Below are 223,459 nucleotides of genomic sequence, written 5' to 3'. Positions count from 1 at the left end.
ACTGGGTAACAGACTAATCACTGTTATGTTCTTTTCTCCTCTTCTGTAGATTCCCATCTGTTCTGCCTCACTTTCTGAGGACCTCGGGATACACATAAGTGCTCTTCTCTGCTTGTAGACAGGCTGCAAAAATAGGGCTTGTGCCACTGTCATTCTTCTTCACCAGGGTTGCACTGTGAAATCAGTGTAGCTTTTGGACACTTGGGGAAGGGGACAATGCCCACTATCTGGTACAGGCATTGCAACCAAGGCACCTCGGTGTATTTCAGGAAAGGCTTTGCACACTTGGGGCCACAGCTTACAAGCAGGCCTTCCTCACTGAATTCTTTCGAACGTAATCCAGTGCACTCCTACTATAATTGTGCCATTTAGGCCTCAAGACAGAGGCATAGCAACCTGTGCAGCACCTGAAGAGCAGGACACGGAGCTGAGCCAAATGCAGGAGACATCTAGCCAGAGCACACTGGCTTGAGGTCTACATATTATCCAGCTATTCTCTAGTGAACCCACAGCCACCCTGAAATACAAGTGTCTGGCAGCTTTGCACACTTTACCACTTAGTGGCAGACAAGTTAAAGGTGAATGCTGGAAATAAGAAAGAATGTTTTTCAGTGCTGATGGATACAGCAAAGCAGACACAAATACAGATTCAGATTTGTGTATTATTAGCTTTTGAGACCTTTAGGGATACTGCTAACAGCGAAACACCCTGCCCACAAAGGAATTCACCAAACATCCTACAACACCTCCCAAGTGTTTCCCACCTTCTACATACAGATCAGCTACTGCAGTGACTTTCCTACAGCCAGGTATTCAGAGTATGTATGCAACGTGGATAATTTAAAAATAAACTGGAATGCTTTCTAATGGCTTTTTCTTGAGACTGTAAGAACTTTTTTTGCAAATGCTACAACGAGTCTTGTAGTGATGAATCAGTTGTGGCTTCACTAAAAGCTCTTCAGATAAAAAGACCTGAAAGTTGGATAAGTGCAAATTACAGTAAGAATTTTCTAAAAGGGAAAAAAATGCTCTCTCAGCTTGACTGGAATCCCACATCCTTCCTAACTTGTGAGCTGTGGAACAACATCTCATAGTGGGATCATTTAATTCACCCTGAAATACTTTTTCCTAAAGAAAAGTAATGAAGTTGCTTATAAAAAAAAAAAAAATAGTGTCATGGTTAACGATTTATACCCTTCTATGGAAAAACAACCCCAACAACAAACAATCAGTGAAATTATTTCCCAATAGACTAAACCAAGTGTTGAGAATCTGAAAATCTCTCCCTTCTAGTGACAAGATGACAACAAAAAGTTAAAGTTTCAGAGTCAATTGCTCATTTTTGCAGCAGCTGGAAGAAAAAACCTCTTTTACTTTACATAGCAGAGCCCACATGGTCCTTCTTTTGAAGCATTAATTAGTTCTACTAAACTCCTCAATATTGTTAAAATCATATATCTTGATCCAAATCAACTTGCACTGAAAGTCAGAAGATTTGCAGTGACTACAGTGGAAACTGGATGAAACCTTGAAGAGATAAACTAAATGAAAAATGACTTTTAAAGAGACTTCTTGCCCCTGAGGCAAGACAGTCCTAGGAAACTACAGAAACATATTTGTCTTTTTCAGCCTCTTGATGAAGCCAAAAGATTTAAAACAAACACGGATCTAAGACAGCAAAGGAAAAGACTTCCATTCCACCCTCAGATGTTAGCTCAGTTGAAATATCCTACTGACTTTTTGCTATCACTGCAGATTGTTTCCAGCTTCATGTAATAGTACAGAAGACTTGAAAACATATTTCGCATCATGTCCGGTGATGAAATTCCTAATGCTCCGTGTGAATCAATTATTCACAAAAAGGGTTTCAAATCTTCTCAAACATCCACTCAGCATTTGCATTCGTGGAGAACTACTAGAAAAATTGTAAGGCTTCTAAGAACAGAAAATGGAGGGTTTCCATCAACACAGTGATAAAATCCCCAAGTAAATATTAAGGGATCTCTCAAAATGGAAGTAAAAGCCACATGAGCATGCAGATCTGAAAACAAGTCTTTCCCATTTCTCATGAAAAACAAGTGTTCACTATGCTAACTCTGAACATTCACGTGAAGATGCTCTCTGAAGTCCAGAAAGACTGCATATTACTTCTACCGATCTGAATCCCACAAAACCTATAATAAATTCTCACAGGATTCTGCTTTCCTGTCTACACAGGAACAGGGAGAATTGGAGCAAATGACATTTCCCCATGCTAAGACAGAGGAAAAATACATATCTAGAACTAGGTTGATCTGAACGTAGTCAAGGTAGGTCTGATGTCTATAAATTAACTGCGTTCCCAGAACCACAGTAAGATCCACTGATTTGTTGCTCAGTCTTTCTAGTCAACAACATGTTTTCATTTCTCATTTGAGGACAGATCTCCATCTCCTCAAGCTGGCCACGGTTTTCTCTTACCTCTTCTTGTTTTGTGGATGCACAGGCTGCAGGATGGATCAGGACTCAAAGATCTGGCTGCCCCTAAGATTTCTCACAGGGAAACATAAGTCAGATCAAAAGTAAACTCACTGTCATCCAATTGAGGGTTCAGAACTGACTTCTTGCCTAGACAAATCCTGTTCTCCACTGAGCCGAACATAACTACTCTGAAAAGGGCTGCTTGAGGGAACAGGCAGATTTTTTAATAAGACAACAGATTAAATTTACTCCCTCCTGTCCATGTATATACAGACTCTCTTGTCATGTTTTTCGGTTTCAGGTCCATCAACTGTACCATGACTTTGCTTCTTTAGCAGCATCCAGATGGAAACAATGAACTCCCTACCTCTACAATTTTTTTTTCTTCTAATCTTGCTGTCTTGGCTCTTAAATATTGGAGCTGCTCCAGAAAAAAGTCTCGCAACTTCCACCCCTGCCTTTCCTGCACATCCTTTCCACCTATGTGGAAAGTTCCTATCCAGGAACTAATAAGATTAGAAAAGGGACTGCTGTAGTCCTTAAAAACTCATTATGATCACCCAGCATGTTCTGTCAGCATGTTCTCCAAAACAGGAGAACAATACTCCCTGACAGCTTGTCTTCACAGACACTAACCATGAGAAATTTTGATTGCTGCTAGTGATTCTCCTAGTCCACACAAAAATCACTGCTTATGTCACAAAGAGCCACCACAAAACCTTCTACTATGTACCGCCTTGTATTAATACATTAGGCATGAATAAGCACTAGACTTGATGGGAAAAAAAATGGAGCATTAACAATAAAACTACTTACTATAATGATAAAAAACCACAGCTTTGATCATTAGCAGGAAGGGGAAAATGAGCAGTGAGTGTACATTCTCACTTCCACAAGCACAAGGACAAACATCTGCTGACTACACTCAGGAACATCCAGTATATGCCATCCAGTACTTGAGGAAACCTAATTTAGAGCATGACCATCTGAGCAACACTGGTAGAGTGGTGTGATCACATTATCACCCAAAGATAATTTTTTTTTATACGGGAACAATACTCATGTATTGAGGTGATACCATGGCACTTGCCAGTCATCTCTGGTTTCTGAACATGCAAGCACCTGCACTCACTCAGATCTCAAATAAAAGAATTATGCTGCATCCTGAGAAGGTATAAACTCCTTGAGATAAAAAAAGAAAATCACGAAGCCAAGAGCCTTTCTCTTCTTCTGGCATGCACCATTGTCCACATCACATCTACAGAATAACATGCAGTTGCAGTTCTACCACTAAAATAAATTCTCAATAGATCTCACCACCCAAGGTAAGAATCCCCATAAACCACCTTTGATCTCTAGCCTGCTTCCAGATACAGGATCTGGCTATTCCCTTGGCCGATATGATAAGCCAAACATTCACTGATATCGTTACGTAAATATTCAAAACTCCCAGCTCTGGCTTTTGTTTTAAAAGCCAACTTACTCATGAATGTACTAACTCGACAAACTTAGTACAAACTTAGTACAAACTTAGTGAGGCTTCAGATTTCACATTTTCAGCTTACCAGATACCCTCCAATAGAAGTAGTGCTGTTACCCAAGTGCCTCATCTTTTACTCTATTGCCTCCCATTGAGAACATAGAATGGCATCTCTAGCACTCAAGGAGGGAAGTCCATCATGAGCATCTGCAGTTCATTCCACCTCTCTTTTTCTTGCCCTTCAGCTCTTACTCCTTTCGAAAGGAGTGGTAAGAAGTAGAATTTAAGTAATAAATAACATAAAACTTTATAACTTTATGATAAAGCAGGTGGTAATAAATAAACTTTGCAAGCTATGGTTGGCACTCTGCTACACCTTGCTGCTCCTGCCTTGCCTCATCTCAGCTTAAAAATAAACCATCCCCATCCTGAGAAGTCTGCAGATGTACTCTGCAAATTCAAGGAAATGCTGCTTAAAGGTAATGTTGATTCAAGAGAAAGCTTGAAGTTCCTTTTAAAGGACAGCAGACTAGCTGATGTTATTTACAGTATTTAGCTGACATCTGCAGTGTCCCACAAATCAAGGCAAGGGATGCCCTCTGTACAAAGGGTAGCATGGTGCAGAGAGACATGAGAGAGCAGTTAAGGCACAGAGGTCAACATCCATTTGCTTCATGCTCATAGTCAGACTCTCGAGTGCCATGTGGGAGTGATCCATCAAGGCAGACAGTTAGCCACTCCACATGTGAGGAGGAAAGAGCACATTCTGATCATCTGAAAAAAAAAAAAGGGAAAGGGTAAAAGCCTGAAGAGGCCATTCAGAAAGCTGTCAGTAACATCACCTGTCACCCCTCTGGATCCTGGGGATTCATTTGCAGACCCACCAGCTACTTGAAGAGTGCTGATTTTTCTCTTTTCCCCAGGCTTTCCAGTCACAGGCACTAATTCCTAAGGCAGTTTGAAAGGACATCATTTAGTGAAACCCTACCAGGTTTTATTTCTCAGACAAGAAGTTGATGAGCTTTTTCGGTCTTTTGCAACAAGCACTGAAGATCATCTGTCTTTGATTCACAAATTCACACAGAATCACACTGAATCACAGAATGGTGGGAGTTGGAAGAGACCTCTAGAGATCATCCAGTCCAACTCCCTTGTGAATGCAGGTTAGCCTAGGTCAGGTTACACAGGAATTTAGACTGAGGTTCATTGAATTTTGAAAGCCTTGGCTGAATTATGGCACTCGGACAGGTCAGGAAGATGGTAAGAGCTACATGTTCTGCATTATATTAATCCACAAATCAAGCAAAACTTGGCAGTGTTTGGTTTGCAAACTTTTTTTTCTGATCGTGAATTCTATTAACAAAAAAAGCTCTCAAGAGATAAAAGTTTACTTAGTGTTACAGAAGCTCTCCAAACTGAACTAACTATATTGCAAAAATATTAATCTTCTGTCTCTGGCACACAGGCATCTGTCTGTCCCTGTCTGAGAATTTATACTGAAAGAGAATTAAAAGCTGTACTATTCTTTCTGCATTCTATAGCTAAAGCTGTGCAAAGCTACAGTTGCTGCCTTCAACTGAGAATTTCAGCCTAGGTCTCTCACCTTACAGAGATCAGTAAAGCAAATCTCCTTCCCCAGGTCAGAGACTTCCTGCTGCTCAAGTGCTCACAGTAGCAAGCTATCTTCACTGTCATTCTCTTCCCTGCCGGTTGGCTGGTGCCTTTTAACTTCAAGATGGGCCAAGGTGCTGGTTAGGAAATACTACAGTGATGATAAATGTGTCGTAAGGTGGACAAACAAGAGTAAACTTTGGGGTAAATGAAGTAATCTGGTAACCACACAATGTGAATACATCTCTAGGTAGCAAGGATTTATCTGAACTGAAATATAGGTCAAAACCACCTGCTAACAGGCTTATCCATGTTGATAACCCTCCAAGATTCATCCTCCAAATTGGAGTCCTAACACTTCCATTGGCTCCTAGTACTGCTGGTAGTCTTAGGAGTTTTTCTGGCACATGCCTCAAGAGACTAACACAAATCCCATTATTTTTGAATGAGAAACAACTTTCCCCTCAAAGTTCTGAAAGAGTACAATCACCTTCTCACTTCATCCTACTTAGGCAACTTCAGACCACCAACTATTTGACAGTCTAGTTTAAAAATTCTGCATTATCTCCACAGCTCTCAGGCCATCCCTACTGCAATTTCCAAGGTAGCCATTGTACATTAAAAAAGAAAAACTCTCTTCTGTTCCCAAAAATGGGCTCACCTCCAGCATACAAAGAAATCTCATCACAATCATTATTTAATAGCTCAGTTGTGCTCTGTTAAATCCTTAAACCAACTGAGACCTAGCCAGGCAGCCAAAAAGCATGAAAGAATGAGTCTAGATAAGCCCCCTCAGATGATTAGCGTTTAAGAAGGCTGTCCCATGGAAATCAATTATTGCAAAATCAAGTAACAACTGGATGTGCAACACGTGGTTTGGATGAGTCACTGAGCAGCAGGGGAAAAGATTGACATTTTTTGGCATGTCAGGCAATCTTTCCCCCTCCCAATTCCACTCCCACGTGCTTCCTTGCTTTTTATGAAACATTAATTGGAATCTAAACAGCCTAGGAGACAGCTACACTATGCTAGACACTAGATACTATACACACATATTATAAGACAGTCCAGTCCCAGGACACAGACGGTAAAAAGGGGAAGTGGAGGAAAGAAAGAAGAAGGAGGAACTTGTAACCCTGGACAAATAGCCCAAAAACTTGTGTGTTAAAAGGTAAAATTATTTCCTGTGATCACAGAGAGCTTTCCCCAATGCTGGGGTTTAACAGAGACACTCCAAACCTTTGGATGGTATCCAAGCACTCGAGATTGAGGGGAGATCTTATTAACATTTATAAATATCTAAAGGGTGGGTGTCAGGAGGGTGGGACATCCCTTTTTTCTATAGTACCTAGTAAAAGGACAAGGGGTAATGGGATGAAGCTGGAAAACAGAAGTTCCACTTAAACGTAAGAAAAAACTATCTCACTGTTCAGGTGAGGGAGCCCTGGCACAGGCTGCCCAAGGAGGGTGTGGAGTCTCCTTCCTTGGAGGCCTTCAAGACCCGCCTGGACATGTTCCTATGCGACCTGATCTAGGTGACCCTGCTTCTGCAAGGAGGTTAAACTAGATGATCTCTAAAGGTCCCTTCCAACCCCTACCATTCTGTGATCCTATGATTCTATGAAGCACTTCCCTTTGACCTAAATTTCCATCTCCAAATATCCAAAAGAGCATACAAAAGTTTCTCACACTGACTCTACTTGAAGTTACACAAAGTAGTCTGAATTAAGAAGATTGAGATGGAAATTTAAGATAAAACCTTCAGCATAGATGCAAACCTTTAATAGAAGTAGGATCTTCTTTTGTAATTAGACATTTTTCTTGCAGTTAAGTATTTCAACATGAAAGCAGAATTTGCTCTTCAGGACCTCATGGGAGCAATTACTAATCCTCAGCTTTACTCAACAGATGGCAAAGGGCCATGAACATCTGAGGGCCGTGGGAGGCAAGCAAAATGCTGAGCTAAGATGCACCATGAAAATCATGGAGCATTCACGTCCTTTGGATCTGAATGTTCTATCTAAACCAAGTTTTCATCTGCTGACAGCTTGATCATACAGTAAGATTATGCTTTTGCCTAAGCTTTAGAAAATGATCTCCATAGTGTTCAGAAAACAAAGGAGATTCTCAGACCCAACAGGATATAAATGCATACTCCATTTTATAAAATATCTGCAACGATATTTGAAATTCCCAACCCAATTCAATACTAGTTCTTTCACAACTATACTGAAAAAGTCACAGGCCCTTACCCATGTCATCCAAGTAAAGTGTCAAACAACACTTGGAGAACAGTGAAAGCTGAGAAAATGAATGTACTACCTGTCAGAAAGAGACTCAAAGCTGAGAACACAAAAAATACCAGACTGGGTCAGAACAAAGGTCAATGTAGCCCAATAGTCTGCCTAGCATGGTGGCAATTGGAGATGCTATTTAAGGCTGTCCCTTTCAATAATCCTCCTGAAGACTTCCTCAGCATCCATTAGAACAAGGGTGTTAGAAGGCACAGCTTTGGCGTTCTTTTTATTGTCCATTTACAGACCTGCTACCTGTGAATTTTTAATCCCTTTGTGAGTATAGAGATACACTCTGCTTCCACCTCCTCCTTCAGGAACAAGTTCTATATGCTATGAACAAGTATGCTGCTTTATTTGCTTTAAATCCGTGTCCAAATGACTACTACTCCTATAATTATGGGATTTACCAAATAATATATGGATTCAACTTATCCTCTGCCTTCATGATTTCATAAACCTCAGTCACACCTTCCCTATATTAATCTCTCTAAACTAGAGGATCTCTGCATTTTCATTCTCTATCTAGAAGGCAGCTGCTCTGTCCCTTTCATCATTTCACAAGTCCTTTTTTGCATCTTCTCTAACTCCACTCTCATTCTTGAGAGGTATAAGTCTGAACTGAAGTAGTCAAGGAAATTTTTTGTGCAAGTGCACAAAGCTTCATAGAACTTTCAAGTTACCTTCAGTCTCAGTACCTTCCTTGATGCTTCTTTTCACTTTAACACATTGATAATGATTTTCAACAGCTATTGACAAAGACTGTCCAGACCATTTTCAGAGCTGTAAATGCCATTTTCAAGTTCAGCATCAGACAAACACATCTGAAGATTATTTTTCCCTAGAAGCACTGTCGTGCCTCTACCTGAAGGTACCACACTTGCTATCAGTTTATTCAGTCAGTTTTGAGAGATTCATCCAGTTTTCTTTGCCATTAGTTCTGCCATGACTACCTGAAAGAACTTCCTACTGTCAACAAATTGAGAGATTGTTGCACACACCATCCTCTTAGATACCAATAAAAACACTCAATGTGTTGGTCAATAAAAATAATGAACACATTTACTCTTAGGGCCCCAAAGCTGAGTAGACAGTGAGCTCTGCCCTATGCTTTCCACTCTTTAACCAGCTTTTAGATCCTAATGGAACCATCTTCTGATCCTGCAGTAATATTATATCATCGGTGTTTAGAGTGGGGCATCACAAAATCTATTACACTCACTAGATTCCCTTTATCCACATGTCTGGAGACACACTGACAGAGTTCCAGGCAAGGCAAGATTTTCATGTCTTTTTTACAGAAGCCATAGTGATTCTTACCAAACAGACTGTTTTACGTATATGTTCAGTGGGTCATCATCTTTATTAACAATATTTTTTTCTAGTAAGATGTCCAACAGTTTGAAGTTGCCAGGCTCTCCCTAGAGACCTTTTAAGTTTAAGGGTTACGCTGACAACCCACCAGGCCTCTAGCACAGTAACTGTTTGCAATAGAAGGAGTTGTTTTAGGACTGAGATACTGTTGTCTCAGCAGTTTTGGAATTTCTTACTTGCATATGCAGCTTAATAGTTCCTATGTATTATTGTAAAGTGATTTAAGTACCCTGGGCTATCGATTGCAACAAACATGCTGAGGTGGGAACTGACCAATGTCTGCAACAGCAAAGACTAATGCAAAAAAATTCTTGTGCATCTGTCATTTTTTGCATTGTCAAGGACAATTCCTACTAATTCTCCCCCTCACATCTCACTTGCAATACATTTTAGTAACTATGATTCATCAGTTGGAGCACCCTTTGCAAAATATTGCTTGACTCTGGCTATGCCTTTTTCATTTCCTTTTTACATTTGATGTTTTACAGGCTTTTCTATTCTCCTTGTTGGCACAAGCTTTCTGCTTTAAGTAACAATCTTTTCTCCAAGACATCTCCTCAGGTCTCTCAGAGATGTTAGGCCTTTACTTGCAGTGAGGCATATTTCACCCGGGCTTCTAAAACAGGAGGTTTAAGTCTCCAGGTTGTACACAGGCATTGTAGGCAACTTTCTTTGATTGTACCTTTGGTAGTTTTTTGCTTAAACTGCCTACTTAATTTTTTTTGCATAAATTACAATTTCCATACAGAGAATTTATTTAGCCTGTTCTCTCTAACTACATGTGAAATCTAACCATAATGTGAGAGAGTAGTTCTCCAGCTAACATGTGTGTCGGGCATCAGTGAAAAAAGAAAATCTAGTCTTCTCTTGTCTACCATTAGTTGATCTAGGCAACAACTAACCTTTGCATTTAAGTTCTTTCTACATCTCACCACTGTCAGACTTTGAGGTCTACTTACATGAGGCAATTAAAATCTCCCACTGCTACTGCCATTCCAATCACACATTCTTATGGTTTTGAGAAAGATACTATTGTCATGTCCTAGTGATAAAAATGCGGTACAGGACTTTCAACTATGAAAACTTCATGGCAAGTCCCAACCTAAATCCAGTGTTTTCACAATGTTATACTTTGTATCTCAACTAGACATCCCACTTTCACAGTCACAGAATGGTTTGCGTTGGAAGGGACCTTCAAGATATCCTGTTCCAAACCCCCTGCCATGGACAGGAACATCTTCCACTAGACAAGGTTGATCAAAGCCCCATCCAACCTGGCCTTGAATACTGCCAGGGATGGGGCAGTCACAGCCTCTCTGGGCAACCTGTGCCAGTGCCTCACTACCCTCACAGGGAAAGACCTTTTTCCCAGTAGCTCATCTAAATCTCCCCTCTTTCAGTTTGAAGCCATTTCCTCTTGTCCTACCACTACAGACCCTTGTAAAATGTCCCGCTTTGGCTTTTTTGATGGCCCCTTTAGGCACAGGAAGACTGCTTTAAGGTATCCCTAAAGCCTTCTCTTCTCCAGGGCAAACAATCTCAACTCTGTCTCAGCCTATCTTTACTTTGTCCCATAAAATTTGCAGCCTGGTATTGCTGCATTATTTTGGCATGTTATGTCAGGGTGATTCCTCAATGTCCAACAGTTTTGTTACCCTGTCTTTCTCAGCTTTTCCACCTGGTATAAAAGCACTTGCAAGTTTTGCTCCTGCTCCATCACTCAGTATTCATATGCCAGTCAATTGATACTGTAGGGTGGTCTGATTTGCCTGTTTCCATTGTGATAATGCTGTTTGCTTCAAGTCTAGTGTTTGCCGAGGTAATACCAGCACTAATAATGTCCTTTGTTAGTCACAACAGGTGCTCTTCCAGACAATAGGAAAGAAGTCACTCTCCAGTGTTTTCCACACTCCTGAAGTTTAGCACATGCCAGTTTGAAGACCAAATACATAAAGAAGCCCAAGTCTGAAATATCAAACACTGCTGATGCATCAGATCAAGGCTGAACCCATTTGCCCTTGGGATTTATCACAGAATCAGCATTAAATATCTGGGAGCAGTTAGTATTTACACAGCTAACCAATTTGAAAAAATATTTTAAAAAGCCAAAGATATCAGTTATTTCCAAACATTACCCCTTTAAAGGCAAGGTGAGGTGAATACTTTGTTTATCTTATACCAGCTGCAGTGTACTAACAGCCTGAAAATGCACCACATGTCAGTTGTAACTATGGTAATATGTTTGAACCAAATACCTTAATATCTTTGTTTGCTGTAGAATAAACATATGCAGTGAGACTTTCACTGTGTACGGTATCTAAGTTCCACATGCTTATTCATAAACTCATCTAAAAGCAGATTTCAATTAGCACAAGAAAGCACATGTCATCTTCTTATCCTGAGTTTGTAAAGCTCAGGACTGCTGTCAGAGCTGGTACACTCTACCTCAGGCTCAAGCCCACACAAAAAGCTTAGCAACAAAAATGGTTCCATACTTCAAGTATGTCAGATTTTAAACACGTACAAGCATGCCCCACCTTGGGAATTGGATGCCAAGTCTTGCTCTCAGTGAAGTGATCTACAAGTCTTGTCATCTCAGATAGATTCTCATCACCTACTTTTACACCAATCTCAGCTTTGGTGGGCTATAATAAACCAAGTAAGATGCTAGTCATCATTCAGCACTGGATACTCTATCAGTTATCCTAGCAAAACAGAAGGCTCATATGGATGAAAAACTGGGTTCCTACTTGTCGTGGTTTGGGCCAGCTAGCATAGCAGCACTATGACAGTCTCTCGCTTGGTGCCCCCAATTCACCCCCACCCTCATGAGGATGGCAGAGGCCCCAGTGAAATGGGAGGAAAAAGAGAAGCAAGGTTGTTGTGGATTGAGACAAGGGCAGGGACAATTACGGTTCTGGGCAGAACAGACTCCAGTACTCGACTTAGAGAGGAAAGTAGGAAAGTTTATTCTACAAGAAACAGAATGGAAAAAAGGGAGTAGAATGATGAGAAAATTACAACCAGCACACAAGATCTCCCTCCCCCATCCCTCCTTTCTTCCCAGGCCCAGCTCACTGCTCCTGGTATCTCGACCTCCTCCCCCCTCAACGGCTCAGGGGGGCAGGGAATGGGGGATGTGGTCAGTCTCTCACAGATGGGCTCTGCCGCTTCTGTCTTCTCAGAGGAGGACAACTCCTTCCATTCTCCCCCTGCTCCAACACAGGGTCCCTCCCATGGGACACAGTCCTTAACGAACTTGTCTGGCGTGGATTCTTCCCCACGGTTGCAGTTTATGCAGTTACAGGGTCCCTCCCTTGGGACAAAGCCTCTCTGGGTGTAAGTTTAATGAGCTACTTTGCCGTGGGTTCTCCCCCCAGTTACAACTTTTGTCCCTTCCTCGAGACATGGCCTCCTCCGGCCATAGTGATACAGGGTTCCTCCCTCAGGACACAGCCTCTTCTGGTCATAGTTTTAATGAAGAAAATCACTGTCCCTGGCTCGTGGCCTTTAATGAAGTGAATCTCTGCCCTTGGCTCGAGTTTCTTAGCAAAATGAGTCTCTACCCCTGCTCCGGGGTCATTATCAAAATGAGTCTCTGTCGCTGATGTGGAGTCTTTAAAGAAATGCAAACAAATCTCAGTTTCACCAGTTCTCTCTGTAGAATGCAGGGGAGCCTCTGCTCCAGCACACCTCCTCCTCTCTTTCATCACTGACCTTGGAGTCCGCATGGTTGTTTCTCTCACTGTTCCTACTCCTTGCACCACCACCAGCCAGAAGAAGAAGGGACAGAAGAAGAAACAGGAAGAACCCTCCTCTTCTGACTTCTTTTTAAAAAGTGACCATAGGGGCGTCTAATTGGCTCAGCCCCCGAAGTGGATCTGGCTCAGAGCTGGGGAGAGTTGCGAGCAACTTCTTACAGAAACCATCTTTACAGGTCCTTCCCCTTTACCAGAAAAGGCTGTCATGTCAAACCACGACACTACTTCTAAAAAATCTTCATTTCTTCAGAGTCAGATTGGTTTAGGGTGGAAGAGACTTTTGAGATCATCTCATTTCAATCCCCTTGCCATGGGCAGGGACACCTTCCACTAAACCTAGATGCTCAAAGCCTCACCCAATTTGGCCTTGAACACTGCCAGGGATGGGGCAGCAGCAGCCTCTCTGAGCAATCTGTCCCAGTGCCTCACCACCCTCAAAGGGAAGAGCTTCTTCCCAATAGCTCATCTAAATCTTTCACTTGAAGCCATTTCCCCTTGTCCTACAACTTACAGACTCTTGTAAAAACTCCCTGACTTCCTTGTCTCTTTTATTTGGTCCAAGAACACAAGAGAAAGATATCCACACTCACTGCAGTGCTTCAGAATTGATTGTAAGTGTCCTGATTACTAATGCTTAACACATTCTCTGACTTTATTTACATTGAGTTGTGCCACACAATCCTAGAATCCCCCCTGAAGTTCTTTACTTTGAAAGCTCAGAAGAATCTAGCATATAATAACCAATCCTAAATTCAGGAAAACAGGAATGCACATTACTTCCCATTGCTCAACACAAGTAGTTTAAAAAAGTTGCATCTTCCCAGGTTAATTGGTGTGATCTGAGAAAGTAAAATATTTGTAAGTTTGCTTCCCTTCACAAATCAACAAATCCTTTGCCTTTCACTTCTTGTGGTCCACTGAAAATCAATGGCAAAACCCCATTTTCTTTGACACTAAAGAGAGACAAAAGTTTGTTTGCTTTGTTTTGTTTTATTTTACAAAAGTGTCCACAGTTAGCCAGGTGAAACTACCAAACCTCAGTGCATTGAATTGCTAAAAGTGGCTAGTAATTCACAACTTTTCCCAGTGCAACAGCTCCAAAATATAAAATCACAAGGCCCATCTCCATCATTCAGTAGTATTTCTCAGATTTAAGACAGCTGCAGCCAAAAAGCACACCATTATTTCAATTTAGGTATTCTGAGACATCTTGGTAGAATAATCATTCTGAAGTTTGTGTTACTTCTGATAGACAAATTGTAGAATCATAGAATGGTAGTGTTGTAAGGGACCCCCAGAGATCATCTAGTCCAATCCCCCTGCAGAAGCAGATTCACCTAGGTCAGGTCACAAAGGAACGTGTCCAGGCGGGTCTTGAAGGCCTCCAAAGAAGGAGACTCCACAACCCCTCTGGGCAGCCTGTGCCAGGGCTCCCTCACCTCAACAGTGAAATAGTTTTTTCTTATGTTTAAGTAGAACTTTTTGTGTTCCAGTTTCATCCCATTACCCTTGTCCTGTTGCTAGCTACTATAGAAAAAAGGGATGTCCCAACCTCCTGACACCAACCCTTTAGATATTTGTAAATATTAATAAAATCTTCCCTCTGTCTTCTCCAGACTAAACAGCTCCAGTTCCTGCAGCCTTTCCTCATATGAAAGATGTTCCAGTCCCCTGATCATCTTGGTGGCCCTGCACTGGACTCTCTCCAGCACTTCCTTGTTCTTCTTGAGCTGAGGAGCCCAGAACTGGACACAGGACTCCAGATGAGGCCTCACCAGGGCACAGTAGAGAGGGAGAAGAACCTGCCTTGACCTGCTGGCCACACTCTTCTTGATGCATCCCAGGATGCCATTGGCCTTCTTGGCCACGAAGGCACATTGCTGGCTCATATTTAGCTTATTATCAATCAGGACTCCCAGGTCTCTCTCTGCAGAGCTGCTCTCCAGCAGGTCAATGCCCAGCCTGTACTGGTGCATGGGGTTGTTCCTTCCCAGATGCAGGACTCTGCACTTGTCCTTGTTGAACCCTCATGAGGAATATTCTGAATTACAACAAATAAACCTAGGCTTTGATTTTTAGCTTTCATAACTGGACTGAAGGAAGCTTGCCAACCATTTACTACATTACAAAAAAGTTCCAAGAGATCACATATTAGAAGATGAGCATTTAGTGCATTGGAACAGATTTGTGATGTCAACTGTGACCTGAAGACAAAAGCTTTGCTGTGGATTGTCACAATGACTTATAAGCCCTAGTCTTCAGAAAGCTAAGCCCATTTAGAGTATGACCTTGTGAGCCCTGTCTTTTTACTCTCCTACTTTATACACTCTTGGACTTTACCAAACATATTAATACTTTTAGATATCTTTCAAAGGCTTTGGGATTGCTTCTCACAGCAGCTTCCTGCAGGAAGCCAGGCTCTGAGCAGCAGATGCTTTGAATTACTTGTGGCTCCAGAACCGTAAGGGCCAAGTCAGTCCGCCCAGACAGTCCTGCCTAGAAGCAAGACACCAACACGCTGCCTGGATGATTGCCCAGCCAACTCCAACAGGGTAAGACACAGGCAGAACCACCCACACAAAATCTTTTTCCAGATTTTCCCTACTGTCTTACACAGGGTTTTACACATGTACACTAGGATGCTGGAATACAGACCTAATGCCAACACTATTAGCTCTCTCCTTGCCAGGGCAGAGGTCTTACAACTAACTTCAATAATCGATCAGCAGCATTATTTTGGGAAGACCCACAAGATATATATGGTGAGAGGACAGAAACTAAAGTGATATCCAAAGCACAGTGGTTTGTATCTTGTGTCTGCTCCTATTGTAGTTAATCACCTGCAAAAGCTCAGGCCATCAGAGGAATAATTAGCACCAGGCTGAGCTGATGCCCTTTAAAAGCCGTTTTTCTAATGCTCAGAAACTAGACTAGCAAGTTTCTGCACATACTTTACAGATTAACAATACAGAAAAATCTTTATTGGGTTTCAGAACAAATCCAGATTAGAATAAGGCACAGTATTGTCTAAGTGTGGTGTCTGCAGCAGCATCAATCCAAATGCATTACAGCAACATCAGTACCAATCTCCTGCAACACCCTGCGAGATGTCTTTCTACATATGTATGCCGTTTTCATTTTTCTGATAGCTCTGATCAGACCCTAGAAAATCTGCTAAGCTGTTATTAAAGCCTATGGAAGGCTTCCATGAGGACTTTCAGCAGGAAGACATGCCCTACTCTTCTGCCTCCATACTCAATTTTTCTTTTTTTAATCATCTTTGAGTAGAAATAGCTTTCTCTATAGAGACTGAAACTGCAGATAGGTGAGCATCACTGACCTGTACAAAAGGGGCTAATAAAATGAAAAGTAATAATATCCAATGACATGTGGGAAGCAGATGACAATGGAAAACACTACACTGAAATGGAATTTCTTGTTTCAAATCCCTCATGAATCTCTGCTCCCAACTGAATTCTTAATGTCTTCTTAGCCCAAAGGTCCTCCCACTCCAGCACTGTACATGGAAAAGGGTTTGGAGGAACTCCAAAACCCACACCAGTTGATTCAATTAAAAAAGGAAATACAGCCACAAAGATACTTCCTCTTGGTTGAGTTGAAAGCACGGGGCTAAGGCAGCCCAGGTAGGTACTGAAATACTGAAAGATCTCACTGTAGGGAATAATTTACATAATCTGTTTACCAAGACAGGGCTCTGGACAGGGAAGCACAAGGCTACGCTAGGCTTGCCAGAGCGGTGACAGTGTAAGCTGAAATCCTTGGACACAGATCATATCTAACAAACAGACTAATGTTTACGCTCAGCAGAATTTGTTGCTGACCCGTTTGGCATTGTAATGTTTTTGTACAAGATAGGCTCAAGTCAAAAGAGAAAAACTTCTCATCAAACATGTCTGATTTTGGCTTTGGTGATGTTAGATGTCAAAGCTGTTTACATACAAAGCTGTTTCCATATTACCAAAGTACACACAACTGAAGATTATAATAAGAGTTAGAGCAAGCTCCAAAACAGTTGCCATACTGAGACTACTCATTGCTTGCAAGAAAGCTGAACTCTTCTGCCTTTTCTGTCAAGCTCTTCTATCTTTGCTTGAAAAGGCAGCCACAGCTCTATGTACAGATTTCCTTCTACATTTCAGAGGCTAAAGGGAAAAGGGTAATTAGCAAGTAATTAGTTTGCAGTGGAGGATGCTACCATAAATTACTGTGATACCTGTTATATTCAACATGGAACAAGTTTTTCAGGTTAGCTAGGCAACAATGCCGAGACTGTACAATTATTCACAAAGTTAAAAGCGAGGCTGATGAGGCCAGAAGTATCTTGCACTTCTGAAATTTTACCTACTGTGAAATTTCACCTACAGTGCCCATTTGTGCACTGCACTGATCAGAGGGGAAAGCCCTGAGTAAGGACATGCAGTTACACACACCAACCCAGGTATCCCTGCTGATGAAAGATACTCAAGTCATTGTCAATACACTGGGAACAGGGTGGTGCTCAGGAGATGTCAGAACACAGCCAGTCTCAAAAAGATCAGGAACAAGTAGAAAAACATTCTGCTGCTAAGTCACGCTGTCTGCTACCTAAGTAAGAGTGGCAACAGGCATCCCATCTGAAAAAGAGCACTTGTGAATCAGAAGCCATGATGAATGGCAATAAGGAAGAAAGAGATCTGAAACACCTTTGATTCCAAAGAAGTTCAAACCAAAAAAGTGTGCAGGAAGCGCAGTACAAGGCAAGTTATGAGTTAAAGTCATACCTGAAGCTAAAGGCCAACTTAAATTTTACAGCAGTCGAGATCTCAAAATTCTGAGCTTGTTAAATAGAGAAGAGTCAACTTTACTGTATTTGACATAGGTTTAATACTAGATTTGAGAAAAACACAAATTTCCCATGTTCACATTGCTCCTCTCCTATTACCATTCTTAAATGCAAGTGGTTAGTAATCCTTTAATCGTAACTATTCACCCTAATTTTCATTTCTGCAAGTTGGGTTATCCTTGTGTACTACAAACAACTGCAGAGTTGCACAATACATACACAGAATGGGAAATTTCCTCTTAGCTCTTCAAGTACTTTACAATTCTGAATAATTTAAAAGGCATCTGAAGGGTACCAGTGGTTTTTTTTAATATAAAACCATACAATTGCTGCGCACAAAGCTGTTCAAAACACTTCATAGAACCACAGAATGGTAGGGGTTGGAAGGGACCTCTAGAGATCATCTAGTCCAACTCCCCTGCAGAAGCAGGGTCACCTAGATCAGGTCACATAGGAACATGTCAGGCGGGTCTTGAAGACCTCCAAGGAAGGAGACTCCACAACCCCTCTGGGCAGCCTGTGCCAGGGCTCCCTCACCTCAACAGTGAAATAGTTTTTTCTTATGTTTAAGTAGAACTTTTTGTGTTCCAGTTTCAACCCATTACCCCTTGTCCTGTTACTATCTACTATAGAAAAAAGGGATGTCCCAACCTCCTGACACCCACTCTTTAGATATTTATAAATGTTAATAAGATCCCCCCTCAATCTCCTCCAGACTAAACAGCCCCAGTTCCTGCAGCCTTTCCTCATATGAAAGATGTTCCAGTCCCCTGATCATCTTGGTGGCCCTGCACTGGACTCTCTCCAGCACTTCCCTGTCCCTCTTGAGCTGGGGGGCCCAGAAGTGGACACAGTACTCCAGATGAGGCCTCACCAGGGCACAGTAGAGAGGGAGAAGAATCTCCCTTGACCACACTCTTCAGGATGCCATTGGCCTTCTTGGCCACGAAGGCACATTGCTGGCTCATGTTTAGTCAGGACTCCCAGGTCTCTCTCTGCAGAGTTGCTCTTCAGCAGTTCGACCCCCAGCCTGTACTGGTGCAGGGGGTTGTTCCTCCCAAGGTGCGGGACTCTGCACTTGTCCTTGTTGAACCTCATGAGCCAGTTGAGATCCCACTGAATGGCAAAACAGCCTTTTGGGGAATCAGCCAGTCCTCCCAGTTTGGTGTCATCAACGAACTTGCTGAGGATACACTCTGTCCCCTCAGCCAGGTCGTTGATGAAGATATTGAACAAGACTGGCCCTGTACTTGTCCAAGCATAATGTATTGCACTGATCTTTAAGTAGCCCTACCAAATTAAGCCAATTAAGTCATTAAAAAAACTGACAAAGCAGAACAACCATATTCTAAGTAAAAGAACCCAAGTAAACAAGGTCAGTGTAAACATGTTCTTTAATATCACTGAAGATAACTTTAGAAATCCAAGTCTTAGGTGGGTTTCAAATAAATAATCATTTTGAGTAAGTGTTGACATATAAAAAGAACTCTCAAAGCAGCAGTGTACAGTTTAATTCCTTCCCACTAACACATCCCCATCAAGAGAATGTACAGTAGGTAGTGCACACTGGAAAAAACAATCACAATGTATGGCACACTTGCCATCTTCAAGGAAACCACTGAATATGATATTGAAAAGCAGGGAGAAGCAAATGGAGGCATGCACTGCCCTGTAAAGAACCACTGTTTTCACTTAGCCTTTTTACCAGCATAATATGAATAAAAAGCCTGGGAATACAAGTCATCTTTCTGCTTTTAAAATAAATTCCCAACTCAAAGATTAACCCAGAGGTGCATATAGAAAATGTATTCCTCCAACTGACATTGCAGCATAACATATAATCACCACCCCAACTCGAATCTATTCAGGGACACTTACTCTGATCTTTTATTTCCTCTCCAATAACTGCAGACATAATCCAGAAAGCTTAAAGGCAAATAAGGGTGGTTGTTTCTTGTAGATCCTGGCCCAGTGTACTGGGCTCAAGACATGACAGCCCTCCAGAGGAGTTATGGTTACCCAGCAAAATATCTGACCTATATATGACTCAAAACTTTCAAAAGGCAAAAACTCTTCCTCAAAGTGAAGATTTACCTTTAAGCGTTTCCAATTATTTTGCTGTAAAAATATGCCTGATGTGCAACTTCTCACATCAGAAGGTAACAATTTAACAATCCAGAAAGACCAACAAGAAAAAAAGACCAATTTTAAATGACACAAATGTACTTGCACAGGAGTTACTGTTTCTTTCTTTAATTTACTGTTTCATCAAAATATCTTCTCTCTGCAGATATGGGTAGGGCAGTCTCCCACTCTCAGTACTTTAAATCAACATGCAATTAATCTGTGATAAGCACTACAGTCCTTACCATAAACGTACATAACCTATTAGCGTAAATTCCTCACCGCAGTTTACTCATTCATCTTTCTCTTCATTTCTAACATTAATTGAAAAAAGTTCTCCTTCTTGCTGCAATGAGTCAATAAAAATCCTTACTATGTAATACTGCTGTGTTCTTACTGAATAAATATTACAGGAGTTAAAGAATTGTTTCAATTTGCTAGCTTGGCTTTGGCAAGACACAAATTGGGCTAATTTACACTGCATACTTCACAAATTTGAGTAGGGGACACTGCAATGTTTAAGAGATACAAAATAAAAGACATCTCAGATCTCTAAAACTGTCAGTACACAGGATTCCCAAGTTGTTCTGAAAACAGAAGCAGGGTAATCAATTTTCAAGGAAAGCCACATAGTCAGTCAATCTGGCCAACTGCTGCTCATTTGGAATTGGTGGAACTGGAGCAGGTTCTACAAAGATAAAACATGCACCATTAACGAAATTAAGAAAGTAAATCCATCTGCAATACCATTCATCACAACAGTAGGGGAAAAAATTAAAATGCATTGGACTGTCAAACTGGGGATTTATCTTAAATATACCTCCTAGCTGTGCAGCTTTAGGTGATACTACTTTTCTGTTATCTGTAACATTAAGTAGTCCAGGAGCTCCTAAAGGAAAGGTAGCTGTAACAAACTCCAGTTTTCAGCAGCTTCCCAAACTTTTCTTTTGCCATAAACTGAAGCCTGAATAAAGACTCACAGTACTTTGACTTGACAAAAAAAAAAAAAAGCAGCCCCTGGAGCTCTTCAGTTTCTCCTTTCTTTACATGTTACAATACTGAAGATATCTAACAAAAAGACAGTAAAGTACTGCATGGGGTGCAGGAGAATGAAGTGCACATGCAGATCCTTACATAAAAGCCAGCTAATCTGAGGTTACAGTTGAATAGTAGCTTGGAAGTGCCAGGGAGATTTAGGAACAAACAAATCAGAAATAAAAATAGCAGGAAAAATTGCATTTATTCTTCCTGAGGAGTTAACAGAATAGCATTCAGGATACAGTTAAAGCAGATCTATTGATTAGGGCTGCAAGTATGTGATAGGGGGCTGACAATCAAAAGGATCTTTTAAAAAAGCAAGACTCTGGCTCTTGAAATTAGCTTGGAATTTGATCTGTAAACTTCAGACACTTTTGGCAACTGTTACACACAGCAAGCCACTGATTCAGATCTGCTGTCACTATTTTGTGAACAAGAGAGATAACTTTTAAGAACTAGACCATAGGATGCTACACCAATCAATAGTGAAACTGAGGGAAAAACAGATGATTGCTTTCTTCTAAAGGGAGGAATTACCCACACCATGCAAAAGCAATGAAACCTATTCAAGGTTGCTTTGTGGAGCTAAAATCATTTTGTTTTGCAGGTGCTGTCTACCCCTGCTTTGGAATTCACTCCCTACATCAGCTGCGGAAGTGGAGATTTCAGACACTCCTTAAAATCTGAGGAGTCAAGGATCAGAAGGAGAAACATATTTACGTAGCACCTGATTGAGGTGGGGTTTTTTTGAGGGGAGAATTCTGACATTCATTTTTGTAGGACCCAATTCCCATTTTGTGGTGTTGTTGAAATTGTGTTTACATTAATCATGCAATTTCAGATATATGCAAGTAGATTATACACAAACAGCAAGTACCTGATGAAGGAATAAATCTGTTAAAGGAAGCTTCCAATGCACCTGAAGAAAAACACAGATAAAGTTAGCCCAGTGGATCAATTTTAAACAGTTTGCACAGCTAGCCAAAACTAGATGAAAAGGTAATTAAAGTTAAATCTGTTCATTTATCACATTTTACTTCATAGCTAAAAAGCAGAATATCCAAGTCTTAACATCTTAAGACGTGCAGCTTCAAAACAGATTACAATCTCCTGCCTCTTTCTTTTGCCTCAGTAGGAGTTCCTGCACTCACTTTTGGAAAAGAACCACATGTAACTAGTTCCCAGTCCTTATAAGCACTGCGTATTTTGCAACCAGTTCATAAAAAAAGGATCATGTAACAAACCAGAGCACTGTGCTTTTGTATGTGCCCCAAAGGTTAAATTTCAACGCCTTGCCTGGCATGTGTTTATTTTAACGTACTGGGCTCTGAACATCTAAAACTTCTGCCCACACAAACAGTATATTTTCTTAGCTAGATGGATGTAATTTGGCTCCTTCCAGAGCTGCACTGTGCAGTTTCAGAGCAGTCATTTCATCCTACCTTCACAGCTTAACATGTATTTTTGCCTCATCCAGACACAGATACAGCTTTAGCAAAAACAAGCTAAGTATTTCTGAAAGCTGAGCTTTGCAGAAACGGACCGTCTATTATCAACACTATGACAGTGAAGAAAAAAATCCAGTAGAACAAATTTTAAAAAACAAAGAAACTTATACCAACAAGAGGAGCACCCCAGAACAAAGATCCAACAGATCCCACCCAAAGAAGTTCTACTTCTCCTGAAAATTTTCTCAGGTTCAAAATGGTATCTTTTTTACTCATATTTATTAGATTAAGACATGTCATTTGGGGTCACTCAACTTGTGCCCACTGAGTCAGAATCAGCAGCAGAGGAGCAACAGGAGAAATCAGCATTTCATGTCTGCTTTTGTTTAAAAAAGTTAATTTGAGGATGTAGCTTAATCCAAACTACTTGTATGCCCAAACCAAACTCACTACTTTACTTCCTACATTTTATAAACATTCTATATTTATACGCTCCATAAGTCTCTGTAGGAATATCTAAAATAATACTTCACAAAATTCTAATTAAAAATTAACACCTAATTATTAGAAACTGCTAAACTCAATGTGTAATAATGTAACAGCTCCACCTACCAGTTTTTTTAGGCATTACCATACGAGTTGAAAAGTCTGCTTGCCAGCCCTGTTCCAATACACCTAGAAAAGCATTTTTGTATTTGTAAGAACAAGAAGATGATTGCTAGAAATGCAAAAATAAAGATGCACATTAAGACTAGTAGAAAAGTATCTCAGTTCACTGCTTGCATGCCATAACTCCAAGACATTTCTTATAAAAATGCTTATACTTAGACATGCAATTCAACAAATAATGTTATAAAAGTAACAGGTCACAGAACTAACTAAACCCACTACCTTCAATCTTCCCTCACCGCTGCAGTGTTATAGAGAAGGGGAGGACAACTAATGGCAATTAGTGGAAAATAATTAAACAAATCAAACAATTATCCAGAACCAAGATATTTTCCTCTCTTTATTGCCTCATCACTTCTCTTTATAAAAAGTATTTATATACATGATCATATTTCCATCACTTGCAGCTCTCTGATCTCAGTTACCTGTAGGGAAACTACTCAGTGACTGAAAGCAAAGTACCTTTCACAGCTTCTTCTACAGGAAGCCCAACAAAGGCTGCAAAGTCATCTGCAACTATTGAGGTATATGCCTGAGAAACCAGTCCAAAAGCTCGCCTTTTAGTTGCATCTAAGAAGAGATAAACACTGTAAGCAGATAGAAGAGTCATCTCTATAACTAGGAAATCAGGTTTTTTTTCCAATTCTAACACATTTAGAAAATCGCTACTACCTGTAAAGCTGGAGCTTTAAAAGTTTCCCCTCCCTTCCCACAGTTGCCTGAAGTCAGCTGTTAGAGATCACAGCTTACTCTATGCCGGAACAAAAACCCATACTAAAAACGATATTGAATTTCCAAATGCAGTATGCAGCACCTTGGGTACTACCATCAGTATTCAAACCAGTTTCGGCAACTCTGCTCTGATGCCATTCTTCATTTGCAATAAGTTTGTGTGTGCAATAGTTCAGAATAGTTCAGAAAAAGAAAAGCTTTTTCACCACATCAGCTTTGATACCAAGGCATCTGAAAATCGTTTGTTTCTAAAGCTACAGAAAATTTTTTACTGCAAAATACCCTGGAAGGCTTTTTAGCAGTCTGTACTGCCCTCTAGTAGTAGGACTTTGCATGTTACTGTTACATAAACATATATAAAACATTTGTCTAAAGCCACATGTAAAAGAAAAACCTTTTCACAGGTATCACAAAGTTCTGAAATGCCAAGTAAGTTACCTAGATTACTGGTTAAAAGTCTGATATAACTGAATAACTAATGGTCTATGTAATTTCTACAGAAGAAAACATATGGTGTCCAAAATTCAATATGAAAGAATATAAAATCAGGTACACAAACTTAATAATGTAGTTTGGTTTTAACTATTTTTTGTAATCACAGAATCACAGAGTGGTAGGGTTGGAAGGGACCTTTAGAGATCACCAAGTCCAATCCCCCTGCAAAAGCAGGTCCACTAAGATGAGGTCACACAGGAACACGCCCAAGCGGGTTTTGAAGACCTCCAAGGAAGGAGACTCCACATCCTCCCTGGGCAGCCTGTGCCAGGGCTCCCTCACCCTCACAGGGAAATAGTTTTTTCTTATGTTTAAATGCAACTTTTCTTGTTCCAGCTTCATCCCATTACCCCTTGTCCTGTTCCTAGCTACAATAGAAAAAAGCGATGCTCCAACCTCCTGACACCCACCATTTAGATATTTGTAAATATTACTGACATTCCTCACACAGTCTTCTCTTCTCTAGACTAAACAGTCCCAGTTCCCACAGCCTTTTCTCATTGGAAGATACTCGAGTCCCCTGGTCATCTTGGTGGCCGTGCACTGGACTCTCTCCAGCAGTTCCCTGTCCTTCTTGAGCTGGGGGGGCCAGAACTGGACACAGTACTCCAGATGAGGCCTCAGCAGGGCAGAGTAGAAAGGGAGAAGAATCTCTCACCTGATACCTAAACTTACAAAAACTTGGCAACAGCCTTCTTGAGTACGTCTCATTTTTCATAAGAAGTCATTATTTGTTTACTTGTCTATTTCTGTTTGAACACAAAGAAATAAGTTTAAGGCAACATATAATTACATGCTACCTAAAAAAGTTTAATTTGTACCTCTAAGTGCTTCCATGATTGGTTGGATAGCCTCAGACCACTGATGTGCACGGATTGTTGTATAGATTCCTGGAAAGTCTCTCTGCCAGATTCTTTGTCCTACAGACCAAACTGCACCAAGTTCAGCATTTGCCTGTTGTGACAAAAAAACTCAACAGTTAATTCAGAACAAAATGTTTTCTACAGTAAGCATACTGTATGAACTCATTTCCACCCCCTTCCCTTCCCATTGTAGAAGTATACCCCAACACGTGTAAAGATGAACAGACAAGCATCAGGAAATCTTGTTCTAGCTCCCTTGATCCACCCTCTGCCAAAACTTTATCACCCACATAAGCAAAATCTGCTCATGTGTCATTTATACCAGCCCAGGCTGACAGACCAGCTAAAGCACTAAGGCTACTGACTGAAGTTGCAAAGAGACAGGCACAGCTTATTTTCTGCTTCAAGCCTTCAATAGAGGCTTTACGAATTGCAAAGCCTGTTTACAGAGTGAAGGCAATTTTCAGCTTGAAAGTTTTGCAACCTTGACGGGTCACACTTCACATGGTAGCACATTCACTACAGCTGCACTCCTACTGCTGGTTTTAAGGGCTACTTTTACTGTGTTACACATTGTCATTTAGTCAGAGTCCAGAGCACCCTGTCAGAACAGCAGCCAAACACCAAACTGGGTAATCAAGCAATGTTTTCAATTGTAAGGAGAACTGACTTGTTTTTGAAGTTAGACAAATTATTACTTAGTTCAATCAGCATCAACACATACCATAAGGAAACACTATGCTTTCAGGTATAACCTTCCCAAAATAACTTATGCCATGAGTTTCCCCCACCAAGCATGATGCTCCACATAAAACGGAAGTTACACCAAAAAAGCCAGATAATCCACAGGACATTTCTGTGCAACAAGTACAGCAGGTTTGACAGAAAGGTTAAGTAAAAATTGATCCAGATGACCATTTGCTCAACTGATGTAACTCCCTTTTTCCTTGAAAGAGAAAGAAAATTATTTCAGAACTATCTGCAGGTCCCATCTTGGCCATGAGGTTTCTTAATACAAGACTACAGAGCGCTTGCTGCCTTGTAAAAACGTATGATCTTGCATTAAAAACCTAACAATGGTGAAGTCTGGAAGCTTTTCTGGTATTATCTTTAGCTGAATCCTCAAAATGTGTCTTTGATCCAAATGTACTGCAAAACAAGTGCCTTCAGAATGTGAAACAATTTGAAAATGTGTCTTATCTAAAGTTCCTTTTCACTGCACAAGGTATTCTGTACCCTCAGTCAGGTCCATTGCTTTCCTCCAACTGACTACCCTTTATCAACGCTTTCTAATCGAAGTCCCACAGATTTCTTCAATTCTATTCAGATTTGTGAAAGAAAAGAGGTAGCAGATGAACAACTAGGAGATCTTAAAGACCTTCTGGGCAAGCAGCTTGCACAGCACAGAACTGAGCAAAGGCTACTCACCAAACAGAATCCTTGAGAGGAAAGCAGCCATTATTTGCAAGCTTGCATGAAATTAGTTTTGAGTCAAACAGCATTTTACGAAATACTTACAGATTTGATAGCTGGAGGGATTCTTTTCCAAAGATAACGTGCATTATTCCTAAAAAAAAAATAAGTTAAAAACACTTCTCAGTAAACAAAATATTTGCTACAAGAAGACAGCAAAAGGCTTGTTCAGATGCTATAATTAACAGTTTCAGCGCTTTAAAATATTCCTTCTAACATCTACTGAAGTAGAAAACCAAAGTTACTCTTGAGGAGACATGATTGCCATAATACAACAAATAGTTCATTAACTGCCTCATTTAACATCAGTTTAGAAAAGGTTTTTTATTCATCTACCCTAGGCAGCACATCCCAGAAGTAAGTTCTGCAGTTTTCTTTTTGGAATAGCTGCATTTTTGAGGAATGCATGTACAAAAGAGGAACTTTTCCCACTGCCAGTAGACATTTAGATCAGTGGTCTCCAAACTCCCACCACGTACTTTTGGAGAAAAAAACCCATTTTTGAGCATGTACCCCCAGTATATGCACGTGTATTTATAAATTACATACATAACACATTGTATATGTTATAGGGCATACATATACAGAAGTTAAAGGATGAAATAAACACCATTTATTTTTATTCAACTTATTTACAGTACAAAAATACTCTTCATGTTCCCACTTCACATACAAAAGATTTTGAGTGTTTTGTGCCTGTTCTTCCAAACCCAACTTTGTCACAAGCATTCTGGCAATTTGGATACATTAATCTTTCGAGCACAGAAATCAGAACAAAACGGTTACAAATTCTAAGATTTAAAATGTGAAAAAGACTCACCGCTTTTCATTAAAACACAATGCTAAAACTCCACAGCTCTAAACCTCAAAAATTAACTTGAACCAATGTTATCTGCATTAAGCCTAATACTCAGAATCAGCCTTTAGGGAATCTGTCCTGAAAGAATAGACATCTACAATACAAGAAAACCCTCAAATCTTTGAATCCCCACACCAATGCTTACTTTGGCTTGCTAATCAAACCTGGCAGTGTCATTTCTTCTGCCTGAATAAATAATCAGCCATTTCCCAATAAAACCTTAAATGTAGCAAATCAAGTTCACAGAGTTACAAGGTAATAATGCACCAGATCAAAGAATTATTGCTTCATGTGGATTTAAGTCATTCAAGGCACCGGTATCCCTCATTTTTAACATGGACATTTAGAGCTATCCTGCTGTAACTGAAACACCAGAAGCAGCGTGCAATCTTGCTCAAAAGAAATGCAGCCTTGAGAGGCTACAAATCAAAATGCTGAAGTGTTCAACACTTTCTGGAGGAGCCAATTTCACTACTTAAGAAACTTTCTTCCTAAAGCCAATCTGTTTTCCTGCAGCTCTAAAGGGTGGACAAGAGCAAACAAAGGACAATAATTTTCCTGACAGAGTAAGAGGTTTTAAAAACACAGCGTTGCCTACACGCATTTTGTTAGTGACATAACCAGTTTCTGATATATTGGCAATTGCAGCTCAAGCCAATAGTGACAAATTCAATACCTGAAGTTAAACATTAAGACAAGCTACTTACATGTCATTATGCAACAAGTATAAAGCTAGAAGTTGGCCATAAACAAGAGGTGTTGCAATTCCTCCGGGGGCCTAAAAAACAAGCACAAATAATTTGGTTAAATATTTTAAGACCTGTACCTTACAAAACACATCAGGAGCCATATTTAATGAAAACTGAGCACTCCAAGACGACTGCTTGGTATTTTTGTTTTCACATCACACAACAAGTCTGGGCAAACTGTCAGAGAAACTAAATTACCTCAACGCAGTTGTATCTTACACTAAAGAGTTAACTTGCACATGTCAGAAATTTTACTTAGAAAACTTTGTTTTGCTACAGGAATAAATGAAGGCACATCTTCCATTACTCTTCTAGCTTATGTTCATGAAAGTTATAACCATCTCACATTACAGTTCCTCATGAAGAGTTTGTTTTAGGCACTCATGATTTCATTTGCATTGAGCTCAGTGGAGTCCACCAGAGTAAAGCTTTGCTCTCTTGAACTGCTCTTCTTAAAACTCCAAACTAAGCTTTAACACTTGTCACACTGCAACAAACCTCACAAGTCATACAAGCGGAAAAAAGTGAATTATAATGAAGTGATAAAATCTTCAAAGTCTATAATAATTTAAAAGCTGAAAATATTTCCCATAAGGAATTTATCAATTTATCACAAATTATATCAAAGGATAGTGCAGCAAGCACTCACAGGAAGCCAATTATGCAGCTCTTTGATTTAATTACACATATGATTTATAGGCAAGCTAAGCCAAAAACTATTAAACTATTCCTGGGGTTCATCATCTATATAAAAAAACCCCACAACAGTTCCTACTACTGTTCCTTGGATTGTGCCCAGTTAAACAAAGCCAAGTCAATTAATACCATCTCTTTGAACTGTGTATGTTCATCTTGGTTGTGTCCCTGTACTAAAAAGACAACTCATTAGTTTCTCTGCCAGAGGACTAGTGAACAGAAGAGAAAGCTTACTACCACCAAAACAACTGTATTTACAATCTACAGTCTTACTGAAGGAAGCTCTGTGGCTGCATATCAACCTATGATCTGAAACACAAAGACTGTCAGCAGGTATCAGTGTGCCCACAAGAATCTTGATGTGGATGCAGACGTGTAACTTACCACTGAACTGTGGATGCAGCAACTTACTGCTGCTATCAAAGCATTTGGGAAGTTTGCCAGGGGTGCATCTGTTGTGATTTACTCTAGAAGACTATTGATAGCTAGCAGAAATCTCAAGCAGAGCATAGTCTAAGTTCAATGGCTTTGTAACAGCTCCTGGGGACCCATCAAGGTTCAACATCACATGCTCTGCAGTAAGGAGGATACATTAATCTTCCTCAGATGGCTGCAGATGCAAAGCACAAAGCCTGCTGGGCTCCATCCCTGACAACCCTCTCACCACTCCAGAGGACAAAAAAAGTGGCCAAAGCCAACAAAGTTCCATAGATGGATAGCTCAACAGGAACACTCAGCTCAACAACAAGGATACTCCTCTGTTTCTCTATGCTGACATGGCAATCACCTGAGCAGGAAGGTCCCATTTTCATCAGAACAATCTCCCTCCAGCTCCAAAACTACAGAACCCCAGACATACCAAGAAGCTGCAGCACCATTCTGACAACACAAGAGGCACCTGGGATCTGCACAGAAATAACGCATAGAAACATAAACTGAAGCATAGCGGTGCATACACATAAGCAGTGACCTCTTCCACCTAAGGATTATATTTTCTACTGCAAAGCTGTGTGGTTTATCAACACCAACGTTCTGTTGTGGCAAGTGATCATATATGGGATCATTTCTCTCCCTTCAATTGCTAGAGTAGAAAGATCTAAAAATCAGAACCACTAAAGACTGCAAGAAAGAAGAAAATTCAATGTTTTCCTTTCTTTCAAAAAGCTATAGTTAGATGCACAAGCTTTATGTTTAGAAAAAGCACTGGACACTACAAGACAAGCAAGGGTCTAAAGGTAGCCTCTGGGAAAAGCCTTTAACAGTAACTTGGTGCCACTCGGTGTTACCACAGGCTACAGTCTGTTAGATCAATGCTGTACACACTTGCAAATTCATCATGCAGAACAATTTTATAAAGCACAGAAGAACCTTTCAGTGTCAGCTCTCACAGTAAGAGTACCATAGATCTATGAGTAATCCTGCTTCAGTGTTCTACCCCTTTTCCTGATATCTTCTTCTTCACAACCACATGAAACACAGACACGTGAGCTTCTCTCTCACATATCCTCCTCCAAAAAGACTCTAATAATTACACTAAAATTCGCTATTTTGTCTGCATCCTGCGAGTTTCTGAAACGCTTTCTGGTGTTTCTGGAACGCTTAAACATTGAACCTCGCACTGAAACACATGCGGAGGCAGAAAAGCATGAATATCCTTCCTCGCACGATCAGCTTCGACTCTGAAACAGCATTTCCAGGCAAAAGTTCGCGTTTACCGAGGACACCGTCACTGCTATCTCTAACGCACACCGCCAGAAACGCCCGTGCCGACAAGCCCCCGCGCCGCGGGGCGGCCCCGCTCCCGGCCCTGCCGGGGCACACGGCCTTTTTCTGCCAGGCCCTCGAGGCCGTCCTCCCGCCCGGCGGTACCTCCAGCTCCTGAGTCTCGCACTGCTCCAGGAGCTTCCTGAAGCTGAAGGAACTCTCTGCCATCACCGCCACGGGCATCTTTCCCCAGGGCGCGCGTCCCCGCAGCCAAGACGGCCGCTCCTCGGGAGGCGGCGGCGCATTCACGCCACTTCCGTCGCGAGCAGCGCGCACTTCCGCGCGCCGCCGCGGTCACGCCGGCCGCTCTGGCCGCCCGTGTTCCTGCTCTGGGGACATGCGGGCGCCGGGGCGGGGCCACTGGCGACAAGCAGGGACATGGTATCGTGTACCCCTGTTACTTATGTATGTGAGCATTTACAGGAGGATGTATTTATATCTTGCCTATTATGTGATATATACACTTCAGCTTTTGTTACACGACATAGGCAATATTATGTGGCATTTATGTGTGTACATATATCACAGAATGACAGCATAGAAGGGACTTCTAGAGATCATTCAGTCCAACCTCCTGCTAAAGCAGGTTCACCTCGATCAGGCTGCCCAGGAACGTGTCCAGGCAGGTTTGGAAGCCTCCAGAGATGGAGCCTCCAAACCCTCACCCTCAGAGCAAGGACGTTTCTGCTTGTGTTCCAAGTGTAACTTCGCATGTTCCATCTTGTGCTCATTACCCCTTGTTCTGTCACTGGGTGCCACAGGGAAAAGACTGGCCCCATGCTCTTGACACCCACATTTTAGGTATTTATAAGACTTGATGAGGTGCCTCTTCAGTCTTGTCTTCTCCAGGCTAAACAGCCCCAGATCTCACAGACTTTCTTCATGAGAGATGTGCCAGTTCTCTCAGCATCTTGGTAGCCCAAGTAGTAGTGGAACTGGACTCACTCTAGAAGTTCTCTGTCTCTCTTGAGCTGGGGAGCCCAGAACTGGACACAGGACTCCAGATGAGGCCTCACTAGGGCAGAGGAGAGGGAGAGGAGAACTTCCTTTGACCTGCTGGCCACACTCTTCTTGATGCATCCCAGGATGACAATGGCCTTTTTGGCCACAAGGGCACATTGCTGGCTCATGTTTAATTTACTGTAAACCAGGACTCCCAGGTCTCTCTCTGCAGAGCTGCTCTCCAGCAGGTCAATCCCCAGCTTGTACTGGTGCATGGGGTTGTTCCTCCCCAGATGCAGGACTCTGTACTTGTCCTTGTTGAACCTCATGAGGTTCCTCTCTGCCCAACTCTCAAGCCGGTCGAGATCCCACTGAATGGCAGCACAGGCTTCTGGAGAATCAGCCAGTCCTCCCAGTTTGGTGTCATCATCCAACTTGCTGAGTGAACTCTGTCCCCTCATCCAGGTATTTGAAGAAGATGTTGAACAAGACTGGCCCCAGAACTGATCCCTGTGGAACTCCACTGGCCACAGGCCTCCAACTGAATTCCATGCCATTGCTCACCACCCTCTGGGCTCTGTCATTCAGTCAGCTCTTGATCCACCTCACTGTCCACTCATCCAAGCCACACTGCCAGAACTTCTCAATGAGGATGTCATGGGAGATAGTGTCAAAGGCCTTGCTGAAATCAAGGTAGATGGCATCCATTGTTCTCCCCACATCTACCCAGCCACGCATGCTACTTCCCCTCATAACCATCTTTTCCTTTGTTTGTTTAGAAATTACATTGAGGTGAGCTGTTCCATCACATTTCCAGGGAAGGAGCTGAGGCTGATCATCCTCTAGTTTTGCAGGTCCTCTTTCTTGCCTTTTTTGGTGACTGGAGTGACACTGGCCTTCATCCAGTTCTTAGGGACCTCACCTGTGCTTCATGATTGTTCCAAAATGATGGAGAATGGTTTAAGCAATAACATCATCCCTCAACCAGCTGGCCACACTCTTCTTGATGCATCTCAGGATGCGATTGGCCTTCTTGGCCACGAGGGCACATTGCCAGCTCATGTTCAGTTTATTATCAACACTTGGCTCTGTGGCTTTGCCAGCAAATACCAGGGTGGTTGAAGTCCCTCATCCGGACCAGAGACTGAGATTGTTAGGCAGCTCTCAGCTGTTTGTAGAAGGCCCCATCCACTTCCTTTACCTGATCAGGTAGCCTGCAGTAAACTCCCATAGCAGTAACAACCCCATTAGCCTGCCTTTTCATTTTCACCCATAAACTTTCAATACACTCTTTATTCCCAGCCAGGCTGAGTTCAACACATTCCAGTTCCTCTCTCACATAAAGAGTAACTCCACTACCTCACCTCACTGACCTGTCCTTCCTAAAGAGCACATAGCCCTCTTTGGCTATGCTCCAGTCATGTGATCTGTCCCACCATATCTCTGTAACTGCGATAAGACGATGACCCTGCATCTACATCCACATCTCCAGTTCCTCCTGCTTATTCTCTAGTCTGTGTGGGTGTATTGGTGTTGATAATAAACTTGTGGCCAAGAAGGCCAATGGCATCCTGGGATGCATCAAGAAGAGTGTGGCCAGCAGGTCAAGGGAGGTTCTCCTCCCCCTCTACTCTGCCCTGATGAGGCCTCACCTGGAGTCCTATATCCAGTTCTGGGCTCCTCAACTCAAGAGAGAGAGAGAACTGCTGGAGAGAGTCCAGTGCAGGGCCACCAAGATGATCAGAGGACTGGAGCATCTTCCTTATGAGGAAAGGCTGCGGGAACTGGGGCTGTTTAGTCTGGAGAAGACAGAGGGAAGATCTTATTAATATTTACAAATATCTAAATGGTGGCTGTCAGGAGGTTGGGGCTTCTGTTTTTTTGTTGGTATCTAGCAACAGGACAAGGGGTAATGGGATGAAGCTGGAACACAAAAAGTTCCATTTAAACTTAAGAAAAAACTATTTTACTGTGAGGGTGATGGAGCCCTGGTACAGGCTGCCCAGAGGGGTTGTGGAATCACCTTTTCTGGAGGTCTTCAAAACCCTCCCGGGTGCATTCCTTTGCGACCTGATCAAGGTGGACCTGCTTTGGCAGGGGGGTTGGACTAGATGATCTCTAAAGGTCCCTTTTTAACTCCTACCATTCTGTGATTCTATGATTCTGTCAGACATGTCTCAGGTTGTCTCTCCCAGCAGGCAGTACACCTCATGTGACTCCTTGTCCAGTTGACAAACTGATCTCTCAGTACCTTTTTAACAGGGAGTGTCCCACTACGAGCACGTCTCTTCTTTTTTGCAGTGATTGCTGCCTGTTGCCTGATGAAGTTGTTGATGAAGTTTTCTAGTCCTTGCTCATATATGTCAGTAGATGTTAGTGCATCATATTTGGCTTTGGTAGGGGCACTGGAGGGTGTGGTATGAAGCGGTGCTGTGCTTTTTTGGGTCTAAGGTGTTTCATTTTTGGTGTGTCTGCTACAGGTGAATGATTTTGAAACCACCTATAAATCTCTATCTCAGCTAATCTCCAACACTGTGGAGCCTTTGGACTGTTTCTTCTAACTCATCCACTTGATGCTGCAGCTCCTGAACCTGTGTGCACCTCTAACAGATACTTAATTTTATATGTGGAGGTACATTTTATCTCCTAAAGCACATACACAGTATCTCCAATACACAGTTGGCTAAAATGGCTTACAACAGCATATATGTCATTTTATAGCTGGACCATGTGTCCACCATGGCCTTGCTGTGGCTGTGGTTCCCATCCTCAGTGAGTTGTCAGTTGCAGGGACAGTACCAGTAACTCCCAGTCCTGCCCATCTTCCTCCAGAATCAGGCTTGGGATCCATACTTGTGACTTTGAGGGTATGGGGTTTTTTTTTAGTTATATATGCCAGAAGAATGGATTTCGAACAGGTTTGGAGCACAGAGTGCAGCCCTGGTTTGAGACACATGAATTGGTGGAAAATGACAAGATTGTTGTCAGATCTTTGCAATTGCGAGAGCCACGGGTTAAAATTATTCCTTTTTTAGGGAAAAATTAACCAGAGGGCCTTTATTTTTTTTTTTTTTTTTTTTTTTGCAAACCCCTGTTTTCCAAGACAATGATTTTTTTTCCACTGCCATCCACAGCTCTCTATGCCTTGAACAAAGCCTGACCCCAGCACTCCCCCACCACCTTTCATCCCCAGTACTGCCCCAAACACCAGCCCCCAAACCATTTATTCTTCATATTTGGCAATGGACCTCTCCATCCCTTTACAACAGTCTCACCTAGTCATGCTCAAGAGCTGTACCATCTCAGTGCAAAATTAAGATGCCCTGTGCAAGCCTGACCCAGCTGCAGTAGAGTGGTCCAGAGGTGGTCCCCACACTTTTGTCTTGAAAAAAGGAATAGGGATGCTCAGGCTCTTGATGCTTTGACATAAAGGAAGGCTGGCATAAAGTCTGACTCCTTTGCCTGGGAGTCTCTGTGCTCTGGGAGAGGTCCTGGCTCTGGAAAAATAAAAATAATGTGTGCTTGTGTTGGCTTTGGGATTTGACTGGAGGAGAGTGTCTCAGCGGAGGGCTCCAGGTGAGGGCACTGCTGCTTCACCAGCTCACGCACTGCTTTTCCCAGAAACCAGTCTTGTATCCTGCTCTGCACTGATCCAGAGAGCTCTTTGTTGCCCCCTGCTCTGTGCTGGTGTCGCTTTGACATTCGGACATCTGAGACGAGCCTTGTCCTCACCTTTTGCTCCCATCCCCAATTATCTCATGCTTTTTGGATGTCAAGGAGGGAGAGCAAAGCGGAGGAGCTTGTGATGGTGCCAGTGGGAGACTTTCCATTAGCAGTGACAGGGTTGGGGTCAGGTCATTCTAGATTGCCACCATGGAGCATGCTGGCAATCATGGAGGTGTCATCTCATCGAGGTGTCACAAGCTTGCAATCCTCCATCCCAGTGTGATCCTCCTTCCCAGTGCTGAGTGGGAAGGCACAAACTGGTCTCCAGCACTGTTGGCCATACTGGGCCTGGAGAGAACTGCAGCCTTCACACGTGCTCCTTCTCTCTGTGGGGCAATCATTTCGTTTTTGGGAAAAACCAGTAAAAATTGAGCAGATAAGAGGTTTCCACAAGAGGGCACTAGCCGCAAGAGAAACTGCCTAAAAAGTCAAAGGAAACTGTAGGGAGGACTGAGACCACCTTCAAACATCTCACTATCCCTTCCTTGCAAGAAGCTCTTTCCGTTTGGGGGCACTCAGGCTGGGTTTTTGGTTTTATTTCTTTTTGCAGGATTCCATTAAGCTTTTGAGACAATAAAGGAATTGTTGCAATTTGTTTAGCCAAGCCTCTTGAAAATACCAGGCCCTCTCTGGAAGCAATGCCTCAGTCTGGAGACAGCTGGAAAATCTCTTTCCTCTCTGTTTTTTAATTCTTTCCTTCACCTTTCTCTGCTCACCCTTCTTTAACACCCCATGGGACATCTCCCTGAGAGCCCTGGAATGCTGTGCTCCCCACTGTCCATGCATGCATTGGCTCAGCCTGCGTGATGCACTAAGCAGAGCCACATGGTTCAGCCGCCAAGTGGTTGCACTTCCCTGTGGGATCTCCTATCAAGCTGAAAAATCCCTCTGCTCATGGAAACTTGCTCTATGCCACAAATTTGAGTGTCCTGTGTTGGCTTACCATGATGTTTTGTTTTCTCCATGTGCATAAGCTGCAAACCCTGTGGTTGCAAGAGCTGGGGATGCTGTCAAAGCAGTTCAAGAAGGCTCTTCAGACACCTTTCTCACCCCATAAGGAAAGAGGAAACCCAGCATCATGGCTGAGAGGTCAAGCCTTCATGCAAGAGGCTCTAACAGCGTCTCTTGTCTTCCTCTCTTGAGCAAGAGTGATTTCCACACCACTGGCGAAACAGCTTTGCTCAGCCCAGGGACAGAGGTTGGTTGCAGAGGGCTTTAACTGGTGTCTCAGCAGTGGGACAGGAGATGGTGTCTGCTGGGGATGTCCAAAGAACCCAAACATTTGCTCTGGGAATGGCTGAGGTTGGTTAATAGTGGAGTATGGCCCTGGGTCTCCAGCTGGCTCAAGGCAATGTGGTATAGCTGCACCTGGAGAGGTGTCACTCGAGTTGGTTTTGGTATTAGGAACTAATTTCATGAAGACAAATTTCACTGTGGAGGTTTGTGTTTTTGTTGTGGGCCAAGAGGTCTGAGTGCATTTGAATTCTGGCAAATTAAAAGAGTGAATTTACAACAAAACCATCCTATTGCAAAGAAGGAAACTCCTGGGTATCTGAGTGAAATGTGGCTGCTTGCTCCTGCAGAGATCAGCTCCTCATCCCATCCCAAAGACAGTGCAGAGCTGCTCTGTCCACTTCACCTGCAGATCCCTTTGCAGGGATTTGCAAAGCCTGGAGCACGGTAGGCTTCAGGACCAGAAAGCATACATAAAAACACTATGCCAGCACCCCAGTATCATTGCATCAGCCTCTGCTGAGTAATTTTCCTGAAGATAAGTGTATAGGCCTTTGCAAAAAACCATCAAGCCACACAGCTCAGGCTGACATCTCATTGCCCTACTGACACCGTTTTTGTCTCATGGAGAATGTGTTCTGTTGAAGTGAACCTGCCCTTCTGCATACACGTGCTGCATTCTCCCTCTATCTTTTACCTTATTTCCAAAGCTGTGATAACATATTCAGGGAGGAAACAAAGGGCATTTCTTTTTTCATGCTTTATGTACAGCAGATCTGTCATAGTTCCAGGATGATTATAAATCTGGGAGGTTTGGATGCTGTTCCTGGGGCTGTCCAGACTCGGTGCAGGATGAGCTTGGTTCCTATATGGTGGCATCATCCACCACCACTGGACACCAAGACTAGCTAAGCTACTATCCTGGGAAATCAGTGTAATTTATTTTCTTCAGGACCTTCACTTCAGGCACCAAAAGAAGAGACCAGACTTGGAAAACAGCTGAGCACAGTGGAAAATCTGTCCCACTGGCAGAGTTAACCATGTTAAATTAACGGGAAAACTCCTTGACTTGAAAGGATCCTGATTTTTCTTTGGCCCATGGGACTGAAAAGCACTTTCAGACGTGGCTGCCAGCTGTTGTGGAGTGTAATTTAATGTGATTTTTATTCAGCTCCCAACGATGATGGTATGGCAATCTTGGCAACTTATTTGTGTCTTACTTGAATTTTAATGTGATGATGGAAATAGATTCCAGTTCTGCCATCCTGGACAGTCCCAATGAGCCATCAGTTGTTTTCAAAGTAATTTTCAAAGCAATACCAAGGCGTTTCCAAGAAAGATTAGCCAAGATGTTATGACAGGCTTTTATTTCCCCAATCATTTCCATGCACTGCTTAAGATCTGGAGGAACCCTCTGGAAAGATGATTGCAAGAGGTTTCCCTTTCTCATCTGCTTTAAAAGTGTTGCAAGGGAACAAAAGAATCATGATGGGGAAAATAATATGTAATGCAGTTATATGGAACAATAGGAAAGCTGATTTAATGTAAAAACAGTGGTAAAGGGTCAAGTTGAACCTTTCCACACCCTTCCTAATCCCCTCAGTAGCCTCATTTATATTAACTGTGCCTGATCTGAGCAATAGCTGTTATCTAAAAACATTACTTCCTTCCATGACATCAAAGCTCGTTTTACACCAGCCATCAAAGGGGACAAATGCCTCATTTTTAGGAGCTGTGCCCAGCAGAAAGGAAATGGCGAGTGGTGGATGGGAAATTATAAATTCTTTTTCCCAAACAATTTGGGTTTTATCGTCTCATTTTTATAAGGGCGTTGGTTTCAGCTCAAATAAACAAGAAGTTGTCTGGGATATTACTTTTTTTTTGCCTTCCTCACCCTTGTTTTATCAACTCAAACCTGAGGTCTCAGTTATACAGGTTTTTACGACAGCATGGTGGTATAATCAAAGGGAAATCCATAAATCAGGGAGACCAAGGAGACTGGGGGACGTGTAGGAGACCACAGAGACAATGGCAAAGTGACATGGTATGGTAGGAGGTTCTGAGGGTTGTCCACCCAGCTGTCCATGCCCATTGATGTCCTTCAGCTGCTCCTCCAAAGCAGATTTCCCCTCCCAGGCTGAGATCTGGTGTTGGCTAAGCCTCTTTCTGCCCACCTCCATCCACCTTCTCTTGCTTTTCCTGGGAATAAGCAAGAGTAATGGCTTCTGCCAGCAGCTCTGAAGGCAAAAATTGCTGTTTCTTAACCTGCCAAGTAGAAAAGAGACCCTGTGTGTATTTAACCTAACCTTTGTTTTTATGACTTCATTTTTATGACTAGGCATGTCTGTCCATTTTCCTGTTTTTGCTTTGTTCTATGAGATTCTTGGCCGAGTTTCTATCTCCTCCCTGGCTCCTGGGCCAGCAGTTCTTGTTCTCCACCTATTTTAATCCTCTGTGGCAAAGACATTCACTATCTTTGAGCAATGTTAACAGTACTTCTCCTCACTGTGTCTCCCACCACAATGCTTCCTTGCTTGGAAATCTCTGAAATTCCCCAAATTTGAGGAGGGATAAAGGCAGGGGGATCTCTGGTCCAGTGTAGGGTGATTGAGGTGATCAGCCATCCATTATGGGACATGGAGTGGACAATCCCATCTCAAGTATGGGGCATTTGGGGGATGGAGCCAGGGAGGGTCCTTGGTCCAACACGAGGTGTTTTCAAGTATGAATTAAGGGAGCTCCCTGGTGCAGTAGGGAGCATTTGGGAGATGGCATAGGTAGGTCTCTGGCCCAGCTGAGGCATTTGAGAAATGTGCTCCCTGTGCAGAAGCTCCTTAGTAGGTTGCAGCCCCTCTCCAACTAATGCACTTATCAGGAGGATGGGATGCACAAGGCATCCCAGGGGTGCCACCTGAACTGTCTTGTGCTGGCCAGGGGCACACCTCTGTTCCATGCTGCCCCATTGCACTGGCCACCCATGAAGTGGGATGAGCATCCAGTGCCAGGGAGGGAGATAGTCTTGCAGAATCCTCCCTGCTCAGCTCAGTATCCCCCATCTTAACAGGAGCATGATGCATTGCTGTGTCTCTCGGGGCATACTTTTAAATCTATTAATCTCCTGTAATCACATGTGTGTTAGAAAACACCTGTTTCCCCTGCAAAGACATGGGGATATCAGGCGAGGATTTGGGTGAGTGTTGTAAAATGCACGTTTAGAAAGCCAAGCTTTGATCTCAGGGAGGTAAGGAGTTCAGGCAGCTGTGCCAAAACCTCTCCTGCAGTCACTCTTCTACTTTGGTAACATCCTAACAAAGAAGATCTTGTGTCCGCCATGCCTTGTTACGTCCCTTCTTCCCAGCCCATGGCCACCTGTCCTTCCCTGCCACCAAAGCACACTGCCTTTGGTGTCCCTTCCCCTCTGCTGCTAGTGGAGGGGCATGAATCAGATTTCATGGCCTCAATGCTTTGCTCTCCATTACTCAAAGTCCATGTTGCAATGGCTTCTTTGTTCCCACAGCTCTACTTGCCAACAGCTGGGTTCTCCATCCAGCTGTGCTGGGATGCAGGCAAGGGAGTGGCGAGACAGCCAGGATGTGGGTCACAGCATGAGACCCCCTGTGTACATCCCATTCTGCACGGGGAGAAGAGCCCTTACTCCATCTGTTCTGCATCCCACACAACAATGCTGTCAGCTAAAGAGCTGGGCCAGGAGAGATCAAAGCTGGTCTCTTCTCCCAGGTAACAAGCAACAGGACAAGAGGAAGTGGCCTCAAGGGGAGGGTTTTTTTGGATATTAGAACAAAAACCAAAACCAGACCACATTGCACCAAAAAGTCTCACCTTGGCAAGAGCACGAAACCCAGCCTCGCAGGTCCTTTCCATCCTTACTTTCCATGAGTCTTTATCAGCAGGATGGTGAGGGGAAGTAATTCTTAAAACAAGGACAAGGGGAAAAAGAGCCCTTCTATTTTTGTGTCAAGTATTTCTCATAAATACTGGAATAAAATGTGTCTGAAAAAGGAGATGAATATAGAACAAAAGGGGAAAATAAATCCTTAGAAAATAAATCAAGCATGTCACAGGCTTTTGATCTGAGACTGAGACTCTGTGATGGAGCAGACACTTTCTATCACTCAGTGGCTTCCTGTATGAGGAAGAGAGAATGTCTCTAGCACTCCCCTCCCATCTCCAAAGGTGAGGTCTTGAAGAGCCCATACACCTTGAAGACCATAATTTTGCAGCATCTTTGCTTCCAGCCTGGATGTGCATGGTGGGAGACTTTCCTTCTCCTCCCCACTACCTCTGCTAATCTAGAGAGGGCCTGGTCCCATTTCCTTGGTTATAGGGATCTGTCATCTCCATGGGCACATGGGGATGAGGATTAGACCTGCTATGCTGCCTGTCTCCAAAAGGACAGGGGAAGCATTGTGGCAACCAGATCCCCGCAGCCCACCTTCACTCTCCCACATGGCTCACAGTTTGCTCAGATTGTCCCTAAAGTTAGCTTCAGGCAGTGGTTTCCAGGTGAAATGACAGGTTTTTCATGGGAAAACTTGTTTTTTTTTCCCAAGTTTTTCATGGAAAAACCCAGAGAAAGGGAATCCAAGAAGGAAAGACAAAGATACTCTTCAATCATGGGGAAAAAAACAAACATGTTTCTTAATCTCATCCAACCTGATTTTCACAGGGTGTCTGGTGCAGAAGAAGGGTGGGATCTCCTCACCATGTGTCCCACCTGCCCACCCTTACCCAGGGGGATGCTTCTCACTGGCTGCAGGAGAACACAAGTTTTTCATTAGAGAAGTTTGGGATTTATAATAAACTTCATACATTTTCATAAATATTTTGTATCTCAAGTAAGGCAAACATTCTCTGGGACAGGTTTTATTTAGAAAAGCAAGTCTTCTGTCAGCCACGGAGGACCTTTGCTCATTACGAGAGATGAGGGTGTGAGCTGAAAATCTCCCTAAGCTACTCTGCTTTTTGGGGTTGTGCTTTGTGTGCTGAGCTGGGAGTTTTTCCTTGCTCTCTGCAATATCTCAGGCAAGTGCAAACCTCCTCGTTGAAGCTGGAAAGGCTGTTGATTTCTATGGACATGCCATTAGCTGTAGCATGATCAGATTTTATAATTCATTAATTTCTCATGGGAAGGCCAGGCCAGCCAGTTGGTCCTGGGTGAGATCATGATTTTGTGCAAAAGGACGTTTTCTTAGGAAAAATAAAAAAGACAAAGAAAGAGGTACTGACACAGAGACTATGAGCTGGACAGACTGTGCCAGGGAATATACACCAAGACCAAGGCCACCTTGGCAGAGCTGGAGATGCTGCTCTACACATCGCTGCCAATGCTGCAGGAGCATCCTTTGATGTAGAGGCATCCTTGTTGCTGGTGATACAAGATTATCCCTCTATCTCCTCTTGCTGTTTTCTTGGTATCTGAGGTTTTTACAGGATTTTCTTTGTGCCATAAAAAATAATTAAAAACCTAAGGTACCCTGACCAAACTGGACATCTCTAATGCCCACACATTCTGCACTGCTGTTAGCGAGCACCAGTCTCTGAGCAAATTACCCATGTTCCAGAATAAACAGTGTCACTGGTGGCCAATACAGAGGTCACGTGTTGGGCACGGTGGGATGTGGAAGGATGTCCAGTGAGGCAGAAGATTGTGCCTGCAGCCTGTGCTGGGGGTGAGCAACTGCTACTTGCTGTTGTGGTGCAGGATTCTGAAGCAGGCAAAAACCATCTCTGAAATTCATCACTTGAGGAGCGTAAAATCTAAGCCTTAAAGAGAAGGCTAAGACAGAATAAGTGCAATTCAAACTAAATATCATCAGATGCATCTATGGACTAAGCATGGATGAGCAAAGGGATTAATAAGGAGTTAAATATGGATCTTTAGGAGTGGGTTTCCCATCACTAGACAGACATGAGCTCGCTGGTGCTGCGGGTCACCCCACAGGAGCCATTTATTTGCAGAGAGCTCGCAAAGGGTTCAGTGAGCTGCAGCTGCCATAATCCCCTGTGTAAATCTGCCTCCATGTTGGAAAGGATAAGGCTGGACATAGCCAGCTGCAAAAAATGTCCCTGAAGTGTTCAGTAAAGGCTCACCAGACAATTAGCATCATCCATAGTGACACAGCCTGGTCCAGGTGCACGACATTGCCTTGGGGTGGAATAGTCTGCTGTCATTGCTGCCCTTCGACAGAGTGGAAACTGAAGCATGGCTACTGGTGCAGCTTGGTCTGGAGACTTTACTTTTTTTAATACTTTCCTAATTAGCCTAATAGAAGGAACTGTGTACAGGATTTGGGGAATACTGATCCTGCTCTATGCTTCCTGCTGAAAACTGCTCCCTTTACATCACCAACATGACAGTAGTGTAGGGAGACAGGCATTTATCACAGGCTGGGTCGTCAAATTTAAAGGAATATAATAATCAATGAAGGAAAGTCAGTTGTTTAAAAGACTGAGTCATTGTCAGTCAGCATTGAAATAATTTTCTTAAAAGAAAGAAATGTGCACACTCCATAAATGAGGAACTGGAAGAGTTTATGACAATAACAGCATCAATAATGTAATTGTTTGATAGATCTTCTATGAATGGTTTCCAGACTAATGGCTGGAGCAGAGACCAGTAAACAAGATCCCAAGATCCCTAAATCTGGCTTTCATTTCTGCCTCTGAACTGGCACAAGATGTTGCCTGAGCCCTGCTGAAAGTCCTAACCTCCAGGAAAACTCAATGCAAAAGTCCATCTGCCCTTGGGAAAAAAAAGCTAACTCTGTCCGAGTCTCTACTTTGTCACAGGAGATGTGGCCCAGTCATCAGCAGGGACAACTAAGAAATGATATCTTTTCCTCACTTGCCAACGCTATAAGCAGAATTACCTTTTGATGCAAGCCTTTTTGCTGATGCTTTGGGATTTGGTGTTTTTGGTTTGTAAGACCTTCTGGAGAGCAATACCAGTGGAAAAATGGCCACTCAAAATGAAACAGAAAGTTGTTCTGTTTCCTTGTCTTTGTATAAGCTAAATCCCCAACATCCCCAGATTCTTTGAATGCCCCTTTCCTGGAAAAGGCTTTTCCTGTATTAGTCTGTGTTTTGCCACTCTGATGTGATTTAGTCTAGTCATGTCATACCCATTGTACCTTAATTCTGATGAAGCCTGTTTGGAGATGGAAATGAAGCTGCCACCATTAAAGACAGGAGCACTCCACAGATGCTTTCTGCATCTCCCATTCTGCTCTCCTCTCTTTTTCCACTTTTCCCCTCAGAATTAATGGCATTTAAGTACTCTGGCCAAGGAATTTCTTCATCAAAAATGTGTCCAAAACTAAACTGAAACTGCCTTATGAGAAATCCATCTTTTCCAGAAGGGTGAGGGTGGGGTTAGATGGGACACAGTAGGGAAATCCAGCCCCACTGTTGCTCAGGATGAGACCCTCTGGGAGCTCTTATCAGGGTGCATATTTTGGGATGCACACAGCACCTCCATATTTCACTTACTATTTAATTTAAGCCATGAAGCCATTTATTCTGTAAGAATACTGCACTTTTGTTAGCCATTTATTTACAGTATGTGGCATTCCTCATGTGCATGACCCACTGGTGAGCAGTAGAGGAGACTATTTTGGAGCCTTATCTGATTTACAGTAACCTTATAAAGGCTGGAAAATTCAGCAGAGCCAGTTTGTGGGCTTGGTCTTTATAAAATCATAGAATTGCTTTGGTTGGAAAAGACCTTTAAGATCATCAAGTCCAACCACTAACCCAACTCTGCCAAGCCCACCACTAATCCTCATCTACATGACTTTTAAATATCTCCAGGGATGGGAACTCTGCCACCGCCCTGGACATCTGTTCTGCTGTTTAACAATACTCTCAGTAAAGTTTTTTCCTAAGCTCCAATCTAAACCTCCCCTGGTGCAACTTGAGGTCATTTCCTCTCGTCCTGTCACTTGTTAGTTGGGAGAAAAGACCAAACCCTGCCTAACTACAGCCTCCTGTCAGGTAGCTGTAGAGTGTGATCATAGACTCATAGAATCATTTCAGTTGGAAAAGACTTTTAAGATCATCGAGTCCAATCACTCACCTCACATTGCCAAGCCCACCACTAAACCATGTCCCTCAGCACCTCAGCTACGTGGCTTTTCGATATATCCAGTGATAGGGACTCCACCAAATCCCTGGGCAGCCTGTGCCAGTGTCTGACATCCTTCTAAGTGAAGAAGTTCTTCCTAATCTCCAATCTAAAGCTCCCCTGGTGCAACTTGAGGCCATTTCTTCTTGTCCTATCATTCACTGCTTGGGAGAAGAGACTGACCCTCACCTTGCTATAACCTCCTGTCAGGGAGTTGCAGAGGGTGATCATGTCTCACCTCAACCTCCTCTTCTCAAGGCTAAAGACACCCAGCTCCCTCAGCCACTCCTCATCAGACTTGTGCTTCAGACCCTTCACCAGCTTTGTTGCCCATCTCTGGACACTCTCCTGCACCTCAGTGTCCTTCTTGTAGTGAGGGACCCAATGAACATGGTACTTGCAGTGCAGCTTCACTAGTGCCTGGTATAGAGGGACAATCACTTCCTTGGTCCTCCTGGTCACGTTATTTCTGATACAAGCCAGGATGCCGTTGGCTTTCTTGGCCACCTGGGCACACTGCTGGCTCATATTCAGCAGGCTGCTGACCAACACCCCGAGGTCCTTTTCCACCAGCTTTCCAGCCACACATCCACAAGTCTGTAGCATTGCATGGGGTTGTTATGGTCCAAGGGCGGGACCCGGCAAGGGCTTATGCCTCCCTCTCCCATAAAGATGTACTCTGGATGGCCAAGATGGATGTAGTCTGGGAACAAAGCTGATTTAGATGGATGTTTTTTTAATGTATGTCCCATGGGTGGCAGCTAGCTGGGAGGCAAAGAACCAGCACCATTGGTCCCGATCCCCTTGCTCCCATAGGGTGTGCAGAGCTGGGGGAGAAATGTGCAGGCACATGGTAGCGATGGACATCCCTCAGGAAGGATCTGGTCATGGGCACATGGAAAGCACTAGCTTGGGGATGGAAAAGAAGTGTCAATATTTTGTTGAGGTTGGTTTGGCACTGCAGGTTGTCAGGTTTCCTCGACTGCCTCAGTTTGCCGCACTCTGAAGTGGGATGGTCCTGCTTTGCACAGAGCCCCGTAGACAAAAAGATATGACGCAAATGCTCACCAAATGTTCAGCAGCACCATCGGCACCATCCAAAACTTGCTTGCTCATCTCATTTGCAAATACTCAGCATTTGGCTTTATGAGGAAAAAAGTCACATTTGGGACCTTACAGGATGTAGTTTCCTCTGTGGCACCCCAAAGTGCTCTTAGGGAACCCTGAAACACCAAACATCTGAGCGTAGCAACAAATAATAAGAAACAGTGGTACATTCATTGTTTAGTAGCCTTTTATAATCCACCTAATTATTTTTAAATGAACTGGATGGAAAATAATGAAAATTTTAGGCCCTGGAACCCATTATTCCTGCATGCCAAGCTTGATGCCGCTAAGTACAACAAGGATCCTGAAGTTAATGAAATTCCTGCCTGAACAAACTTTTATCGTGCTGTTTACTAAAATGACTTGTATATCATAAAAGCAACATCACTCAGCTGTTAAAATATCTTCTGTGGAAAAAATAGCAAAGGAGCAGGAGGAATATATTTGTTACATTACATATAGACATTAATATATATTTAAAATATCTCTTTATTAGGTTATTGGAGGTTGCTGAGTTTAAAGCATCAGGGTGAAGTGACCAACTGCTGTGCCAGCAATTGAAGTCTCTCTTTTGAATAGAAGGCTGAAAAATTTTAACTCTTTTTCATACAACATGTCCATCCATCACCCCACCATGCCTGGAAAAGCTCCATTTCTAGAGCAGTTTCCTATAAAAAATTGTTTCATTGACAGTCAAAAGAGAAAATAAGCAAATCACTGCAAAGCCTCCCTTGAGCATTTTTTTTAAGAATACATGTTAGATGATAGCATCTGTCTCCTTTTTAAAACTCCTAATAACCTTCCCATTCTGATCAAAGATCTGTTCTGCACAAGAGGAGCTTTACAGAGAAAAAAACATTCCAGACGGCCTTAATTAAGTTTTGCTTTGTCCTAATGAAGGACATTTCTAGATCTGGCTTTTCAAAGCTCTTGTATCTGCTCCAGTTTCTCTCCAAATGGCTGGAAAACACCCTCCAAGGGCTGGTGAGCTCTGGTTGCTTTTGGAAGCCTTCATAGGTGATATATATTGATTATTGACATCATGTCCTGTTCTTTCCCAGGGAACACATGGGGCCACTTTATCTTTTTTCTGCTGGATAGGAAAGTCTGGGAGTGTGCATTTTAAGCTGTTTGTTCCACCTCCCCACCCAACTCCCCTTCAAGCTTTTTAAAGAATTTAGCTGGAATTTATTTTCAAGGTCACTTATGCACAGTGCCTGTGAGTAATCTACTCTGGCTGACTGGATAACTTTGGGTGTCATTTATCATTTTTCCTCTTCTTTTATTTATAGAGCAGATTACAGAAGTGCATCCAGAGCCAAGAACTCCCTTGAAGTTGATGAGGTTGTGCCAGTTTACACCTGCAGAGAAGGCAAGGCAGATGCTGTCATCCTAACACATCAACACATTTCCAGATTCTTTGATGCAAGAGGCCTTCTGCTGCAGGGAAAGGACATGCCAAGAGGTGGGCAATATCCAGCATCATCTAGCTTTAAAGCACATGCCCAACCCTTCATGAAATGTAGGGGATTCAGAGCTATGCCTCTGTGCTTTTTGAGTATAGGTGTGCTTGTGCAAGCTTGGATCTGGGCTCAGAGGAGATGTAAATACACATGCTGCATGAGTGAGTCTGAGGGCAGAGTGTCCAGAAGCCTGGAGATAGGACAAGAATCTGTCATCTCTCCAACATCATTTTTATCAGGGTCCTGACAAGCTTGAGTGCACCTGGGATAAGTGATGGGAAGTTATTCTGTGTAGGATGAGGTAAAGAGATTTCTAAATTTCAGGCTGGGCTAGAGACATCATATGTTAGCAAACACATCCCAAACTTGGCTGTTTCCCACACCTCTCCCTTCCCTTTGAAACCATTGTGTTTCTTGGGACGAAAACCATTTCCCTGGAGAATTCTGCTCTGATGTTGAGCAACAAAGGCACAGAAAGTATTTTGGACTGGAGGTTTAAGGGAAGTGTCTTGGAAGAAATAATTTCTCCTGCTGTTTTGCTGACATAAGCCTGGGGGGCTTGCAGCATTTTTTCCCCCCACTTAATGTCATTGGAGTTGTCACTGTCAAACCTGTGCCTTAGATCCCAGTGCTACACAGCCTGAGACCCAGCTCCATTCCACCTGGGTTATTTGGGTCTCCAAGTGCCCCAGCAATGCCCTGTGACTCTCCACACTCATCCTACAGCTTGAAAAATATGAGCTATTGAGCACAGGCAGATGGATAAACAGCAGCTGTAGGGTGGTCAGTTGATGTCTTTAACACCTGCAGGAGCTACAGCCTGGAGGACGGGTGGAGATGAATACCTTGTGCCATTCCCGGATGGAGGGAGGATGGAGTGTGCCTGAGATCACAGAACAGACATCTCCCAACAAGTCCCACTCCCGACATAGGCATCTCTCCAACACATCATAATTTTTGCCATGGGCTTAAGCTACCAGCAGGTTTTTTTACAGTCTTCTCCATCACCTCTAAAACTAGCTGAGATTGATATTGAACAGTCCTCCTTAGAGGATAATCTTAAAAGGCAGAGGAAAGTCTCTCAGATGATGGGTGGTCATTAACTCCCAGATGATATCTATCAAAAAAAAAAGAAAAAAGATGGGCAGATGCCTTCTCCAGCACTTCTGGAAGAGACTGCTCTTGTGGGTGATGGCAATCAATACCTGGTCCAATGGGACCAGTGACAGCCATGATGAAAATCTGAGGGGCAGCTCAGTCAGCCCATGCTGCCCAAGCACTAAAACCTTATTTACCTCAAGCCAAGGTGCTTGTCTTTGCAGGGAATCAGCAGTGCCTCAGCTGACTTCTCCATGGGTTTGGCATTGTTGCCTGTTCCTCCACATTTGCCAGCAAGGTTGTGGGTTTATTAAGGCCTTGGGAGCTCAGCCTGCAGATGAGTGCTGGGTTAGGTTTTGTCCAAGCCTAAGGCTGTTGTAGACATGGGTCAGAAATCTCCAGGAGGGAAGGTGAGAAGATGGGTGTCTATGTATCAATGAAAAATTGTGGCTGCTGCCTCTCCCTGCTGCCAAGTCCTGCATTGGGCCCCAAGCATGGAAGGAACACCTCAACTTGCACTGACTGTGAGATGTTTCTACCCTGATGTCAGTCTTAATTCTGACAAGGCTGGAGGGGCTGAGCTCTCTTCTGTTCCACCATCCAAAGGTGAGGTGGCCAAAGGAATGAAATAATTGCAGTTTTCCAGCTGTGCAGGCAAGGGGACTGAGTGCAAGGAGGGCTGTAAGGGCTTAGATGTCTCCAACCAGCACCCCCAGGAAAGCTGCCAAGAGCTCATCTGAAGAAAATGTTACATCTCAGTTTGAGAAAAGAAGGGCTTTAGACAATGTGTTCAACAGAAGTGAGGAACCCTGACATCATGCCTAAATCCAGCACTTTCTTCATCAAGGAGAAAGGAAAAAATGTAGTCCCATGGTCAGTCCTTAACACAGCTGACACATCAGCTCCTTTTGGGGATATATGGATGGATCCTAATCACCTGCTGTGCCTCCTCCGGCTTGTCTTCACTCTCCAGGCAAATGTGCATACCCACATAGTGCTGGAGTCCCAATGAGGACTGCTCTTTGCGATGCAACATCTCAGGCATCCCCTTTTTACACCAGGGAGTGGTTGCACTCCTCAATACCTGTCTTGCTGCTTCCTGGCACAGAAGGTCAACGCTTCTCCTCCTCTAGCTCATTGATGCAACCTGAGTCCACTTGAAACTCTCACCACATGTAGGTATAAGACCTCACAAAGCAGTTGTCTGAGTGCAAAACTGGAAATACAGTTGCAAATAAACCTCCACAAACACATCCAAAACCCTCCTAAAACATCAGCAAATATACCCAAAATATACCTGAAACTTCTCTCAACTACCTGCTGTCTTTTAAGGTTTCTCTGAGTCTCAGCTCCCTGTCCTTCAGCACTGCCTACCTGAACTGACCCTGTGAGACATGCTGCTGACCCTGTAGGACTTTGCAAGCTGTTACCTCACGAAGGGTTGTTTTGCCTTATTCCCTTTTAAAAACAGAGAACACACGTGGCATTTAATGATGCAGATGGCTGGCTCGGCACTCGGACCTCACTGTCCCACCATCCGAATCCCTGACACGTGGGCTTGAGAAGTGCTGGGAGGTTCATGACCTCACAGATGGTCTGGATAAATGCAGTCCAGGGAAGCAGGAGGAAGAAAGCGAGGGAGGAAGAGATGGATGGATGGATGGATGGATGGATGGATGGATGGATGGATGGAGTAAATGTTCCAGATCCTCCTGGCCTTGCACATGATGGGCAAGCATTCAGCACTGTGTGTATCTGGAGGGAAAAAAGGCTCATGATGGCTTATAGGTGAAGCAACCAGCTACTTTTATTTTAAGTGAAGGCAAGAGTTTCAGTCAGGATGTTTCACACAGGCACTAAAAGTCATCAGTGTCCAAGTGCTGTTTCCAAAGAGGGCAGAGGAGGTGAAGGTACTTATAGTGGTCCATGGAGAGCATCAGATTCATGGATGAAGACTTACTCTGGCCTTCTCTGTTTTCCTTTGCTATTGAGCTTGTTGTCCCACAGCAAGCACTTCCTACTGCAGCCAGGCAATGATCCATCCTCAGGCCAGACATCCAGGGGTTCCCAACCTCACCCTCAGCTGTGCTGAGCAGCTCTCCCTACTGGCTCCAGGGCAGGTGTGCTGACAAAATCACTGACCTTACACTCTCCCTGTGGTCTTCCGAGGCCCTGGCAGGCAGGATCTGGTGTATGTTCCATGCATGTTCCCTGAACAGCATGTCCAGTGGGTCAGGGTCATTCCTGGTGTGTCCCAATCTGGCCTAGATTCACGAGGCAGGTCCTGAAAGAGAAGCCAGCATGGGAAGCAGCTGAGCAGGCTTGTTTCCAAACTGATGCAGCTGGGGAAAGTTTATTTTGCTAAGCTGCTACTGTCCCAAGGTTATTAAAGGCATGCTTGGTGCATTAGCTCCTATTTAAACCATTCTAGTGAAACTCAGGATGGGCCAAGCATCAAGAAGAGGCCAGGAGGAAATGTGGGTGTGTTTTTCTGCTAAGCAAGCCTCAGAAAGCTGTGCTGCCCCTTTGCCTCGAGGCCTGCTGCTATCACCCATACCATTGTCTCTGGCACCCATGCTGGCACTGCGGGCAGTCGATTGCAGGGACTGTGCCCCATAGGATGGATGGCATCCCTTGGAAGGGGCAGCTGCACGCTGGAATTTCATGGCAGCAGCCTCCCTGGGTGGGATTTCAGCCCCTGGCACCAGTATGTATTGGCCCTCAGATGAAAAAAACATGCATCAGGCTTTAATTAATGTCACTCAATCCCAGCAGGCTCCAGCACATCAGGAAACGGCATCCCCTCCCTTCCCGTCCCTTTCCCGACAAGTGATTTACAGTGGGCCTGAGCAAAACAGGGTCCACCCTGGAAGAGCCCTTTACCAGTTGCAGCATCCCTCCAGGCTCACAGCTGACCCTGGGAGTGGGGCTGGACTTTGCAGAGGCATTGCACTCGAAGCACCGGCAAGCAGATGAATTTGTTTGCTTGGGGCTTCCTTATCTGCTGCCAGCAGCAGGAAGCTCCCAAGGCCAGGCCGCCGCAGGCCACAGTGTTGTGGCTGTTGTCACAAGCCTCCTTGGTCATTTTTAAATGTGCTTTCAGTGGCTGTGTTAGGACATGCTGTTTTAGCCTAACCTTTAGCTACATCTGCCTTTCCGAGTTAAGATTTTATTAGTGGAGTATATTTATAAGTCCTGTGGACAGGGCTGATGCTGTAATCGTCCAGAGGGACCCTTAGTGCTCTTCTCAAATATGCTTGTACAAACCCTTGGGTACCTTATTAGCTGTGAAAAAGATTGATAACAAAGAGCAGGTATCAGCCCAAAGGGCCAGCTAGATGCTTTCTCTGATAACTCGTGCATTGTGTTTTAATCTGCTTATTTACCAAGACAAGCACCTCTTAGAGCCTACCCCTGAGTAAAACTGGGAGCCAATACAAGCCCTTATCTCCATGTAGTACATGCTTTTAATCCTTGTTTCTTGAGTATCTTCAAGTGTATGTGTTCTCCTGCCCTCCAGAGTCCTGTAGCTTTTGTATTAGCTAAGGGCTGGACAAAGCACATCCAAGCATGTTTGAAATACCACATCTCAAATCCAGAAGCAAACAGCCATACAAGGCCAGACACTGCAGGAGCAGATCTTCAGATGACAGATGCCTTTGAACCAGGATGGTGATGCAGGCACAGAAGTAGATAGATAATAATATTTATGAAGCCACAAGCTTTTCAGAGGAAGAAAATGAATGCTGGGCGACATAATACATCTTAGCCTGCCCGCATCATGCAAGGAGCACCAATCCCATTGCAAAAAAAAAAGAGCAGCTGTAACTATGAGACAGCAGCATTCACCCCTCATTTCAAAGGGTAAGCCTAAGAAAAGCCCTGCAGGTAAATAATTCCACTGCAAGAGATAGACATGTGTAGATACTTGTAGGGATTAAAGGTAAGTCTCTCTGTCTATATACAATAGTTTCATAAATCACTTTGTTTCTTCTTCTTCTTGCTGCCCTCTCCATGTTTCATCCATTGGCTATTTTCCTCTCACTTTCTACTGCAGTGCCTGATGCAATAGGGCTCTACCACGGCCCTTACCAACACAATACTCAGGAAGCCTTTTCTTTAGTAATAATTTAGAAATATTAAATATTTTACCATGGCTGTTTCAGTACATAACATTCCCTTTTTGACAACATTCCTTAAAAAAGTTGAAGTCAAGTACTGTAGGTGGGAGACAACATCTGGCCCCAGCCTTCGATCTGGCTGTGGTGGCTGGTGTAACACTCTGTGCTGTCCATGTTTTAGGGAAAACGGATTGCAGGAGCTGGGCCCCGGTTAACTTTGGAAACGACTTGAGAAACCCCTGTAAGTGAAATTCAGGGAAGAGAACAGTGTCTGAGTCAGTCCTGGCAGAGAGGAATCTACCTCCAAATGAGTCTTTTCCCTTGTGTTTTCCTTCTGGCATCCTTCTAATATGACAGCAATTAAAAGCCTTAAAAAATGGATGGAAACAATTTGGAAGAGGTCTCTATTAGATTTGTTCTCATTAGCACTGCAGGCTATTTTTTCAGCTGTTAATTGACAGCTGCCTTCCATATGCACTGTCAAAAAATAAAAGCCTTGAGGCATTATACCAGGGTAATTTTAACTGCTGCTGTCTCATCTAGCATGCAAAGGAGCATAAGAAAGATAGTCATACAAGTCCACTGTGACCAAGCTGATGTCAGACAGCTCCAATTTTGGGAGTGCCATGCCCTGAAAAAGCAGTGAGATGGGGTGTGCATGGGGACTCAGGACACGCCAGGTCCTCCCACCACTTGTGGGACTGTGCTTGGGGGCATCGGCCCAGAATCACACAATGGTAGGGGTTGGAAGTGACCTCTAAAGATCAACCAGTTCACCCCCCCTGTTAAAGCAGGTCCACCCAGATTAGGTCACACAGGAAGCTCCAGAGAAGGAGACTCCATAACCACCTTGGGTATCCTGTTCCAATCCTCTGTCACTCTTATGGGTCTGGAGCAAACAGGGGATGTCCTCGGTTTGGAAGCCTGAATATTCAACAGTTGCCATAAAAGCACCAAGCATGGCTCAGGGCATTTGCCTGGCGGCAAGTAGCTATCGGGGCAAATTTTATGATGGTGATAAGGGCTGTTACCACCCTCTGGACTTCTCCTGTCTTGCAAAAGCTGTGGGAGCCCCCAAAAGCCAAAGGTTACCACGTACAAAGTGGTTCCAGGAGCAATTGCTGCATCTGAGCAAATCCTTTGAACTCTTCTGACCTTGCAGCAGTGGTGTCCAGCCTGTCCCCACCAGTCCATGTCTGCAAAGCCTTCCCTGACTCTGCAGCAAGGGCACAGCATTTTGCCAAAAGTGTGCCCAAACAGATGCCACCTCTGAAGCAGAGTCAGCTTTTCTCTGGTCACTACGAAAAAGTGGTGACATTCTTTGGCTGAAAGTCGAGTCAGATAGAAGCATAGTTTTAGCAAGAGGCAGTGGAAGGAAGCCCACACTCCTGAGCACTGCCACCGTTGCTCAGTGAGATGGAGCAGACAAATAGGGTCAGCTCTTTCTGGCAGGCCTCTTGCTCACTGTTGTGAAGCCTGTGGATGTCACAGGTCATCTCTCTTGTTCTGAGAAAAACATAAAACTACACTGAAGAGAGCCAAGAGATGGATTGATGTATATTTTGGTGAGGGATGCTCAATTTGCACTGAAAACCCACATAGATGGGTCAGCCAGCAGAAGTGAAAGGGAGACACAGGTGCCTGGATGGGTGTCCTGACTCTGGGATGCTATGCAGTGACCGAGTGGGTAGTAACATGAGATATTTGCTCAATGGATTTACACAGCAACAGCCTTGGAAATAACTGGAAAGGCAGGAAATGAAAAAATTACTGTACGCCAAGGTGAGCATTTTGTTTATTCTTTGTTTAAATTCATCATTCATAAACTGTTGGTTTTGCTTTAGCAGCAGTTCTCTGGAACTCAACCCAAACTTACTGCTTCCTGAAAGCATTGACTGCAAAATAATTTTACAAAAAAGGATGAAAATGTTCCCAAGTCTCAGTGTGGGAGACCACACTGAATGTTTCCTAGACATAAGAAGCTTCTGGAATGCTGAATTTGTACTCTCTTCCTTGAGACAAGGGCAGCCCAACTGTTAGGCATGCCCCACAGCACACTCTTGCATCTGGTTGGCACCCCACCAGCTGGAAATTTTGCTTTAGCTTTTCTTCTAACTGAACTGCAAGCAAAGTTCAACAGTGGTAGGAACACAGAAAGGAAAGCCATCAGTGATAATCCAACTCAGCTCCAGTGACACCCTAAGAGATATGTCAGGTCAGTCTGCCCACTCTTTGGAAAGAAATGCAACTGGTATGGCAAATACATGCTGAAAACTCTAGCTTGATGTCAAATAGCAGCTTTCAACTGTGCTTTGATCTTTGGGAAATTACAGTCTGACAATAGCTGCTGGCTCCATTAAGCAAATGCCGATGTCACCACATGTCTCTCATTTCCCCTCTGAGCTTTATAGGTCACCCCCAAAAGGGAAGGGCTCTATCCTCAGGTTGTTAGATGACCTCCAGGCATCTGGGCCACAGTGTCATCACTTGTCCTGGTCCTCTCCAGGTGTGGGATGACTAAAGGCAGGTGAAAACTGTGGAGAAGTAGAGGGACATGGATGGTAAGCTAGAGACCACTGTGCACCTAAGTCATTGCTCCATCTCCAAGCCTGGGTAAATTCCCTTCCAGATCAATAATTAATTGGATGCCAAGAAAAGAATATTTTTTTTTCCACTAGAAACTACAGTGCCACCAATACAGAAACTGAGGTCACCTGACACTTGGGCATCTACAAACAGGCTTTTTTCATCCATCTGGAGTGGTATAGGTTAGATTACAGGCGCTGGCTCACAGGCTCTAAGCACTTGCTTCTTTCAGCTGCTCAGCACCGACAACAACAACCTTTGCCAATGAGTGGAAAGACCCGATCAGCCCAATGTGTGGAGCTGGCTGTGATTTATGGACAGCACACTGACTGTAGATCTCACATCATTTCAAGCAGAAATAATTTTTACTGTTGCTCCACATTGTAAATTTGTCTTCAAGTGACATAATTAACAGCATTGCCTCGCGTAGGCACGGTGATTTACAGGAGTGGAAATAGCTGCAGTAAGGTCATGGCTAGAGAATTTAAGGAGAAGTGGCATAGGGGCAGGAGAGCAGCCTGGGCTGGGTGGGTGGGTGGGTATCTGTCCATGTGCTGTGTCCAAGCAGTCACGATTTAGGGCAATGCACCACAGCACAGCAGGAAGAGGGCTTGTAGACATGGATACAGCCTCTGCCACTTCAACATAGTGTTTTACAATAGTTACTTGATGGACATACTATTGGATTAAAGAAATAATTCCCTGGGCATAGGGAACAATTAAGGTTTTACCCAAACCGAGGGCATGGATTTATCTGAAACATAAATAACCATCGTGTCTCCTGATTACTCTGTTTCTATTAAAGAGAAATATGTAAGAGAATGAATTCTGCAGCTAACTTGGCTGATGGTTGCATCACTTGTTGTGATGATGCAAGTGATACTCATGCAAGGATATAAAGAAGCAAGGAATGCACATACAGACACACACAGACAAAGCAGTACAACCAGCAAGGCTGACTCAAAGCCAACCTTCATTTGCTAGCTACTTCCTTATATACTGCTTCCATCTATGTGATCACACAAGGCTCAATTGATTAACATACAGCACTTGTTCCTAATAATTGGAAGCAGCTTGCCAACTGCATCAACTTATCCCTGCCATCTTTATTCAAACTAAGGAAATATCTGGCTGGTCTAAGTCATATTAGTATCCACAATCCCTGACATCTCTACACCCCTAAATAACTGAGCTTCAGAGCTGGCTTGGAGTTCTCTGCTGTAATATCTCTTTCAGGCAGGTAAATACCTGTTTATCTGGGGTACTTTTGAATTAGAATAAACTGTATTTGGTAGGAATCTGAAATATAGGGGTTATTCAGTCAGGTTTGCAAGCCCTTTTTTGCTACGTCCTAGGGATACAAGGCAGCCAAATAAACCCAAGGGTCCCAATTTCATAATTGCTAGATGATATAGAATGACGTGATGTGATGTAAAGAGTCACAAACCTTGGGATTACTGGGACAGAGATTGTTTTATTGAAGCAGAACCACAGCCTTGAGAAGACTATCTAGACAGGTTGATGGCAACACTGTAGGAATCATACACTGGTCAACAGGGCCACAGGCTGCCAAGTAGCTAATTACTTCTCTTTTAAAAAGATTTAAGAAAAGATTTAAGATTTAAGACCCTAAGCATATGCTGTAAGGTCCTGAAAAGCTCGGCCAAGTAGAAAAGCACCCTCATTTGGTCAACATCCTGCCTAGCATTTTTGTGTAAAGCAAATGAGAGAAAATCCAGTAGGAAATTACTGCTCTGAGTTCTCTCCTATTTACATCAACCTGTTTGTCCATCCTTGCCTGTTTCTGTGCTTGCTCAGCCAGCCAGCCTGCCTGCCTGCCCAGCCAGGCTTTCATGAGTATCTGGGTGAGGTACAGGCACCTTTTCCTGTGCTGCTCTAATAGAGTTTGCTGGGTCAGGCAGTCATCTAAGAGCCCTGCTTGTGCCAGAGTTTCATTAGTGGTGTATGCCTACAGGACATCTATTGTTGGTCTCCCAGGGGCTTGTTTGGCAGTCATAGAATCATAGAATGGTAGGGTTGGAAGGGAACTTTAGAGATCATCTAGTCCAACCTCCCATGCTCAAGCACACTCACAATTTTGGTATTTTTAACACTTTTTGGTGCTTTTGACACTGGATTATTCTCCAGAAACAAAGTCTTTTCATGACCATCAAGAGACTGGTCAGCTGGAGAGATGAATCGAAGATGTCCCTGTTCCTGGGATCCCATCATGCTCAGAGGCCATGGTCACACCAATGTCACTGACCCACTGTCAGTGAGGAATGTACATATTGGAAGAGTGGTATATCTTCCTTTAGTAAATAATGCAACAGACACAAAACTGTCCTGACACTCTGAAAAGCTGGACTTGTCATTTTTTTCTCTATCCAGCTTCGACCTTTTTCCTCGGGGCCTGTCCTCCCACACAGCTCTCTTGACCACACTCAGTTCTGCAGGGAAGCTGTGAGCTGCTACCACCTTCATCTTGGATTAGTGTGATCAAACACACAGCCACAATGGGGCTTAGTCAGTAACAGGCTAGTCCTACTTGTGACCCCAGCTGCTCATTCCAACATAGCACACCCCAAGCAGCTGCTCAAAAACCAGTATCAGAAATCCCTTGGAGTTATCTCCCTCCCATTGTCCCTATGAGCCAAACAGCACACACCACCACATTGCAAACTTGTATTTTCCAACAGCTGGTAGGGACAAATCAGGCCTGAATCATCTGATGCTGACAGATCAGAAAGAGGTTTGGAGCTCTTTGTTTCTAAAGCAGGATGATGATGACATTTTCATTATTATCTGACGACTGGGCCTGTGAAGGCTAATGCACTAGACTTTTCAGGCAAGGGAGTTTAAAAGGATGACTTCACTGGGTTTTTTGTTATTCTCAAACCATGAAGCTTTGCAGGACATCTGTCCTCGTGGCCAGCAATGTGCCCTTGTGGCCAAGAAGGCCAATGGCATCCTGGGATGCATCAAGAAGAGTGTGGCCAGCAGGTCAAGGGAGGTTCTTCTCCCTCTCTACTCTGCCCTGGTGAGGCCTCATCTGGAGTCCTGTGTCCAGTTGTAAGATCCTCAGCTCAAGAGGGACAGGGAACTTCTGGAGAGAGTCCAGCGCAGAGCCACCAAGATGATCAGGGGACTGAAGCATCTTTCATATGAGGAAAGGCTGCAGGAACTGGGGCTGTTTAGTCCAGAAAAGAGGAGACTGAGGGGAGATCTTATTAACATTTACAAATATCTAAAGGGTGGGTGTCAGGAGGTTGGGGCATCCCCTTTTTCTATTGTATTTAGCAACAAGACAAGGGGTAATGGGATGAAGCTGGAACACAAAAAAATCCATTTAAATACAAGAGAGAACTATTTTACTGTGAGGGTGAGGGAGCCCTGACACAGGCTGCCCAGAGGGGTTGTACAGTCTCCTTCCTTGGAGGTATTCAGGACCCACCTGGACATGTTCCTATGTGACCTGATGTAAGTTGACCTGTTTCTGCAGGGTGCTTGGACTAGATGACCTCTAAAGGTCCCTTCCAACCCTACTATTCTATGATTCTATGACATGCCATGGCATTTGCCACAACAGATGATAATTGAATGTAGTTTGAAGATTTTACTAGCCCTCCATTGGCATGGCTAGCATTAGTTCACGCTGCCAGTGTGCAAACAAGTCTTGTAGCTTTGGCTTGTATATTTGCAGAAAACATCTGTTATCAAATTGCTGCAGCTGCATGGTTAGCTCTGCTTGTCCAAATTTTCTCTCTAACTGAGAAATGTGAAGGTGGATGAGAACTGGAAGGTAATTCCTACTTCCCTGACTTTTTGAACGTCCTTACAGAGAAAACAGCATTTCCAAAGACAGACATTTCTGACACAGAAAGTGAGAATTTCACATGGAAATTTCCATGCTAAAATCTCTAGTTTTCTAGTGTGCATGAATGTGAAAACTGTTGTGTAAGAGGATGGTGCATTTTATCGGTTCAAGTAGGTCAATGGGCAGCAGGAGGAGGACTGGGCTCCAGCCACAACTCCGCTGTTGAATGACCTTGGAGAATTACCACCACACTGTGTTTCCATCTGCCAGATTGGGATAAGGAAGTGTCATACCAGAACTTGACAGGTTATTAATAAAGGTCTCTGGCTGAGATTCTGAAACAGCCTAAGGGATTGAGAAGCCCGTTTATTCTTTATGATTCAAAGCAGGCAAGTGACTCTGATTTCCTCAAAACTTTTGAGCATTCAAGTTAGGAAAGTGTTATCAAAAGCATTTGTCATGAGGGAAGCAAGAGTACCAATATGTGACTTTCTTTTTTTCCAAATACAAATGAAAGCAAGTTACCAATGTTTGATTTGACTTTTACACTAAAAAATGTCAGATAGGAATCTGAACATCAACAGCATATTATAGCTGTGGTAGAAAAACAGTCAATGCAGTTGTCAAAAGAAAACATTTTGACTAGATGGAATGGAAATGTATCCATAATTTCCTGTTGAAACTGTAGGTGGAATTGATACATTTTCCCAAAATTATTTTTTTTTAATAAATATCCAGATCCAATAGTAGCAGCAGTGTGGGCTTGGTTTAAACATTTAATAGATATAAAGGAGTTTCTTCAGCATTACTATAAATTACTTCCTAGGTCAACTGGTAAAACCTTTATTAGAAATGTGGCAATAAAGATGTCACAGAAAGGTCATGGCAGGATCTTGCACGGAATCAGGGCTGGAGCATGGGTGTGGACCAGGGGACCATCATCGGCTAGCATCTTATGCAAGGAGCTGTGCTCTGGGTTGGGATATTCTAGTGCAGATTTATAATCCTGCTCATTCAGGTCAGCTAAAATCCAGAGGGAGCAGAGGGCATGTAACATGCAGTAGCAAAGTGATGTGAAAAGGGAGATTGCAGTTTGGGAAAAGGGATAAAAGCAAAGTAAAAGGAACATCAACATTTCTTGGCATTTTATTTGTCCTGAAAATATTCGATCCTATGTAGGCTCTTTCCAGGTCTGTTTCTAATGACAAAATGCATACAGTGTTTTCATTGTGACCTTTAGAAAATCTAATATGGCTCTATGACTTCATTAAAAAGATATTTAGAAACAAACAAATGAAAGACTCAGACAAAACCTTTGTAAGCTGATTTTTCCCCTGGAAAGTTTTTGTTTTGACAACCACAGGGGAAAAAAAATCCCTTGGAAAACACTAACCACTTTCTGTTTTCCTCAGCTCTGTGCTTGCTGCAATCTCAGGATTATACTTTCAATTCACTGCTGTGCTGAGCCCTTATCTCACCTGTATCCCACATCTCTGCTGCCCTGACAGCAAAGATGGTTTTTAACCTAGGCTAGGTGCAATTAGACTTCACCCATGTTTTTATGTGTGTGACCAGCAGATGTGCTGTTGTTTCCTAATCAACACTCCACAACTAAGTGGAATTCAAGGTAAACACTTCCTTTCAGCCAGAATGGGCATCTGTTACAATTGGTTCTTGCCCGAGATAATTTTTCTTCTGCAGGCCATTGGGCTTGTGTATTGGAAACCCTAAGAAAAAGACAAGGGAGTAGAGGAGATCAAGAACTCCATTTGCAAGCACTGGGGAAGCCAAACTGGGATGGATTACTTTTGCTTGGATGCAACATAATTAAAAGGAATTTGTGAAGGAGAGACACATGGGGAAGTTCCTAACAACATAAAAGGGAGGAAGGGATGGCTCATAAAAGAGTGATTCCCTCTGTTTTTTTTGGCTGCCCAGACAATCTCCCTAAACTCAAGGTTGTAAAAAGACACCATGCTGAGCAGAAGACAATAACAAGCAAGTGTTATGGAAAATGACCCTTCCCTGAGCAAACAGCTTCAATATTCCTGCCATCCCAATGCATCCTTCATCTGCTTCTTAAATCTGTTTTCAATGAGCAGATGCAGCCTGAATCTTGAGCTCAACAAATGCTGCACTCAGCTGCTGTGATTTTCAGCTGAGCTTATGTCTGTGTGCCTGTGATGCTGGGTATCACACCATGAATGTCTACCCATCTTGGTAGAATGAATGTCACCGCATCTTGGCCAAGGTCCACACCACCTGGGACATTCATCCAGCAGTTCCAAGAATCTGTAGCAAAATCAATAGCTTACAAAAAAAGGATTGGTCAAGCATGTGTTCCCTAGCTCACTGTCATGGTTTAGCAAGGAGCAGCTTTCGCTTGGTAACAGAGGGAGGGCGTTGCAGTGAAGACCCGGTAAAGAGTTTTTGGACTCTCCCTCAGCACTTGGGTTCAGACCCACCTCCAGCCTGGCTGGGCCAATCTGGCACCTCTGCTATCACTATTTAGGGAAGGGAATTTGAAGTGCTTGGCAGGAGGTGTAAGAGTGGTACAAGATGGAGGTGACCCCATGGATCCCACAGTCAGAGAAGGAGGAAGGAAGGAGGAGCACCAGACCAGAGATCCCTCTGCAAGTCATGGTGAGAACACAGCTGTGTCCCTGCAACCCATGGAGGGCAATGGCAGGACTGAGAGCCACCAGCAGCTCCGGGTGAGTGCACCTGGATGGGCGAGAGACTGTGTGAGGAGGTGGCCATGGCGCAGGCCGTGCTGGAGCCTGCGGGCCGCAGAGCAGCCCCACACGAGAGGCAGAGAGGAGCTGCAGCCTTTGGGATGAACGCACGTTGGAGCAGCCCGTGCAGGGCTGCTGTGTGTGTGAGGTACCCCATGGAGGAGCAGGGAGGACTGGTGCAGAGCCCACCTTCCCTGAGGAGAGACAAAATGGCAGAAGCCATCAGGAGTAGACTGACTGAAACCTCCATTCCCTGCCCTTCCTGAGCCGTTCAGTGGGGGAGGGAGATAAAGACATGAAGATCAGGGCTCTGAGCCTGGGAAGAGAGGAGGGGTAGGGAGAGGGTGGTCTTGAAGGGCTGGTTGTGCTCTTCATCGTTGTGCCACTCTGTTGTTTTGTGTTGGTTATGTTTTGGGGTTTAAGGTTATGTTTTAGTTGGTGTTGGATTAAATTATTTTCTGTTTTCTTCCCAAAGCCAAGTAGCCTGGGCTGTTTTGTCAGGGACCTTAAGCAGCAATTGAGCTCTCCCTGCCCTTTGGAAATTCTCAGGTATTTGGTACTTGAGTCTAATCGTGGTCTTTTGGCCCTTGATGGGCCTAAATCATGACATTCTCATAAATGCCTCAAAGGATTTCCATTATTACACTTAACAGAGGCTGTGTAAGCCCCAAAAAACCCACAGATACTATTTTCCTTTCCCATGTCAATGTAAAGTGAGTTTAAAAATGATGAAGCTTCTCCTGTGAGGAGGCAGATGATGTCAGGTAGAGGTTGGTTGGGAACATGTACTATTTGAAATTAGTCCTAGGTTTAATTTGACTAAAGTTAAGTTTTGAGGTGCCCAATACTCAGGTTTCATTTTTACCCTTCAACCCAGTATCACTCTGAAACATTATTCAGTATCGGAAAAGAAGCAAAGAGGAAGGACATATCCTGTCCTTGCAGAGCTATGCAAAACTCGGGTTTACTCAGTCAGAGTAGTGAATGGAAATCTTCGCAATCTAATTCAATTTCTTCTTATTCCCATGTTTCTGTGTTTTTAAGCAAAAATACAAAAATGTAACAGCACTTGAAGCCAACCAAAATCGGCAAGTTTTGTTTGGATTGAGGCTGTTACTTTCTTTTCCAACAGTTTCTCCTGAAAACCACAAATTATCAGGACACAAGCAGACAACACACGCTGCAGAGGAAGTGATGTTTATGCAGCCCAGAGGTGAGCTGTGCAGCAGAAGCTGACGTGGTACAGCTCAGAGGGGTTATTTCGAGTGTCTCCAGTGCCAGAGGTCAGAGACTTCTGCTTCCAGTTTTTTTCCTCCCCTATGCCAACTCTGCCCAAGGCAATAACCTAAACTAAAGGGAGAAATATTCCCTTCTCCTTCACTTGCTCCAACACTGTGTTTTGTTCCACTATTGCATAGAAAAATCTCCATTTGATTTTTGCAATTTTCATTGCATCTGAGGACTTTGAAGAGATCTTCATCCTGGGCCTTTGAGATGTTCCTATCTGCCACTGAACTCCTAGGAAAGGAGGACAAAACTTTTGGACTGGATGGGAAGTCCTTGATTATTTTAAATTAGTTATGTGACACATGGTTGGAACGTACCTGAAAAAAAAAGTATTTAATAGAAGAAAATCGGGGAGTGGGCCTTGATTAAGTCCTGGATTGATCTAGGACCGAGTTTCTCAGAAGCCCCTTGGGACTGGCCTAAGCCTGCTTCAGTCACTGACAGCCTAGTTATCAACACCACTGGGAACAGAGTCAAGACAAGGCTGAATGCTTCACTTCTCACTTTTCTGGATTGGATTTCCATCAACTTCCTACTCAGCCTGGGCTGCTCATTGTTTTCCTGTGGCCCATGGAGGATTTTTTGTACATGTGCAACATTCCCTATTCTACCATTGGGCAGTGGGGAAAATAATAATAAAAATGCCCAAACCATTAAACCCAACATCAAATCATTTCTTGGAGAAATCTGCTGATCTGCTGAAACCAAAACATTCCCCCAAGGTGGGATGATGAAATTTTGACAGAGTCCAGGCAGATTCCTGTCCAAATGGCCTGGTGGCACCTGCCCAGCAGCCAAGAAGGGGAGATGCCAGCTTTCCTCCTGAAGACCCCACATATCATGAGCTCTGTGGGTCCTCATCCAAGGAGATCTGGGGACTGCGCCAGGTCTGGGTACTGCAAGGCAATTTAAACTATTTTTTTAACAGCTCTGCTTCACAGATTGCTTCCGGTTTGGGTTCAGCCACGAACAAGGTTATTTGGCTGTGATCCTCTTTGGTGGTTTAGTTTCCATTTATGGGGGAAAACCCCGGTGGTTCAGTCTGCATTTGCTTTGACTCATTGCATTGATTTGAGTTTCTGCATAGGCAGGAAATCCCAGAGAGCTAAACACAGACGTGGGTATTTCCCACCATGACTGCACCACGCTCATAACCCCTCCAGTCTCAGGTGTTTTTGCAGGAAGCAGCCCTAACACTGCCTGCATTTATTTGACACAGCCACTTAGATCGCACTGAAGTCAGGTTTAAGTGTGTACTTAAGTGTTCTTGGGTAAAAACAACAACAAAAGCTATTGTGCACTATATGATGCACTCCAGGCCCGGTCAGTTGTGGAAGTTTATGTGCTGACAAAGGTTAAATAGATGGAAAATAAACAATCATGCCACTGAATCTAGAACAAAACAATGAAAGCTCTGAGAAATCAGAGTAGGAAATAATTTAAACAGAAAAAGCCATGTTAGTTGCAGTCAGCCTGGCTAAAGCATGTAGACATAATGATTTTTTTTCCTTGTAAAAAGCAACCCGTGTTCTGAATTTGCTTTTACCTGAAAATAAGTAAGAATCATTTACAGGTTTAAAGCAGTGAGATGGTTTCGCTATGACTAATCTTTTAACAAAACCCGTGGAAGATAATAATCGAATACACTAAGAGGCTATAGTGAGCCATCAGCCCAAGTTGAAATGAATCCATCAGAAATGTTCTCTTTGGCTCCAAGAACTCTCAGAAATGGGGAAATTTGGAGTTTGGCACACAAGTTGAGTTATTACCCCAAGGTAAGTAGTTAATGAGTGCTAAATATACATGTCACTGAAAGATATACAAACTGAAAGTGGCACTTCTCAGACATTATGTAGGGCAGGAACAGCCATAAATGAAATCTATCAAGCTGCCCTTTGGGATACATTTGTGAACTGCATCAGAGTTTTGGTCCCATTGCTCTTCCCATTCCTGCCTTCCCTCTGTCCCTCTGGATCCCCGGCCAGCCCTGCTCTATACCCACTCAGGGCTGAAACCCACTTCCAATGCTTCTCCGTCCTCTTCTGTGTTCTATGTTTTAGAAGGGGTGAGAGATGGGTTGGAAACACATGCAAATCCCTTAGCCAAACATCCCAGCTGCCATGACGCCAGCTCCTTTGAACTGTGATTTATTTGCAGCGGACAAGGCAGGCCTTGGTTGCAGTGTTTAAACCAGAGCTGCCAACCAGCCTTTCATTTTGGCTCACTTTGCCCATCAGACTAAACAGGTTAGGGCTTGGCTGAAAGACATTACCTATGCCAGGTGATTTATTATCCTCTATGAGCCTGGGGAGTACAGGTCCCCAGCACAAGCACAGCTCCCATTTGAAGCCACATGCAGGGTAAGGGGTAGAAGGACCTCAGGCGTTGTTTATTTTGGATGTCATGTAGTAGTAATAAATAAGGCCAAGAAGCAGCACGTGTTAGCACTGAGTCAGCTTTGGCCTCCAGCAAAATAGATGATCTCAGAGCTGGAGGGGACCTTACAGGGGTGGTTCTGTTGGTTTCTCCAGGGTGAGACGTCATAGCAGACTCCCAGGACCCTGTCCACTAATGCTGATTTCTGCCTGTTGCTGTCTTATTCCTAAGCAACATTTCGGGTATCTGTACTTCATTTGAGTTTCTGACTGATATGTTCAAGATCACTTTGCCTGTGAGCAATTCTCAATTATCATAGAATCATAGAATCATTATGGTTGGAAAAAGACCTTTAAGATCATTGAGTCCTACCACATTGATAGACAGGATGCCCTCACAGTTCAGGAAAGGTCTTTTCAGCCTTCTGATCTGGAAGTTGTTCACTTTCTGAGTTGTTCACTTTGAGAATGACAGTTTGTACTACCAATTCCTTTGAAACAAAAAAGAATCTAGAAAGGGGAGAACAACTTTTATAGGCAGAAAATTAAGACACTGAACATTTTCCAGCAGAAATCATTTTAATGGGAAGTGCCTAGCTACTTCCATTTCCAGTTTGGGTTCATGCTGAAATATGGTCTCTCTAATTGCCTGACTTTAACATTAGGGCTAGCAAACCACAGAGTGTTAACTGCAGTAAACAACCTGGGAACCAGATCTGCCCAGAAGGGAGTTTTCCAATTCAGTTTTGAAACTTATTTTTGAGCTTTTTCAAAACTTGTACAAGCTTTCGAATATATTAATTGAAAAATTCCCCCAAACAGAACATAAAAGTGTACATCAAGCCATCAAATGAGAGAAGGTGGGAGAGGATCACACTGAACATTACTTGCCCACTTGCACAAGTAAGCAGTATTTTGACCTTTGCCAGCTCAACATGGAAATTTTAACTTGCTGGAAGGGAAAGTCTCCCAAGAAATGCTTTCTCGCCAAAGTACAAAGCTGGCACTTGTGGGAAATAGTATGGAAAAGTCACCCCATGTATTGGAGGTTTAGGAAAGAGAGAGTGCAAACAAGGATGCTTTACTGCCTAGACTGGGAGAGACTTTTGGCAGTGAAAGTCCCCACTCCAGTAGCATGGAGGTAAATAGCAGCAAGGAGTCAAAGCACAGTGATTTGTCTTGCTCCAGCTTTATTTAAAACATAGGCATGTCTAGGAGCAGCACAGAATTGAAGAATTGTTTCAGCTGGAAGAGATCTTTAAGATCATCAAGTCCAGCCTTTGTCCCAGCCCTATCAACTACTGGACCATTTCCCTAAGTGTAACATCCAGTCGTCTCTTAAACACCTCCAGGGACGGGATGGTGACTCCAGCACCTCCCTGGGCAGCCTGTTCCAATGCCTGACAACCCTTTCAGTAAAGAAATTCTTCTTAATATCCAGCTTGAACCTCTCCCCATGCAACTTGAGGCTGTTTCCTCTTGTTCTATTGCTTGTTACTAGGGAGAACAGACCAACACCAGCCTCACTACAACTTCCTTTCAGGAAGGCATCTTTTTTTAATTTCTTTCTTTTTTAAAGGTGTGGGTGAGGGGTAGTATTACTCTAGCTATGAAGGGACGTGCTGGAAAGTGAAGAGCACATCTGACTGAGGTGAACCACAAAACACCCACCCTTCCACTCTAGCTGCCTTTCCTGCACAGGAAACCTTCCTCTATTTTTTTTTCTAGAGAACCCTGTTTACAAACCTGGTGAAAGATAGCACACATCATTTCTTATGTTTAACGAAAGAAAGGGAGCGGAAAGAGACTTGCCAGCACATTACCATTGCACTGGGAATTGGCTCCTCATCATCTATGCTACAACACGTTGTCTACCAATGGCCATGTGCCCCAGGCTGTGTATGCTATGCATAGGCCAGAGCTGAGGGCACACAAAGTGCAGTTGGTGCCAGATGACCCTGCAGCAGTGATGGAGAGCCCAGCAGAGTTGCCTTCCCACAGTTCGACGTCATGCAGGGCCAGGTACAGGGCAAGAAAAATCATCAAAAGCCACCTCACGCTCCTACCACCTGTTCTCTTTTTTTTTTCCACATTAAATAGGATTTTGACATGAAAAACTTCTCTTACTAGAGTGAGAGTCTTAGCAGAGAAACCAGATGTGCCTAGAGCTTAAAAGCATGAGTTGAGAGCCTGAACTTTTAATTTACAGGAAGGTTTCTACAAATTAGTCTGTATTTTCCTGCTCTCACCTGCAGGCTGAGGATCCCTAGTGTCAGGCTCTGCATAAACTGCAGATGAGCATCTGTAAATTCTTCAGAGTGGGGAGGGGGCAGGTAACATCCTAATAGCCAAGGGAAGTAAAGAGTGAGAGAAGGGAAATGCTATCTATCCTGCTTTGGAGCTGAGTGGATTAGCAGCTCAGTAGGATTCAAGAACAAGCTTTGGTGCATAAATAGCTACTTGCCTGTCCTGCAAGCACCTGGGTTGCCTTAGTCCCACATCCTCCTGAGGGGATAATTCTTGTCAAAAGTTGCAGGGTAGGGAGATGGGTAATTCAGGTCATACACAAGGCCATTGACTTGAGCTGATACAGGGCTTTGCAGGCTCCAAGAGCATGAGGAGTGTGTGTTTAAGTTGGCTGATATTAGAAACAGCATCTCTACCTACTTCCCTCCCTCTCTCTTCCCCAGAGTTTAAGCTGTTTGGGGGACCCATTGCCACAGCAGACCGAAGCAGAAAGGCAGGGAATGCACCTACCCACTTAGCCAGCAGAAGTGGCTGTAATATAGTCATGTGATCACCCAGGCTTTATGCTTGTGGGCAGAGGGAACGAGAGTTTGCGTCATGTATGTCACAGGCTTTTTGATTGCTAAAGCAGGAGTTTCCTATGTTGGCTGAATTACAGCATCATGGCTGTGCTGCTGTCACTTTAATGTGCTGAGTAAGGCTCCAGGTCTGTAAAGATGCTTGGGTTGCAATGGCAATCTCAACCCCAGCTCTCCCAAGTTCCACTGCAGGGCTCCAATTTATCTTCTCATTGTCCATCCATCTGTACCATACCACCCAGCTGAGGATATCACTCCTTTGTCAGTCCTGTCCTCTCTGGGCTCACATCTCATTCAGCCTTGTCACACCCTGTCCTCTCCTCAAGAGCACTCACCCAAATATGCACTCAGTCTACATGTTCCCTGAAGGCCATTTTGTCCTTGGTCCTGAAGAGTTCATGACCAAACCACTGATGATGACCAGCCCTGAAGCCTCTCTGTATCTGGCAGATGATGTGGCTGCAGCAAGCAGAGCGAGGCATGCATGGGAACCAGCGAAGGCAAGGGAAGGAAGCACGGAAACCTCTCATCTTTGGAGAGGCTGAATTTCCTCCTTAGCCTTAACTTGGCTCCTGAACCATTTTGATGGAGACTGCCATCACAAACAATGTTCTCTGTTTTCCTGACCACAATCTGAGTGAGAATTGAAACCCACTTTGTCAGCAGGGTGGGCATTCTCCTCTTGTTTTCAGGAAAGAAAAAAACAGGAAGCCAAGGACAGCCCATAACAAACTGAGTCTCCTCCATCTTTCTTCCAAATTCTTCAGAGAGGTGATGTCACTCTCATCATGATATAGAAATAATATTTATCTCAGCTGCAACCAACATACATCATCTATAGCGTGGTGCATGTATACGTCTGCCACACATCTGGATGCCTGGGATGAAGGAGATGAGTTCAAACATAGCCCTGTAACATGAGTACAGAAAGAAATGCTGGCCATCACCCAAGCTAAATGGCCAGGACCGTTTATACACAGAGCGAAGGCAATGGGTAGCCACTCAGCTAACTACACTCATGCCACACTTGCCAAATCACAGGGGCTGAGGTGACCCTGACTGGCATTCCCAGGACAACAACTTTCAAGCAAGAATTAGCTCAAAATACAAATAAAGTCCATGAGATGGGAAAGCCTCAAGAAAGCACACTCCGTGCTGAACATTCAAGAATTGTAGCCTTGTTAGTACCCCCCCCTTCCTGAAAATACTCCTATTTTCTGTAGCAGATTTGAAAAGAACAAAATCCTTAGAAAACACAACTTTGAAAACATGCTTTTTCCTGGAAATGAGGTACTCATTGGGTTAGGGGAAGGAATGACACATCTTAGGCTGTTCTTAGGCATCTCAGTATTGTTCTCATCAGAAAATTTTCTCAGAAATGGTGTTCTGTGGCACTACCTTGTTTTTTGAGAGCATTGTGTCAGAACAGATTGATTTTATCAGAGTTTACGAGCTTGGCTTTATCCAAGTATTTTGTCTGTTTCATTTAAGTTTTGCATAAGCTTAGATAACTCAAATTAACAGGAAAAAAAATTGTAATTCAATTTCAATCAGTGAATTATTTTTTCTCATTGAAAAAATAATCACTTTGTGGGTAAATTTGACAGTCCATTTTGGCATGGAAGGGAAACAAATTTTCCTTTAAATTCCTTTTCAAGTTACAAAAAATTTCATAGAAGACAACATCTGGTTCCCACATGTATCTGATTTTTACCATGAGGAGGCCTTTAGTATGGTGTCTCTTCACATCACATAAGATTAATTCAAATTGGCTTGGATGGGAACAGTCCATGAAGGCTAAGACCTAGAAGGAAGAAAAAGCAAAAAGGCACCCGAAGAGTATACTTTTGCAGAGTTGGTGGATTCCATTGGGAGGTCAATGTTAGGTCTGATTTTCTTTTTCACATGTTTATTAGTGACACAAAAATTCAGCACAATATGCAAGTACAACAAGAAAAAGACAAAAAAAAAAATCTAGTGAAGCTGATAGCAAAAAACCTAGTATTTCCATGATGTTACTGGTTAGACACCTGAAGTAGCATGGTCCTTTCCAGGCACTCAACGCTGTAATTTGGAGGGAGTTCATAGAAGAGGAACAGAGATGGTGGAGATGGAGGTGTTCAACTTGGCTCAAGGAAAGGCTGGACAGAGTAACAGGCTATAAGCACATAAAGAAAATAAACAGCCCGGAAGAAATCCTGATCTTGTTGTAGCTGATGTCATGACTTTCACTGACTTCACTGGAGCCAGTATTTCACACTAAGGAGGAAAAATAATTCTTTAGTGGTGGAGAAACCAGCAGGAACCACAGGACAAAAATAGAGGGGGCCAGACTGCAAGTTCAGTATCAAGGGGAAACAAAGCAAGAAATTTCAGCTCAGTTCAAAGAAGTAAAATCCAGAGTGCCAGATAACTGATGCAGAAAGAGCCAACTGCAATTTTTAACCTTCTAATTAAAATAAGGTTAAATAAAACTAGTGTTACATATTCATCTCTGATGAGAGAGGAAAATTGAATGCTAACAAAAGCAACACTACACCCCCTGCAGCCAAACTCCCAATTGTAGCAAGAGGCAGCATCTCCCCGGTTTAAGTACAGATGGTTTTATATGGAAAATGTAAATAAGAAATTACCATCTGGTTAATAAAACACACATCTAAGATAGATTTGACTACATGTCCCCAGCTGTAAACATTTAAAAATATTAGGGTTTTTTCAATGCTTTAAGGTTTTCATCCAGAATGCTCATGGAGGAAGAATTCCCATTGACATCAAAAGTGTTGAACAGAACCACAAAGTGTCCTCTGTCTATGCTATAAATTATTAATTTCTATTGAAACTCACAGCTATCTGTGCAGAAATGTAACCAGACCCTGCTGCCAGAATGTATAGTGCACTGCTCAGTATCTGATGAAATCTAGAGGCTATTGGAGAAGGTGGCTCCCAAAATGTATAGCATATGTGAAAAACAAGGCAGAAGGCAAGCCATTTTCATAAAATGGTAACTTTAATGGAAAAGTGTGCTTTGGGGATGGAATATATTTACACATTTGAGTTGAAATTGTCAACCAGTTTTATTGCTATAAAGGGAAACACATTCTTGGGGAAGTGGAAACACTCTTGGTTATTTATTCTAAAGTCTCTTTTTTTCTTCCCAAACTGACATACTATTAAAATAAACCTCAAAAGAACTAATCAACCCTAACATCAAAGCAAAGTGGTTTACTCTAAGTTGCACAGAAAGTTTTGAGTAACTCGCTTAAAGGAAAAGTCTCTTGTTTTCTTGCAAAGAAGCAGTGGAATTTCCAGTTTGGCTTGGCCACCTACCCATTTGGTCCACTACATCCATCTCTCCAGTGAATGTCAACTTCAGCTCTGCCAACACTTCCTACAGTTTTCCCCACCAAGGGTGGGTTTTATTCATGATTAACATTAGAATAAATGACAGATGAATGATAGGAAGCCATTTAGAGCAAGGAAAATGAGCATAACCCAACGTGCTTTCAAGTCAGAGAGGTGAGTCCAAGTCGTTGCAGGGCCTTTGGCTAAGTCTGAGGCAACCAAACGGAAATGAGAAAGCACAGCCCTGAATTCTCACTCCTGCCACTGCAACATATTAGCTGTTGGAGTCTGCTGCCAATTTTTATCTTTATAAAGAGACCGAGGAAACAGAACTGCAGGAATGCAAAAGCAGGTAAGATAGCATCACGCAGTCTCTGAGTATGCAAAGAGGAAATACACTTCAGCAACATTTAGAAGAACCCGTCAATTTCATGAGATAAATAAGCAGAGCTGCCATCTTCTATGTGTGTTTTGGAAGTAGCTATAGCACTATACATACTAGCATTGCCTGTTATAAAACTCTTGCCATCTTACTCAAGCTTTGTATAGGGTTTTTTAATTGTCTTTCTGGCCACTGTGAGCTGCAAAGCTGTGGAACAGCTTGCCTCCACTGTGTGTCTCATCGGCCCTCACTGAAAATGAAACAATAATTTGACTGTCCAGGTGGAGAAAGCAAAGGCAAGGTAAGAGATTTTGCCTGAAGATCACACAGGCAGTTTTTAGCAGGATATGATTTGAACCTTCTGATTCACAACCAAGGCCAACATGATCGGTTTGACTCCCAAGAGGTGTAAGGTGTATTACTGTGAGCCTACATTACCAGCATGGGACAAAAAACAGATGCTCCTGAAGGCTCTAGCAGAAACACACGGGGAATCAATGCTGCATATTTGGCATATTCATTAAAATATCCTCCAGCTTTAATTCCTTTTTAAATATACCATTTTAAAGTTAAGAATAGCACACTGGCATCATTCTACTGCTTTTAGCTACGAGCACTTCATGTCTTCAAGAGGCACCAGCAAGGGTTTCAGGCCTCATGATTAGATTCAACCTCACAGTTGAACTAGATGACTTTTAAAGGTCCCTTCTAACCCAAAGTATTCTATGATTCTGCTACCATAGAACAGCAGCCATTGGAGCCAGTCCATCCCCGGGCAGACCAGCAGATCAAGCACAGGAAAGTTTTCGAAGCCAGATGCCTCGTGGCAGGAGGAGGGGTCCCTGTCAGTGCCAGCATCTGTCGCGAGAGAGGCAGGCCAGGCGCAGGCAGAACCACAGCCACTGCTGCTACTGAAGCGCCCCAAAACCATGAGAGTGGAGAGGAAGGACTGGGGCTGAGGAACTGGCATTATCACAGGGCAGTCTTCCTGCCTTGGTCAGAGCCAAGCACACAAAACACAGAAGCTTCTCTGGCCTTCTCCCAAAAAAAAAAAAAGAGTATTTTTAAGTAACTCAGTTGCAAGGGAACAGTGGCTGGACTGGGAACCCATTTAGTCTGACTATTCCCAAATAATACAAAGAAATCTGCCCCTTCTAAAGGAGGGAACTGCACCCTTCTCTCTTTATCAGTTCCCTAGCTCATTTTTCTTTTCATCCCCATATATCTGCACAGAACATTTCAGTAGACAGTGCCCCTTTTTTGCCCTAAAGCCAGCCAACTAGAGCCTGACAGGGTGTGCTGCTGGTGGACTGGTTCAGCCCCTCTGCTTCCTTTCTCAAAGAAGCAGTCTCCCCCCACCAAGCCCCACCAGGATCACAGATCTTTGTGGCCCTCCACAAAGTCATCCTCTAGAGCTGATTTTTTGCAAAGACTGTGGGGGAGGAGATGACCTGAAGCATTTTCTAGTTTCTTTCCCATTCCTCCAGCAAATGATCTCCAGACTCTGTCTGGCAGAGTGTGAGCAGAAAGTCCTCATGAACAGATAATGCTGGAGCACATACGGAAAACAAGCCTGGAGCTGTGTATGGAAGAGGAGAGGCATTGAAAATGTAAGTGAAAACAGCAAAACTAGGAGTGGAGAGGAAGGAGCCTCTCCTCCTAACTGCTGAAGTTCCGTGCATTGGCAAACACCACAGACACCTGTGCTCAGAAGCAGAAGACATGGACAACCCATCTCCAGCTGAGGAGGGAAGAGAAGGTTTATGGAGCATTTTCAGGTGGAGAGGGACAAAAGGAAACTTGCCCTTTTGGCCTAATGGCCAATCATGACATCCCTGCCCCCCTGATGTGCTCATGGGGAGTGATGACAGTCTTCTGTGGTACAACATGGGTTTTAAGTAGCCTCTTGTGGGGCTGCATGTCAAGATTACGGGACCTTCTGCTAAATTTGTGGGTCTAATATCTCAGGTACTGACAAGATGGAAGGGAAATGGGGAATCTGAAAAAAATAATTAGGAGACAAACTGGTCTTCACTTTCTTTAATTAGAGGGAGTGTGAAGATTGTTAGCTCCCCTCTCCCATGAAAGCAATGCTTACTATCACATGTGCCTGCCAGCTCATCTCCCTGCTCTGTTCTGGGGCCAAGTGTGAGCTGGTGGTGCTAGTGTGCACAGAAAAGAGGGAGTTTTGCTGTGTTTTCAGGGTGTCCCATCACATTGCACAGAGCCCTGCCTGAATATCCATGCTTGGAAGCACCAGTGAGTTGGGCAGGTCTGGTTGAGCAGCCCACTAGCTGCCCCAGGCATGCTGGGCAGAGCTGAGGGAGGCTGATCATTCAAGCACCTGCCACCACCTGGCATCACACAGCCATGGGTGTGCAATGGCAAAAGCTGCAGCTAACATGGACAAAGGCCATGTTCCTGGAAATGCAGTGCAACATAGGTTAGTGGTTGGACTTGATGATCTTAAAGGTCTTTTCCAACTAAAATGTCTCTATGATTCTATGATCCTTGGTGGCAACGCAAAGTCTGTATGGGGACTGTGTGCCACCTCAGTTTGCTGCAGGAGTTCAAATGAGACCCCAAGAGTTATTTTAGCACAGGTTATTGTGCATAAATATTTACAAATTGCTTTGACTACCTCTTTAAAAAAGAAAAAATAAGCCCTCCAAACCCCACTACTGCTTATTGCATCTTTAGCAAAATCTTTTCTTGACTTTTCCTATCCTTATCCCTGGGGCTTTCACTAGCCAAGCAAACCTCCCCATACACCAGCCTGCCTGTTCCTTTGCTGCAGGGCAGCAGACTGCTTGCTCGGGGATTAATAAACTTACACAGCACTGGAGGAATATCAGGGTCTGGTGTGAAGAAAAGAAACTTTTCAAATAACAGTACCTTTCGAAAAGTAGTACCTACTTCAAAAAGTAGTTCTATTATAAGCACTTGGTTTTCATACACGGCCATCAATGGGAGGAGTAAAAAGTTCACAGATGGTTTACTGACACGCAGCATATATGACTTGAAAGGGCTGAGACTTTGGGCAGGACTGAAGACCTGCTCTGGATGTCCTGGGCATGGGAGACCTCTCTTTAACTCTGTCAGTTACCAGCTATCTCTGCATAGAGAGTGGACTGGACATCACAACAAAAGAGCCACAGGGTGATTTCTTTTTCCCTTGAGTCTGGGCTAGCTGCACAGGTATCCTGACACAGAAGCACTCAGACTTCACCTCTGAAGGCAATGGAGAAAGCATCTGAAAGACTCAAGCTCAATGATGAAGTGCCTATGTCTTGTACAGATGGAGAGAGCTGTAGTGAGGAGAGACCTCTCTCCTGCAGTGAGGAGGCTCTCAGGATGTGGAAATATGGTTCTTTATGTGATGGGCAGAGGTGGATAGAGCTTTATTTGGGGACTAAGGTAGGATCTATTCCATTTTCCTCCTGGTTACCATACTTGGCCTGGGACTCTGGTTCTTCCCAAACTGACCATCCTCCTAGCTCGTCCAGGACAGCAGGGCCTGTGGCCAGTGAGACTTGAAACCTAAAACTGCTTTGTATGTCATCTTTTTACTTGGGAAAATATAACTCATTTTACGTCTGTAGCATTTGTCCTCTTTTGTTCCTAAAATTGTTTAGCAAATCCCGAGATAGAGCTGTCAGTCTGCCCCTGGCCATCTCTGCTGCTGCACATGAATGGGAACAGACTCATTTTGAAGTGTTCCTCGGGTAAGGGTGACCTACTTTCATGGCTGCAGTACAGTTCATTACGAATTCCTAATGATCTCATTGTTCCATTAAATGAAGGTTGCCACCTGTCCTGAAGACTTTAGATCAAGCTGGGATTAACATATCTGCTGACCCATTTCTCTCTTTTGTAGGGCAGAACTCCCTGATCAATAGTGTGGGGGTTTTTCAGTCCATTCAGGGTTGAACCTTAGCAGTGATGTGATGCTGGGCCCCATTAGCAGAGGATGCCGAGCATTGAAGCTCCGGCTGGTGCTAGGCACTGCTGAAAATCCTGGTCAGCCAATTTGGGCATCAGTTTCCATCTGCCAAGATCCCACCAGGAAAAAAAAAAAAAAGAAGTCAAACCCCATGCACATAATTTACTATGGAAAACAAACAAGCAAACAAAAAATCCAACCCAAAACAACAACAACAAAAAAGGGAATTGCTGAGGCTGCATTTATGGCAAATTAAATTTTTCAGATTTAAGAGAGAGTCTATAAGAGACTCTATTAAGGAGCTGGAGATTGCCTGCGATTTTGCTGTGGGCAGTATTATGGTAACGAAGCCTGTGTCATCACCCAGCATCAGGGATGCTCCCACATCAGGCAGTCCCAGCACAGACAGTGCTGGACATGGCAGGTTGGAAGCACAAGCCATTTATCCCAAGGAATAAAGGAAGTGAAGAAAGAAAAAGAGAGGAATAAATTCTCATGGACAGGCTCAGTGAGCACATTGCAGCCACATGACCTCAAGTGCACCGCTTTCTTCTCTCTCTCAAGGAAGGCAGAAGTACAGCTGCATTTTTCATAAATAGGAACACCCTAGCTTGATGTTTTTTAAAGCTGTCTAGACAGTAGAGCAAGACCTTATTTCAAGTCACATAATCACTTTCCCATTTTTCTTTGCAGCAGAGGACATTTTCCAAGATTAGACAGAAGCTGGTGGAGCAACATGTTATTAACCTTGGGTGTGCCTCCCCGCTTTAGGCACTCCTTGTCCGAGCTGGAGGTGCCTTTCTGTCTGATCACGTCTCGCCTTCATCTGTGCCTTCCCCCTTGACAGAAAAGCTGCTTCTTTCACTGGCTTGCAAAAGTGAGATAGAATTGTACGTGGGCTGCACACAACTGGGAGCACAGAGGGTGCTGTGGTAAAATGGCAGCTCTCTTTAGCAGAAGGCAAATGTTTTGTGCTCCCCAACATGATACTGATGCCTCCACCTGAAAAAAACATTAGAGGGACAAAAACAAAAAGCTGACCTTCACCAGGCAGATGTGTCGCAGGCTGTTGGAACAAGGCAGTCAAAGCTGCTGAGTGTGAGAACTGGGGAAATAAAGCTCTGTCAGAGAAGGATGCTCTGAGCAGAGACACATTCCTGTGTCACAGCTCGCACTGAGCAGCCTGCGCCTTCCAAGGCTGCCCGTCTCAGCATTCTTCTGTGCATTTTTCAACCCTTTGGCTTTTCCATGTTGAGACTGCAGCTGATTGTCGCTGAGCAGAGAAGAAAAATAAAATATCTATGTGTCATTTGACTGCAACACAGAGCCTGATCCAACAGCAATGGCTCATTGCCTGGAGACAAGAAGCTGACAAGAAGAGGTTGCACCAGGCACTTCTCCTGCAGAAGATGCTCCTCTAGGGCTAAGGACAAGGCTTTGTGAGAGTGAATGTCACGATACAGGTGCACAAGGAGAATCTTATACCAAACATGGACCGTTTTTCATTGCAGTGACATGTAGCGATCTGTGCTCAGGTTATCTGGGGCAAGCAGATCCCAGCTCAGTTTGTCACATTGAATTAAGTCAGCAAAAGCTGAAGACAAATAGACTATCACAGATGAGATTATTTCAGTTTAGAGAGCCAGAATACGAGGTTTGCTGCCCTGCCAGAGAAGCACCAAGTCAGCAGGATAGAAAGTTACTGGGTTTGGGGAAGGCATTTATAGCTGAAGCAAAGGGCATGTTGCTTGTCTGGGGTTACAAGAGCGCTGCTGACCCTCTCCATGAGCTCTGCGTATGTAGGGCCACCCATCAGAAGTAAAACATGTGGACCCGGAGAAGAGAACTGTCCTCCTCCCCACCTCTCTACAGGCTTGGCACATCTCTCTGTGCTGTTGAAGTGATTAACCATGCACAGTAGCCATCCTGGGCAGTGAGCTCTCTTTTTTAGCTTGCTTAGCATTTTGCTTTAGAGGATGCAGAACCTGACTTTGGAATTAATTTCAGCTTGAGAGTATCTGGAATTTCTCTGCCCCCTAAAATAAGCAGTTAAAATCATTCAGGGGAGCTGCCTTTCGTTAAACAAACTCTCTGCTGCTATGCAGAAAGTGAATACATGAGCTGCCTGATATTAATGCTTTACTTCACAATTTACATATCAAGTGCTTTAATTAATTGTTTTCAGTGTCATTGGTCCTACCATGAATAAACTTAAAAGTAATGAATTTGTAATTAATTCAAGTTTAATTACAATAGTTTGTCATTTTATTATTTGCAGTTATTACCATAAAGGTAATAAAAATTGCAGGATGTCACAACTGAATACAAATCCCTAATTAGAAGCAATCAACTCGTACCATAACCTTGAACAAGGGTGATTTTATTAATGTACCAACCCTGGAGCCTGAGCCGCTGCCTCACAGGTAGTAGCTGGTATGTCCTCAGCTCTGGCCTGGGGCTTTGTATGGTGTGGTTGGATCCACTTGCCCCTGCCATTCAGCAACCCTGGCCATTCCACCCCATTGAATCTCTTTCTCCAGGAGCTAGGTAGTCAGATATAGACCAAAGAAGCTTTTGACCACCTCCTCTGTGTTCCCCTTGAATGCACTGGTTTCCTAAAGCAGTTATCCACCATAATTTTATTAGCTATCATTTCTTCCAGGTCCTTTGGATGAGTTTTTCATTTCCTTTAAAATTCTACATTAAGTCCCAATTTCTGCATAATATTCTAATATTTAATTTTAAAACATTTTTTTGTGTAATGAAAGGTCATTCCTAAAACCACCTCGAAACCACACCTCTGACTTGCTGACTCCTGCAGCAGAAGTTCCTTTGGCCTGAAGTATGAAGCATAAAAGGAGAAGGGTTAAATTGTATTTGTGTGTGTTCCTGTTGCTGCTGTCTTCATGGCTATTTCCAGGACTCACAATACCCTTGTTCACATGCAGTTAATTCTTCTCACTTGAGGAAACAAGATATGCATTCCTTCATCCCTGCATTTTGATAGGCTCCAATCATGACTCACTGGCACATTTCCTTTGTCTTGGCCTAATATCTTAAAAAAAACATGTTTAAGAGCAGTTTTCAACTGGCCAGTCTCAAGGCATCTTCAAAAGGCATGAGAACTGCATCCAGAGCAGCAATTAGGCTGCAATTAAGCAGACTTTCCAAGTGAATGCCCTCAAGGGGTTATATTTGTGTTGTGGGAGGGAGTCTTCAGGTTGGCTTGTCCTATCCCACTAAATTTATCCCTTCTCATCATTCTTTGCCAACCTTGGGCTTGCTCTTTGAAGTCCTGTAAGTGGTTAGGAAGGAGTAACTCCATTTAGCTTCATTTCCTAGGGAAAACATATGTGCATTTGCCTGTTCTCCCTTAACTGTTACTGAATGTAGTGGCCAACTTCATACAAAACTCAATACAAGGTCTTGTTGCCACTCTATGCCTGCAAGTTAGGTGAAAACCAGGCAGCTGGAGAGAGGCCAGAGAAATCCATTTGATATCTCCGGATCGGTGGATGACTTTCACCAGGCTTGAGAAACCCAGCACACAGTCGGACCACAGGCAGACAGCATGCCTCCGAGTGTCATATTTCAAATGCAAAATGTGTCTGCTGCCTCTGGTTGGGAACTCAGCCACCACTTCATAAATCAACACGCTTGCTATCGCCTTTGCTCTGCAGCAGACGGTTTGACGTGAAACAATACAGTCCTGGAGGCATCAGCTTCCACGGGTTATCTTAACGGAAGGCTGACATCAGAGACCCACTTTATCCACTGGGACAGCTCACTCACTCAAGCTCACTCACCTCCAATTGAAATTCTCTTGCACAACACCTTTAGAAGTCTAAACAGCCTCTATTTTTAAGCTGTGATACAACAGCATTTTCACTCTTGCATCTAAGCGTCTCCATGTTCAAGAGGTTTACAGATACATTCAGCTTTAGACACGAAATACCTTCTGGTGAGCTGAGTCTTGTACATAAAACCAGCAGTATCAGAGGCTAAAGTGAGGTGAGGGGTAGAAAACAAATCCAACATAGTCCCGGGGTATTTGCATTTCTCATAAACATACTTGAGAAACCACTTAGCAAATGAATGTTAATTGTTCTGTAGAAATCCCATCCTGTTCAAAGGAGAAGGGGGGGAAAAAACAGCCTTAGGTAGATGTTGCCAATTTTTCTTTTGACATCCCAAATAAAATTCAGGTGATCTCATCCCACATTGATCAGGAGAGACTGAATAGGAACATAAAAAGGAAGTTGCTTCATGTTAAGTGCCTATTAACTGATGTTAAGCAATGAAAAAAAAAAAAAGCTCCTTTTGACAGCAAAAATCCATGTAAGGAGCTCATGAATGCCAGAACAAGCTGGGTATGGCTGAAGCTGTCAAAGCCATATAACTGCCAACCTTTTTAAACCAATTTAAGTGCCTTTGGTTGGGTTTGTGAGACAATTATGCCCAGAACAAACATTTACATGAAAAATGCTGTGGCCTCCTGCTTTTGTTGCTTTTTCAACCAAAGCCAGGGGTATTTTACATACTCTGCAGCTACAGCAGAAATAGATAAAACTTGACAAATTACCACAGCATACACCAAACAAAGAAAGGGACCTTTGAACTTCAGCTTTGTGGCTGCAAGAATGCTGAGCCCAAGCTTAAGTCATAGCGGTGCCCTGGTTTTTAGACTTGCCCCCACCACTGCATCTGGTCTCAGCAAGATGAAATGCAGCCGCAATGCTGGCTGACAGGCCAGGAACAGGGATGGATTTGAGTGTTATCTTTACCTGGGGGCCAAAAGCAGAAGGACCCTCAAAAACTAAGCACATCTCTTGGGATTCAGTGATTATCAAGATGAGTCAGAGACACCCCTCCTCCAGAAACACCTTAACTTCTGCACTTTGGCCGTTCGTTCAGGCATGTTTCCACAGTGCAAAGTAACTATAAAACCAAATTGAAATTGCTATCGTAAGCCAGTGCATATAGAGGAACAAGGAGTCACTTTGGGGAGAGTTCAGGTATTAATTGCTGAACTTGGCTTGACCTACTGACTGCATGGACCAATGACTCCCAAAAGCAGCTGAGGCTGAGGACAAGCATTCCTCCATCTCTTCCCTCCTTGAGCCTTCCTAGAAGCTTCTCATTTTTATGAAGCCTTACTCATTGAAGTGACTTCTGTCTCTCTTTTGCCTTGCCCAACAGCCCCACATCAGATGCATTTAAGGTGGGAGGGAAACCTCTTCCTCCTTCATTTTTCCATGGCTTTCTGTGTCTGTGACACATTAGTTAATCCATTGTTCAAGCCATAGTCTTGGCTCTTGTTGTTGTACAAACAGGAATTGGAGTGTCTTGACAGCTATGCTGCTTTCTTCTCTCTGGCTTTAGATTTTCGTAAATGAACCTGTCTAAGCTACGCCTCGCAATGCCACCATGTTCATTGTTTGTAGTATGGATTGATGAAACAGTATTAAAGCTGCTTGGCAGGGATAAGGTTTGATTTCCTGTGTTCAGATGAACAGCAATGTAGATGCTTCAGTAGGAAAAGCATCACTTGGCCTGCCTTCATGTCTGTCCACCAGCATTTCTGCAAGCCGGCATTTCTGTTGTTGAGTGCATGGCATCATCTCAGGGCATCCTGGAAAATGGAAACCATTCTCCTTCCAAAGATAAACTCTCTCTTTTAGGCCATCTTCTTTATATGGAAATACTCATCAAGTTCCTTAAAAGACAAACAAACAGGAAATTGTTTATGTACTACTAAAATAGAGTCAAAGTCCTCAATGGATTGACACAAAGGTAAACAAAACATGGACTCTGTAGAAAAAAAACAAATTAAAATTACTGCAGATTTCACCAAATAACTAATTTCTTTAAAAAGTAAAGTAGATTCATCTCTCAATCTAAAGTAGATTGTTATTTTTTTTTTATTTTGACCTTCATTCCTTCACTGAAATCTTTGCCAAAGCTTGTGGCAGCTCTCATTTTCAAGAAAGGGACACATATAACAATCTCTTCTATTTTTTTAAAAAGCAAATTTTGTTACCACTCCCTTTTTTGTAACATCTTTGTTTCCTCACCCATATCATTTAGTTTTCAGGCAGTAAAAGCTAAAAAGAGGAACCCTCTCCTGGTGATTCCTACCCTGGGAAGATGCGACTGTGAAGGACTGCATAACAGCTCACAAGCAGATGGAGGAAGTGGAGTGGCTGCAGAGCTGAAAGAGGTCTGGGGAGCATCTAACACCACGTCCCGTTATGTCCCTCAGCACAAAGCATTGTCAATGCATGGTGGTCACGCTGTAAGGTCTGGACAGGTTCATGCAATGAGGACTTCTCTGAGGCTTAGTAAATGCAAAGCAAATGCCCAAACCCAGAACAAATGTTTTTGTAGGATAAAGCCTCAAAAGCAGTATCATCCCTTCATGGTCATCCCCACCAGTCCTACCCCCGTTGGCAGGGGTAGCATAGACTAGGGCTGGATGTTTCTGAGAGACCTCACGTCACCATAGTCCCACAAGGACTCTTCTTTCTTTCTTTCAAGTCTCCTGCACCAAAACTAGGTGAGATTTTCACTTTCTGCAGGGAAACTCAAAGACCTGTGCAGATTCCCTGTGCCATGCCAGAAGAGTGCAGCGATGACTGATTGATCAATGTTTCTCACATCAAGATCATCAAAGGAGGTATCAAAAGTATCTGTCTTCTGAAAGAAGGTTAATTACAGAAGCTCAGCTTGCACACAGGAGTCCCACCAGTCAGCACAAGATAAGCAGCCTTGGGAGTATAAATTATTACAGATGATAAGGCAGAATTTCCCCTTAAACAGCTTTGTACAGATGTTCCTAAGATTGACTGCAGAGACGCCTGTCATCAGATGTCAAACAAGAAGCAACAAAAATGAAACAGTTAATTTAGTCTATTTTTTTTTCTTGTAAGTACATGACACTTTCTCCCTTGTTTGGATTAACTGAGTGATTTCAGATCTTAATAAGATGTGGCTTGGTGTTGGGACCTAGGAATGGGAACTGATGGGCATCACCCATGCTCAATCACCACATACAGTGAGAGCTTTACTACTCCATCACGTCTGAAGAAATGGGGGCTGCTTTTAGCTCTAGAAATAACATAAATTACAGGTGCTAATTGCTACAGTTTTTGTTGTGACTATCTCTTCTGCAGTGTATAAACAGGAAACTATGGCCACATGACAGGGAACTGACTCAATACTGGTGAATACTGATAGAAATCAGTTCATATTGACATCCTTTGTCTATGCACTGCTTTGTTAACACTGTTTATCCTTAGTGTATTGGTCACGTATTTTGAAAAACTCCCACTTTACCACCCATCTACCATTTTTTCATTCTCCAAAAACCATGCCACTGTAACCCCCTTGCTTCTAGCATCACTAGTAGCAGCTCCTGCAGACCCAGACTTAAGGGGGCACAGGCTTTTGGGGTGCAAATCAACTTAATACACTCTTACAAGAAAGTTTCTTTCTTCTGCCTAGGAGCTTGCTAGGCAAGCAGCCCACCTCAGGAGAAATCTGCAGCTTCACTGTGCATTGCACAGCAAAGATCAGCCTACATTTTCTGTGAGCTGTTTATCTCTACCTGGTAGTTTATTCCAAGCCTGAATTCATTCTCCTGGAATGAGGAGTTTACATGCATTACAAATTTTTCCCGACATTAACATGCTGACATCTGTGCTATTGCAAAAATGATTCATTCACCATGTCCTGTATTTTACAGCAGCAGTTCATCTGTTCCTAAACACTTCTCTCCCCACTCCAGATAGGCTGGAAATATCAAGGTAGTGTTCCCACCATCAGCTCTGGGACATCCGAAATAGATGACATGAGAAGACCCTCAAATTCCTGCCTTCACATTTTAGGCATTTCTTTACCCAGCTGAGTCCACAGCAGGTCATAGGCTTCTGTGGGCAGCTCCTTCTTTCACATACCCTTGGCCTTAGAGGAGGGAGGCTGTTGCAAAAGCCAAAACTTTTGAGCTGAGAGGAGAAAGAAAATTGAATGGACATTCTTGTTATATCACCCCCCTTTTTAACCAGCTAAGGAGTATCTTCTCCACCCCCAGATTCCTGCTGTTTGCATTAGCTCTTGGTCTTTGCAATCTAATCTGATTAGTTTTTAAGCACTGCCGCTGTCAAGGGATTTTTTTATTAACCACACAGCTCTAGGAGTTTAACCTTTACTTGGGGTTAGCTATATGTTGGATCCCTCCCTGCAAATCAGCCCCTCTCCTCTGGATTTACCACCAGACAATCAGCTCAGCCCTGGGGGTCTGCCCAGACAGATGCTCTGCAGGTGGGCACCATGTTGCAGCACATTGGGACCCAAAGTTATCACTTACATCCAGTTATTGATCGGGGTCCCCAGCCCAGCCCCAAAGCAGAGTTTGGGACTGAACAGCTTAATGCCTCAGGGATGGCAGGATAAGGAAGAGGATGAAGGCCAGTAGGCATTTTGCCAGCCAATGATCTACTAGAATTAGTAACCTGGGTCAGTGTGGATATGCAGAGAAAGGCTTTGTTCAGGGAAATTAGTGACAGGGAAAGCCTCTGCCTCTGTCTCCCCATATATAATCCTGGGAGATTAACTGGCCATGGCACGGTACTACAAATACCTTGCAGGGCTTCATGGTGGGCTTTTGAAACATGAAGAACCAGCAAAGCTTGGAAAATGAGTGCTAAGACCTCTGACCTTCAGCATTCAAAAAAACAGGGGCTATCTCAGGCTTGAGGATTTAACAATATGAAAAATACTCTCCTAGTCCGTGCCAGACCAAGGGCCCACCTAGCTCAGCACTCTTCTTCCATGGCAACAGGAGATGCTGGTTTGGCTGGCCCATGAGCCCCAATTCTCTCTGCTGCTCTTCCCTTTGGATGTCACCAGCAACCCCAGCTCCTTCCTGCATCCATCAAGAAAGCGATATTCACTTTTCCCACTGCCATCATGGTTTTGCAGACCTCCATCTTCCCCTCTAGCCTGAGCAGTGCCAGCATCTCCAGTCCGACCAGAAAGGGCTCTACCAACTCTGTGGTAGATTGTTTGAGGCAGCATAAAATCACAGAATCATAGAATGGTAGGGGTTGGAAGGGACCTTTAGAGATCCACCCCCCCTGCACAAGCAGGATCACCTAGATCAGGTCAGATAGGAACATGTCCAGGCGGGTCTTGAAGATCTCCAAGGAAGGAGACTCCACAACCCCTCTGGGCAGCCTGTGCCAGGGCTCCCTCACCTGAACTGTGAAATAGTTTTTTCTTATGTTTAAGTGGAACTTTTTGTGTTCCAGCTTCATCTCATTACCCCTTGTCTTGTTGCTAGGTACCATCAAAAAAGATATTTAGATATTTGTAAAGGTTAATAAGATCTCCCCTCAGTCTCCTCTTCTCCAGACTAAACAGACCCAGTTCCCGCAGCCTTTCCTTGTATGAAGGATGTTCCAGTCCCCTGATCATCTTGGTGGCCCTGTGCTGGACTCTCTCCAGAAGTTCTCTGTCCCTCCTGAGCTGAGGAGCCCAGAACTGGACACAGGACTCCAGATGAGGCCTCACCAGGGCAGAGGAGAGGGGGAGCAAAATTTCCCTTGACCTGTTGGGCTACACTCTTCTTGATGCATCCCAGGATGCCATTGGCCTTCTTGGCCACAAGGGCACATTGCTGGCTCATGGTTAGTTTGTTATCAACCAGGACTCCCAGGTCTCTCTCTGCAGAGCTGCTCTCCAGCAGGTCAGTCCCCAGCCTGTACTGGTGCATGGGGTTGTTCCTTCCCAGATGCAGGACTCTGCACTTGTCCTTGTTGAACCTCATGAGGTTCCTCTCTGCCCAACTCTCAAGCCAGTTGAGATCCCGCTGAATGGCAGCACAGCCTTCTGGGGAATCAGCCAGTCCTCCCAGTTTGGTGTCATCAGCCAACTTGCTGAGGGTACACTCTGTCCCCTCATCCAGGTCGTTGATGAAGATGTTGAACAAGACTGGCCCCAGAACCCATCCCTGTGGAACTCCACTGGCCACAGGCCTCCAGCTCAATTCCGTGCCATTGATCACCACCCTCTGGGGTCTTTCAGCCAGCTCTCGATCTACTTCACTGCTCACTCATCCAATCCACACTGTTTGAGCTTTCTGATGAGGATGTTATGGGAGACAGTGTCAAAAGCCTTGCTGAAGTCAAGGTAGATGACATCCGCTGCTCTCCTCTCATCTACCCAGCTGGTTATGCACTCAGAGAAGGCTATCAGGTTCGTCACACAGGATTTCCCCTTGGTGAATCCATGTTGACTCCCCCTGATAACCACCTTTTCCTTCATATGTTCAGTGATGACATTCAGAATGAGTTGTTCCATCACCTTTCCAGGGATGGAGGTGAGGATGACTGGCCTGTAGTTTCCTGGGTCATTCTTCTTGCCCTTTTTGAAGACTGGAGTGACATTGGCTTTTCTCCAGTCCTCAGGCACCTCGCCTGTCCTCCATGATTGTTCAAAAATGATGGAGAGAGGCTTAGCAATCACATCAGCCAGCTCCCTCAGCACTCTAGGATGCATCCCATCAGGACCCATTGACTGTCCAGGCCATCCTACTATCCTTGCTGGATTGGGCTTCCCAAGGGCTGGCCTTGGCTGTAAAGACTGAAGCAAAGAAGGCATGTTTCCACTCCTCATGGACAACCAACCACACACATCTGGTCACAGTAGCCAGATGTTATCACTGTAAATTTCCCCAATCACGTGCTCTTTCACTAAGGGGAAAATTTAAGCTATAGGCGAAAAAAGGGTCTGCTAAAGATACGGGGTGGGTTTGGTACTGTGCTCCTTCAAGGCCACGCTGCCAAGAACAGCTCTGCAGATGCTCAGATATTCCCAGTCACATCCCAGCTGAACTAGTTTGAACTGGGAAGCTGGGCTCAAAGTCTCCAGCTTCTGCTTAGAGCATCCTGAAAGGTTCAGAAGGGCCAAGCCACCATGTGGGGCAGTTTCATCCTGTCCTCAGTTTGCCTGGGGGATTCAAAAGGAATTTTTTCCTATTCCTCTGCCAGGCAGGAAGAAATCTCGTAACACTTTGTTGTTGTTTATACTGGACAAGTTTTCAATATTTATTATATTTAGATGTCTTTCCGACCAGATTCAGGGAAACATTATGTATGATCCTTACTTTGTTTACCCTTCACCCAATTCCCGTGCTTTTATTCTTCCAGTTTATTCCCCTTCCAATTTAAGTTACATTTTCCAAGGACCATGACATAACTTCAGATTTCCCAGGGAAACCAGCACCTCTCAGCAGCAGTGACCAGTTTTATGGCTCCAATCAGAACACCTCGGTCCTGCCTTAAAGCACAGTGCATCCTTGAGGCAAAAGGTTTCTTTTCAGCCATCAACCAGTCAGAGATGGGGTAGATCACTCTTTGCTGAATCACAGCCCAAAAGACTCCTCGAAGTGGATAATTCACTCAGGATAAAGGCATCTATCCACTTGAGGATGGTACTCTGTCTAGAATTCCCCAGTCTGCAGTGGAGGACTTGCGAGCAAAGTCCAAGCTGCAACATTCTCCTGTAAAATCTTCCTAAAGAAAACTGTTGTGTATGATCCTTTTATAGACAGGGTGTATATGGGAGAAGTTTACATCCAGCGCCATGTTCTAGTAAATCTAGAAAATCTCTTCAATCTAGCTGAAAAACCTTATTGTTTTCTTTTTTAACTCTGTGTCCAATACAGTTTTCCAGAGCAAAAACGCGTTTTGTTGTGTTTCACCCTCCCTTGCAGGGGAAATGGGATGGAGTGCTGGATATTCAATTTCTCTGCTGTGCCCTGGTTAATGGAAAAAAACTGCTGGCTTGGAACAGCTCTGACTTATTTCCTAATAATCTCTCTGATGGCAGTCTTTGACCTCCCCACAGAGGCTCCATTAAAACTGAGTCTGGTAGCTGTGTATGGACAGGCAGTTTTATTCTCCTGGTAGCAACAGCTATGCACAGTAATGTGGCATTTCTGCATATTGTCTTCACGTTAAATATGAAGGTAGCCATTGGACCAGAAGCCTATTTGTTCATTTTTCAAGGCCTGGTCCAGAACTCATCAGAATTCCTGTGGGTGTTTAATTTGAAGAGCTGAGACCGTATGCTCACTCAAAGCTGAGCTTGAGCATGGAGGAGCTGGATGCAAAAGGCACCCAATAATTCTGAGGCAGCTCTACAGTCTTGGGGAAGAGTGTGTGGAAAGCTGCCTAGCAGAAAAATATTTGGATGTGTTAATTGACAGCCAGCTGAGCATGAGCCAGCAGTGTGCCCAGGTGGCCAAGAAGGCCAATGGCATCCTGGCCTGTATCAGAAATAGCGTAACCAGCAGGATCAGGGCAGTGGTTGTTCCCATGTACTTGGCACTGGTGAGGCTGCACCTTGAGTGCTGTGTTCAGCTCTGAGCCCCTCACTATAAGGACATTGAGGTGCTGGAGCGTGTCCAGAGATGGGCAACGGGGCTGATGAAGAGTCTGTAGCATGTCTGATGAGGAACAGCTGAGGGAGCTGAGGATGTTTAGTCTGGAGAAAAGGAGGCTGAAAGGAGACCTTATCACTCTCTACAACTGTCTGAAAAGAGGTTGTAGTGAGGTAGAAGTTGACCTGTTCTCCCAAGCAGCAAGTGATAGGACAAGAGGAAACAACCGCAAGTTGCTCCAGTGGAGGTTTAGATTGGAGAACTTTTCCACTGAGAAGGTTGTTAGACACTGGCACAGGCTGCCCAGGGAGGCACCTGGTGGAGTCTCCATCCCTGGAGACATTTCAAAGCCATGGAGCTGAGGTGCTGAGGAACATAGTTTAGTGATGGGCCTGGCAGTGTAAGGTTAGTGGTTGGACTCAATGATCCAACCACATCCAAAAAGATTTTGGTCTTTTCCAACCAAAATAATTCTATGAGTCTATGAAAAGTGTGGTCGGCAGGTCAAGGAAGGTTCTTCTCCCCCTCTTTACTCTGCCCTGGTGAGGCCTCATCTGGAGTCCTGTGTCCAGTACTGAGCTCCCCAGCTCAAGAGGGACAGGGAACTTCTGGAGAGAGTCCAGTGCAGGGCCACCAAGATGATCAGGGGTATGGAACATCTTTCATACGAGGAAAGGCTGCGGGAACTGGGGCTGTTTAGTCTGGAGAAGAAGAGACTGAGGGGAGATCTTATTAACATTTACAAATATCTAAAGGGTGGGTGTCAGGAGGTTGGGACATCCCTCTTTTCTATAGTAGCTAGCAACAGGACAAGGGGTAATGGGATGAAACTGGAACACAAAAAGTTCCACTTAAATATAAGAAAAAACTATTTCACTGTGAGGGTGATGGAGCCCTGGCACAGGCTGCCCAGGGAGGGTGTGGAGGTTCCTTCTCTGGAGGTCTTCAAAACTCACCTGGATGTGTTCCTATGCAATCTGATCTAGGTGAATCTGCTTCTGCAGGGGGGTTGGACTCTGGGGGTCCCTTCCAACCCCTACCATTCTATGATTCTATGATTCTATGTCTTATCCCTTCTGGTCACGGAAAACCCAGGAATTGTTATTTGGTGCTGAGATTTTTCTCCTCAAATATCTCTGATGTTTCATTTGCATTTCATGGATTTGCTATTGCTCTGTATAACAGGAAAGAGAGAAAGGTATTCGGTTGCAGGGAGATGAAGAAGGCATCAAACAGCTTTTCTCCTCTTTTTAAAGACGGATCAAGATCACTTTTTCTTTTTGTAAGCAATGGGCAATTTTTCAAATGCATTCACTATGATGTCCTTGGAAGTCTTTGCTATCTTCCACATTTAAACCAACATTATTAAAGTCTGAATAGTTGAGCATTGAGTGCTTACAGTGCCAGGAATGTCTTTCATTAGCCCAAATGATGTCACTGGGTAAAATAACCAGATGAGCTTTCAAGCACAAAAGTCAAGCACACAAGTCAGTTTCATGTCTGACTGTTCAACTAAAGACGACTAGATTATTTTGTTGGGTTTTTTTCTCCTCTTCAAACTTTACACTGCTTGCAGTGATTAAATGATTTCACACAAGGTTTTTTCTACCAGTTGGTTGTCACATTTGAAGGAGTCTCTCCTACAGTGAATTTTCAGACCTCCCCACTCGTTGTATCCCCTGATTTATTTCAATTGTGCAGAAACCCACCTCTAAACTGGCATAGAAATGTTAAGGTGGATGGCTGGTTTTACTCCATTTTGACCCAGAAAGGAAAACTGTATGCACTGAGAGCTACAGAATGAAGCCAGAGTATTAAGTAAGAAGACAAACAGTGTGTAGGAAATCTCTTAGGTGACCAAATATTTACTGCAGCAATAAAACTCACCCCCAAAAAAAGTTCCTGCTCAAAAATACTTGAAAATACCAGACTTTTTCCCTATTTTTCTCTACATGAATAGTCAAGGAAGACCTCACACAGCCACAGCTGCGTTCTCCTCCTGCTGGATGGCCAGCAGCACCCTTTGGACACAGACTTGGGAACATAAAGAGGCACAGGACCCACACTTTTTCTCTGAACCTGTCTCCCAAGTGGAATGTTACCATTCTTAGTTGGTTTGTTTGGATTTTTTTTTAAATGTAAATGTGAATATAAATCAATGCTAAAAATAACTCTGGGTTGGACAGAGACTTGCTGCACCTTTCCATTGGGGCTGGCAGGAGTGTGAAGCATCAGTGCAGAGAAGCTCTGTGGCCATCCTGCTCCCCCCCCGCCGGGGGTTTCTTTCCCATCTGTGAATCCATGAGGGTTGTTTAAAAAAAAAAAAAAAAAAGACAGTTCTTTTTATGCCCATCAATGCTCTGACCAAAACAATAGCACTGTCAGAGTGGGGAGTGACCAGTATCCCCATCTGCACAGTTCTTGGCTCCATTTTAAAGGTCGCGTGAGGCTACAGATGTGCTTTAACTTCCATGGCAAAGGCTCTGACCACCTGTCCTGCTGCCACCTCAACTACCCGGCTTCTCAGGCAGCCAGCTACTGGCCCCAGCATCACTCAGGCTCCTTGTGGCCATGCCAGCACAGCCCAGCACTGATGCAGCCACCAGGAGTGCATCCCTCACGTGCCTTTCATCTCACTTCAGGTGGGAGAGGCTGTGGGTATTTTTTAGACTGTGAATTCCTTGTGGGCTGGACAGGCTGTCTGCAGTTACAACAATTTTTCAGGGCATGAAAACTATTTTCTGCCAAACCCTGGGGACCACAGACGTCAGCCCTGCCGGGGGACTGCTCTTTTTGATGACTGGGCTCCTGAGAGGTCTGACGTGACAGACTTTACACACCATATTATCCACACTGAGCTGAGCCACTGGGGATCGAGCTGGGGAAACCCAGAGACCCCTGAGTGCCCATGCCAGCCATCCACCTGCATGACTGATAACTGCATGCATGCCCTTCACTACTCCCCACTAAAGCTTTTGTCAGCCTGACATGCAACTTGATCAGGGAACACAGGACACAAGTGCAGGCATCTGCCAGCATCTAGTTCAGCTCCAACAAAGCTTCGAAACTTCCTAAGTGTGTCTGAGCCTCAATAACCAAAGGTGAGAAAAATACGGGCTCTTTCCTCTTTCTCAGCTTGCTTTCACTGGCCAGCTGGTCATTGCTAGCTCTTTCCCCTGTCTCCATCCCTGTGGATGGTCTCAAACTGGCAGGTGCTGCAGGGTACATGATCTGGGGTGCACCAGTGGCATTTCCTTCAGGACAGGGTAGTGACTGTGCATTAGCTTTCAAGATTCCAGAGCCACCTGTGTCACAGGAGCCTCTTGCCTTCTGTGAAAAAGTGCCCAGACACCTAGGACCTGGCTTCTCACTCCACCCTGGATCCTACAAGCAGAGGAGTCTGGCACAGCCAGACAAAATTCCTGGATTCAAAAGCAATTAAATACTCCTGGGATCATGCAGCTATGCCAGGAATGCTCCAGTGGGCTGCCAGACAAAAACACAAACTCCTCTGGAAATGCAGCACCAGATAGTTTGAATTGGGTGGTTTACATCTTCCATTGCAATTTCTCCTCTCTATGCTGGTTTTGCCCTAGTTCTGAAGCTCAGGAGTCCAGGCATGCTCATTCTTTGTTTGCAGTTTCTAGATGCACATGATGGATGCATATTTACAGTGATCAAAGTGAGAATAAAACAGAGTTAAAGAGCTGTGCAGGGAAGTGAATGCAAAGGGACCTCACAGCCAAAATCTTCAAAGCTTGGGAAACCTAACTGGGGACCTAACTGAAACACAAGACATCAACAGCAAACCACAAAACGCTTAGTTTTGAGAATTCATGCTTAAAGTGGGACCCTGAGTGCCAGCAGGAGCAATTTCCTGAGGGAATTCACATCAGCCTCATTGCTGCACTGCATAGGATCAAACATGTGCTGTATATCTCTCCACAGCAAGGTGATGGACAGACATGATGATCTCCCTCCATCCCAACAGAAACCTGTCCTGCCAGAGCACAGCACAGTCCTGCTGCCATAGTGCCAACCTAAGACCTTTCACTAAAACTTTCCTCCCACAAAAAAATGCTGCCTTTCAAAGCAAATCCTCCTGTCAGAGTTGCTATTTACACAGTATCAAGTGCTGATGCCATTTAACAACCCCTTCCCTTTTCTTGACATTATCTTAAACTGTACTGTCAAATTAATCAAACCTGCTGCCCAGTATATGTTATTTCTCATCTTCTTCTCATCTCCCCTCAACCACTGCCACTATCATCTCTCAAAGGGATCAAGTACAAATAATTCAACTTCTACCACTCAGACTGGTTTTAATCAAAGGATTTGCTGGTTTTCTGCCATGTGGGACACCTCATTAACAACTTCACACCTTTAAGAAGGAAAAAAGTAATGTTGTCCATTTCAGCATCACCGTGCTTAGTGCTGGTTTTTTTCAACAGGGTCCCCTCCCGGGACAAGTTTTATTTTGTTAAGGAACAAAACAACAACAAGATGTTTAAAGGAGAAAAAAAAAAAAAAGCATTGATGGGCTGAAAGGGCTTAGAGAGCAGCAGGAGCATATTTGTCAGAAAAGAGATTGGAGCCTAATGAAATTTGTCTTTGTGCATGTGCCTGTTTCTCTCTTTTTGGGGCGGGGGGGAGGTGTCTTTGTAAAAAGCCAGGCTTATTAAAATGCAGGGAGAACCCCACAAAAAGACATTTCTTAAGTTCCAAAGGCGTGCTTATTAATGCAGAGCTTTTTGTACAGAGCATGCCAGTTTCAGGAGATTTTGGGTATTGTTCGAGGAGAAGAAAGCAAGCCTCACTGACCATTTTCTTTTCCAGTTTTAATCACAGCAGCTGAAGCAAGCAGGTGCTGCAATTCAGAGCCTGTAGAAAAGGGCAGGAGATGGGGTGGGAAAAGAAACATCATGGGGAAACACTCATCTGCATGGGGATTTTTACTATTTTAGCTCATTAAATTGCAGTGCAGAAGTGTTGTGCCCACACTCCTAGTTTGCTCTGTGAGGATGGCAAGTACCTACTGGGAAAGCACTGCACAACTAGAAGTCAAAGTCTGCTTCAGTTTCAACAGGCATCAACAGCTAGCAATTTTAAACAAAACATCAATTTCTTCCACATACATCTCTAATGATATCAAACTGTTGGCATGGAAGAAAATAAGAGGTTGTGGCCAAAATACTGGTGTGGAGCAGAACTCTGATTTCAAAACACAGTGGGGTCAACAGTCTGTTGCAGCAAGCACACCTGAATGCTGGTGAGCAGCATCCACAGCAGCACAGCTGCAGAGGGATGGTTTACCTTAACAGAGTCTTAATGTCAGGAAAATAGGGTGATGGCACCATGCATATGGAGCTTGTGCATGGCCATTCAGGATAGAGTGACTACGACAGTGATGGCAGCTCAAGCACACTAGTGGCTGTTTGGGGAAAAGAAGGAGAGGTAAAGATTTGCCCCTGTCCTAAGTAGGATCTTAATACACCTCCAAGAAAAAGTTTGTGTAGTTACTCACACATGGAAAAGCAAAAGGAGTCGGTTGTGCAAGGGGTTGGGACAAGTGCAGAGTCCTGTATCTTGGAAGGAACAACCCCATGTACCAGTACAGGCTGAGGATTGACCTGCTGGAGAGCAGCTCTGCAGACAGAGACCTGGGAGTCCTGGTTGATAATAAACTGAACATGAGCCAGCAATGTGCCCTTGTGGCCAAGAAGGCCAATGGCATCCTGGGATACATCAAGAAGAGTGTGGCCAGCAGGTCAAGGGAGGTTCTCCACCCTCTTTACTCTGCCCTGGTGAGGCCTCATCTGGAGTCCTGTGTCCAGTTCTGGGCTCACCAGCTCAAGAGGGACAGAGAACTTCTGGAGAGAGTCCAGTGCAGGGCCACCAAGATGATCAGGGGACTGGAACATCTTCCTTATGAGGAAAGGCTGTGGGAACTGGGGCTTTTAGTCTAGAGAAGAGGAGACTGAGGGAGGATCTCATTAATATTTACAAGAATATAAATGATGGATGTCAGGAGGTTGGGGCATCACGTTTTTCTATTGTATCTAGTGATAGGATAAGGAGTAATGGAAAATAGCTGGAATGCAAAAAGTTTTGCTTAAACATAAAAGAAAACTATTTCACTGTTGAGGTGATGGAGCCCTGGCACAGGCTGCCCAGGGAGGGTGTGGAGGTTCCTTCTCTGGAGATCTTCAAAACTCACCTGAATGTGTTCCTGTGTGACCTGATCTAGGTGGACCTGCTCTGGCAGAGAGGTTGGACTAGATGATCTCTAAAGGTCCCTTTCAACCCTACCATTCTGGTATTCTATCGTTCTGTTGTTCCACCAAGTACTTTCTTGCAAGAGGAGAAAGAACTGAAAATCTTTACAAGCCACTTTTAGTACTTGACTCCAAACCCAAAGGGGAAAGCCTACATCTACCTTCTGGATGGAAAACCTGCCCAAGCCTACCACTAACCAGTGCTTCTCGAGCATGACCTGTTTGCTATCAACAGCAGTCCTTGGGAGTGTTTACTCGAGAAAAGCAACAGTAGGAGTTTCCATTAACTAGCTTTGAACACTTTGATGACAGAGTTGGATCCACCCAGCTGGCTTTTTTTCCACACTGCTTGCAATTTTCCACCTGTTACGCTATGAAAGCTATGAAAAAAATTTACATCTTTTCTTATGAGATTTTTTCCTCTGAGTAAATGTGGGAACCAATCCCATGATGCCTCAGCTGAGAGAAGAGCATACAGAGGGTACACAGGGAGGAGGACATAAATGGGAGGAGGGAGCAGCAAGCCCTGGGAACTGACTAGCACAGAGAACTGAAAAAAGCTTCCTGGAGAGGCATGACTGGAAACTCCCTTGTTACTGAATTTTCTCTTTATGTTTGATTTAAGCTTATTTCAGCAAAACCCAGCACCAATGTGAGGATAAAATACCATGAGCTACTCTTGTTATTAAATAATTCACGTGAATTATTATTCTATGAAGTACCTGATGGCTGCATAGAAACATAAGTAACAACAATAAAATTCACTGTGTGTTACAGAAAAGCACCCAACTTGTTCTGCAGAACCACAGAGGCAGTCACAGCATGTGCTCAGCAATGCCATCCTGTTAAGATATAATATATTTGGGGGTTATACTCACTTAGGTTTCCAGTCAAACTTATGCCAACATCTCCTTCACCTCTTTCAGGTGCAGGAGTGGAGCAGACCATAGCAAATATCTTTGTTTATTTGCTAAGAACCTGCCATCACCCAGCAGTCGCTGCCAGCCCAAGGCACCCCACGGGCAAGCTAAAATTGCTTAATAAGTCTGACTGTTTTCACCTTTGCTCAGAGGATATTTTAATAGAAATCAGATGGACTTAGTCTAGGGAAAGTTCAGCTGAAGGAAGCAAAAGCTTCTCCCCCCAAGGCTGGCGCCAGCTCAAGACTTCACAAAATCTTTATTGTTATTGTACTCTTCACATTGCAGCCCAGCTTAAATGTCCTCCTCAAGCTGAGGCTCCCAAGCTGTACCAGATTGCACAAGCACATAGAAAGACGTGTTCTCTGACAGCTTGCATATAAGAAACACTTTGATGGATCAACATTTATTTAATAATGGCAGAAAAGTATGTCTAGGATACTTCATGCCTCACCTTGATGGATGCAGTAAAGGAAGTAGCTCTTTGTCAGACCTGTTGCCAGCAGCAAATGAGGCAGACAGAAGAGCTCCAATGCTAAGAAGCATCTTTTACTTGCTTTGATACAAGTAAGGAGAGGATCAGTTGCCTGGCAAAAGCTGTATTGGGAGGATGTCTCCTGCCTCAAAACACACAGAGCTCAGGGGTTATACTGAAGGGTCAATGAAAAAGCTTCAGGTTTGAAAAATGGTGCATGATTTGCGTGGGGTTCATCTGCTTTTTCAAGGTCATATATTCTAGGTTTTGTTCAGCACAGTAGATGGAGCATCTTTGCGAGAGCTAACAGACTGCCACAGGACTCAGAACAAAACCATGAGGACCAGCAGTATCTTGGCTGGTCCAAGTAACATAGACCCTGACAAGTCACAGAGAAAGCTACAGATGGTAACAGTGAGTATCAGCCAACTTAAAATGGATAAATATGTATATTTTTAGAGCCAGATGGAAGAGAAATACATATGTTCATACATATAAAATCATAAACCTATGGAATTTATTGCCACAGTATAACTGATACTAAGACTACATATATATATATATATATATATATATGTATCCAAAGAAAGGATGGATAGGAGCTAAGCCATCCCAGATAGGGATTTCTCCACACCTCAGGAAGAACAGCGAGCTCCAGCCACATAAAAACAGGAAGAAATGTTGTTTGCTAATCAGCACTGTGGGGATTATTTTCACCTCCTCCTTGAGGCTCCCAGCTGGTGGTGTTGGGAAACCAGACCAGGTCTACCACAACAACTTGCTGGCCCTGACCATATGCACTTCTGGGTTTTGTTCAGGCCCCAAGCCCATCCCTTGTTCCAACTGCCCATGTTATCTGGTCCCACAGCCCACAAGATGGTGCTCTTGGTATTAGTTAATATTAGTTAATATTGAATTCATCTTCACTTCTTCCTTCCACAAAGAAAGTCCAGCACAAGTAGGGTGTGGAGAAATACCACCCAGGGCAACAGATTTCTGTGCTCTCCCAGAGCACCAACCAAACAGTGTGGTTTCATCCCAAGCTTAATGTGGTCCAAAAACCAGAAACATGTTTTTGAAGAATCTGGAGGCAGCAGTGGGTTACAGGCATTCACCTTCAAGCCCAAATGCACTGCATGGTTCTTTGGACATACCATGGTGTTGAGCCAAAACACTGAGAAAGATGGTAGAAGCAAAGCTGATGGGGAACAAGAGCTTGTCCTGACACTCAGGACAACATAACACACGTCAATGGAACCATAAGTCCATTGGAAACCCCTAAGTGCATCTTTTTCTTGAAGGCCTCCTCCACAGAACCAGTTTCTTGAGCTTTTCTGGAGCGATACCCCAAGGTTGAGAGAGCTGTCTGGGACACGGGTGGACTTTGATATTTCTGCTTGCTGTAGAAATGAACTGTTCTCCATTTGAAGGTAGATAGCAGGGAGAAATTCCATCAAGGGATCTCCATCACCCCACATGATCAGCTTGCACTGACATTCACCAGGTGTAAGTTTTGATGGTCCCTTTCAGCCTTTGTTTTTCCCCAATTAACTATGAAAGGAATGTCTGCAGTTCCCATGCCCTTTGCAGACTGAGATGATCATAATTATATCAGATCCGGAGAACTGGGCTAATGTCATAGGGCTGATCCTGAGGCTGTTTCTTTGGCCCAGCAGGATGGACTGCTTTCCTTCTGTGTTTCTGCCTTAACGAGGCTTTCTTTAATTTCTCCTTAATAAAACCTGGGGCAAAGGGGAACATTTAATGTGCACTTAAATAAAAACCAGGAAGCGTACCACACTGGCTGACTTCCTAAAAACTAAGTGCATTTTCTACAGTCATCCATGGGACGCTAGCAACGAAACATAAAACCTCATGCACAGAAGCCTGACCGCTAAGCAAACCAGTAACTAACTCTGCAGCTTTTGTTTTTATCAGTAATATATTTTTATTGTTAAGGAAAAGGGAGAGTATTAAAGTTTGCCTGCATGGGTATATGGGAGCGCTCCAGTCATTTACACCCATAATGAATTCTGCTGCTTTTGAGGAGAGCACGGGTAATAATAGATCATAGAGTGGGTTTACCATACAAATTGCCGGTGTAAAGATTCCTAAAAGCCTGTTCAAACAAGCATGGTCAGATCTGCCTGGCTGTATTGAAATCACTGCTTTCTTAGTGGTTTAGCAGAAACCTGTGTTTCTCCCCTCATTGATATGGGTGAAAATCGGAAGGGGAGCAAACAGAGCCAACTTGGTTTTGTCCAGGAGAAGAGTCTGGCCAAAATCACTTCAATTTGTCTGATGATGCTATTTGTTTGCTTCATTCCGAATGATCTTACCAGCTCGTTGACTAGATATAAAACTTCCATGTTTTATGAAAACTGCTTGAAAAGCATATCCATGTTGGACACTGTTCATCCAGTCCTGGGATGTGCTTTTCAAGTATCATGCCTGGAAAACCCTCTGGGGCCTAGAGCCCCTTGCTGAGTGAAAAAAGCCAACAATATGTCCCAAGGACAAAGAACAAAGGAGGTGTCCCCTGGGAGCGAGGCAGATGGAGGCTCTGGGGATAAACAGCCCTCCACTTCCCTTGCTCCTCCCTGCAGGAAACTGCCCAGAAGAGACACGGGTTGATTATGTCCAATGAAAAAAAAAAAATATAAGATATATAAAATTATAAGATATAAAAATTATAAAATTTTAAGAAACAAAATAATTGTGCTTAGGATGGTCTCTCTTTAGGCTACAGAGAGGTAGGAAGGCCACGTAAGCCCTAAGACATGGCCATGTGGGCCTTAAGACATAGCTCAAATGGTGTATGCAGTGTTTGGCTCAAGCGAAGATGTGCAGCTGGTTAAGAGCAAGATGTTAAAAGCAGCAAGAGGTCAGTGAGATTAAGGGCTCAAACTCAGACTTGCCCAAAGGACAGTGCCCAGAGCCTTGGACCACCTCTGCAGCAAACCGTAGTTCTCCTGATGCAGGGCACAGTATGTTCTTCTGTGCAGTTTATTTAAGCACCATTTCACCTTTTAGAGAACCTAACTTGTGCACATGCTTTTTTCATTTACAGTCAAAAAGAGGAAAACATGCTGCATTTCAATTGTTCATTTAGCGCTTTGATTTCTCTCCATTTTCCTCGCCTTTGTCTGTGTGGGAATGTGCATTTGTGGGAACGCATAATACATTTTCATGTTTTCTGCAGTTGTTTAGTGGGTCCCCTTCTGGAGCCTTATGGACCACCATGGGCTGAGAAACTGGGGTGGAAGATCCAGAGAGACAGTCTTGTGCAAATCCAGTGTCATCCCTTTGAAGTCCTTGGGGCTTCCACAGCAGCCAGAAGTAATTAGTGAGAGAAAGGGATTGTAAGAGCAGTGCTGGCTCACTGTCAGCACTTCCCGCTGACTTTGAATAAAGCAAAGCTGAGCCAATGCTGAGCACTGTTGAGATTATGACACCAAACGTCCAGCCTATTTATCGAACACACTACGAGGCTCAGAGACAGCTCTCTGCAGCAGGATAATGGATAGTCCCTTGCAGTCAGAGATGTCACCTTCCCAGACATTCTTCATGCACCTGGGAAACCACTGAACCAAGATCACTTATATAGAGTGCCTGGAGGAAATAAGTTTGGGGATGTTTTGAAAGAAAATCAGGAAGGAATTTTAAACTTGCAACCTGGAAAAGTACAAGTACTCTTCTTCCCCTCTAGTTCTGAAAGGAAGTTGTAGTGACATGGTGGTTAGTTTCTTCTCCCAAGTAATGAATGACAAGACAAGAGGAAATGATCTCAAGTTGCATCAGGGGAAGTTTAGATAGGAGATTAAGAAGAACTTTTTGCCTGAGTGTTGTTAAACACTGGCACAGGCTGCCCAGGGAGGTGGTGGAGTCACCATGAAGCTGAAAAGCTATGTAGCTGAGGTGCTGAGGGACATGGTTTAATGGTGGGTTTGGCAGTGTGAGGTTGGTGGTTGGACTTGATCCTCAAGGTCTTTTCCAACCAAAATGATTCTATGATTCCTCTACCTCTGTTTTTCTTCTATCTTCGTTTTTTCTTCTCTCTTTAGCCCTTGCTACCCCCCCAGCCCTTCTTCCCCTCCAGTCCTCTCTTAGCAAAATTACAATTTTCCATGGCAAAGACTGGGCATCACTGAGGTCAGATGGGATCTTACAAGGTCTCTAATCCAACATCTTGATCAAAGCAGGGCTGGCCTCAAAGCTGGATCCCAAGTTTTGTGTGTGGTTATCAACTCTGCACTATAAAGAGGAACACAGACATGACAGCAAGCTGTGTTTGGGGCAAACTGCTAAAATTCCCAGAGCAGTTTTTCAACAGTAAATTCTGATTTATTCAAAATCAATTGACTTGCAGGAGAATTCTGATTTTTAAAGAGCTGGACAGTTGGGAGATACAAAATTTTTAAGAAATATTTAAGTTTTAAAGAAAAAGCTTCATTTTTCATGACTTTTTCATGTTGGTTATTCTACCCTTGCTTTTAGTTCCAATGCCCAGGTTTTGTACCACTTTACCTGGTGTTTGGACTGAAATTGAACAGCCAGCCTCAACGAGGTTGCTCGCATGCTTCTGAGACTACATTTCACAAGAACTTCCATCCAGTGAAAAAAAAAGTTTTCCTGCTAATCTGCAGCAAACACACACAGAGAAACATCAGAACATTTCATTCCACATGATGGGAGTTTTATTTTCTGTACTGCTTTCGTTGCTGTCAAGAAGGGTGGCTGGCTGAGACAGCGCATGGAAGCTTTGAAAGGTCACACAAAGACACTAAGCTGGCAACACGTTCCCCAGTGCTTGCATCAACTGCCAGTACCATGTGGATGGGATTTTTCAGGCTCCCGTCGAGGAACTGAATATACGATTCCCAAGATGCTTGAGGTCTCTAGTTCTGCTAGGCTCCTTTTGAAGAGCCCTACCCCTTTTTTATTGTTGGGATTTTTTTTTCATTCTGCTTTAGATAACCAGAGTGGGCCTCTCGCTCGTGGGAAGCATTGTTAAATGTGTCACCTCCCACCAAGAGAAGCGAAGAAGGGAGGAAAAAAGCCACATGAAGATATTAAAACAAGAAACTGGAATGCCTACAAACTGCTCAGAGTTCATTCTTAATTCACGTATCCCTATTTACTATTGAAAATAGCTATTTATGGCATGGTAAGCAATCACTCTTGGTGTCCACTTAGCCTGAGATGAATGGTTGGCCCATGTATCTCATGCTTTACTTAAGTATAACGGGGGAAAAAAAAGAGTATAGAAGAGAACAGACCTTTTTGGATGGCCACATCTGGTCTCAATGTGTAAGCCCAGCCTCATGGAAAGCTTGCTGACAGAGAAAAGCTGCATGCTGTGGTTCTAGACAAGCTTCTTTTATAGATATATTATATACATACATCCACATCCATTTTTTATATATGTGTAAATACAGATATATAGATAGATATTGAGCAAGAAAGAGCCTTCAATATTTTCTTTCTGAAGCTTGGGCTAATGTGGACCACTGGGCAGCACTGATCTACTGTGGAGCAAGGACATTATTCCTCGCATGATGCTGGATAGTAAGAGGCTGGGGAGCAGAGTAAAAATTCCCAGTACCCCTGAGTTTGGTGGGGAAGGAGCTGGGACAGAAAGTAGGAGGATGATATGAAGCATTGGACAAGTTTATGCGAACTTTCTAACCTGCAACCCTCCATAGAGCAGAGATCCTAGGAACACTCTGCCCTCCAGCCAGATCCACTAGCCTGGGCCCCGATGGCCAACACCAGAGCTGGTGTCACTGTTTGGCCAGAAAAATCTGCCCTACTCCCATGGAAAGTGGATGTCTGGAAATGCTTCTGGTTGGTTTCAGAAACACTATTGTCATTTATGCATCTTCTGCTTTACCTAAAGGCCTCAAATTCACTTATTTTCCCCATATTTGACTTTCAGCCATCTAGCTTTCATCAGCTAGGGAAATCCACACCACCAGCTGCAGGTTCATGTTTTAAAAGCCATTTAATGCATCCTTTTCTCAAGACCGGAAGCCTCTCCTTTCCCTATCTCGATGGCAAACCTAGTGTCTTCTTTCATTACCAACCTAGGAGCTGGATTTCAACTGTGACAGTATAAATAATGCTGCTGGGGTGTTACAGCTAGTCTGCAGGACATCTTTAACCTGTTAGTAATTTGGAGAGCAAGCAAACTAAACAGGGACAACTCCAACTTGTGTCCTCACTCTAAACATTCATCTCCCAAGGAACCCATGCTCAATATCATATTAAGAAAGGCACAAGCCATGACTGCACAAGCACTGCTGATGACCTCCTGCTTTGCTGAATTGGGACCAACAACCTCCTAATGTTAAATCTTTGTCAGGGGACAGATTGCCACTGGGACAGAACTACATTTGGCTGAGATAAACTGGAGCAGGCATGTGAAGGAGCATTTTCCCTGGGCAAACTGTAGATTTGCTCGTTGCAAGGCCAAAAGGGATCCACATATATCCATAAATTGGAATTTTTGTGATATTCCAGGGAGAGAAAGAGAAAGCACTTATTCATCTTTTCTTTTTCATGTTGCAGATAGGTGTCTGATGTCCCTGCATCCTTCCAAAACCCTGTCCTCAGGAAACCTTCTAGATGGCCCCATCCAATGACCCCTGCAACAGAAATAATTCATCCTCCCTACCATGCAAAAGCACACAGCAAAACCAAATAAACCAGCCCTGAACTTGCAATTACATTTGGAAGAGCACATCAAGAACCAAGTCAAGTGATATCAAGAGATGGAGCAGCTTCCAGGCCCCAGGGCAGATGATTTGGGAGCTATTTACACTCCTACTATCAAAAATATTTAATCTCATTCCCCAGTTCTACACATGTTGTGTCTTGGAGGAGGCTCACAGCCCTTCCTATGGAGGGAGCAGCTTCTATGGATGCCATGAATCCTCACTCAAGTATTTGGGGACAGGAATAAGCATCAGCATGAGCTCCCATTTCCTCACTGCCACACAACAGAATACACTGTGTGCCTACTACCCTGAGAGACATCATTTTGATGGGATGGGGATGCTGCAGCCCAGTTGCTGCCTTTTGCAAAGGCAGGGATCTCCCCAGTCTCCTGCTTTGCAAACCTGAAATGGGATGAGTGGAAGCATATGTGCCAGCTTTTTGGGACAAGGGGGGACAAGCTGGTCTATATTGAGACTCTCACATGGGAAAGAGGATGGGTGAAGAGTAGAAAGGAGACTGGAAGTTGGAAAATAGTGGAAAAAATAAAAGAAAAACATAGTGGAACTGGTGGAAAATACTACAAAACACCACTTCCCTTCCACAGTCAGTGACTACAAGACTTTCCTGTCTATCACAGTAACTGGGATTTTTATTCACCCACCCATCTTCAAACTATGCAGCCATGCCTTGGGGCAGGATCCCAGGAAGACCAGGTCTGAGTGGGCCAGTTGGCCATGTGCCCAGCATCTTGCCCTGACAGGGCCAGTCTGCCTGCAAAGCTTTTTCTCCATCCCTGGCAGCATTTCCATGCTCCTGAGCTCGTCTGCTACAGAAACTGTTTAAGGAATTCACATCAGTGAGAATATGGGCTTACGTATTATCTGCTTTCTCAGAAGAAGCCCACTCACAGTAACTCTTTTGTGCTATATTGGAACAAAAGGGTCCAGGAAATCTGCTTACCTCTGCTGGAAAAAGATTGTCACATCTTCTGGTGAAAAGCTGCCACTCTGAGGCTCCAATTTAAACCAGAAACCTTTCTTCCTCCCTGCTTTTTGAAGGACTTGAATAGGATCTTTCAAGAAGACAATCATAAATACCAACAAGTTGTGAATATTTGCATTAGAAGGTGCCATCTGTTGTAGAAACAAAAGGGAAAAATCCCAATGCATGCTCAAAACCTCTATTTCCTCCCTAGAAAACCACAGAATGATTTTCAATATTTTCTTGATTTTTCACAAGTCAAATCAGACTACTCTGAAATACTGTGTTGTTGCATCATCCATTAATATTGAACATGCTGTTTAAATAAGCCTGCTTACACTCAAACATACCCAACATGCATTAATTGCTGCTGGGTTTTTTTCAGGAACGGGAGCGTGGTTCCACAAGGGCATTAAAGCAAACATTTCCTGAGCATTTGCTGTTTTTTACACTACAGAACACCAAGTAAATAACCAAACAACTGTATTACTTTGGTTTGTAACACAAGAACTATATTTTCCTTTCTTTAAATCAGGCCATAATTCTTGCAGCAGGGGAAAATGTCTGTGGCTAATGGTGATCATGAAAACCAGGTCTTTACACCCTCTGCTTGAGGGTGGGGGGCTTTTTTCGGAGTTCATAAGAGATGGGCTTTGTTCACAGGCAAATTTCTTTACATTTTCAAAGAACACATGCAAGTTTTTCCACTTTACCAATAAAGTTGACTTGGCTGAAAGGAAAGGCAATTGGATTATGCAGAATGTATATAGGAGTTGAAAAGATGTCAGGTTCCTCCACTATGTACAAATCTGGAAATCAGTGGTTTGTAAGATAGATAAATTCTTGGGGATCATCCAAAATAAAAGTCATTTTCCATTACAAGCGGACTGAAACTAGAGCTGAAAATTCAATCCTCTTAAAAAACTGAGCTGTGGTTTGGATGAGACACCCTGAATCTGGATCAGTTGACTCTCATTTTGATGCGGGGGCACAAATCAGATCAGTTTCATAACACTGTTTCAAATGTGGCTGAAAATCTCATGCAAGCGACACATCTTCCAATGTTTTCTTGCTTGCAAAATAGCTGCAAATTCTAGTTCGAGCTGAGATACACGTGCACTGCTGACAAAACTTGTCAGTGTCAAGTCTAGGAACATTTTTCAATGAAGTGACAAGCCTTTCTGAAACCCAATTCCCAACCAAACTACACCACAACAGAATTCCATAGCTTTCTTGGAGGCTAACTCTAGGACAAAGTCTTACATCCTTTTGGAAAGATGGTTTTGGAGGCAAGCATCCCTTTGCTCGCTCGGTTCTTCTTCCAGTAACTGCTGGTAATATCACAGTCTGTTTTGCAAGATGCAAAACATTTCCCATTTGCAAACTGAGCAAGTTTTAATTACCCCTATAATTTTGCCTGGAAGGGAAAATTGTATTAATCAGATAACTGTATTAATCAGATAATGAGAGCAATTGCTGTGGATACTCCCAAATACACAAGCCAGGATGTGATCTCAGAAAATAAACCTAAAGCACTATGAATGTGCCAAAAAGCAAAGGAAAATCTGCTCTGGAGTCTTCTCTTTGACTTTGGGTCTTACACATCCTTAGGACTGCCTGCATATAACCCCGTTATTTCCCTTTCCTCCAACCCCAGCCCCTATCTCTGCAACAAGGATCTTTGCCAAATAATACTTCTAGCTATATCTGAAGGATAAGGTATACAAAGCTATAGTACAGTCAAATAAAGATGGGAAATCATTTCCTTACAGGAATGAGCTATCCCACTTTGTCTTCCCTTCCTTTTGATTATCCAGCTCAGATTAAGGATAGACAGGAAATTACAACACCTTCAGAAAAAAAAATAATAAAGGAGAATATCAAGGAAAAGGAAATTTTTTCATTTCCCACCAAAAACAATCCCACAATGTATCTGAGGTTTCAAAGACTCTGTTACATGTCTTTCTCCTGTTTTGTTTAAAAACAAAAAGCATAGGCAAAGTGGTCTTTGTCACAGTAAAACTTACCAAAAAAATGAGACAAAACAAAGTACACAGGCCACTATAAGAACGTTCATAGATTTTCTTCTAACTGAATATTTTAATATTGAAGACAGACAGAGCCACCAAAAGCCAGCTTCTGCTCCACGATCTAGAGAAGATTCTGGGCACTATTGATAGGACTTGCTTGGCTCTGTACACATATGACCAAACGGAAGAATTTTTGACTTTTAAAAAAAGTTTTGTAAAACAATTAATCCGTGGTGCTTTTTGATCCTCCGAGCAAAGATAAGACTTTCTAGGTCATAAAACGGGCAAAAGAGATATTGCTGCCAAACAGCTTGTGCCTAAATACAGAATCTATGGTTCTACCAATTGTTGGTCAGTCGGCATGGCCAAACCTGTTTTTTACCTCTGCTCCTGACAGAGGTAAGGAGGGGAAGATGGAAGAGAGCAGAGCTTTCTGATGGATGGCAAAAAACTCAACAGCTGGATTATTTACTTCCAGTGTTAATCACACTATGGGAATGATGGGACCAGGTGGTTAAAATACATTCATCAAAATGATTTATGCCTGGCTTTTGTAAGGAGATATTATATGACAGGCTATACCATGCTCAGTTTAACTTGACCTGAACAGTTTTAGCACTACTGATTTTTTGCAGTTTACACATTTCTATGGTTATTCTTTTCTACCAATGTTGCAAAAAAGAAAGTCAGTTGTATGCATCTGCAAACAGGATGTCTTGGCTACCCGTCACGTGTTGTAATAACCTGCAGCCATCACCCCCACAGGCCCAGGAAATCTGCTCAGAGATGGGCACCCAAATCTTTACGGGAGAGGCAAACCTGCCCCAGTTTTCAGGGCTGAAACAGCAGAGGCAGAACAAGTCTCCTGCAGAAAGTGAAATGAAGATGAGCTGTCGGCACTGGGATAGTGAAGGAAATTCACCCTTACAGAAATTATCAGATGAGCCTTGGCTGACAATACAAAGCCAGGAGTAACAGGCATCAGAACCAGCAGCAGCAGGGACTGGAAACATCACAAGGCTCATACCCCACACTCATTTGTATTTCAGCAGGGGATCAGAGCTCAATCTAATTCTCTGATGAGACTACGCACGGTGTTTTTCTTCTGATCTTTCCCTCCAGGCAGTAACCATTGGCATATCATAGGCCTGTTTACATCCAGCCTTAAATACCTGCACTGCTACATCATAGGAATTAATTTCTGATGTGCAATTGGCAAAGGAGATGCTTTTACTCCCTCAAAATTGAAACCTCTCTTATGGAAGCTGGGCATAACATCAGCAAAAAAAAAAAAAACCCTATTCCACAGGACTAGGATGCTCAGACCAAATTCCTCTCCTTTGAAAAGGAAAGACAGCAGCAACATCCAGAATTTCTGGCAACATCATCACTTTTCCATACATGGGTCAATGAATTTCTCTGACATCAACCATGACTCCCTTTAATAGCAAGGTACCTCTTTCATTGCAAGCTGCTAGGGAGGCAGAGTGAGCTCAGTCAGCTCCCAGCTGGGCAGCAGAACAGGAGGGAGCAGTCCCCCAACTTCCTGATCAACTTTCCTGGCTTAAGCTTTTGCAGCTGTTCTACACTTGAAATACGTATACCCAAAACCTTTGATGTTGCAGCTCGCTTGCCCTTTCTAAGGAGAGGAATGTAGTCTGAGCATCCCAGTCTCGTGGAAGCGGGATGCCCCATCTCATAGTCTATCTGAAACCTGTGGGCAATCCCACTTGCTGTGGCTTTGTGTTTATCCTCATATTAAGGCCTGTGCTTCACTGAGTGTCCTGGGTTGATGCAGGATGCAGCTGTCTGGAGGTGGGGGTCTGGCTTGTGGCTGAGGTGCTCTCCTCAGCTGGCTCCTCTCTGCAAAGTGTTCCTGCTCATTTGGGGCTTTGGTGGGATGCTTTGTTATCATGTCTATTTAGGGGAACAACAGCAGCAGTGACCCCAAGGATATCCTTTTTTATCAGGCCAGCAGGTTCCAGCCTTAGTGGGCAAGGAAGGATCAAGAAGGAAAGATTTCACATCAGGAGCTGCAGAGAAGCTGCTAAATCTTCCCTGTCCCTTTTTAATTACTGTTATTATTTTTGCCTTGGCATGAAAAGGAGAATGGAGCCAGGAGGCTGGAGCCAGGCTGTCCTCAATGATGGCCAATGACAGGACAAGGGGCAACAGGTACAAGCTGGAACATAAGAGGTTCCAAAGAAATACAAAGAAGAATTTCTCCACTGTGTAGGTGGAGGAGTACTGAAGCCCAGATAGGCTGTAGAGTCTCCTTTTCTGGAGACATTCAAACCCCACGTGGATGAGTTCCTGTGTGACCTACTCTAGGTGGTTGTTCTCTGGTAGGGGGTTGGACTAGATGATCTTTCAGGGTCACTTCCAACCCTTAAGATTCTGTGAAAATGCCTGAATTGAGAGAAGCCCCTTGAAACAGCAAGGCCGACAAGAGCAGTAGCTCTTGAAGTCCCCTCTTGCAGGGTTAAGTTTCCCCTAGAGGTCATTTTCTCACTCAAGGGCTGCACCAGTCAGAACATTCCTGCAGTCTTCAGGCTCAAGGCACAGTAACTTCTAGGCTTTCAAAGAGCAGCTCCAACCCCCTGACTCCACCTGATTTTACAGAGCTTTGCACTCAGCCTCAGTAACCTACAAAATACCCAATTCAACAGAGGGGAAAAAGCCCTGAAGCTAACATGCTGCTGTGACAGGCAGTGATGGCATGGTGGCTGTTCAGCAGAGACGTAGGAAGGCACAGCACAGTAGTTTGCCCTCCTCAAGCAGCTCCCACCCCTCCTCCCTGTGCTCCTCTCCTAGCTGTGCTTCTACAACTCACTGCCCAAACAATCCTTTTCAAGAAGCTCCTTGTTATTCATTTTAACTATCCCTCTCTAAAGAGCACTCATTAGATACCTTAGAGCAACACTCACCAAAGTCTTGGCAAGCTTCGGCACGTGGGTATCTGAGACAAGCTGGAGAAGACCTGTCTCCAGTATCTTCAGACTGGGGTGAAAGCAAAGCATCAGTTTGTTTTCTTTTGTTATTACTGAAAATCAAAACCAAGCCAGGAGTAGAGCAGAGGATCCTTATTGTCAGCAGGGAAATAGGAAGAGGTCAAAGCAGCAGCATCAGCAGAGCAAGGCACGGTATGCCAGCTCCTGCATCCAAAGCAGGGTGACCCAGACCAGGAAGCCCCTTTCCCTCCATCCATCCCCTCTGAGAGGAGCCTGTGGGGGTCCCAGATCCATTCTGGAGCTGCAGGACCCTCACCCTGATGGCAGCTCCTACATCATCTGCAATGACCCGATCATCACTGCTTCAACGGAGACAAACTAGCTTTAATGAAACATCCCAACACAGCACATATTTTTGGCTAGCTTTCAGTGGGGTAAATCAGTTCAGCTTGTAAGTGTCAGGGGAACCACGGGGTTACTTCTGATCTGGTGACACAGCTTGCCCCAACCTAATTTGTCTGTCTGAAACATCGGCACCACACAGTAAATCATGCTACATAGCCTATAGAGCAAACCATTGCTTCAGCTCCTGATGGCAGCAGATGACAACAGTTTTACAGCTGCAGACACACTGCTGCCATTGACCTGGGGGCCCTATTCTGCCACGGCTTGTCTGCAAGAGCCCTCAGGCAGCCCCCAGCTGGGGCAGCTCCTTCCTGGGACTAGCCCCTCCATGCCCAGCCACCTTGTCTGCTTGCCCCCAAGCCCTGCAGACCTTTTTTCAATGGATCATTTGCTGTGTCCTGACACTACCAGGTTGGTTAGCAAAACATCTAAGCTGTCTTTTTAAAGTTCAGCCATAAATCCTAAAAATCTGAGGCTGAATTTCTATATCTATCAGCAACTATTTTGGTTTCCCCACGGGGCAGGCAGATGAGTGTCCTGCAACCTGTCATGGACCATAGACAGGGGCTTCTGCCCAGGCCTGGGCACCACCTGTTTGAACATCATTGCTCAAGAACAGCTGGAGCAGTTACATATATTTGCAAGACATCTCTTTTGTTCCTACTTTAAGCACCTGATTTAATATTATAATTATATATCAATATAAGTATTATTTCACATTCCACTTCTCCCTTTGAGCAGCATCAGGTGTCCTGCCAAATATTCCATGTGGTAGACAACAGGATTTTCCTGACCTTCTCTGTACCACTCGCTATTTCATAAACCCTACCAAGGCACCTCTTACTCTTCTCCTCAGTAAATTAAACAGCCTTAATCTGTTTAACACCCTCCAACTGTACAAGTCTCTCCAAGCTCCTTTCCAAGCTCATTTCTGCTTCCCTTTGCTGGTCTTGCTCCAGTCACATTTCCTTCTGGTTTGGGCATAGGGGAGCTCCTCAAGGTGACAGGATTGTTTTCCAACTCTTAAAGCAGTCAAGCACCTTGTGGGACAGAAACCAGGCATCACTACTTCCAGCTGGACCATCACTCAGTGCAGCACCTGGGAATAACCATTTCCAGGGCTTGGTATCACAAATTATTTCAAGAAAGCATATTTCTACTTAAATCTGTACATTTTTGTCATGGGAGGAAGAGGTGAAAGAGTTAATCCTGCCTCAAGGAATGTCATTTGGGGATTTGGAGTTAAAGGTTAACGGGAAATTGAAATCTCCCTTAAGTCATCTGCCATAGACACCAATGAATACAGTTTCCCTCATTTTGGATATCCTGAGGATGTATTAATGGTGCCTCATCGCAGCTCTACAGCTATAATTGAAATGTCACTACTGGAAGGTCAATAACACAGTACCAATGCACTTAGCAGCCTCAGTGTGGTCCTGGCACATGGGAATGTTGACGGACTTCAGTTTCATCAAAAGGATGGGTTTGGCAACCCTTTGGTCCCAGTTCCTGCTCTGTCAAAAGTGCTTTGCCATACAGCATCCCCATAGCTGAGGAAGAATATTTTCCATAGTAATTTTCTCCGGTTTTCTACTAAGAAAGCAAACCATTTTTTAAAGAACGACATGAAACCAAAAGCAAAATTATTTGGTTTCTCTCATGAATCTTCCTGCCCCTTTTTCTGGTGGGGGAGATGGAAATTACATGGGAGGAGAAGGAAAACAAGAAAAAAATGTTAGTACAACACTTTTTCTGCATTGGTTGAACTTAATAAAAAAGAGATGAATTGCCATGCCTCTCCTGGGGTCACCTCATCCCTCTAAGCTTCTTGCCCTGCAGAGATGCAGATATTTGCAAGCCTGCAGCCTTCGGGCTTTCCTGCAGTATGATGGTTTAAGTGGAAAAGGCAGAATTTACAAATGGAAGAAGGGGAGGAAAGAGAAAATTGGATCGCTCCAAAGATAAACACTGCCTTGTGGAAACTCAGATGGTTGTAAGTTCGTGGTCTCCATCCAGTGATGGGCAATCATCCAACCTGCAGACCCTCCATGTCAAAACAATAGCAGCTGTTGAATGCCCTAGTAGCATCTGCTGGCCAGGGAGAGCACCTGGAGATGGGACATATGCACAAGCTCTCATAGTCCCTGAGGAAGAGAGCAGTAGTGATGAGGATGGCACCCTGATTGGGTGCCAGACATCCCATTGAGAAACTGTTGTTTTTTTTCTTTAAAGGGAAACAGAGCTTCCCAAGAAAAGACCACATGAAAGAAACTAAAGACCAAGTCCAGGATCAAGCACAATCTAATCAGCCTAGCTTAAATTCAGTCTTCATCCCAAGACGAGCTGTCGAACTCCAGCACATCAGCACAGTGGGCTGTCCACCTCAGACAAGGCAACATCCCCAAAATCACACCATCAGGGAAACAAGTTAGTGCTGCCTATGTCCCTAAGGCCAAGCCAGTGACAGTTGCTGCATCCATCCATGAGACACCACGGAACAACCTGATTGACTTTTGCAACCTGCCACCAATCTATTTCTCAGTGTATGAGGATTTCTGTAACTTCTCACACATATAGAGATTTTTCCCTTCTTTTTCAATTACATGTTTCATTAACCACCTGCACCTCCTGATTTGCTGATGACTGGCTGAGGTTTCCAGGCTGAAGAAATGAAGAGGGGAAACAAAGCAATAATCTATTATCATCTACAGCTGCCAAGGGATGATGCAAAACTTAATCAGTTGTTTGTAAAATGCTTTCACTAACAGGGGGAAAAAGCAATCTCTTGTGGAAGATAATTTCCACACCATATCCCCTCTTAATTCTCTTTTAAAGAAATGCCTGGGGAAGTGGAAGCTCTCAAACTGTGTCCTACTGATGACAGCTCTTGGCTCTCTGCTGGAGAAGGCTCCCAGACTCCTTCCAGCAATGCCAGTGCTGCTGCCTCTTCCCACTGGTCACCAGATCATAGAGTCACTTTTCTCCTGGCCACACACAACCTCACTGCAAATAAAAGAGCCACCAAAAGATCAGGGCTCTCAGCAAGACATGGTATTATTTCCATCAGGGAACATGCTCTGAAGTCAATCTCTTCAACTTTTCTTTGGTTTGCCTCTGGTTCAGAAACCCACTCTGGTCAGATCTTTCTGTGACAGATAAGTTTAGTCAACATGCCTCAGATGGGCATTTTTGAGGGCAAATCTGTCAGCCCCATTTCTGACATGACTAGACATGACTAGACTTGCTGATCTGATGCAATCTCACCAGGACTGACAGGTCCATGTAGCTCTTCAGCAGAGATAGTTTCAGATCTCTGAAAAAGACAGCCCCTTCCAGCTCACCTCTGCTGAACCATGTGAGAAGCAGCTTCAGTTCACCATCAGCCATCACTGCTATCCCAGCAGCATTAGAGGAATTTGGCTGGTCCCACACTCACACTTTCCTCCCTGATAATACCTCTCTGCTCCCTGACTCAGCCCACGTTAATCATGTACAACATCTTGAAGACCACCCAGCTTGAGCTGCAAAGCATTCAGCAACGGATAAAAATAACAATTGCATTGAGTGAGGCTATGCTTCTTGCCAAAGAGATTAGCAGTGGGAAAATTCCTCCTTTAGGGAGCTTTGCAGCCAAGGACCCGCCCATGGGGTTCATGACCACAGCATGCCCCGAGGACATTTAACAGCTATGGAGATAAAATGTTGGAAGAACTACAGGACTGGTGACTTCCCCTAAATCTTGCTTTTGTCCTCATTCCTAAAAGAGAGAGCATCCCAACAGGACGGTAGGCAACTGGCACTGAGGCTCATTTATCAAAAATGTTACGGTGGGAGGTGGTGGCTGTACCAACTGGAGCATCATCTTTCTCTCCAGTCCATTTGTCATTAAAACCAAACCAAACTGAGGATATTGGAGAAGGAGGAAGAATAACTTCATTTGTTTGTCAAACAGATTTCCACTGAGCATCTCTGAGGGTGTGCCCACAGGTGCCAGCCTAGATTGCATTTGTACAATGAACAGCCATTAAAAAGGCCAGTTCAAACTGGATTACAGAGAAAACTATTTCCTGGAGGAGAAAGATGAAGACTGAATACTGACACACTCCACACCCCCCTTTTATTTTGCAGAAATGCAAAGAAAGGAAAAACAGGCCTGAGATTTGTTAGAGACAAGTAAATTAATCTGATACTGTGCTGCTGTAGTACCCAGAAATGTTATTGTGATCGTATCCATTGCCTAAAAGGTGAATTAGAGACCTAATACTTTTGCTAACTTTGACTATTTGGAAATCTCTTAAAAATGCTTCTCTTCCTCAGGGATCTCAAAGTAAAGGACTGTTGAGTCCAGTCTGTTTTGAAAAAAGTATTTGAAAAAGTCTGTTGTTTTGATGTTTGTAACTTTAATGATCCTGTTAGAGGAAGGATTTAGGGTGAGCAAAAAGAAGCTTGTCCTCTACACAACCAACTGTTAAAAATTCCCTATTAGGCTTAAACGATAAACCCATTCTCCAGCCCTTTCCAACACTTGCTCGCAGACTAACTCAGGGAAGTCTATTTATATGCTCTGATACTCATCTTTTCTGGAAAAAGCAAACACTGTACTACAGAAGACTTTGTGTTTTATGCACAGAATTTGACTTGTCTGCCTTTCATCCTTTAAATCTAATAAGAGATTACTCAGCTAATTTTACACCTCAGTGTGGACACCACCACGTAGAAAACCATTTGTCCCACCAGAAACACAGCAGAAATGTTACCCTAAGATGCAGGTGCATGCATGAACTACTCATGGGTTTTGTCTTCTTTTCCTAGATAAAAGAGTTCCCTCTCTCCTCACCTCCAGCTAGTTTCTAATCACTGCTAAGAAGACGCCTTGACACCTTGTGAAGAGTGAAATGTTGGGACAGGAGAGCAAGCAGCAGTAATATTTATTATTAAAATAATTTCTCTGAAGCTCAGACTATTAGGAACCTGCCAAAAATTCTTCCAAGTGAGTTAAGAATTGCATGGGATGACAACTGTGTATAGATAACCATGACAAAAAAAGGCCTCTAAACACCTTCAAATGAATTAATGAGTTCCTCCACCAACAAGCCTTCTCCTGAGAGCCCCAAGGCCCAGTTTTCCTGCTTTTGATTGATTTTACTTCATCATAGAGCTTTTTAGTCCCTAGCAATCACCCTGAATTAATAAGGCTGCTGCATCGTGCTTGACCTCATTTGGTTTCCACACACAAGATCCAGTGATAGTGCCACCCAGACAGACATTTCCAGAGTCTTTGGATAAGAAACACATTTTCCTCTTTTATTGGACACCCTGGCAAGGGAGCCCATATGGAATGTAAACTCTGTGTACAGAGATATATATTTTCTCTCACTGTTTATAAACATATAGAGCCCAGTTCTTCCCCCACTGGGGTTATACGAGCCCAGAATTTATCAATGTTGGAGAACATACTCATGAGTTACACCAAAGTCAGGAAACATATTGTTTGCTGGAGAAAAAATAGATTAGGCAAGCAATTGTCACTTTGCATATAGATTTGAATACACATACAACACAATATTTAGATTACTTGCAATAAACACACTTGCCTCAGTACTCACAAAAGCAAAGTTCCAACCCAGAGGGTATTTTCCCCTCATCTTACCCAGCAGAAAGGGAGGCTGCTCAGACAGGAAAAATACCCTTGGAAACACCTTGATTTGGCATCTGATTTGACACCCCTGAGCCAGGTCTCAAATTTTCTTTGCTAAAAGAACAAGGCCAGGGTGTCTTGATCCAGATGCCCACAGACTTACACAGGTTTTGCTGTCTTCTCACCAGCTTGTTCTTGCTCACCTGTACTTTTCTCCTGCCTTGCTCCACTCCATCCTATGTTTGCTGCCCCACAGGACCACAAGCTCTTCTCAAGAGTCACTGAAGACAGCTTGCTAGGCTCACTCAACTGCTGGCCCCAGCCTTCAGTACTTGCAAAATCACCCTGTGATTCTAATGGAAGCAGGCATGTGGTTTCTGCTCATGAGCTAAAAAGCACGAGGTCAGAGTACGTTCATTTGATATTTGCATGCATATGGGTAAGGGTAATAATGACGGTTAGCACCAAGTGTCCTTACATGACATTAGAGAAGCCACTAATCAAAAGTGATGCTGGGAAGGTGCCACTCAGAATTCAATAGCCAATGTGAATATCAAGCAGCTATTCTTTATTGCAGCGCTGGGCACATAGAAGATCACTCCACCAAGTGTGTGCACCATTTAAAGCAAAACTTTCTACATTTACACAGATTAGATATGCATATTCATTGCACTCCTTTAGTTCTACCCATTAGTTCCACCTCCGTCATGCCTCCTTTCAGTGGTCCTTTGGCTTCCTGATGTTTGTTCAAATCACAGGACAGGCTTGACTGGTTTCTTATACATTTGTCTCACTCTGATTGGTCCAAGATAAGTTCTGTTCTTGCTGGATAACAGTAGGAGTTAGATGTTCTTCAATGAAGGCTTCTTGTGACTCTACAAGATTAGCAATTTTGTAAAGCTGGTACCTCTACAAGGCTAGCAATTTTGTAAACCGAATATTTCAAATACCTAAGAGTTACAAATGTATTCTTGCCATTTTCTAGCTAATACATTATGCCCTATATGATGCTTCTATAATTTATTTATTCCAAAGATTTATGAAACTAGTAAGGCTGAGCTCTGACAATGATGCATTTTCTAGCCCCAGTACTGCTGTTTTTGTTGAAATACCATGAATAAACTGGTAGCAGAATAAAGCATCCTATATATACATCTGTTTACACATACACTCATGGATGTACACACACACAGAGGAGGGGATAAATAGCTATAGTTCACAAATGAGCAGTTTTAGGAAACTGCAGGACATGAGGGAGGGTTTTGTTTGGAGTACAGTTTCCTTCTTTGTCCCTCCCAGATGAGATCTCAAACATATGTCACTCATTGCCTTCCAGTGAAGCCAAAGAGGTCATGAGCACATAACAGACTCTGCATGGAACGTTGCACTTTGGTGGGGCATTCACTTGATTCCAGATGAATGCAGAGCACTAACTGTGCTCATCCCCTGCAGCTTCTGCCTGCCAAGGCTGACAAGGTCTGGTAGGGGGCCGCACCTCTGCCACATTGATTTAAAGGATATGAGATATCTCTCAGTCAAAAACTGGCCCAAGGTAAGTTTAATCACCAACAGTGGATCTCTCTCCCTCCATCCTCAGGCACCATTTGATGACTGTATCTGAATGTGGGTGGAGATGCCTCACTCCCTTTTACCCACTTTTTAAAATACTCTTACAGAGGGAATCTGGGTTCATCAAAGCTTAATAAAGCTCAACATGTTTAGAAAGGCAGAGGAGGGCATAAAAAGGGTAGATAAATATACAAACACATATACACAATCAAAATCCCAGGAGGAGGAAGAAGAAAAAGCTATGTAACAGTGAAGGAGCCCTTCTAGCACAAAATAGAAGCACATGTTGCCACCTGAAACATGCAGCTCTCAAGTACGAGCTCCACTGTATGCCAGGACACCATCTCTTCAGGAGCAGGTAGAAAAAAACCCAACTGCATTAATAGTGGAACTATACAAAATTGGTTTCTGAAAGGGCTCTTGGGGGAAGAACATAGAGAGGGTCTCCATGGCCCAGGAACCAACCTCAAGTTCTGCCTCAGGCCCAGAGAAGCCCCAAAAACAAGTGCCAGTTTAAACAGTCACTGTCTCTGCATTCTCCTGGAGCAGCAATGCGAGGCTCCCTCATATACTTGTGGCGAGGTCCCTGGTCCATTAATTTATTGTTTGTGAAGCAGCATTTGAGAAGCATCTAATAGGTAGGACCCTTTTGATGCCTGCAGGACCTTCATGCTGAGGGTTTAGGTGTCTCTCTGTGAAGTTCCCGACTGCACGTGGCTGAGGAGTGCAGGGCTGAAGGGGTTCAGCATGGCAGGTTACAGGCAGTAGCCTCATCAGCCCCAGCTAACCCAGGACTGCCCACACTTCCCTCTCCCAACACAAGCATAGGTCTGAGTGGTTTACCCAGGGGCAGCAGCCATCTGGAGCATCTCAACATCTGGTGGCTCCTGGTGCTGCATAACAGGATAAATTGATGGCTATCAGCCAAACAAAGAGTGTCACCGCCAAAAGTAGAGATTACATTAGCAAAAGTGGGTACCCATTGCACTGGGACAAAAGGAGAGCTATCACAGCTTGACTTCAGGTCCAACCACTCATTTGGGAGATTATATCCTATGGGCAGTCAGAAAAGATTTATATCAAATGTCTTTTGCTGCTCTGGGATGTTCCTTTAGAAAGGTGGTGCCAAGGCCCTGTGGAAGCACACCCTTCCTTCCCTTCAAGCCGCAGAGGACAGCCTCCAGTGCGGCTGCTCAGCAATCCCCACTGGGGCTGAGCAGCAGCCAGCACCACGAATCACACATGCTTAGCAAATTCCTAGCGTAAATGTCTGGCAGCTTAGCTTACACTGAGCTTCTGCAGAATGAAAGATGCGTGCCATTTTCCGAGGAATAAAATAAAACGAGGCCTTCTTCCTTCTGTTAGCCCTTTGAGGCAGGTTTGAGCTTTCTTTTTCTGTTCCAGCTGGCTGATGGGACAAAGATGTGAGGAATAAAAAAACAATAAAACCCAAAACACCACCTCTATTTACAACATTCCCTCTTTGCAGCTGACTCTTGATCCTGGCCTAAGACTCATCTTCCTTTTAGTGCAAGAACCACTGCCATGAAGTCACATTGGGTGATCTATTAAAACCGCAGACCAGAAGAGTCTATAAGGCTGATTGTTCCCCAGTGTCTTTGGATGGCTCTTCACAAGAGCCCAGAAACGACAGAGAAATTATCCCACAATGCTCATGGAACATGCTGTGAGTCCTTGGTACCAAATATATGCACCACGGAGGACACTACAGTCTGAGGGTTATTTTGCAGAATTCTTGCTCTCAGAAGCTAGCCAGACTAATGTGAAGAATCAGAGGTGTAACTCGCTGCAGTGAGTTGTGCTTAGGGGCACTGCATGCACCCACAGAGAGGTGGTGAGAGTAAACTTGCTGTGAAAGCCAGCTAGAAAGCTTTTGCAGGACATGTTTTCTGACTTAAAAAGCATAAAATCAAAATCCTTCCTTGGACAATATCCCTTTTATTTAAGGGGGAAAGTAGTTCTGAAAAAGCAAAGATTTTCTGTCAGAAAACTTGAATAGCAGAGTCCTGGGAGACTGTTGAACTCGCTTTCCACAGACAACGGGAGGAAAGTGAAGCTGAAATACTCCATCCAGGAAAGGCCCTTGGAAAAACAAAACCTAATTGTTTGTTGCCGATTTTTCTTCTCCTCCTTTATTGGGAGGAGGGATCCGTCTTGAGACAGTCATCCCCATAGGAAGCAGGGTCTTTTTTTCTACTCAGCAGTATCTGCCACCAGTTTTTCCGCACACAAAGTCCTCTCCCTGCCAATACATGTACTGGACCCATCCAGCCCTATCTGTCACGTGAAGACCTCTTTCCTTTGGGGCCAGCTGCTTGACAAGACCTTAAGCCCACAAAATAACCTTTCCTCGTTTAATTAGCACAACCATCCTCATCCAAACGCTCTGACCACACTGCAGCAAAGGCAGAGAGAAGAAAAAACAGTCAGAATAAAGTGGGTAACTCCTTCCTGCTTGAGAAAAAAACCTTGGTGGGGGGTGTGTCAGGATCTCCAGAGCATTGTTGTACTCAGCCACAAGAGACATGTCCATGTTTTGAGAACTAGATGCAGGATTTGGGGATATTTTTCATGGGATGAAGAAAAAACCCAGCACCACTCAAATATGTGGTAGCTTAAATGAATAAAATCTCTTTCCAGACCAGCTCAAGGTGGAGCTGGAATTGTTCCTCTCCTAGTTAAAGTAGGGGATGTGGGGGAAGAATCTGGCTTTTGTATGATGCCAAGCACCACATGAGATGATATTGACACAAAGCTGTTGTCTGCACATCACAAATACGCCAAGGCAAAACATGACTGAGAGGCAGATGAACCTCTCACTCCTAATCCCCCAAAACCAGAAACAGGGAGTGGGTGTCACAGGAGGGAGCAAAGTGACAGAATGGACCAAGGACCACTGCGAATACAGGACTCACCCATCAAAGCACCTATACAACATGCAGACTCAGACCAAGCATGATTTGCCCAGTGACACCTGTTGCAAATTTGAGGCAGCTGAGGGACATGCACCACAGGTCTTGCCCAAGTTCCACTCCCTTTGGAAGCCAGCAGGACTTTTGCCAACATTGCAAATAGCAGCAGGCTCCAGAGATAAGCTTTACATCCAGACACTCAGAGCTGTTTTAACTCGCAAACCCAACAGTAAAAAAAAAAGAAATAATAATTTTAAAAATCAGTGTTTTTGTTGGATCCCTTTTTTGCAAGGTTAGGGAGTTAAATCAAGGTCCAACAAGTGCTGAAGCCAGCACTAGATAAACAGAGGGAGTGTAGAATTAGAGCAAGGATGACAAAGGAGGGAAACCTCCACTGTTTTTAAGGCAGTGAATTGTTAGGTCACCTTCAGCCGTCTGCCTAAAATCAAACTCTGGGAGTCAGGATGGCAAGAAACAGCCAGTCGCTACTCACAAGCCAGTAAATGCAAAGATTAAGACAGAAAAGGAACACAGCAAAATACAACCTGTCCAAAAATCAAATGCTGGGTTGGGCAGCCTTAGAGCTTGATAAAGTCAGCTAGAAAAGATAGCGCATACAGATACATTCACAATAGAAGGGACTGTCTGGAACCATTGCATTTGGCTTCAAACTCCAAATTCCATCCCAAATCTCTGCCCATGGGAGAAAGGAAGCAGCCAGCAAAAAGTTGAAGGTAGAAGGATCTTTGCATTTTTTCAGGTTGACCCTCAGGAACAGAACATAGGAAAGTCTAAAATTCCTCTTTCAAAACATCCACAGGACCTACTCACACATGGATCAAGAACTGGCTGAATGACAGAGCCCAGAGGGTGGTGATCAAGTTGGATCAAGCACAGAATCGAGTTGGAGGCCTGTGGCCAGTGGCGTTCCACAGGGATGGGTTCTGGGGTCAGTCTTGTTCAACATCTTCATCAACAATCTGAATGAGGGGACAGAGTGTACCCTCAGCAAGTTGGCTGATGACACCAAACTGGGAGGACTGGCTGATTCCCCAGAAGGCTGTGCTGCCATTCAGCGGGATCTCAACTGGCTTGAGAGTTGGGCAGAGAGGAACCTCATGAGGTTCAGCACGGACAAGTACAGAGTCCTGCATCTGGGAAGGAACAACCCCCTGCACCAGTACAGACTGGGGATTGACCTGCTGGAGAGCAGCTCTACAGAGAGACCTGGGAGTCCTGGTTGATAACAAACTAACCATGAGCCAGCAATGTGCCCTCATGGCCAAGAAGGCCAATGGTATCCTGGGATGCATCAAGAGGAGTGTGGCCAGCAGGTCAAGCGAGGTTCTTCTCCCCCTCTCCTCTGCCTTGGTGAGGCCTCATCTGGAGTCCTGTGTCCAGTTCTGAGCTCCTCAGCTCAAGAGGGACAGAGAACTTCTGGAGAGAGTCCAGCACAGGGCCACCAAGATGATCAGGGCACTGGAGCATCTTTCTTATGAGGAAAGGCTGCAGGAACTGGGGCTGTTTAGTCTGGAGAAGAGGAGACTGAGGAGTATCTCATTAATATTTACAAGTATACAAATGGTGGGTATCAGGAGATTGGAGTATCACTTTTTTTCTATTGTATGTAGTGACCGGACAAAGGGCAATGGAAGGAAACTGGAACACAAAAAGTTCCATTTAAATATAAGGAAAAACTCACTGTGAGGGAGCCCTGGCACAGGCTGCCCAGGGGAGGCTGTGGAGTTTCCTTCTCTGGAGGTCTTCAAGACCCACCTGAATGCGTTCCTGTGTGACCTAATCTAGGTGGACCTGCTTTGGCAGAGGGGTTGGACTGAGTGATCTCTAAAAGGACCCTTCCAATCCCTACCATTTTATGATTCTATGATTACAATGAGCTGATATCTGATGACTGTGATAGAGACAATCTTGCACGGGTTCCTGGACCAGGGAGGAAAAACAACAGCAGCTCCTCTTCCAGGCTCTGGCACCCACATGCATGACAGCTAAGCATAAAATCAATCCTCTCAATGGAGCACTAAGCAAGACAATCTCTTATAGTGCTTCTCACAAACAAAAATTGCTGAGCTGTGTTTGAAAGCATCAGCTGCGACATTTGGAGGGGGTGGAACAGGAGAGAGTCAAAATAAAAATAACTGAGAAATGGTGAAATAACTTCCAAAATAGCTGGAAAAGCAGAAGAAAAATGTTCTCAGAGCAGATGGAGTCGGTTTCATCTCCTCCCCAGCTCCCCTTGGTTTAACCAGGTGCATCCACTTGTCACACAGGAGGGCTGGTATAGGACAGGCCCACATTTGCCTTCCCTCCTGACTTTGTGGTTTTGTAAATGCCTCTCTTCCCTTTTCCAGACCAAGCAAATTCAACATTTCCAACAGTCTCCAACTGGCCACCTGCCAGTATTTTACCTGTACCTACCGTCACCACACTCCTCCTCAGATGCAGAGAAAAGAAGCATTGTCAAGACTCAGAAGCACCAAAGCTTTATTTATTGGTCTTGTTCTCATCACTCTCTTCTGGGAGGCTGAAGGATTTTAAGCACCTGATCCTAACACCTGGGCCCCATTGCATTTCCTACCCCTGAGCACCTCTTCGACCAACATCTTCCAACCTAGAACTTGGATACAACCAGGAGTCCATCCAGAAAGGCATCTTTTTGCGTGAGTCTTAGGACTGTACAGGTTCCTCTCATGTCTACAATATCCCCAGTTCCCAATACACTCTCTACACCAAGTTCAGACATATCTTACACATGTACATAGAGTCTTCCTGTTTTCAGGTGGTCACACACACCACAGTTAGAGCAGTTAATAGGGTGATCCTCATTGTGTTGGGGTTTTCTGCCTGTCTCCTGAGCTAGGGATGCTCGCTTTCCACATGGGTTCCCTGCTAATAAAGATTACTGCTGTTTTTATCTTCTCTATGATTATTAAGCTAAGCAGGAAAAAATAAGGCAGAGCTGGGATGGGAAGAGCAAGAAGATACTGAGGACATTAGCTGAGGTTGCTGGCCCATGGCAGAGAATTCATCTCCCCAGAGTTATGCTCCAATGTGAGATCCACGAGACCAGAAGTGGGGTCATTTTCTGCAGCTACCTGTAACAAAGAGCCTATGGGGGAGACTTGCTCCAAGCAGACCACCCCTGTCAAGCGCTGAGAATTCCTCTTTGCCACATATTTCTGCAAGGACTAGTCAGATTTTGTAATCTCTACAAAGCTCAGAGAGGCTCAAAACTTCTACTCCATATTTAAGGGAAGAGAGATACACTTCAGTTAAGATTAACAGGGGAAAAAAAAGGTACTTAGAGGGCTCTCTATCAACACTTGACATAGGGGACATGTCAGAATGGTTTTTGGCTCCCAAAAGCAAAGTGCCTGATGAATAGGTGTGTTGAGCTAGGACCAGGCAAAATCCTCTCCTTTAGAACTCCACTGTACCCTTATTCCATCCATCCTTATCTTTGGGAGGAAAATGCTGAGCTGTCATCTGGACCAGGCTTGAAGATACCAGTGTAGCCCAAACAGTATCTGTGTCATGCTTCCTTCCCTTGGAAATAATCTCCCTTAGAGATTAAAGTTTAACATCCCTGGCATATGTGTCTTGCCTGGCTTCTGGTTTATGCAGTTCATTTGCACTGTAACACGCTTACTTCCCTCCAGAGGGTTCTGAGGTCTGTTTGCCAACATCGACCCCTGAATCGCATCCTCCTGGGTGTGAGCTGAGCACAAGGAGTTAACAGATGGGATTTTTATGGAGGTCCCTACAGAGGGGACTGGAGGGCTCCTGGCTGCACCAGGCAGCAGCAGGCATGGCTGCTTTTTGCTCTCCTAGCTTCACTTTATCTGGAGGGGCTCAATGCTGGCACTTCATCCAGGAGAAAGGAGAAAAGCTAAACATTTCCTCCCTTGGAAGACAGATACATGGCCCTGGAATTCCTGTTTATAAAACTGCAATAAATGCAAGTGCAAATGAGGCAGAATCAGTCAAGAGTAGGAAACTGACATCAGAATTTCTTCTTTTTTTTTTTTTAATTAAAAAAAAAATCAATTTAAAACCTCTCTGGCTGCTGAGCTTTCATAAAAGCTTTCCAAGACTGCATTTCTACATTGCATGTCACCACAGAATACACCTGAGATGTAGTGAATTTCCCCAAGTTAATTTGAATTGTGCCACAAAACAGATGTGTTCTTTGATGCACAGAGAACCTTTTCCTTCAATTTCAGAGCGACTACGGTCACATCTGACCAGCTCTTATCACCCTACTGCATCGCCTGACGTGATATAACAAATCATGACACCCTCATATATCATGAGGAGACACGGTAGCAACTCCATCTGAGTTAGGAAGAGTAGCTTTGATGAAAAGCCACTGTCTTGAAGGTATTCAAGAAAGAAGCGATTTCCCTTTCTGCACCATTTAGGATCTCACAATCAGGTGGCATGCAGGAGTGAAGGTGGAATTAATCAGTGATTCATATGGAACTTCACCCTCTGGGCTTGGCTCCCAACCCATGGGGAAAGGCACAGATTTAATCAGAAGCTTTTAAAGCAGGAAGAAATCACTATAAACACCTAAACTCCTGTGCTAGAGTGAGTTGTACTTTTCACTCAGAAATTCCTCCATCAAGCCAAATAACCCAGGGTTGAGGGGAAGCTTGAGACAAGATAGAAGCTTGAGACAAGTCTGAGAAAAGATGTACAAGATCCTTTGGACATCTATTCCAATGGTTAAAACCTTTTCATCTTTAGAAAGCATTAATCTAGTACCAGTCTTCTGCCTTCAGATTGCAGTCTGTACCTATCCGGGTCTTCTCCTGTTTGACTGAGGACATGAGGCCATCTCAAGGTGGCAGATTTGCAGAGCCACAAGTGCAGAGGCAGTCAGCAACATTTTCCAAGTGCCCCACAAAGCTGGAGAAGCAACACCAATCCCTAGAACATCCTCCTCTGAGACCTTTCCACCTCCAAGCAGTAGTTCATAGACTGTCATCAACCATGTTTTTCTGCCATCTTTCCCTGGATGCCCTTCACAAACAGACCACGTAACAAACACTTTGTGTTGGGTGATTTTGCCTTGTCTGATAATCACATTTCCAGTCATTTCCATGCCTTCAGATTACCTCATCAGCTGTAATACCAAGTTTCTCCTTCCCATTTGCTACGTTGAGTATAGACAACAATGACCATGGGAAACATGCCCTTTGACATGACCTGATTTTTATTTGATGTGTCGTCCCCTATTAGAGCTGACAGATCCTCTATGTAAGCCCACATCTCTTCATTTCTCCTATTCCCATGACTTGAACTAACACTGTGTATACAAAGGTACACATGCACATCCATGCTTGCAGGACAGCAAATGCACAGAGTAATGTCTGACTTTCCCTTTAGGTAAGTTGTTGTAAGAAGAGCTCAGGGCTGAGCTGTAAGGTAAATTTTCCAGATGTGAGTCATTCTCTGCATCACATACAGGGGAAAAAGTCCAGTTTTACAGCACTTCTGGTAAAGGAATGCAGAGAATGTGTCGTAAACACTTCCCTCATCAAATAGGTGGTAAATTGAGCCATGAGCATTTGAAACACTGTACTTTGGAGAACCAGTGGGAATAATTTGAAGTTTTGAGGCCCTTTCAGTCAAATTGCTTGTTCTTTCCATTCCTCAATTTCTTTTTATTGTATTTGAGATGATGAGGAAGGTTTTTCTTTGCCTCACTCTCCCAGTACACTGTGCTGGTTACTCATGAGGTGGCTACCAGAATCCGTAAGCAAGAAAAGAATTGTAGCTATATACGTTTTGTCGCTGGCTCCATGGTGGCTCCACTGGGAAAACACAGCCCAAATCATGCCCAGGGGCTGCATTGGAGAGCACCTTTCTGCCTGTCAGATGGAAGACGGGTGTTTTCCCACCTTTGGAAGATACTTATCCAGAAACAGGCAAACAAGCAAATCACCTAGCAACCTTCCTTCCTCTAGGGAAAATATTTTAACTATCCCAGATAAAGGAGCCAAGAGCACATTACACGTGCTTGTCATGACTTTTTGCAGGAGGCAGCTTCTGGATTGACTAAAGGAATGCACTTAGCATGCTGTTTCCCCTACATAAAACCACTGAATTAGCATTTCTCCCTGTGATTCTCAGCATGATATTCCTATGTGCAGAACAATACAGGGTAAGTAAAAAAGCATTTAAAAAGGCTCTCATAAAATTGCACAGTGCTTGGTTTTCTCTCGTTAATCCCTTGACTTCATCAGTAGCTCTGTCTCTGCTGATAGGGACAAAGGTCTCCTCCACACTGCTCTTGTGCTTATCAAAAATCTCAGCTCTGAGATACAAGAGGAATAGATGGCCAGCAGCCAGTTGAAAACAATGATCCCAAAAAGTGTCTGGAGATACTAGCCCTGCTCATTTGGAGCTGTTATCACGTTGGCAATAGGAAGACTAGACTCGCCCTTTGACCGTATAGGCAAGTAGGCCAAATGAGAACAAGGTGGAAGTAACAAGGGGAACATAAGGGTTTTATGAGGGGCTGAAGAATGTCAGCTGGGAGCCAATCCTCTGGGTCCATCTAATTATTTCTTAAGAGCATTTTAATTCACAGTCAGTTCTGTTCCTGTTTTGTACCTGGTGTCTAATTTATAGGGCAATGTTTCTTTAAGACTAGCATTAAAAGTGCAGAAGTAACCATTTAGGGTTAAGAAGGTTAAGCATTATGTCCAGATTAGTATTATCAGATGACCTGAAGCAGGGGTTATATTAAAAAATGCCTTAATTAAAAAATACAGGTCCGAACCAGTTTAAGCTCCAAACCTCCGGTTATATTCACTAATTAGAAGGCTAGAACACATGCTTCAGAGTGATGGATGAGCTGTATCTGCCTCATGGCATTACATGGAGATGTGACATGGCTCCCCAGGCATAGTGCTTGGGCAAGATTGTACTAGTTTTCTTCAATTCAATTCACCTCTCTCTTTATTTTTTTTCTCAGAAATTAATAGACCACAGGCATTCAGGAACCAGGAATCAGCAGGGCACTAACTCCTCTTGGTTGCTTTACTTTAACTTCAACTTCCGTATTGAAGTCATGCCAGCTGTTTTCTCAAGAAAAGCAGAGAGAACCTGTAGTTGAACATGCTATTAACTTATTGATGAACCTCCAAAGCACCTATGTGGGAATTGAGGTGTATTTTCCTTCCTTTGCCCGAGCAGAAGAACTTCATACCCTGGAGGATGCCCTACACCTCTGCAGCGTATTCTCGAGGTCTTCTGTTTTGCTCTGATAGAGTCCACATCTGGTACAGAAGAAAGCTTTAATATGAAACAGACCATAAGCAATCACTTCCAAAGTGTACAAGCTGAATGATCCTGAGCAAGAGGCAGGTGTTAAGTCTCAATCCCAGTGTCATCTTCTGATTTTCACCAGATAGGAGGAGAAGACCCCATGCTAGCCCTGTATTCACAGGCATGCATACAGATATCCTGCCTGGTTTCAGATGCAGGTATGGAGTTTGTGGCTAAGATGGAGATTTTATCCTAGGCTCCTTGGGACCACTACACAACACAAAACCTTCACCAGAACAGGCAAAGACAGTCTGGGGCCCTATATAATTCCACACTCCAAATCCAGCATATTTCACCATGTCATTTCAGATGAAACCAAGCCTCTTCACAGCAACACCATTGCAATTCCTTGTTGGAGGACAGCAAATCCTCCCCACGAACCTTCCCAGAGTTGTCCTGCTTGAAACATTCATCTGGTATTTGGACAAAACCACATTTTCACTCAGAGAAAAGCCTCATCATTTGTAGAAAGAAGGCCACGGGAAATATCCAGAGACAGAGAGCAGAGCTGAGCCTCTCACCCTAGGAAATGAGACTCCTACAATGCTGGAAAGGAGAGAAAGCAAGCCCTTTACCAGGCTTTGTGCTAACAGATGCAGGTTTTCCCTTTCACCAGATTGTGCCCTCAGCTTGTTAAAAACAGAACCAACCAACAAAAAAAAAAATAACCAATCTCCTTTCCTCTCCTCCTTACCCCTTCCTATTTTTTTTTACTGGAGCATATTATAATCTGTTGAAAATTCAAATAACTTGCATATTTCATTTCTTTATCTGCTGCCCTAAGCATAGCTTGTAATTCCTTTGGGGAAGCAAATGGATAATCTGATAAAGAAAGCCATAAAAGGGACATGGCTTTCTAATTTAGAGAAAAAAAAAACCCATTTCTTTACAAAAAGGTTCCTTGGCTATTTCAGCATGCAAGCAAATTTAGCAAGGGCTCAGTAGGTATTTCCAATGAAACGGGGATTGTCACAGTGACAACTGATTTGTATTAGTTCTCCTGAGCTCTGTCAGTGTGCTTCTCCATTAAAGGACTTTATTGCCATCCTCCTGTTTTATTAACATAATGAAAACAGATGAGTTATCAAGGCCCATGTGGTGAGGCACCTCATCCTCTTTCATGTCATAGGAGGAGAAGGTGAGGTGTTCTCCATCCCATCATCTTGCCAATTTACCCAAGGCACACCTCAAATTACAACAGCACACCTTTATCAGGCACAGCACCAGGATGCACCAGGCAATCAACCCTAAATTTATCCTGCCAACCATTTCCATCACTCTTATTCATGCAACACAAGGAATAACTCAGCAAACATCTCCTGCATTCAACAGCAGTGGCAGAAACAACCTGGAGCCCCTACAGTGAGATTAACAACCAAGCACCATGAGATCTATAGAGCAAAGAACATCTCCATCATTAGCAATTTGTACAGCCTCTCACACCATGTGGCTCTAATCGCTGATCAGAGCCACACATCCCCCAGCTTGACAGATACTACATCTCTTTGCATCCCCCATTCTTTTTGTAATCCCCATGAGCTCCAATCCATGCCTGGGGAGCTCTACATGCAAGTGCTCATGCGTGACGGAGGGAGAATGGTGTTTGGTGAGAGCCACTGACAGCTGAATGCATTAGGAGATCATGGAGTCAATGGCATCTTCCAGCCAATGCAGTTGTAAGGCTCTAGTATCTCAAAAAGCAACAGAGGAAAGAAACAAGGAAGCAATATCTCCTTTTGGAGAGCATCATCTGGGTGTTTGGTTCTTTCCTGACACACTGGAGCACACTCAGAGGATCAGAGAAAATTTATTAGTGAGGAGAGGAGAGGAGAGGAGAGGAGAGGAGAGGAGAGGAGAGGAGAGGACTCCTAGGAAGTCTGTGAGGATTCCGGTTCTCGCCTCCTCCTCACTGCAGCTGCTGCATCGCTCAGTGCCCCTAATTGCATAAAGTAAGGGCTGGGAGATGTAAATAGGCCATCAGAAAAGTTATTTACTTCTTTACTTACAAATCCTGCCCTGTCAGGAACCTTGCAAGCTACCATCCCTTAAGGAGGGAGATGGAAGGGGTGCATGCCTGCCCTGAGGATGCGGATTGTGTTGATGTCCAACTGATTGTTCAACTGATGTGGGTGCCTGCATGTCAGAGGTAAAGATGATTCAGCCCTATCTTCTCCCCACTGGCTGATATTTGGGTTTAGCAGCTACCTACTATTTAATCATCTCCAGTGACAGTGGTGCTTTCCAGTGAGGCTGTCGAGGATAAACTACAGAGAGTATCAAACTTTAGGAAGATGCTGAGAGATCTCAAGTGCCTTGTCTGAGACCTAGTGAGGACAGGGCGGGGAGGGGGGTGGGAAGGGAAATAGCAAGCACAGAGCACTAAGTTCTTTAATATAAAACTCTGTTTTTATACTTGCATCTTAAAATTTTCTGGTCCTGTCTTGAAGATTAGAAACACAGCTTTCTCTATAAAAAGGAAAAAAAAAAAATTAAACAGCCTCCTTAAAAGCTGTGAACTGCAAAGGAAAAACATACATGTGTTCATATTTAAAACTGCAGGATTTTAAATACTGCTCCTGAGCTAAGGGTGAGGAGACACAGAGAACTTTCAAGAGGAAGCTAACAGCTCAGCTCTAGCACATTGCAAGTTTAAAAAAAAAAAAAAACAAAAACAAACAACAAAACACAAAAAACTGATTTTAAATAAAACCTGAACTGCAAAGGCAGTCCCCAAGAGCTTCACTATAGTGTTTCTACTCAAACTGTCGACATCACCAGGTATTTACACCAGAGCACCAGCTTTTCCCCAAGCAGAAAACCTCCAAGTCTTTCCCTCTTGCCTATCTTGCTTCTCTTCACATCACACTTCAGCTTTCCTGGGACTGCTTCTCCACCATAGGCAGACAGGAGGAATGTGGCACACCAGGTTTGTTTGGATAAAGTGAGAATGGGGGATTACCATCGGCTTCTAATGGAAAGCTGGCACCACCATTAGCTTTTATATTGGTAGAAGGTTCTTCAAATAAAACTGGACACAGGAGGGGGAAGCCTCCAAATTCTCCAAACAGAGTAAATTGCCAGTACTCCAGGAGGAGTGATTAGGCAGGATGCCAAGCCATAGCTAATGTTTTTCAAAAAAATAACTAAGTCAAAAGTCCAGAAACATCAGGAATTTCTAGCATGCAAACTACAGCCCACGTGTTCTCTGACAAGCAGCTAGGAGCAAACCTAGCAAAGCCTTTTGTGGTGGTGGTCCTAGGAGTCAGCCCAAGGAGCTGTTTAAGTGGCCTGCATCAGAACTATATCAAACCACATTTTGCCTGATGCCCTCTTGCAAGTATTTTCATGCCAAAAGCAAAACAGGAAAGGGAGGGTTGAAAGGAGCTAAAGGCCAAGCTCAGCTTGCTGCTGTGTTCCCTGACCCTATAAGCCAGACCTATAGCATAGCAACAGTGAAACCATATGGAGAGTGTTAAATCTGAGCCCACTTATAGAGGCCTGCTATGCTGACAACAGGTCCTCCTGCACTTGAGCTGCTACTGAACTAACAGTTTAAGGATTGCTGAGATAGCCCCTCTGATACCTTGCACTGACTGCAGTGGGTAAATACTGTTTCTTTCCAGACATCTCTCTCTCTCTCCAGCAGCACTGTCTGCTCCTCATAGCAGGCGATTTTACAGGGAACAAAGATAAATGCAACTGTAAAACTACTTTTACAGAGTGCCAGAAACAGGCACAGAGCTGGAGAGTGTTTCTTACCCCTCAGCCTCTTCTGAGGTCCCAGTGCTGCTGCCACATGGTGGGGTCACTGCTGTCATGAGAGTGGGAATGGTGGGAGAGCACAGAGCTACAGAGGGGAGAAACATGTGGAAACTACAGCTCTTCTTACAGATAGACATGACATCAGTCAAGATGACTACTGCAGCAGTTTTCCTCCTCTGCTTGCAGGTGATCAGTTCCTGGTGCGGTGCAACTAAGCGGCAGCATTTGGGGAAAACCCTAAGGGATGCACATTTTCTGTTGTGCAGCAGGCGCAGCCTACCCAGACAGGTTACATATCTATGATACTAAAATCATAGAATGGTGGAGGTTGGAAGAACCTATAAGAACAGGGAGATGAGAAATAAAATGGTATCTTTAAACACCTCCAGGACTCTCCTTCCTTCCCCCTCAGCAGCGCAGGGGATGGGTGATGGGGGTTACAGTCAGCTCATTACAGATGGACTTTGCCGCTGCTTCTTTTCAGGGGGAGGCCTCCTCACACTTCCCACTGCAACACTATGGGGTCCCTCCCATAGGAGACAGTTCTTTACGAACTTCTCCAGCGTGGGTCCTTCCCATGGGCTACAGTTCCTCATGATCTGCTCCAGCATGGGGCCTCCCATGGGGGCAGCTCCTCACACCCTGCCCCAGCGTGCGTCATGCACCAGGAGAACAGTCCTTCAGGTACCGACTGCTCCAGCCTGAGTCCCTCACAGGAGCACAAGTCCTGACAGCAAACCTGCTCTGGCATGGGCTCCTCTCTCCCCACAGGCTCCCAGGTCCTGCCAGGAACTTGCTCCAGTGTGGGCTTCCCACGGAGTCACAGCCTCCTTCAGGCATCCACCTGCTCCAGTGTGGGGTCCTCCATGGACTGCGAGTGGATCTCTGCTCCCCAGTGGCCCCCAGTGGCCTCTATGGACTGCAGCAGCACAGCTGCCTCAACATGGTCTTCACCACAGGTCACAGGGGATTCTTTCTTTCAGGGCCTAAGCACCCTCCTCCCCTTCTTTCTCCACTGACCTTGGTGTCTGTGGAGATATTTTCACATTCTCACTCCCTGTTCCTGCTGCAGTTTAGCAACTGGTGTTACCTCTGTCACCGACTGGCCAGGCCAGGATCAGCTGCACTGTCCATCTTAGAATTTACTGGCATTAGCCCTGTCAGCTACAGGGGAAGCTTCTAGTAGATCTTTGTTTAAAACAGCCACTCCTCTTCTTGATGCATCCCAGGATGCCATTGGCCTTCTTGGCCATGAGGGCACATTGCTGGCTCATAGTTAGTTTGTTATGAAACAGAGCTCCCAGGTCTCTCCACAGAGCTGCTCTCCAGCAGGTCACCCCCAGCCTGTACTGGTGCAGGGGGTTGTTCCTTCCCAGATGCAGGACTCTGTACTTGTCCTTGTTGAACCTCATGAGGTTCCTCTCTGCACAACTCTCAAGCCGGTTGAGATCCCACTGAATGGCAGCACAGCCTTCTGGGGAATCAGCCAGTCCTCCCAGTCCACTCATACAAGCCACCCTGCCTGAGCTTTCTGATGAGGATGTTGTGGGAGCCTTGCTGAAGTCAAAGTAGATGACATCCACTGCTCTCCCCTCATCTACCCAGCCAGTTATACACTCAAAGAAGGCTATCAGGTTGGTCAAGCAGGATTTCAATGATATGAAATTTCAATAATGCAATGTGTTGCATTTGACATACTGGATTCTAAATTTGCACATTTGTTTTTTGCCAAGCCTGACTTTGCTCAGGTCATTGCATGGGCGAGATGAAACTCAGGACATAAAGTAGCTGATGGTTTTTGCTTGGAGATGCAGAGTTGTCTATGTGTTAGTATTTGCAAGGCTCAGGAGGACAGTCTAGCAATCATACTGAGGGTTTAGCACAATTCCTATATAAATTGTATTTTTCCTGTGGTACATTTTTGTTTTCTGAAGTGATAAACTGTAATCTCAGTAGCTTGGTTCCTTTAGCAACACAGAATGCTTCCTATCTGATTGGCAAAAGGAGGCAGGGACTCAGAAAGCAAACTTGCATTGTTAAAGCATGGGCAGTATTTTTATTCAGCCATCTCCTGTTTCAAGAAGACATTAGTATGTACAATGTGTGCTCTGGAACTAGTTTGGACTAATCCTCTTCTTTGTTTGCCTTTCAGCATTGCAGCTTTTAAACTAGCACGGCATTAGCCTGCTGAGGAAAATGTGAGGCTGGCTCATGCCAAGTTATAAGAACCACAAGCTTTAGTTATGTGTGACAGCACTTCCAGAAGAAGTCCTGTACTGACCGGGGTCAGGGAGAAGAGCAGACAGCACACTGGGATGGATTTCCATCACCCATGACAATACAGAGCGCTAGTAATAAATAAGCCCGTTCCCACAATAGTTATTATTTTTTAACCAAGTATCTAAAAGTTTACAACTTTTCTCAGATTTTTCACAGCTTTCAAAGGAACAACTTCAAGAAAAGTTGTCCAAAAGTCTCATTATCAATAATTTGAACTCCTTACCTAAAAAAAATTACAATGGTAGTTACAATTCGCTTGGACATTTATACATATAGGAAACACTTTTAAAATCAGACCTATTTCAAACCCTGGGGGAAAACTCCAAAACTCTATGTTCTGAAGTTACATTTTAATTCAAATGATCCTCAATTCTATTTGTAGAAAATACTGGTGATCGATGCAGGATTTCGAATACTTGGAATGAGTCTTTTATGAAGCAAAACAGAAAGAAAAAGAAAAATCTGCTTTTAAGAATCTATTTTTAACAGATAAAAACAAGACTATAAAATAGATGTAATGACATGCAACCAGCAAAGTGAGTTCCAAAACCAAAAGATATAAATACTGAGGCAGAGCTTGGAAAAAACAGAGAAGCAGCATTTCTCTGGAAAAATAATGTTATTTCTTACCAAACACCCATTTATCTTTGTTTAACTTCTTCATCTTTTGGGGAGAGTTATCCAGCATCCCTCTACTTTTCCACTGTCACGCCATGGAACTGCAGACCAGAGCCACCACTGAATAATTCCCTAAGCTCAGCTGCAGAGAGCTGGAACATATGAATTACCTCTCTAATAAGGCAATAGCTCTACTGGGATATTCATCCTGGAATTAAGTTGTATTAGTATAATCTGGCATTAGAAGACAACATGGCATTTGGCAGGTGTCACAGAGTTTGCTAGACTGTCCTTGCTCATTCACATCATGGAACACTGGGAGCATTTCCAGAGCACCACAGAATAGATAGACACTGGTTTAGGAGTTTATTAAATGTTTTTCTCTTTCATAAAAAATGCAGATTTTCTGCTTCTGCAACCTCCAGAATCTAGCATTTGGGGGGAAAAAATCAAATATAAGGCAGAACTTCCCATTAAGGCGGACTGGTTTACCCAAAAGAAATGCAAATTAGCCCTAGAGACTGACAGAAATTCCTCACCAGGCCCTCTGGGTTGGTGTGCAGGCTGGGGGAGTCCTCCAGCCTCCCTGAGGGTCCAACAATGAGCCCTGGGTTCAGGGAGGGCCGTGCAGGTCATGTGCTGCCCTGACTTCCAGCTGCACAGACCTGCATGATGGTCCCACCAATTGAGCTAATGTCTCCCGAGGCTTCAGCATTGATTTTTCTTGCCAAAAGAGGATGGCAGGGAAGAAGCAAGCCTTCAGATATCCTCAGATAAAAAGCTAGGACAGAATTTGCCAAGAAGTGAGATATTTTTCTCTCCAGAGTCTCACTTTTTGCTGCCAACAAAGGAGAGGCAAATTGTTGAAAGGAATTTAAAAATACTTCAAACACTGCCAAGCCCCTGAAGCCTTCTGTCTTTAGAACGACATCCTGGTCTCACCTACACCAGGTCCCAGCCTTATGTCATTTAGCCAGTCAAAATCAGCTGGTGAGAGCAGTACTTTTCAGTCCTCCTCTACCAGATGACACTATAGAGAAGTTTTCATCCTTTTTTCTCCTCTTTTCTTTCCCTCTTTCTTTAAGCCTTTCCTTCAGAACCACAGAAGCTTTACTCAAAGGACAGCAATACCAGAGTAGTAGAAACGAGGCAAAGCCCCACATGAAGCTCATCTCCCACCTTCATGCCAAGCCAGCCCAATATTATTTGTGATGGCTCCCATAAAGGCACTCAAATCGTATTTTCAAGTTCATTTGCAAGACTAAGGAATTAAAATCAAGGGATGGAGATAGAGGGTTGCTGTAATGTCCTTCACCCACTGTTGACTTCCCAGCAGTTACTGGAGCTGACAAACAAACCCATGCAAATAGATAGCCTCAGTTCAGGTGCAAATTGCACAGATACAACTAAACTGGGGACACAACTTAAACCATAGCAACCTCTGAAGCTGCACTTCTTCAGCCCCAGCAGCTCCAGTGGCACGATCACTCACAGTTCTGCTTCAATATAAAGTGTTTTCAGTAAAACCCATGACCTAATGAAATAAATTACTCCAGTGTAAGCATAGTTGAAGAATTGTTCCAGACTTTGCCATCAGGCTCATTTGAATCCTGTCTGCTGGGTAAACTGTGGATGGGCAGAGTTGCTGGCAGCCATCTGGGCAGGAGAAGCCAGGGCTGATCTCATCCACTGACACACTGGGCACCAGATGGTTTTACGTCACCACAGACCAGCTTCGAGACAAGAAAATTACTGAGGGTTGCAAGATGATCAGCCCTGTAAAAGGTGCAGATCTATAGTCCATAGTGATTTCTGTGTTTCACTTATTTCTCCAGCTTTGCACTGCACGGCATACCAATCAGCTGGGATGGTGGCTCCTCCTCACAGCCTTTAACAAGGCAACAGCAAAAAAGTCAAAAGCACTTTATTGACCAAATCACTGAATTGCAGATCATCTAGTACTTTGGACTGGACAGAGCTGCTGGAGGGGAACTGCACATGGTTTTAAACAGATTGCTGAGTTTTGGACATCATCTGTTGTGTTTTGAAAGGGAAACAACTCTTCTCAGGATACTCACATGATTTTGTGGGGGCTATATCCTCAGCTGACACAAATCAGAGCTCTGCTGAAGTCAATGGCATTGCACTCACTTTCTCCAGCTACATGATGCGGCCCCTGAATTTTCCAGCTCAGCATCTTGTGACACTAACAGCACACTGCTTCTTCCAAGACAATCAAAGTCTTAGTGGCAATGCCCCTCTGTTCAAGTGAAAACATTCCCAATGTTGCAATTTTCCATCTATAATTACCAGGATATTAAATTCTTTCATTGTGAACAAAAGTGATTGCTCACTTAAGACTCACTGATGTGCTTTCTTTCAGAGAAGTGAGAGGGAAGACCAGGAGAAAGGAGAGGAGGAAAGAGGTTGAAAAAGCAAAATCCAAACAATGCATTGATTTTCTGTTTGGAACTGAGTTGCAGTAACGTAACAGATTGTCCGAAATTGGTATATCCCTTGGCTCAAGATCAACCGGCCCAGCGGTGGGAGGTGAAATGAAAACCATGTTCTCCAGCAAGCAATACAGTTACTCACCATTCAGCTTTCCACAAGCCATGAGCTGTCTCTGGGGGCTGTGGAGCCAGATGCTCAGCTAGCAAAGGCAGCACCCTCTCACTCAAGGATCCACCTTGCCCAGGGGTCAAACTGACCTTATAGAGGTGGAACAGATGCTACTGTTTAAGTAGACTGGTGGGAAAGGTCACAAGCAAGTTGCTTCTTATCCTCCTGCTTTGCACTGCCAAACAAGTGCATTTCAAGGCACATGGCCTGAGCTTTCCTCTCATAGTCCTTCCCTAGATGGTTGCCTCTAAGGAAGAGTTTAATCCTCCCATCTGAACTCCAAGGCAAATCAAGGCCATTTACCAATGGCTTTTTAAATCTTTTTTTGCTAATGGCCCTGCATATTGGAATGTGAATTATAGCCAGCAGTAATAATGAACTCACAAGATAATGCCCCTGGGGAGAGAGCAAGGAAATTCGGGGCCAGTACACAGAAGCTTTCATTGGGCAGATGGAAGGCTTGCTAACGAAGGAGTTTGCGGCAGGGGACGGTTTGGATTCAAGCAGACTGACACATTGAGCCTTTTACATCTTGTACATTTTTTTTCTCTGCTTTCTATAGGCAATTCTTGCCAGAATTTTTCAGACTCCACTTGGCAGAGAAGTGTTTAATCAGCGTTCAGCCTCTTTATGGGGCTGTCTCTGAGGGAACAGATTCAGGCAAGCGATAGCAAGTGATAATTTTGCCTGCCTAATCTGAGTTGATTCATTTTAACAGTCTGCTTAACAATAGATACCATGTGGCCACGACCAAAGAAGTTTCATGGTCTTTACTGAGATTTAAAGTAAGTGTGAAGTGCTTTAAAACTGCATTATTACTGCAGGAGCAATAAAAGCTTCATTGCCCTAATGAGGAAAAGGACTGGCGCAAGTTCCAGAGTGATTATTGCTTTTTCTTCGTAAGGTCATTCAGTGTTGCTAGATTCCTGAATTTCCTCTATAAAATTAAAGAGGAAAAGACAAGAGGCTCAAAGCTTCAGATTCTGGAGTCAAATGATCACATGCATCACATATGCACTTCTGAACTTCTGCACCACCTAGGAAGGACAGTTCAGATCTTTCAGTCTTAGAGCATGACCTCTGTAAGGAGGTTTTACTAAAGGAATTGCCAGTCCCTGTAAGAGAAACACCTCTTAGTCCATCCCATCCAAAGCATATCCTCCTTGCAACCCTTTAGCCCATACTCAAATAGGTGAAATGTTACTCATCCGATTCTAGCTTCAGTACTGTATACATCCATAGCATGCCTGATCTTACATTATCAACTATGACAGATGTGTTTCTGCAATACATTTTGCAATTCAGAACTGCAGACAGTCAAGGAAAAGGTTTTGAGATGAGATGAGATAGTAGTAAAATAATTTTGCATTCCTAAATCGAAGTCTGTGCCAGTTTTAAATTGCATTTTTTAAATGGTCTGTTATATGGATAACTGAAGGTTGAAGACCAGAGCTGGCTCGGGTATTGAGTTTCCATGCCACAGTAATGCCAATATTTTTTTAAAAACAATCTAATCTTTAGTCCAGCAAAAAAGCAAAGAACTCTGGTATTTCTGGACCTGAAATCAAGCTGTGGGGAGTTGTTTGAGACAACAAAATACTGTTTGCTTGGTTTTTTTTTTTCTAAATGATGTAGGATTGTCCCCCTCGCCATCCTCAGCCATTGCTGACCTAAATTGGCCTGACGGCTATGAAATTCATGTTCTCATGAATGACCACTGCAGATTTTGGGCTGTTCGGGAGAGTTCAAGGCAGGCTGTTTGGTCCAAAGGGCAGCTATTTCTCCAAAGTGCAGAACTCAGCCTGGCTGGGAGACACCTGACTGTGGACACCACATCCTAGGGCATTGCCTATGAAGTTCAGACCTACAATGCTTGGCCCCAAAACAGCCACACAACAAAACTGACTGAGAGCTGAGGACCCTGAGGATCAGCAGTTCAATTTCTCCTTCACAGAAGTTGCAGTTTAAAAGCTTTGATCATTACCTTGGTGACATTTAACGAGGACAAAGGCTGGAACATTCACTGGAGCATTTCCAGTGTTTTATTACAGCACTATTTAAGTCTGAACTTCCCAGCCCACTCCGAGGTTAACAACAAACATTAAACCTTGGTGACAGAACTGAATTTGAAATCCCTAGTGCTCATCCACCTACAGTCATTCAAGTGTTTAATACATAAAATCAGCGCTGCTCCAAAGGCATAGATTGTAACCAAGTCACTCCCTGTCCCCCAAGGGGTTAGGTATAACACAGCTTAGCCATTATGCTTACATGCACATTTTTTCCATAATTTCTTAGAAAACATGGGCAGAGTACACATGTGTGTCAAGAGAGGAAAAGAGGACAAAGGCACAGAGGAAGACCATCTCCAAGAAATCACTGATTAAAATTGCTCCCAAGTTCCTGTTTCCTCCACAAACAAAACAGCTTGCGAAAGTCCAGGCTGGGGTGGATAAAATATCAGCCACGTGCCTGACTTACAGCACTGGGACTGAGGTTTAGGCACCACTTCAAGACTTTCCCTTAGGAGTCTATCCAAACCCTCTTTGCTTCTGATGTGGAATAATTTGGACGTGTTTTTAGGCTGCCGGCTGGGATAACACAAGGGCTATTGTAAACACACATGCAGCCAATCAGCACCAAACCCACACAAATATGGTCTGTACATACATAAATAACCAATACATAGTCCTTTAAAAAAAATAATTGAAATGCTAAAGAAAAAGACTAAATCACTGAGCAGACCTTAAGAAAAACAACGATCCTTTATGGAAAGTGTTATGTTTCATCTAATTTTAATAAATGAAGCATACTTAAATGCAGGCCACTTGATTTAAAGAGCTATGGATAAGATGCAGCTATAACCAGCTATCCAAGTATGTGCAGTGAAGCAAGACCTTAATTTCTGTGGATTCAGTTTCAAAAATAATGCTGCTAGACAAGAAAGTTTAGAAATATGAGAGAGCATAATCAGGGCACGGAGATCTGCACAGGCTCAGAAATAACCTGCTGCAGATACACGATCCTGCTTGGAGATCTACCCCACGTAGCTGCTGTTTGCCTGAACTCTGCTTTGGGTGGAAAAAGAGGGAATTGTTCTTTCAGAGTCATGGTGCTCTGGGATAATTTTCCTTTTCTCCATTACAGCAGCTAGGAAGAAATGCATCCCACCTGTGAGACATGTCCCTGCTGGCCTGAACACAGAATGGTCTTTTGGACTTGCCCCAACTTTCAAAGCAGGCTAAGGGAAGCCTAAAAACATGTGTCTGTAGAGGTGGCTTCAAGGGAAGCCATACCAGACATCGGCACCATGGCTACGCTATGAGATGGAGGGGCCCTTTTCTAAGATTCCCAGGTAGCTCTTGCCAGCTCTGGTCTGTCTCATGGCATTGCATCCACATCTTTCATTATTTCTTCAAATTCCTTCAGTTACCTCTGTTATTGTCCCCTATCAGCTGGTCTAGGCAAACAGATGAACCAATGCATGCCAGCATCTCAGCAAAGAGGAAAGAGGCAGGGACCTGCAGAAACTCAACTTCCCTTCTTTCCGAAATGCTGAACATTTTTCCTTTTTTCACCTCTTCTGAGCTGCTTTTTTGTAGACTTGATCCAAAGTCTGTGATTAGACTTCCTCCACTTCCGCAGCCTCTGGGCAAAGCAACATCACCAGCTGCTTCTGGCGCATTCATGGGGCTCTTCTGACATGTATTCCAAAGCAGAAGATTGCCGCCAAGATGCTACCAGCCAAAACCTACCAACAACTATGGTACAAAGGAAGAGAAAGTTCCTGATGTTAAGCACATCTAAGATAACACACTAAAAGCAGCATTAAAGAAAACCCAAAACAAACACCTAATAAAGAGATTTTACGTTAGTTTATCATGCTCAATGCTTAGTTTAATTTCATCAAGATAATCAAAAAGTGATCCTCCACAGGAAAATCCTTCCTCAAATCTTTGTCCTTGACCTTGGCCTGAAAGACCTAACTTAAGCCTTCAAGAATGTATGTAGAGGGAAAAAAGAAAGCCTGAATCACCCTTTGTTTAGTGACCAGTCAGGGTCAGGCATAGGAGGGGAGGGCAGATAAGAATTTAAGATACAATCAAGTGACAGAGAGTCCCAAAGCTTTTCTGGCAGCAAGGGAAAGAACCTAAGGGGAAAGCAAACAGTTTGCAAGGCTTGACTTCTTAAGATCAATTCATTCAACTGCAGATGTCTGGAGTTTCACCCACTGCAGGGTGACAGGAGGCTGCTACTTGTACCAATATGGGTTACTCGGTTGATACCACACAGAGGCCAGTGAGAAATTGCATGAAATGGGAGGAATTTACCCATCCAGCTCTGCCACAAAGGAGCCCTTCCTGTTTTGACCTGTCCTGACAACCTCATTCAATGATTTCAAGCACTGTTTTTATCCAGGATACAGTTACACCATTTGAGTGAAGCCATCAGGATCTTGCTTTTAGCACCCCAGATTCGTCATTAGACAGTAATGTCTCTAATCTGAACTGGGAATGAGTTCAAATTTAAGCCTCCTTTAAACTTGAGCTCCCGTGCTGAGCAAAGGTGCAGGGTGCAGTCTGGGCACTGGCTTATGTCTGGCCAGGTTTCCAGTTGACAACAGGTCTTCAGGACACAGTTGTTTGGCTTGAGTTGTTCCACAGTGTAACTCAGCACCACTGAGAAGACAACATGCACGGGAAAATTAGCTCCTATTTGGAAGCAGGAGAGATGTCAGGGTGGCCACGTGAGTCCTGCAGTGGCTGCAGTAAGCAGCAATAAACTAAACCATTTGCAATACACAAACACTTTCCAAGGAGAACCTGTGTCAGGCTGAACACAGGATCTAAGGACCTTCAGGGCAGCATGACAACTGCTCTAGAAGGCAGAAAGAAAGCCAAAGACTGACAATGAACATATAGGCTGGAGCTGGGAGAAGCAGACAGAGGCGAGGATCTCTACAAGGCCCATAGACATTTGGGTTTAGAAACAGAAACACTAAGGAGATTCCCTCCAAACTTCAGTGACTTTTTTTTTTCATGTGAGAAACATCAGGAGCACATGGTCTGCAAAGTCATTATCATCATCCAGAGAAAGATAAGGAACATTGACTCAACTCAAGGTTCAGGACACCTGAATAATGAACAAGCATCCTTCACCAAGACAACGTTTAGAGGCCGTGGGAAGAGGGGATGAGGGTTTATGCACATCCTTTGAGAAGTTGATTAACAAACAACCTGATAATATTCTCAAAGCTGGAATAAATTAAGACGTAATTTTTTTCAGATGCCTGTGATGCTCTGCGATTTTATGACACCCAAAGTGCTATGAAAACCAGGGTGCTGCCAAGATTGCTTTGTTATTCATGTGTTGAAGGTCAAAGAGCTGCGAAAATATCAGTTTGGCAGGTCATAAGAATCTGTAGCCGTTATAATCAAAATGCATGCAATGTCTAAAGCTCTCCTTATGGTTAGGTAACAAGCAAGAAGTATTGTAATGATGTAATAGAGGACTTAGAGCACTCATCAGTACCAGACCTTGAGATTTGTGTAGCCTATGAAGCCTTGTCTAGCTTTGTACAAGGAAACTGATTGGTAGCATGAGCTAAAAACCTATCTAGAAGTGTAAGAAGCCCTTCAGACTTCTCAATGTTTTGTTTCTGTTAAGGTTATTAGAGATGTCACCTTAAGTGCCTCCTTCCCACCTTTTCTTCCTACCTACAGGAACCTATACTGTAATGAAATGATAGGTGATCAGTGAGATGGCAATCACCTCACCAATAGTCAGGAGTCAGAGAATGGACGAGGAGCTTATATAAGCTCTGATGGCCACAGGATGAAAAAACATATCTATTTTCTTTAAGAGCTGCCTTGTCTTGACAGAGAACAGCAGAGATGACGGTTGGGTTCCTGCTATTCCCAGGAGCTCTCCAGTTACTCAGAGACAGCTGAAAAGTCACAGACAAGAGACAGAAAAGGATGTGGTTTCAGCTTTTTTTCCCTCTAATGACCAGTTTACATGATCTCAGCTCCATTTTCCTCCCTCCTCCATTGCTGCCAGTGGAAGCATTGATGGTGAAGACACATAAACCCCACCTCAGCAAAGACAAGCTCTAGATGAGGTCACTCCCAGCTGGAACACGCAATGCCGTAACACCAGATGTGAGTCTGAGGAAAATAAAAGCAGCATTTCTGCTCCTTGCTTGGCCACAGCCTTCCTGTGGGACCTTGGGCATGTCACTGAGGGGAGAACGTGGCAAAGTTAGGTTAGGTGTGTGCCAAATGGGAGTGGGCGGGGGGAGGTTGTTTGGTTTTAAAAAAAAAAACAACAAAACCAACAAACGATGCTTTAGCAAAAACTATCCAGTCTTTCAGTGCACTTTCCACTGCACATTTCAACCTGCAAAAATCACTGTTAGGAAATTCCTGGTCAGGTCTAATTAACGTTACAATTCCAATATGAAGGGGTTTGGCTGCATGGATTTCAATTTAGACAAAAGCATATGTGCTGCCATATCAGACACAGAAATCCCCCCGACTATTTCCAACTTACTTCATGGTGCTTTGGATCACAAGACCTCAGGCCATCTGCAGATTACAAGTCCTGACCCCACTGCCAGGTCCTTGCACAACAGGAAAAGGAGGAAACTCTACCAGTAGGAATTCAGTTAAAAGTCCTAGCTTGGGGAGAAAAAAAAATGCCTAGGGGAAAAGGGTGGAAAGTACAATTTTTCAAACTGCCATTGCATATTTTTCACTGCAAGTCAGCACAAAGTGAAACATGTATCCCAGGAAGTGAGAGGCCAGAACCCCAGTTGGAAACATTTTCACAGGATATCATCTGAAATCCAGTCTCAGCATACCAGGGGCATATTCCCTTCCCTTCAGAGTAAGGCATTGCCTCCTGTATAGGAAAGAGGAAGCTGAATAAAGCCAGTTGGGCTTGCATACAGGCCAGGATTTCAAGGGCTGCATGGGGAATTAGTAGGACCTACATGAGAGCCCTGTAGCTAAACACCTCATTTTGATCACATCAGCCTAGGCTCTTCAGAAACATCTACATGAAGGCATTCAACTGTTCAGTCATCCTTTTTTCCCATGCTGTGATGACAGCATGAGCTTATTCCCAGTGCTGGCACACCTCCATGGTTATTAGCAGCTAATAACCCAAGTATTTCTGGGCTCATCATCAGAGTATCTGAGGGTCTTTCAAGAACTCAGAAATATATTCGTTAGGTTTGCTTTGACTGCGGAAAGTCCAAGCTGGAAATCTGTGTGTCTTGATCTTGGACACTCCTTGTAGGGACACAGGGATGGCAGTGGGAGGAAGAGATGCTGGTTGCTCTCCTTGCCCATCAGTCTTGGCACGTTCACTTGCACAGTAGCCTAATTTCAGAAGTGGAGTTGTGGTGGGGATCTTTCAGACTGGGGACAAAAGGCAAGTGGCCCAGGTTGCCTGTTCCCTTACAGAGGGAGAGTGAGGGCACATCATGTCCTGCAGCTCCAGTATGGAGTCACAGCTGGATTTACAAGGAAGTCTCCTCCCCCGAGCTTATACTGGGGAAGCAGAGCCTTCCAACTGAGACGTGCAGGCACCCGATTTCTCTACTCTGATCAGCTTCAGTAGATAGACGCCAGGTCATCAGACCAATGCAAAAATAGAACTTTAAGGCACTCTAAAGACTCCAGGATCACCCAGGTTGAGAAGAAGTACTCACAGCATGAGCTGGGAGATGAGTAGGGAGGCCTGATCAGTTTCCAGTTTGGGTGTTTGGACCCTTATTTTGTGAGGCTCTCTGGAAGTGCATCTATGTTGAATCACTGTATGTTGCAGAGAGTACACTGAAGCCAATCCTTTGGTGGTGGGTTCATCTGAAATGCTTACTGGCACTGCTAGAGAATAAAACTGCTCAGTGGTTGCCTGTTCAACAGTTACCTGCCATCCGGCCCAGTTCTAAAGGGGTACAATCAACAACTGTAATTGGATGGAAAGTGAGGGTCTTCCGTACTATGTTGAAGCCTTGTCCCCTTTCACCTTTTAGGAGAACTAGAGCTAGCCAGCAGAGGCACTCATAACACTTTTCTCCATTTCAGTTTTTATCCTAGAGCTCAAACACATCTGGAAAAGCAAAAGAAAACCACCAAGAAACATACTGCATTGAATAAGATGCCTTTAAACTGAGTCACAGAGTAGAACGAAGAAGAAAAAAACCCAGTCATTCGGAGACAAGGTGAAAAGTGTTAGGCCAAGGAATTTTGCAGTAAACAAAACAAACCGAAGCAAAAAACCAACAACAATCACACCCACCAGGGAAGCTGTCTGCCTCTAGGAACTCCACAAAGCAGAACTGCCCATGATAGCTCAGCTATCTCTCAACATATCCGTAACCTGCAAAACCAAGACATACAAGCATCCTGGGATCTCCTTGGAAGAAACTTCAAGGCTCAGTGGTGAACATAAATTATGTCTTCGTGCACTTACACTTAAATGTCTCCAAAGCAGCTCATGGTATTACAACTTGGCACTCTCCTGTTTGCTTTCTAGTGGGATATGTGAATACCAGAGGCTTGGAAATGTAATCACAGTGCATTCCTTAACCGCCACAAGGACCTTCTCAGAAGGTAGCTATCAGCCCAGATCTGAAGGTGAAAAGTCAGCTTGCCATCACTTGTAGAGATGGTATTTCTATGAGCTGCCTAACTCTTTAGGCTGTGTTTAGCAACAGATTCCAATCACACCAGATACAACTATACAGCTGTGGTCTACTTTCTATTAAAAAAATCCCACTGTGGATTGGTTCAGGGTTTTTTTACACATTAGTCTTAAAAACCACCGTTCTTCACTTCAGGGCAAATGTAAGATATTGGACTGAAAGCATTGTTTTAATTTTTCTCCCAAGTGTCTCCCAAAGGCCTTCAATAGAGTGAACTAAAATTGCTTTTGATTATTGGGGTGGGTTTTTTAGCTAGTCCAGCCAACCACTCAAACTATCTGCTATGACTTTTCTTTAATCTGCATTTCTTCTTTGGCAAAGCTGCCAGGTCCTTATGCAGGTACCCTCACCATCTAGGACAGAGACATTTTGCCATGCAGTTCAGCCAAGCAGACTCTGAATCCTCAATATTAATAAGAGTTGTCAGACACTATCTGGTTTAGTTAGATATTGCTCTTATCCCTTGGAGACTCTTTTCTTTCCCTTGAACCTGGCAGAACAAGTCCTGCTGTCCATAGATTTATATGGAGGTACATCAAGTTCTCCTTCCATGGAGGGCTCTAGCACACAGGATTGTATAATCAATTCCACATGAAGATTTGTCAAAAATAAAAAAAAAATCTGTTCTCTGACAGAGCCCTCCATGGCAGAATTTTTAAACTGTTTTCAAGTTGCTATTAAAAGGAAAAAAAAAGGATTATGCAAATGAGGTGTTAACAGCTTTTGCAATATTTGGTGCTCTTCTCAAAGCCAGAGCTCACAGGGGTTAACATGAGAACACAAACAATTGTGTGTGCTCCTGAGCCTCACATTTGCAAAAATAGAGAAAATTTAAACAGTCCCAGAAACAGGTCAAACAATCACTTACAGAGAATCACACAGGTATGCTGTAAGACATGAAGGGAAAAATATTTATCATTCAGACAAAAGAGCCAATTCTCTTTCCTCTTTGCTCCTATTTTTGTCTTCTGGCTCTAGATAAGAGTGTCCCTTCCCTGTGTTAATTAATAGGTAGATAAAGGCTCATTTTCAGGTTGAGAGTTTTATAGAAAAATTTATTACAGATCCCGACTTTACAATTACCAGCTGAGGTGCTCACATTATCTGCCACAAGATCCCTTAGGCTTTACCTGTCTAGAAAGAAGCTTGTAATGTGTTGTGAGAGGGCTTTGAAGGCTGGAGTGAATGCTAAGTTCTAGAGAAAGTGTAAGAGCATGGGAACTGCCCCCAGAGATACCAAAAAGGATGACCCATAGCTAGGGGACATCAACATGTCAAAGGAGTAAGGAACAATAATAGGTCAGATACATTGTGATATACTTGTGAAAATGTAAGGGAATGGAGACTAAGACCATAAGTAGATAATGAATCTACTGTACTGACAACATGGCATTCAGTATCTGCTGAAAGTGCTGAGTCGCTGTACATCTATTAAAGAGGTTGAGGTGGAGAGTGACTGGAAGAAGAGGCAGGATCAGACAAGACATCTGAAAATGTCAATATGCAAACTGTGTTCCATGTTCTCAGCTTAGCCTTTGGACCCAGCAATACAGAGTAGCTGAGGAAGATCAAGACCACTTGAGTACTAACATCTCTGACCTGCAAACACTTACATACACACTTTGGTATTTGCTGAGTTGGTGCCTCATGTTCCCCATTCCATAAATCCTCTTCCCTTTCAGGCGCAGGTGATGGAAGATGCTCTCTGAGCACACAAAATACTCACTGAAGTCAAGGGGGAACCTCAGCTAGGGAAGTACAGCAGAAAGACAGAGTCTGGAGAATACAAAGGACTCTTCATTTATAAAACCAAACTTCTAATAACCAGCAGATTTAGACGAAAATGTCACACTGATGCTGTGAAGCCAGGATTGCACAGACTGACCTATCTTGGGTCTACCAGCACCCTGGGAGCTCTCACTGCCAGCTGCTGTAGGCTGGGACATCCTTGCACTATGTGTTTGTACAGCCCAGGACATATCTGGGGTCCAATCTCCTAGGCACTTTTGGGCACACAGATAAATTAGAAAGCAGTTTAAACTCAACACTCTACCCACACATCAGGACAAACACCACAGTTCACAACCTGGTACTAATCCTCCTCCAGGCCCAAAGGGCTTGTATCAGTTAAAAGCAGATGTCCCAGAGAAGTCATTCATTAGGGATGAGCTGATTCATTGTAAAAAAAGCTGCATTTCTCAATGCATGCAATATTTTGCCAACCAGTTCTATAAATCAGCTTGTTGGAAAAATTACAAAAACGGAAAAGAAAAGGCAATTGTCACGTCAGCAACATAGCAATGCAAATGGGAATTCCTCACACCATGTACTCCCAAGCCATTTTTACAGTCCTTATTTGTGGCACTGTGTTGTTGTAGATAAATTCTTTAAAATTGTCTTTCAAAAACTCTATGAGATAAAAAAAGAAAAAAGCTCCCGAGTGACTGTCACGGGGAAACAAAGCAAGAAAAGAAGAGGAAACAGCGAGCTGTGGACCACCGTTGGTGGGCACTTGAATAGCAGCCCTGTGCTTGACACCACTGCGACTTTGAACAAAACCAAAGTCAGACAGCTATTTGTCAAGGGGTACAAGTGGTGAGAACCTGGCCTCGTTGTAAAAACGTGTCAAGGACTTTTCTGTAGGGCTGTGCCGAGCCCCCTGATGGATCGTTGTGCTTGGGGGCCAGTATTGTGAACAGCAATAATAAGACATCTGGTCTGTTCTCTTTCGGAAAGCATATTTTGGCTCAACTGAAACCATGTGAGCTGCTCCTTGCACAATGCACTGCCGCTGCGCCTCACAGACAGCGATGCGCGGCGCTGGGCCCAGCCTGTCCCGCCAGCACCCCTCCGAGGCCGGCCCCACCAGCGGCCTCTGAGCCTGCAGCCAGTGCCCAGCCTGTCCTTTGCTGTTCATGGGCTGCAACAGCACCAGCATTGCATCAGCCACCACCACCTTCCTTATAGGCCTTGCCCATTCCTCATAGAATGGTTTTGGTTGGAAAGGACGTTTAAGATCATTGAGCCCAACCACTAACCCAACACTGACAAGCCCACCACTAAACCATGTCTCTCAGCACCTCAACTACATGGCTTTTCAATATCTCCAGGGATGGGGACTCCACTACCTCCCTGGGCAGCCTAACAAGGTCTAACAACCTTCTCAGTGAAAAAGCTCTTCCTAATCTCCAATCCAAACCTCCCCTGGCGTGAATTGAAGCCATTTCCTCTTGTCCTATCAACTTGTTACTTGGGAGAAATGACCATCCCCATCTCACTACAATCTCCTTTCAGACAGTTGGAGAGTGATCATATCTCCCCTCCTGCCTCCTTTTCTCCAGACTAAACACCCCCTAGTCCCTCAGCTGCTCCTCATAAGGCTCCTGCTCTAGACCCTTCTCCAGCTCTACTGCCCATCTCTGGTCTTTCTTGTAGTGATGGGCCCAAAACTAAACACAGTACTCAAGATGTGGTCTCACCAGTGCCGAGTCCTCTTGCATGGCCACAGATTGATGAGGTAGAAGAGCAGCTGGAGAAGAGCAGCTGGGCATCAGCACCAGAGATTTCTATACAAAGAGCTTCCCCGGAAAAAGGGACAATTCCTGAAAAAGAAGGGTTTCTTAGAGAGAAAAAGACCTTTAAGCTCATTGCATCCAACTGTTAACTCACAGTTAACCATTAACACAGCACTGCCATGGCCACCACTAAACTGTGTCACTTAGCCCCACAGCTGCACAGCTTTGGAATACACACAGTAGCACAGCCTCTCTGCCTTAAATCCAGCTTACGGGCACAGGACCACAAGCACACAGCATCACCTCCCCAACCAGAGAGGGAAGGACGTGAAGCAGGATGTGAGGATTTTAGCAAGCTGCCACAGTGCAAACAGGTACACCAGCCACAGGTACCCAAGCAGCTCCTGGGAAGCCATCTGCTTTCCTCTCCATGCACAGGCAGGACCCAAGGCCAAAGGCACAGCCCCAGGAAAGCAGGCATAAATTATAAAGCCTAATTGATGTGGAAAGTACAAAGTTTCTATAGAAAGTTTCAGTTCTGAGCACATTTAACTAAAAAAAAAAGGGAGGGGGGGGATAAATAGGGATTTAACTCACTAGGCAGCCCTTCACCAGACCTCTCGTAACACCCTACATCGTATGAGCAGTCAGGGGAAAAAGGGGAGCTGTGAGCTGGCTGGAAGTGGACTCCAGAAATCAAGACAATAAGAGAAATAGAAGCAACAAAATGAACAGCAAAGTGGAGGAAGTAAAAAGATGTCTCTCTGCTTCAGATATGTCAAAACAGAGGCTCCACTGTCCAAATAACATTTCACCGCAGGAGGAGGGGCAGGAGGGGGAAGGCTGATTTTCATTTCATTTTCACTTTGAAAATGCCATTTTTCCACACATCCACCAGAGTGCTGAAGTTTTCAAAACCACATCTGTTCAAATGTACAAAGCTGTCGTTGAGAAAGTCTCCAGCAGCCATGAGCTGCATTTCCAGCACAGCAGCTGAAATTCCCCAGCGCCCAGCACAGCGAGTGGGGCACCAGCACTCAGCAGAGCTGGAGTGCTGAGATGAGCAGAGCAGGACCCACTGCCTAAGAAGGGGGCTACAGAGATGACCCAAAGACCATTGTTTTTCTTCTCAGCCTTTGGCACAGACCATGTCAGTGCTGGGAAGAGAGATAAAGAGCCATGGCTGCTGGGTGTGGTGTGGGGGTGATAAATGGGATGCTTAGTCATGCAGCCTCGTGCTCCCAGCACTGACCACCAACATCAACACTGAGCTGCTGGCTCATCTGGAGGGTGTCAGGCTTTCAATTTTTTAATCCTTTTGTAATCAGCTGAGCAGTACAGGCAGCTGCAGGTAGGATGTGGGTTTAACCTAAGGGAAGAGGGCTTTCCAGCTCTGCCACAGCCGTGCCAGAGCCCAGCTCCGTATCTGGGACAGGCAGATGGCTTTGTACAAACAGCTCATGGGGGAGATGTCTGGAAACCTCTCCAAATTCCCTGCCAGCATGGCACCAGCCTCCCCCTGCCAGCTGGCAGTTGGCATCAATAGTGCTGCATGCCCCAAGTTGCTGCATGCACAGAGTCCCTTCACCTGCAGCTGCAAGGGGCTGGGAAGGGAGTGACAGGGCCCCAGGCATGGGGACGGTCCCCACACTGGCATCTGCAGTTGAGGGCAGGGGTGCCCAGGGGAAGCAGGTGCCCCCTTCCCAAAAGCTGTGTGGGAACGCTGGCACCCAGGGCCAACAGTGCCTTTGCAGAGACATGATTAGCTGGCTGCGTGCCTGCTGCCAATATCTGTTGCCCTGACAAAGGAGTTGTGTATCCCCAACAGTACTGGCTGAGGGGCTCTGCTCCAGTGCATCCCACAAGATCCCTTCTCCCTCTCGGAAGAGGTTACAGGAGGGACACAAACTATCACCTACATGGTAATCAGCTTCACTGTCCTAAAAGCTCTTCACAGATTGCTCAAGCTGGCAGCTCCTGTGGGTCTGTTCTTTGAGAGCCATCCATGTCAGCAACACAGCCAGCACTCAAGGTTTGCAGCTTTTGGAATTCTTGGATTTGCCTCTTCCCAGAGTGCTCTGGTGATTCACTGGCACCCCTAATCTGAGAAGGAGCAAAAACCTGGAGAAGATGTGCCCAGCACTAAGCTGTCCCCTGCTACTGCATAGTTCTCCCCTGTGGCCTTCACCTGTCCTCCTGCATTCTAAAGACTGTCTTAGTCTGTCTCCAATGGGATGAGGACATGCAGGGCCTCCCATTTTCCCCCTACCCCACCACAGCTTGCCTTCTGAGCCCACAGCATTCCTGTCATCAGCCCTTTTTGGTTTTGCACAAAGCTCCCTGCAGCCACTGTGCAATAAGCTCATTGTGCAAGGCTGAGCAACCTCCAATTTCCCTAACCCATTCCCTTAAACCAGATGGCAAGCCAAAATTTGCTCTGACAAGCACAGAAATCAAAACTGACATGACTGGAAAAAACAAGCTCAATTCCTCTTGGCAGGGTATTAATTTAGAAATCTCTGGTGCTGTTGCCCCAATTCACAATGAATTTGGAACCAGACTTTCCTAGTGCCAGACAACAGAGATTTGACAGAGAAGGTAATTGGAGGAAATGGCTGTGCAGTCTAGCTATTGTGCTGGCAAGATCCAGCTCTCTTAAAAAACAAGGTTCACTTCCTGGCATGGCTGATTCGTTGTCCTCTATTTGTCCCCAGTGCCTACTGACTTTCACCTGCCTAGCAAGGATAGCACAGCCCCTTCAAAGCAGCAGCAAGGTCTTCTGGGCATTCAGGCTTTCTCCCAGCCTGGTGAGCAGTAGCAATGGGGCGATAAGCCCTGCAGGGTCAACAACTCCAAGTGTCCACAGTGTGGGGTGAAGAGCAGGTCTGAGCAAGTCTCATAGTCCGCACATCCCCTGGGCAGCATGCACACCAAGCAGATGGAGCCAAGGCTTATCTCAGGCTGGCCTTGTGGGAAGAAATGAGGATGGAGGACATTCAGGTGGGAGCAATCCCATCCATATAGACTCAGGGCCTCCATTCAAATAAATAACTGGGAGAGTAGGAGAACCTGAACTGGAGGAGAGTTTGGACTAAAGCTTGTAATCACATCCTTAGTAACATCCCAAAGTGGCACATATCCCAGAAAAAAAAACACCAAAACAGACAGGACTCTCTGTGAGGTTACCTGGCAGATACAGGTCTTAATAGATGGAGCCTCAAGTCTTACCCTTACTGTAGGCACTGGGGGGGGGGGGGGGGGGGGGCAAGGGGGAAGCATAGAAGGAAAAAGGACCTGCCCTGATCCCACTGGGGAAGAGGGAAAAAGTAAAGAAGAGAGTGGAGAAGTTCCTAAATGTGTTGTGCACTGAGCAGTGCTCACCTAGAAACATTAATGTTCACAGGTCCTAGACTGTAATACACACAATTTTCCCACTGCTTTACTAATAACAACCATTATATTGACGTGTGTTGATGCTGTTCCACTAACTGCTTTGTTTTTCTAGCTATTGGAATCAAGACTGGATGGTGAGCTGCCCTGGACGGGTGTCAGACCCACTCCCAAGCTGCACCTCCAAGGTCTCAGCATTTGGCAGCTGGGGCAGTGTGAAACTCTATACCTGCTCACTCTGCAGAGCCCATCCCCAGCCTGAAGTCCCCTTTGGGAGGGTACTTCAAAATGAGATCTTGCCCTTCTGAAGGCTCTTCTCTATTTAAATAAACAACTTGGAGGATGGAGCATAGCAGCAGTCTGGTATCTGAATATATCTTTCAGCTGCATGACCCAATGATTCCTTGATGAAGCTAGCACAAGCACACTGAGTACATGTGATTTTGTGGAGGAGAAGGAGGGGAAGTGCTCAATTATTTTTCTTCATGGCTGGCAAAAAAATATTAGGCTAGTAAACAGCTTGCAATTTTATAGGAATGCCTGGGAGAGCTCCTACCTACCAGCATGTAGATCTCTCATCTAGAATTCATTTATTCATGTTCACTGTTGATATTATTAAACTATAGAGGTGGTTGAGGAAGGACATATTTAAAAGAGATCTGAAGTTATACAAGAGGCCACTCTCCACTGCTAATGTCACCTCTGGAAATTCATGTAACCAAACCAGCAGCCCAGCACGTCAAAAGAAGAAATGCTTTTTCAGCAGCACCATCAACCACTTAAAAATCCAGCATTACGAAACAGAAATGGCTTCCATCACCCTGAAAGGCAGGATACTTCTGCCTCCTGTTTGCATATACATTAGTGCTATCAGAAACAGAAGGCAGCTCTATTATACCACATGTCACAAAGGTCCAGATTCATCCATAGGGTAAACTAAGATGAGCTACCAATGTGGCATCTGGTTCTGCAGCTGGTAACTGCCCATCACACCTGGTATTACCACTGAGCAGCTTAAATGGGACAAAACCTGGTGGTGGAGGAAAGACTGCACATAAGGATAGCCTATTTGCCTGGTGGGTTTTACTCTGCAACCCATTTTGCTGCTAAGTCCCCCCGAAAGCTTCCTTAGCGCAGGGGTTGCTCGCATCTTGTTTAATTACATTCAGTAACTTAAACTGCTGGAGAAAACCTGCTTTAGCTATAACAATTTTGAGGTCTGAAGAAATTCTGTCAAAAACACAGATCTAATTTGAATATTGCCCTGAAGTGCTGTCTTATATCTCTTGTGACAGCACATATGTAGGAATGTGCTGAGATTCACTGAGCGTCCCCTGAATGGGTGTCCTCCAGGGTCTGAAAAGCACAAGATATGCTGTCTGCCTCTGGTTTTGGCGGTGTTAAGTGGAGAGTGCAGCAAGGAAGCAGATGCCTCCTGGGAGCCCCACACCGCTTTCTCTCATGATTTCCTACAAGCAGCTTCAGGGCTAGGCTTACACTCAGGACTGCTCTAGGAAAGGACCACACATACACAGGGTGAAGGGAAAAAATGCACACGAAGATCCTGGAAGTCTCGGGGCAAGTAAATTACTGTTAATTGTGAGATATTTGATTGCAAGAAGCACCAGATGGCTAGCCATCTGTTTTTTATTATAAAATTAAACACAATTAACCCAAACAGTACTTCCTCAGCGCTCTTCTCTGACTGGCTCACAAATGCATCTTTAACACCTAACCTTACAGACACAGCATAATCTGAAGCTCTTTCTGCCTCTCTCTAATGTACTTGGGCTAAATATTCTGCTAAGTACTGGCCTTGCACCTCAAGATTTCCAGGGGATGGATTAATTAAGAGATGAGAGAACTGGGAAAGGTCAGCTCAAACAGAAGTAATGTAACTTCAGCAGAACAATCTCCTTTTACTCTGCTACACCACCAAACTCAGGTTTGAAGGGCACAAGCATACTGCCAGGAGAGGATGTTGCCAAGGGCAACAGATTGCTAGACACAACCACAGCTGGGGTAGCAACCTCTCCTGCCAGCATCAGCACTCAGTTGGTGCTGTGATGGAAAGGGACAGAAGAGCAAAAGCTGGGGAGAGTGGCCAGAACCCCTGTCCTCTGTCTATCTCCTCTAGCAAGACTCTCAGACCTCTCCTCATCCTCCTCTCCAGCTTGGTTCTCTCCATCCCTACAGCAGGAATGGCTAAACCTCCCTCACAGGACCTGGTCAAGCAACCCACCCTGTGAGGTACTGCAGGCAGTACCAAATCTGCACCAAAGCAAAAGGCACAACAGAGATGGCAGCAACCTCCCAGCTGTCAAGGACACACACACATCCCACTTTAAGCATATGGCTCAGATGCTACATCCATAGCATCACATCACTGCTCAAAAAACGTCTCTATGGCGTCTCTACAAGCTCAGGCATTTTCTTTGCCTTTCTACACATTCGCCTACAAGTTTCAGGAATCTCCTCCTTGCCTCAGTATTCTCTTCATCACCAAAACACCACTCCTGCCTCTGCCCCAGGAAGGGCAGCATTACAGAAGCTCATTTTTGCTTTGTATGATTAGCAATAACATCTTTTAACAGGCTTGTACTGTTCTTTGTGTCCAGGTATATATATATATTCTGAGACTATGTCCAGCAGAAACTCCCTTGGACAAATTTTGCCTAGCAAGTTGGGTTTGCAGGACCCACTAATCCACTAAGTTTTCAGCCCTCAGTCACCAGACCTGTTCTGGGAGTCAGTTGCCTCTCACACTCTCCCTGGAAGTTGGGCTGCTGCCAAGAAGACCTTTCCCAGCCCACCCAGTTACCCTGCGCACATGCACAGTATCAGATCTCACAGCTGAAGACGGCTGAGCCCCTGTCCCCCTGTAAGCTTTTCTCCTGTCCCTCTGCAAGCTTTTCTCATGTAGATTATACACATCTTCATTTGTTCAAAACAAATTGGTTGTAAATTGAACATAAAGGGTATTCCAGGGGACATAACCCCTTGCATCTTTCCCCTGCATAAATACCCAGGAGACAATGAGTCCAGAAATCATAGAATCATAAAATGGTAGCAGTTGAAAGGGACATCTAGAGATCATCTAGTCCAACCCCCCTGCCAAAGCAGGTTCATCTAGATCAAGTCACACAGGAACACATCCAGGCAGGTCTGGAAAACCTCCAGAGAAGGAGATTCCACAGCTCCCCTGGGCAGCCTATGCCAGGGCTTCCTCATCCTCACAGTAAAATAGTTTTTCTTATGTTTAAATGGAATTTTTTGTGTTCCAGCTTCATCCCATTACCCCTTGTCCTGTTGCTAGATACAACAGAAAAAAGGGCTGCCCCAACCTCTTGACATCCACCATTTATATACTTGTAAATATTAATGAGATCAGTCCTCAGTTTCCTCTTCTCTAGATTAAACAGTCCCAGTTCCCACAGCCTTTCCTCATAAGGAAGATGCTCCAGTCCTGATCATCTTGGTGGCCCTGCACTGGACTCTGTCCTTAACATCCTTGGCTAAATTTAATTCTAGAAGGGCTCTAGCTTTCCTAGTTGCACCCCTGCATGCCCTGGCAATGTTCCTGTACTCTTCCCAAGAAGCCAGCCCCTGTTTCCACCTCTCATAGATGGCTGCTTTCTGCCTGAGTTGTCCCAGCAGATCCTCGCTCATCCACAGAGGCCTCCTACCTCCTTTTCCTCCTTTCTTGTGCACTGGGACACACTGATCCTGGGCTTGGAGAAAGTGGTGCTTGAAGATTGATCAGATCTCATTGGCACTTCTACCTTTTAGAATCATATCCCCTGAGATCCATCCAAGTAGATCTTTGAAGAGGTCAAAGTCGGCTTGCCTGAAATCCAGGGTCACGGTCCTGCTTTGTGTCCTGCCTCTTCCACACAGGATCTTGAACTCTACCATCTCATGGTCAGTGCAGCTGGGTTGCCTCCAACCTTCACATCCCAAACCAGACCCTCCTTATTTGTCAGTACCAGGCCCAGCAGCACACCTCTCCTTGTTGGTTCCTCAGTCACCTGTGACAGGAAGTTGTTGTCACCAATCTGTAGGAACCTCCTGGACTGCGTGTGCTTGGCTGGGTGGCTTTACCAGCAAATATCAGGGTGGTTGAAGTCCCCCATGAGGACCAGGGACTGTGACCATGAGGTAGCTCTCATCTGTTTGTAGAAGGCCTCATCCACCTCCCCCTCCTGATCAGGTGGCCTGTAGCAAACTTCTATAACAGTATCACTTACCTTACCCTGCCCCTTAATTTTCACCCATAAGCACTCCACCTGCCTCTCATCCCCACCCAGGCAGAGCCCAATGCACATTAATTGCTCTCTCATATAGAGAGCAACTCCACCTCCTCACCTCATTGGCCTGTCTTTCCTGAACAACACACAGCCCTCCATGGCTGTGCTCCAGTCATGGCAGCTGTCCCACCACGTGTCTGTGACCGCAATGAGGTCGTAGCCCCACATCCACACCCACATCTCCAGTTCCTCCTGCTTATTCCCCAGGCTGCGTGCGTTGGTGTAGAGGCAGCGCAGGGGCTTACTCACACACACAGGTTTCCCTGGATGGATGCAAGAGGATCCTCCCTGCTTTGGTACTCCCTGAGGGTGGTCAGCCTGCTGCATCTCAACACAGTGTGCAGATGAGGGGCACTGATAGAAACTCTCAGTAATACTCCACTCACACCCTCCTATCTTATCACGTACAGGCATTCAACCTGTTGGGAGGGTTTAATTGCCTGTCAGGTGACAGACAGTGAGCCAGGGCTCTAAAGCTCATGTAAACATTTTTCTTTTTTTTTTGTGTGTGTGTGTGTTTAGCTTTGACTATCTTCACTTTCAGGGCTACCCTGGAGAGAGAAATGCTATGATCTTCTTTTTGGGATACCAATCAGCCAGCTCACCACTCCCCAGACTGTTTGTCACCCCATTGCTGCTACCAGAGGCTGAGAAATGCAGTGCATGATTCTACTTTGTACCCATTCACAGGGTGACATGATTCCACGGGCCATTCCCACAGCCACTGCCCCTTTGGCATCTTCTCCAAATGCAAAGGATGAAAAGTGTAGCTGGGTTTTGCCTGGCTGCTCACTCACAATGCCGGGACAAGCCTACAGTGGAGCAAGTTCGTGGTTTACATCTGGACTTAGCTCTGGCAAAATACAACAAACCACGCTCCTAGAAATACAGTCTGACTCTCACTCCATTCATCTCTGACCTTGCATTTGACTGAATCATGGTTATTTTATAGAATCATAGAACTGTTTTGGTTGGAAAAAACTCTTAATATCATCAAGTCCAACCACTAACCTAACACTGACAAGCCCACCACTTACCATGTCCCTCAGCACCTCAGCTACATGGCTTTTCAATATCTCCTGTGACTCCACCACATCCCTGGGCAGCCTGTGCCAGTATCTAACAACCCTCTTGGTGACAAAGTTCTTCCTAATCTCCAGTCTAAACCTCCCCTGGCACGACTTGAGCCCATTTCCTCTTGTCCTATCACTCACTACTTGGGAGAGAGACCAACTACAACCTCCTTTCTGGTAGTTGTAGAGAGTGATCATGTCTCCCCTCAGTTTACTTTTCTTCAGACTCAACACCCCATAATCTCTCAGCTGCTCCTCATCAGACTTGTGCTCCAGACCCTTCACCAGCTTTGTTGCCCACCTTTGGACATGCTCCAGCACCTCAGTGTCTTTCTTGCAGTGAGGGGCCCAAGCCCAGTTCTTCACTGGTGCTGCTCCTTGCCAGAGCTGCCTCTGGATTACTGCAGGTCCTGCTCCTTGAACAAAGCCAGCTCCATCATTCTAGTGGACAACTTTGCCTTCCTGGTGGTATTCAGATGATGAACTTCCCCAGGGACACCATGGTGTGACTAGTTCACCCAGGCTTTTACATATTCTGGAAACCATATCTTCTTCCATTTTATGGTATGGCCTGTCTTTTAAAAAGATAAAAATATAAATGGTCTCAAACATGATAAAAACAAGAACTGCAAACTGATACGGTTTCCAGAAAGTACACTGCCTCTTTTCATTCTACAGGAAGCCACCAAATGAAGACTGAGTTTCCCCAACAACAGGCCATCCATCTCTTTCAGGCCAAAGCCCTTGGGCTTGCACAAACATAAGGACAGCTATCCCCCTATATCACTAGGTGCAGAGGAAGACCTTGGTAAGAAAAGACACAGTCTTTTACATGCTTATGTATAAGCATATTCACAGCATTAACTGAAAAATATATCTTTCTCTTCTTTTTCCCTTGCCTTTTCCATATGAGAGCACCATAGACCAAATTATTTGCTTTTCCAGAGTCTTATTGTCAGAAATTAATGTTTCATTTTGAGCTGGTATTTCCTCAGAAGAACACAGCCCAAGGCAGACATTTCAGCTGGAAAACTCCAGTCCCAACAGGCAAAGGTATGTGCAACCAAGAAGAGCCTCCTATCATAAGAAGGAGCAGGAAATTACTATGTAAGCTCTGTTATACTACACACAAAGCAAAGCTTGAAAAGCGAGTTTTTAAATGAAGGGAACAGATACTTTGACAAGAGCCTTGTGCAAAATAGTTCCTTTGCCAAAAAAGTAAAAGGAAACCCACTTTAGCTGAAGAATCAGCTTTTAAAGGCAATCCCTAGTAAATGAGGTATAATACTGAATTCAAAGCATTTCCACTACTTTTTTGACTTGCCAGCAGTGCATCTGCTAGGCTGGGCTTTCACTGACAATCACTGCTCCACAGCCAGCTGGGAAGGTGCCCCAGGAGATGGAAGCACACCATTTATTTTTTTTAAAGCCATTTTAAAAAACATTACAAGCTTTTTAAACATGATTTATCCATGCAGTGTGTTTCTCTAGCTAACCAGATGCTCCCAAATGTCTGGCACTAGAGAAAAACATATAATTTTACCCCATGATAGATTACTAACTCATATTAGACTTGCAGAGGAACAACCAGCTCTTCTTGTAGCCAGGGGGGAGAAAAAAGTAAGCAGATTACACATTAAAACAAACCAGACTGCAAACAGCTCCAGTATTACCTCAGAGAAGTTTCCTAACAAGCTGGTTCAGTTTGTCAAATGTGGATTGGAAAGGGGCTGCACACAACCCTAGCACTTGTGAGCTGCCTGGGGAATGCGCTTCCAGAGATGCTTTCTACCAAGAGAGGAGATCTTCACATCTTTGTAAGCGACAGAGTATGGATGGAAAGCCCACATCCGAGCAGGGACTGTCTAGCAAGGAGCTTTCCAACAGTAGAGTGTAAGAACTGGACTCCACCAGATCACACACTGTTGCCAATAACAGGCACATAACTGCTGCAACGTCTCACAGTGTTTCATACTGCAGGCACCACGGGGTATGTCTTTTATCAGCTGGCTCTACATGATGCACAGACACCACTGGAAAAAACAGCACTGATATGACTGGGGATAAACAGATAAGCTTGTAGCCTAAAAAACAGCCTGCCCATTTTTTCCCCAACCTGTCAGCTAATCTAGCAAGATACTGCTTGCTACAAACCTCACCTTGGTTGTGGGAGTGCTGCGGAGAGTAAGACCATCAGTGCATCAAGGAGTGAGCTGGCTTCAAACACACATGTTCTCATGTCAGTGCGGCTACAAAATGGCTTTTGCAGAGCATCACTGCTTGTGCATGAAGGGGCCCAAAGGAATGACTCTCAGCTGGGATGGATCTGCAAGGGTAAGGGAAAAGATGAGTGGAGAACTCGGTGCTCATTACAAGCCCTGCTGTTGGTATTTCAGGTGCCAGTTCATGCAGACCTTGTGACTGTAGCACCAGAGATAGGACAGAGTCCTGCTTCTGGCTGCAAGGCAGAGATAAAGCCCCTGGGACCAACAGAAATGCAGGGCAGGTTTGCCAGAGGAGGTGAAGACCACATGAGGCAGAGTGTAGTCAGGCCAATTCAGCTGGAACATCTGCCTTCAGCAGAAATGACCAGTGCTGGTCATTCAAGCAGATGCTGCTGCTAAAAATGGTGCAAAACCCTACCACGTCAACATGGGCTCCTGGCTCTCCCAACACCCACTCCTGCCCATCTTCATTCCCTACAAATGAGCAAGAGTCAATCAGAAGGGCTGTGCATTGCAAAAAACAGCTTAAACCACCTAATCTGACTCAAAATCAGAACTGAATATGTTTCTGGTTAGGTTAAGATGGCAGCTTAACTTAAATCAGCAGCACAGGGAAAAAAACCTCTTTGCTTGGGAATAGTTAGTGGCTTTGCTCTTCCCCCATCAGATGTCTCCAGCCGTCTTCTACGAGGCATGGGATGATGGGCTACCTGAGAGTCTTGGTTTGAACTCTTGCTGACTTCCTCCAATGTGTAAGTTCATCTGTCAGTGGCAGGGAGGAAGGTGATTAGATCAGCTAACGACAGTTCCCTGCAGGAAGCTACTATTTGTGTAACACATCTCACAATTTGCAGTTTATTGAGATTCCCTTTCTCATCACTGTGCAAGTTGAAACAGTTTTAGCTCCTAAGTAATCTGAAAGTAATCCAATGCCTTGTAAAGTGGAAATGACTGGTTACTCACTCAAGGAGAAAGGATTTGTGAGATCCCAAGGGGTACTTCTGGTGCTGTATCATGCCATGTTCTCCACTGCCAGTACCCACTTGATATTAGTATAAAGACATAGTACAGTGTGTGGGGGGGTGTGTGTGTATATATGTATAGTACAAATAGCAGAAAGAAGCCAATTTCAGTAAGTGCTGGCAATCTCTTTTATTAATGACTATCCAATTCTTCTTACTAATGATTGCTGCAACCCTGGTACGTAAGACTGAGACCTCATTAGGCCAACCACACAAACACTCATGGAAGCATGCTATACCTTTGCCAGATGGCCCAACTTTTGATTAAAAGATGTCACAGAGAATTTCCCTTGAAAGTCCCAGGGTATGAATCTTACAAGTCAGGATTAGCTGAGCAGAGATCAGCTCCCATTTGTCAATGACATCTCATTGGCTTCAGCCAGGCCAAGATTTCTAGTCCTGGATATCAGACCTGAGCACAAAAGCACCACCTGTAACTCAGGAGTGGGCATCATTTGATGGAGATGATGAGTGCTGATGTACAGGATATCCCATTATTAAAAAAGAGCAATCTCTACACTGGAGTAACACTCAACACATGAAAGCATACCATAAAATGTACAGCCAAAGAGAAGGACCCATCAAGCCAGGGATGACTCCAGCCAATAGTAAATCATCACCAAAATTTCACTCATTGTTCCAAGCATTTGCTTCCTTCTACACACTATGTGACAACAATTCATCTTTGGCACCATACCATCCCCAAAGGCATCTTTGCCTCCATAGACTTTCCCTACACACAATACAGAGGGTACAAGTAGGAAAGAGCATCTCCTTGCCCCAGACACCTCCCACATCCAACACATACTGCAGGCACCAAACTGCTGGCCTTGCAGAGCAGAAGGGAATCAAGAAGCCCTGTATGAAGAAATCCAGGCTATGCAAGCATCTGGGGCTTTCTTGCTAACATAAGAGGTTGCCATCAAGAACAATGGCAAACTGCAGGGAGAAGACTGTGTACAGAAGCACTTAGCCATCCAGGCAAGTAAATCCCATTTGCTTCCACTGAACTACCTGGAACAGACTTTCCGGCCACAAAGAAGTTTAACCCACTGATGCTGATGACTTATGAAGACAAGCTGAGAGAGTTGAGTTGCTCAGCCTGGAGAAGAGAAAGCTCTGGGGAGACCTTAGAGCAGCCTTCCTGTGCCTAAAGAGGCTGACAAGTGTAATGGGTTTTTGTGGAGACGTTTCTGGTAACAGGGAAGGGGCTGTAAAGATGGCTCCTGTAAGGAGATGCTTGAAGCTTTCTCCGACTGAGTCAGATACACTTCTGGGGCTGAGCCAACTGTACACCTCCACAATCACTTTTTAAGAATAAGAAGCCAGAAGAGGAGTGGGGTGAGAGAGAAGCAACCATACAGACTCCAAGGTCAGTGAGGGAAGAGAGGAGGTGTGCTGGAGCAGAGACTCCCCTGCATCCCATGGTGAGATGGCAGCTGTGGCCCTGCAACCCAAAGGGAGAGGAATGGTGAAGCTTAGATTTTTTGGCAGCTCATGAAGGACGCCATGCCAGGGATGATGACTGAGGCCATTAATTTGTGGGAGGGCAGCATTGTAGCAGAAGGTGCCTGGAATGCTGCTGGACATGGAGGAATCCTATGCTGGAGGAGTTTGTGAGAAGAAGCCGTGGCCCTTGGGAAAGTCTTACAATGCAGAGGTTCGTTAAAGACTCTATCCTGTGGGAGGGACCCCACACTGAACAAGGGAAGAATGTGAAGAGGAGTCCTGCTCTGAGAAGAAAGATGGGGCAGAGACCCTCTGTGATGGACAGACCACAACCCGCATTCCCTATCTCCCTGTGTTGCTGAGAGGGAGGAGGTAGAGATATGGGGAGCAGGTTGCTGAGCCCAGGAAGAAGGGAGGGAGATCTTAAAAGTGATGGTTATATTTTTCTCATCATCCTGCTCTGGTTTGCTTTCTGTTCTGTTTCTAGTAGGTAGTAGAATAAACTGTTCTTACTTTTCTTTAGGTCAAATACTGGAGTCTGTTTTGCCCAGAACCATAATTGGCAGTGAGCCCTCCCTGCCCCTGTCTCAATCCACAAGGCCCTTGGGTATCTCTTCTCTTCCCATCTCGCTGGGGCCTCCAATATGCTAAGGATGGTGGGGCTCTGTAGGGGGAGTAAGCAAGAGGCTGTGTGGTGCTTCATTGCTGACTGGGCCTGAGCAATGACATTAAGAAAGCCAGTGAGGTACTTTTTACAAGGGTCTGTAGTGGCAGGACAAGGGGAAATGGTTTCAAATTGAAAGAGGGGAGATTTAGATGAGATGTTGGCAACAAGTTCTTCCCTTTCACTAGCACAAGTTGCCCAGAGGCTGTGGCAGCACTCAAGGTCAGGTTGGATGAGGCTCTGAGCAATCTGGTCTAGTGGAAGATGTCACTGCCCATGGAGAGGGTATCAGAAGGAGATGACCTTGAACATCCCTTCCAACTCAAACCATCCTATAATTCTGTGACACTGGCAATTTATACCTGGAGATGCTCTTAATCCTTATATAAGTAAGACTAAGGTTGAATTCAGTTTAAAGAATGGATTTTCAGCTCCAGAAGAGCAAATCTAACCAGGCAAAGTGTAAGACTTCTGCAAGCCTACAGTTTCAGAGGAACTGTGGAGCTGATCTGTCTCAGAGCCTCATTTTTGTTCTTTATTAATCATTTTCACAGGCCTTTGCACTTTCAGTTTCCAGCCTGACTGGAAGCAGCAAATGATGGAAATCTCAAAAAAGCTTTCCAAATGTGAAACTCACCTCCCTGGAGAAGGTTTAATGTAATTCAAGTTTGCATCCAGACTTTCAGGGGCTGAGCCAAGCAGACACCCCTCTCAGACACTCAGGATGTTTCCAGCCTGAAACGCAGGCTTTTATCCTGAAGCACCTTTTGCAGAAACAAGACCAAGAGAGCAGTGGGTGAAAAGGAGTGATGGGGTTGACAAGCAGAGCTGAGATGGTGCCCAAAGAACAGCTTGTGATAGGAAGCCAGCTGGACTGCTGATGTTTTTCCTCACTAAAAATCCTCATTTCATCCTTTCCCAAGGATCTCCTAGGTTCCATCATCCTCATCCCAGAATTAGACTGAACAGACAATGCCTGGCAATCACCTCCACAGAAAGACAGAACTCTCAGGTAAGGTTTAGAAAGCCTCAACTAACACCAAAATCAATTGTGGCTGAGACATGCAGAGCAAAACTGCCTCTCAGCTAAGACAGTTAGAGCATGCATAGGGAAGAGCCTCTCTCTCTTTGCTATTTTATTCCCCAGACTTACAATAAGGGCTATTCTCTCCTGAATGGAGGAATCCAAAATGCTCCAGCTTTTTATTGATACACTGCAAAGGGAAATATAGATTCTCCTCCACTGGCCAGCTTCCCATTAAAGCAGTCACCTCAGGCCCATGATGAACCAGTGAAGCTGAACCAAGAGGAAGCAGCAGACAGTAGTTCTCAGGAGTTTACAGAATCAGCATTTCTGACTGACTGCCTCCCCCACTCCTTCGAATCTCTCAACCTAAACCACCACATTCACCAGGACAGACAGGACGGGAAATGAGAAGAAAAGCTTTCTCTACATCACCACTCTTCTTTATAAAACTGCCACCCCCATCTCTCACCAAAGGCAACAGAGCAACCTTGAAATTCAAGGCAGCCACTGGAACAAGTTGGTTGGGTTAGAGACAGGAGCTCTGGACCATGTCTTTAAGGATTCAGCATCCTCCAACCAGCACAGGATTCATCTATCTTTCATCCTATATGGGTTTCAAAGTGAGGTTGCATGGAAAAAGAGAGCCTGGGGGGAGAATGACCATGCCACAGAGGGCTCACAGGCTGCTCCATGAAGTCACATCCTGCATGGGTGGTATGGTCTCAGATTTTTGCTTGTCCTTGATGAAAGGAGACAAAAATGATTAAAATGCTCTCCCATGGCAGGTTCATATGGCTGTCATGGATAACCCTGAGCTAAGCAAATCCACTTTGCCCAAGTCATTACCCAGGACATCAAGTGACAACAAGGTTGCGATGGGGCACCTAGAGGAAGAGAGATGCCACTGGCTGAGAGAATGGAAATCTAACTTTCCTACCCTCTCACAGCTTCTGCTTTCCAGAAACAGCATCCCACAGACCTAAACCGAAGCAGCCTGCAGCAGAGCCTGTTGGGGACCAACCAGGGGACACCTTAGTTCCAAACTAAGACTGCCACCAGGGAAGCACTGGGATCAGCAGGGCTCTCCCTTCTCGAAGCCCACCTTCAACAGCGATGGCATGTGGGCTCCATCGGTCAGCCACTGCCTCCATCTGCATTTCCACAGCCTGCCCTGATGGTTTTGCTCTCTTGGGACTCCTGCAACCAAAGTCCTAAACAATGAGGATATGCAAGTGTCACATGCCCACTGGACTAAGACCCACAGCATTGCCCCAAATGATACAGAGCTGATGGGAACAGACCCTGGCAAGCTGGTGGTGATGGTGCCATAACCCACAGATGCAGATAGACCCACCCTGATGCATGATGACTGTGACTTTGGCTTATTGTGCATTCTGATTCTCTACTGCAGAAGACGTAAATGTGCCTGTTGGTGGCCTAGAAACACCAACTTGTTAAAAAGGGGAGAGGAAACAAAAAAAAAATTAAAAAATGAATGCAGCATCTGTCACTCCCCTGCAGAAATATTTTTTTTGATGCATAGTTGGTGCTTGTTTTTCAAAGATTGACATTTTTGTGTGTCCTTCGCTTTTCATGTGTTTTGAGACCTTAGAAATTCAAAACACTTCTCAGTCATGTCAATCCTTCTGGACAAAACAGAGCTGCCATTTGGAGGCATAAAAAACCCCCAGAACAAACAAAACGCACTTTTCTATCAAGCTGTGACTCGGTCACCCTACTCAATGCGAGCAGGACAATGTTTAGAGAAAGCAAAAAGAAAGATCTGAGTTTTCATACTCATCGGTGGAACTAAATTGATTAAGGTCATTTCCTAGGTACGTCTGAAATCTTCTGCAACAATTTTTTGAAAAGAGAAAGAAAATTCCCCCCAAAAAGGGAAAAGACACTACTGCAAAAACATTAAATCTGCTTGGGTAACTCAGAATATATGTTGGCAAGGCAACATATCTCAGCTTGAACTGTAAACCTGCTATGTCAGAGGCTCTGCAACATATGAAAGAGACTTGAATTTCAATATATCATGCTGAATTTACTTCTTTTCAGTCTTTCACGGTAAAGTATTTGATGTGTATCCTTTCACTGTTGCAATCAATAGGGTGACCTCACTTAAAAGTTTCCTGACCTTTGCTGTTGTCAGTATTGTTGTGTTAAAATATAATTTAACTCCTTTTCTTTAGTCTGGAAATAGAACTGTACAGACCACAAACATGATAGGGGTTTGGCTTCCCCCACTGCAGCCTAGAGGCAAAAACATCCATCATCAGAGCTGGCTTAAAACCAGATGATGTCAAGAAGTGTAATATGTACACAGACCCTCCGTTGAAGTGGATCTGTTGAGTCACTGATTTCACACTTCACATTGGAGCTAAGCACACCAGCATCTGCAGAGTCCTGTTGGTCTCCCAGTACTTTCTGGCAAAGACATATACCTGTGTGATATGGTAAATAACCAGAAATGCCCTATTCTGATGCTGTCACTCCAGTGAAGAAGAGCATCCTACTCAATATTTTAGCCATGGGACTAGGTTCTCTCTCTGGATTCACATCATCATTGGCATGTTGGGATCTCTTTGCTGCTATGAAGTTATAACACTTGCAGGAGAGAGAGCTTTAGCTAAGGCCTGGCACGTGTTCCATATAATCCCAGAAAAACAAACAGATCAAGATTTATATGAAAAAAAAATGAATTATCTGACAATGACTACCAAAATCAAAGGAGACCGATTTTTCTCCTGACAGTGGATGTTACAATAGTCAGCCACAGGCTTTAGGGTTACAACTGGATTATATCTCACAGGATCTTTGTGAGTCTCGTTTGAATCATATTAAAACCCTGTCAATGCAAGTACTTTTGCAAGAGAAAACTCACATTGTCCTTGTTAAATCTTTGCGTTATGGCTGTACACAGGCATTACATCGCATTAGTGACGCAGACGTGCACATCTGCATTCACACACATATATCTGCACAGGATTATGGCTAAAATTCCTGATCCTACTTATAAAAAGCCCTGTAAATTCTGCATAGCTTTAAATCAGCAGCATTATCATACTGTAAATCCAGGGTGTAAATCAGAGCAGATTCTTGCTCAGATGCTTCTCAGCCACACACTGTAAGGAGTGGGGAAGCTAAAAGCAAACCCTGGCCTCTAAACACAGTGGTTCTCCCCAAAACCAATGGCCATTACATCATGCCCTGCTCAGACCCACACCTCATCACAGGGCCTGAGCCCTACTTCTCAAAGTACGAGCCCAATTCTTCTCACTGAGAAGCACTCTGAAATGGATTAAGAGTTGGCTTTGGCAGCGCTGCTGCCACCATGTGCTTAAATATTGCTCACAGCTGAGTTATTTCTTGCTTCATAGGTACTTTAAATGGCTTTTATGCTCAGTGAACTCATGAAAGGCTAGTATCTAAAGTGAGCAGCATTGAAACGAATTAGCCAAAGGAGAAACAGGCCATTTAGGCATTTCTTACAATACATTATCTAGATAGTTGCCAGAGGAGCTGATTTAAAGTCACTGTGCTACACCTGAATGTCATTTATGGGTCATGAAAGGAAAGCTGTGTTTAAGTAACAATAAAGCAAGACTGCACTTTCTATTAAAAAAAAAAAGTCCATTCTGACAGAGCAGATGTATTTTTATTTGCTTAGTGCCTGCCTTCAAGGCACGTGGAGTCTGACAGTGCTCAGATGCTTTCAGCAAAGAGTTAAGCAGGAAGACTTGCTCCAGCACAGATTATGTTTAACTCCTTTTTTCACCAAAGCCATAACACAGTGAATTTCACCTGCTTGCAAACACAAGACTTGAACCCCCATGTATACCTGTAGCCATCAGAGAAACAAAGGCAGATCCCTAGGCATGCGCAGGCAGCCCACCAGTCCTGTCCAAAGCCACAGCCCTGCAGCAGGAAGGAGGGACCCTTAGTAACATTTCCAGCTTCAGGGTGAGGACCATTTGGCCAAACAAGGTGACAGCAGTCATCACATCAATCACTAACTCACAGCCACATCTACCTAAAGACACATATTTGCACTTGTTAACTACTGATAAGATTCCCTTATATCGGACTCCAAGGGGTTCAAATCCAATTTTTCAGTCTTGGTGAAAATACCAGATGGGCTATTGTGTCATGATAACACAGCCACAATGAAAGCCTCCTAGAACATAAACATTTTTTTTCCATTATACTTATGCCAAGAGTTTGATTTTTGAAAATTTTCTGCACAAGTCCTAACAAGAAATCAAAGAATCATAGAATGGTAGGGGTTGGAAGGAACCTTTAGAGATCACCTAGTCCAAACCTCCTGCCAAAACAAGTCCATCGAGATCAGGTCACACACACTGTCCTTTTGTCTCTGCACTATTCTATCTTCCACTGATTTCCCATCATCTGCCCACTATCATCCTTCCTGCAGAGTCACGGCTACCCTCCACACAAGTAATGTCAATCCCCAGAGAGGACCTCATACCCGCTTCCCAAGCCCTAGTGCTCCTAGTGGAGAGGAGTGGGATGGTGCTTCCCAGCTCTACCCATCCTTTCAGGGGTCAAGAAGATGAGGTGGGCCCTCAGTCACAGCTCTTCCCATCCAAGAAGCTGCAAAGTACCTGCACAGACAATGCTACAGTTGTTGATGGTGAGGGTTGTGGTCCGGACCTTTACTTCTACTCTCAGTCTGACTCTGCTTTTGGAAAAGGCATTGTCCCACCACAATTCACCTCCTCAAGGAAGAGCCTGGAGACTTATCAGTCTGATCTACACAGTGAGTCTGCAGGATCTCCCTGACACTCATCATCACCTGGGACATCTCCACGGCTGATGCTACACTGCAAGCATTAAACTGCAGAGTGAAGAAAAAAGAAATTGTGAGCTTCTGCCAACTCAAACCTCCAAACCAGCTACAACATCACAGGAAAACATACTGCCAAATATGGTACCTAATCTGAAACAGTTATTCTGCTATAAACTGAGCAACATCCTGCTGACACACGGGAGTGGGACACTAGTACCTAAGCACGTTTGGTGAGGACACACAGCTGACCGGCTCAATCGGGTACATTAATTTCTCACATCATACCACATCACCTCCATTTTAATTACTGTCATAACGGAGTGCTTTCCTTGCAATTTAACAGTACCTTAAGAAAGGCTTATGGGAAGTTTAAGATCTCCATCTCAGAAGGCTGTACTTGTGTAGTGATGTACTAACAGTTACACTAGGAGCCCTCCTCTGCCACCAGCAGAGGATGGTTTAGTGCTTTTTTTGAAACACCAAGCACAAGGTGGGGACAGCAGAATTTGCAGTGCTGGCAGACATCTATTTTAATAGGACTGCCTTTGAGAAGGCAGAGAAGTAAAATACAGTAATTACAAAATTGTCTGGCTGTCATGATCTTTGAGGTATGAGGGCATGCTTTAACAGGAATTTCAGTGTAGTCTTCACAGCAAAGCAGTCAGCACTGCATTGGAGCAGCAAACCACACAAGCCAGCAACAGTAAGCTGAGACACACCACTGTCTCAGTCACACTGTGGCTGAGACACACCACTGATTTCACATTAGACACCTTGTTCTGAGACAAAGATGACCACGACTCATGCACTGCAATGGCTTAAGGATCTACTTCATACATCCCACAGAAGCTGAGTGTTGTCCCACACTTTGACAATACGGCATTACAAATTCAGTGTAAACCATAAGAGGAGATAAAACCAGATTTAATGCTGTCAGGATTGCTAACCCCTGAATTCCATCACAAGCAAAAAAAAAAACCAGAACAGATGATTCAACCTGGATTAGTCTGAATACTCATTCCATCTGTGTACTTCTATATTTTTCTTCCACATGTTTATGTCTAAGCTACAAATGCAGCCTTTCATCACTCCCAGCAGATTTTGCCTTATAAATCCATCAGCTTTACCTCCCTAAACATCACAGCTTTCTGCAGACCTGCTCCTCCCACCCAGTCCACTCTCACCACACAGTGCTGTCCCACGCTCTTCCATTCAATGATTTCTGCCCACCAGCAACAAGCACCAGGAAAACAGACTGACCTGTTTGCTCCAGCACCAAACACATGAGAGAAGGTGGCTTTGGGATTTCTTCTTCTTCGAGTTTTTCTTCCTTAAGGACAAGGAGGATGGCAAGTCAAACCACTAGTAGGCACAGATGCTACTTTTCCCAGATCTTTATTTTACAAAAATAACTTACAAATAGAGACAACTCTCAGACTTCTAAGATCATTCATTCTGTGCACAAGGATACAGCTTTGTGAAGTATGGGTGGAAGAGTTAACTACTCTTACCGTACTGTTAATTTTAACACAATGGTTAACTATATTACATACATTTCATGCTTCAGAAATGCAGGTATGGTCACCACATACAGTTATGGTCAAAGTGTGCCAGTCATGGAAGATGCACCTAAGGGATCATCTCCATTATTGTATTTATCAGCATCCTCTTACGTACAATGGTTGAAACCAAACGGCAATCTAACATTCAGACTACAGCACTCTGGATACGCTCATCAGCAATATACTTCAAATACATGATAAAAATATATTTCACTTTCAAATACAATTGTATAAGGTACACCAAGAGCAAGAAAATAAAGTCTCAAGCTTTTAAATACAACACACTATATATATAACATATATAAGGGGACAAAAGGGAATCTACATGTGGAAGAGAAAGTTTATCCTGGAAAAGCATGTTATCTATGGTACATAATGGCTTTGTCTGCTAGAAAGTAATTTCCATTTGCATAGCATTGGCAAGAAGTCAAGACCAGGCTAGGAGATCAAACAAAACACATCAACAATAGGCTGAATTTTGGTACCACTTCCATTTTGCACCTGATTCTACTCTTAAATTACAGTTCCTTATTTCTTTTGTAGGCCAGAATTCATACCCCATTCATAACAAGCACAGGGAAATGTGGGGAGGGTGGGTATGTGGAACAAAATAAAAACAACCAACAACACACAAAAAAAAACAAAGGTGAGGGAGTCAGGGAGATTTCTTTATGGGAATGCAGTCATTTGGCATTTTGCTCCAGAGCAGAGTATTCTGCTTCTGACACTCTTGAAGCATCAATAAGTTTAGTGAGACCAGTTTTGGCAGAGTACTTGAAAATAAAGGCTTTCATGAGCTCATATCTGTAGTTGCGGTTAATGAAGCTGTACAGGATGGGGTTGACGCAGCAATGGACTAGAGAGAAACACTGAGTGATGTGAAGAGTGGCATATAAGAAGTTCTCCGTCTGACAACTGAAAGGTATGAAATGAAGACTATAGAATATGTCAAGCAGAACAGCTACATGGTAGGGTAGCCAGCAGACAAGAAACACAACAACGTAGGAGAAAATGATCTTCCCATTGCTTTTCCTCTCTTGGTCACTGGACGCAGAGATGGTCTTTGCCAGGAGGAAATAGAAGACAGCAATGATGGGAAAAGGAATAAGAAAGCCCAGCACAACGGAGATGAGCTCCATGCCAATCAACCATTCTTTGAAGCTCTCCTCTGGATAGACAGGACGGCAGTAGGTTTCATTGTTGGAAGAGACCGTCTTGAGATAATAGGTGTCTGGGAGGGAGGCGGAGAAGGCAAGAAGCCACACTGAGATGCAGATGCAGCGACGGATTATCTTCTTCTTGTAATTGCTGGAACTGGTGAAATAAGCAACTGAGAGGTAGCGGTCCACGCTCATGCAAGCCAGGAAGAAGATGCTGCCATACAAGTTGATGGAAAATATAAGGTGAGTTATCTTGCATGTGATTTCTCCCATGTGCCACTGGTTATGCTGGACGAGGGAGACAACCCACACCGGAAGGGTTATGACAACACATAGATCAGCAATAGCCAAATTAAAGATGTAGAGGTGGGTTTCATAGCCAGTCATTTTGGCTTGGAGGTTGACCCACACCACAACCAAGTTGGCCACCAGTCCTATGACAAAGATGAAAATGTAGAAGAAGGACAGGGTGTATAGCAGGGCGCTTTTGTTGAGCGTGCCAGGGCATGTTGTCGCATCAACTGTGATGCAGTCACCATTGTTGCACGTCCAGTTGATCTCTGTCAAGTTGGCTGTTTCCAGAAAATCAAGGATGGAAGTCAAATCGAGTGCGCTCATGTTCGCTCAGTTTGGAGTCTGAGTGACCTACAGGCAAAACAGGAGCAACTAAGTTACCAGAGATATGTCTGCTGTGATCTTTATAACCATAAAGCACGTGCAGCACATGCTGACTTAGTAATGTCCTACTCTTGTAAAGTACTTTCTGCTGAAGAGATCTATGGAGTAAACAACCAAAACAGACACAGACAAAACTCATCTGGTTGACAGAAGAGGAACAGCACAAGCCTTCTGTGATGTATTATTATTTTCTTGCAGCTCACGTGACATCATCAGGTTGGCTATCATCCCCAGGTGTGAAATCTGCAAAGTACACTACGGCCAAATAAAAGTCAGGCAACTAAATCTGTCTTCTCTGGCATAAATGATGATACTATCATTTTCAGCAGGGGAATCTTTAAGCCATTTTATCTGCACTCCCTCAATTGTAGTTGAATTGATCTGGCTGATACACAGTACCATAAAACATTTACCACGAGCTCTGGTCAGCATCTTGTCAAGCCCAGCTCCAGCTGCATTAAGCAGAAATGGGAACTAAGGGACTTTGTACTGTCAATTTCAAATTTAAACCCTGCTTTGTCCTCCCCCTTGAATTCTATTTTACAAATCATCCCCTATGTTTAACAATTATCATGTTCTTTTAAGGAAGAAAGGGTCAGAGCTTGATTGCTGAGGAGATCTGCTAGGCTTAAGTTTTCTTTTAAGGACAGTGCTTTGATTTACAAAACACTCCCCCTCATCACAACTGGCTCCACAACTGCTTCTTTCTCACTTTTTTGCTTTTCTAGATCTACTTTTCTTGTCTCTTCAGCACCTTCTTCCATCAGCAGGCGGTGGACAAAGTAAGGGGGTCCTTGTTAACTTCCTTGCCAGCAGAAGGAAGGGACCCAGCGTATCCACACAGCTTCCATGAAAACCAGAGCCAGGTTGCTAATCACTGTTGTGCTTTTGGGGTGGCCAAAAAAATGCTGCCTTCCCCTGTTGTGACCCTCACCCCATATGGCCAACAGTACCACCCACAGCAGCAACCAGCTGCCTCGGCCCATAACCACCACATGTCAGCCAAGCAAGTTTTGGAGCCTCATATCCAGAGGCTGTCTTGCAGCACCCTAAATAAAGATGGAGAGATGAGCTTCCAAGGGATGGATCCTATCTCATTCCTCCATGGCCTCACTCGAGCCAGAGCATGGGGTCAGCCAGCCTGCCTGTAGTTCCCACCATGGACACTTCTAGCATCCCAAAGTGTGGCCACCTAGTTCTTACCCATGCCCGCAGCCTCAGCAGTGAGAGATACCTCCCTGATGCCATTCCAGCCCCAGGGGCAATGCCAACATGACAAAGGCCAGGGAGAGCAACGAGCAGAAATTACTCCCATGGCCATCTCTGAATATCCTTGACCCCACCAAAAGACCTCTTTGGAGCACAGAGGGGAAAGCAAGCAATGAAGAGCTCAGAGATGCTTTTGTAGAGCACCCTCTTCTTGCTCACACTGCCCAAAAAGAAATGTCAGTTAACATAGAATCTATCACTTCTCTATCTGCATAATTTGCTCTTCCCAATCCTCCCATCCTCCACACCTGCTAGGGACAGAAGAGAAGGGAGATAAGGGAGAAGATTACCAGGAAGGACTCAATGCACTATTGTCCCAGTGGAGTGGCACTAACAATGAGGTAGGCTGTGCAGGAGAGATTAGATCTCTCCTCAAACAAGGCCAAAATTGGCCCCATGAGGAGATCTAGCCTATCACATCAAACCTACACAACCGCACAGGCTTTCATCCTGCTGGCCTGCTGAAAGACAGAATTGAGATTCAAACCAAATTAAGCATGGATTTTGATAAACACTAGCTAAAGAGGGAGCAAAGACAGTGGCAGCTTTCTGTCCTGGGACAAATGATCCCTCGCCTCCAGCTCAAGAAAGCAGAGAGTCATTTCATCCACATCTACACAGGGCAGAAGAGCTTCTCCTGCCCTCTAGAGTCGCAGGCCACTCCCAGGCTGCCTGTACCAGCTGGCTGGTGCAGGCAGCAAAGATACACATGGCTCAGGCACAGCTCCCCAGGATGGTCTCCTCAGCCCAGGACTGCAAGCTAGGCCTCATGCAGGGTCCTACCATTACTGCTGCATCACCAGCATGAACACTTTTCAAGGCGCCTCAAGAACTGAGAGATGTAGCATCCTTCCCAAGTCCCTGTATCTCAAAACCACACAGCAACTAGAACAAGCTCCCTAAAAGCCACAAAGCTCCTGGTGCTGTGGCACCGGCCACCGCTTCCTGCTGGTATTTGTGGACAGCAAGGCAAGCAGAGCAGAAGGAACACCAGGCTACTCCCACAACACCCCTCGGAATTAGCACGAGTGGGCCTGGGCATCTTCTGGAAAGGCATATGGTCCAAGAAGGAGAGTGAGTTCATTCCACATCTCAAGACCCGAAACTCAAGCCAACCTCTAGGATAGGGCTGTGACCACCCACTGCCATGCCTCCAGCACAACCCCTAACAGAAGAAACTCTAACCTGGCTGCAGCATTTCAGATCACCAGTGCCAATGGGGAGGTACAAGGGTGACCAGGATGACTGCAACAGGGCAGCAGAAAGCCACTGAAGCTGGGGCTCACACCAATGCTAGGGATGCCATGGCCACCACAGCCTAGAGAGCAGAGAGGGCCCCATTGTCCCAGCTGCTCTTTCATAGCCACCCTGGGGAACTTACTGAACACGAACAATGCTCAGTCTGAGCCTGCCTCCACTCCAAGAGTAGGTCTACTGTGTGCACATGCATCCATCCGTCTGGGGTAGCTTGAATGCCTCTGCACTTTTGCAACCCCAGCACGGTAATAAAAAACCTGAAACTCATAGGGCCTCCCAGGTACAAAGCCCTGCTGTGGAGGATGGCTGTATTCAGAGATTACAGCCCTGCCAGCCTGGGCTCTCTACAGTCTGGGATTAGCTGCTGTAACCTGAGCTTCACTTCCCACCTAGATTAGCTAGGAGGTGTAGGAAGAATCCACCAGACAAACCCAACAACTACGCCGTGCTCCTAAAAAAACACCTCCAGCGCTCTCTGCAGACAGCACAACATCCTAAAAATTTGTGAAGGCAGCTGGAACTGCATCTTGCGTCCACTGCAATGCAAAGCTCTCGCTGGCCGTTATCCCTTCACCCAGCAGGCATGAGTGCTGTAGCCAATCCCTGCTAAATCACAGGGGTCATGACATCAAGGAAAGGAGAGGTAGCTGAAATCCTGCTCCAGACACCCAGAGATGCCCCTGGAACAGATGCAACTTGCAAGGCTGCACACTCCCCATCCCATCCAGGACCCACTACACGCTGCGAAAAAGTAAACAAGACACAAGCATCACTGTCTCAGAGGGCAGCCTAGCACCACATAGCAGTGTTCAAGTCTTTGACACTTCAGGAAACTTCTCAGCACCCCATTCCATCCTGAATATCTTGCAGTTTAGTCCTGTCTGCACTCAGATCTGCCTCTGGGCAGCTCAAGGGTGCAGGCAAACTAGGCTTTACCCTTCCTGAGTGGAGAAGGAAATGAGCTATGCCAGGAAAAGCCAGGATGTATGGTCAGGTTGTCACATACGTGCTTTGACCCTTTCTGTATCCAAGTACCAGTCTGGTTCTCCAGCGTGGGAAGGTGGGCAGTATGGCCGTCTTCCAGGCTGTTTGGCCACCACAAGAGACCACCCATGCCCTCAAGATACTTTGCAAAACTAAGCCCAGCACATTTAAACTCTGCTCTCCAGTTCCGAGTTAAAAAAAAAAAAAGGATAAATCGGAGAAACACGTGTCCCGTGCAGCTCCGGATCACACCCGGGCACGCAGCGTGAAGGACTGCCCAGAACCACGCAGCGCCGGGTGCCGGGCCGCTGCCGAAGCGCCGCGCTGCCCCGACCGGCTGACCCCAGCTCTCAGTCCCTCGCAGCACGCACCAACCTCCGCAGCGGCGAGGGGTGCCAGCCGCTAGCCGGGCACGGGAGGACCAGGAGCGCTGCAAAAGAGGAGGCTTCCTCTCACCCCAAAGTGACACCAAGAGAAGGTGGGGAGCAGCCAAGAGCGCCTGCGGGGTGACCGGGAGCTGGGCTGCGGCGGCCACCCCGCTCCAGCCTCAGCGGCTGTCAGCCTGTAGGGGTCGGGATGGGGGACACAGACACGCTCCCGGCGGCGCGCACTCCTCCCCGCGGCACACGCTCCCGGCGGCGCGCACTCCTCCCCGCGGCGCGCCCATGCGCATCCCGGAGCGGGCTCAGGCTGGGCTCCGCTCCCCCCGCCCTTACCTCCTGTGCCTCCCACGTCCCGAAATCCGAGCGCCACCAAAACGAGTGAGCGCTCCCCCTGCCTCAGCCGCCTACTTTATAGCCGCGGTGCAGAACCGCCCCCGGGGCGGTCCCGGCCCCGCCTGCCCCGGCTCGGCCCCACCGCCCGCCCCGGCCCGGCCTCCGCGAGGGGGCCTCGGGGGCAGCCGGCGACGGCGCGACCAGGCCCGGCGGCGGGGAAGGGGTGGCTGGCTGCAGCCTGGGGAGGGGGCGCGGCGGGGGGGGGCTTTGAGGATTTTCGGGAACGTCAAAGGGAGAGCGGGAGGAGGTTAGAGAGCGTCCGGTGGCGTGAGAGGGGGAAAGGGGACCGACACCGGGACACGGAGAGAGACTAAATTAAAAACAGAGAAAAACAGAAGGGGGGAAAAAAAAGGGAGGGGGGGAGAGGCGGCGATGTAGAGAAAGGAAAAAGAGAAAAATGTGATTTTTTTTAAAAAAAAGAAAGAAAAATTTTTAAAAAGAGAAAAAGATTAAAAAATAACAAAGGAAAATCAGAAAAAGAAAAAAGATAAAAAACAGGAAAAAGGAGAAAACATTAAAAAGAGGGGGGAAAATTACAAGAAAAGCAGGTTTAAAGTTGTTTTCTGTTTTGGTTAGTGTTTTTGCCCACCACTCTAATACGTGGAGAAGAGAAGGCAAGAAGAGGCAGCAGATTTTCAGCTCTAGTCCCTCACCCAATACAAGAAGCAGTCAAGCCAAGGAAAAGTGACAGGAAGCCAGAAACTCGCTAAAACTGAGAATCCACTCCTCCTCACTCCTCCCCAGCGCCAGAAAGGCATTGAAGCAACCCGTTGAGAGGCAGGTGATAGGTCTGTATTCAGCCCCAGCTGGGTCAGCCTGTCTGTCTGTGTGTCCAGGGGGAGATCAGACGATGACAATGTACCTGCCAACACAACAGCCATATGATACAACTTGCTGAAGCCTGACGATGGCACTGACAGCTCGGAGAGATCTGACACATACCACCAGGCTGCTCCAACACCAGATAACCTGGAATGGGAGCTTGGCTCCTGGCTGCCCAAACACACCTGCACATACAACTCCAAAAGTCTAAATTGCCATGTCATTACTGAACCACTGTCCAGCCAGGAGAAACAGGTTAGCTAACACATTTTAAACCACTTTTTGGAAGATACAGGGCATTTTAGCGCTTGCAATCTGAGGGCTTCAACACCCTCAGAAAGCACATATTTTTGTTTCCCCAAAGATACTTAATCCTATTTCCACGGGTGATTAAAGCTTGCATTCAAACCTGCTGGCAAATGCATGCTTAGAAAGAGAACGTGTTTTCCTCTGAAAGTGTTTGGCACTGTAGCAGAAAGGACTCATCTAAAAAGAGTGAGGATCTGGGTTAAAAGGAGTCCTATTCACCAGCAGAGCAGTCTTAGTTCTCAAAAAGAGAGGTTTTGCTCATCAAGAAGTAGTCAAATACATCAAATTTACACCCCTACAAGTAAAGGCACAATTAGCTTCAGCTTTTCTGTCAACAGAGAGAAGAGGAAGATATAGATACAACACCTATTGCAGCACTAAGTGCACACTGAAGCTTGCCTGGTGCTAACCCTGTGCTGCTACCCAGCTTAGCCTGGTGTATTGCTGGAGACCTTCAACATCTCCCAACCGATGGCTGGGGAGCATATGGAAAACAAATGTACTAGAGAAAGGCCCGAGCTTTTGGGTGTTTGGTGGTCCCCACCAAGACCTGGGCTGCCACTATAGTGTCACCCTGCAGCAAGACTGCAAGAGGCCACCAGGCAGGCCACAAGGACCATCCCCAGCCACCACCATCCTCATTGCTGGGGTTTTAGGTGCCAGGGAAGGAGGAGAACAGAGGGATGAATGTCTTGCCATCCCATGGAAGGAGTGAGTGAGATGTAAGGTACCTTGTCTCCCTTCCTGACCACCACTCTCCCTGGGTGAGATACTCCGATCTTCACAGGTGTTGGTAAGCAGTATATTTCAGCATCCACTTATATTCCGAGTGCTCTCCCAAGTCTGTGGATGTTGGCAGAATTGAAGTGTGATGAGTTCAGATGACAGGATTAGGTTTTAAAATAAGCATGTGTTGAAGCACTTGGCTAAATCACGCTCTGAAAATCCTAGGGAAAAAAAAAATAAAGACACTCCAGCAGAACTCAAGTCACTTAGCCAAAAAAGCATGCAGAGTGTATTTTCCTTACTTGATGTGCCAGAAAATAACATCAAGTCGTACAATCTCTGCCACAGCTCTCCAAAAATGCCGGCCAGTGTCTGCAACCATAAAGCTGCTGTCTGTCCAGTAGTCACAGGCAACCTCCCCTTTCCTTCATTTGCTGAGAGCAGAGCCGTCACTGCCACTTTCAGCTTCCTCCCTCCATATGTCTTCTTATAGTGAGCACGTTCCTCATGTAGAGAGATGGAGCCCATTCTCTTTCTTTTATGAAAGCCAGATTTTGTTTGGTGTTCAGAGATTAAATTCTTGGGCAATGAGGAAAACAATGCAATCCTGAGAAAAACTAAAACAATACAAAAACACCTCCCTAAAACACTACAAACAGAGCTAGGGAGAAGCTGAGCACCCCAGATAAGATCAGCAGAAGGTAGAGAGGCTGCCTGCTTGCTATGGTTGGTATCTACTACAACTCCGAGCAGGTGTCCTAAAAGATGAGATCTCAGTCCAGTGACCAGAAACTCCTCATAGATGCAGCTATGTAGACCAGAAACTCCTCATAGATGCAGGGAGGGCAATCCATCACTCATTGAAAATTAGTTGTCTCCAAAGATGTAGAAAAGGGGAAAAACAAGGCTCCACAGCTCTTTGCCCTGCTAAGGAGAAGTCTGTGGCAATGTGTCAGGGAGGGACTGGTCACCTTGACGGGGAAGTAGATTGGCCTCCCTGTTTTTTTCTTGGGGTCCTTCCACAACAAGCCTCTGTTTTACCTGGACCATGGACAGGATCATGGGGGTACCAGAGTGAGATCAAGGCTTTGCTGTGCTCAGGGCTGCAGATAAACCAACTAAAGGCGAGCTCTGACTGGAGATGGCTACAGCAGGACGGGCAGGCACAGGGTGGTAAGCAAAACATGGCACTGAAAGACACAGCATTATTTGTACTGCTTATCCATTTCTTTTGCATTTCTGTTTTATTTATATGCTTGAACTCCAGTAATATTTTCCTTTTCTCCAAAAGCACAAATTTTTACTATTGTGTCAAGGTGAGAGAAAAATTTTTACTCATGTGTTAGTGGAGAGGAAAATCAGGAATTGCTCACTGTCCTCATAGCCTCTCCCTGTTGGCATTGGCAATTTTGGCTGAAAGCATCCTCATTTACTATCGAGGCTTCCCTTTCCAGCTGGGAAGCAGATGGAAGCTAACACCCAGCTAACACTACAGAGAAATTAAAAAAAAAGGAAGTTGGCAGTTCTAAGTGCTAAAATTTTTTTTCAGGGTGAGAAAGCCAATAAAGCTAAGTACATATATATGTTGGGTGGGGGAGCATTTCAGTAGCACAGCAAATATCAAAAAGGGACAAAGTGAAATATTTCTCCATTCCATGAGAGAGGTTTTGCGGGCAGCAGGAGCAAAGTGGGAGCAGCATCACCAAGTGGATGTCCAAAAGCATCAGCCTCACATACAGGCAGAGAACAACACGCCAGGCAGAAGTGCAAACACCTACATCAAGATGTTAAAGACAGGGAAAGCCCTGGAGGAAATCAGGCTGTGATCCATGAAGTGTATGAAGGTAAGAAAGAGCTTCCTGCAGTCCTGCAAGCCAGCACCAGCAGGCTGCTGTATGAAAACACAGCACTCATTTCCTCCCTCTTCTAAAACAGCTAGTCCTCTGTCCTCTCCCAGTCACGTCCCTCACTGTATCGGTTGGATGATGGATGGAGGAACAAGCCACTGGTCTAACAAAAGGAATAAACAGATGACTACATCAGGAGTCACCTCTAAAATCACTGGCAGAAAGGAAACCAACGGCAAAGTTCCAGTAGGCAGTGACTGTGTTGTTTCCCAGCTTCACTTCCCCTACCAACAGAAAACAATCAAGTCATTTAATGCCAAGCTGTACCTAAAGCAGCATCAGCAGCCCTTAACAGCCAACAGGAAAGCCACAGGGCTGGTGTTCTCTCTGTCTCTGTCCTGTCCTGTTTGGAAGAGATGCAAGATGAGGAAACCAAGGGGAAGCAAACAGGGAGAAATAACCCTCCCCAATGCCATACTACAGAAAGGCACAACTCGTGCTTGTATCACGGTGGGAAAGGCACCTGTACTCATAGGCAGCTCCACGGAGACCAATGTCCTCCTCTGAGAAAGGATGGAGCAAGCCAGAGGTGCCCCAAACTGAAGGAGCTGCCGTAACGTGGGAGGGTGGGAAAGCCAATGCAAGGGGCACAGTGGTGATGCTGAGTGGGACACTCAGCGTGCCCTAGGATGCTGTGCTCATGCTTGCAAACACAGGGCATTACCCTGATTTACAGCTAGGAAAACTGTGGCAGAGAGAAGCTGACCTCTTAAAACTGGGGAGGAAAGGAAGAGATGTGCAGGCAGAGGCTACCACGTCAACCACCACTCATCCTAGGGCAGGGCTTCCACTTCCCCACGCCTAGTTTAAACCACTAAACCAAGCAATAAAAGAGAAATTGCGGTGCAGGACTTCTCTTTCTCCTCCCTACCACTCATCCACTAGTTTAAATGTTCTTTTGTTAAATTTTTTTGCAGAAAAACAGCAGCAACAACCAAAGCTGTATTTTCAATTTGACCGCTACAACAATAAAGACTAAATTTAAGAGGAAGGTTTTAGAGCACAAAAGCTGAGCTCCTTACAATACCACAGGCCTCCAGCATCTGCAGTTTGAAGCCTCACGAGCTGAAGGCCCTGTGAAAACCTGCTGGTAAAGATCTGTTTTCCAGGCAGACTGTCCAGCCTGGGGATGCTGCTGTCAGCGCTCAAATCTTGACAAGTGATGGTGGACAGTGATTCAGACAATGAAAAGCACACTGCACTTCACATGGGTCTTGATCAGTCAGGCCATAGAAGATTTTGACCATTGTCTTTTTTCCCCAAGATGCAGCAGGAGAGAGGTTACCACTCCACCCAGCTCCCTTGCAGCGTGCTTTCTGTCAGTCCCAGTGGGAACTGCAGTCATGGTTTCCAGTGACCTTCCTGAAAGCCAAACACTGGTATGGCATGCATCCCAGCAGGATCTGCCAAGGAAAGGGCTAGCAGAATAACCAGTTTACCATTTTCAAGGTGATAAGAGCTTTTAGAATGAATCAATTGGTAGTGTAATTAGGAATATTGCCTATGTTGTCTCTCTCCTTCACAGTTCATTTCCATCTTACCATTCCACTAAATAGAAGTGTTACCTATGGATGTTACTTGCAGCCTCATAATTTACTGCCATTTAGTTGAAAGCATGCCAGAGTGGGACTAGAAGGAAGATAAAACAGAATCCTGAGGCAGAAATCCTGCTTGGAGCAGCTAAGCAGCCAGCAAGTGAAGACTTTTCAGAGGCATTGATTTTCACAGAAACACTATTCATAAATTTCTCCTTTCTGCAGAGCATTGTCTCAAATTAGCAAGGTGAGAGGGTAGGTTTTGACACAAGCCATGCTGCAGAAAGCTGGACTCCACCTTTGCATTGGCATCAAGGGTTACAAGTAGCATGGCAGGGACTGAGAAGGAAGAAAAGAGTTTGACCTAGAATTATGAGACACCCGCCCCCCCCTTCACTTGCTTCCATGGGAAAGAGTCCTGCTAGGTGTAAAACAACTAAATACTATATGCCAGTAAAAAATAAAAAAAATCATTAAATCATGAATCTTTTGGAAATGAGATCTACTGAGGAGATTATATTAGCTTTTCGTGGACATATTAATTCAACGGTGGCATATCATATTGTTCTCTGTGGGGGAAAAAGACATGTTGTTTTAAAGTATGATATTTAGAGGAGTCCTTTAGGAAGGAAAGCAAATATAGTCTTGGCAAGGAAAACTAACTGCATGAGCACTGAGAAAGGGACATTAAAAGCAGGGCTCAGGTCCCAGCTGCTGAAAGTCAGCATAGCTTGACTGGAATTGTTGGAGCTAAGCCCATGCATGGGAGCTGAGAATGAAGGTCATCTCCATTTAGCCACAACTCCTTGAAAATGTTAAGTAATTTAACATGAAGGATAATTTTTTACTGGGCTCGTTGTGAACTGTCACTGTTCTTGCTTGCTAGCAAACACTGACAGCAGGCAAGAGACAAAGACATTACAACAGCACCCAGTTTGATGTTCATTGGTTGGGAACTAGCTGACCATCTCCTTCTGGATTGCTTCTGGCTCAGCAGAGAAAATTACTGAGCTCTCCAGGCTCTCAGTCCAGCCAGATTTAGGTAGAACTTTACGGTCAGCTGCAAAACAAGGGCTCACCAAAGCCCTTCTTCAGCTGCTGCCCAATCTAGATTCCCAATGTGTCTGGTGTCTGGAGGCTCCAGTCCTACTGTGGTAGACACCCAGAAGTATCTGCAGTAGACTAATACCTATCACCTGCCTAAATTACAATCAAATGACCTCCATTCCCTGAGAGACTCTACCTGACAGACATTTGAGCAGCATCCTGCATGCAGCCAGCCATAGCATATGGGTGAGGTTTCACAACAGGCAGTTTCCACACAATGTTGGTGTGGGACTGGTCTCGTGTCCCCATTTCACAACCACAGTCACACTCCACCTTTGTCTGTCCACCTCTCTCTTGACCCAACAAATCTTGTATTTCTTTGAAATGAAAGCATCCTTCATCCATACCATCCATGGTGGTCAGCACTGCCCCATGGGTGATGTAGGTTTTAATCTCCTTCAGCTTGGTTCCAGACATGAAGGACACTGGGACAAGACAAGACTCTTGCCCACTGTGCGCATTACCCAGACACTCATCCCATGCTCAAGTCTCCGACAAGCCCCACTGTCTCCTGGAGCATACCTCCCCCCATCATAAGGCTGTGGATCATAAACAGACCTGAGCTCAGATCAGCTTCACACAGCACCATAAGCATGACTGAAACCATCCCAAGTAGTGTAGTTCTGCCATATAGTTGCTCTCATCATAGCTACAGGAAGGTCTTCAGCAAACATACAAGTTCCTGTACCATAAATATTCATGACCATGTCCTTCCTCTGTGATAATGCACCATCCAAACCAGCTTATTCCAGAGGAACAAGGCAAGAAGATGGTTCAAGCTTTCTGCACAAGATAACAGTGAGCGCTGAGCAGCTCTTGCACGATAATACAATTCTTGCCAGTCTGACCATGTTGCACCTGTAACCAGCTCAGGCACAGATGACTCAACTTGGCCTGTCAGAAAAGATGGGATTTGCTTAATCACCCTAATGGCTTAGGACATTCTGCACAAGAGGGTACACACATGCAAACTCCTGCTGGACTTTGCACTTTTCTCCTTCCTTTTGCCAACCCAGTTATCTTGATAAAAATAACATTGAGGGGTGAAATTTGAAGCATCATTAATCCCACTGACAAAAATGCACACAGGGCTGTTCCTAGGTAATTAAATAACTAGATAAAATGAAAAAGGGTTGATGAAACATTAACCACGAGTGGTCAAAACAGCAGTCAGCACACACAAACCACAAAGACTCTTAATGCAACATGAAGTCAGTTGTATGTTATTTATGCATTGGCCATACGTGTATTCAACTACCTGTTTGAGATGGAAAACCCTAATAAGGCTGTATTTTTCTCCAAAATTGGGCCAGGTTCCTAGTTGACACAAGCTGTTTATACTAGCCAAGCACTTGGACAATTTTAGTTTCTGTAGAAACCACTTTTTGCTCAAGTCCTTAATAATGGCTTGAGGTGCAAGGCACGTTGGCAGCAGCTCACAGTCCAGTGGCATAGGAAGCCAGAGGAGTCTTAGACTACTCAAAGTATCCAATGCAAGCACAAGAAGGAGGCAGTTTGTGCTTTAGCTTCTGTCCAGGGCCCCTGGAAAGTTAATCCTATCCGATTACATTCTTTTTTTTTTTTTCATAGAAGAAATAAACAGGCTTTTGTATGAAACATCAGGCTGCCTTCTTTTGAAGGAATATTTATCATCCAGGATAAATTAATGAGTTCATTCAGTTTTTGCCCAAAGTCTTCAAAGCACTGGTTTTACTTCATGACGCACTGTTGGTTCTGCCTCTGTGCCGGGCATAAAAAAGAGAGATCACTTTCTTTAAAAAAAACAACATGAATGCAGATCATCTCATCAGTTCCTTAAAGCCTGCACACTAAATTCCATGGACACATGTTAGAGACATGCAAACGCACACGTAAAAAGCTAGGGCTGTCTTCCCTTCAGTCCACAAAAACTAGGAATGCAACTGATGACACTGTTCAATGAAGAGAAGTGACTGATGGATGACAAAATCTGCTGCGAGTTGCCCTAGGAAAGGACCCAGCTCTGAAATAAGAAGGATGGCTCAGTTGCCTTCCCCACACCAACAGGGACTCTGTTGTACTGAACTGAAACCTTGAACTCATTACAATGTCACTCTGTCTTTGGATCCGATATCCTGTGGGGGAATCTTCTGGGAATGTATTTTGGTTCAGACTTGGGTCAAGGAGAGTTGACTTGACCTGAAAATAAATCCAGGCCATCTCAAGCTGAAGAGCTATTGACTACTGTTTGCAATACAATAAAGTAAGGAGATCAAACTTGGCTGCAATTCAGGGTTAACATAAATCCAATGAGAAGGGGGAACAAGAAAATTCATTCACCACCATGACAAAGGGGACATTTTTTGCAGAGGCTGAAAGCACCTACCAGGCAGCATTTTTTAGTGTCTTACATGGTAAATGTATGCTGTTTAGCTGCACCAGTATCTTCAACAAGACTTACAGCAAGATAAGAGTTACACAACTGTATATGTGTGTGAAAAATGTTTGCGAGGCTTTCTCTTTTTTTCTCTCTTTTTTTAATGTCACTAGATGGAGTTCCTCTGCTTGCACACAGGGCAGCTTTTGTGAGAGGTATTTTATATGGATCCCCAAGGAAAGATCTCAGCCGACAGGCTCTGAGCGCTATTGTGTGCATGTGTGCATAATGACTCTCAGCAACTTTCAGTTTATGGCCCAGGAGAAACATTGCCTGTATTCGCTGCAGCTCCAAGATGAAATCGTGCTCCTGGCTCATGCTAAAGGAGGTTGCACCATTTACTTCACTGAAGCTAGTCTTTCTCCTCTTCCAGGAGCTTTCTTTTTAAACCCCAATGTTTGTTGGCTAAAGAAATTTTTCCCAGGTCTGTTAGTGCAGAGAGCCTGAGAGACGCTGCCTACTCCCACTGCAATATAGCCTCAGAAAAAAAGCAAAAGTCCTCCTTGACGACCCTCCTCCCCACACCTCAGATCCAGAAGCAGCAGTTTGACTCATCAGCCCTTTGCTCAGATCCATACCCTGCTCCATGCATTTTCCAGCTTCTTTTGTGGCTGGTACTGCTTACTGCACACCAAATGCTCAGGAGGATCCTCTGTCTATCCAGCTGTCAAACCACAGTAATTTGGTAATTTTACCAAAGTTAAGACTTTAAGAGTGCAAAGCACTCCTACATGGATCTAACTCAATCATCCACAGAACAAACTGTGGATAGTAACACAATCTGTCGATCCTTGGAGAGCACTTTTTAATGTGTCTGGTAAGCATCCTCAGAGCCATCCTTGGCTCAAGCTTGTATGTCTTTCCAACCTAGAACAGCTGGTGCATCTCATGATAAACATTAAATGTAGTTTAGTGCTTCTGCTGGCATTCGTTATCCACCCCTTTTTGCAATAAGGATATAGTAAAATCCTTCTAATTCTTTCCACCATCCCCTTCTCCCAAGCATGCAAAGGGACAGACACCTCCTGCACTTTGCCAGGGAAGGAGCAGAACCATTCAGCTCATTGCAACGCATGGGGCTGTGCCCAGGAGCCCTGGTAACATGGAGAGGGCAGGAGCTTCACTGAGGACAACATCAACCCAGATAAGACTGACCAGGGCGGCTGCTTTCAGGAGATTAAGGCAGTCTCCATTCCCCATTTGAGTGCAACTATTTCTAAACACAGCCCAGGAAGAAATGCGTATTTTTTTATTTTATTTTATTCCACTAAACCCCATTTTATTAACCAACTTGTGCTCTAATGTAGATGATGTCTTTGTTTACAGAATAAATAATGCTGCTTCTTTCCATCTCCCACTGTGATTGCACGATTGCTGGTCAGATTGTATAATGTTTGATCTAAGAATGTATAAACTCCACTAAACAAAGCTGCATTAGAAAGTTGAAGAGTAAGTCAAGACTGCAACCTCTCTAGGGAAAAAAAAAAACAGGTGAGTTTGACACAGTAACATACTGAGAACTTGGGAATCTTTCAGATGAAATAAAGTATTTTAAGAGGAACTCAATATTCAAACTCAGCATTTCACATCTGCACCCTTTAAAACTGTCAGGAATTTCACCTCTGACTCAAATGAAATCTTTGTAAATTGGGATTTCTTTTACCATCATGTAAAAAATAACACTTTCAACTGTGATTAGCAGTACCACAGCCCTTCTCATACTTTGGCTCCAAAACTAAGTCATACATGAATATTCATAGCAAATCAATGCCACCTAACAGAAACTTTCTAGTAAAAACCTTACCAGCATACATCTCCCGATCTGGAATAAGAGAAGAAAGGCACAGATCAGTTTCCCTCCAGTGGCTTTACAGATAGGTATCCAACTTCAGTCTGTGACACATGTGGCAGAGGAGAGGCTCGGTTTTTGTGCTGAGCAAGGGATTCCTGGAGCAGGGAAAGCTGAGGAGCAGTGAGGAGACTCTGGCAGCTCTCATGAGAGGATGGTCCTGCTGGGAGGCAGAGCTGAGGTGACCATGGCAGTTTTAAACAGCCCTCAGGGAGTGTGAACAGGGCATGGTGCAGCAGTTGGCACAGGCAGGTGAGTAGCAGGGTGAGCAAGCAGGGCAAGCAGCAAGGTAAGCAAGCAGGGTGAGCAGCATGGTGAACAGCAGTGTTACCAGCTCAAGAATGGGGCATTTCCACTGGGGAAAGTCAGCCCCCCAAGTCAAGGGACAGGGACAAGGAGCAAAATGTTCCCCCTACAGTTCAGGAGGAGATGGTCAGTGACCTGCTGCCCCACAATGATGTGCACGAATCTATGGGGCCAGATGGGGTACATCCTAGACTGCTGAGAGAACTAGCAGGGGTGCTTGCCAAGCTACTGTACATCATTTGTCAGCAGTCCTGAAAGACTTGGGAGGTCCCATCTGATTGGAAGTCAGACAATATAACACCCACATATAAGAAGGGACAGAAGAATGATCTGGGAAATTACAGGCCTGTCAGTTTGACTTCAGTGCCTGGGAAGCTGATGGAGCAGTTGTATTATGCAGCACATGCAGGTGATCAGGCCCAATCAGCATGGGTTTATGAAGGACAAGTCCTGTTTAACAAATCTCATCTCCTTCTGTGACAGGGTGGTGCACTTGTTGGATGAAGGAAAAGTTGTGGATGTTATCTACCTTGACTTTAGTGTGGCATTTGACACTGTTTCCAACAGCCTTCTCTTAGAGAAATTGGCTAGTCTTGGCTTGGATGGGCATACACTCTCCTAGGTGAAAAACTGGTTACATGGTGAGGTCCAAAGAGCCATGGTCAGTGGAGTTAAATCCAGTTGGTGAACGATCACAAGTGGTGTTCCCTAAGCCTCAGTGCTGGGGTGAATCTTGTTTAACATCTTTATTAGTGACCTGGATGAGGGGATAGAGTACACCCTTAGTAAGTTTGCAGATGACACCAAGCTGGGTGGAAGTGTTGATCTGCTTGAGGGTAGGGAAGCTTTAGAGAGAGATCTAGATAGGCCACAGCAACCCCCAGCAGCGCTACAGACTTGGGGAGGAGTGGCTGGAAAGCTGCCAGGCAGAAAGGGACTCAGGAGTGTTGATTGACAGCGGCTGAACATGAGCCAGCAGAGTGCTCAGGTGGCCAAGAAGGCCAATGGCATCCTGGCCTGTATCAGGAACAGTGTTGTCAGAAGGAGCAGGGAGGTGATCATTCCCCTGTACTTGGCTTTGGTGAGGCTGCACCTCGAATACTGTGTCCAGTTCTGGGCCCCTCTCTACAAGAAGGACATTGAGGTGCTGGAGAGGATCTAGAGGTAAGCTATCAAGCTGGTAAAGGATTTGGAGCAAGTCTCAGATAAGGAATGGTTGAGGGATCTGGGGCTGTTTAGCCTGGAGAAAAGAAGGCTTAGAGGAGACTTTATCAATCTCTACAACTACCTGAAAGGAAGTTGTAGCCAGGCAGGGGTCAGTCTCTTCTTCCTAGTGACAAGCAATAGAAAAAGAGGAAATGGCTTCAAGTTGCCCCAGAGGAGGTTCAGGCTGGATATTAGGACAAATTTCTTCACTGAAAGGGTTATCAGGCACTGGAACAAGCTGCGCAGGGAGGTGCTGGAGTCACCTTCCCTGGAGGTGTTTAAGAGATGATTGGGTGTTGCACTTAAGGAAATGATCCAGTGGTTGATAGAGCTGGGACAAAGGCTGGACTCAATGATCTTAAAGGTCTCTTCTAGCCAAAACTATTCTATGATAATGATGGTAGCCACCCAGCTCAAAGCCAGAGCTCTGGCCTCTGCATGCTCAGCAGTGACCCAGACTGAACCGCAGAGGGAGCATGCAGCCACACAGGTGTCTGGATGTGAGATGTGCCCTTCTGTCAAGTTACTCCAGCGGGGAGTACTGCTGTGCCAGGTGTGTCCAGGTGGAAGAACTACTCTGCTTAGTGGCAGAGCTCCTCTAGGCAGAGCTCCATGAGGAGGTGAGTAGGAGAAGGAACATCAGGGAACGTGAGCAGGAGATAGACTTCTGGGATCGTACCGTACCCTGTGACAAGTTAAATAGGGTGAATAAGACACCTAACCCACAGGATTCCCCCTCCTCTCTTTGCTCAGCTGAATCCAAGGACTTAAGGGACAGAGGGACAGAGGGACTCCGGTGCAACAGACACGTGTCTCCTGCAACTACTCCACCCTCCCAGGTGTCCTTGTCCTTACAGATCAGCCCCTTACAAATGAGGTGCAACCGTTACTGCCATTTAATTGGCAGGACACACAGCGGAGGCAAGGCTCGCTTATTTGCGGTTGAACGGCCGACTGAGGTAATCCAGGGGTTCCTGGAGCACAGGAAATGGAGGAGAAGGGAAGAGACCACCCAGGAGTCTGCAGCTCTTATGAGGGGAATGATCTTGCTGGGAGGTGGAGCTGCAGCAACCGCAGGGGATTTAAACGTTCCCCAGGGCGCACGAGCAACGAGGAGCGCAGCGACCAGGATGGACAAACAGGGCCTGGTGCAGCAGTCAGGTGTGGTGCAGCAGTTCGCGCAGTGGTTCATGCAGGGAGGGCAGGCAGGGAATGATCCCACAGCTCACACAGAGACAGAAGTTGGAGAAGTGCTCCTGCCTCAAGCTAGCAAGTGGGCACTTGCCTGAGGGCTAAAGCCAAGGCTCAGATGGACAACACCCTAGGGAGGACTGATGTGTCCACCCAGACAGAGCCAGTCAGCCGGTGGATTGCAGGGGGTGTTTAGGATTTTTAGGCACATTGCTGCTGAGGTAAGGATGTGTCATAGGTACCCTCTAGTTCAAGAGCAGCAGTGTCAGGTGAAAGAGCTGCAGGAAACCCTTAGTAGACTCTGTAGTATTAGAGGAGCAGAGGTGGAGATTGACAGATGGTTCCACAATCAGGTTCAGTCCTCCAGTGAAACTGAAATGCCTTGGACCCTGGTAACAAAAATAGCAGAGCTCACCTTCATAACCCTCCTTCCAGAGTGCCAACTACAAATAAGTATGAGGCACTGATGACATAGACAAGGAAGCTCCAGAAGGGGGAATCCCAGCCAACAATTCACCACCAGCTGCTCCATCAGCAACGGGTAATGGGCACCATAGAAAGAAGCGACGGGTGCTTGGTGTGGGTGACTCATTGCTAAGAGGCACTGAGAGACCCATCTGTGGAGCAGATAAGGAGTCGTGAGAGGTGCTGCCTGCCAGGAGCCAAGGTCTGTGATGTGGCTGAGGGAGTGCCACGGCTCATCAGGGACACAGGCTACTACCCACTACTCCTGTTCCATGTGGGGATGAACGATGTAATGAGACACAATATCTCCAGAATCAAAAGGCATTTTAAAACCTTGGGGGAGCAGGTAAAGGGTAGGGGGGCTCAGGTTATTTTCTCTTTCATCCTGCTCATGAGAGGTAAAGGGGAAGTCACCAATGCAAAAATTAGCCAAGTAAACTCCTGGCTGAGAGGTTGGTGCTGACGGGAAGGTTTTAGATTTTATGACAATGGATCCTTCTTTGGTGACTATAACTTGATAGGACAGGATGGAATTCATCTCTCATAAGAGCACTGGAATATTTGGGAATAGGCTAGCCAACTTGATCAAGAGGGCTTTGAATTGAAGGACTCAGAAATGGGGGGAGAAGTAATATAGAATAAGTCATCCTGTCTAGCAGGGAAACAGGGCAGGGCAGGGAACGCAATGATAAGTGCCCTCATCCACACACTGTGTTGAGATGCAGCAGGCTGACCACCCTCAGGGAGAGACAAAGCAGGGAGCATCCTCTGGCATCTGTCCAGGGAAACCTGTGTGTTTGAGTAAGCCCCTGCGCTGCCTCTACACCAACGCACGCAGCCTGGGGAATAAGCAGGAGGAACTGGAGGTGTGGGTGTGGATGTGGGGCTACGACCTCATTGCGGTCACAGACACATGGTGGGACAGCTGCCATGACTGGAGCAAAGCAGTTGGAGGTGGAAGCCTGTGGTCTGTGGAGTTCCACAGGGATCAGTTCTGGGGCCAGTCTTGTTCAACATCTTCATCAACGACCTGGATGAGGGGACAGAGTGTACCCTCAGCAAGTTCCCTGATGACACCAAACTGGGAGGACTGGCTGATTCCCCAGAAGGCTGTGCTGCCATTCAGTGGGATCTCGACCAGCTTGAGAGGTGGGCAGAGAGGAACCTCATGAGATTCAACAAGGACAAGTGCAGAGTTCTGCATCTGGGAAGGAACAACCCCATGCACCAGTAGAGGCTGGGGATTGACCTGCTGGAGAGCAGCTCTGCAGAGAGAGACCTGGGAGTGCTGGTTGCCAATAAACTAACCATGAGCCAGCAATGTGCCCTCATGGCCAAGAAGGCCAATGTCATTCTTGGACGCACCAAGAAGAGTGTGTCCAGCAAGTCGAGGAAGGTTCTTCTCCCTCTCTACTCTGCCCTGGTGAGGCCTCATCTGGAGTCCTGTGTCCAGTTCTGGGCTCCCCAGCTCAAGAGGGACAGAGAGCTTCTGGAGATAGTCCAGCACAGGGCCACCAAGATGATCAGGGGACTGGAGCATCTTTCTTATGAGGAAAGGCTGTGGGAACTGGGTCTGTTTAGTCTAGAGAAGGGGAGACTGAGGGGAGATCTCATTAATACTTACAAATATATAAATGGTGGGTGTCAGGAGGTTGGGGTGTCAATTTTTTCTATTGTATGTAGCAACAGGACAAGAGTAGTGGGATCAAGCTGGAACACAAAAGGTTCCATTTAAACAAAAGAAAAAACTATTTCACTGTGAGGGTGATGGAGCCCTGGCACAGGCTGTCCAGGGAAGATGTGGAGTCTCCTACCTTGGAGGTCTTCAAGATCTGCCTGGACATGTTCCTGTGTGACCTGATATAGGTGACCCTGCTTTAGCAGGGGAGTTGGACTAGGTGATCTCTAGATGTCCCTTTCAACCACTGCCATTTTATGATTCTGTAATTCTTTGAACAGATATGTCAATGGGCTCGAGTTGCATCAGGGGAGGTTTAGACTGGACATTAGGAAGAACTTTTTCCCTGGGAGAGCTGTTATACACTGGCACAGGCTGCCCAGCGAAGTGGTGGAGTCCCCATCCTTGGAGATATTTTAAGGATACATACATGACGTGCTGAGGGATACGTTTTATTTTAGGGATGGGCTTGGCAGTGTGAGGTTAGTGGTTGGACTCGATCTTAAAGATCTTTTCCAACTGTAATTATTCTGTGATTAAGGAGCTCTGGGGAAATCACTTCTGAAATCTGCAGTGCAAGGGGGATTGCTCTACTGAGGACTTGTCTAGGGGCTATACATACATATGCAAGTATTTTTTAATGGACATATCCTTTCTTCAGAAAAGCATCCATCATTAAAGCAGCTCTACTTCTCAATCCCCACCTTCCTTGAGACACACCTTTGCAGGACCAACTTAACCCTTCTTTTAAAAAGTCGGTTCCACCCAGAACAGCAAAAACATGAGGAAAACCAGTCCTGGAGATTCTCCACTCATTGGCAGAGTTCCCAGTGAGAAGACTACCTTCAGTGTCTTTTATCCATTACCTGCCCCTTCTCTGCTTGATAGAGAAGTTAAGCAGTTCTTTTAATGCAGCAAACACACTTCAACGTACAGCTGTGGCCACTTCAACTCCATCTCTCCTGACCAGTGTAATTCAGCTTGAAGCAGGACAAGAATTGTAAGGAAGGGAAACCACTAAGGAGAAGGGGGTGGAAAAATCCCCAGTAGTACCTCACAGATAGTTACATTCCAAAGCACATGAAGAAACCTCTAGAGAAGCAGTGAAAGCCAAGCACTTTTCCTTAAAAACATAAAGTGTTTACAAGCTCAGTTCCAAGCCTTCACAGCCTGTGCTGACATGCCACCAACCAGTCATGGACCAGAGAGTCTACCTAGAACTTTAAAAATGCAATATAATTTGAAATATCATCCCTTGGTCATGTTCCATCCCCAAGCCAGTCTTAAGTCTGCCTAGATGTTACATTTGATTTACTGGAGAGCTGAAGAGGCCACTCTTCTCCACTCTCTGCAGGCAGGATGGCCCATACTCTCCTCCTTCTGCCAGACTTTTCATTTCCAGGGTCTGCACCATCACCTTTCAGCTGCACTGAGCTCATGAGGCAGAAAAGCAATCGTTTCCCAAGCATGATGTTACTGGCACTTGTCAAAGAAAACAAGTAGATTCCCTGATGCTCCTGTCCACTCTCTAAATAACCAGAAGCTGTTCTCCACCAGAACAGCTTTCAAATGAAAGGCCAGTAAGAATTTCAAAGCTGATCTCAAATCCATCAGTGTAAATCTGTGGACCCCTTGCAGTCTTCAAGGAAGCCAGGAGGCTGGAAAGCAGAGAACCACACTTCCTTAGAGTTTAAAGTATTTACTTAAAACTGGATGCCAGGAAGGTGAACAAAAAATAATGTTTGAAAGGACAGGGTGGCTATTTAAGGGGTGGAAAGGAAGATTGTCTTTACAGGATTATGAGATAAATTTAATATATATCATACGTAACAAATGGAGAACTGATTAAGCACCAAAATGAAACAAACAGCCTTCTTGCTTTGCAGATAATTCTGTAAGGATGTATCAGGTACTAAAGTTTTCACCAGCAGTTGTTTTGTTTGGCTGTCTTAAAAAACAAACAAATAAACAAAAGTCCAGCAACTTCCTTTGTTATCTAATGGAAACTTCTGGATAGTCCTGAAAAATTCCCTGGCCCACCATTAGAGCTGGTGGGGATCTTTCCAACAGGCAGGCTTGGATAGAAAAAACAACAACAAAAAAGTTTTCTACAGAAAAAACATGTTGGGTTTCACAGAAATATTTCAAGTTTTCCAGAAGGATAACAACTGATGGAACATCTTAATTTTCAGGCAAGGTTAAGTCATCATTTGGTCTAGATCAACTGTTACTCCCCACCCTTTGTGGGTGAAGCTTTCTTGCTGGAGCTCTATTAACATGATTCATCCAACTCTCTCCCAGGAGAGACATTGCTTCATTGGCATCCCTCCTGTATCGTGACTAACACAGTCCAGCCAGAGGGGAATGAAGGCAGCTGTTTCTGGCAGATTACTTTTTTTTGTGTAGGCCTTTCATATTTTTTTTACAGAAACAGGAGGAGTTAATCATGTTCTTGACATTAAAAAGAAAAGATACAGTTGTTTTTTTAAGCCAGGCTGCTATGATGAGAGTTAAGATGCTGATGTCTGCCACAGCAGTGTAATCAGCACACACCCACAACTGGCTCCAGAAGCAAGAGAGGCTTATTTATGAATTATTATTATTATTATTATTATTATTATTATTATTATTATTACATGAAGCCAGGAGAGAGAGCTGTGAGCAGCAGGATTGCCACTGGGCCAGCTGCAATTTCTGCTGGTTGATCTAAATCTGCAGGATCCCTCAACAAGCTTTTAATGGCCAGATGGATAAAAGTGGGATCAAAAGGCACTTCCAATAGGTCTGTAAGATCTTGACCAAGCAGTTAACTGTTCAAGACAAAAGGCTCACACATCAAGGATTAATGGTCTTGCAAAATACACTTTCTACACGCTTTTGGGCTTTCAAGATTTAGCCATCTGCCTATTTGGACAGAGAGGCACCTCATGAGATTCAACAAGGACAAGTGCAGAGTCCTGCATCTGGGGAGGAACAACCCAATGCACCAGTACAGGCTGGGGGTTGACCTGCTGGAGAGCAGCTCTGCAGAGAGAGACCTGGGAGTTCTGGTTGATAATAAACTAAACTTGAGCCAGCAATGTGCCCTCGTGGCCAAGAAGGCCAATGGCATCCTGGGATGCATCAAGAAGAATATGGCCAGCAGGTCAAAGGAGGTTCTCTTACCCCTCTGCTCTGCCCTGGTGAGGCCTCATCTGGAGTCCTGTGTCCAGTTCTGGGCTCCCCTGCTCAAGAGGGACCGAGAACTTCTGGAGAAAGTCCAGTCAGGGTCAGCAAGATGATCAAGGGACTTAAGCATCTTTCTTATGAGGAAAGGCTGCGGGAACTGGGGCTGTTCAGCTTGGAGGAGACTGAGTGGGGTCCTCACTAACACAAGTATTTAAAAGGTGCATGTCGAGGGGACACTTTTTTCTGTAGTGTGCAGTGACAGGACAATAGGTAATGAACAAAAGCTAAAGTACAAAATGTTCCACTTAAACATAAGAAAATACTTCTTCACTGTTCAGGTGAAGGGGTCCTGGCACCTCCTTCTCTGGAGGTTTTCAAAACCCACCTGGACGCGTTCCTGAGTGACCTGGTTGAGGTGGACCTGCTTCTGCAGGGGGAAGTTGACTGGATGATCTCTACAGGTCCTTTCCAACCCCTACCATTCTGTGATTCTGTGAAGAAGTATTTATTAGCCCAGACAGGTAATTGGTTAGCAGGTACAGCTAGTAATGGTGGGGCAAACATCTGTGGCCCATGACCAGTTACTTCAGAACAATTTCTGCAAGTCAGGACACATTAGGAGGTCATAAGCCAAATGAAAATTAATCTAGAGCAGTCATTGAGACTCATAATTGGTCTCACAATCTTGCACAGTATGTCTGCACAGAGCAAAAGGTACTGTGTTTCTGCTATAACTATCAACAATGCTTTGTGATTCTCCAGGAGTTCAGGGCAGGTCAACATGTCACAAACACTTCCTTTGCTACAGAGATCAATGTTCTGCCATGACAAGTATTTACTTTATGCCCTGGGCATTACAACCACCGCTAGTTCTGCATCAGCTAATAGAAGCAGACAGAGGGTACACTAACAATAACTCAGATCCTCAAGGATTTGTGAAAGGACCACTATGCCCTGCCTTACCTGCAGTAACCTGCTGACATTCAGAAGGTATGCCTGAAGGAGTGGCTAGTTATAAATCTCAACATTAAGCCAATAATAAAGACTGTTTCTCTGTATTTACTTACTGAACAGTAATCTCTTGTCCTTCTCACTCAAGAAAAACCTACCCTTGTAACATTTCAATGAGATTTACATCCCTCACAAAAAAATCCACATGATTAACACAAAACTGTGGAACGCAGGCAGATTTAAGTTGCTATGAGTGTTTTTGAGGTCATGGAGCTTAAAAGCTACATAATATAGATGATAAGGAGCACTGGGAAAGTGAAGTGCCAGTTTAGAGGAATGACTGTAGACAAAACAGTACATCTGATGGTCTCATTCAAAGCCTCAGATGGTCAGTATTTTGGGGAGCTGTTACAGTGGGCTGCTGAGCTTTGAGACTCTTGCACAGTGAAGTGCCTTCAGGCACCTCTCCTTTTAGAAGTTAACAGCAAATTTCATGTTGTACTTCTTTCAAATAACGTAAAACAAAGCCATTTATTTACTCTCAAAAACTATCTGGGATGACATACACCTCCCCTTACCAGCAAGAGGCAATTGAGGCTTTTCATCTCTTGCATATACTTGGTCATTGATAACTTCTCGGAGTTACATCTGAAACTTCACATGTTGGGACAGCTGCTTTTGACATCCTTTAGGATCTGATGCTACCACCTCAACATGAAACAGCCCATCAAGCATAATCAGAAAAACAGTAAAACAACACAACGGAGTATCAGAACACATCTGAAGACAATACAAATCACACTTGTCCACGCCATCCAAGGTTTGACCTGGACAAACACTCTTATCACTAACTGTAAAGTTGTATAGTTCTGAAATACAACTGATTGTGTCCAGAGAGAACAACGCTCTTTGAGAAAAGGAATTGCTCACTGAGCTTTCCATAGTAAACCTGAGCTGCTATCTGCTGTTGTGGCTGAGCGCCCCACCAGCAGCAGCTGCACATGACAAAGTCCTCTCCATAAAACCTTCCCCCTGACAGAGGAGCAGCGGTGTCATTAAATCTTTCACCTATACCTCATCACCAGGAAACATATTAGGACAAATTTGGGGATGTAAGCAATTATGCTAGTTGGTCTTAGTAGTTTGGCTCATGTGTGCCTAGGTTTTTACCAGGTCAGTAGAGCAGCTAACTTTAGAGCAATGAGCCGTAACACACCAAGGAGAGATTCCAGTGCTGACTGCAGGAAGAGGATCTGGGAAGCAAGATTTGTTTACAGCCTTTTCAGAGGCACACATTTGCCACACAACTACAGGAAAAGTTAAGATTTATCATTGCTTTTTTGTTTATATATCCTTTTCTCCTTCCTACATGATACAAGGGTTTTCATGTGACCTTGGTGCATGTCAGTGCAATCTGTAAGGACTCTCATTCCTGGATATTCACAAACATTTTATTGAACAGCCAAAAAACATGAGAAGAAGTAAATTACAAAGCATTATGAGTGATCGTGCACTCCCTTGAGGCACTGAAGATACTTCAAGGAATCATTTACAAGTGCATTATAAAATCCCATGTCCTTTACAATGATGCTGGTGCTGCAGAAAAGTATAAAGGCTTATGAGCAGGCTATGATACCCAAGTTAAATGTGGGGGTTGCATGCTGACAAACCAGCTAAGTTCTTCCCTTCTGTGGGTTTTAGGCTGTCAAATTGTAGGTGCACACCAAGAACGTGAGAAATTGTGCCTGCTCTCACAGACAAAAGCCATCTGAACTACTGAGGAGCAGGAAAGCTTTAACGTGTGGAGAGTCATAGTCTTTTGGTGACACAGCTATTGGCAGCTGCCCAACTCATTGTGCCCAGCCATCCTTTGAAGGCTATTGTTCACTGCTACAAGCTGAGCCAGGGGATTCTGACATTGTATGACCAACAAAGCAAAGAAGGAAGGGATACTCAGGACACTCTGTGGCCCCAGGCATAGATGGAAGTGTAGCATTGGTTGATCCTGCAGCTCAAGCAAAGGGTTGGAGCTCCTGGCATAATACCTCCAGGTTACTGCTGCAGATCTGCATAGTGGCACGGAGCCTGGATTGCAGTCCCTCCAGGCTTGCATGAAGGCAGATGCTGCTGATGGGTATTTTCAATTGCTCTCCATGGCCAAACTGACAACATCAGCCTGGTGTTAGACTGCTGACTCTTACAGACACTGCCTCCACTCAAAACCAACAAAAACTTAACACAGGAGCATTCCTTTAACATGAGAATATCATTGCAAGATGCAAAGGAAATGCACCTTTAAGTGAAGCAGTTTAGATCAACTTGAGGAATCTGTGTTAGCAATAAATAAAACAAAACTTTAAACACATCTGACAGGATCACTGTTGTCCCACTTTTTGGATCAATTTGTTGCCCTGTCAAGACCGGCTGGGCTCATACCCCTCAATGCCAGCGGCTCCATCTGCTTTTCATCTCTGTCTATGAAATTATCACAGGAGGCTTCATGCAATTAGGCCTCAAAAATAGGGATGTCAGTTATCCAGACGAACCAAGCCTGCCTGCCTTTGCTTTTGCTCCACAAGCTGACTTTTTTTTTTACCCTGAGGATTTAAATCAAAGCAAGACACTAGTCACAATTCAGCAAGCCACTGTATTTACCTCTTTGTAGCTTGTCAAGGTGAACGTCAGTTGAAAAATACCTCAGAGGTTACCAGGCACAGAGAAAAATAAAACCCCCACCCCTATGTTTTTAGTAAAAGCAAACCTGGTCTCTCTCAGCAACAGGACTCCATTTAGAAATTGGCAATGAGAGCATAATCAGCTGCACAAAGCCAGCCATCTCATACCTCACAATTTCTCCCTCCAGACCGAAACCTCTCTCTGGATCCACCACCTTTTTATGACCTGTCTGAACACAGCTCATCCCAGGGACACTGTACCTTTCAGTCACTCTTTGCATTGTCCTCTTAGTTGGCCCGATGAAGGATATTTTTTTAAGGCGATGTTTTTCAGGGTAGCTCTAATGTCTTACAGGATTTGAGGTACGTGCTGCAAACTGCTGATCGTACATGCAAGAAATAAAAGGGGAAGGACATGTAGAGATAATATTTGTACTGAATGTATATTTTTCAAGAGCATACTTAAAAAACAGCTGTGTAAGCAACATGAGTAAGGAGAAGCATCTCTGGTGAAGCCCAGCTCTTCAGCATGTGGGCTAGAGATCAGCTCAAGAACAAGGTAGATGCTGGATGAGGGAAATTTAAGATTCTGGATAGTGTGCTCATTTTTCCTGCTCCTTCCATTCCCAGCCCTCCCTGATATGTGCAATCTCAGCTTGTAGAATAAACGCAGGTCATCCCCATGCTGTATAAATAAAAAGCCTGCTATGATATGACTGCTTTAAAAGAACCATACTGAACTCAGGCTGCTGCATCCAGCACATTCAGCTTATCCAAACAGGGACTAGTGTCCCAGTGAGGCATACCATCTGAATCAAGATGTTGCTTCCATTTTTAAGCAGTCACCTCTTAATTGGCCCATGTTGAAGTCCTAAGGCTGACAAGATCAGGGGGAGTGCTAGTTCTCACTTCACCACTCCCCTTAGGGTCTTCCTTTGAAAAGCATAATGCTTATTATATGGCCAAAACATATCTCACATTTGCTCTGGTCATGAAAAGCCACAAGAAACTGAGAGATTGAGTAGAATGGAGGTTTATTTGAAAGAATCAGCCTTGTAAAGCTTTCAAAAGTTGCAGCTGACGTACCCACTGGAAAGATCCAAGCTATTCGTAAAAAAGCAACCAGAAGGCAAACAGTTCCACCTAGGGAAAAAAAACTACATGTTGCATTTTAGATGGGCTGGAGTCCTACAGCATATCTGTTATTTATGCCTATGTAACAGCAGTTCACCTAGACCATCCAGCACTCCTCTTGCTACACAGACTGGAGAAAACGTAGTGCAATCCTTCCCTTTTGCTCCTGGATATAGCATTTATTCTGAACTGGAAACAAAGAAAAGCTAAATATCTATCAGCTTGAATGACTGCAGGATTCTGCTGCAGAGGTTTTATCCAAAACATTTCCTAAACATCTTCGCTCAGCAAAAGAGGGATGAGGTTTTAACTTTTTACCGTGCTTTAAATTTTTATTGCTTCTCTGAAATGGAGACACCATAAAACAAACTATTATTTCTTCTCTAGCTCTGTGTTCAGGGGAAACAACAGAAAGAACTAACCCAAAAATCTACAGATAAAATCGTACTTAGCAAGGGTAAAGCTCTTCATTGCTGGACAACTATTTTGAACATATATATTTCTTTCCCCACTGTGGCTGATCCAAATACATCTGGAAAATTTTCCTTCCATTTTTAGTCTGGATATGAAATGTCTTTAATAGAGAGGATATCAACATTTTTTTAATCTCAACCCGTTCTGGCCCCCACCAACTAGCAGAAATTGTCAGAAAACAAGAAAGAATATGAGATACTGATTCTTGTCTGGACTACAATTAAGTTGTAGCTTTCCCTAACTTCCAGAGTTTTATTACACAGATTTTATTTGATGAAATCAATTATACGGTACATTGGACATGAGTTAGTGAATTAGCTTTGCTTATACTAACATCTATCACTTCAGGGTGGGTTTTGCCTGGCAGAGAAGATGAGGAGAAGGTGTGGTATTTAATTTGATTTGTTTAGGCAAGAATGTGCCTCATTATTCCAGGATGGGAAGATGGCTCCGGGGAAGGTTCCACAGAGGAGAGCTGAGGGCAGAGCTCCTCCTGACCATCACCCATAGTATCTGGATGCAAGTCCCTGCACAGTCTAAGGATGTGTTTTTTGAAGGCCCACAGTACACAGTTTTTTGACATGTTGACATTTTGGAGTAGTGGGAAGATGTCAATGTCTTCTGGAGCTTTAGGTTGGGTTATTTTTGTCCTTGCTGGCCTAACTTTTGCCTGATTACTTGATTTTATTATTATCAGTTCTAGTTAATATATCAGCACTAAAATTTGGCAAAAGTGTATGACAGAGCCCAGTCTGCTTGTTTCTCTCTTCTAAAAATGGTGCATCAAAGCTTAGGCAGTGTGAGTTGGATGAGTGGACAGTGAGGTGGATTGAGAATTTGCTGAATGACAGAGCCCAGAGACTGGTGATCAGTGGCACAGAATCGAATTGGAGGCTCGAGTTGGAGTTCCATAAGGATCAGTGTACTGAGGCCAGTCTTGTTCAACATCTTCATCAATGACCTGGATGAGGGGACAGAGTGTATCCTCAGCAAGTGCCCTGATGACACCAAACTGGGAGGACAGGCTGATTCCCCAGAAGGCTGTGCTGCCATTCAGTGGGATCTCGACCGGCTTGAGAGTTGGGCAGAGAGGAACCTCATGAGGTTCAACAAGGACAAGTGCAGAGTCCTGCCCCTGTGGAGGAACAACCCCCTGCACCAGTACAGGCTGGGGGTGACCTGCTGGAGAGCAGCTCTGTGGAGAGACCTGGGAGCTCTGTTTCATAACAAACTAACCATAAGCCAGCAATGTGCCCTCGTGGCCAAGAAGGCCAATGGCATCGTGGGATGCATCAAGATGCATGCGTGGGACAGGCTGATTCCCCAGAAGGCTGTGCTGCCATTCAGTGGGATCTCGACCGGCTTGAGAGTTGGGCAGAGAGGAACCTCATGAGGTTCAACAAGGACAAGTGCAGAGTCCTGCCCCTGTGGAGGAACAACCCCCTGCACCAGTACAGGCTGGGGGTGACCTGCTGGAGAGCAGCTCTGTGGAGAGACCTGGGAGCTCTGTTTCATAACAAACTAACCATAAGCCAGCAATGTGCCCTCGTGGCCAAGAAGGCCAATGGCATCGTGGGATGCATCAAGAAGAGTGTGGCCAGCAGGTCAAAGGAGGTTCTCCTCCCCCTCTGCTCTGCCCTGGTGAGGCCTCATCTGGAGTCCTGTGTCCAGCTTTGGGCTCCCCAGCTCAAGAGGGACAGAGAACTTCTGGAGAGAGTCCAGCGCAGGGCCACCAAGATGATCAGGGGACTGGAACATCTTTCTTATGAAGAAAGGCTGCAGAAACTGGAGCTGTTTAGTTTAGATAAGAGGAGACTGTGAGGGAATCTCCTTAATATTTACAAATATCTAAATGATGGATGTCAGGAAGTTGGGGCATCCCTTTTTTCTGATGGGACAAGAGGTAATGGGATGAAGCTAGAATACAAAAAGTTCTATTTAAACATAAGGAAAAACTATTTTACTCTTCAGGTGAGGGAGCCCTGGCACAGGCTGCCCAGGAGCTTCTGGAGTCTCCTTCTCTTGAGGTTTTCAAAATCCGCCTGGATGTGTTCCTGTGTGACCTGATGTAGGTGAACCTGCTTCTGCAGGGGGGTTGGACTAGACGATCTCTAAAGGTCCCTTCCAACCCTACCATTCTGTGATCCTGTGATTCTGTAACACATCAAATGTTAGGGGAAAAAAGGATGGATTTTCACAGCTACTATTAATCTATCTCGAGATCCTTGGGAATTAATTGCCTTTAGACAGGAGGGAGAGCTTTACAGTACTCATTTGATGCTGGACATATCAAAGGCAAGTTCAAAGGGTTCACCTGATTTTAGACAGGGATAATTCACTGCTAGTGGTACTTGCTGCAAGGCACATCATCATACTGATCTGGACATGAAGCTTAGAAATCATAACGGTGCTGGCACCAGAGATAGATGCCACTTTCTCCTTTAAACTTCACTGCAGTGAGACTGCTAATAAACTGGAGACCGGGGAGAGCAGTGCTCTCACACCCCATCCTGCAAAATGCTAAATATTGTGGTTCTCATTCAGCAAACATACATGTGAAACAGCTTTCTCTTGCCACTGGTGCTGGCTAAAGTGATGGCCACCATGTATAATTGTGGTGGTTTAACCCTGGCTGGGTGCCAGGTCCCCACCAAGTCATTCTATCACTCCCCCTCCTAAACACGACAGAGGAGAGAGAAACATTACAAAAGGCTCATGGGTTGAGATAAGGGCAGGGAGATCACTCAGCAGTTACCATCACTGGCAAAACAGATTCACCTTGGGGAGAAATGGTTTGATTTATCAACAATCAATCAAAACAAAGTAGGGAAATGAGAAATAAAAAACTGAATCTTAAAACATCTCCCCTCACCCCTCTCTCTTCCTGTGAGTCCTTCCCACAGGGTGCAGTTCTTTACAAACTGCCCCAGCATGGGTCTCATCCACGGTTGAACTAATTGTTCCAGTGTGGGTCCCCCACGAGGTTACAATCCCTGCCAGAAAATGAAGTCCAGCGTGGGCTCCTCTCTTCACAGGTTCCCAGGTCCTGCCAGGAATTTGCTGCAGCATGAGCTTACCATAGGGTCACAGCCTCTCAGGCATCAGGACCCCACCTCTGGCATAGGGTCCTCCATGGGCTGTGAGTGGATCTCTGCTCCACTGTGAATATCTGTGGGTTGAAGGGGCAGGACCTGCTTCACAGGTCACAAGGAATTTCTTTTAACAGGTCCCGTCCTTCACAGATCCTGGTGTCTGCAAAGATGTTCTCACATTCTCACTCACTTCTGCTGCAGTTTAGCAACTGCATGGCAACTTCTTCCCCTTCTCAAATATGTTCATCACAGAGAGGTGATACTTCCATTGCTAATTGGCTCAGCCTTGGTCAGCAGCAGGTCCATCTTAGAGACAAGGGGCACTGGTCCTATCAGATACAGCGCAAAGCTTCTAGCAGCTTTTCACACAACCCACCCCTGTAGGCCCCATGCTACCAAAACCTGGCCACACAAACTCACTACAATCATGTATTACAGAATTATGTTCTTGGTAGCACAAAATACCATTCTAAGTGCCTCAGTTGCCAAATCTGTAAGAGAGTTCAATTGTTCATCAATATCTGACTGGATCCAACACACAGAACTCTTTTAGACAAATTTGCTTGAGTGTCTTATTTCAAATCAAGTTTTTGGAGGCTTCCTGCACAACTTGATAAAGCAATACATTTCCAGATCAAGAAAAAATCAAATGAGTAAAGTCAAAACCAACATTTTGTTTGCTTTAGAGCAAAGGAACCAGTCCCCAGATGTGAAATCTTATATTGTGCCGTTAACGGAATGGATTCTTGTCTTCACCTTGCTCCTAGACTTTCCTCCATCAAGACTGGCCTCTGGCTGTCTCCAGCAGATCATCCTCTGGGTACATGAAAGGCTTTACCTACCCCACTATGGCACCAGCCTAAAAGACTGATGTTTACATCCCTTCCTGCTAGATCTGAGCTCAGGCTGCTGAGCTTTAAGTCTCCAACATGAACATGAAGCCTAAATGTACCGTGAAAAAAATTGGAAAAGAGGGGCACTTAAGGTTTTTATAAATGGAGATGTACTTAATTTTAAACTCAATATCAGATTTGTACTGTACCTAAAGTAAATACTATCCGTAAACAGAGAAAACACGGGATTTTAAAGAAAAAAACACAGGAGAAAATTAAAATCTCCAGCCCTTAGCTTTGTAAGCATCAATTTTAATAAATTGTACATCTTCAATGGCATGGAAATGCATTGGACTGAAAAAAAAACCCCTATTCCAGTGAGATGTGGCCTTTTTCTCAAGCTTCATAGAAATGATGCTGAGTTCAGACTGCCCAAATGAGACACATCAGGGAGGTTCCTACAGCTGGGCGCTGCTTAGTTCCCTGCCAAGCCAGCTCACCTTACTCTCAGTGTACAGCTGGGGCATGCATGTGTATGTGGATGAACCATAGAGAGCAAGCAGGGTGTAGGGAAAGAGCGTAAGAAGGTGATGGAAATTTAAGAAAAAACAAAGAAAAGTAGAAAAATAAAAGCTTCATGACGGGGTTCCCAGCTGTTATCAAACACCAGCACCAGCTGCTTGCTAGTGGATATAGTCCGTACAAAAATGAGAGGTCTGGTTCCTGTAATTCACAGCAAGAGTGGATGGAGTAAGCCTCACAAATGCACTAACTGAAGCTGTCTTTGCGGGAAGCATTTGCACAGCAAGCTGACCCTTCTTTCAACACACCAGCAAGGGACATCCACTCATCGCCAGCACTTTTGTGCTGGCCAGGGACAGCATATGCTGCCAGTGGCTGGTGCACAAAAACAGGGAGTGGGAACTCATATTTCTCTAACAGCAGAAAGTAACACAAACCCCCATGCATGGCACACATTTAGTAGGAATTTAACCCACTGCTGCAAGCTATTCTTATGCATTTCACCCTCCCTTTCTTCTCCACCATCTAGCATTTCTCACAGGTCTCATTTCCACTACCTTTCTGTTGTCCTATTCCTCCACCAGCATATATGAATGTCACCTCTAAAATACCATCTCGGTCAGATCTACCTGACCTGTCTGCACTATACAAAAATTTCTCATGCTAACATTAGACATGCTTGAAGTAACAAGGAAACAGGCTGCAAGAAAGTGGGCTGAGGGAAAAGATGGAGATGTAATGCCAAGTAATCACATTCAAGTCATGGCTAGTCACATCCTGTTCAATGTTTTTCAGGATTCCTCATATCAAAACAGCACCTCTGTAGCAAATGAAGAATTCTGCATGCCCGGTCCTGCAGCATTTTGGGCTTTTTTGTTGGGCTGAGGTTCCTTCAGCCAGCAGCTACATGTCCCATAGCTTCACAGCTCCATTGGTTTCATAGAATCATAGAATGGTCAGGGTTGGAAGGGACCTTTAGAGATCATCTAGTCCAACCTCCCTGCAGAAGCAGGTTCACCTAGATCAGGTCGCATAGGAACATGTCCAGGTGGGTCTTGAAGACCTCCAAGGAAGGAGTCTCCACTTTCCTGGTTTGCACCAGGAAATTCTAGAAACCACCAAAGGCTTGGCCCTGTAAAATCAAGAGATGTTTTACAAAGTTGCTATGCAATTCTGGGAGAGGCCAACAGGTCAAGGGAGGTTCTGCTCCCCCTCTACTCTGCCCTGGTGAGGCCTCGTCTGGAGTCCTGTGTCCAGTTCTGGGCTCCCCAACTCAAGAGGAACAGGGAACTTCTGGAGAGAGTCCAGCACAGGGCCACCAAGATGATCAGGGGACTGGAGCATCTTCCTTATGAGGAAAGGCCGCAGGAACTGGGGCTGTTTAGTTTAGATAAGGGGAGACTGAGCGGGGATCTCATCAATATTTACAAATATCTTAGTGGTCAATATAAGGAGATTGGGACATCCCTTTTTTCTGTTGTGTCTAACAACAGGACAAGGGGTAATGGGATGAAGCTGGAAAACAAAAAGTTCCATTTAAACTTCAGGTGATGGAGCCCTGGCACAGGCTGCCCACAGAGGGTGTGGAGTCTGTTTCCTTGGAGGTCTTCAAGACCTGCCTGGATGTGTTCCTGTGCGACCTCATTTAGGTGCACCTGCTTCTGCAGGGGAGTTGGACCTCTAAAAGTCCCTTCCAATCCCTACCATTCTATGAATCTGTGACTTTGGACAGGAATGAAACTTTTTTTTTTTGTATTTTAAAAGTTCTGATAGAAGTTATGAAAATTCCTGGAAAAAAAAGCATAAAAAGCCCAAACTCTTTCCACAACAAGCTTGTTTCCCCCATTGCTAGTTCTAACACGAACACCAGGAAAGATTCCAGCACTGATACATGCAACTGTCTTACCCACCTCATAAAGATGGCTGCAAGGGAGAAAATTAGTTCACTTTCTTTTCTTCTGATATCTCCTCAGTCTCCTCCTTTGCTCAGGGATCCCAGGAGACAGAGCAGAGGTGAAGAGAACACCGATAAACCCCTTTTAAGGTTGAGTAAATTGTGATTTATGCAAGCAGAACCATTATTCCAACTTATTTGCATGTGAAATGCTTGTCTTCCAAATTAACCTAGCAAGTTGAAAATATGACTCTGTGGGGGGCAGGGTGGAACTGTCATTTACTATATGTATATTTATATTTCCTAGCTCAATGGAGTATAAAACTATTTCCAATACTCATTATGCCTATTTCATTAATGTATTTTTAATATTGTGATATAGTTTTGTATTGTTTCATTGTTAATGGTCTTAATAGCTCATCTCCTCCTATCAGAAGAACATGAGCAGCCAAAGTAAAAATCCCAACTAAAAGAGCTGGGCTCCTGAACATGCAGGTCAAGCTGCAATAGTGACTCTGCAGTGGTCCAAAAAGAAAAGAAAACAAAAGACAAATTAAAAAAATCACACACAAAAAAACCCAAAAACCAGTGTTTGGCCCTTGGTAGGTTAATTAACTGAGAAATAACAAGAACTTGCTTCCCAGGATAGCCTATTTACTCTCTACCACCTAAACTAGAAGAGTCACTTAAGTTAGGGGACCTTCTGTCTGTTGTTCCTAAACTCTGCAGATCTGACCACACTACCATACTGTAGTCTTCAGCATAATATGGAAAGAAATAAATTTACCACCTAACCCTTGGAGAAGACACTCAAGAAATACTGAAGGTCAGGCTTAAATCCACAAATATAATGAAATGTGCAGTTACAGATGAAATTCCATCCTTACAGACTGGACCAAATTCAACTTATCTACAAACCACCCAGCAGACGAACCTGGCCTAGCCATGGCTCAGATCTCTAGTCATAATGAAAGCTTGTCCATGGTTTGAACCCAGCAACAATTAACCTTGACAAGGGGAGATAAGATTCAAGTTTCAAAGAACAGAGATTACTGTTTTTTGTGTGCTTCCATGAGGCTTTGATTATTATTTTAATGCAGTTGTTTGTGGTTTAATTTCCTTTTTCTTTTCCCTCATTAATGGTCACATTGAAAAGATGAAAGTCTATGCATTCATGGCAGGAGCCAAAGGATGGCTGAAATCCAACCTACCTCAACCCCACCGCACTCATCTGTTATGCTTCCAGAAAAGGGGGAAATCAGACAAATAGATGCTGTGGTTAGTTTAGGACTGACTTGCCTCAGACTTTTTGGAAAAGGGAGAAGAATTCATTAGACTAAAAAGAAGGCCAAACGTAGTTATGAGTGCTCTTCTAGGGAATAAAATAAGAAGCCAAGAGATCTTTATATACTTCCCAGCAGGAAGCCTACAGTCCTCCATAACACTGCCGTCAGCCCTCCATCCTTGGCAAGGTTCTCACATAACCGTCTGCAGCTCATCCATAGAGGTGTGACTCAGAGGAAGGAGACTGAGCGCCCAGTAAAGGTGTGCAGACAGCATCTGGGAAGAGGGTTTTGGCTCCTAAGCTTCAGCATGGTTTCCCTTGACAGCAACTGAGGGTATCTCTTCTGCAGGTGGTGCAGCTGCAGATAGCACAGGTAGTCCTAAGCTATCTTTAAGATAAATAGCAGGCACTGCTGGCAGTGGCAGCAGAGTTCAGCATGTGTGTTAAAAACCTCCTGAGAGGCTAAGCAAGTAGTTGGGCTGTCCACCCAAGTAGCTGTTGCACTTTTATCGGTACCAAAGCTAGTTAAAGCCAGTTCACCTCATGCCTCCAGCAACCACAAAGCCACTGCAGCTCCTGCATCATAGAGGAATACCTGCATCACTTCTCACCAGCTGACATTTTGATCTTGCTGATATCTTCAGCAGAGCTCCATCCAAATGAGGGCCAGGAGTTTGCTTTGCACCTCCATCTCTCCTTTGAAGGTAGCAGTGATACACTCACCCTCCTCGAGGGTTGTTAATGAGAGCATGTTTCTAGTTAGGTGGAAGTACGGCTTTGAAGCCTCTACCAGAGTTGTTCCAGACAATGCAGCCACAGGAGGTCTTTAAATAAGAGGAAAGAATCAAAGATAGGGAGTGACCTGGTCAAATCAGCTGGGGAAGAAGATGTAGGGGGGAGGTGGGAGAGAGCAAGCGCACTTGAAGTATTGCGATTTTGTTCCCAGGTCCCTTGGATGGCAAACAGCAGTGGCATAAGAGTTCAAAAGTGCTCTCAATACTGGCAAATATCAGGTAGAAGCATTTGCCATCTACACTGCCAGAAAGTGTGCCATCAGCATAGGAGAAAAATAAACCACAGTGTAATATAACGCATATTTATATGCTATTTATACCTCTCTTGACAGATATATACACACTTCTGCAACCACGGTGTATTCTTGGCTGCACTTACAACCCCTGCTTTGCATTCACACAGCAGGCACTGAAACCAGCCATGAGTTAAACACATAGTTTCCTTCTCTTCAAGTCAACTTTAGGATAAACTTGGAGGACACCTTGCCAGAGCTAAGTGGAGGGGGAGAAGGGGAGGGGAAGCGGAGAAATGAGAAAGAGACTTTTTCCACCGCTAGAGCACGTAACGGCTACCCGCTGCAGTAATGAAAAGATTGCCTACATTGAGCTCTTCCTTCCCAGGACATAACTCCATGTTCAGATGAAGCTATCACATCCTTGCTCCCAGCCATGCAAGCCCTCGAAGATGCATCTCGCCCATCTTCATATAAGGCTTAGTCCTTTCTTACCCACAACAGCTCCTCAAGACGTCTTCCTATACTTTTAGGTATTTTGTTCTTTGTTAGCATGCAGTAGGCATGCTCAGTTCTCTCCTTAAAGCTCTTGCAGCCCTCTGGCCACATGATGGAAATGACCACTTACTCTTTGATGATCACATTTGTCCAGAACCTGAGAAGCTGTTTTTCCAAGGGCTATAAGGAGCCCAGGACTGCAACATGTATTTTAACCTATGTTGCTTTCACTGAGAACACCAACCAAAATTAAAGCTGAGCCTATTTTCTAAATAGCAATCATACAAGGATCTGCCTATTACAGTTTAAATCACCCGGTAGAGGAGACTGGAGGGTGAGGAGGGGCAAGACCCAGGGATGCATCTGGCCGAGGCCTGCAGAAAAGATGTGCCTACAGACACAACTCAGCCTCCCTCTCAGAGCTCAAAATGGTCCCAAACCCACAGCTAAAGTGTGTCTTATTTCAGATTTTCAGCCACCAGACCACAGCACAAAGGCACAAGGGCACAGTAATACTCTGCAGTCTGACCTGCTCCAGGTTTTTTGAACTACCCGGAAAACACACCCAATAACACAGAAGAGCCAAGATTTAATATTGTGTGCATCATGATCTGGCTCCCAATAGGTCACCAACCTCAGACAAAATCTGGATAGAGACGAAAAGCCTTTCTAGTGGCCCAGGAACCTCTAAAAAGGGGGGGAAAAGGGGCATCACACCTCCAGAAAAAACAAGACATGCTAATATACTGACTGCACACAGCTCCCAAAACATAAACAAGTCACAGGCAGGCTTGATTTTTATGAAGCAATGGCTAATTGTTTAGTACAGACCTAAAGAAATATCTCCTGGTGCCAAACCACCAAACCAGGACTACTTAAATACACCACAGCTTGTGAAACCTTGTACAGCAGCACTCAGACCTGCTGCTGAGCACAGGACAATTCAGCCTCTGCCACATCCTTCCTTTTACAGCTTTAAAGTACCATCCAGAGCACAGCTTTTTGCCTGCTGCTTGATGCTTTCAGATCCTTGCCCTGATAACGATATCACATCTGCTAGCTGTTATCAGAAGAGCAGAAAGGCTCTCCCCTCCTTGCTGCCCCAATACGCAAGCCAGTATGAACCCAGCACAGCACAGTGTTATGTCTGTGAGAGCTGAAAGCCATTAGGCTATAATTCAAACAAATCAGATCTAATCACCCTTATCAGAGGGGCAATAAAATCAGCAAAATAGAGAGGCTACAAAAACACTAGCTGAGAGGTATTTTGTTATGGGCAAGGAAAGCCAACACCTCTGAAGAGCTGTTTTCCTGTAGAGATCCCACCTCACAGAGAATATCAGGTCACAGTGGGGCCTTGCTGAAGAACAATGTCTGTGCAGGATCTCTGACATCTTTCACAGACCTAAAGAACGTTATTCCCCAAACTCTGCTGCCGGAAAAGGGGTATGACACACATATGGCTGTGTTCCAGAATCCACTATGGCTCTCAAATTTTGGACAAAGAGGTCACAAAACCATTACAGATGGATGTTCACCATGCTGGCCAGATACTTAATAGGTATGATGTCCAAACAAAACACAGACAGATCCAGGTGCTGTGGAGGTGACCACAAGTCTGAATTTATTCACATATCTCCCCGGTGCAGAGCTGGACCCTGGCATAGCCTCACAGTTGCAGATGAGGCGATTTTGAGGCCAGGACCTTACTTTACAGAACAATATAGTCCTGGATGTTCAGAGAAGCACAGTGGGGCTGCAAGTATCAATCCGGTATCTGCACGTATCAATCCAGTATCTGCACATATTTTACAGCTGGTTCTCCTTTGCCTAGTCAGCAAGCTATTGCCAGCCCTTGATCCCAAATCAGCCAACTCAATGGCACTGTACCATAATGGGAGCAGTCCTTGATTGGTTTCCTGCCTTGGGCTGCCTGTATTTTCAGAAACAAGTTTGCAATGAAGTTTTCTGGCTAAGGTCAGCTCCTGGAGCCCTTGGACAGCTAAAGGAGAATCTTTGCCCTCATATGACTCATCTTCTCATCACAGAAGAGCCTAAGAAACATTTAGGGGAAGATCATTTTGCAGGATGATGAGCACATGAGCATGCAGATGGACAGGGAACTTTTTCACACAACCTGTAACTGTCTGTTAGTCACAAAGGCCGCCAAGCCCTGACCTCCCTCCAGCGAGCAGGATGCAAGACAAAGCTCCACTTACCAGTTTCAATGCCAGCAGTGAACATCATGCAGCGTTGGAAAAATAAGGGCTGGAAAAGACCTCAGGAGGTCAGCTAGTCCAGCTCTGTGCCCCGTGGAAGAGTCAGCACTGTATTATCCCAATCAGGCACAAGTCTAACCTATTCTGAAAGGCTTCTGGTGATAAAAGCAATGTATTCCAGGCTTCTGCCGTTTATATAATGATTTTGAGCACTACTTGAAGAATGGAGGGTGCAGAGAGGAAGAGCTGAATAATAGCTGAACATTGCAATTCAGTTAGTGTTGCAGTATAGGGGAAGCTGCTGAATAGGTAAGCATACCTCAGCAATACATCAGTGCAAAATGTAAGGATGGGACCACCAGCAAGATAAGGGCATAAGTGGAGGGCCTTGACTGATCTGGCCAGGTCACCTGGCAGGGTTGTGACATCTGGCAAAGCCAGTGGGGACCAGTCCTCATTCACTGTGCAATGTGCAGGTACGGATGTCAGCACTGCCTGGATCCTGCAGCCACTGTTATCCACAGAAGCTGGTCTGACATTCTTCTCAGGGATTAAAAAAATTCAGACAAACAAAAAAAAAAGCCGTGCTTTCAGCTGCACAGGAGAGGGAGTTTCAGCAAAATGAAGGTCTGGGCATATTTACACAAACATGTAGACTATTGAAAAGAACAGTGGAAAAGCTTTGCACAAAATCCCATTAGCAAATAACAGGATTTCTGGGAGCACCATCTGTGCACCACATTGAACACTTGCCCCAGAGCATGGAGACCAAAGCACATTGCATGCAGAAATCCAGACAAAGGAATATACAATAATACACAAAAGCAAGGAGAACACATATAGGATGGGGGAGAAGCCAGAAGAGATGTTTTCCTTTCGATCCTCACAAGACTTGAACCCCATTCCCTTCACAGCCTCCCCACAATGGTTCCTGAGGCATCTCACATCCCTTCTGTGCACACTGTAAGGCCTCTATGATGTTGAAGGGGAAAAAAAGCTCAATTGTGAATGGGAATCATCTGGTAAGCCATAACTATTCAGTGTGAGGTGATACAGAGGTCTAATATTGGAATTTTTTTTCAAGTGTTTTCCAAGGAGGTCTCCAATATTTCTAAAGCAAGAGGTTACCTGGAAAAGCTCTGTCTCATCTGTGGGATTCTTCAGTTCTGCCTCAGCAGAAAGGGCCCTGGGTCCAGAAGTAGCCACACGGGGATAACTCTGAAACAAAGCAAGAGTGGATTTGGTGTGAGTGGGTTTTGGAGAGAAAAAAAACCCCAACTTTACAAATCATCAGCTTGAATGAGCCATCTCCGGTGACTCTCAAGAACCCTTTCTCTTCGGTGCTTCCAAATGTCTCCCTCTTTGCCCACCCTCCCAAGAGCTCTTCAACAGCATCCTCTGAAACAGCAATTACAGCAATTACTGCAATTAATTGATTTGCATATCCCCAAAGCCCCATCATTAGTGCAACACAGCCAAGCGTGTTAGTGTTTAATAATATCAATTAACAATTATTCATAACATCCCGCCCTGGCAGACCTAAATATAGAGACAGGCATTCAAGCGAAAACAAAAAGGAGGAAAAAAACCCCACAACCGAGCAGCTAAACAAAAGAATTAATTTAGAGCAGAAATAGGATCATGGAAACAAGATAGACAAGAGACAAGGTCAGATGTCTCGCTCCCAGCTCATGTGTGACTCTCCTAACCTGCCTACTCTCAGTTTCTTGTCTATGGGCAACTAAATAGAGTAGTTTTCTCCTTGTGGTAAACAGCCAGCAACCCACAACAAGCACATATGTAGTGGGGTAGAAACGAGACAACTTTCGCAGCCTGCTGGCCCCACTTCAGGAAAGCACTTCAGTAAAAGATCCAGAGGGTCTCTGTTCAGGACAATACTTAAGCACATGCTGAAATCTAGGTACGTGCTAAAATCTTGCCCCTCCTCAGGCCAGGCGTTAGTAAGAGGCAACTGCTGCTATCCAGTTTTCCAGGCATTTTTCACAACACAAGCTGCACCTCTTAGGGACCACAGGCTCTTTGCCAACCTCTGTATTTGAAGCCAAAGCCCATTTGCTTAATATGTAAGCCCTTCAGGACACAAGTGGGAAGGAAGGAACCTCACACCAGCACTGCAGCCCTGGGGTACTATCTGCATGGAACTAGTGTACACCACCATAACCTAATGGGAAAACTAGCACCAAGGCTGCTCTTTATCAGTGCATTTTACATGGTACAAAACTAAACTGAGGCTTTCATTAAACTAAAGACCTTGCTCACAAGACAGGCAATTCAGTGAGGGAACCTCATCTAACCAAAAGAGACAGAACCTCATGCTCCTGATACAAACCTACCACATTTCACAGGAGACATGATCACCCCAGCCTGGTCTGCCTTCCCTGTGATGCAGCTCCCAAAATGTAGTCATTTGTCATTTCTTGAGGCCTCCTCTCCTCTTGCTGTGGGACTTTCTTGTCATCACTGCAGGAAAGAGATGGTCCATGGCTGGTCCACACACTACATGTGCCCCAGGACCAAGGTACTTTACTGTGAGAGGGTAAAGACCTGGACAAGGCACCTTGCCAGAAAGTACCTTTCCCAGGTGCAGTCACACATGGAGATACAAGGCCCATATGAAACCAACATCATGACATGACTCTGCATCTACATAAGGACATTAGAGAGCTGAGGGATCTTCACCACCCAGTGTGTTTCACATGGCTTGGATGCGTCCAGATCCCTCGCCCACTCTCTGATCCCATGTATGCTGTTTCATCACTCACTCCAGTGAGGGTCTCCAACTTCACCTTCAACTGCAGAAGGAGATCTTTGCAAGAGCCCAGTGTCAGACTACGTTAACATCATTCACAGTTACATTAACATACATGCTGATTGAGCGAAGAGGATGGCATCTTGTTCTGAAACATCATCCAAGTAAAATTCAAGAGTTCAGCTCCTCCACTGGTATAGCAGGCACCAAAGGCAAGGAATTAAGTTTGCACCACTGGAGGAGCTGGCATGACCATCGTAACACAAAGCCACAGCCTTGCCAAAAGGCACAGCTTTTCACCAAGCTGGTGGAGTCCCATTCTGACAACACATCTTATTTATTAAAGAAACTGGTCCAGGAAGAGCTCAATAGGTGCCTCCTGCTGTCACAGATGCATCTGGACAGGTGGTGGGGCATTAATTTCTCTGGTCTTCATCACTCATTACATCCTGACCATCCAGTAGTGTCCCAGGCTGTGACTTCAAAGCCATCTTCATCTTCCTTCATCCTCACCCAGTGTATTCCTAGGTCCCACAGACAGCTCTGTCATCACCACCATGGGGTAACAAGTGGGCTGGATATCACAGAGGGCAACAGAGGACCTGGCCACAAAAAGAAAGGGCCCCACAAGCTTGGGTGCAAGGAAGAAGCAGTTGTCTAGCACTGAGACAAGCTCTCCAGTACATGTTTCCCTCTGCTTTAGATTTATCAATCCCACAGCTGCACTAGAACTATATGCCAACACTGGAAATCACACCAGCTTGAGGAAGAGGACACCCTGATTCCCAGCACAGTGTCCAGGGATCATGCTAGAAGTGATCGCCTGCTACTGACTGCAGACTAAACAAAATTTTGTTTACACTGCCCACAGCCTGGACTCCTAACTAGAGACTCATTCAGCATGAAATCTCCTATTCCCACTTCTTTCACATCCCTCTCTGCCTCCATCAGTGCTGATGCTGGGAGAGATATTGCACCGTGATGGTAGGAAGGGCTAAAAAGCAACATCTTGTTAGCAGCACTCTAAATAGAAAAAGAAATAAATAAGGTTTCAAAGCCCCCTCGCATTTTGTTGGCTTTCCAACTTCCCCCACCTCCTGTAAGCGCACACGACATGCCAGAAGGTGTGTCCAAGAAATGAACTGCCCAAAGCATGAGCAGGAAGCAAGGTAAACTACAATTGCAGTAAACCACTTCAAAAAGGCTTCAGTTTTGCTCGGAAACTCTTGAAAGGAAACTTGACACTCACGGATGTTCATCTTTCATCTTTCGCTTGTTTTAAAAGCTACACTACTTTTATTGTTTCTAAACGTTTTCCTTGGACAAAAAGGGTTTCTGGAAGGCAGGGTCTAAAACAAAACATAAAAAGGAAATATAAATGCTTCCTTAAAATCATATTTGGCTTGTTTGTGAAAATACTCATCAGCTTTCCCCATCTTGCAACAGCAATCGATAGACTTTAACATAAAAGTAAGATATTAGTGGTCACAATACTATTTTGCAGAATAACATGAAAAAGGAAATCCAAAGCAACTAAGTGCATAATGTTGAAGACCTAGAGAGAGGCTTGCCTCAGGCAAGCCTCTCCTAACTGTTGTAACTACTATGAAAAGTCATCAAGGACACTTCCATTTGCAAGCTAGAAAAAAAATCATGTAAGCATTTCATGTGGTTAGTGCAGCTTTTTTAGAAAACATAGCAAAGCTCTGACATTAAGCCATAGGAAATGATATAAGCAAACAGGCATTTTTCTCAGAAAGCACATGCATAAGAAAGCTGAGGACATTAAGCACCTTCCAACTCCTTGCTGTCTTGCTCTTAACCACAGCCATTAAAAAGAAAGTTCCTTGAAAACACTGGATTAAAAGGAAAGGCTGCACACACAGGACTTTGCATTGTCAGAGACATGCCCTGAAAGGAGTACAAAGGAGTTCAGTCTGCAAATATAATTGGATTTAAGAGCCAAATTCTTCTCAAGTGCTCACTTTCAAGGGACTATGGTGTCCCACCTTCAGCCCAGGAGGGCCCCTGTGCATCCCATGCTCCAGCCAGCTCTCCTGCCCTCAGTGCCTATGGGGTGGTATTCTCCTGCAGCTGGGTAATGACACACACACTATGTGCTGCTTGCTCTGTGGTCCAGGAACAGCATGTGCTCCTCATGCATTTGGACATCGACACATGCCAACACCGCTCTGCATTTTTTTGCATGTAGCTTAATTAAAGGCAGATGCAAAGAGTGGATCGCACGAATGTTTATCTTTAGGTTCTTCCCTCCCTGGGACTCCACTCACGGGCTGGGGGCTGAGGGGTGAGAGTAGAAGGGTGGGCAACCTCCCCAACAGCTTATGGATCCCTCCATGGCTTCATGCCACAGGTGTCCTCTCCTCTCCCCTAGGACATCCCCAGCAGCCCAATGGATGCAGAAGGACAGATGAAATGCTCTGAGCAGAGAGTCCTTCAAACTCTGCCCTCTGCTCTGCACGCTACCCTGGGGCTGCCAAGGGGCTGGCCCCGTTTGTTCAAGCAGGATGAAGCCAGGGCACACAGAGCCTGGCCACAAGATTTCATCTGTCTCAGACAAAATGATTATTTCAGAGTTGGACTGCTTCCTCCACAGTCCCAGATCTCATTTTCATAGGTGTAGGGAAAAAGCCTTTAACCCATTAGGTACCTTTGTAAAGGATTTACTGTTGGCACCTGACTCTCTCGGCAAGATAAATATACAGTCATTTAGGTTGGAAGGGACCTTTGGAGGCCATCTGGTCCAATCCTCTGTTCAAAGCAGCAGTAAATAATTCACAGCATGTCTTCTCTGCTTGTACAGCCAAAGGCACAGGTGGGGGATGCAAGAGGAGTGGAGAAGTATGCAAGAAACCTCAACACAAGAAAAATCTTTCTTGTCCTGAACACCACCATGGAAAAAAAGTCTCCTATCAGAGAAGTGCCTGCTAAACCACACATTGCCCTGACTGACCACCTCAACTGTCTGACTTCTCGCTCCAGAGTCTGGGAGGGCCCCCTCTCCCCAAAGAGACCTCCTCAAAGAACAGGTTTTAGCCCTCAAGTCCCAGTCAAAATAAAACTCAGGTGTGTAAAGATGCAGAACTGACCTGTATCTGCAGAAACAAGTGTACTCGGTGCCTTTGGTCTTACTTGTAACATAGTCCTGTACCAGCAAGGGTCTGACTAACTTTGTTTATGCTATATACATGGCCAACCTGGGAAGAGGTGTAACTGCAATCTCAAAGGTGTTACATCACTGTAAGCTAGCGTTACCTGTTTCATGCTTTGATCTTGATGCAGGAAGCACAAAAAAATACGCTAACCTTCTCCAACTCAGACAAAATCTTCCCCTGTGCTCCCTCCCAGCTACAACACCACAACAATTAAAAGCTGTTTCTTCTCTGTCCTTTTTATTTCATTTCATCACAACAAAGGCAGAGACAGACCTGGAAACTAAATTGCAGTCACCAGTTTCATTCATAAATTTGGCTGCATCCTTGCATAGTGAACTATTGTTACTTCTCATCCATTTACCACCTCAAAGCCAGGGAGTATTGTTTTTTCTTGCTATTGTGAAAACAAGAGCTGGGGAAAAAATAATCTTAAGATTCCCTTCCCCTCCCAGTGAAATATAATGGAAAAAAAACACAACAAAAAAAAAACCAGAGCGGATGTCAGTTCCTCAAGGATTTTTTTATTTTATTTTTTGAGCTATCTACAGGAGCTCAGTCTGGTGCTTGCTGCAGGTTTCAGAGTCTGAATTTTATCAATGGGTGGCTGCATTGCATCCATTTAAAAGGATAGCAGGTGTTCAAACAATGAAGCCAGGCTGCCTCTACATCTGGGCTACAAAAGCTATTGCTGTGTTTATAAGAAACAGGATAATCAGGAAAACATCCTGCCACAACCAGCTAAAAAACTACAGTCCCTTGTTATTCATTTTTCTCTCACACTGTGGTGTTTATTTATAGTGCTAGAAGTTGAACCAGGGGGAGGAAAAACATAAGACGAAGTTTTGCACTCATTTCCACGCAGAAGTGACGCACATTTAATGTGGAAGTGCTAGGCTTGTATTGTTCCTTAAACATTAGTTGGGACATTATTAACCCTTGAGTTCTTGCTGTAACTAATGAATTAACTGGTCAAAAGTTGTCAGGTTTGCTTCATTCATGCAACCACATCAGTTGACCTTAACTCATATTGGAACACACCAGATAGAAACTGAATACCCATGTACCTAAAGCCCGAACACAAAGAGACAGGTAACTATGGGGGAGGGATAAGGGAAACAGCTCATCTTTAGTGCCTTCAGCACTTAAGGTTGGAACCTGATGGCCAGCAGAGTGAGAGGCTCTTCCAGAGCTCAGAGAAGACATAGAGTTTACTCCTCAGATATCATCTGGAGGAACCTCTTTTCCTCCATAGGCAGCACTGCCTCCCTAACCTTTGTGGTCAGAAAAGTGAATACACAGTGCACCAAGCACATTTGTGGAAACGAAGGTTGCCACCAAATTTCAGCTGCCAATGGTTTGTGGCTCCCTACAAAATCACTGCATTTTGGCATTACTTTCTGCTGACATTTTATTCTGCTTTTTTTTTTTTAACTTTTCCTCACAAATGAAGCAGAGTGCTTTAAAAAAAAAATCAAATTTGTTTTCATTAGTTTCCACCAAAGTGGAACATCTAAAACATTTCTCATCATCCTCAAGAATGACTTGGGAAACTCCAAGGTATCTCCCTTTTCCAAACTAACATTTTGTGACTCAAGTCGTCTTTACATCCATCAAAATTAAGTATTCCCTCTCCTTGTATCCACCCTTCCCCAATTTAATAGTTTTGCTTCTGGAAACCTTCAAGACACACCTGCTAGAATCCCTGCACAGAAACCTGGGGAAATCAGAGCAGAGCCACTCAGCCTCAAAAACAGTTTGGCTTCCTTGACTTTTGAGTTGAATCAAAGAGGATTAACTCAACAGGTGCTCTGCTGGAGAGTAGGAGGGAATACAAAACAAAACAAAACAAAACACAATGAAACACAGCCTTTGTGCACAAATAGCAGATTAATTCCTCCACTTCTGAGCAACAAACTGCTAAAGCAGATGGCCAACATCCCCTTCTTCTGTAGATCTAAGTCATTCTCAGTTGCTGGTGTTAAAGACACAAGTCCCAGAGCTCAAATGCTTCCATTTAATTAGATTGTGGGTCTGGAAGGGGATCTTCCTGATCCAGACTCGACTCCTGAAGAGTTGAGCTGCCTCCTCTGCCCTTACTCATGGTCTCCTCCACCTTGGTCATCCTCAGAAACACCAGTTCCCCAACTGGAGAGCAAAAGATTTTCCAATAGCCTCTCCATCTCATGCATTGAATATATCACTGAAACCAAGACTGCTGTCCCATAAGTTTATGATAACCCCTCACTGCTAATTTTTCTCATGAACAGAAAGATCTTCAAACAGTGCACAGATAAACTGACATAGAAGCTCAGCTCAGCTGAAATCCCACTCCAAAAGCACCAGATAGCAGCCAGTATTATCAGTCAAACTTTGCCATTTTTCCATCAAAATCATAAGAGAGAAACATACACGACATTTTAAATTGCTGACTGGTGAGTCTATAAAATGAATAAAGGGTGAGAGAATCTCTGTGTCCTAAAAGAGCTGATAGGGGTCTGTTCAGAAGTACCATTTCAAATGTGATATTGAACACATCTTCACCTTACACTACCAAAAGAAATGCTACTTATTCCCAACATTTGTATTGCAGAATAATACAGAAGTGAACTTTACTCTTCTCAGTGACTAAAGTTTGACACAGTGTTTGTGTTATTAAAAAATTTCTAGATGAAGCCAAATGTTCAAGCCAACCAATCTTCCAAAACCTCTGCTAACAAATTACTTGGATAATTGCCAGAAGCCCAAATCTGATCCCTTTTTCTAGTTTTTTTCTGTAAAAAAAAAAAAAAACCCATCTGGTGCATGTTGTCAATCTGTATTGACTGCAAGACTTACTCCAGTAGGCATCTTTAAGAATAGCATCCTAAATAATTAAATAGATGAATGCCAATGAACAATTGTCAATACAGAATAAAATCAGTGCACTCCTGATGTTTCCTAGATAGAGAGCTGATGCTGTTTGAACCACCTTCTTTTAAAAGCTTTAGTATTATCGAACAACTTCATTTCAGGAGACATGATTTGGGGTTTTACTTTTTAACAAAGAGAGAAGTGGAGTGTGGCATGGCATTTAATATCTGGCTGAGATTTAAAACACATCCTCCTTATGAAGTATGACATTTTATACCTGAAACCACAGGAACATTTCCCACATTTAAGTGATAGAGGGAAAATTCTTCAAATTAGATTTGAACTTTATACCTTCTAATTCTGCTCCAATCCTCCTCCTCCATGTACCAAGCTCGGGTCTGATGAACATGCTGGTGCTATATCAAAGTCTAATAGACCTGACTGCCAACAAATCCCCTTCACTTAGCCTTGAAGTAAGCAGAAAACCTCCTGTAGACCCAGTAGTTAATGTTAACTGGCAAAATATCTCAGTGACTGATGGCAAGGCTAAATGAACTGGTTGTATAACCTGGCTGGCAGAGCCATCCCTCCTGGGTGTCAGCATGAGCTGGAAGCCAGCTCTGAAGCCACAAGGCAGACCTAAGTCCCCAAACTTGCTGTGAAAAGCTACACAGAGCTCCTTTACACTTTTTAATCCAAGCCTAAAGGAAAACAAAACACTTATCTGCAAGGAATCCCTGAGCAACATCTCCCCAGATTTGCTCATCAGAGGTCCTGCTTCTCACTCTTCTGGACATACATGTCTGCTGTGCAACTCAGCTGCAGCCAGGTCCCCATTTGTGGATAACTGTCCTACTCTAAGTGCTGTCACAGTCACTGTCCCTTGCAGGAGAGCTCCTCTGCTGAGTCCTTCAGAATAGAAGGACATTGTCACACTACGGAAGGGCTACAGAACAAACTGCTTTCTCAGGGTGAGACATCTGGAAAAATCCACCCTCCTGGCACTTCTTCACAGCCCCAGCTTCATTCAGCTCATTACTAGCATGCAAACAGGCCCCTTCAACAACCCCTCATGTCAGCAAGAGGCCTTGTAGAGAATATTACATCCTACTTCCTAGAGAGGCTCAGCACAGCTATCTCATGCCTCTCCTCATAGCCAAACAGCAAGAGGACCCTTAACTCCCAAGTGGTGGCCCAAAGCCTCAGCTCATTCATCCTGTGTGACAGAGAAAGACTTGACCTACAGCCTCTCCCTTTGTATGCTCTTTAGGCCAGCAACACACAAATAAAACCACACTCTGCCTTCCATTCTATGCCTTAAGGGACAATTTAGACCTTTGTAAGTGCTTTGAAATATGAGTTGCAAAGGCAGAACATTTTTCCTATTATGTTCCTTGCTTTACTTAAGCCCCAGCTCAATAAGAGACAGGTGCACAGAGCTCTTTGCCAGGGACCTGCATTCAGAGGAACGAGGCCCTCCAGTTATCCCCTTGTAAACTCACTAGTTGCCTCTTCAGCTTGTAATAAAACTTTTAGGAAAATGATAGCACCTAGTTTCCAATGCAGCAGAACTTTTAAGCTAGTGTTTGCAAGAGCCTAAGGAATTACAAAGGCCAAAAGGAACATGCTGCATAAAACCCCCCAAAGGAACACGCTGCATAAAAATCATCACCTATTCCTGCAGGATAGATTAAATAACACTGGCTTATTTTTTAATGCAACATGATCTGGACAAGGAAGTTGCTATTGGTGCTATACAAAAAACGTACAATATGTGGAATAACAACTACAGATCTCTTTCATCTCTGGTGGTACCCAGAGATCATAGAATCAAAGAATGGCAGGGGTTGGAAGGGACCTTTAGAGATCATCTAATCCAAACCCCCTGCTAAAAACGGGTCCACCTAGATCAGGTCACACAGGAACGCATCCAGGCGGGTCTCGAAGACCTCCAAGGAAGGAAACTCCACACCCTCCCTGGGAAGCCTGTGCCAGGGCTCTCTCACCTGAACAGTAAAATAGGGGTTTTTAAGTTTAAATGGAACTTTTTAATTTCCAGCTTCATCCTATTATCCCTTGTTGCTAGCTACAATAGAAAAAAAGGAATGCCCCAACCTCCTGACGTTCACCATTTATATACTTAGAAATATTAATGAGATCCCCTGTCAGTCTCCTCTTCTCTAGACTAAACAGTCCCAGTTCCCGCAGCCTTTCCTCATAAGAAAGATGCTCCAGTCCCCTGATCATCTTGGTGGCCCTGTGCTGGACTCTCTCCAGAAGTTCTCTGTCCCTCTTGAGCTGAAGAGCCCAGAAATGGACACAGGACTCCAAATGAGGCCTCACTAGGGCAGAGCAGAACCTCTCTCAACTTGCTGGCCACACTCTTCTTGGTGCATCCCTGGATGCTATTGGCCCTCTTGGCCACAAGGGCACATTGCTTGCTCTTGTTTAGTTTATTGTCAACCAGGGCTCCCAGGTCTCTCTCTGCAGAGCTGCTCTCCAGCAGGTCACCCCCAGCCTGTCCTGGTGCAGGGGGTTGTCCCTCCCCAGATGCAGGACTCTGTACTTGTCCTTATTGAACCTCATGAGGTTCCTCTCTGCCCAGCTCTCAAGCCAGTCGAGATCCCGCTGAATGGCAGCACAGCCTTCTGGGGAATCAGCCAGTCCTCCCAATTTGGTGTCATCAGCCAACTTGCTGAGGGTACACTCTGTCCCCTCATCCAGGTTGTTGATGAAGATATTGAACAAGTCTGGCCCCAGACCTGATCCCTGTGGAACTCCACTGGCCACTGGCCTCCAACTCGATTCTGTGCCATTGATCACCACCCTCTGGGCTCTGTCATTCAGCCAGCTCTCGATCCACCTCACTGTCCACTCATCCAAGCCACACTGCCTGAGCTTTCTGATGACGGCATCATGGGAGACAGTGTCAAAAGTCTTGGTGAAGTCAAGGTAGATGACATCTGCTCCTCTCCCCTCATCTAGCCAGCCAGTTATACCGTCGTAGAAGGCTATCAGGTTGGTCAAACAAGATTTCCCCTTGGTGAATCCATGTTGAAACCTCATGATAACCACCTTTTCCTTCATTTAGTGACTACATTCAGGATGAGTTGTTCCATCACCTTTCCAGGGATGGAGGTGAGGCGGACCAGCCTGCAGTTTCTTGCCCTTTTTGTCACAGGTACCTCGCCTGTCCTCCATGATTGTTCAAAAATGATGGAGGGCGGCTTAGTAACCACAACAGCCAGCTCCCTCAACACTCTTGGTGCATCCCATCCGGACCCATTAACTTATGAGCCTTAAGCTTGGCCAACAAGTCTTTAATCTCTTCCTCATCCACTCTGGTGTTTTGACCCTGGCTGGATGCCAGGTGCCCACCATGCCTGTTCTATCATCCCCCTCCTCAGCAAGCCATGGAAGGGAGAAAATAAGATGAGAGTCTCATGAGTTGAGATAAAAGTAGTTTAATAAACAAATAGCAAAGCCATGCGTGTGAGAAGGAAAGCAAAGCAAATAAAGATGTTACTATCTACTTCCCATCAGCAGCGATGTTCAGCCACTTCCCAAGAAGTAGGGCTTTGGTACACATGACTTGCTTTAGAAGGCCAAAATGAATTACACATCCCTCTTCCTGCTTCTCTTCCCAAGTTTA

General features: G+C 44.6%; 2 protein-coding genes and 1 long non-coding RNA gene across 15 annotated transcripts; 1 reads left to right on the top strand and 2 right to left on the bottom strand.

Moving 5' to 3' along the window:
* Nucleotides 1-19,199: 19,199 nt before the first annotated feature.
* On the bottom strand, nucleotides 19,200-30,986 carry COPS8 (COP9 signalosome subunit 8). Of its 2 annotated transcripts, none has more exons than XM_062002911.1 (8): nucleotides 30,839-30,986; nucleotides 28,232-28,302; nucleotides 26,711-26,759; nucleotides 25,151-25,283; nucleotides 23,565-23,672; nucleotides 23,046-23,108; nucleotides 21,863-21,904; nucleotides 19,200-20,635 (listed from the first exon to the last, which is right to left on the bottom strand). In XM_062002911.1, exons 1-8 carry the CDS (start codon nucleotides 30,914-30,916, stop codon nucleotides 20,556-20,558), a joined length of 624 nt encoding a protein of 207 aa, XP_061858895.1. In that variant the 5' UTR covers nucleotides 30,917-30,986; the 3' UTR covers nucleotides 19,200-20,555. The 2 variants fall into 2 exon arrangements, with proteins under 2 accessions (XP_061858895.1, XP_061858896.1); XM_062002912.1 differs by lacking the exon at nucleotides 30,839-30,986 and adding an exon at nucleotides 30,685-30,828.
* A 19,284-nt stretch (nucleotides 30,987-50,270) lies between these two features.
* On the bottom strand, nucleotides 50,271-175,735 carry ACKR3 (atypical chemokine receptor 3). Of its 12 annotated transcripts, none has more exons than XR_009819289.1 (6): nucleotides 175,663-175,716; nucleotides 169,297-169,366; nucleotides 158,993-159,159; nucleotides 148,028-148,150; nucleotides 103,651-103,823; nucleotides 71,170-81,574 (listed from the first exon to the last, which is right to left on the bottom strand). XR_009819289.1 is itself a non-coding variant. In XM_062002768.1 (2 exons), exon 2 carries the CDS (start codon nucleotides 171,374-171,376, stop codon nucleotides 170,282-170,284), a length of 1,095 nt encoding a protein of 364 aa, XP_061858752.1. In that variant the 5' UTR covers nucleotides 171,377-171,403; nucleotides 175,663-175,735; the 3' UTR covers nucleotides 169,416-170,281. The 12 variants fall into 12 exon arrangements, 2 of the variants coding, with proteins under 2 accessions (XP_061858752.1, XP_061858753.1); XR_009819288.1 differs by lacking the exon at nucleotides 71,170-81,574 and adding an exon at nucleotides 100,598-102,617; XR_009819285.1 differs by lacking the exons at nucleotides 71,170-81,574; nucleotides 103,651-103,823 and adding an exon at nucleotides 50,271-50,729.
* Nucleotides 158,997-167,911, top strand: LOC133626103 (uncharacterized). Its single transcript, XR_009819295.1, has 4 exons — nucleotides 158,997-159,167; nucleotides 163,117-163,205; nucleotides 163,341-165,293; nucleotides 167,662-167,911. It is a non-coding gene; the product is annotated as an uncharacterized LOC133626103 (long non-coding RNA).
* Nucleotides 175,736-223,459: the final 47,724 nt, after the last annotated feature.

The sequence above is a fragment of the Colius striatus genome, chromosome 9, assembly GCF_028858725.1.
Source record: "Colius striatus isolate bColStr4 chromosome 9, bColStr4.1.hap1, whole genome shotgun sequence".
Classification (NCBI taxonomy): Eukaryota; Metazoa; Chordata; class Aves; order Coliiformes; family Coliidae; genus Colius; species Colius striatus.
Note: the sequence above shows the minus strand (reverse complement) of the source record. Positions and strands in the feature narration are given on the sequence as shown.

Bases quoted from the DNA above. Each gene is read 5' to 3' on its own strand.
- ACKR3 (XM_062002768.1), bottom strand. From the start codon at position 171,376: ATGAGCGCACTCGATTTGACTTCCATCCTTGATTTTCTGGAAACAGCC.
- COPS8 (XM_062002911.1), bottom strand. From the start codon at position 30,916: ATGCCCGTGGCGGTGATGGCAGAGAGTTCCTTCAGCTTCAGGAAGCTC. The intron at 26,760-28,231 runs GTAAGTAGCTTG...TTTTTTTTTTAG, and splicing joins TACTTGTTGCATAATGACAT to GAATAATGCACGTTATCTTT. The intron at 23,673-25,150 runs GTACAAATTAAA...ATCTCTTCTTAG, and splicing joins AATCATGGAAGCACTTAGAG to ATGCAACTAAAAGGCGAGCT.